The following is a 288,358-nucleotide window of genomic DNA, read 5'->3' as shown; positions in this document are numbered from 1 at the left end:
TCTAACATGAACTATTTTTGCTGTAATTTGATTAATGCACTTTTGGGTGGAGGGTGGGACACTTGCTTGTGTTCATGGAGATTTTATTGGTTTGCCTAAGGGATTGTGACGTCACCTATAGCATTCCACTCAAATGAAGCTCACGATGCAGTTATAGGAGCAAATATGGAGCGAGTTCAGTATTATGAATAGGAATTTATTTCTGGACAAAATAACAAAATAAAAACACCAGTATCATGTAGAAAGGATTAATATGAACATTTTAGGACCAAAATTATAAGGCTCACTGAAGCAGATAGAGAGAGGAGGGAGATCGAGCTGGTCACGCCCCCACAAACACTTCATATTTGGAAGGCATTGGCTTGCGGTTTAGCCATGCTCATTTATATATACAGTCTATGCAGTATACCCTACTAGTATATCCACAGAGACAACATTCAGGTGACACCATCAGGCCAAGTTACAGGGCAGATCTATGGACGGGCAACTCCACTCATTACATTGAATAAATGCATGTTAGATATACAGTATTTAATGCCAAACTGTGATACATTTCATGTCAACACAAGCAGGTGGTATACTTCTCTCCAGGAAACATACAGTGCACTTTTAAATGTATTCCCATATGGTGTCCAATTTTTTTGTTTAGGTTTTTTTTTCTATTACTCTTAATGTAACACTAACAGAGTGTACAGGTAAGCTCTAATAACAAAGCAAGCCAGTCAGTGAGTGGGTCCAACAACCATTAGGCATCTTTTATTTATCAGTTTAATAAAACAAATTTAAGATTGATTGATTAGTATGGAGTAGATTGGGATGCTGTGGGTTCCACAAGCCAGCAGATCTGTCATCAGGTGCTGGGTCCAGTGAGGCAGGAGGAGTTGAGACGGAAGCAGGGCGAGTCCAAGTCCAGTGGTGAGGCTCCACCATAAAATGGGCATGAAGAGAACATGTTACTGGTGAAAAAGAAACAAGATAAACACAAAGAAAACTATTTCCACAACCGAAAACAAGTGCCACCACAACCATTAACCATAAATAAGGTCACCCTCTAAAGTGAGCCCTTTCCAGACCCAGCACCCAACACCAACTGTAGAGCTACAATGTGAATTCATTTTTTTCAAACTCAAATCTATAATAAACAGAGTGCAGTTAATATCATTCTGAAAAACACAATTAGTTATACAATAAGATTAAAGTTAAAAGCATAATTTCACAATCTGGACTGTTAGGACTCTTTAAAATGATACTTACAAAAATACAAATTTGTCTTTTGACAAGATTAGTGGACAAAGTCAGTATAGAAACATATACAGAACAGATTTCCTTGGCTCACCAAAAATTAAAATGTCTTAGACCTGCTCAGAAAGAGGAAGTGAGCCTGTGCACCTCTGACCTTTATGGTCTCTGTCATGTGACACATGTGTCACATGATCAAGTACCCTGCCATATAAATACTAAATTACTTAGGCCTGGTATTTATAGCTTTAACTTCTGGGAGGTGGTGTCTTGTGGAAGTCTGAGAATCAAATTAATTCATGGCCCAGGAGACTTTATTATAATTAGCTCCAGAATAAAAGGTATGTATTATATTTTCAGACAAAAGTAAAATAGTTCTGAGATGGGTCTACACTGTGAACCTATGAAAAAGTGTCTCTCAGACCAGTGCTGCCTCTGATGTAATGAGGCTATTGATTGCACCAACACATGCTGATGAAGGATCAATGGACAGGACGCTATACAGTGACATCTGTTAACAATGCAGCATGATTAAAATTATATGTGGTTTGGAAATAAGCTCTCTCACAAATCACTGTGGAAGAAACTGGAACACAGTCATACATAGAGAGCATCATGTTAACACAGCAAGATAAATTACTTTTCTGTTACCTTAAACTTTCCAGGAATTCCAAATTTGGATCGTTATGAACGAAATTTGAGGTTCATGTTTCAATAAGCCTCACTGTTGTCACATCACTGTCAGGTTAACATCAGTAGAGTTTAATTCATGTTACTGACTACATTCCTGTTTTGCTTGTTGGTTTCCTTTGGTTTATTGCCGGGTGTTTAAACTTTCTTCATCAGTAGTTTCATACAGAAGCATAAACGACAATAGCTATTGACTGGTGGTCATTACTGTTGGTTTGTATTGTGGTCATTTTTGTTATATGCACATATAACAGCATGTTGAACCTGTGGGTCAGTGGATCTGACCGCTCAACCGAGGATGCTTATGTCTAGAGTGGGATTCAAACCGTCAAACTTCTGATTAGTGGACACTCACCAACTGAGCTACTGTCACCCGGATTAAAGGGACAGTCCGGAATTTTGGACATAGGACCTCATTTCCTAGTGAGCCAGAGTGTTGGAGACATGTGGAGTCCTTGTATTTGCAGAGGTCGCTGGTGCTAGGCTACCGCATGTCAATGGCCATAGTTAGCCTGCCACTAAAAACAGTCTTACCCATGCCATGAAACACCCGAAGCAAATCTATTATTACGCCAGACTATTGATGTAAATGTCTGTGTTGATAGAATAATGTTTGATATAAAACTAACCTTGCATTGCATGAATCGTCGCATGCTGAAGGACTATTTTTTCAGCAGCAGTGGAATTTTACTCTGCCGGTAAGACAGGTCGTAGGTGATATCAGTCCTCTGCTGCCAACTCGCTGCTGCTGCTCAGACATAAATCCTTCAAATGCAAGGTTGGTTTTTCTTCTAAAATGATTCTGTTGACACAGACATTCATATCAACAGTCTGGCGTTATAATTATTTTGCACCATGGAGGGGGTAAGACTGTTTTTAGTGGCAGGCTAACAGTGGCCATTGACATGTGCTAGCCTAGCACCACTGACCTCTGTAAATACAAAGACTGGATGGAATATTTAAAAAAGTGTCTCCACACATCTCGAACACTCTGGCTCACTAGGAAATGAGTTCCAATGTCCAAAATTCTGGATTGTCCCTTTAAGGGATACTTCCCTGTAGCAAATGGCAACACAGAATTCAACTGATCCTAAATCAATCAGTTATTTTGTGTAAAACAAAATAAATGATTGAGTGACAAATTAAACTCAACAAATATTTGAAAATGTAATCCCATGACTATCGCCATATGATTTTGAAAACTGAAGAAAGAATGTAGGCTGCACAGTATAACATGTCATTGCCAGATGCTCTGTATGTGACTTAAGTGGTAGGCCTATTTCTGGTGAGTGATACACGAGTACAGTTTATGTTTAAAATTCATGGCTGAACCTTTGTAAAGCTAATTGATTTATTGCAGAAATCCATCTTGACAGTTTAATCCCAGGATGTATAGTTTATAGTGGAATGACAATGATAGTCTTTCACCATTATTAAGCACACGCATGACCTATATGGATCTTTAAGGAAGTACAGTCTTCAGATGAAACTATGGACAAATTCACCTTCTCACAAGCATCCAGAATACCTCTGAACCTCATCCAAATACATTTTCTAACTCTGCTAATGATTTTAATGGAAAGGAAAAACAAACAGGTTTCTCTGTGTCCGCATGTCGGCATGATGCACATTTGGCTGCAATTTAAAGCTATTAATACTTCATTTTCATAATTGTGGGGTCATCTCAGGGGTGTCTGGATATTTCCCCAGCAGCTGCAGCAGGAGTTTAGTCTGGCTCAGACCGTAATCAAAGCTCAAAGTCTGGTTAGAGTTACATGCTCAAATCAAAGGTGAGTTTTGGCACTTGGTTGTGTTATAGCTCACATTGTGGACAGAAGAGAAAGGAGGAGCAGAAATAGCTACAATATTTTCCCAATGCTGTAAAAGGATACTATTTTTTTACTGTGATGTTATTTGAGTAGTTAACAGTTTTGCCTCACTGCAAGAAGAGGCCATGTTTGAGTTTGCATGTTCTCCATGTATCTGTTTTTGGATCTTAACTTCCTCCATTGACCTAAACATGCATAATAGTGTTTGGGTTTATGTCATTACACCTCATAAAATTTTTTGTTAGCCTAATGTTAAACCAACAGACATTTTAACATGCTAAACTAAACTTGGCATTCATTCAAAAATATTCTGACTTTATAGTATTATAGATCTATTTGCCAGAGAAAGAGATACTTTGTTCAAGTTTTGCTGCAGCAACATTTGTGTCTCAGTCAAAGGTCTCAGTGCAGTTTAACAGGAGGACTGGTCAGGTAGGATCAGCAGATCCTGTGTCAGGGCAATTTGAGGAGAGGAAGTCAAAAGTATCCCTAATCTGTGTCCTACAGCCCGGGCATCACAGCAGTGTCCAGTGGGAGGCAGGTGAACATGACATGAAAAGCCTTATTTTTCTTCTATTTCGGTTGGCCATGAAATGGTTCATTCCTCATTCCTCACTCAAAGTGTTTCTTCTAGAAGGTCTCGGAGTATTTCCTCTGCCACATTTGCTCCCACATATGGTATAAAAAAGCCTGAAGCATCTCAAATGTCCATAGTTCCTTAGCTATCGCCATAGCTAGCCTCTTGCACAGTCTCCATGGATATGGGAAAAACAAACGGCTCATTTCACACAATTCAATTCAACAATCCCTTACTTCTATCATTTGAACTGCACATGCGGCACTTCTTAGCTAAAATTCCATCATATAATGTTAAAAAGTGAACTAAAAAAAACCCAAAACAAAACAAAACAAAAAACCCAAAGTTTCAAAAACTGCTCAGTGTATGAGTCAGGTAGCCACAAAAGCAGCCAGCCACTCTGTTGCCATGGTACAAACAACCAGTAGTGATCAAGCAGCTCAACGTTTTTTCACAGCTCTTTTGTTTATTTCTTTGTATTTTTTTGACTGATGGTTTTCTATTGATATTTCACCCTCAAACATGGCAGATTTTGCCAATGACATTAACCTCCTGACAATAAGCATAACCCAAGATCTGGAGAAGATTTTTCTGCCTGTCAGGTTGCTTCATCTGCAGTGAAGGATCATACATTCATTATAGTGGACAAATTTCCTTACAGGGTTGTATAAAGCATGTCTTAACATTAACATGGCTAGTTGGTTGCAACATACTCAATTCACTCTCACATTCATTCAGCTGGGGAAAGAAACCAATAAATTATACAAAATACAGTTGGTGCTTGAAACGGACAAAATGATGGGAGGGATGAGATGGTCATTATGCATAGAAATGGACATAAAGCTACTTGAAATGGGCTTTTAAACCAAGTCAATTTACCACTCAGCACTCCTCTCCATCTTGTCCATATGGGATTGTTAACCTTCAACAGTGTTGGTTTGGTGGATCATCTGTCTGTCCACTGCTGTCCAATTACATTTTACCCACAGGATGCAGAGTGGGTAGACAGGTCTCTCACAGTTTGCAGCTCTGTGTTTTTATGTTCATTCAACCATCACACACGAACAGGGTATGCCTATGCACAGGCAAAACATCAAAATAAGCATGAAGCCACTGCATCCAGCCTCAGCACCACAACTAACACACAACGGAGATTTGGGTTGAGTCTGTGGCCATCAACGCCTTTTCACTTCTCCTCAGAAGCTGCATGGTCATCCTCCTCTTGGGTACAAAACCCATGTAAACATTTAGAAAAATGTCACTTGATCATGTGACAAGTGGGAGATGTGAAAGCAGTGGTTAAATGAAACAGGTCTACAGTGGTCAGCATTGCCAACATTGGGTCATGTACAGGATAGGCTGCATATATAAATGGCTAACCCACTAGCCAACTTGTTCCAAATAGTAAGTGTCTATGGGGGCGCTGCCAGCTTCACTCTGTTTCCAATGGACTTTACAGTGAACATTTGTTTTACTCTCTGATACAATGAGCCTCATCATTTTGGTTTTAAAATGTTTTTATTAACCTGCTTTATACGATCCTAGTGTTTTTATTTTGCTCTTTTGTCCATTAGTAAATTCCTATTCATAATAATGAACTAGCTCCAGATTCACTCCTCTTGAGCTTCATTTGTTTGGAGTTGAACACTGTGGGTGACTTCACACTTCTTTAGTCCACTTTTTTATACAATCTGTGATGTAGAGTCAATTTCTAATCATGCAATGCAGCTGCCATCATAAGTAAATGTTACAAGGGTCATGCAAAAACCTCAATAGGAAAATATGGAAATTTGTTATTGTTTTACTATCCCAATTAGGTCAATGGGGAGAGGTCTGTTTGGTTGTTTGATATAGTTTTTATTGCTAGATTATATGGTCAGAAAATACACTGAAATAAAATAGAGTCAGGGTCCTCAATGCCTCCGCACTTTTTGACTAGATAAAATGCTTTTGTAAAATATATTTATATACATTTACCTCACTAAGATTGACTAAATAAACGAACACTGCTTTTCCTATGTAGACTTAAGCCATATATGTGCACAGGTTGCAGTTACAGAGCATCACAGTTTTTTTCATTGTGTAAAATCCTTTCTGAGCACCTGTTTATTACTGTCATTAGGCCCCTATCTGAACATGAGGCATCTGGCAAAACTTAATACCGCACGCCAGCTACTGCGATGGCAAGTAACCATAAAACCACACATGTTGTAGTTAATATCGAGCTCACGCTTCACCATCAAAGGCTGATTAAGGACTTCAATGGTCTCCATCACAGAAGCACAGAAACAGTCATTTATCTATAAACAGTTAGCTTTGGACTGTTGTGGTCACAGCAGTGTTGAGCTGTTTAATGTGGTCAACACTACTGAGAACCACCGTGTTATTGAGAGCAGTTTAAGGTAGTAATGTATCTATAAAGGTAGTTATGGTAAGATTAAGTGTGAGTGTACATTTTGAAAAATAAATGCATGCTTTGCACTTGTAGTACAATGGCACATATAGAAATGAAGACATATAGACATGAAGTCTATAGAAATATACATATATTGAATTATAAACCCCTCAGCAAAAGAAGTAGCAATAGTGCAAATTTCATTCTTAAATCTTAAAGGTTAAGGTTTATAACTCAAACTATAAAATATAAAGTAACAGTTGGTTAAATGGACATAGGTTTTATTTGAAATATTGTTGTATGCAGTGATATGGCTTTGAGGATCATCTCATACAGTTTCTTAATAGTGTATTTGGATATTTGAGGAATCCATGCCTAGACATAGAATGGATTCATTGTTGCATGAAGATATTTTCTAACATATTCTCTTCTTATAAGTGACAAAGAAAAACCTGAAACCTGAAAATAAACTAAACCAGAATAAAGGGCCAGAGAGGGAAACAATCAGTGTCTGTAGGAGCTATAGCTTAAAATACACAAAACATCTGCTACACATTTTGTGGATTAAATAGAAATTAATCTACTATAATAGCTGTCTGGTGTTGTGCCAGGTTTTGCGTCCCCTGCTTTATGGTTCTTAATAATTTACCCCAGGCCTCTGCAGTGGGCTATAGAATCAAAGGGAAAAGATCTGGGCAAAATATTTACTAATAAAAGTACATGGAGGAGTTTTTCCCCCTACAGTTTTTCTTCCTTTAAGTTGCTTGACTTGAAGTGCAAATGCGTTCGTGCCTGGTAAGAGGTCCATTTAAGTGTGAATATACTGTTGCATACCAGTGCTGTATGATAAGAAACATGATAAGGCATTATGCTCTTATGGAAATATAAGTCATGCATAAAAACGCACGCTTCCAGCCCTGCTGGCAAGATTTACTGATACCCCAGTATTTATGCTAAGTGACTGCATTTAAGTCCAGCTTTTTATGATAATAGAAACCAAAGCACTTGTGCGTTTGGCCAGCACCTGTTGACTTGTTATTAAAACATTCTGATTTACTCTTACAGTTTTGTTTGATTTTTTTATACTTAACCCTATTACTCGTATATCAAAACAGTTATTGCACCGATAAATGCAAGAACAGTATGTCATTAGAGAACAAAGAAACTTTAAGAATCCTTGTATAATAACATAAAAAAAAAAATTAAAAAAAAACTGTTAAAAAACAAACAAACAAAAAGTTTTACTCGACGTTAAAATGTATCTTAATTTGAGACTTTTTGTAATACTTGGATTTAATTTACTTAAATTTGGAGGAAGCAATTTAGAAGTTATTTCATAGATACAGCCACCTCAGAAATGTGGAATTTGGAGGTGATTAAGAAGCCATTTGCCTCAGCACATTCTTGGGGCTGGTCTTTAGCAGTGCTGGTGGAGGCCTAAACGCAGCGATCAAAAGCTCTTCATACACCATTAACCACAAAGTGCTGCCATAACCACAGAGTTTGCCAAGTCTCACACCATTCATGGATTTTTGCATTCATCCAGAAATAATGCTTTCAGTTCAGATTCAAAAAGGCAATCTTTCAAGTATGTGATAACACACAACCAGCAGGATCTAATTTATTAACACAACTTTAATATTTTATTTATCTGTTTGTCAAAGTAGGCCAGAAGTTGAGAGAGAGGCTGCAATCCCAATATTTGGACATTGCAGCAGACACATCACTGCTGCAATTAACACAGATGTATTATTAACTGACAGGTAACAGTCATGATAGTGGCTCAGTGGTTAGAGTGCTCGTCCACCAAAAGATTAGACCCAGTTTATTAATCTTTGAAATATTTTTGGGCAGCGCTCACGATGCATGAAATGTGATGATAGGAGCTGATCCTCAGATCAAAGTGCAAAAGTTTACATTGCAGGACCATGTGTGATTTTCTGCTGCCATTATTTTAATTAGCTAAAATCATTTAATATCGATCACTGACCTTTGTATTGTATCATGTTTTTAAAGCAACATATTTTCACCATTTTCATCCTATTATGACAAAACCAGTGATTTACATCCATACTATTTAATGCTAACATTATTGTACAGGTAATAAGCAGAAAGTTGTGTTGAAATGTATATAATATGTTAACTAAACAAGTTGTGAAAATGTAACATACACTAATAAACAGATGGTACTAACATAAAACTTAGAAGCTTAAAAGTTTTGGGGCGATTTCCCAAGTTTAAGTTTACAGTAACTTACCGAGGGCTTAGCCCTTACCACACTATCACACGTGTTGACCTGAGGAGTGGTCTGTGGACCAGGCTGTGCAGTAAGCTCCAGTGGACCTCCAGGGTGGATGACTCAGAACACAGAGCAGGTGCACACAAACAGGAGGGAGGAGGTTCTGGTGCTGTCAGCCCGAGGAGCCCTGCTGAATGTCTCAGTGTGGACACAAGCACACATGTGCAGAGGTGTGGGCATCACTGCATCACTTCTGCTGCAGCTAAACCAATGTTGATGGAAGAACGTGGGAGGGGTAGAGTTGACCTCTCTGGTGCTTTTTTGAAATATTAGTTGAGGTCATTATGGAGAAAATGTTTGTTTTTAAAGTTCAAATGGGTTTACAGCTAGGACCATGACTTTGCAAACTCAACGTTTCAGAGCTATTAACCAAATTATAGTTGTTTCCCCTTCTCGTTTACTCTCTTGAAGTTGTATTTAGAGTGATTTGTGCATGTTTGAGCAATCTTTAATTACTTACTTTCCAGACGTTATATTGCCGATCAACCCCCCGATCAATCTCCACTGGCATACCACTCTCTGCTCATGTTCATGCTTATGCTCTGTACTTTTTTTGTTCTCCAGTTTTTGTTTCTTAATGGGTGATATACAAAGGATTTAGCAGCGTTGCATTGTCATTGTGGTACAAATGAAAAAATATCTGCTACTTCCTTCCGTGGTCAGAGTTGCTGACTCTTTGTTACAATGACGTGTTTACTATGACGTCTGCTGCAGTTTTCAGTGGCCATTTTAGAAGAATATTGCGATTTAAAATTAGTGTGTGTGTGTATATGTATATATATATATATATATATATATAAGTATTACCATGGCATTAAATTTGTGGTTGGAGTTTTATCTTTACAGATCGTCCGGTTTCCAGTTCAGGCCCCCTGCTGTGACATACACCTTTATACATGCTCTATAAATATATGTACTATCAAAATAATCTACACTATAAGAGCCAGTTAGTCATGCTTTCACATTGCCTGTGGTAGTCCTGTAGTTTGTAATGAAATGTAGAGATTTTCTTTAAAAAAATCACCAAAACCTTTTCTTTGTGTCCAGACCCAGTACAGCCTTATTCTGGTGCTGAATCCAGAAGACCACACCCTAAAAATAAGCACAAGGTATCAATTACTCTGTCAAAATACTAATTTGAAATGCCTGTACATTGCATATTTAGATAAATTTAGCACATAAAGCAGTGATGATTGTTGTTGAGACTGAAGTCTCTGAAACAGTAAATTTAAGGAAATGAGACAGTCCTCCTGTCATGAGGTGTGCAGAAGACAGAGAGGCAGCTCCAAGTCTGTTAGCATTCCCTCACTGTGTTTATATCCACAGTGTGTCATATTTAACCTGCTCTCTCCGGTGTGGACAAGCACCAATGATAAAGAAGAGATTTTGTGTGATTCATGTGACATTTCAATCTTTATGCATTGTGTTTGTATGACGTTCTACCGGGTTTCCTTCATGTACATAGTTTTTTTAATGCTGTTTAAAGACATATATGTGTTAGATGGAAGGAATGAGAGAGTTGTAAGTGAGTGCATCTGTCTAAGTTTGTATCTGTCAGCCTTACAAAAATAAAGATTGAATGTCATCAAAAGTTATTTTAAAAAACCAAGCAGCAGTTTCCTAGAGTTACAATACCAAAAACACCTAAACAAAAGAAAAGTGAAGTGGATTAACTTCAACTGTTGAATCACTGCGTAATACACCAAACTCACTGTGGTGTCAGAATAGTATTGAGTGAACACTAACTCCAGTAGTTTACATTTTAAAACCTCCATTGTATATTAACATGTGGATCAAATGCTGTTTATTGAGGTGTGATGACACAATCCTGAGCTCCATAGCCAGCTCTTTTTTAAACACATGTGCACCAAAGAGGGATTGTTTCACTAGCAATAGTTCGGTCCACATCCATTATCCACTGCTGTCAGTATCCCACGGCAACGCTAGTAAATCGAATAATACGATGGATCACGTTTTGTGTCACTTCCAAACCAACCAAACTGGACATTGTAAAAATGTTTTACAGAGCATTGATTTTCCTCAGGTGAACTACGTTTGCACAAAAATAAACCCCTCTTTTACTGCCAGCCTACAACAACACAGCTGCAATAGCAAAAGCAAAAGCCAGTCCATTCCTTGCCATGTCAGGGTCTGGGGGTGTCAAGAGAGCTGACCCCCAACACACAGCAAATAAAAGTGATTTACGGTGGCCCTGCTGGCTGCACTGCACTTTATGAAACTGTCCGGAGCAGAGTTACAACCTCAGCTAACACACACATACACACACCTACAGTAGTGGAGTGGACAATGTTAAGCAATACATGGGAAATGTGCACCACAGTACAGCTGCTATTCAAAGCAATGCATGCAAACCATTTAAAGAGCAAATGTGGCTGTGTCAAGATAACTAATGGAGTGCAGATCCAGTGATGATAGAATTAGTAGAAGTAGTTGCTGAAATTGTCTTTATAATTGTTGTACTGGGGGGCAATCAAGCACAAGGAGAATATATGTAAAAATATGAACAACGTATGAAAAAACTGAAGACATGTCAGACAGTAGATAAAGTTCATGCAAAATGGTGACAAAACATTGTATGTCTTCATGCTAGTTTCTCTCTGCTCTGTTGTACCATGTTGGAGGGAGGTTGTGCAAGAAAGAGGTCCACTTGTTGGGAAGGGGGAAATAAAGGGCATGATAGTTTTATAGGGAACACCAACTTTGTGGAGGCTGTTATCTTTGGCTGGTGAGCTGTTTGAGCTATTATTTGGAGGAATTAAAGGGATCATTTATTATTGGGAACCATTAAAAGTTCTTTATTTAAGTTGTTTAATTAGGTCAAATGATAGATAAATCCTGATGTACAATCCCAGGTAGTGTCCGCCATCAAAAGAAATTCGCACATATTTATACATTAACAGCATAGCAGCCAAAGGCACGATCAGAGGTTGCATGTTTTTTTTACTGTACAGGTTCTTCCCACACCCAACAGCCATTTTGAACTCTTCTGTCTAACAAAACCTTTACATGTTTGGTTAAAAATCATACATACACTTTCATCTTTATGCCATTAAATGTATTTCTACTACATTATGTTCACCTATCTCAACACCAGCAATGATAAGAAATGGCGCATGCAGAAGCTACTTTAGTTAGTGAAGTTGAAATCTTTATCTGCTGCTGTTTTTAAAGGGCAGTTCTCCATAAGAGGAAAAGCAGAGCTGTGGCCTTATGAGTTTAAATCACCTCAGTGCCACGCACACCCTTTAACTAGTCCATAACTGAACGCCTGAGCCAGAGGAGCTGACACTAAGCAGATGTGCGCTGGTTTATCTTGTCAGGACAATGAGCTACTGAAGGAAGCCCCCTGACTCAGAGGTCCAGTCTGGAGTTTGATTCTGAATACTACTGATTGCTCATTAACTGTAGTTCTGCATGTAATGGAAATGTAGGTAATATTGTGATGACAAAAAGTCTGACGGGCTGATACTGAGCAGATGTATGCAGATGTTTCATCACAGTCTGGCCAATAAAAATCACTGGAAGATTCAAGGAAACATCAAAAGATACACTACAAGTCCCATACAAATTCACTTCAGAGTGTTGAATATCATAATAGTTTATACTACATTAGCTCATTGTTTCTCTAATGCTCTATTCACCAGTCAATCCTAAATACAGTCCTTTGTTCAGGGTTCCAAACTATTTTTTGGACCAAATTAGGATAGTTAGTATATTTTAATGTTTAAACAACCATTACCGCCATAATATCCCTAATAAACCTTTTAGTGTGAGATGTATTTCACAGTTAGGTCCTTTTTTGTTTAGAAAATACAAACACATTTTGTCCAAGCCAGTATGAGCTATTTGTGCCATCCAAGCCCGGATAAATGTAGTGTTGTTTTACATGCAGTTTTAAAAATATGACTGTGTGGCAGTCATAATAATGTCTTAATCATTTTCCTGCATAAATGGCATTGTTGTTAGAAAACTGAAGTGGAGCTCTTCATCCACAGGTGCAGCCCCGGTTGAGTTTCAGGCCGAGGTCATTGTCCTGGACAAGTGAAGAGACAGGTGAAGAGACAGATGAACGAGCGGACGACAGGAGCATTCAGCGCCTGTTTGCTCCCACAATGAGCTCCCTCTACCCGGCTAATGTGCCCGTGTGAGGGAGAGAGGAGTAGTAACCCCACAGAAAAACATACCTGCATCCATGACCCCACTGACCTTGTAGTGACCGGTGTCCATTTCACCTGTCCATCTCTGTCCTTTCTGTTGCTTTGGACACATTATTGATATTTAAAGCTGTTGTTTGGTTGTTTTGTCTGAGTGTGCAAATGGATAAAGTTTAGAGGGTCTGTAATAAAGTGGAGGGGGTAGCAAACGTAGCCCTTTTGCTCCCTCCGGTGGACAAAGTAATTAAGACTAAAACCACATATTTTATAAATAGTAAATTGTGAGATTGGAACTAGCAAGAGGTTTTTATTTATAGGTTTATAGGTTACTTTATAAACATATAATAATATCATGGCAACAATAATATGGTAGTACACTAAAACTGGATTAGTATAATATATATATAAGAGATATAACGTAATAAAAAATATGTCATTATTGAACATTAAGATTTCTTTTTTAATTCAACTCTTTTTTCCAATTTAACGAATTATTATTATTGTTATTTAGTTTTGTTTTTTTTTGTTTTTTTTTATTTATTTATTTTTTCCTATTTGAGTCCAGCAGAGGATCCAGACAGGTCTGAGTGGGCTGCAGACCTCACCCCTGCATGACACCCATCCATCCACAGTAACAGGAGCACACCACAGAGCCGCCCCACAAAGGCCCGGGCCGGTCAGAGGCAGCACTCACCACAAGAGAAGGTCAGTGTGTGTGTTTGATGATGCTCTGGTACACTTAGCCTCTGTCCTATCATCAAAGCGCACAGGTGAGGGCAGCATTGTGAGCACGGGGCTCTCCAGTTACCCTTTCAACTCGCATGGGGCACATCAAAGACCGCCTTTTACACTGCACAAAATACAAGCACAAATTCATGAAAAATGCAACAATGCTCGGACACACATGAGATAAACAGAGTTCATAGAGCTATGCCTAGGCAACAAAGGGCCTGTGAGTACTTTGAATGGCAGGTGATATTTTCTATTGAGCTACATTAAAGGTGCACTGTGTAACTTCTCTCGTGGAGGGTCCACCACCTGTTGTCTCCATCGATATTACCGTTTTGCCTTGCTTATTCCACAGTATGGAAATAAATGGTAATCACAATGGGGACGGGTTAATGGTCATATCTGTGGAGAATTTTGAGATATAAAACCTGTAATTGAACAAATGAAATGGAGATATGTTTAATGTGCTACTGTGGAACATTCTTGGCAAAGAAATTAGATCTCCAAGAAGACAAGAAGCATACCCTCCACAAAAGTTATACAATGCACCTATAAGCATTCTTTTTATAAGTATTCTGCATTTTGCCATTTTTTGTCTATAGGGCGTAACTCTTTAGCCAAAAAATGTGACAAAAATCAAAGCATATTTAGTTTTTCATTTTGGTTGTTTTCATTGCACTGAAAAATATGCATCCTTGCTGTGAGGGGGCTTATATTTTACAAAAGTGACTCCTACTTGGCCGGAAGGATGATCTCCACCTGCTTGTCTCCATGTAAATGTCCTTCCTTTGACTATAATATTCCACAGTGTTGCATAAAACTTAACTATCTCTATGGAAAATGTTCTGAAGTATGGTTTTAATGTTCTACTTTCATGGAATTGTGCAGGTGAAGGCTATGTGATTTTGCTTTAATGTATAGTATATGTTTCTTCTTTCACACCCTATCTAATACTGAAGATGTGACAGAGGCCATCATCTGGAGCCAGGCAGTTTACAACACAATAAATCAAACTTCTTACATCGGGGTTATAGGCACAATTACATAGACAGTTAAGTGCACCAGATGTATGTATAAAGAAAACACAAAATGAGCTGCATGTCCTTCATTGACTGAAACATTTTTAGTGTTCTGCCTGCGCATACTCTCAGCTCTAGTACTTGTTCCCAAATTCTTTTTCAAAGACATCTGCCGCTTCTGGACATACATTTGTTTGGTGACATCTTAACAGTGGAAAAATGGACCTCACTTCTGGGAACACTGCAGTTTGAGGTGATTCCCTTGTGCAAAGGCATTCAGCTGTTACAGGCCAAGCCAACCATGGGGTGAATTTGCCTTTTCAGCCTCTTAAAACCAAAGAGCATCTAAGCCACTTCTATAGGTCCAAAGCGAAGTCCACTGCCTGTGCTTGAACCCCTGTGCATCTCCACGTCAGGCGCTGTTGGCAGGGAATAAGACGTCATCTCCTCAACCACATGGCAGGTCTGTTTGTTATTACAGGGTTTTCAATTTTCCTTTTTAGCTTTTTATTACAAAACAGCACTGATTTGACATGAAAAATATCTTTGGATTCAAAACAGAAGTATGAAAGGAAAGACATATATTAATATGTAACAAACAGCTAATCATTCAGAAATTGATTCAACATTGGATCTTTAGGTCTTGTCAGACAGACTTATCAGTCTTGTCCATTCTTCTATTGAGGGTTGTAGCGAGGGTTAGTCACCTGCTTGTCTCCATGATTAGATGTTCTTGCTTTCCCAAGAATTTTAAATAGCATAGGACTATACTGAACTATCTCAAGCAGCTAGTGCCACCAGATCAAATATACTTCAGATCTGTGGAGAGGAGATATACTTTTTCTTAATTTTGAGCACTAAAAATATCTGTAAAAATAAATGCAGAATAGATACATTTGAGGACATTTGGTGGAACAATTTAAACAAAGCAATTACATCTCCATGGAAACAACTTGGTGGACACCCCTACAGGAAAAGTTATGTAGTGCACCTTTTAGTTTCCAGTTCTATCCAAAATCATATATATTTATGAGTTTCATACTCTTATATGCCGTATGTTCAGACTTTTTTCCACATTCAAAAGATAAATTATAAATTATGAACTATAATGAACCATAATGGTAAGAGCACACACAGAAATGTAACACTTGCAGTGGAGCTCCTGTGCTGGCTGCAGGTTGGCAGATCTCCAACTTTGGAGCCTAAATTAGGTGTTAAGTGTGTAATAAAGGCTCACACTGAACTTCTGATATCAGGACATGACACCTTCAGCAAATTTCTTATAATCATTTGCCAAATATATAACCAGCCAATGGTGGCAACTGTGCCACCTGACAGTGCTGCTTTCATGTGGCACAGCTTCAGCAGAAGTCTTTGTTGTATGCAGTTATGGGTACATTAGACCTTAGTGCCAAGAATATTTGAAGTAAGAGTTCAGCACAAATATGGGCTTTCATCTATGGCTTTTAGGAGGTCTATTGTTGTATAGGGGTCTTTCTGTTGAGAATCCATGTCTGCTAGTACTACTGTAATATTAATATTGTAGTGGTATTGACTTGATTTGATTACATTTTAGGCTTAATATGCACTAATGATGACAATGCTTGAAAAAATGCATTGAATCTCAAAACCAGCAGGAAACTGGCAGGTGGCAGAGGTGCTGTTTCAGGGGGTCCCACAAAGAGAAGAGGAAATGTCCTGGAAAGCCCCCATGTCCCAAACAGTAGAGATATCAGCTTCACAAACACAAGGCCAGTACACATGCAGAAGCTTACACAAACACACATTTTATTTATTTACATTGAAAAACCCCAAAATGTTCAACAAAAGCTATGCTAGGACGAAATAAAGAGCTACGACAACAAACTTTTCATCATGCTACAGAATATCCAAACATTAAACAAATGGGACCAATTTCCAGCTGGCTTCTCATTACACTCTATATAGATTATAACATGCAACACATGTCGGCACTAGGTGGGAGTCCACATATGATCCCCCATAATGGCAGAATCAGGAAGTTAAGAAAATAACACACTCATGAATTTTGGTTTTGAGCTGTGTAACTTAGCAACCCATACAAGCAAACTGAGAGACCCCAAGCGAGATTTTCAGCGGTCAGCAAATTGTTTATGGTTTTTGCAGCGAGAAGAAGTAGCATAGCAACATTGTTTTAAAAAAGAAGTTGGAGGGCAAAAGAAGAAAAATAAACAAGATCCTTTGTGGTTAGTTTGAGAATGTTTTGTTTTTGTGTTAATCTGCCCATAACACGTAGTTTTAAATTAACCATTTACAATGCTTCCAAGAGCTCCCTTCCTGCTTAAAGAATCAAGTGGTTTCCCCTATAACATTTTATATACACTAAATACTGTATATTAGACTAGCAGGAAATATTTTTGGCTTCTGCTGTCTGAGTAAGATTTTTACACAATGTGGTATCTAAGCAGCTCTAGTCTGACCCAAACTAAACAACAAGAAAAACATGAAAATCTTTGGGGTTTGTTTATAACCAACTTCTAAAACAAACCATGTATTCATTTTTGTTGTAATAGTACACAAATGTTCAGGTAAGATCAGCTTTAATAGTATAATTTACTTATTGCAACATACATGAAAGGAAAGTAAAAGAGGAAGAGTCATAGGGGCATGTATTAGATACAGATGCAGGTGGATAGAGTGTGTAAGAAGCCTCACCTGCGCAGAGGGGCAGGTGGGATAGGGGCGATTGGGAACATTGATCTTTAAGCAGAAAACTTGATGCGTGTTTCCTGGCCCTCATGAACCCTCATCCACTGGGCCTTCCAAGAACAAAACAATAATGCAAACATATATTATAGTCTCTAAAATTAATACATACTAACCAGAATTTTTTTTTCCCTGTATGTTTATCTCTAGTAAGTACCCCCTATTTCACTCTTTTCAGTCACCTCAAATCCTTTCCTACTTGATAAACTACTCTCTTGCATTTTTAGGGTCAATAAAGAAAACGGTAATCATTATTTAATAGAAGCAATCTAACATGCCATTTCTTCTATTATTGATTGAGCATTTTTTAAGAGCCCTAACTTGAGAATTACTGATCTATGACACAAACAACCATTAACTTTCACATTCACTTGGCTCACAGGTATCCACACTGTTCTCAAAGAACAAATTTCAAATAATTATCATTATTTATGTTTTCACAAATTGTGCTGTACAAATAAAGTTACCTTGCCTATATGTTTTTTTTTCTTCATAATATCAGCCAATAGCTATAAAACACTAATCTGTATATTGAAACAGATCAAAAAGTGATTAATCCAAGAGTGGGTGATTTAAACCAGTCTTCTTCCTGTCTTAACAAAAATTTCCGCTGGCAGCTGCAGTTTCCTTCCACATTGAAATGACTTGTGTTTTGAGACTGAACTGTGCTCATTAATGTGAATTGAGGTGCTGGACATGTGTCTATATTTATTTGAGGGGACTGTTCCGAGTTGTTTCCTTGTCTTCCGCCCCGGGCCTGGCTGGTTTTAGACTGAGGTTTTGAAGAAAAACTCTAGAATAAATGAATGGTCTCTTAATGATCGTACTGTACAAGACCTTCTCACTAGTGCCTTGTTTATGAAGACTTTATAAGCTTCGGAAAGGGGGGAAATGTGTCACTGCCACCTCGTCTGCCATTTTGGCTCTGAGTGTGTCTGCTGCACCCACTTGGCAGTTAGGAGTCATTAAAATGGGTGTGAGGGAGCCATCCAGCGGTTTCTATCATTAATGAAGAACAGCCCTGACAACCAAAGGAAGCCACACAAACAGTATAATTTTAAATTGGGGCAGATGTGGGCAGATCCAAATACAGTCTTGATTTTGGTGTTTGGCAGTAAAGTTTTTATTCCTACTTTCATTCACTGTGGTTATAGATCAGTGATGACAAGGATACCATCTCACAATAGTAGGTTTACTTCTATATGTCACCTGCCTGAGGAGACAGCTGTAATGCTGTATGCTGTAATAGCAGATGTTAATTAATATGAACCATCCTTATGAAAGCAGATAGCCTAGTTCTTACAATCCTCCATATAACTCTTCCCAGCTCTTTCCAGCTCTTCAGATCTTCAAAAACAAAGGGCAGTTAAAGGCCACATAAAGTGTTTCTACTGCTTGGCCATATAAGATTGTAAGTGAATGAATTTTAAAGTTTTTAGAAAGTTATGTGACCCATCTGCCAATCGACTTTTTTTTTTTTTTTCCAGAGCCCCCACCCTCTACTGCTTCTAACATAACCACTTCAAACGTCTGTTCCCACACACTGTTTGTTTATCTGAAGCTGCATCTTATTGATTCTCAGGACACTCTCACTGCAGAGAAGACCACTTGGCTTTGCACAGGGTTGTCACCCACTGGCACATCTTTTATCAGTGGAGATTGAATGATTATATACAAACTATAATTTAAAGGTATCGCAGTCATCCCTGTTCCCAAACTCCTTCAAATGATTATTTCATAAATATTCTTGAAGGTTTTTTGAGGATGGCTTGAGTTTCACACAGCTGGGGGAGATAACTCCTGTGATTTGTGGCTCTATAATGGCTCTTCTTCACTGAGCTTCTCCTCCCAGACACTAGATAAGAGCTCTCATTTTACACGATGGTGCAGTGTAGGGGCGGGGGTGTCCCGGGTGGATGAGTCCGCACGGGTGACCTGAGGGCGGACAGGACGAGAAGGCCTGCAGGACTCACAGGTGTTTGGCAGAACACAGGTGCAGTGCACCTGCTCCACATGTGTCCACTTTCTCACACTCAGTGTGTGTGCATGCGTGCCTGTGCGTGTGTGTGTGTGCGTGTGTGTGTGCGTGTGTGTGGCTGCACAACAGCTGTGCACAGCATCTCAGCCCCCCTCACACACAGCGCTGCTTTATATAATAAATATAGTGTGACCTCATACTGTGTTCTGTAGGTTCATCCAAATGAAACTACTACATGTGCCCCTGTGTGCTGCCAAACAAGAAGCCATTTAATTTTCCTCATGTTTGAATATAGTGTGCATGTTAAGGGCTTGGTGTTCACTAGTGGCTCTGAAACTCTGCACCAAAGGGACATTTTTATGAATGACCATTTATTCTGTAAAGTCTGTTCTTCCTGTGAAACATTAATGGAGATTTCCTATAGCAGCTGCAGTCTGTTTGTACAATTAAAAACTATTTTTAAAAAAAGCACTTCTGAGACTGAACTGTGCTTATTACCATGAAAGTTCATGTTGGGCATAAGTATTTATTTATATCCTGAGATGGCCTATATGTCTCATAGTATTCTGGAGGATTATCTTTGAGTAATCTAAAAGAATTTCAGTGAAACTTTCCTGCTTAAATAAAAGCTAAAACTTTTAGTGTACTATAGCAGCTTATATCACGGCACGGTGGCTGAGTGGCTAGCACTCATGCCTCACAGCAAGAAGGTTCTGGCTTCGATCCCCAGGTCGCCCAGGGCCTTTCTGTGTGGAGTTTGCATGTTTCTCCCTGTGTCTGGATGGGTTTCCTCCGGGTGCTCCGGTTTCCCCCATCAACCCAAAACATGCTACAGGTCTCCAGAACAGTTGATAGTCAAGGTCAGTTAAATACAATCAATCAATGAACCTGTCCAGGGACTACAGGTGGAAATTAGCACTGATGCTACAACCTGATGTACAATGCATCTCTCCTGTCAAGGTTAATGCGAAAATTGTGCGCTGTCCCTGTCTCAAATAAATAAATAAATAAAAAATAAAAATATTTTTTGACTGGTTCAAATTATACAATAAAAAACCTTCTGAGACAGCAGTTTGGAGGCCAGGTCACTCTGATAAAACCGGAGTAGTTTAATCATTGTCCATTGTTCCAAAGAGTGAGCAGCGCCTCCTGTAGGGAGTTCCCAGTGGCTGCGAGTGAGGTCAAAGATAAAGAGGGTCTGGTGAGGAATTAGAGAAAATGTGGTCTTATTTGCAGTGGCATAGTAAAACCAATAACATCAATTTGGATACAAAAGTTAAATACAGATAAAACAACTTTGTAAAATCGTAAGCAAAAAGGGCTTGTAAAACAAAAGCCACAGTACAGCAAGATATTTTTACTGTCCCTGAAATACACTAGAGCTTTGCTTGGTTGCATCAAAACAAGCAAAAACAGATTTTACACACACTACTTCCTCAAAGTCTGGACAGCATTTTGTGGTGTGGAGAGGAACCCCCCGCTCTCCTCTGCTAATTACACTCACATTATCGGAGACTCTTGAAAACATATTTTATCCTTATAGCAGCACACGCACGCTTACATAAAGACATCCATCTACTGAATTAGAAATTAAATGTGCTGCCCTCAAACCTATTGGCCTTGTGTTGTGGTAAACACTTGTGATTTACATGTGACAAGAAGAAATGGTTAAGCGGACCGAGGCAATAAGTCAAGTTGAAATGCCGTGTGGAGTTATTTGATTTTCTGATGATGAGAGGCAACCAAAGGCTCTGTGGGAACTATAAACAATGTAGGCCACAAACGTTGGCCAGTTGGGTATCAAGTGATGGAGCCTGGAAGCCTTGTGCCTGAGAAGGAGGGCAAACCAGGGAAGTGTGATGGAAAGGCAGAGGCCCAAGTGATAAACACTGCAAACGAGTATAGCCATAGACATACAGTATAAAAGCCTAGTGCAGATGAATAATGAGCCTGCTGCATGTAAACTGTGGTTGAAGACAACAAAAGCTGCTGAGTAACTGCAATGGTGCGCTGTGAGGTGGGGACGCCCTATCATATGGGTTCAAGTCTACACCAGAGGACATATACATTAACTTACTTTAGGTCCTATATTACAAAAAAATTACTTTTGTGAGCTTTAAGCCATGAGATAATGCAGCTACCTCATCAAAAACATACCTGGAATTCTCTTTTGTTTCATTCACACATAAGTAATCCTGCATTATTGGCCTGTCTCCATCTTCGTCCTATGTTCCATCTTGTAATTTCATGAAATGGACGTTTTCAAGGTAACAACTACCTTTTACTTTGAGATTGGCTATTCAAGGGCTGAAATTATTCAAATTGTTTCTAGTGAGGGTGGAGTTTAAAAACACATTGAGCACTTCCTGTATTATGTACCGTGGAGCAGTGTGTTTTCAGTTTAAGAGAAGAACTAAATATGCAGGATTTGTGTGTTAAACATGTGTGAATGTAAACACAAACACAAACCACAACTCCAGGCGTGTTTTTGATGAAGAAACAACATGATAAGTAACATAGATCAGAAAATGGAGTAATATGGGCCCTTTAAGGTTTCAGTGCATTACATTTAAAGGTGCATCATTATGTAATTTTTCAAGCGAAGGGAGACAATCAGGTGACACCAGTAAGCTAAATTACAGGTCAGATTGGTAAAAAGGCAACTCTGGAGACAGATTGACTGCTTATTTATAAAAGTATACAAACACAAAAAATTAAAGTTGAATTAAAGTTGAATGCCATATGGTGGAACATTATTTGTAAAGCAAATCCGCATGAGCTAAGCAAATGGTAGACCCTCCTCAGGAAAAATTGATAATGCATCTTTAAATTCAAATCCAGAGATAAATTGATTGGAGCATCAACAAAATAATAGGCCTATATACAACCAGCCTATCATTTTACAGTTCTTTTATAAATGGGAATGGGAACTGAAGTACAGACATCCATGGGGAGAAAGGAATGGTAATCACTCTTATTGAAATGAAAAATGTACTTAAGTTTATTTGCAGTACAAAAAACTAACTAAAACAACACTAAAAGTTGTAAGTTACATTTTTACAGTCCAACAATAATGTTGAATTATTTTTCTGTCCTTTAGTAAGACCTTGGTCCATAGTTGTTCCTCATTGTCCATTGTCCTCTTTGACGCCTCTTTTGTTTAGTCCACTGAAATACTTCTCCCTGAAGGCGTTGTGTCCCTCATAAGGACTGAAACGCGGGTCGAGCAGGTGAGCCTGGTTGTCCGTCCCCTGCACATACACATTCACACACATTGGTTTGCATGCTTCCTAGGCACATTACATTGACTTAATTCAGTTTCTGGAAAATTATCCTGACCTTATGATGCCTAACCTTAACCTAAACCCTAACCTATTTTGACACATCTCTTAATTTTATTGTAAGATCAACAACATGATTTAAAGGAATTGCATCAAGGACTGTGTGTATATTGACTTCAGTCCTCACAATGAGATAAATACCCACTCACTGGCAAAATGTTTTTTACCAGTTTTGGCTCAACAATAAGAAAAATGTGGTTCTAAAGTGAGAGCGGTAAATAACATCATATGTGTTTAATGTTTGTCTTGGCATTAGGAAGCTGCTGGTCAAAGCAGGGATAAAGGGAGGATAAGAGATCCCTGGAAAGTAAAAATAATGAGGTGATGTGAGCTGTGGTGATGACTCTATTGAAAGCTGTAGTGTAATTTGTCAGTAACACCCATCGACCACCAAACGTGTTTTAACTGATCATAAATAAAATGAGGCTAAGCATCTTCTTCAAGAAAATACAAGCAAAACACAGCATTTGCACAACGATAATGTTACACACCAACAGTTTAAATTATAGCTAAGTTATATTAAGCTTATTTTGTTTTGTTGGATGTAGCTCCACTGTGTGACTAAGTGTGAAGATACCCACTACAGCCACTATGGGTCAGTAAAGGAACAAAAGAATTATGTTCACATGAACTCTGAACCTCAGGTCTGTGTCCTTGTTGGCCTTGTTGTTATATGCCATTTGGAGATAGGACAGATGCATGCCAGAAGTCTGAGTGCTTCTACTTGTGCTATTTAATTAATTCATTAATGACTTTAGCATTCAATTAATCACTGGATTTACACAGTGCCTTTCAGGACAGTTAAAGCTCTTTAAAGAGTATCATTCACTCTGCTCTTGGTGTTGGTACGATACTTTTGTAGCCACAGCTGTCCTGGACAGACTGACAGAAGCAAAGCTGCCAATCTGTGCCATCAGCCAACACTCACACATATTCAAACTAGGCAATGTGGGTGAAGTGCCTTGACTAAGGAAACAGTAACATTTTTTGACACTAGCGCCTCACTGTGCTACCTGGAATTCCCAGCAGTCCCTCTTCCAAGTACTAACCAGGCCTGGCCGTGCTGAGAGCTGACGAGATCAGACCAGTATGGCCATTGGCCACAAATTAAATTAATTAAAAATGTACAACCAGTTTTATGGGGGTTGAAATGGGAAGCAATTTAAGATTTGGATGCTGAGAGGAACAACAAAGCAAGAAATGCAACAAGCAAGTAAATAATTTAGGGATCTCAAATGAAAGAGAAAAATCTATCACAGCCACATGAAGAGGACAGGCAGACTCCACTGCCTTGGCATAACTGCATATATGACATTTATGTGATGATATATTTCTTTGCCCCACTGCCTATATTAATCAAATCATGTCTACCCTGTCCATGCTTCCTCATCTGCATCAAATTCTCTTAACCACTGACAGTGATTAAATTGTAATTTCTTGCACTCACCTCTGGCTCTTTGACCTTCTCCATAGTGATCAGACGACGAGAAGTGTGACTAGACAGAACCTGCTCACAGTTACTGAGGAGCTGGAGACATGGATGAAGAGGCACAATCTCCTCAGAATAGCTGAAACAGACAAACAGTACCTTGAATCCAAGTTTTTTTTTAAAGCCTCCTATATGTCTCCTATATACATAGCTGTCTTTTTGACCATTAAAGAGATTTCCAAGATATTTTACTACATGTATTGTCTGTGTTTTGAGATGTTTTGTTTTGTTACTTTCTGAAATTGAGGTAGTATTACTTCAGGAATATAAGTGTAATATTTATTTCTGCAAAACACCACTTTAAACTTCATTTCAAATAACTAAGGTTGAAGAGTTTGCACTAAAGGTGGAAAAAGTGACTGTGGCCTCCAGCTTGAGTGCAGACTCTGTCATCGCTAGGCCAACCAGGGGTTATGGCCTATTAACACTCAGTGATGTATGTGTTTGCATATTTGTGTCAGGAGCACTTTCTCCTGACCGCCACCGACTCAGAGACAGATTTGTGCATCACTGTTTGTCTGTGTCGTTGCTATAGCAGCGAGAGGGCCTCTGATGTTTGGTGTTCCCGCGACTGTAGCCGAGATTCAGCCAAAAGATAATTCTATGAGCCAGTCAGGATGGGCTTGTAAAGTGCAGTGTTTAGTGAGTGAGAAGGGATTTGAGATTTGTCTCACTATTATAAAAACTTGCAACTGACATGTATAGTTTTAGGTATGTCACAAAGAAGAAACAAACATACATCAAAATCCTGATAAATCCAAATAGAAGATAGTTGTGTTTAGATAATGTGGAATTAAATAGCTGAGACCACAAAGATTTCGAGTATTCTGAGTCTTGTTTTTCTTACATTCACACTTCATATTTCCAGCAGGCATCTTCGTTTTTTTTCTTAAATTTATCTGATAAACAAAACAAAACTTTTCTCTCCTATTATGGTTTAGTGATACACCTTATGCAACTCACAAGTCACAAGTGCACACTATTACTGTAAGAAGCTGTAATAAAATCATTGTTCACTGTAGCCAGACATGTACTTTCCACAATTTATTGTACACAACTGCCCCCTGGTGGAGCTCTCTTTTCAAACTTTCAGTAAACAACTTCGAACATAAACCTGTACTCATGAAACTGAAATTGTATTTACAACTGTAATGCAGCTGCATTCTCTCAATCTATCTCAAAATATTAAACACAGAGAGGAAAAAACTAATTTAAAGAACATATGGTCTCCTCAGGATGTTTAGGAAAGACAATTTTGAAATCATTGTACTTACTCTGGTCTATATACAGGCAGCCAGTAAACGAGTCTTCCTCCCAGGACAAGGTGATGTGCAGAGAAGCTCAACAGGTCTTGAAAAATGTCACTGAGATGATACGCCTGAGACACAGGGACATGCGACTCTGCATAACTGTTAAAAGAGAAAATAATTGGCTATAAACACAATACATTATATTCATTGGTTACAATAATTAACTATGACAATGTGATGCATTTGTCATATAGTTACTTACACGCCATCACAAGGCTTAATAATATCTTTGTGTGAGCCGGTTCTTCTAGTTGATTCACGGATGCCATATGGGGCTGCCATAAATAAGAACATATGGTGAACAAGGTTTTAACTTTTGGTAGTTGTTTTAAAGAGACCTACGATCAGTAATGATGGCATCAAATAGAGGGGCCTTTCTCCACACAGGCTTAGATGCATCAGACACCATCACGTCTAAATACAGCATCTCTGTACCATACTGCCGCAGATTAGCTCTGATGTTCTCATCTGGCCCTCTCCACTTTTGTTTTTTCCGACTTGACCGTCCTAAAAGACAGTTGCATCATTATACACCAATTCAGATGCACATATTTGAAAAAAATATTCAACATAAAACAAACATTACACATTGAAAGCGTACCCCTTCCATGAATAATATTGTAATCAATGTCTGTTCCACATACATAGGCTCCGAACTGTGAACAAGCAACCAAAAGGCTCCCTAAAACACATAATAACCAAAGAAATATGTGAATAGCAGTGACAAATGTTTACTTGTTAAAGGCACAAACAAAACATACCTGTTCCAACAAATGGGTCAAATACTACATCATTTTGTTTTACTTTTGCATGATTAGCCATGATAAAAGAGAGGCCAGCATCCATGCTAGTGTTCCCTATGAAGTGCCTGTTCTTTACACTGTGGGATCTAATCAGCTCTCGTTGTCCATCTGCAATCTGAAAGGTAAATACATCCATTAGAAATTATGGACAACTATTACTCTTACAATACCACTACCATGGGGTAATCACTCATTGCATTTCTTTTTTACCCAGCGGCCAAAGTACACATAGTCTGGAAGCTCAGGAATGTTGTTGGGATCTGTTCCGTAATCTTCAAGCAGGCAGAAAATGTGCTGTGGACTTTTAAGGCTGACCCTTCCCTCAAAGGGGAGATACTCCATGTCCTAAAGAAAATATTTAAAAAGGCACTACATTTAAAAATGCACATGCTAATATCAACATAATAAAACACACACATACATCAATCCTTTTTATTCTTTCAGCAAACTCCAGAGTCTTATTAAAGGTGTACACATTGATCCTGTAGGTGGAGTCTTGCTGCATGAATGGAGTCTAGAAAGAAAAAAAAAAAAAAAAGTTAACAGTTTTACATGTTTAGACTGACATTATTGAGCCTAACAAACCATGTTCTCTGCTGGATAGCTTAAGAGTGATGTTTTGAGATCACTGTGTGTTTTCCCATGACCCCAGAGTTCAAAGGCAGATCTGCAACATGAGCAAAAGATAACTTAAACCATTTTCACAATCCAAGACAAGCAAAGAGGAGAATAAATATAAAACAGTACTTTGCACAAACAGATCTAGCCATGACATGTTTGATATCTTCTTCAGACAAACCCTCTAAACACCAAAAAGGAGCCTGCAAAAATCATAATTGTTATCAGTTATTGGGAAGTGAAATTGATAAAATGGTGGGAGAAAAATGCACACCTTTTCTTTGAAGTTTAAACTTGGAGTGAATGATTTTCCCCGGAGAGCGAGCAGGCTTTTAATCTCCTGGTAAAAAGTATAACGTAAAACATCAGTGAACAATATATTAGAATAGACCTTTTTAACAAAGGTGTTATAAATGACAACTGAATAAAACAAACAAGAGAGTATGACGCGATTTGAGTTGACAATTAATATAACAATTAACGACATCATTAAAATACTAAATATAATAGTTGTAATCCTTACCGGTAACCTAAAATCTAAATTATCTTGTGCAAGATGAAGTAAAAACTGAAGGCGTGATCGACTTGTGTTGGCCGCCATATTTGTTGTCACTTAAAAATAAGTCCGACTTGAAATAAGGCTTTGACATTGGTTCCACTAGTGGGTCACGCTCATGTCAGGCACTTTTCATGAAGACATAATCCTAACATAATCTTGCATTATGGATTTTGAGAGCAGTTATTAGTGAACCTTCTGCTTAAATGCAATAAAAATGATGAAAAACAATGTCAGCTCATAATAAAAGCTCAAGTCATGTATATATTTTGTACTTTAGCTACTTATGTATGTGAGAAGTGGATTGTAATTATGATTTGCCACATTAGAAATACACTGCAAGTTTCTCCTAAAAATGTCCCAGTACGCAAAAATAAGTAAGTACTGTATGACAAAGTAAAATATGGATTCATTCATACAATGTTTATTATATTTCATTCCAGAAAGTGCATAAGAACAATTTCACATTAGGCAATGTTGTCAATATATCCTGCAATACAATGTCTTTGGCAAGATAATAAATGTCATGCATCATATCAGAACAATGACCTGATTTTATAAATAATGGTTAATAAGTACTTGATTATTGGCTCACATTTAATTACATGATAGTATGAATAACAGCATACAGTATATGTGATTAATGATTCATATTAATGGATAACATAAAGGCTACAACTGACATACAACACAAAATCACAAAGATAATGCTCCAAAAAATGTTATTGTTTTGTATAAAATAATTTTAAAAATATCACTATAATTGTAAAACACTGCTTATTCCCATAATGCTAAAGGCTTGCATTTTACACATTGAAATCAAAACAAGAAGCTGATCATTTTTATAAAACCCTTTACTAATAAATAACACTTCAAGCAATTAGTTTGTACAATCAAAAGGCCCATTAAGAGGTAAGAGGTGTAATTATTTGACCCAGCACTGACACTTGGACACTTTAACTGTCCAAGTGTTAGTCAACAGTTAGTTTGTCTCTCCCTTTGAGTTTAGCAGCTCTATCAGTTGATCTGCCTGCAATATAGAAACATAATTTGGTTAGACATTCAAGCAAAAACAACACAGTTCGATAATAAAGATGTTGACCATCTATAGTATTTTATTCAATAACTGCTCTTGAAGCTACAATGTGTAATTACATTGGCCACCTCTGTTGTTTTCCTTATATATGAGTATACGTTACGGCAGGGGTAACGGAAGGAGGTTTCTCTCTTTGTTGCAAAATATAATGCTCCATAATATTACAATACTGACATGACAGTGACATGTTGACAGCGATCATGATGACCAGTCTGTAAAAAGTTAAAGTTACTCACTGTTATAAACCAGTAGGAGTTGAGCTTGTATATGAGACGAGACATGTAGCCCATCTGACTGACAGGAGCCAGGACATGAAGGTGCAGATGCTTGACTGAACAGAACGGAGGCCAATGGAAACCAAACCTGTAAAATACATACATAAAAGTATTAAGCATAGACCTAAATATTAATACTCTGCCAAAAATAATTGCACTTTGAATTTGAATTGACCCACCTTACATCACTGAGATCTGTTATATTAGCTTTCTCCAACATGTTCTTTCCTAAGTCCACCATTTGTTTCACTGAAAATGCAGCAAAGGACACAGCATGAGTTATCTGTTAGATGGGACTGGAACATTGATATTGAGTAGTACACACACCTAAAGGGACATGCTCTTTGGTGAGAGACTTGCAGTTGCCAACATGTTTAGTCGGCACCACTAGGTAATGGTGTGGTGCTGCTGGTCTGATGTCTCTGAAGCAGCTCATTTCTTCATCCTGGATAAAGATAACACAGTGTCATCTGAACACTGCCATTATACTTGCTTTGGCATTCATGACAATAGATACATCATATACTACATGCAGATTTACCCATAATTTACTGTAAAGAAGATGCCAAACGATGCATAAACATAAATACAATCTGTAATAGTGCAATAAGGTATACACACTGCACACATGCACAACTGTTCTCTTCGGTTGTCTGCATTAATCATTATTGACCGGCTAAACCTAAGCTAGCTAAGATGACTGATATTATTCATATTTTCACAGCTGTCTTACACAGTGCAGTAACTCCGTCCCCATTTCCTTGTTTATTATCTTGCAAAAAATACATTTCTTGTCATATTCCCCGGGAGCGTCGGGTTTACAGTTGGGAATATCATCTTGAGGAGATTCAGCCATTGCCCTGATAATGCCGATGATCTCAGAGATCATTAAAGGGACGAGCTCACGAGGTAAAAGCAATCGAGTATCGAAAGTGATGCCCAATGATCTTTAAAGTGTCCACCAGAGGGCGCCATGACTACATCTATTTAGAGGAAAATGAAGAGTCCGATCCAGAATTATGCAGAAAAAGGCACGTTGTTTAATGTGGCGGGACCGTTGACTGTATTAAGTAGTGTAGTGTATTGTATTGTATTGTATTGTATTGTATTGTATTGTAGTGTATTGTATTGTAGTGTATTGTAGTGTAGTGTAGTGTATTGTAGTGTAGTGTATTGTATTGTAGTGTATTGTATTGTAGTATTGTGTATTGTATTGTAGTGTAGTGTATTGTAGTGTAGTGTATTGTAGTGTAGTGTAGTGTATTGTAGTGTATTGTAGTGTATTGTATTGTATTGTATTGTAGTGTAGTGTGTATTGTATTGTAGTGTATTGTAGTTAGTGTATTGTAGTGTATTGTATTGTATTGTAGTGTATTGTAGTGTAGTGTAGTGTATTGTAGTGTAGTGTATTGTAGTGTAGTGTATTGTATTGTATTGTATTGTAGTGTATTGTAGTGTAGTGTATTGTATTGTAGTGTATTGTAGTGTAGTGTATTGTAGTGTAGTGTATTGTAGAGTAGTGTAGTCTGAATAGTCTGAGTTGGGGTATTAAGGAAAAGTTAAATAAGTGAGAGCAATTAGGTATAAAAGTGAGAGCAATTAGGTGTGACCAAAAAGAGGCAAATTCTTAAAATGAATCTAATAATTTATTAATAACAGAAATCGCTTGAAACCAAATTAAAAACACACGACTAAAATGATTAAAGTTCAAAGCAGAGTCTCGTCCAGACAGGATCCAGGTTCATCGGCCTGGGCACAGAGATCAGGGCGCCAGTACGGATAGATGCAATAGGCTACAAAAACAAGGGGTGAAAGGTCTACAGCGAGCAGCGGCACTTATGCGGCTGACAGGGTTTCACCTGCCACTGCGTCTTCAGGCTTGGATTTCAACCGGGTCCTGCGAACTGAAATAAATATGCAAAATCAATAGGCATAAACCACACAAAAGCACTAGGCAGAAGTCCCCAGATGCCAAATTACAGGTTCTTCACTGGGTCTGCTTCTGTTCATATTATCTCATTTTTGGTAATAAAGACAACAAAACATAATAGCAAACCAGATATTTTATTGTTTTGTTCACAAAAACTGGCAGTGCCAGCACTGCCTTTCACTGTCTATAACATGCACATGAATAAGAGACACAGAAGAATATAATAAATAGTTTTTTTGAAAGTTGCTTCAATTTTCAGTCCATTTTTGATTACTATAAATAGTGGAGTTGAACTCAATTTAACAAAAAACACATGTACATTCACACAGTGACAGTTTACAGTATTCCTTTTATCCAAAAAGTTGTTTAAAAATACTGCATGAAAACAATGTAGTGCAAAAATGTTATTACGTTCACGTCAGATTAACATAGGCCTAGATTTTTATAGAATGAGTGTTGGACATCTTATGCAAACACTCAGAAATAACTTGTTATTGTAATAAATCTTGTACTGTTAATACGCTTAGAAGCCTTATCCAACAGTTTTTCTCTAACTGTTGTAATTTTAACTCCATAGTGGCAGGGGGGCCTGAAAGCCTGTTGTGTTCATGAGAAGCACAAACAGGACCCATTTCACAGGACTATCCTTGTGGGTCTGCTCATAGTCAGACCCACTCCACAGTGAGGCCTGAGCTTTCCTCGAGTAGGACCCACAAAGCTGAGGCAGGACTAGTCCTGTTTACTACAGAGGCCCTCAGTATAACCACAGCACCAGTGTTTTGTCTCTACACAGATGAGTGGGATCAGCTCTGAACAGTCCACACCTCCAGTTCCTGGACAATGAAGTCTTCATGAGTGGAAAGTGGAGCGTTGTGGAAAGTAGGACAAGAGAAGCTCGAACCACGATATAGATCTCCATCCAACCACAAACCAAAGCGGCCCCTAGAGGAAAAAAAATACAATAGAATTGAACTTACAAATGATTTAATTTCATCACTAGAACACCCAGAAGGTTCATGTGACTTGAAACACTTAGTGTACTGTAAACACATTTACCATATAATATATGTAGTAAATAACTGCATGTGGTTTTCCCAAGAGTGTAATTTTGCAAAGCCTCACGGTAATGTCAAAATCACCCTTTTACTTTCGTACCCTTTAAATGTTGACTTTAGGGTTAATTATCTGACAAATCATGTAATTCATATTTCTATAAGATATACAAACATATACATACAATAAAAAATTCTTGTACATACCCTCCTCCACCAATCTGCAAAGACTCCAAGTTGCCACTGATAAAGTAGGAATTTTCGCCAGTCCATTTGAACAACTGAAAATAATAGGACAACATAGGACACAATTAACACCTATGCATCAGTAAAGCACTAAAACTAATAATGTTTGTTACTAAAGCAGATTTTTGTACCTGAAAGTCAGGATTGAAACTGAACAAAAATGTCTCTCCTGTCCCATAGCAAATGCGACTGATTCTGAAGGGGTCCGAGCTGAAGGCACCAAACACCTGTCAAGTAAAGACAAGCAACTATAAATACCAGACAACCAGTTTAGTGCACAATTATTGTTGGGTAAGCTGCAAACCTTTTTGTGCATGTCTCTGATTATGAGGAGCACAGGGCTGTCCAGACCTGTCATGTTCCTGTACAGAGTCTTCAGGCTGCTCCCATGTACGGCGGTGCTGTAGACCAAATGCCATGGGTAACCCTGCGTTCTGGCTGGTAAATGAGCTGCAACCTGTAAAAAGGTAAAAAGTATTATTTAATGTACAAATATTTCTTTTGATTTACAAATTCAGTTTTATGCAATTAATGACAAATACTGTCAACAATCATGCCTATTTCTAATACTTTTTGCTTTTCGTAATACATACACAGTACAGTATACAGTTTTTAGATTTAGAAGTAATTCTGTTATTCATTTTACATTCCTTACTAGTGTACATCATTTTCTGTCCCTCATGTCTTTTGACTCGTGACTCCCTCATAACTTTTTCCCCTTAACAATATATCACTCTTACCTTTTCCAGGTGAAGATGGTCCAGAAGTAGACTCTGGTCACTCAAAACAGGAAGTGCATCCTCCAAATCCTCATGGTATTCTGGCTCATCTGACTCCTCAAAGCTGCTAATACTCGGGCACCGCTTGGGCTTTTTCACTGTGATGATCTGAAAGAGAATTCACATGTGGTTAGTCACACTCATTTCTACAACCACTTTTTACAGCTGAGATACAGTACACTCTGGTCAATGTGACACACCAACTACAACGAATATCAGCATCCATAATGTAATTTAAATGTTTTAGTTCCTACCTCCACATATGGCTCAATTGTGCCCTTGGCATAATAGAAAACCTTCATATTGTCTAGCTGCAGCTTCATATTGAAGTCCCTGTCTTTTACTTATTCATACAGAAGTACATGTGCACTTCTATTATAACCACCAAGATAGTTTCTATTTCACATGGCTTAAAAGTTATTGGTTGGAAATTCTGAGGCAGAGCACACCATTGGCTGGTGATAACACCGCAAAGTTTCATTTTCTTACACACAGGAAGAGGTGCTTTAGGAAGCATGCCCATATTTGTAGAGACCTTCCCGTCAATACTGTTCAAGGTAATGAGGGATGCATTTCTTACATGGCTCCTTCAGATGTGATTTTGTTTTTTCTCATTTTATTCTATCTTGAAAAATGCCAGATTTGTGCATTATTAATGTTTTGTCCTTCTAATTACATTAAGGTCAACTTATAAATAAGATGTTATATTCTAACAGTTATCCTTAGAGTTATTTTTACTTGAGTAACAGTTTTTCCCAAATATTTCCCAACCACCACTACTTTGTGCTTCTACTTGAGTAAGGAAGTAATGTTACTTTTACTCGAGTAAATTTTTTGGCAACTCTAACCACCTCTGTAAAACACTATTATATTATTTTTCATACCCAGTTTCTTGCAGCAGGATTCACTGAGTCTCTCAGTAACTTGTCGATCATAGCAGCTTTGTCCTGCTCCACAAACAGATAGTGGTTGTGATTCTTCTCTCGGATTAGGTACCTAGGCTTCTTGTTCATCTTATTGCATTTTGTTGTAAAGTCTGGAGACCATTGTGAGAAGAAAGTGTAAAGATGGTCCACCCTGCAGAGAGATGACATGTGGGTTAGGAGAAAGCCAAAGGCAACTTCCCAAAAGACTCTCGCTGCAGCACAGGAAGGAAACTGTTACAAAATCCAAATTCCTTTCAAAGGCGTTAGTCAGCATTTTAAAAAATAGGTCAGATATTTTATATAAAGTATTCAAGGCACATTAGGTAACTTATCTGGTGGAGGCTCTGCCATATGCTTGTCTCCATGGAGATATTATTGCTTTCCCGGAAAGTTACACAGCATGGCATTAAACATATCTTTCACATATTTTTATACAGGAGTTTTCTCACAAAACCTACCCTCAAAAACATGCATTCTTTCTGCAAGCTGGCTTTTATCTCCATACAACTTATAACTTGTGCACTGAACATGCACAGTAAACATGTTCAATGCACCAGTTGCTTACTGAAATTTGAATACATTTCTGTGCCAAAATTTTGGACAACATGAAATCAAAGGAAGTTATAATGTAAAAACTGTTGAATTACACTATCGGTGCAACTGAAATTTGGAAAGACTTGAAGTTAAATTTTAAGGTCGTAAATAAGAAAAAGGTTCTACATTAAGGTTGAGAACTCTGGTACTTACTCTCCAACACTGTAGGCGACTCCCATGGTTGATGCAGATGTTTGAACAGAAACTTTCTAATAAAGATGAAATGAGTAGTTTGTGCAGAGAGAGTTCTGTCGGCAGCATGTCCAGCAGGGACTACAGCCATTGCAACCCTTTATACTTCCAATCCAAATGCTGATATAAGCCCTTCTCCATAACTCCTCCCTCTCCTTCCCAGTACAGCATGGACCGAGCATGGCCTGCACGTATTCCTCGCCTGTTTCACAACTAAGACACAAAGCCAAAGTTTGTGACACATTAACTTGACCTGTGGTTCCTGTCCTGAGTTTTAGTGGGCTGCGGTCCATTTGTGTCACTGCAGTGCAACAGAGGAGATGGCTCAGCACTAGATAAGAGCAGTGCTTTACAGTCCTCATATTTAGGCCAAACGTGCAGACATTTTTAACTGTATCACAGCAGATATCTGAATGAAGTCCTGGTATCAGTGTGAGGGTTTAGTCTGATTACAGTTGTTAATTACATTGTAATTACTTTTCATGTTGATACTAGTCTCTTATATGACCCAAAAATTGTATTTATGCCAGGTAACTTCAGTGATTACCAGTTTTCTCTTTTTTAGTACTTAAAATAAATATTGTACTACAATATTACTATATAACTTTTCTGGTGGGCTGGTCCTCCAACTGCTTGTCTGCATATTATTGCTTTGTCTCGAATGTTCTGTACAGCACAAACTCATCTATCTTGCCAAACTGCAAGTATTTGTATTGCTAAAAATGCTTTTAAAACATGTATTCTTACTGTGAGTAAGGTTGCAATGATCTGACCTCAATCTTGGGCTGGTAGCATATCATTCTTGTCTCCTTGAAGATAATCATTTTCATTCTTTACTGTGGAACGTTCCAGACAAAACAATAACTCTCCATGAAGACACACTGTTGGCAGAGCCTCCTTCAGAAAAGTTACATAAGGCGCTGTTACTGTCTATCATTTTGAGGTTAAGACAAAAGCCCTTTTTATATTCATGAGAATATATCCATGCAAATAACACTTTATTCTTTTAGGTAAAGACCAACAATTAACCTTAATCCTCCTTTTATTACTCTGCTGTGATTAGCTGAAGGCTCAACAACCACTATTAAGATTGAATCAGGACATCAGACCTTGATATGTTTGTTGACTATTTATACATGATCAATAGCCAATGCTGCCAATCAAGCTCCATCAGTTTACAGTGTTGTCTATTATCTCTAACTACTAATGTTCAAATAGAATCTCAAACTTATCTGTGTCTTAAACCTGTCTCTATTTTTTCTGTCAACGCAAACATCTGAATCTTAGCAAAGAGCTAATCCTGTTTGTGAGGCCTTGTCCCCAGACCCCCTACCATCATCAATAGTTCTCATTTGGTTTCTGGAGAGGGTATTAGTCTTGTTTTTTGACCAAACTCTGATTCAGATGCCATTATGTCATTTTTGTCACTTGTATCTTGCATTTCAAAACATGTGAAATAATTTGTAACAGCAAAGGGTGGTCAGAACATGAACATTTATAGTCTAGTCAAGTTTATTTATAAAAGGGAATAGTTTTTTAAAGTTTTTTTAAATAGACTATGTTCCAATAAGTTGCTATGTTGCACCAGTAGAACGCCGAGCAAATGTCAGGCGGTGAAATTACAAAATAATTGCAGAGGGTAGTCTGTCCAATACAAACATGGATTTTCTGTTATCATGTCAGGAGGAGATACAAGAAGCACACTGTGAGGTCAGACACCAGTCATGACTTGTCTTTATTACAAAAGGAGACAAATTGATTTTAGAATGTGTTCGGCTTAACTCAAGACCAGATCAATATATTTAATAGGCCTACATGCTAAGAGACAGATACAATTCATGTCACATATGTAATAAAAACTATTTTATGTTTTGCCGACTTGTTACAAAAAATAACAATCACAACAAGAAAGTTGATTTGAAGGCCATTTCTATCTTACAACTCAATGCCCTGAGAACACTGTTTCTGAACTTTTTTTCTGGGGATCCATATTTTAAAAGTCACAAACCTTTGCCACCCAAGTCAATAAACATTATTAGTAAATAAAGGTGGATTTGACCATTATTGAACATTAATGAGGATATTTTATTGAGTGATCGTGTCTCTCTGAACAATTAGTATTACTCATGTTTTAAACAATGAAAAACCAGCAATAAAAGGAATCCTTAAGTCGCCTATTTGGACATAAAATGTAGACCATTTCTTTTTCTTTTCAACATTCAATTGAATCAGTAATACTGGAACAAAATAGTCAATAAAAGAATTACAAAAAGATTAGAAATTATACAAAACATGTGTTAACATTACAACATTTCTAATGACATAGGTGGACCTTTTTGCATTTTTGTAGCACTTTCCAGTCCGGAGTACAGGAGGAGAGCGCAATACACATATCGGGTGTGTAGGCAGAACTGTATATTGCAGACCTACATGCAAATCGTGACAAGGCAACCCCCCCCCCCCAAAAAAAAAAAAAAATTAAAATAAATCTCTTGTGACCCACCTGAGGGTTGTAACCCAGAAACAATACCTTAGAGGTGTATATTAGGTCTACAAGATGAAGTAGACAGTATAGTAAATAAGTAAGCTATGTGCCGTTTAAAAGGCTATAAAAGCTGCTTAGCTAAATCTCCCCCTTTATTCAAGAAACTATCCTTTGATTTTATGTGAAACTTTAAATTTCATATCCTGGGCACAGATAGAGTGGTCCATATTTGCCCTTTTCTCAGATGCTGTTGCTCCAGATAGAGCTAGAACCAGAAGAGACAACAGATGATGACAGTTTAGGACAGCCCAGTAGCCTTTGTAGTAAATGTGTTGGTTAACATTACTGCGCAGATATGTGTTCATTAGCCTACTTTAACTGTAACTGTTGTGTGTGAGAAAAAAGGAGCATAAATAAATGAAATGTAGGCTACAAATGTGAATATAGAAATATACATTTACATTCTGTTACTGTTACATTACATTATCTAAGGTTTTTAGATATTTGTAACAACTAATTTTGCTCCAGGAGGATGCAATTTAGGGATTTCAGTTTTGTCGTCGACATATTAGTTTTGTGCATGTTATGACAAAACAAAGAATCCATTGGTGTTTATCACTGAAAGAAACTGCACACAGACTCTGGTCCTTTAGAATCGATAGAAGGATGTTCATATTCACATTTTTATATTTTACAAATTCTAAGGTGGGCACTATAGTAGATATATGTAGCATTTGAGTACAAGTGTGAGCAATTCCGTTACAAGAACAATCATATGTTTGTAGGTCACGGATGTGCGGTTTAGGTAGTGGCTGCAGGTGGTTTTTTTTCCTGCTTTCACTTGAATTCCCCTCAAGTTGTACATCCGCTGTCTGCAAACCCACACTTTGATAATGTGCTTGCACTGAGAAATCAATCTAACCCCCGGACTCTCGGCACACAGGGTCATTCAAAGATCTTAGAGGTGAAAGTTTATCATGCCTGCATAGTCGAGCAGGGTTAGTGTAAATTTGAGATCTAAAATGCCATAAATTAAATGAAAGATCTGAATAACAAATGAGCTTATTGCCGATGGCACAGTTTTGTAATATTGCTTAGGAATACCTTTCATCGTGAATTTTGCCAGTTGAAGTTTAGTAATGTGATTTGTTTTCCTGCAAATGTTACTACTTAATTCAAGTAAAGGAATATTGGCATACAAAACCAAGTTAATTGTTGTGTATTTTCTGCTCACATAGGCAAATAATGGGCCTGTGGTTGTCACGGTGTATCTATGGCCTGCATTATGTGATTCTGTTCAGATGCATAATAGCACAATAAACATTCTTTTTATGAATGACAGATGCAAAAGCACAATAAATAAATTAGATTACATATACGTAAATGTGGAATTATAAAATAGACTTTTCTATAGTGCTTACTCTGCATTTTGGTGCTAGTTAAGTTTAATAGCATTCAGCAAAGTGTCACTATGTTGCAACCAGAGGCTCCGTAGTGTGGCCCATATCCAGGCACAAGGGTGCTGTGTCAGTCCAGTTAATCAGTCACGGCCCCTCACGCAGAGAGAGAGAGAACAAGAGAGAAAGAGAGAGAGAGAGTTACATTTAAAAGACTTCATAAAGATTCTACAGTAACCCACATTAGCAGGAAAGAGACGCATGCACCAAAAACCACTGTTAAGGAAATTGTTAACCAGGGGCCTTTCAGGAACATGTAAATGGGTTTTCCAATGCATGGAAACTTGCACAAAACATCCAATCAATAACTTGGTATTTAAGTTGGCTTTATTCATCAAGGACTTCAGACTGTAAAAGGCAAAGCTCTTGATTTACCAGATGATCTACGTTCATACTCAACTTTCACCTATCTTCATGGACTTTGGGTAAACCCCGAAAGGAAAAAATGAGTTTCCACCAACCTTAGTCACACAAGGAGTACTTGAGGTTCCCAAGAACTGGAGTGAGGTGTCGGGGTGAGGGAATTCTGCTTAGTCTACTGACCCTGCGATCCTGAATGAGCCTAAGAATATGGATGGACTTTGGGCTACTTTAGAGGCCATTCCCATTTGCATCACCACATTAAACTTGGGACTAAACTGAAACTAAATCAGGGACTAAATCAGGACTAGAACAGGACCAGACCACATCTACATTTGACTTAAAGTGGCCGAAAGCAAGTGTGAACATGTGTCTATCCCATCATATAGAGAACCTGCGTGTGACGTCACAGCCTTGCCCTGATCCACTTCCGGCGGTCCAGTATAGACCGCCATTGTAAAGTTGGCACAATGGCGGTCAATCCTTTAATTTTCACATTAAGACACATGGCGAAAAAGTGTTGCACACAGAGCTGTAATCAGCAGAGAGATAAAGACACAGGGGTTCAGGTGTATCGGATTCCGGTTGAAGCTGACATACGAGACAAGTGGAGCTGCCATCAGTGTGCCAAATACCCGTCAGTGTTCGGGGATCCCCATCTCCGAATTGTTGAGGTGCTTGTGCTTGTTTCACAGTCTGTAGTCTTTCTGTCAAAATTTAGTTTAAAGCAGATTAATACATTTTTATGTGAGGAAGAGCTGATTATTGTTAGAGCTACATAACTTTATTTATTAGGGACAAAAATCAATATTTAAATGTAAGGATATACAGAGCTGTTTCCAGTCTATAGTCCCTGGACAGATGTTCACTTTCATCCAAGAAATAAGTAAAATTTTCAAACCATGCATGTTTGTATCTGTCTCTTTACTGTATTTAAACTAATGACATAAGTCACACAAAAATAGGCGTGCACCTGGACAAGTAAAATGCATTCAGTATTTGTACTGATTTCACAGTTTACTTAATACAGGCCTAGTAATATTAGCGCTATACTGCTGTACCAACTACTTCTCATTTTTCAACTGTGACTACAAAATACCACTTCCTCCAGCTAGTCCACTAACTTCATGACATTTATTTTAATCCTCAACTGCTTTGCCTAGATTTTCATATTGGCATTCTTTATGTCATCTTCACAGATGTGGTACTGGACTCTTTTCTAAATCCATTGGGGGTGGGCGTGGCATCTCATTTGCCTCCAATATGACCAGACCAATCACTGGGGTCAAAGTTTGGGAACACTACGACTACGAGGGCTGCATCAGTCGAATCCACTGCATTGGAGGGTGCATTTAACATTTTACTACATCCTGTAACTTCTGTTTAAGGTGGTTAAAAAGGTGGTACAATGTGTCATGTGTTGTTTGACTGTTTTAATTGTGTTTCTTAATTGTTGTTTGTACAGTGTCCTTGAGTGCCCAGAAAGGCGCCTTTAAATAACATTATTATTATTATTATTATTATTATCGTGTAACTATTCTGGTAGAGGGTCTGCCTGCTGCTTGACTCCATGTTACAAGTCAGATCTGTGCAGGAGCGGACCTGCTCACAGAAATAATGCATGTTTTTTTTTGGAATAAATGTAATAAATAAAAAAACTTTAATTGAATAAATAAAAGATAAATATATTACAATAAATAAATATATTTGTTTAATGCCATACTGTGGAAAATCCCAGGCAAATATCAACTTGGAGACAAGTAGATAGCGGACTGTCCAGCAGAAAAGTTACACAGTGCACCTTTAAATGAAATATATAATGTTGCATTTTTAGCTTTCAGGAAGATATGATGATGAGAGGATCTATTTATTAATATTCGTGACCTCCAGAGGACGTTCTCTTTTTGCTGGCACAACAAATGGGGTCTGTACACTTGTCACATTTGCATTATTCTATTTCATATTGGCCATAAAATTCCTCATGTGTTCTAGGATGCCTTTAACTTCTATCCAGTGCATCCTGACTCAGAGCTGCAGATGCTAAGTGGACGTTACAATGGCGCATGCATCACTTCTCTGGCAGCTCACTGGGGATTGCCCTACGATGACAACTATAAATAAAACGACATGGTAGATCCAACCATATAATTTGCAAATGAGCAGAAGTTAGATCTGAATAAACACTGGCTGTGTGTTCTGAATTTCTTGTCCTGTAGCCTACCTCTTGTGATCTCCTCTGGTAGTTCAGGAAACCGCTGCTGCTTATATTACTGCCCCTGCGACACAGTCACCAAATAAGTGGAAGAAGATGGACGGACTTCAGACTGCTTTAGGGAGCATTCCCAAGTGACTAAACCAGGATAAGAACGAGACCAAACCAGGACTAGAACGAGAGAAATCTAAATTAGACTTAATGTGGCCCAAAGCAGGACAAGTTTGAATGCGTGTCTATGCCATCAAATAAAATTTGGACTGTACGATGTACGAACTGCACCCCACTGGAGTCAAGAAGAGGAAACAGATATCAGAGCATAAATTATTCCAATTCAGTCTATACTCCAGAAAAATAATCTGATGTGCTTTTTATCTGGCTTTACCATTCATAAAGTGCCATAATGCTCGTCACACATTAGAGGGGTGGTAATCTATTAACTATTGTAAATGATGTGAATAAAGGTTTTCACATTTATCTGGTTGTGGTGTCAAAAATCACAAAGAATCAAAAAATGTTGATATTTCTTCTCACAGATATTGTTATATATTTAATATCGTGACCTCCCTGCTCTTAATAGTTGGCTATTTTATGGTTTCAGATGGATTTGATGTTATCCTTTTATTGTAGTAATTGTCTTTTAAGCATGTGGAGACATTATGTGTATCAAATTAAATTTATGTCAGTCTGAAGTGACTTTGTGCCAAAAGTCTGACATAGCCAAACGTCACTCTCACTGTTGCACTTTAGACTGTCACGTAATGTCTTTGTAGAAAAGACTCTATACTACTGGTCTGGTTTTATACTGTCATTATATAAAGTGTGAAATTTAGGATAGGTCAATCTACTTGAAGTAAAAATCCCATTATGTATTGTACCCTGTATCTTTTCCTCAGGAATGTTAATGAAATCCCTAGTCCTTGAGTTTTTGAATAATGCTATTTTAAATTAAAGTCCTTGTATGTCAGTGGAAAAAAACTTTGGGCTAAAGGTGCATGACTGCCTTCACATAAATTTAAAGTAAAAAGTACCCCATTCTAATCCCTCTGCTGCTAAATTACTACTACTACTTATTACTACTATAAAACTGGAATTGAGGAGCTATCTAATCTTTGAAACAGTGGGCTTGTTAAATGTCAGAAAATATTTAAGTAACCTCTGAGATGAGAAACAGTAGACTCTGAATGTCTAACAAGACCCCTCCCAAAAAAATCACTCTGATAGTTAGGTCAAATTTTTAAAACTTTAATTATCCATGGGTGTAAGTGGGTTTCTAGTAATTAAGTAAAGTTTATTTACATAGCGTTTTTCACAGACTTAAAGCCGCCACACACTACAGGAGAATTTGCCTGATTAGGATGTGATTTGGTTCTCCCCAAGTTTATGGAGGAGTGACCTGATTCTGTGTCTCTGTGTGCGATTTTGAAGCCGCTGCACTCCTCGTGTGTGTAGTGTCAGTGTGACTCTGAGCTGCTCTGTCAGATCATAACAGTAAATCAGAACGTCAGGGGCAGACAGAGTGACGGACACACCGGCGCAAGATACAAACTCAGGAAAGAGCGAAAATAACTATAGGCTATTGCTCACCTTTTGTAGAGTTGTAATTTTAAACCGCGGCATCATATTCACATTATCCATTAGAACTTCTCCTTCGCAAATACACCCAGTCCACAAAACATCGCTATTAATCCAGTCTGAAGTGCTCTTTAAAATTAAAAAGGTGATCGAAACTCTGCTTCCTGTGTACTTTATCGCTAACCATCTGTGCATCGGAAATCATGTATCTGAAGTACTGAACCACATTTCACAAATAATAATAACAGTTTTGACTTGCATCTAAACTAGAAGTGCAATGCTCTGATCTGTTGAACACTTAAGTGTCGTGTAGACAGGACTCGAGGTGCACTTATATCAACTCTGGACATGTTCTATGGTCACGTTTTAGCATGCTGCCAAAAACTGGCAACAAAACAACATCATTATCTGATTCAAAAGAACACAACAGGCACGTATTCTCAGATAGGCTGTTGCCCTGTAAACTTCTGTTGATTAGTAAGTTTGACCCATTTTACTTTTAACTGTCACCAGAAACTTCCAATAGAACATTTCAAGATTAAAATGTTCCACAGCATTAAAACACAGGATTAAACTAGATTTGCTGATGCAGTGTTTATGTTGAAGCTTTGGCAAATTTTTGTCAAAAAAAATCACATAAATAGACTATACTGTCAATCAATGCATTACTGTCTCCAGGGTTTGAAAATAATTTTTGTTTTAATTCAAAATGGGGCCAGAAATGAAATAGGAATAAATGAAATACTGGAGGGATAAATGGCTGTTCTTTATTGTCCTGGACATTGGTGTCATCTGGTGGCAATACTTTAAATAACACAAATAGATTTCATACTTATGGTAAGTTCATTTGAAGGGCAGGGGACTATATAAACCTGTTTTTGAAACAAACACTCAGTCCATCCATAAATCTTATCCCTTTCTTGTTGTGGATTGGATTGACAAATCATAATAATATGTCATAATAATAATGTGTAAATGTTCTAAAAGTGAAAACAAAGCCTTTGTGATGCAATAAGGCCACCACAATAATGTCACCTTATATTTCATGTATGTTTGGAGAAAATGTTAAATTCACACGCAATAAACATTATGCTGAATGTTCCTACTGACAGAATCAGCCATGACTTTTTTTTTTTCAAAAAAGTTATCTGTTGATCTGGTACCCACCCTCTGCTTAGGAAGCTTTTGATTCTACTATAATAGGCCTGCAACTGTATCACTATATTGTCACATTCTCACATGTCTCATGCAGTGTATGTACCACATATGACAATGAGAAAGAGGATGGGCATGGCTTCTCTCCTTATTTTGTCCTAAATCTTTCCTATTTTCCTATAAGTTTAACTTGGAAATACATTCATTTTATTTTTCAGAACAATGTTGATAATGCATTGTATTGTCACTGTGTCCAAAAAATATCTCTTGTGAATCACTGAAGTTTGTCTTTGTTCCAGCGTGATCGGCATCGCACAGAACGATGATCCAGTCTCTATGTGTTGCCATACTTTTTGTCAGCTGTGTAGCCAACAGTAAGTCTAAATTTTTATATTTTTGTATTTGCAGACTTTTTAGGTTATCCAGTTGCTTGTTTCACAGTCTGTAGTCTTTCCATCAAAATATAGTTTAGAGCAGACTAATACATTTTTATGTGAGGAAGAGCTGAGTATTGTTAGAGCTGGGACAAAAATCAATATTTAAATGTAAGGATACCAGAGTTAGCTACAGAGCTGTTTCCTGTCTATAGTCCCTGGACAGATGTTCACTTTCATTCTAAAAATAAGTAAAATTTTCAAACCATGCATGCTTGTATCTGTGTCTTTACTGTTATATTGTTATGTATATTATATGTGCAGCTTTGAAATAAATATTCTAACTAAACTAAACTAAAATTATAGTTTAAACTGATGACATAATTCACACAAAAATAGGCCTACTACACTCATACAGAGTGCACCTGGACAAGTAAAATGTATTCAGTATTTGTACAGATGTCACAGTTTACTTAATACAGGCCTACTTCTCATTTTTTAACTGTGACTACAAAATACCACTTCCTCCACCTAATCTAACTTCATGACATTTATTTTAATCCTCAACTGCTTTGCCTAGATTTTCATATTGGCATTCTTTATGTCATCTTCACAGATGTGGTACTGGACTCTTTTCTAAATCCATTGGGGGTGGGCGTGGCATCTCATTTGCCTCCAATATGACCGGACCAATCACTGGGGTCAAAGTTTGGGAACACTACGACTACGAGGGCTGCATCAGTCGAATCCACTGCATTGGAGGGTGCATTTAACATTTTACTACATCCCATAACTTCTGTTTAAGGTGGCTTTTGTTTTGAAAAAACTGAACATCAGCATGGTTTTGACTGTAGACAGAACCTGTATCAAATATTTCTGACACAAATTTAAATTGCTATTTTTCTTTACAGAATCCAGTTTCGCTATGACACTGAATGGTCCGATGTAACTGGGCGCACACATGGCATGACACAGGAGATTGAGCTGTTTGATGAAGAGTTCATTATCCAGGTAAGACATACATGTTTTTGTCTTTCTATAGGTGACAGAAAATTCCAAAACATGTTCTTAAGATGTGAGAGTAAAATATAAATATTTTAGTAATATACCAACTTTTGCTCAACATGAAAACTTTTATCTCAGTGTCTGTTTACATATCAAAAATGTTACAGCTTAATTCTAGTTCTGGTCATGTGTCATTGTCCCATACAAAGCAAAAAGCTAACTTTTAATAATTTTTTTTATATTAAATGCGCACTGTCAAAACATGTATTTAAATTAGCCTACCCCGATTAATCCACTGATGTTTTACAACCTGTTCTGTATTGTTTGACTGTTTTAATTGTTTCTTAATTGTTTTTTGTTGAAGGCACCTTTAAATAACATTTTATATAATGATTTATTATTATTATTATTATTATTATTATTATTATTGTTGTGTAACTATTCTGGTCGGGGTCCGCCTGCTGCTTGACTCCGCTTCTCCATGTCTGTGGAGAAGCGGACCTGCTCACAGAAATAATGCATGTTTTTTTGCAAAAAATGTAATAAATAAAAAACCTGTAATTGAATAACATACTGTGGAACATCCCAGGCAAATATCAACTTGGTGACAAGCAGATAGTGGACTGTCTAGCAGAAAAGTTACACAGTGCACTTTTAAATGAAATATATAATGTTGCATTTTTAGCTTTCAGGAAGATATGATGATGAGAGGATCTATTTATTAATATTCGTGACCTCCAGAGGACGTTCTCTTATTGCTGGCACAACAAATGGGGTCTGTACACTTGTCACATTTGCATTATTCTATTTCATATTGGCCATAAAATTCCTCATGTGTTCTAGGATGCCTTTAACTTCTATCCAGTGCATCCTGACTCAGAGCTGCAGATGCTAGGTGGACATTACAATGGCACATGCATCACTTCTTTGGCAGCTCACTGGGGATTGCCCTACGATGACAACAACAAATAAAACCACATGGTAGATCCAACCATAAAATCTGCAAATGAGCAGAAGTTAGATCTGAATAAACATTGGTTGTGTGTTCTGAATTTCTTGTCCTGTAGCCTACCTCTTGTGATCTCCTCCAGTCTTGGTAGCTCAGGAAACTGCTGCTGGCGTAGGACAGAGTGGTGAGGAAGGCAAAACACTGCAAACATATGTACATAGTTAAATACTATTGTCATATTATCAGGTAATGCGTTTTAGTTAAACATTAGTCCTCTTACAGCCGATGCAGCCCAACATTTGAAATTGTGGCGCCCTCTAGTGGCCTCATTCACAGTAGCAGTATTCACGACTGCTGCTATCAGGTACAATGCCGTGGCAGAAGCGTTCACACAGAGGGACTGAGGACACACAGCAAGACACATGAAGGTCACACCAGCTCTGACCTGTGTCTGTGTGCCCATTTAAATTTTGATAAAATAATACATGAAATACTGCGAGTCATTTTATGTGCATACAGTGTTAATGTGTGAATGGTTTAGTGATAAGAGTAGCTGCAAACATCAATCAAAAATACTTCAGTGCCATTAGTTAATATTTTTGACCTCCAGACAGTGATGTATGCCATATATGCATGATTACAATCCATATTTTCCTACAGGAGCTTCCTTAGGCAGTTAGGATTGAACTATAACATATAGGCAATTATTATATAGTTTTTAATTGCTCCTTGAGCATAAATAAAGTGACTGAATTGAACTGAATAGGTAGCTCATCAATTTAGGTTTTGTTCATTGTAAATCACAAATATGATCTTAATAATATGATATTTGAAATTAAGAAATGGGTTAATTGATTTCAGTTCAAAACTGCAGAATTGATTGTCTGCTGCTTAGTTTAGTTTTGTTTATTTATCAGGGGCAATGCACAAAAAAACATTGATCTACACTGAGAGATAATTTATTTGTGTCAGGTAATAGCAAAATTGCTCATTTCCATTTTCCATTTGATTATACATAATATGTCTCCTTTAAAAACAATGTGGCCCTCACCAGTGTAGTCCAGGGGATGTGTGGGGCCCTGGTTGGCACTCCAGTCAAGTAAATGATAAACAGACTGAGGGTGAGAATCCAACACAAGATGGCGACAAACATCACCCAGCAGAGAGCCGGCAGGTGGAAATAGTCTGTACCTCCAACTAGGATCCACACCAGGAGCCCAAAGAGCTGCAAGAGAGTTACAAGGCTTTGAGCTCTGTAGTGGTGTGTACTCAATTTTGATAATGAACAAGATCATTGAAATTTTCAATATGTAAGCAGCCAAACTGATGCAGTAGTAGACTAGTGGTGTAGAACAGATAGAATGTACATCAAGAAAGATGAAGAGATGAGAAAGCGTGTGCTCATGTGTGTATGTGTGTGTCTGTGTGTGTGTGTGTGTGTGTGTTTGCAAGTACAATCCATGTAGATTTTTCAGGTGATGTAAAGCAACATCATTTCCATAGATATTAAAAAGCTCTGACGTGATGACATCATAATGGCTACAAAAATAAAGAAACTTTTATTTGGGTCAGAATGTCAGAAGAATGTCAAAAATCAAGACCAAAAAAAAAAACCCAAACAAAAAAAACTGAAATATTAAATATATGATTAAAAAATATTAAACTACAAAATTAAGTAAAAACTATAGCAGTGCAAATACAAATCTTTATACACTAATGATACATTTATTCAAAGAGTCACCCTAAATTTGGTGGGTTTTGGGTTGACGAAAACATATCTTAAAATTCTCATCATGTGAATCATGTAACTGTTATTATTTTTTAAAAATCACGTATCCCATTGAATTACAAAAAATAAATTGTTCAAGCTACCTTTCTTATGGTATGGTCTCATTGGGCCCTCACTGTATAAATACACTGTATAAATAAAGATAAAGGAAACTGTCAGTAAGAGTTTCAGGCAGGTTTGTGCCAATGCGACCACTGTACAAAAGTCAATACACATACAATAACTAAACTGTTCATTTTGATAGCGCAATTTAAAGTGAAAAACAAATGTAGTAGTTACTAGCAAGAGACTTTTAGTCTACTAGTGACTTTAGTTTCAGTGGCGACTGATAATACAATTTCTTAGTTTAACGATATTTTATTTACTGGCTTTCTGAACAAACTTACCATTCTTGTTTTGGCAAAAAGAAGAGTAACCAATTGTATGTGACCCAGGGCCAGGCTCTATTTACAGAAAGCTTTTCCTTTAGCTGCTCCAGAGAGGAAGAGACACATCTAGTAGAAATTTGAATGTTGTTTTTGATTATTTTTTCCTCAATTAATCAAAATCCATAAAGATGGGAGGATATGTTAATGATCGTGATCAAATTATTTTCTGTACAATCTTATGCAATAAAATGTACTTTTATTTTTCAACAAAACATTCATTAAAATTTCCATCACACTTACGATTTCAGCAATCAGAAGCAGTCCCTTGGGGGTCACGATGACAGGTTGGTTAAAAGTCACAGTGGAAATGCTGTTTTGGGGGGATACTGGACCCCTCCAGGTGGACCCGACAGCTGCCCCGTCCATGGCTGTGCTGCTCTCTGCTCAGTCTCCGTGTGGATGTGGACATTGTTGCTGTTACAGAGGAAGTCCTGTCCCGGAATCACACAGGGACGCCCTTGGACTGATAAAGTCTTTTATTTAGATTTCTGTGATTGAAGGAAATGGGAGTCCTTAAAGCTTTTGTTTCTCTCACAAAAAAACAACTTGCTACAATAACTTAAAATCTAAATATTACTTTTCAATTGGACGAATAACTTATTTGTTAAAAATGTATTTCAACTTCAGTAAATAAAATCAAACATTTCTACAGTTACCTGTTCTCCTGTTAACTAAAGTGAGTTTCTTCCACTAGGGAGCAGTATCTACATACAATAGACAGTGACAGAGTTTTTACTTATTTATTTGCATGTGTATGTGTGTGTGTGTGTGTGTCTGTCTGTACGTCTGTGTGTATACATTTTAATTACATTTTACACTTATTAAAGAATAATATTTATTGCTCAAACATATACAGAATATTGAGCCATGTATTAATGTCTAAACAAGATGAAAAGTCCTTTTATGGATACTATTTATTATACAAATAATAAACAACATTGTTGGCTTATTATTATTAGTTTAGTACATAGAAAGATTTGTCATTCTTTGAGAGTAATGGATCTTCTATGCAAAGTGCCCACTGGATTGTCACTGCAAGTATTGGGACATATTTGTGATTTTAGCTTTGATAATAAAAAAATTACCTCAATTTAATTGTCTCACTTGCTTACTTACTAGAACGATTTCCTTGCAGTCATCATCCCAGCAAAATATTTGCCTATGCCCTGATTTGTAAAACTCAAACTTATAAATGTGCTTTCATCCTGTATTTATTCACTCCTCCAAAAACATAATCATGTCATGCAAAATTAAATTGTAAAGTAAAGTATCAGGAGAGAGCCTGATTGTCAGTCTGCAGTGAAAGCTGTTCCTTATTGAAAATGTATGGTGTATCATGAGAGGAGGCTGTAGACTGTTGAGCAGCTGATGCCTTGTGTCCAGGATAAAGGCATTATTGTGATCATTCTTTGTCTATAGAAACCTTCAGTTAGCTTAATGTTAATTTATCTCACTATAATTATAGTAGTATTATAGTAATGTAGTAGTGACCCACTGCTCTTTTGTTTACTTTTTTGATAATGTTTTATTTTTTTTAATCATTTTTTCTGGACATTTGGCACATCCTGCCAGTGACGTGAAGTTATTGACATTTACCATGAGTGGTTTTCAGAAACTAGAATGTCATGACATTAGACTCTTAAAGGAGAGAATCACATACTTAGTGCATGTGAATGGATATTCACATGCATAACATTTTTATATGTGCACATGCTTTACAAATTAGATCCCATTTGTAAAGGACTCAACCAGGACAAGAACAGGACATGACAAAGTCTACCTTTGGACTTAAACTGGGCTACTACTTGGACAAGAAAGGAACCATGTGGACACATCTTACACAGACTTGTACTGGTCCACATATGTCCTTGGATATGGCTGTCTTAGCAAGTCCCCATATGACTTTATAAACATGCCCACACACACCGACCATAAAACATGTGTGCAAGCCCAGATGCTGCACTGTAATTGGCTGCTGTGGCTTCCTGCTGTGGCAAAGATATTTTTAATGCTTAAAGACACACAAACACACACATACACATACACACACACAGCCTCAGCTGCATCAGCTACACTCACGACCATAGGCCTGTTTAACCACCAACCAGGAGATCGAAGTAAAATGATGGGGTTGTTCACTTGAACCTCACTGCAAGTATAGTTTTAATGTCCCTCTCTGTTTTGCTTGGACTCTTGCAGCAGGGCTGAGGCAGATGTCCTGAAATAGTGCTCTGACCACATGATCACTTGTATTTCTACCATAATAACATTAACATGGAGGCAAGAGAAACTAATTCAAAACTTTTAAATAAAAAATGTCAGCATTTCATAGATACATTTAAAATTGACAGCATTTAATTATAATGTTTCAGATACCACACTGGCCCTTAATACAGATACACTATTCTAAAATGAAGTTTATCATTAACAATGGCATAAAAATCTAAATTCAAGTCTGATGGAACCAGTTATTATAGAGGAAAATGCAGATTTATTGAAATAGTTATAAAATTAATGACCACAAGGTACTGACCAAAGTCCACTCCAAACTTAAAGTGTCTGTATCAATGCTGTTTATTTGCTGTTATAAATTACTCAAGATACTGTTGCTTTAAGACACTTTTCACAACTTGCATAGATCATGAATTATAAGCATCTTTGTTTATTATGGAAAATTTCAAAGGCGTGAGCTCGTCAATAAACAGCTATGATATTTAATCTCTGCTATGAGGTCAATGTACGGCACTGTAATAATGTATTCAGAGTGAACTCTTCATTAAGGGCCCATGAAGAAGATGCACCTGCAAACTCAGTGTTGAGAAAGTGAAATTTTCTATATCAAAACCTGGGATATGGTGTGAAATTATGCCTGGTTTATTACTTTTCTCAGGTAACACTATTACTTTTAGTCAGATTATGCTATCATCCAACCACATGTGGTTATTGCTAACATAAATTATCTACGCAATGATCAATCCTGATTCCTTGTCACGTATAATCATAAAGGTAAAAATTTGAAAATATGTTCTTAACTTCCATTAGACTGAAAATATAATTTACTGCTGCATACCTTGCTCTCCATCTTCTAAACTGATTTGATATTATTGATGAACATTATGCAATTAAGAAGGTGGTTTACTCAGTATTGTTTCTGAAGCTCTTTTGCTAATGAAAATAGAGTAATTGCTTTGTCTGGAATGTTCCACAGTACAGCATGAAACTTGTCTGTTGAGGCAATCAGGTGCCACCATCAGGTCAAGTTACAGGTCAGATCAGTGGAGATATGAACACATTCACAGTAAGAATTCATATTTTCCTATGTAATTTTGAGCATTAAAACACTTTGCATGCAGGGTAAGTTTAATGCTATCCTGTGGCACATTCCAGGCAAAGCAATAACATCTCCATAAAGATAACCAGGTAGAGGACCCTCCACCTGAAAAATTACAATGTGCACTTTTAAGGATATTTATTTCTTCCAAAAAGGTGATGTTTTGTGTCTGGCCTTGGACATCCGTTTCCTTTGGCCTTCCTTCTCTGGTAGAGAGAGTAGAGATAGACAGGGGGCTGAGGGTACAGAGAAAGAGAGACTGAGAGAGAGAGACAAACAGAGAGAGAGAGAGAGAGACAGAGAGAGGTGGAAAGGAAGGGAAAGGAGGGAGAGAGGGAGTGAGGGAGAGAATGGAGAAAGAGAGAAGGAGAAGGGCGATGGATGTATCAAACACTAGCCCCCTGCTGAGTGGGGAATGGAAAGCTGCTGGCACCCACATGAATATTTCAGCAGCAGATATAACGCTCCCTCTCTCTCTGCCTCAGTCTGTCACTCGCTCGCTCCGTCTCTCACCTTTCTCTCCCTCCTTCACCCTCACACCCATCTCTCTGTTCTCCCTGCCACAGTGGACGGTCATAATGAAGGAGAGTGAACACAATTCTGGTCTAATCCAAAACAATAACAACAGAATGTTCTATGCAAAAATTTTAGTACATATTTTAATATCTTCTCAATCTCTTTTTTTAATTCCCTGCAGTAGCAATTTTAGAAAGATTTTGCATGATTGAAAAAATATATTTACTAAAAGAAAAAGGCATTTGTTTCTAAAATAATATTGTGAATGAAATTGTAAGAACTTTGCTTTTTTATACACACTCACACACAAATTATTGTACACTTTTGGACTGGAACTGACCACATATATTACCTCCCACTTGTACTCTCTGGCCTGCAGTGAAACCAAATACAAAGTAAGAAAGGAAGAGAGTTCCTCTAGAGACTGATAGAGATTTTTTTTTTTTATTCTCAATAATTAATCCAGTCTTTGCAAAAATGCTGTTTAATTTTAGAAACAACATAGTCCTTTCAAAACATATACACACATTCATACACCCAACCAAAAAGACTGGCTTTTTTGGAGCAACACAACTATTCACATATTAGTAGTACAGAAGTAAAAATGTCTCTATATTTTGGCAGCAACAAAGAATAATAAACTGTGCCAGAATTCTGCTAACAGGAAAAGAGGACACTAGAAAAATGCATCATAAACAAAGCAGTCCACTAAAATAGCATTAAATAATATTGAAACTAACCACAATATAAGCTTTTAACACATTTAACACATTTCATTTTGGATTTTAGTTAGTAATTAATAGAAACACAAATCTTTAATTCTGTGTTTTGAGATTAAAAAATAAATAAATAAATAAAAATTGGTAGAGACTAGTCTTTTATATTTTACCCTACTTTATTTCAATTTGGCTCTTATCATGTAGCACCAGAAACAAGTAAACAAAAACAAATAATTCCAGTGTTGATAATGAAGTCTCAATCACCCACCAGACTCATGTGTTATTTTGCCAGCACAGAACAGAACTCATAAATGTCAGGGGTAAATGATTTTTTTCTATTTAGCTCCAAAATACTTACAATAATATAAAAAACTAAAATTCCTTGCAACATCCAATGCCTTCAGTGTATGTATGTTTGCACACGTGAGCTCAGGAAAACAGTGTATATTTATGACTATTCACACTTATAATAGTTAGTGTATGCCCTTGGTTTTTGACCGTCCAGCCAAATGTACTTAAAGTAACTCTTCATTATCAGCGATGTGTTCAAGTGCCCAGTCTGGAGCTGGTGAGTTTTTCCATCTGGAGATACGGCTGTCATCACACTGGCCTCAGAGATTGCCTCGGGACAAAGATATGGACCAAACCCCGATAGATGTGCTGCTAAATATGAGGGAGAGTGTGTGTGGTGAGCAGATAAGAGCTAATAGGTCTGCTATATTTGTAACTTAAATTAGATTTAGTATGACATTTTTGATTTCTCAATTGACCAAGCCGAAGCTGGATGGGCACATTAAATGATAACAATTATATAATCTTCTATATGCATGCTACTACCATACTGTTCACGTACACCAGCTTTAGTTTCACAGATTTCATTGCATCATTTGTGTAAACACCCTCTTAAAGCTGCATGGTGTAACTTTCTGGTCTGGCAGCATGGAGATGTTGTTACTTTGCCTGGATAGTTTAATATTACACTTATCTTTTTCCATGGAGAAAAGCACCATGGCAATTTACAGATCTGAACTGTGGAGAGGTGGGCCCGCTTACAGCAGAATGCCTATTTTTCAAGGTATCATTTTTGCCACAATGTGGTACATTCCGGGGAAAGCAAACTACGTACCATATCTCCATTGACACAACCAGGTACTACATTTGCACCAGAAAAGTTACATAGAACACCTTTAAATCTAGGTCTATGTTATTATTCACATTGAAATAAATAATGATAATGCCAAATTCATCTTCATACTCAGAGGAATAAAAGATTGTGTATCAATTATAGTGGAGAAATTGAGCCAGGCTTGGTCAGGACCTTGGTTGGAGAATTTTTCCTCTTTTCAATGGCTGATGGGGGAAACTGGAAGAAATTCTACATAGAAATGCATGGGCTGCCCAGGAGTTGAACCCAGAACCTTCTTGCTGTGAGGCGAGAGCACCAGCCACTCAGTCCATATACATTTCTATATTCATGCATTGTATTGGTCACTCAACTGTGTCCAGGTGGTAAATCGCCTCCTCTCACACACCAGTGGACAGCAGCCTGCAGCAGCCTGATAACACAGGAGTAAAGCTGTGGTGTCCACTTTACTGAGCTGAACTGTGTAACCTGTGGAGCATTATGAGTCTATGAGGGTCTGTCTAGTGAGAGAATCCTACTGCCAAGGTCACCAAGGTCCTCTGCAGTGGTCAGACAGGTCAATCCTCAGCACTGCGCGGGTGAAAAGGCTATACATATGAACTTCTGAGATCAGGTCTATGAATGTATTTCATTTTTTCAACAACAAATGTATTTATTTACACCATTTTTGTACACTGGCTGTTTTATGGTCTTAGTAGCAGCAAATGCTACTTTTTCCAAATAGGATGTGAATGGTACAAATAACTTGCAGTATCATGGTGTTAATTTGGATGAATTAGGCCCATATTACCATATATCCTGATCTATTTTATAATGTTGTTTCCTTATCAAAAACATACCTGGAGTTGTGTTCTGTTTCATTCACACATGTTTAACTCACAAACCCTGCATATTTAGGCTGTGTTTTTCTCTCAAACAAAAAACTCTAAGCTCCACTGTGTAATATTGGACCTTTAATACAAATGAAGGTATTCCCTAAAGGCACATCTTTAAACTCTATCCACTTGTAGCATCAGGTTACTGTTCTACAGGTCAATCGATTTATGTGTTTCTGATGCTGTGAAGCTGTTTGTAAATATATGTTTGATTCTAGACATCTTTGTAGATGTAAGTACTAATTAGAAGCATATAGTTTCTTATGAATTTTTCTACATAACTTTATTCTGTAACACATTAACCACTAAATAACCAAGTAATCGCTGGTAACTGTAATCACAACATACAATATTTTTATGCACACTCTTTAGGTATATTTTTTTCAAGAAAACATATGCTTTTCCATATTTCTTTTGTTTTGTTGTTCTTAAATTACACAAAAATGTCACTGCATGTATTAGCTAGTCAAGTTTATTTTGATAGATGGTCGGTTTTTTCCCTCATGTGTATGTTCAAAAGCAGCTCTGACTGATGGGGAATTCCTCAAACTTTCCCCATAAACCTCAAACATGAACAACTGGCTAATTCTCCAGGTACAGATCGTCAAATCACAAATCAGGTCCACTGCTCCTGACAGCCCAGTGGTATTACATGGATCAAATTCATACAAACTTCCCTAGCTGAAAGGGCATCCAACAAAATGCACTTATGGGTCGACCTGTCATCATAACAAATTTTCAAGCATGATATATCGCTACAGAGAAATATTGCGAAAAAGGATCATATTAAAACTACTTTATGCCATTAACACAAAGCAGGATAAATCCACAAGCAGGATAAAAAGCATGAAGCAGAAGGAAGCAAAAATTTGCCTGTTACAACCCAACTCCTTGGGGTGAGGGAAGTAACAAAAAATATCCAAGATGTAAAATGGGATAAATTAAATAATGTTTAATTAACAGGGATGTAAATTACAAAACAGACTAAAATATACAGAAAATAACCTATACTAAGAAACAGAACAACAGAATTACACAGTTTTGTGCCACAAAACGGGTCATGCAGGCTTATACAAAAACAAGGTTAAACTAGGGAACACACACAAACTAAAACACAAGTGCTCCAAAGTAAACCACATAAACCCACAAACAGAATCAAGTGACCAAATAAAAGAAGGCACAAAACAGACACACATAAACACAAAATGGCATACTGGCCACCAGCAGACCAGAACAGCTGCTGGCAATCTCCTTAAATAGGGGAAGAAGGCTGGAGGTGAGGCAGGATTGGCCAGGTGTAGATGTGCTCCACCAATCACAGGCCGGGGCTCCCACAGCAGGATTCAGAACAAACAGCAAAATAATTTAAAACACATACAACAAAGTACAACTGAAGGCCTGGGGACGTAACATAGCCATAGTTATTTATAGTTATTTATGAAGTTATTTATTCTACCCTCTACAGCTCAAATCTGACCTTATTACACAAAATGTCAAAAATCTTTCCACTATTTAAAAGAAAATGTAGTACATATGGTCAATACTGAGCCCCAAAATATATTAATCAGGCTATCATATATTGAACAATAAGTCGATATAGTATTTATCATGACAGGCTTACTGATGGGGCGTTGTCTGTGTCCATCCTTAAATGTCAAAGTGACAAATAAACAAATAAATACAATCTTACACATGATCAGCAAATTCTAAAAGTTACATTTCTGTGTGAACATCAAGGGCTGGTTGTATCGAACAAGGAAGTCAGACCAGAACAAATCCCTCCTCCTCTTCCTTCACTGATGCTTGGAGAAGCAGTAATGATCCATGTATAATGCAGGGCTAATGTTGGTGTCTTTCACAGTGATTTTAGCCTGTGTCTGCTTAAAGGCCATCACTGCAGGCCATCAGCACAGCACTGGCTCAATGTAAATGTCAGCAGTCTCTCACAGGGAGACAGTACATCCTCATATGTGTGTGTGTGTGTGTGTGTGTGGGTGTGTGTGGGGGGGGGGAGTCTGCTAGGTTCATAGGAAATAACAGTAGAACCAACATTGTCCAGTGTGTTGACTGTAAATATTTATATAAGCTTAAACCTCTAACATTGATTCCCTCTATCTCTGACATCTATTGGCAGAGATCACTTACAGACTCTACCCCTTTTAGTACAACTAACTATTAATAATTCATGTTTTAAGAGGCGTCACTGTGGATTTAACAGTTTTTAAATATTCATATGATACTCTATTGTCTGAGTATATGGCAATAAGAACATCACAGATAAATATGATAAATGTGATACTATGAGTACGGCAATGTTTTTATTATTTTAAAGCTTCACACCAACAAGAAATGTATATGGAGTGGGACGAGGTACAGTCAGTTTGGTCTGCACCCAGGCCTGAAGATGAGACTACAACTGATCTAATAAAGGCTGTTTTCAGTGGTTTGCCAAATTTACATTTACATAAAAAGTTAGATTAGAATATTAAAAAACATAGTTAAAATAGTATTCTAATGGCAACATATTTACATTTTTTTTTTGGTTAGTATTTGTGGAACATGTTAATTTCTTTGGGAAACATGTACTTGAGTTGATATTTCCAGCAGATACTAGAGCCATCCATCATTCATCACAGAGCGTTGGCACGTGTCATGAACCTTGAACATACAAATCAAATATTTACAAGTGTGTATGGCTCCAGTTTTGATTTTTCTACAAGGTCCTCTTACAAAATTCTCTCGCTGGCCTGGTCTCGGGAGCCTATATATTTTATTTAAAACTTTATTCATCAGTATACTTACATATTAAATGCCATAATTTCTGTCTAGCCCAGTGTTTTTTCATATGCATACTAATATAGCATACTAATTTAGATCTCATTCTATTCAGTATATGTAGTACTTGCAATGTGCAATACATTATTTAATATGACAAAACAGGCTTAAAATAAAGAGTAGTTCCTGCTGTGCTGCCTATGAAAAACTACCACACCAAAAATAACATAACATCCACATTTGCCACACTGGTCCACCTGCCTGCCCATCTCCACAGATTTTGGTTGATAGTTTTGTAGATGAACCTGAAATGCATTTTTATTGTTTGACTGGGCTTGAGAAACAGTACTGAAATATGTGTATACCTTTTGAAAAGACACCAAAATGGCCGACATAAACAGGAATTAAGTCTGAAATGTATGATTACTAGTTTTTAAACCATTTGGTTTAATACAGCATTTGTTCAGCTAGACTCAGGTTGAGGTTGTGTAAAAACATTTGGAAACTGCCTCTTCGATCCTGTGAGTGCATTGCGTACTTATATGGGGCCTGATGGAGTGTGTGGCATCCTGGGTAATTCCTCCTGACAATGGCTTTCTCTGGGCCCATAGAGAGTGAATAGGAATTAGAGTCTATTCAGCACCACGCCCAAAGGTCTGACCCCAGAGAGTGTCACGTTCCTCTGAGGCGGTTTTGTCCTGACTTCAATCACATTCTTCTGTTTGAGGCTCACATTATCTGTCTGTGAAGGAACACTGCAGCTCGCCTATCCGCCCCTCAAGACGTTTTAGGCTATTGTGTGGAGCTTTGTCTTTGGCTTTATTTCAATAAAACAAAATCTGAGATGCAAGAAGTGGTCAATCAGATTTACTCATAAATTCAAATTTAATATAATTGTTAAAACATTATTCAATGACTAACAGCAAAAATAAATAAGGATGGAGAAACTGATTAACAAATATATATAGAGTATCCCTATAAATGAACGAATTTATAAGCACAGAAATAAAAGAAGTTGATTGAAGTTGATCCATTTTTATCCCCTCTTCAGATCTTGATCTAGGCTTGGTCAGAATTATTTTAGCCTATTATGAATCTTTTAGGGCAAGGTTAAACAGTTAAGAGAATATAAAGGGTTAAAAATCTCCAATACTTTACTAGGATACTTTTTATCAAGAACATTGATAATAAGACAACAACAAAATGGCAAAAGCAAATGGAAAAAACAAGAAAAGGGTGCGTACCACAGATCCAGAAAGCCTTTTGAGACTCCTGAAAAGGTTCCTCAAACAAAATAGGCTTATGTCTTAAAAGAGTTGAAGAAACAAAATAGGAGATAGCACAACTCCAATCCTGCTGTATCCTGCCCTAGAGGAAATTCATCCAACCCTAGAAGACATGGACCTGGACATGAGTCCAACAACCATGTGCTGTGCCAGGAAAAGTACGGAAGTAGATGGTACTCACAGTCAAACTGGCAAGAGGAGGCAAATGCCAATTACCTTGGTGCAGAGCATACCAAGGTCCATGGAACGAGGGCCCATATGAAAGAAAGGACAGACATAGACCAGCCACAGACATCATATGAATAACAGGTGAGGGATGTACCAACTTACCATTGTTGGTGCATCTCCAGTTCCTCAGGCACAAAAACCTTGAACTGAGCCAATGGAAAACCCACAGAAATGAAGGCATAGTATAACAAGAGCAGGAGACTGCTTTTGGTTTGAAATGCCAGATGACAGACCAGTGGAAGAATTCATCTCCAGACCATGGGACTATTCCTCACTGGATCAGACCTCAACAGAAAATAACAGAATAACAGAATCCTGTTCTTGAAAATAGTTTGTGTTCAGGCACCTCCAGTACCACCACAGAATCTTGAAACAGAGGAGGTGAGGGGACCTTTAATGCAACCAATGCGGAAAGCAAAGCCTAAATCTGTAAAGGCAGGACAGAAACTAGAGGTTGAAATCCTTTTTGGAGATGCTGACATGTCACTCTTCAAGTCTTTAAACAACTTTTCAAAAAGCAACACAAACAGTGGCATGACACCATTGACAGCCAACATAGAGGGTGCAGTTTCTGCAGTTCACCATTAGTCAACCAACAGTATGTTCAGATGATTTCTGTAACTGAGCAAACTACAACTCTAAGCCAATGAATGTAGGTAGACCTTCCTTGAAATCAAAAACAAGGAGGCCAAAGTGTAAATCTACAAGGATGGTGGTCCACTTTTGCTTTGAGATGCCAGACAGACCAGACAGTCCATTGGGGTCTTGCTTACACAAATACAAGCAAGACCAGCAAATTTATGCTCAGATTCCTCCAACAAGTCAGGAAGCAAAAAGAGAGCCTGGGCCAGAGGAGGAACCCCAAACTCCTAATAGCAACAGAAGAAACAAAGCAAAGTTTAAGACTGCAAGGCCAATTAAACCAGCTACAGTCACAGAGTACAAAACCTGACAAGGTGAAAGTAACGAGGTACCTCCAAAATCTTGAGCCGGAGGACACCAAACCAACTGTGTGATTTTACTGCAATATTCCTGATGAACCAGAGTTCAAACCAAGGCAAGTGTCCCCGCCACTGGTCCAGTTGGGTACAAAGAAGGAAAGTTGCCTATATTGGACAACTCATCCAGACTGTAGGACTCAGGGCAATGAAATAGTTTCAGGTAATTTTATTTAGGTCTGGAGGTAGAATTGGTTTGCAGCTGGAGAACATTGAGTGATTCTTTAAAACTGGAATGGCACCTTTTTGCTTATTTAGATGAGAAAAATTACTTTCACCACTAGACTGACACCATAAAGACTGATTGTTTAATACATTAAAATAAAGCAGTGTGTGTATTTTTGTTGTTAAAACTGAATAACTATTTAACCATGAAAAGCACACCTGAAAATAAGTTGAACCATGGGGAAAATGTTAAATATGTGTTTTGTCATAGATCATTATGTCTACTATAACTTTAAGTTCTACCCAAACCAGATGTTTAAACTGTAAAATTAAACACAAACAGTAACAATAGCTACCCTTGATGACCTCAAAGAACATCTCAACAATTTTAAACACCATGCTTGTGGGAAAGGTACTAAGATGTGTATTGTGTTTTGGCACAGTCTTAGTAATTGATTGGGAAAGTTACTGACATTTGTGCCAAAAGATGTAGACGGATGGTTGTGACCTCTGCTTCAACTAAACACATGTGTTCAGTCAGTGCCTCCAGCAACACAGCCCTTCCACCAAAAACTAAGCTCATGTAGCTCACTGAATATTATACTGTAGAGCAAAAAGATCTTTGGATTTGGTCTATGTAATGTGGTGATTTGCAGATGTTGGATGGTTGGATCATATAGGTTCAATGTTTGACCAGAAGTGCTGAGAAAAATCATCTGCTTCCAAAGATTTTTGCAGTCTAAATAATAACATAGAACATGTGCAGATAACTTAATTCTCCAGCTGTGTGAGTAACAAATCATGAATCAAGAGATCTGGAGAAGGTTCTCCTCACCTTGATCCCACAATATGTGCTTGGTTAAAGTGCCCCAGTGGCAGACCCCAAATTCGAAGTGCAAATGAAATAATTAAATATGTGTGAATTCAGTGTACGAACTGTGGCACCCCCTCCATTATGTACAGTAAACGCCGAAGTGCTATCTAAATATAAAAACACATATACAAAGGTGGGACGATGCCAATTTGCTGCACCGCGGTCCCCTCTCAAGAGACTGCAGAGGCGAGCAGCCACGCCAACACTGGCAGTCGGCCCACAAACATGCACTCACGGCACAGTGCTGTAGGCATTGGACCATCGCACTAATGTGGTCTGAGCTGAACTTTACTAATCACTGGAGACAAGAAAAACCACAAGAAGAACCACAACATGCAAAAGCACTGTCTCCATGACTGAGGTGCAAAGAGTGCAGTGTAGGACCATTTTCACTTTAGATTTAGAGGATTGTGTTCCAGCGCCAATGCAATCTTTATGTAGCTCAAAACATTTTTGAAAAATGATGCATATACTGTGCGACTGACGGCTTTCAGTGTGTTCAACAGTATTGACTCCTTATATCACTTGTTGCCTGTTCACCACAGTGCCATAAGACAGCTTTGATTGACTCTTGCTGAATGAGATGACACTATTTTGACACATTTGCGCATTTAGATTAGATAGATATAGATATTTTAAATTAGATTTAGATTAGATTAACCTATGGTCTCTGTTATAGAAAAATTCTTGTTGGACAAGCAACAGGCACAAAAACACATGACAGCAAACAATAAACCGTCCACTCCACATCCAACTTTAATCCAATAGTGGCAGTTATCATCGAGGCAATACAAATTTCTCAACCATCAGTATTTTCCAATTCACTGAACAGCATGTCAGGTAAAAAAAAAAAAAGCACATTAGCACGCAAAAGTGCAGATTAATTAGCTGAACTATTGCACTAGTATCCGTCAATTAATTAAGAACCATGGAATGTTTATATCTATTCAACTTACAGTTTGGCACTCTGTACTGTTTTTATAGTTTCAAACCAATGAGCTCTGAAAGATTCATTTGCAGTTTGATGAACAAAATGAAATAAAAATAAAAAATGAGAAGGAATCATAAAGACAGGCCCCTGGTCATAATGCTGTATATTTTTTCTCTACCCCATAAAATAATCTATTGCTGCAGAGATGACGACAAGCCTTCACTGTCTAATCAGCACAAAACTTGGGGACCATTGCTACCACAACACAGCTTGCGGCTAACCTCTATATTCAACTTGGGACATTTTCAACCTGCAGAATTAAATCTGCTGATCCAACAAGGTTTTTTCCACACCTCAAAATTTAAAACAAAAATGTGTGTACTTTCTGCCCAAGAATGTGCCAATGCTGTTCTTTGTGAGGGCTTGTAATGTCATTGTCACTGTTTCTAGTCCAATTAGTCAGTTGTATTGTCTGATTGGATGGCATATTGTTTCGGTGCAGTGTGTCTGAATATGTAGGTATTGTGTAACTTATTATGTGGTTGATGAGTATCAGTGTGGTGAAGGGGAGCATAGATTAAATGATACAGAGAGAGACTCCTGCTTTTGTGGCGTTCAGGGGTTCAGTGTAGCTCTAATCAGCTCCACACAAGGCTGACTGCACTCATTTACTCTCTCATTAGTCAGCAGCAGTCAAGGCCACCAGAGCTACGGTGCCATTCAAATCACAATCTTTGCCTTTGCATTGGTTTGTCGCCTGGTAGAGATGCATTATTACTACTGAACATTCAACACAATGCTAGTTCTCTTTCACAGGGGTACCACAATCATAGAGCAAACTGCCAATACTAGGCAGCAATGTACATATACACCAAATACATACTTATTTATTCATGCATGGGACTGAAACGTAAAGAGTAAAGTGAAAAGTGGACGTGTCTAATATAATGAACAGGTATGTAATTTCTGTGGTTAACTCTGTAACAGTTGGTTACAAAAATATGGTTTGAAAAATATGATGTCAAAATTCCATTCATGAAATTTTGACATCATTCACAGCCACTAAGTTGGTCTATAAATATCATTATGTATGTGTTAACTTTGACTGCTGTGGTTTGTGGTTAATTGTTATATTTCCTTTGTTCCTTGTCCAATATTATAGATCAGCATCAAACTATAAAACAATATTTCCAGACATGGCTTAAAGCAGAATGATTAACTCAGACAAAATCAATGCTGAAGGCTGTAAGGGAGCTGTATCACCAAACACTGCAGGGAATGTTTATTGGATAGAAGGACAAAAGGCTATACATTTTTAAGTTCATATATACAGCAGGTGGGCAACTGTTTATTTTTTCTAGACGTAGGTACATGTACATTTTGTATGTATATATATATATACACACACACACACACACACACTCATTCATATATATATATATATTTTATATTATTTGTTTTTTCTAGACATAGATACATGTACATTTTGTATATATATATATATATATATATATATATATATATATATATATATATATATATATATATATATATATTATATTTATTTATTTATTTATATTTATAATACTTTTATATATCTGCATTTTTTTATTATATTTTATTTGTTATAGCAACATTAAAGGAGACCATATGAGCAAAATCAAGCATATTGAGCTTTTAACTACATTTTCCCTCATTAACCTTACTCAGAGTTGTATTTTGATCCTGTATTGTCCTGCATTCAAGGGTTGAGTGCTCAGAAAATTCTTATTTTCACCTACCCCCTTTCTCCACCCACATCTAGTTGCAATTATGAGAATTTAGTTAATTTTCCAAGTTTAGCTTTGTAATTCCACATAGCCACTAACTGCTTGTTATGATGAAATTTCAGTATGTAGACTTGGAGCCAGCAGCAGAGAATCACTTCTTCAGTTTTGAACAGGAAGTCAGTGGACCTGTTTCTGTTAATACACCACTCTAGTTCTATTGCAGTTTACAACTAGAAAAGCACTCAGCGCGCAGACCTCCGCCAAGGACTACCCCCATTTTTTATATAAATTGCGATAAAATCAGTCTTCTGGATCAGATCCGAATCAGCCTTTGGAATATGAAAGAGGATCCCATTGTCCATCCCTGAGTCAAATTTCATGGGGTTTGGTCAATAATTAACCGAGATATTGAGAAACAAAATTTTTGGCCCCATTTACCACAATGTTAACTAAAATTTCAAAGTGATCCAGAATCCAGGATTTCTTCCGGATCACCCCCAAAATGAAATCAGTTCTTCCTTTTCACATTTCCAACAAATCCTGAAAATTTCATCAAAATCGGTCCATAACTTTTTGAGTTATGTTGCTAACAGACAAACAAACAAACAAACAGACAAACGCCGGCAAAAACATAACCTCCTTGGCAGAGGTAATGAACAAATGTAAAGTAAAAAAGAGAAGGGGAAACCATTATAAGTTGGTTAAAAGGGCCCATATTGGGTTGGGCTTATCTTATTATAATGTTGTTTCCTCACATCCCAAAGACACCTGGAGTACTGTTTTGTTTTATTCACATATGTTTAACATACAAACACAACATATTTAGGCTGAGTTCTTCTCTCAAACAGAAAACACTCCACCTTCCACCTCGTGATGCCGTGTGCTAATACAGGAAGTGCTCCATTGTGTTTTTAAGCTCCATGCATCTAGACTCATTTGGATGATTTCAGCACTGGAATTTCCCATTTCTACTAAACTAAAGTTAAAATGTAGCTGTTGATTTGAACACTTCTGCTTCATGACATCACATGGTGGAACAGAGCATTTTGAGCTTTTGAGATGTAGACAGACTAATAATAAAATGTTACTCAGACATGAGTGAACGAAACCAAACACAACTCCAGGTATGTTTTTGATGAGGTAACAACATTCTAACATGGCTTAAAGCTCACAAGTGGCAATTTAGTGCAATACAGGACATAAAAACATAAATATGCCTTCTTTATATAAATATCTATTCATATTTTTTTAATATTTGCATCTGCTATAACTGAGTCTGTTGAAAAAACCCTGTCCAAACAAATTGAAATACCAGAACAACAGCATCTAATGATTAGCTGTCAACATGTGCTTTTATTTGGCTTCCTCTCCATTCGCGTCTCTCTTGTGACTTTACCTGCGCAGCCTCAGCTCTCGGCTGTCAGACAGGTGCTCCCCAGTCTCTCTGCATGTGTGTGTGTGTGTGTTTAATGAAACTGACAAATTCTTGCATACTGCTCCACCCACTCACCAACCAGTCTCGAAAAACAAATCAAATATGCATGCTCAGCAATTTGTTTCTCTTCGCCATTGGCCTTGTGCAAAACTTTTTTTGTTTTGTTTTCCAAAGGAGTAAATTTTAGGCAAACAACTCCACCATCACCATCTTCCATTTATTTAATCATTGTTCATAAAATGTGTTTTACCTATAATGACAAATTAGAAATATCAAAATATAGCTGTTAGGTCAGGATTTCTGCTAAAAATGCAGATTTATTTTTGATTAGTTCTCCAGGGAATAAAAACGCATAACCCTTAGGCTAATGACTACATCCCTGGACATCTTACATAGATGTTGATTTTTAGAAAGTACTTTCCTACTCTTTTGGTGCCTAAAATGTATTTGTGCATTAATAAACAGAATTCCATTGGCAGTTTTGTAATTTAGTCACATGCATCCATTAATTTTATTTTGTATCAGTCCTATCAATGAATAAAGATCCAAATGATGGTATTGTCAATGCATGTTTAGTGTAGGCTACATAATGTGTATGGCCCCATTGTGTCCAACTCCCTGGATACAAGTGTCAAATACCTCAGTGTGTGTTATACTGTAAGAGCGCGCTGGGGGTCGTGTGCAGCCCCTGGGCGCTTCATTAAAATTAAAATGCATGTGTTTTGGGGCAAGTATCTGTGTGTGTTTGTTCCCACTGTTCACATAACTGTTTACATAATTGATGAATATGATAATGATGCAAGCTGGCACAGTGTTCATATGGTGGCCTGTTTGAGCATTGGCGTATACAGGCTTTATGTTGAGGGCATTTTAACTTCTTGTCTGCTGTGACCATTGACTTTGTTGTGACAGACAGAAAGAAGTGCACGCTGACAACATATGGTAGTGGACTGAAGACCTGTGGACCCATGTGTGAGTTAGAAAAACACCTCTCCCCCCCTCTTCCTCACTGTTGGCATATGCTGTGTATGGTTGGCTGTTCGCCACTTGCCGATCGGACGCCCTGGGCAGTGCAGGGCACGGTGCCACCTGTGCCACTGTCCCAGCAGCAGCTCCCTGAGCTCACTGTGCACCTGTGTCCACAGGAGGCATACGAATACACAAACACATTATTATTATTATGTTGTGGCCTACAAGAGTAAACTAGGCACAAATGTCCCAATCAAGATTTGCAAATACTTTCACTGATAATATATTGACAGTGTTTATCAATTATTATTAGTTTGTTGAATAGAAATACGTAAAACCTATTGTTTCCTAAATTAGATTATTAGCTATAGGAACAATATGTAAAATTCAATATGCATATATCTTATCTAAGAAACAGATTGATGTTTCAATGCCATGGAGCTGGTGACGATGTAAAAAATAAAAAAAAAAAAAATAGTACAGACACAGCAAATACTAGTATATAATGCATTTTCTTTTTAATCTATATCCTTGAATCCATTAATATTAGTAATACAGTATTCATCTGCCCAATAGCTCAGAGGACTGTGGTCCTGGTGTACTCAGGACAGTGGGATTATAAAGGATTAGGCACTCCATAAATACTCTGAAGCCTCTTTTACATTGTGTCTCACTTATGTTTGACCTCATGACATATACAGTACTACATACTCAGTTTTTGAGCCATATAATTGTTTATTTTGTGGCTATTTTACATTGCCAGTGGTTGTTAGTTTAAGAGAGAGATAACTAAGGTAAAATCAGTGCGCTGAACTACAGTATGTTTTGCGTGCGAAATGGGCACGTCACAGAGGAACAAACAGTGTTATCTCTATGGCTGTGGTCTGTCAGATCCACATGTACTGAGTGTCTGCAGGCTACAGCTTTGTTCACTGTGTATGAACAGAGTATGCAGGGCCCTCATGTGGAGTCACGCAGCAGCCATCAGCTCTCTCTATATGTGCCACAGAACATAGCAAACACATGGACAAGTGCAGTCGACTTGTCCAAACTAGTTGTACACTAGTTGTATATACTCTGTTTGTACTTTTTGGCAAAAATTCCATAGAGAGATAAATAATGTAGCAGAAAGATTTGTAGGAATGGTTTTGTGTCCCTGGCAGTAGTTATATTGTAATGTATTATATGTTTTGCATAAATTATTATTATTATTTTTGTATTTTATGCCGTTTGTTTATTTAATCTGTGACCTTATTTGTAAGTTTTTTGCTCTTTTTTAATGCCTTTCTTGTCACTTTAGTTTCTGAATGTTTTGCATACATTTGAATTTCATTTAATTTGCTATTGCAGTCCTTATTTAACTGCAGTCACACTGTTATAAGCTATTGTTGCACAGTGACTCAAAACATTGTTGAGTTTGTTCATGTGCTGCCTCTGCATGTGTTGTAAACGAGCTGCACACTGGTCGATCCTATCTGACCCCCACAAACACATTTGACCGCCACAAACACATTTGACCCTCACAGACACATCTAACCCCACAGACACATCTAACCCCTACAAACACATCTAAGTCCCACAGTCACATCTGACCCTTACAGACACAACTGACCCCCACAAACACAACTGCCCCCACAGATACATCTGACCCTCACAGACACAACTGACCCCAAGAGACACATCTGACCCTCACAGACACAACTGACTCCAAGAGACACATCTGACCCTCACAGACACAACTGACTCCAAGAGACACATCTGACCCCGACACCCATCTGACACCCACACACACACCTGACCCCAGAGACATAACTGGCCCCACAGACACAACTGACCCTCACAGACACATCTGACCCCCACAGACACATCTAACCCCTACAAACACATCTAACCCCTACAGACACATCTAAGTCCCACAGACCCACATGACACATCTGACTCCAAATCCTCTAAAGGTTTGATCATTATGTGCACCCGACCACTCATAAACAACATATTCACTGAGGCAACTACAAAAACTTAACTTAACTTAATCCCTTACTATACAATTCATAACAACCATCAATTGCTCTGAATGGAGGGACATCATCTTCTGTACAAGTTTCTGCTTGTAGTTGTTTTGAGGATGTTTCATCATTCAAAATATATTTTTCAAATTTTGAATTGCTAATTGCTTTGGCAACAGTGCCATTTTTTCATTAATCTGAAACTCATGGATAATTTATAGTGAACTGTAAAAATCACCATTATAGATACAGTATTATAATTTAATAATGATATTCTTTGAAATATCATCATAAATATATGGCTATATACTTAACACAGTCCCAACCTAAACGCAAACAAAGGTTAGTTCTGCACACCTGACACAGTGGACTCAGTTGGCTGCAGTCATCTGTGGAGGTTTGAGATCAGCTGCAGGAGACACTCTGAACACGAGATGGACCAAAGCCAAAGCCAGACACATGCTGCAAAACAAATGAAATAAGTTCATTAACAACTTTAAGGGCCATCATTTTAGTATTATGAGCGCAGAAGCACAAAATGTGTTGGGAATAGAAACAATAGCAATTTTACAAATGGTGAAATATTGAATTAATTTAATTTCAACACAGGTAATATTACCTTATCTGAAAAATAGATTCAGGTTAAATTTTTTCCTACTGTGACAAAACAATGTATATGTAACATTTTTATTGTCAGTATAGATTACATGGATACATTTTTAGGATTATAAAAGGAATGTTTATGGAGCTTTTAGCAAGTAACAGTTTAATGGATAGGCTCGTAACTCCAGTAAAAGACTATTACCCCAATCATCACCCCAATGTATTCCAGTTTTATTTAAATTCTGCTTTGGGGGTGGGCAATAGTGATAAAACATCACAATATTATTTGCAATTATCTTGATGACTTTAATATTATAACAATCTATCAGAAACAAGTGTAGAACAAAAATGTAAATGTATCAACAATAGATACAATATATACATATCGATACAATAATACAATATGCAGAAATATCAGTGTTTAACCCTTATATGATTCTGTTCCATTTATTTATAATCTGTTGTTTTTGCATACCACCAAAACAACATTTATTATTATTGCTAGAGTCCAAAACACTATGGATTTTTCACCACTGACTCAGGCCATGAAGAGTAAACTTTAAATGGCAGACTCCCTTGTAATGTGCACATGCTTTTTAACTCACAAAATAATTTCATATTTGACCCATGACCTAAAGAAAGAAACCTGTCCTTTTGCATGTGTTTATTCAGTCTGTTTTCTTTCTTCACCAGTGCTGGACAGTATTATCGACCCTTCTCTGTCCACTGGTGCAAACTCAAATAAAGGTGGCCACGCATCAGCTAACACAGAGTTAAAAGCCACTGTTCGAATCCAGTGAACCAGCGGCCAATTAAATGCTCCGACTCAGCGCCTGTGATTTATCAGCCAATTATAAAAGTGGACAGGAAAAACATTACAGCCATAAATAAGCAGTGCAGACTATTACACTTGGTCAATATTAAAAAATGAAATTGTGACGTTTATACACTGTAAAAGAAATTTATGGAAAAGGCTGAGAGACTGCTGCATCGAGGAAATCACAATGAACTTTAGCCAGCACCATATTTTACTGAGGGTGAGAAGGAAGAAGTACTCAAAATATGTATAAAAGTGCTATTGCTTTGAAACTATCAAGTATTGATTTATTTCATAAAATAGAAAAAAATATCAACAGTGTCATAAAGCTAAACATACAAGAAATTAATGAAAAGGAGCAGAAAGAAGTGTCATCAATACTAAACTATAATAATTTGACTATACTTTACAGTTAGGTGTAAAATCTATCCATTACACTACAGTATTTCAGCTATAATACATTATTACAAGTGCAGTTACTTTGAAAGCCTCAGTACTACTTTAGTAACCACTTACTGTGCATATTTTAGAGAAAATGTTAGAATAAAACGCTGAATATATTACTACACTGAGCGAAAAGCACTCACAGCATGATAGTCCCTTTCCCTGTGGAGTGGTTTACATGTTTGTGCAGAAAACATGGACAATTTGGGTATAGGTAGTGCTGTCCACTCTTTTTACAAGTATACCAAACACGGAAAATAGTTATGTACAAGAAGTAAGTAACAAAATGTGAAATCCATATTATAAATGATGTTGTCATGTTTTGGTGGCTGTATGTTTATTCTCACAATGAAGCCTTAACTTCAAATACTATACGACACCTCAGCCCAGCACACAGCCAACATTTATTTAGAGACAATATTATTTGTTCAGTAGACAGTTTGTACAGAGTAGAGGAGAAGGGAAGGCCCCAGAGGAGAGACGAGATTGATGACCTGGAGAAGCAATCAGGAGCAAAGAGCCACGAACGAAATGTTTTTTATGTTGTATAGAGGCACCAAAAACTGTGTGCACTTCTGTTTGCTAAAAGTGCTGAATCATTCAAAATACAAGGATCTGAGTTGAGCGATGACAGTCACCTCAGGAAGTGTGTGAGTACAAAAGAATATAAATAACTGCAGGCCCCAGAAGCATTAAACATTACCTGAAACACATCCAAGTATTTTTATATTTGTTTCCCCATTGTTTCTTAACAATATGTAAAAAAACAGGTGTATGTGTAACTAATTTTAGGCCTGGAGTACTAAATAATAATACAAAAAAAATCACTAACAGCAATAGAGAGAGAGAGAAAAGAGAAATTGCCAAAAAACAAATAAAGTACAATGTAGAAATGTACCAAATTACTTAAACTGTCTGAACCAGATCACTATATTATATCTTACTGTACATTAAAGGTTTGTCAGCTCCCAAGCAATTAGTGATGAGGCAAACTATTCAGGGGTTTAAGTTTATAGGCGCCATTTTGAGGACTTTTGACCCATGGCATGTTGGGTGAGAACATAAACACTGTCAGTTTGAGGGGAGCATTTGCAGGTGTCAAAGATAATTAAAAAGTCAATAGCATCATGTATACAGTGGTGTGAGTCTGTTGTGCTCTGGCTATGGGAGGATCACATGGAGATTTTATAGTATCTTATAAACCAATGCAATTGTTATTGGCAAATTCTTTACAAGGGCTGTGTTAAATTGAACATTTAACAACATCCTCTAAGAATCTAAGCATAATTCTTGGGAGATCCTTAGACAATATGCATTTATATATTATTTTTATATATTAACTAACTTTGAACTTTGAACTTAATCGTGACCCTCTATAAAGAGCAGCATATTTACATTACTGAAAGATAATATTATGTCTCCCAGTGGTCCTCAATACAAAGCCCCAAAGAAGAAAGCGCCTCCATGGCCCCTATGGCCCTCACAGTCGAGTGTGAGGAAAGAGACAGCCCATTTTAGAGTTGAACATCTGCTAAGCCTTCAAAAACATCATTAATCATTTAATAAAATATATCTACTAGATTCATTTGTTAAACATATGCTAAAATGTTTGAAAATATAACATAGTTTATTTTTAGTTTATGTATTTTAATTAAATTTATTGCATTTAAAATAAAAACAAATCTGAAATTTTCTCAGTGTCCTTTCTGAAGAGCAGAAAACTAGCATCCTTGCAGCTTTAAATTGGAGCTGCTGATATTGTATTGGACCAAGCAGTTTTGATGTGGTGTGAACTCTATTTTGTGACAAGACAGTCACTCATAAACAGCACAGAGTGAGAAGGAGATTCAAACAGACGATTCTCTTTAACCTTGGTCTCAATGTCACTCAGCCCACTCGCTCGTCCCTGGCCCCTCCCTCATGGTGTGTTTGAGTGCCTCACCAGGGGGGCCTCTGCCGTAGTGGGGGTGGTGTCTCTCAGTATGTTTCGTATATGTGGAAAGTGCTAATGTGATAATTGAGTGTTCAAAGTCCAACTGTGCCACCAAACACAGCCCAGTCCCTGCATTTCTCACTCCCTGATGACTATTATTAACATCACAACACAGAAGCCAACATAATATCAGGCTGTTGACTTTGACTGTTGACTAGGCTGGATTTTTTCCCAACTAATATCTCAATTTTGAGTAGATTTAATTTAACTGTGCACATTTTACCCAGCCTTATTCTTGAGTTTCACCTTCTTATCTATTGGTGCCATTTTGAGCAGTTTTCACTATTCAAAACATATAATAGTGTATTTTTAATTATAAATTGCCACATTAATGGTGCTAAGTTTTTTAATCACTTTTAACATTTGAAAAAATAAAACTAACAAATTCTGCATTTCAGAACTTCCAGAGGCTTTAACATGGTTATCAGGTTTTACATTCAACATGCAGACAGCTATTTAGTTAGAGAAGATTATGAAATGTCAGCCTGTGCAATGTGCTTATTGCTTTAATAAAAATAATAAAATTAACATAATTACTGTTGTGATTATACTTGCAATGTATGACAAACATGTATTTTTATTATTAGCTGCAATAGAGTTGTTGAAGTAGTATTTTTATTTTTTATATATCTTTCCATCTTGAAAAATATGGAGAAGCCCATTGAGGAACATTTGATATCTGACTGGAATCTGGGCTCAAACTGTGCATGCGCCATGTGCTCTACCATGAGCTTCTCCTCTGAAGCTCTGCACTGAAAGATCCAGTGGGTCATAGCTGTCTTCAGGCACGCTCTTCACACATACAGGCCTCTCACTCTGGCTTTTTCAATATTGATCAGTCTTTGCACATTCACAAAGACACGCATCAGATGGAGAAAAATCAATGTGAGCGTTTACTGCCAGCCAAGTCAGCAGTTTGTATATTTGTGAGAGTTGAAAAGTTGAACCCAAAGTTTTTACCCAACAACAATGGTGGGTGTGGCGAAGGCGTTGACGGAGGAAGGACACATGTGAGATTAGGCCCGTCCGATCATCACTGATACAACAGCAGCATTTGCCTAATCCTCTGGTAATGGCCGCTTAGACACCCCAAGCCCCCACCCCTTTAACACACCCACCCACATGCACCCCCCCTTAGTCTCTCTGCCTCTTGTGGCCCAGTCATTTACATAACATTAGAAACATTAAGGCGGATCCAACAAGGCCCTATTATGTTGCGTGTTGGTTTTGAGTCCCAGTGCGTCAGACCTCTTAGTTTTGGAGGACATCAGTAAGACTTGTCCACTGTTTTGTCCACAAGAGATGTCTAAAGGACTGTGTGAATAGCAGCAGAGTGAATGGAGAGCTAGTGATCTGATACAGGTTTATAAAGTGACTGTTTGTTTATCAGAGAATGATGAAGTCTGTGTATCACAGAGAGGAGCGTAGCATTGATATTTCATACATGCTTCACACCGCTAATATTGTTTTTATACACTTCAAACATCAAGGTGAAAGATATAGACTGGACTATGACAAACACAGCTGAACTCCCTCGCAGGGTTTGCGAAGATGCAACATGCACAATGTTCAATAAAAGCGCAAAATTATTGTTGATGTTTATAATTTGATTACCATTCAGATTTATACTTGAGGCATTGTTTTATTTTTTTCGTCTATTGTGTGCTATAAAGATTTTGTTAAATGTTATTCATAAATTCTGCTCTAAATGTGAAGTAACAGACCTTAATTTAACTTTAACCTTTCAGCTGTCTTGATACTGTCAAATAATAAAACATGTTTTTTCTGCACATACTCAATATGTTTCAGTTGTGATCAAATATAGGGTCCATATCCTTGATATATACAGTATATTTTACTATAACAAATGTCAATCACTCAAATAACTTAAGTCATCCCCTAGGGGCAATTTAAAGTGTATATCACTTGAAAAGTGTAAAACATAAAATATATAGGCCACAGTAAAGAGACCAAAACTGAAATATCACGTTAACTGCCCTGTGTATGTGCAGACACATACAACCATAGACTGTACATAGTGTATGAGACAAACTTATGAAGGAGCAGAAAATGTGCATGTATTCAAATGTCTCTCTTCTCTTTTCCTAAGTTTCTTCTCTTTCATTTCGGAGAGTAAATCCGAGTTTTCAGGCGTGTTCAAAGCGCGGAGCCGGGCTCAGTTGGGGGCCTCAAAGCCTCAGTCTGTCGGCAGGTTTAGGCTCATACACAAAGATCCTTGTTCTTTAAGGATTTGGCAGAGCCAGGGCAGGGCAGCACCGCACTCTGGGACAGGAACAGGTTCATGCATTTTGGGCATCTTTTTTGGGACACTCCTCCATCATGAGCGGTGAGTATATTCTCACTATATTTCTGGTATGGCTTGTTTTTGGTTTTGCGCTGCCCGCTATCCATATCCTCGAAAGACTGCCTGAAAATCAATAGATGTATTTTCCCAAACGTTAGGCTTTATAAATAAATACAGGAAATAGTCTGTTTAAGTTTTTACCTAGGCTTATATTAAAGGTAGTTTTCAAATACATTCTCTAGTTTTGTTGCAACTGACAGTGTGGACTTGGTGCCCTCGTAAAGGCCGAACGTCTCATGCATCTTCATGGTTCTGAGACCATTAATTTGTGAAATATTTAGTAATTAATCTATATTATGATTTAAGTTTATATATGCAGCGTGTGCATTGTTTATACTGACATGCACATAAATGGCAGCATGATGTTGTCTTTACTTATAATATGAAACAAAGTAACTCCAATGTAAAAATTATTTCTCAGTCAGACTGAGACCAAGGAGACAGAACCTCTGACCAATGATGCCGCCACAGAATCCTTTGAGCTTAACAGGTAGATCCAACTGTTGACCCTAGACAATGTTAACTTGTACAGCATGACCTTACTACTGTGAAACCTTCCACATACACCACATGTGTTATTCTATTTGACTGAACATTTTAAGTATTTTTTATTGCATGATCTTATAATTAAAATTTAGACAATAAATAAATAAATATTTTAAACATGTATAATGGGACTTGTGCTGTTAATTGTGCTTTTAGCATTAAAATATGTGGGAAAGGGAAGTCATGCAAAAATAGTTTTTCCCTTTCCTTTTTTTGTTTTTGTTTTATCACTATTTTGACATACAAAAGCAGGCTTCCAAAATGACCATGCTAACCACACTATACTTTATATTGCAAATATCCATATCCAACCTACAGTAATAATCACTTTCATGCACAATGTATGCATATCTTAAAATTGGACATCAGTAAATGTCAAGTCTTAAAAATATTAAATAGGCTATGCCAATTCTTTTTTTTTATATAAACAACTGCATATAAACAATTAATATACTGCATACATACATAAGCTGTTTGACACTGAGCTGCTGTAACATTGGCTATTTTATAATAGTAAAATGGCCCTATCTTTTCTTCACTGACCACTGCTGTATACTGGTATTGTTCAGATCAAGGTATTTCCACCACTCTAAAGATCAGAGGATTTTAACACTAGACTTTTTTGCCTCTGCTCTCATTGTTGCTCTCGGGGAGTCAGCTAAACGCCCAGATTGTGATAGTAAATGTCGTCCGGCCCACATGTTAGCTCAGTAGTCAGGGCTTTCTTAAGAAACTGCAGTGTGGATGAGATTCAAAGCGGCAGCCATTATAATCACTCATTCAGGCCTTTTCCATTGCGCTGGGCTTGTTCTAAATTTAAAGGGACCCTCTGTGACCTGCTGCCTTTCAGACCAGGCCTCAAAAACCACTTGGACCGACTCTCCTCCCTCCCCCTCCATCCCAGGACGTCTGTCTTATATTGCATTCACTTCTTCAGTCTCAGCTCCTGTTCTCATCACATCTGCCTTTGTAACACTGTCATTGTACAAAGTTAAATATTATATATATGAAGTTATGGCTGGATGTTGCATCACATATTTGATATTGAGTGTTTTATAGTTGTTTTCAAAGTATAAAAGAAATGCATTTTGGATACTGAGTTCAAAATACGTCACTACATCTGTGGAGATAAATCTAATGTTTGATAATGCTTTTTTCTTTAGAAACCTTGACCCTAGTGCGGGGTGCAGTTAATCTGGCTTTAAAGGTTTAGTTAGTTTAGTTTATACTTTATTTGAAGGGACAATATACTGAGGCATTAAGCTAAATAGCTAGTTTCCATCTGTAGTCCCTGATATACAATAATAAATTTTACAATGCAATTAGTCCACAATCAGAACAATTCACTGTCCACCGTGCACGCACACGCACACGCACACACACACACACACACACACACATTAGGTATTTACAGCATCACAAATTTCATCTTATAGAATAAAATAACTTATTACATGGCTAAACAGATTTGGATATTAATTTTATATAGAAATTTTGGCCTGTCAAGAAGTGTATTTCATGAGAACACTGCAACATTTAAAAGAATTAGATTCGTGTTAGTGTTACATTAGGGCTCCAAACTGGGCAGAACATACCATTGGGTTATTTTATGTTTTATTATACCTCTAAACAGATTTGGATAGTCATTTGGACAGAATCTTTGGCCTGTCAAAAAGTGTATTTCATTAGAACACTGTAAAATTTAATACAGTAAAATTTGTGTTGCATTAGGGCTCCAAACTGAGCAGAACAGGCCTCCCAGAGAAACACACTCCCACTCGGGGACATCTTAGCTCCTGGGCCCCTATAACCTGTGCACAGTGGTTCCTTTTAGTGTAAAACCAGGGGAGTGCTAACACGGCTAACGAGAGATGCTAACCACACGGCTGCTTTGCTCACCTGCCTATTACCGCCTTTTCTGTTTCGATGCACGCACGGTTGGGGATAAGGGCTTTGTGTGACTTCTCCTGGTAACCATCACCGTGTGCGATCTGCTAATCATATTTCCCATGGCAGTGCAAACAGAGAACAGGGAAGTGCAGGAATGCGGAGCCAGAGAGGATCATGGGAAGTAATTAGCTGTGTTATGAACAGGCAGCGTGTGGATGGATACCTGGGTGTCTCTGTGCCTTTAAATAATGCAGGGAGTGGGATGATTCGTACACGGAGATAGGTGTCAGAGCAACACAGTTATGGAAACATCAGCAGAGCCTCTGTCATCTCCAGGCCGCCAATCTGAAGTAGATAATTAGAGGGTTTACACTGTTAGCATATAGCATTAAAAGCTGGACACATCAAAACTGAGATAATGCCAGGATTTACACACAAACACAGCTGCTACCAAATTAATATAAGAATGACACAAAACAATAATACACCCTTCACTAATGATTGTGTAAAATATTGAGGACAGATGGTTGTTACTGCAGATTATCAATGTCCAGCACACAATCATTTTTTGCTCATGATAATGGCAATTAGGTTGAATCTATTCTAAAATTAAGGGTTAAAATATTACAATCAAACATTACAGTTATTTTTTATTGATATTGAATTCAGTATTGTCTTCCAGTGTTTCTCTTGCGGTGATGTTCATGCAGTCATTGGATGTATAGTGCACTACTGAGGGAGGTGCAAATAGAAAAAAAAAAAAAAAAGAATACTTTAATCTAGGCCTATAGGGTATAGACTTACCGTAAAAATGTTAAGGTATTAGCATTTCTGTTTAAAACTGTTAAGACGGGGCACATTTTGATCATGTTTCACAAATTTAGACAAAGTCTAAATCTTGTCTGCAGGAGGCCATATTTTACCCCATGTTCTCAGAGCCTTTCCGGGCCTTCCCATTTTACTTCTTTTTCATGAAGCGGCTTTTGTTTCCATCCACATTTTGCTTGTCTGTCAACACCTCTGCTCTGGTGCTCCTTCTGTAATCTCTATGTTAGTATTCGGCAAATAGCTAATAATAGATCTGCTGTCGAAAGGTGGCGAGAAGCTATTGTCACACTATGGGATGGCTTTGACAGTCTCATAATGCTTTAATTTAAGGTTCAGTTTTGTTATTATGTGAAAAATCAACGTATATTGCTCCATTTTGACCTTAGCTCATAATGAATAATGTAAAGTCATCAAATTGTAATTATTTCCATTGTAGTGGTTGCACACTTCTTGCTAACGCTTGCATGCTCTCATTAGGATTGTGAATATAGTGTTTCATCATTTATGCTAATTCCAATAATGCACTCACAATACATAATTATGTCCTTAATTAAATTTGTCAATAGTGTAATTTTGTGGCCATTGAGCACAGAGCACACCTAACCAATCTCCATTTTGCACGAGACAATGAAGATGATTATATTATTAATACTAAAGCCATGTATTTCATACACTGGGAGAGTATAGCCCTCAATTCTTTGTAGCACATTGAGGCAGGGCTGAGTCTATGCATAATTCATATTTCCATATCATCTCGGTGATCGTGTGTTTGCTCCCTCAGCGGGGAGCGGGCTGGTGGCATGGTGAAGGGTGGGCCACAGAAAGTGTCAGAAGAGAGAGAGAGGGAGGGAGGGGGAGCGCAGAAGAGAGAGAGTGACAGGTAAAACACTGCCGTTAATTATCATCTGTCTCAAAGCGGCCCATTTGCAGATTTCTCCACCTGCAGTTATTTTTACACAGTCGATGCACAGCGGGACGGGGACAGGCTGCAGCATAAATAGCAGAGAGACCAGCAAATTGTTTCTTTTTTTCTACCATGACATATACTCATGAGAAGCAAATCAGCTTTTCAGGTAATAAGGAAAACATAATTATAAAGAAGTATAATTCAGAGATAATTTGAACAGCATTATTTAGCTTGAGGACAGTAGAAGCAGTTGTGATGCTTGGGCCTTGGTCCAATAAGTAAAGACCTACGCTCCACAAGGCAAAAAAAAGTCTAAGGTTGTCAAAAGTATATAAAATATATTGAAACTAAATACTCATTTAAGTATCAATACTAGATGGAAAAATTACAGAATCAAACCAAAATTTTACCTCTCCTAAACAGTTTAAGATCTAGTATAAGATCACATAGTAACATAAATAAGTGCTATTATTTATGTTGAAAATTCAAATGACTATGGTATCGAAATCAGAATTGATAATTGAGTCTGAGTGAAATCGAGTTTGAAATTTTTGTATGACAACATTAATTGGTGGCCATCATGAAAAAGTATAAAAACAACCTCACATGTAGCAACTGCAAACACCTATCTGCCACCGGGCAACTCTTCTTACAAATATCACCAATATCCAATATCTCAAAATAGCGTTTGTGTAGTAGTAAGAGTGAATATTAGATGCTTCACGTTGTCTTCACCTCTTCGCCCCTCTCCAGCTCTGTCCTGTGTGAACTTTAATCGATTCAGTTGAGTCAACTTGAGAGAGCCTCAACCACATCACACGCACACACTCGCACACTCACAGGCACATGCACACACACACACACACACACACACAAATACACACACAGCAGAGGCATCCACTGTCCCCCTCATAGACACAAACAAGAAATACTTTCAATCTTGATATAGCCTTTCCTCCTCCCAGTGGACGAGATGGACGGGAATTAATTAGCCCCGCCCACCCACGGACACAACATAAAGCAAACAGCGAAAACATACACCCACCATATGTGTGAGTGTGCCTGGTTAATATTCCCCTGTCGTCCAAGGCAGAGATAGCGAGGTGTTTGTGGAGATTGGGCGCAGTATTGATTAAACCCAGCAGGGGGCCGGGCTGTGAGCGCGGCAGATAGCTCTCACCTGCCACACACCAGCTCTGCAGCCCCCAACATCAAACCATCCACTGGAGTCATTAGAAAAGACCGGGCCTGGCTCCCGATATGATGGAGGAAACCAATCACGAATTTTAATTTGACTTTGAAGAGCTGCATAATGAGTTTTTATTTTAATAATAAAAAAAGAGTTAGTGGTGGCAAGCGTCCTTGCAAAATTGTAAAAAAAATTTAGCAATTAACCAAGGAAGAACATGTTAACAGTGGAAAAGTGCATTCAGTAAGAAAGTAATAAAAGTAATCTATCAATCTACAGCAATATGACTTGGTGATGGTGATATGAGGACCAAACTGAGATCTTGAAATCTAATCTTTAGGATTAGAGATACATTGATCCAATTTTGGTGTGGGATATTGGCGCCAATACTGAAAAATGAGCTGTATTGGATATAAGCATCCAAATATTGGTTTGGTCAATATACTGATTGGGCATATAATGTAAAAAGACAATTTATTAGTGGTAATTGTCTCAAAATGTTTTAACTTTCATTCATACGAAGTTGCTCTGTAGTTACTTCAGAGATAAATAGCTGCTGCATAACATCACAATTTAATATTACTTTATTTTTGTTTAAAAGAAATAAATTCTTGGTCAGACTCTGCACACATATCTGTTGATATCAGGTCTCAGCAGATATACCGAAATATATATATCGAATCGATATATCGAAATTGGAACTGAAAAAGCTGGATCAGTGCATCCCTCGTGACCATGAAAATATCCTAATTGGGCCATATTGTAGTATTATTATAGTGACTGCTTCTCTGTTTAATGATTTAACTCTATGCTTGTAAAAGGTGGATTTAACCAATCAAAGTCAAGTGTGAGGTGAACTCTCAGAAGTAATAGTTAGCTACTAAAGGCAATGTAAAAACATTAAGCATTCATGAATCACAATAAACTTTAAAGCTTAAGTCATTTGTGACTTTTTTCTTTTACATATCAGCAAGTTGCCCACCACTAGTGAAAAGTGTCTACATCTATATCTATTATTCGTAAAACATTATTTAAGTCCATACACCATTACAAGGCGACAGGCTGTTCTCAGTGGGATGCCCGTCTACACCTAAGCACATGTTTAAGCACTGGGAATTTTGACTTTTAGTTCTTCCAGTGTTTTAATAGAAGGGGCCTAAACTCTATTATGTCACTTGGACTTACCAACTATTATTGTCTTGGAGAGGGTGAAGTAACAAGGTGCTGTATGAAAGTGTTTAGGTGAGGTTAGCACCATGGAGGCACTTTTAACACTTGTGAAGACAAATTAGCTAGATCCAATAGTAAAACAAAGTAAAAAAAAAAAAAAAAAAAAGCAGAAAGATTTGGTTTGTCCGTACAGTACATTGTCTATTGTTGTATTTTTAGCAAGTACCATGAGTAAACCACCATTAGTGTAACTCGAATGGATAGGCTAAAATGGAAAGCTCCAGTTTGTAAAATCATCAGAAGGGAAAGGCTGCTTTTTGAAAACTAAAAATATCTGGCATGGAAGTAGTACGCATTTTAGCTTTTGCTTACCATCTTTGTCCAGTAAAATGTTACTATTTATAATGTGTTATAATGACTATAATGGTAATGATGGACACAATGTCTACACAGAAAAAGCGAGGCCTTTTAGTGAGGACCAGTTTCTTGCAAAGGTCTCGAGCTCCAGCCCCTCATAGTCTTAGATGAAATGGCCTTGAATGGATCGTAATGCTGAGAAAATGCACTGTGCTGTGGTCATTACCATAATCATGCATATTATGTATACTTACCATAATGATGATGGTATTTGAAACTCACGCTCCCATGCCAGTTCTTTGAAACCCTGGCCTTGCATACCCACAATTACAACAGTGTGCTGTCTATGTCCTTGTCCGTCTGTCCATCCACAGTCTCCCTCTGTCCTCCTCTATCTCCTCTCCCTACTGGGTTCTAATCACTGCAGTAATTGGCAACACCCCGCTGTGAGCTGCTGTGCACGCATACACAGAGATACGTGCTCAAGCAAATCCCCCTGGCTATGTATAAATATATGTGTGAGTGGAGGGTGGAGTGGGGGCAGGAGAGAGGAGAGGAGAGAGAGATATGGACAGATAAGAATAATGAAAAGAAGCAAGAGTTTCAGAACTGCAGGCCAACTCCACAGTCTGTGAAGCACTTGGAGCAAGTGGAGCGCCGCAGCCAAATTGTAATTACGAGAGAGAAAAAAGGACTCAAGATTGATTACACAAGCCAATATTGGGATGGAGTAAACACTGACAGCCTGTACTCAAGAATATTAATAATTAGCCTCAAAACATGAAAGTAGATCCTATTTCAGATACAGTGATTACCGTAAGCATCTAACAAGATATAATCAATTGTGCAAGAAGGGTTCTCAAGAGACCATATACTGATTTTCAAACATTTAGTCAATATAGGTACTTTGGTCAAGGTGAGGACAAGGACTAAGGATTGGCTGAGTTTACACCTCGAACCTATAAGCAAGGACTACACCAGTGCTATGAGTGTAAGCATGTATTCTGTGTATGGAGAATCACTGGGGTACTGTGGCCTCAAGCTACTGTCAAATATATGCATGGTTAGGTACAAATCTGGAGCATATGAGTGAGTGAGTGAATGCAATGTTGATCAAGTTTTAACAGACTGACAAAGTTTTAATAGTAATCCTTCTAAGCATTATTTAACTCATATTTTATTATTTACTATATTTAATTATTTATCATTAAATAGGTCTGGGCAATATGGTGATTAAAACTGAATCATGATCTCATTCCTGTGGCAATATAGGATTTTGGTAAAATCATAATTCTTTTAACAAAGATGCCCCCACAATTCCCGTTGGCCTCAACAACACTGTGAGTGAGTGATAGATGGATTTAACCAACTGCAATGAAGTATGAACTATCAGAAGAAGTAGATGACATAGGTTACCTCTTTAAGGCAATATAAAGATACTACATGAACTGTGATAAATAATAATCAAAATTGAGATGTGACTGTGATATTTGATATATATATATATTTTTTTACATATTATCTACCCATAATTAAGCATTACACACACCAAATGTTGCATAAGAAATAACAAAAATGTGTTTGTTATCTAGACAAAATACACTTTATAGCTGTGAAGAATTTACTGGATTTGAGCTGCATTTACTGAGGCTTATGGGAGCAACTCGGGCCTAAACCCACCATTACTGCAGTGTGAGAACCCTGTGACAATGACCGTGCCGAACCAAACGCTCAACAATCCTGGCTCTATGGTTATCATGGCACATTGGCTGCAAAAGCACACTTCCATGCTTGTGTGTGTCTTTTATGTGGGTCATCCTACCATGGCTAATGGCCCCTCACTGCGCGCGGCGTCCTGAGCTGAGCTGCTCCCCGCTGTCCCCCAACACACACAGACACCCCTACCCTCACCCTACCCTCACAGCGGGGGAGATTCTGGGGTGTCCCGCACCCTAATACCCTCCACAATACAGGACCTGGCATCTGTTGCTCCTCAAAGTTGAAAGTTGTGAACTAGTAGCATGTTGTCCTGCTCTGACTGCTGTACCATGTTTGCTATGAGATGAATGGATGATTTTTGAGATGTTGTTTATTTATTTTTATAGATAAAATAGATACATTTATTTTTCACTACAATGTTTGGATTATGGTGATTTCTTAAGATGCTTTGGGGTGATTGAAAGAGTGTGCTGCTTGGCCTTCTTTAGGCCTTGAGACAGACCTATCTTACCATCTCCTACAAACAGGTGAGTAATGCGTCTACTCCATTCTTCTTGCTGGCAACACATTCACAACATTTTACTATTATGAAATGAAAATATGTGATTTATTTATTTGGTATGCAAGGGCATTGGCATGTCATTTGATAACTTAACTAAAAGACTGATCCAAAACAGTAAATCTGAATATGTTTTATGGCCTCATAATCTAACTCCAATATCTATTCTTGCTCAAAATTTGAACATTGAAATAGCAGGCAATTTAGCATTGACTAGTTGCACAGAAAACAAGAAACAAGTAAGAACAAGAAATATGTGAATAACACACAATTCACCTACCACACTCAGATGTGGATTAATTTATTGACAAGTGAAAGACTTTTTAATAAAATAATCATATTGGGGCTTTTTTAGGTAGTGTGTCTTTAAAACGCTTGATGCTGAATCTCCAACATATTTGACAGTGCCTCTGCGTTGCTACTTATGCATGCTACTGTACCATGCATTGTTTCATTGTCCTCATCATTACCACTATTAGTCAAAACGAAAATACATGCAGTCATTCCCCTCTAAAATATTCTCATTGCTCCTAGACAGTAACCAGACAGATAGAGGGGGGAAAAGTCTATCATTAAAATTCTGGTGCTGAAATTTTTATTTACAACCCGCAACTGTGGAATAATCTGTAGAAGAGAGGGGAGAAGCGAGTATGGAGCTGTATAGAGGGGGATGGGTGAGGTACCACAGAGGAGAGAGGGGGTGTGAACACGGAGATGCTGAGAATTTCGATTAGCACCACAAGAACCCACCTATACACGATGTCGTACCGAAAATATGTTCAAAATGTTTCATATTGGTAATTGAAATAGCTGAAATACAATGTAAGAATGCTAGAGATAGGAACAGAACCAGCAGTGTGCACAAACTTTATATTATTATTGCTATATAAGTTACAGAATCCTTGTCATATAATCTCTAAGAAATGTCAAAGTAATTATGTGTTAAAGCTATAAAAATGACCAAATAGAACTGCCGTAATTGTCAGCAAAAGGAAAAGTGTGGCTACGTCAGAATCTTTTGCACACTGCACTAGGGCTGGTGTCTCTTTGTCTGCCTGTCGAGCTGCAGCTGTATAAGATGGAGGCGAGAAATATGCTTTTACCAAATGCATCGCGAGAACCCAGACATCACTTTGTAATATCAGTCCCTCCGAAACGCCATTGTTAAAATATTGATTCGTGTCTTACATTTTTGGAGTGGGTATCCGTTGTTGCCCATGTAAAAAGATGTGCTGGGTGTAGCCATTATCTATGTATTATTGTTGGAATAAGCTAGGAAGTTGTTTGGGTTGAATTTGAGGACGGTAACCTTCCCAGCACCTGTCTTTCACTCTGATGGTGTTTGAGTGCACTGAAAAGCAAGCGCTGACTTTATTTTTTATTTCTTTTGAGACTCAAGGCTAAGTTGCAGCGTATTTTTTAGAAGGTGCCGCCACCAATTCTTTATTTTCCCTTTTCAGCAACCAAGAATGAGTTTTTAGATAGATGAAAGCTAATAACATAAAGATAATGTTAAATGTGATATTGCTTTCATGCCGTGCTTTGGTTGTTTGTGAAAAGTGGGATCAACAGAACGTAATATATGATCTAAAGGATGTATTTTAGCAAAGGGAAATAGTAATAACTGATTTTGGTTGCATAGGCGTAGGTGATGTTATTTGACTTTTAAAACAAGGTTGATAGATTAAAATACATTTTTGGAGACATTGTATGAAATATCGTAAAGCTAATGTTAAATATGGTATTACATATGGTGCTTTGTTAAGGTTCCTTGTATACAATAAAACATGATATATTTTGGCAGAGGAAATAGTTATACGTGATTTCTTGGCTGTTAAAAGGTTGCAGATGGATTAAAATATATTTTCCTGCCATTTCTGTGTGAAATTGCAGGTACTGTAATGCAATGACAAGAAAAGATCATACTACAATGTACTGAGGCTATCCAAAGCCAGCTTTAGATCCACCTGTATAAATCTTAGCCTCACCAATGGTACAAACCTCTCTCCAACTTCCATAAACGCTCTCTTTACATTGCACATTTCATTGCACCATTCTGTGATACTGTGCCTAAACATACGCCCTTTTCAAGAGCTGAAGCTTCGATGGATAACACACATGGACATAGAGAAAGAACTAAGGCCGAGTGCGCAGAAAAAGCAGATGATTTGCATGTATAGACGGCGGACAGAGCCGGTTCACCATTGTACGATAAACAGAAACACAGATGCTTTGATTCTTGGTTGCTTTGGAGCGTTCGCAGCGGGAGCACCCCTCGCACGCACACATTATGGGCTGGACTGATAGGATTACTGCAGCTATAGTCTCCACACTTTTCCTCTCTCACCCCCCTTTTCCCTATCTATCTCTGGCTGCCGACTCCTGATTATTCAGAAGGTTAGCTTCTGATTGCCGTTAGCGCTAGCATCAGACTTTCATTATCTTGGTTGTGCTCATCTTTCCTGTTTTTTATGTTGTGAATCAAAAAATTGACCATCCAAAATTTTACAATTACAATTTTACTGAAATGCACATACTATTTGTACTGCAATGCATTATAGCACGGAGATTGCCTTGTCTCCAATAATTCTTTACTTTCTTTGTGGTGAATTGTACCTGCTTATATATAGAAATGTTAAAGAAATGTTAAGTGGAATCATGACAAATTGCAAACATCTTCCATACACTATTATAAGAATTGGGTGTGCATTTTGAGGGTGATGTCAGCTGTCAATTCAGTGGTAACAAACGGGGCCGAATTGGAGACATAGGCAGCCTTAGCAGAATACTGATGATGTGTGTGTTACTGCGGCAAGACTTCAAAAGCACGGACAGGGCTGCTCCGAGTGTCACACTATAGAGATCCTGCCTACAGCTAAATATAATACGGTACAGCCAAGGGTTTGGTTAGACTGAAAAATGCACTAGTACTATTACTATCATTTAGATTTGTATATAAAAAGAGAAACGTTGTAGAGTCATATTTATGTTTATTTCTATGGTATTATGAAACATACTAATTTCACAAGTTTACTAGTTTTTACAATTTGTGGCCAAAAGTAGTGATAGATAGGTACTACTAAAACAAGCATCAAAACTAGACAGTCATTTGAAGTACTGACATTGAAAAAAAAAAAATCACATAAACCGGAAAGGCCCGTGAAAGGTTGCCCTGTCTCCTATAATTCTTTGCTTTCTTTGTTATGGTATTTCTGAATTCTACCTGCTTATATATAGAAATGTTAAGTGAAATCAAGACAAATTGCATACATTTTCCATACACTATTATAAGAATTTGGTGTGCATTATTTTATATAAGAGCTACGAGATCACAAGGCAATATTTAAGAAACAACAGACTTTTGTGTCAGAAATTACAGTCTATTGTCTAAAAAAGTGGTTTATATTGAGTTTCAAGTCTTTTTCTTTGTATCGAAATTGACCTTCAAATTTTAGTGTTGTGATATAAAAACAGACAAATGTGTAATGTGAGGATTGTTCGGTTCAAAAGAAAAGAAAGAAAAGAAAATCCAGATTCGGTCAATATCCATTTCACATCACAAGACAGGACTAGTGCCTTGGTGGAGGTCTAAGCTTTCCAGTTGCTTAGTTGTGATTGGGGATTTTTTTTACTGTACATCGTTTCCTTTGTTTACATTTTTTCTGCTTGCTGGCTGCAGCTTTTAAGGACAGTTCAGAGTAGGAAATTGCAAACAGTTAATAAATATTGTGTATTTTTAAAAACAAAATGGTAGGTTTTGTGTAGGATGTCAGGTGATGGAGAGACTGTTAGTTTTACCATTCTGTCCTTTGCACAATGTGGCCCATTTGTAGCCGAGTGTTGACACATGTTAGTTCGGCCTGATTAGTCCCAACATAAAGACGAAGCACACAGCCCCTCCGTCACCATTCAGCCATTTTGTCTGTGTCTGTCACGCTGGTGGATGGGATGCGTGTGTGCAAGAGGCTTTTGTTAAGGTAATGCAAAAAACAGAGGAGAGCCAGAGAAGACACCATGCAAAATTAACCCCTCTGTCCCATTCACTGACCCCTGGATGGTGGTTATCTACAAGCAGGACGGCCCCCCCTTGCGTCACCTGCAGCAGCGCAGGACCAGGTGAAATGTTAGTAATAAAATAGTGAGTGTGAGATGTGGGCTTTTGCTGTCTTTTGTGTCTTTAAGTGGATTAACATAGCGGTCAGTAGGACGCGCACCCAAAGTGGCAGCCATAGCCGTTGTTTACAAGCCGCTCTCCCCTTCGTCGCTTCACTTTTTGGGCTGATTTTTTTCTCTCTCACAAAAGCGTTAAAAGGGTGGGGCTTGAGTCGGAGCTGAGTTGTGTAATCTGGATTTTTTTTTATAACGCTCTGAGGTGGGAGAAGTCAGGGATTATGATGTTTTTTTTTTGGTTTTTTTTTGTTTTTCATGTTAAAGTGGATGTGTGGATTTTAATTAATTGTACAAAACTAAATATTACTGGGAGTATTATTATTATTTTAAACCTTTTCTGCACTGTAAACAAACATGGATACTGTATACACATTTATGAACAAAATATGATTGGACCATTATAGTTAAATTATTAGAAAATTATATTATAAAAAATACTAACTAACATTACAACATTAATTAAATGTATAGGTCCTAAAAGTCCTAAAATTATTATATTGCCCAGATATGTGTAATTTTTTTTATTTTTTTTTCCAAAGCTGTGTGCTGTACAGATATGTCCTATACCTTCTAATTATATGAGCTCACAATTTTTCTAGGCTTGATAATAAACATTAAAAATAAAGTTGAGCAAAGCATGGATTTACAGACTGATGACAAGGCCTTACTGTATAGTGTAGTTTACCCAAACACTGATGCATTTAAATGTGTTCCACTATGAGAATTAGTTCTAGTTATAGAAAATTAAATAAAAGTGTGCAAAAACATTAAAACAGTGAAAATAAATACAAATAGTACTTTTTGTTAAATCATAGATTGCTCTTTTTACTCTCATGTTGTAGAAATGTATTTTATATATTTAGAGTGCACAAGGTGTATGTTTACTTTCCATTAGCTATTATCTTATTAAAATCGTAGTTTCAACCTCATCTCACGAACACTTTTGCATATACAATGAAAAATGCTTTTGCACTGATCACCGTGAAAGATATATATCTGTTGTCATCTTTTGTTGACAATGATGTCTTTTTACCTTTGTGTTATAAGTAATTTATCCATTTGTGATCAGCGTGTTTCTTATCAGTACAGGTAATGTACACATCTGTAACTGAACACTTGACCCAGACTTATTGAATTAAGTCATGAGATTTCATCAGTGTGAGATATTAACAGCTACCACATTGAATCTATGATTAACTTGGATGGCCTTGACACATGCTATATAAGACATATATTTTTTTTAAAATTTGTAATCTATAGACAGGTTATTTTTGTGGAGCCTGTTAAGCCAGAGATATATGGACTTTGTTGCTCTCTCTGGAATTAAAGATTAGAAAACTTTTTTTAATTTTTTATTATGACTTGTTTAAAAATATCAGGACTTAGATTTTATGTTTGATCTTTTTGATAATTATGATAACCGTAGTTTGTAGTCTATAGTTGATGAACACTAACCATAAACCGATCTTTGAAAAACTCTTCATTTTATATTTATTACTACTTATGTACTGCTTTAATGGCTTCTACACTTACTTCCAATGCACCTCTGCTTTTAAGTTAAACTCAGTTATTTGTAAAAGGTTCACAAAAGCTGAGGCCCATATATCAAGTATCTCTTTACACATAATGTATAGCCAGAACATCTTCAGCCTCTGCAAAGCTGTACGGCCTATTTTTACAGCCATTCTTTTAAACTCAATGCACAGAGGATCCGTCATGCTTGGGGCCGCCCCTACATTGTTGCCACATAAGCAGCTTTTAGTCCAACTTTAAAGGACTTTTCCTATTAAAATGGACCGTTCTTGTATTGTTACAGCTTTGTGATAAAATAGGGGGAGGGTTTGGCAATGGTTCTCGGTTCAACAAGCTACAATTGATTTGCTAATGACAGAGTGGCAGGTTTTAATATGACGGCTGTAACAGGCTTGTCCGTGTCAGTGTTGGGAGGTTTGCAAGAAAAATTGGCTCAAGAAATTGATTAAACCACAGGTTGAACCGGAGCTAGCCGTGTACAATGCTTTTATTCACTGTAAAAGATGATTATTGATAAGAATAATATAGCTGGTATTGGTTTGGATGGGGTCTAAACAAATAAGAATTGCTGTGGATGAAATTTGCACAAAATATGTAATTCTTTTAGTTTACAAAGTGAATTAGAGATTACTGGAAACATAGAAAGTGCTGCATTGTTTCTTCCTTGCATTGTAAATTGGCCATAATTTAGTTAGTGTAATGGGTTGTTTTGACAGTCGGTTCCCATTTGGTTTACAATACTTATTAAAAAGAAATTCTCCATAGTGTTGTTAAAATCTTTAAAATTATAAAAACAGTAATTCTGAATATATATATATATATATATATATATATATATATATATATCACATTTGTCTTGTATTTTTCAGTAATTTTATATAACATACATGACATCATTTTGTAAATAATTTCAGCCTCATGACATATGGCACAATATTGTAAATAAAGTAATAAAGACTATATTTAAATTAGCTCTAACTCTTTAAGCAGCTTGTGGTGTGACCCATTTTTGGATCCTGACTTGACTTTTACACCGCTGCACTGAGCTGCGTTGTCTCTAATTTACCCTATAGGCTTATAAAGTTTGCCTACACAATATTCATAATAAACTGATGAAAAACCCCACATTGCATTTCATAGACAGTATTCCATTTTGTTTATATAGCACATATTGGATCGTAAATTTTAACACAGCATTCATCTTAACTGCTGTGTACCAGACTGACAGCCATGTTAAATGACTTCAATAATATTTATCACATTTGTGCTATGAGCTATGTCTGATTCTGAGCCCTCTAATGATAATGATATATGTGTAAGTCCCTGTGTCGTACTCGTGTGAACTGCAGTGGTCCGAGCCTGCTGCGTGTGTGACATAAATGGCCCATAAATCCAGATGTGTCTGTCTTTAATGAGCAGCTGTTGACCATAATCCTGCCGATAAATGACTTTTAGCAGCTTTCCACTCGGCGTCCTAATGTGCAGTTTAATTTGAACATGACATCGAGAGCTGTGAATGAACGCCAGGGAGTGACTCTGGCTTAAGCACCATCTCCATCACTTTGGATTCATGACTTGTATGTGTTTCTGAGAGAGGCAAGCTGTTTAAGTGAGGAAAGAGTCAAATGGTCAAGAGAGAGCAAACTGCAGGTGACTAGGATTTAAATCAGTGCTTAGAAAAATCCTAATAGTGCTTTACATTGTTGTTTTATGTAACAATTTTGGCCTGGTTTAAAATTATGTATGTTATTTAAATGTAAATGTAGAATACATTTATTACATCTGAATAATGGAGTTTATATTTTATAGTTAGTCATTATAGAAATTGCAGTTTGATTACCATACTATAAATTGGATTGGTTCTCATGTGGATCAAAATGAAATATGCCTGATATTGTTTTAAATTATACAGTAATATTACAGTATAAACAACTAATCCTAAGTCTAGTTTAGTTGGTATTTGTTTTATATATTTTACATGTTTACTTTTTTTTCTTCTTTTTTGATGTGTGAACATCACAAGGGGCAATAATTAACAGGGAAATTGTATACAGTACAATGTTAAATTCAATTTGATATTAAAATAAAAAATTAAAGTCAGAACCACAATATTGTTCTGACTTAAATTTTTTTTTCAGTATTCTTGTAATATTAGTATACTAATAGTATTAATCTGTTTAGTTTATTACAGTCATTTGTGTTGATCAGCTCCCCATGCCCTAAATACAATATGAACCCACACAACACTTACAGGGTCACTACCATTACAGCAGGTCAATTCCTATCAAATTCTTGACAAAATAAAAGGTGTATAGGCAATACCTGCTTTTCATATGAAGCGTTTTGAATGTCTTGGTGAAGTTCACAGTGTCCATGCCCTAGAAAAAATATACAAAGGTTTATTTATTTTTACAACAAAATCTTGCTTTAAAGGAGAGGGTTTGTATTCACCACCGCCCTATCAAGAACTGTCCGTCTGATTTTATTATTGAATATATTTCTGTTGATATTGCTGGCTTTCTATGTTGTCTATCTCGGTCAGACCCCCATCTCCTCTCTCTCTGCCGAAGTACTTTTACCATGGCAACCCCTAATGCAGTATAAATGCGGGTACGGCGACTCCTGCTGCAGCAACACACGATTCATAAAAGCAAAGGTGAAATGTCATTCGAGTAGTGGCTTTAAAAACAAGTGGGGCTTTTGATGTGTGCCACGGTCAACATTAAAATACTACTACACCAAATTAGGTTACTGCTTCATGTATCGCTGCATGGTTCCTGTCTGTGCAGTTTGTATCTGACAGAGTAACTCCACCTCAACATGGATCCCCGTGTTGCATTATTGTACCACTCGAGTTTTGGAGAGCTTGCCAATATTGTTTCTCCCATATGTCAGCTCCTATGGTCTGACTCACATTGTTTCCTATATCGGCTTATACTGGACAATCCTGATAATCCCACTGTAGTATCTGAAGCCAACAGTGTCCTCTTGCCTCCAACTCCAAATGGATAACAAGATGGCACTTATGTTATGACTCATTATATTGCACTTCTATATGGGGAAAAAAAAATGTGTGTGCATTTTAAGAACATATATGGGAGTATTGGCAGATAACAAAGTTACAAGAATTAAAGAGGGACTGAAAATATAAGATATAAGATAATACAGCTTGATTAGTGGGTTCTTATTTACGTTAATGCATTAGCTCTTTTCACATGTACTTATAAAAAATTACTTAGTAGTTAATTCAGTATAACTTATTTGAATGACATTGGCATTGTGGCTTTAACTGATCATAGAATCATTTTAATAATAATTGTACTATTTTTTTTTTTTTATATATTATATCTGTTGCGATTGTCTAATGTAAAAAAAAAAAAAAAAAAAAAAAAAAAGATAAAACAACTGATAAACAGGTCAAAGGATGTATAGTGTGACTTTAAAACAATCTCTTTGTAAATAACCATCTGCTTTTGTCATTGAAAATATTGTATATTTGATAAGGTTATGTAATGATGCAATGCTCCCCTGTGGTGTAAACAGAAAACCCCAGGTATAGTGCAACACGAAGTAACACAACTTTGTATAAAATATCAAGTGAATGGTGTATAATTTATAGCATCATGTTTTGTGAAGAAAACATGATTTGAGGGCCATAAGTCGTAGCCCTCCACACGAGTATGTTAGCTCTATGCAAACATTACCACAGTGGTGACCTGAGAGTCTATGGGGCAGTTCAGGGGGGCTGTTTGTTTAGTCTGCCCCATCTACAGCTCGGTCCTGCCCCGTTCTTTCACACTGAGAGAAAGAAACCACACCTCTTTAGGCCCAGGCCCATAGTGAGGGGGGATTTGAGTCTTTGTCACGAGCGGCAGGTTTGATTTTGACATTGGACGGTGTGTAAAAATCATCCTTAAGGCCAAGAGGATTTTGGGTGATTCCCTGGACTCCCCCACTTCTCTCTTTCATCTATTTTTGTAAAGAAGTAGTTTTCTGACTTTTAAAGATATACATAGACGGCCACGCAACTATTACTCACATAGGCTTATTAGATTTAGTCCTTTTTAGGTGCAACCATGCTACACAGTTGTCATAGTACTGAGAATTTTTACATACAGAGCAATAGATGATAATTCATTCTAAGACCATATTTTCTCTTTGTCTAACAACAACAACATATTATAATTGAATAAATGATTTAGGGTGTAATTGTGTAATAGTGATTTAAATATGTACCAAAAATCAAGGAAAATATACATTTTGACTATGACTAAAAAGTAGACAAACAAAAATATTTGGAGTGTGGGTTTCATTGGCATAATTTGACATATAAACCAATGCATCCTTATATATTCAACATTGTATGCATTTTCTATGTCCTCGAGTCAAGTGCTATTTCTCCATCAACAACAGTAACTAAAAACAAATGTTTCAGCAAATGTTATGGGATCATTTAATTTATTAGGTATAAATGTCAAAATGATTGCCAAATAAAATAATTTAACATATTAAAAGTATCTATAATAATGGTTTCTGCCATTTTTAAATAATGATGCCCACTCCGCTATATGGTACCTTACAGAAGAAAACTACCTCAAAAGCACAAACAAAATCCACAGGGGACGAGTAAGTGAACATAATTTAAAGGCTCGGCATACGTACATACACATACCTCTCTGAACCTATCGAGCGGATTTCAGCCAATCAGAATCGAGCACGGATCTGACCTGTGCTTCCCTTATGAATTTCCACCCCCAGGGAAAGTAAAAGCCTCCTGTTTTTATGTGCATTGTGTGGCTGGTATTATCACACACCCCTCCCTAGTGCATGCAGAGCAGAGGACACATACAGGGTCCTCATAGCTGTGCAAAATGTTACACGAGTGCAACAGTCTCACTACATGTTTGTTTTGACAAATGTGCGCGGTGCAAGGTACAACAACGCAGCGGGAGTGCAGTTAGTGTCTGTGAGGGATTTTGTGGCTTTAAAATGTTGTTCTTCCTCATAGACATTGTATTTAGTTTATGTTTTACTGTGGATACAACGTGGTGAAAAGAGAGTAATTGTTACTGCCAATGAATCATTCAGAACTACAATGAATGGGTTTTTCAAACAAACAAAAGTTCAGACAGTTGTCAACACCAATGATGTTGAAAAAAATAATCACTTAAAATGGCGAGAGCAATCATAAAAGAGTACTGCAGAAAGAAAAAACAGAAAGGATGGCTAATGGTATGTTAAACTATTTAAATGTACTGCATGCTATCATACATGAGCATGTCACTGTTATGTGATATGCACAATTATATGTTTTTATATACATGTATGTAATTGAAATATACCTGCTATATAACAGGACAAATACAAAAACATAAAAATAAAAAATATGATGATTCTATTCTAATTTTTACCTACATTTTCTGTAAGATGACTTCCATATGTCAGAGATCCTAGAAGTTACTACTTTGTCCAGTATGGGTCACATCACTCCTTGTCCCTGTCGATGAACACCAAGACACCAAGTATGACAGGTTTCCTAAAACAGACCAAAGCATATATTACTTCCAACGATTAATTACTCTTTATGAATAAATCAACTTGAGAGTGAGAGAGCTGTATTTTAACAGATACTATGCACCAAAATATCACTTGCTAAATATAACACTGTAGTTCAGGTTTGGTGTATGTACTAAAATGTGTCATTCCACTAATAAACCTTTTTTATCTCTAAATTGCAGGTGCGTGTCCTGAGACCATGGAGCAGATGAAAGGCCTCTCCAGCTGCAGGAACATGAGCTGTGTGGGCTCCACTGTGGGTCATCACTGAGCACACTCCACTCTGAGCTATTTCAGACAGGACTGGTGCATCATGGGTAAATTCACAGGGATTGTGGATAAAAATCTTGCCTGGAACAAAGCAACATGAAAAATAAAACTATGAGATCTTATCATGAAATAAAAAGTGATTGGGTGAAATAATGCCCAAATATTAACAACTGAATCATTACTAATGTGTATTAATTATACTGAGACAGGGCCTATTCAGCACAGCACTGTAGACACAGTTTGATCTAAGCTTACATGTTGTTCAAAAATAATTGATTAACTGTTAAAAGTTATTTAACACTGATAACAATTGATAGGTGGTGTTTGCATAGTTGATTTTGTAAAGTAAATAATATAAAATGCTTGTGTATGGAGCCAAAATGATTAAAAAGAAAGTCTAAATGTAATCAAGTGTGCAGTGTACTTTGTGATTGCATTATGTCTTTGCTTACGTCTTCCTGGATTTCTTGAACCAATGATTGTTTCCTTAAAATGTAAATATATTACACTGCCCAATAGGCCTACACCATGAAGTAATATTCTCACACCTCATACTGAAAACAGAACCTCCTAATGCGGTTTAAAACCACATAATTACTTTTAATTACTGCCATTTTCAATGTGACAACACACTATGACGCAGGCTTCACTCATACTGGCAGATGAACATATTGCATACACTAGTACATTCTTTCAGAGAGTGATTGGAATTGGAATTTGCTTTGGAAAGTAATCCCCCATGTGTATATTGTAAACTGAGTAAAACTACTTGGCAAAGGTTTTATACAGCATCAAGGGTCTCTGTAACTGTGGAGGCAGGTAACTAATGCAATAACATTTACCTGTTTTAGACTTTAGTGACACTACTAAAGCTGGGAGTTTTCTAAAACATAGCCTATAATGTAGCTTTTTTATATGGTTCTTTGAGCATTGACTTAATACAGAGCCAAATATTTCATTTGAAAATTAACAGCCAGCACTGTGTGATCTGAGAATAAAGGCCAGCTAGATCACACTATTCACTTAAAGGACCTTGCTTTGCCCATGGATCAGTGTAATTTTAATGACTGAATCTGGCTCGTAATTGGGTAAGAAAGAATGATTAATCCTACAGTGAAATATTTAGCATGATCTTATAAAACAAAAAGTAAATAATGATCTAATTAAAGACTGTAAAGAAATGGCAACATATTAAAATCTACATATGATTATTTTAAATGATTAAAATAATGAAATAAATGAACACAAATTATTTAGGTTGTCTTACAGCACTTACCTGAGTGACCATGTAGGAAATAGGGTTGGTGCAGTCATGTAAACGCCCTAGGATATGCTGATAAGACTAAATAATACAGCTTCAGTAGAAATTTATAACGAAAAACTTGGAATCTAAAAGTTGGGGTAAACAGGTTGGATTTTCCCCCTTATCGTTTGCCGGAACTCGTTTCATTTGTGTATTCATACACATAGTAGGGTGATCAGTTTAATCACGTCATGCTATCATAACGACTTCATTATGACATGTTTAGCAAAAACACCAACAAATATATATTACTGTATCTAAGTAAGTATTTTAATACATTTGTGATGTGTTTTGAGATTCTATTTTATTCACCTATACGGCAGGATATGCAGCCACGGGAGGCGTGCTGCGGTCTATATAAAAGCGCCGCCATCTTACATTTTCCAGTCTCAGCTTCTTCAGACGATCTCAGACCGGCGCTGCGGAGGGGGTGCACCGGACTCCCGCTGCCGTTCTCCACTATTTTACCTCCTGTTTCTTCTATTTTGGGGTGTTTTACTTTTCAGGACTCAATTGAACGGACTTGCTGAATTGACAAGGGTAGGCATCGCCATTCCGAGTTTGGGCTTTATTATTTTGTCCCTCTTTACGGGACTCGTACGGGAATGGAGACCGCTGTTGTGTGCGGCTCGACCGGGGATGCTGCTGCTGCTGCTGCTGCTGTTGCGGCGGCTTATCCAGCTGCTTCCCTCGGCTTTATTTTTGGATTTGCCCGACACCACCCAATGGAAACGTGCTTCTTTAACATCTGTTTTCATTAATGTTTCGTTACGGCATAGTATGTGTGTGTTCATTTTGTGTGTAGTCTAAAATTTTTGCTGTTTTATTGCGGTCAGATTTTTTTTTTTCATTTGGAAATCTAAGATAGTTTTTTAACCTGGCCGCCATGGTTCTTGAGTGAGCATACGATTGTTAAACCCATGTTGGTGTACTAACTCGACAACTATTAGGCCACTTTTGCTCCTGGCCACATTCCTCTATTGTGACTCATGTTTGCTCGACGGTAGTTTCACCTTGTGCCGTTTTGCTGAAACTTTTCCTGCAAAGCATTACTCAGTTTTAAAGTCACGATAACTTAGTTTATGGAATCTAGTTTTGCTTAGTGTCCAATGTAAATTCACTGTTGTTAGCTAGTTAGCTTCACGTAACCCTTCGTCGAAAGTTGTGTCGGAACTTTAATGAAATACATTAGTTAAGTTGGTTAACCTAACCTCGCCACTAAATGGAATCTAATTATTTAGATGAATTTGTTAAACACGATCCTTTTGTTGCACATTAATGTTTTCTTGAGACTCGCGTGGGCATTTTGCCTTTCAAACAAAGCCCGACAAATTCCTCGGAGCTGTGGAGGTTTTGGAGGAAGACGAGGAGGAGCCTGGATTGAAATTTGACTCAGTGTTGTTGAAGAAAGTCCGGGCAGCCAGCAGCTGTGGGAGGGGGCCAGACGGGGCTATTATTTGGCTCACTTTGTACTCCAGCTTCACGTTTTAGATTTGTGGTATATGTGGCATTACTAAGGGCTGAGGATTCATTGGCGCCATTGGAACGGACTTTATAAAATGACTATCCACAAAACTGGTCGGCTTTCCTACGTCGTTGACCACCACTAGGAGTGTGTACAGCCAAGTGTTGATGTGGTAGAGTAACTTGAATCTGCCATTAGAACAATACACAAATTATCTAAGCGTATTTTTGTGTGCGTCGCTCAGCTTTTGATCTTTATATTCTGCAAATAAAACTGGAAAATCTGCCGTTTTCAGCACAAATTTCTTCAGGTGTTTAGAGACGGAAGTGTGGGTGTAGGCTCCGCCGACACCGGTAGTGGTCTGAGGTAGCCCACGGAATCACGGATAAAATCGTATGCTTTTCCGTTGTTTCGCAATGATCTCTGTGCACTAACAATTCTGCTAAACCAGATTATAATCTTTGACTTTATGCTATTTTCTACCTTAAAAAGTCTCATAGACAAGCTCGGTCCATGGCCGGTCCATCCAGCGCAGTACTCAAGTTTTGATGATTACTGCTCTTCGGCATAAATGTGGTGGTTGTGTGATTGCATTTTGCCGTGAGCATCTTGCAGGCGTCAGTGTTGCAGTTCGGACGCAGCGGCTGCAGGCTCTCGGCTCATTGTGTTGTTGGCAGCAGTGGGGCTGCTGACCCTGCACATTACACTGCCAACACTGGAGCTGGGCGCAGCTATTGCCTCTGCTCCTGCCGATAATAAGAGCCTGTTGGGCTCAGTTATGGATGTGCTGTACTAGGAAGGCTGGTAGAAGCAAAAGGGAGATTTGGCTTGGTTCTTTACAGCAGATTATTGGATCCTGGCACAGGTTTCAGTAGTATAGCTTTGTACACACTGAAATTTGGCAAGTTGAGGTTGGATGACTATTTGCATGGACACTACAAAAGCTCACTTCAGCTTGTTTTGGTTGCCAATTTTGAGCATCAAAATCTTACACAAAGTTGTATTAATGTATTTGTTTACTAATCTATGTAAACTCTCACTGCTTTTATTATAGTATCCAGATGTAGAGAAGTAACTTTCCACTGCAGCAGTCTTTTGTGAGGGCTTTGATGGTGTGTTTTAACGTCTGAAGGGGCATCTGGCTTCCATTAGGAGTGGGTTATACAAGGGTAGACTGCAGAGCCCCAGCATAGCGTGTGAACGGTAAATTTGAGTCTGTGCTTGTGGTTAGAACCAGCAGTCTCTGGGCCTGACTCAAGAGTGTGTTTTAATGACACTGCTTCTGTCAGACTGCTGAGAGACTAGTGGTCCCCTGTATGTGTGCTGTGCTATTAAGCTTCAATGCTTGGGTACCTGAAGGTCTAGGCAATTTGTATGCAAGGGTTGGTACAGGAACTTTACATTGGCCCAGTACAAATCTAGTTCTATTTTTTGTTAGGTTTTTATGCCTTTTTCATGTTTGTGGTAGTATTGGGCAAATTGTACTTGTCTAAGCTATTCAGATTAATTTTAAGAACATATCAAACTTGTTGTGAAAGGGCTTAAAGCAACATCAGCCAGTTGCACTTGAACTCTTCAGAACATGTCAAAACTGGCCTGCTGTAATTGAACAGGATTTGGTTTACTTTTTAAAGTTGGCTTATCCTGCAATAATCAGCCCTTTGAAATAGTTTGTCAAGAGACTTTGACCTATTGGGTCTTATCTGTTTATCCTTTTTCCATGAAGGCCTGCCACATTTCTTGTTTTTGTGCATTACTGTCAAAACATTTTCTTTGGGTTGCATTGGCCTTATTTAAACGTTGTGAATAATTTCCCGTGCAGACCTGCTCTCTGCTGCCATTGCAACTGTTTACTTCTCCTGCAGAGTTCAAAGCCATAGCAGGAATGTGTGCCCTCCTCCCTGCTCCTCCACCCTGCGCTACACTTCCTCTGTCCGTCCGCACCTAAATGGCTGCCTAATGGAGCCTTTGTACGAGCCTCTGCTAAACTGGAGTTTAAAAAAAAAACACACACAAGTTTCCAACATTTCAAAGTTTGTAGTTCTTTGTGCCGCAGTCACCAGTGGCACTTGGCTGTACTCAAAGGTGCAAACTTGAGGGAGGCCATGATTATAAATGCATTTTAACTTTATAAATATTTACTGAGTAAATTGGACTAAGTGTTTTATTTCTTGCAGATCAGGAAGCTGTGCAGGCCGTGGTTTGAGAGCGCATCATGGCTTCCCAGGGTGAGTTCAGACCTTAACATGAAAGTTTCTACATTTTTCTATTTGAGCACAATTGGCAATTACAATTTCATTTAACTTTTTAAATTTGTGAATTTTTAAAAGTAAAATTAGGTTTCAGTCTAGTCTCTCCAAATGACATTCTTTTTCTACTGAGACCAGTTTGGCTGTGTTGAACAAAATCCCCAATGGCTCATTGTCAATGACAATTTGAAATGATTGCTTTAGATTAGCACAGCCGCAGTTTGGCAGTGACCTTAATGTGAACACATGTTGTATGTGTTTGTATTATAAATGACTGTCTGTGCAGCTGATCTGATGGAGCTGGACATGGCCATGGAGCCGGACCGTAAAGCTGCAGTCAGTCACTGGCAGCAGCAGTCATACCTGGACTCAGGCATCCACTCAGGAGCCACCACCACAGCGCCCTCTCTGAGTGGGAAGGGAAACCCAGATGAGGAGGATGTGGACAACCAGGTCATGTATGAATGGGAGCAGGGCTTCAACCAGAATTTCTCCCAGGAACAAGTTCAAGGTATGAACCCTTTGCCAAAGATTCCAATTTAGTAGATTTTGTAGGTGCTGTTAAAGGAGACATTTTGACTGGCTTTACTCCTTCAGACATTGATGGTCAGTATGCCATGACACGGGCCCAGAGGGTGCGTGCGGCCATGTTCCCAGAGACTCTGGAGGAGGGCATGCAGATCCCCTCCACACAATATGACACAGCCAACCCTACCAATGTGCAGAGGCTGGCAGAGCCCTCACAGATGTTAAAGCACGCCGTGGTTAACCTGATCAACTACCAGGATGATGCAGAGCTGGCCACCAGGGCCATCCCAGAGCTCACCAAACTGCTGAATGATGAGGACCAGGTGGGTGCTCTCAGTACACTGTCGAATCTTTGTATCTTTGATCCAGATTTGAGTTTTTGTGTTGTCTGTCTTAGGTGGTTGTAAACAAGGCAGCAGTAATGGTCCACCAGCTTTCAAAGAAAGAGGCTTCGCGACATGCCATCATGCGCTCCCCTCAGATGGTCTCTGCCATTGTCAGGACCATGCAGAACACAAATGATGTGGAGACTGCTCGCTGCACTGCAGGAACCCTCCACAACCTGTCCCACCACAGAGAGGGGCTGCTGGCAATCTTCAAATCTGGAGGAATTCCAGCGCTAGTTAAGATGCTGGGGTAAGTAACAGCAGAGAGACGGCTGCATGAGACATGGTTAAAATTGCATGTGGTGCATATAACAAGCTTTATTCAGTTCTGGGTCACTATTGTACTAAAACTGTCTGTGTTTACTGTAGCTCCCCAGTGGATTCTGTCCTGTTCTATGCCATTACTACCCTTCACAACCTCCTCCTGCACCAAGAGGGAGCCAAGATGGCTGTTCGACTAGCCGGAGGGCTCCAGAAAATGGTGGCCCTGCTCAACAAAACAAATGTCAAGTTCTTGGCCATTACCACAGACTGTCTGCAGATTCTGGCGTATGGAAACCAGGAAAGCAAGGTAACTTATTTAGTGGTGGACAGTTATAGCAGGCTGTGGAAATGTCATGTCTTACACTTGTTGCTGTGTGTTGTAGTTGATAATCCTGGCCAGTGGCGGCCCCCAGGCACTGGTGAACATCATGAGGACTTACACCTATGAGAAGCTGCTCTGGACCACTAGCAGAGTGCTCAAAGTGCTGTCGGTGTGCTCCAGTAACAAACCGGCCATTGTAGAAGCTGGTAATGACTTTTTTTTAAATGAATTTGTATAGTTATTTAGACATGTGCTAATAGATTTGAATGCTGTTTTTGTGTACAGGAGGCATGCAGGCTCTGGGTCTGCACCTGACAGACCCCAGCCAGAGACTGGTCCAGAACTGTCTCTGGACTCTTAGGAACTTGTCCGACGCTGCCACAAAACAAGTGAGTGTTTTGTTTGACCCCAGTGTTAATATTTTTTCTTTTAATTGGACATTAACGTGACTTGTGCCTGTTCACAGGAGGGAATGGAAGGTCTCCTCGGGACTCTAGTCCAGCTACTCGGAAGTGACGACATCAACGTAGTCACCTGTGCTGCTGGTATTTTGTCCAATCTGACCTGCAACAACTACAAAAACAAGATGATGGTCTGCCAGGTACAACCTTTTTCCTTTTTTATTTATTTGAAAGGGGTTGTTTCTATAAAGTCACATTTCCCCTGTCCTCTGCAGGTGGGAGGAATTGAAGCGTTGGTTCGCACAGTGCTTCGGGCTGGTGACAGGGAGGACATCACAGAGCCAGCCATTTGTGCACTGCGTCACCTGACGTCACGACACCAGGAGGCAGAGATGGCCCAGAACGCTGTGAGACTGCACTATGGTCTGCCTGTAGTGGTTAAACTACTGCACCCTCCATCACACTGGCCTCTCATTAAGGTGCACATTATAATCCCACTCTGGAACATGAAGAGTTTTACTGTGAATAGGATGTTTAACTTGTCTTTTTCTTGCACAGGCTACAGTTGGATTGATTCGTAATCTGGCCCTGTGTCCTGCTAATCATGCCCCTCTGAGGGAACAGGGCGCTATCCCAAGACTGGTGCAGCTGCTGGTGCGAGCTCACCAGGACACGCAGAGGCGCACCAGCATGGGGGGCACACAGCAGCAGTTTGTGGTGAGGCCTGAACCTAAGGTTCAAGAGCCTGAGGGGTCACTATTAGAGGGTGTTTAATACCTCGTTTTTATGCAGGAGGGGGTTCGTATGGAGGAGATTGTGGAAGGCTGCACAGGGGCTCTTCACATCCTGGCCAGAGACGTTCACAACAGAATAGTTATCAGAGGCCTCAACACCATCCCTCTCTTTGTCCAGGTAACATAATAACAACCTCATTTTATTATTCTATGCTACTAAATATAGACTGTAAAGCTGTCTCTTGGTCAATCATTTTCAGTATTAACATGCTATTGTGTGTGTAGCTCTTGTACTCTCCCATTGAGAACATCCAGCGTGTGGCTGCTGGGGTGCTGTGCGAGCTGGCACAGGACAAAGAGGCGGCTGAGGCCATTGAAGCCGAGGGAGCCACTGCCCCACTGACAGAGCTGCTGCACAGCCGCAATGAGGGAGTCGGTGCGTACCAACATAAACTAAAGCTTCTCAATGTATTTTAGAGGCCAAGAGATTAACTTGAGTGATTCATCTCTCCACAGCCACATATGCAGCTGCTGTCTTGTTCCGTATGTCTGAAGACAAACCCCAGGACTACAAGAAACGTCTTTCAGTAGAACTCACAAGTTCTCTTTTCAGGACGGAGCCAATGGCCTGGAACGAGGTGTGATTCTTTGCATCAACACTTATTAAAGCTTTATTATTGCCGACACAAGAATTATGCTCTCTAACGCCTATGTGCTGTGCTCTGCAGACCGGAGACCTGGGCTTGGACATTGGTGCTCAGGGAGAGCCTCTGGGCTACAGACCTGAAGGTAAATCACCTCTTCACCTCTCGCTTCAAGGCTCCCAAGAGAAACACATGAGCAGCTGAGGGCAGACGGATCAGATAAACAAGTCTGCTGCCCTCATCAAGCTGTCCCATTGTTTCTGTATGTGGAGCCCTCTCATAGTCACTGTCACTGTAGGAGCTAGATTTAAACAGTAACCTGAGACAGTTGTGATGTCTTAATCCAGTCTGTCAGTGTAGATCACTGCAGCTGCCTCTAGTTAACTTGACCATCTTGGACACAGCTACTCCATTTGGATGTGTACAGCTCCTCTTCCTCAGCTCATGTCAGTGTAATTGGCTCATAGTAGTTGCCTGGTCACGAAGTCTGCACATAAGTTGGTTTGCTGTTGAGATTAACTTGTCAATTGAAACATGCTCCAGAGGTGTGGCGTGTTGCTGTGGTGATAAGTGATCGTACTACTGTGTGACGCTTGGGTTTTTAACATGCTCTAACCGCTGCTCTGCTTCCCCTGCCTCCTCACTCCTCCCCACACCAGACCCAAGCTACCGTGCTTTCCATGCGGGGGGTTACGGCGGGGACACTATGGGCTTGGAGCCTATGATGGACCATGACTTGGGACACCACCCTGGCCAGGACTACCCTCCCGTTGAGGGCCTTCCTGACCTGGGACATGCCCAAGAACTGATTGAAGGCCTCCCTCCCGGTGATTCCAACCAACTGGCCTGGTTCGATACAGACCTGTAAATACCAAGAGCAACATTACACTACACTTTCTACTAGGTAAGAATCATGCAGCCTGCTCATCGTTGTACTAAATGTCTAAAATGGGCAGTCATTGGATTTAAGACTTGATGGCGTCTGCATGTTGAGACTGCTTCTAATTACAAAGTGTGTGTTGTGGATTTTGTGATGTTTGTGGTACTTTGATCCACTTGTGCGGCCTGTTGCCAGCATAGTTCCAACGCCTTTGTTCTTTTGCAGCTGTATCATGTGATCTGGATGAACCTGCATCGTGATTTGCCCATGAGGAGGAGGCGGGGTTTCAGAAAGTGCCTGAAGACGACTCATAACGGCTGTTTCCTGTCTATGGAAACTCCATTGGGACAAAAGTATTAAAAGTGCGGTTCTGCTCTCAGCCTGAGTATGGGCTGACTCTGATTCTGAGGAGACGACAAGTTCAACATTTGTTTTGATTTTACATTATCCTTTTATGTACTTCAGTTTGTTTGTTTTTTTACCATTGGTTTTACTCTTTATCCAATTTTCTGTAAGGTACATGTTTTTAGCTTGCTTTTCCTTTTGATCTGTTTCTGCTTGTCATTTTGTTTTTGCAGTCCATGTCTGTCATTTTTATGCTCCATCCAAGTAAATCTGAACGCATTTTGAATGGTGTCCAACACAAGTTAATCATTTGAATTGTATTCTGATGAAGTGTAACATTGTGTAGCTTTTGTATAAAAAAACATGAATTGGAAATCATGGTCCAAATATGAAGCTATTTTCTTGCTTTAAGGTGGACACTAATGTGTCTCTGCTGTTCCAAAGGGGTGTGGCCGACAGTGCTGTTACTGTGGGAGGGTTTGGGAGGAGCTGGTTGCTGTAGCCTGCTGTGTTAAACAATAAAATGGACTGTCATTTCACACCAGTGCCTCTGTCTCATTTAACCCAAACACAGGACATGGTGAATAAGTGCTACATCACACTTGAGTCAGTTTGACAGTTATGGCTGAAGGCTCAGGCTGAGGTTAGATTCTTTGTTTAGACAATTATTCCAGGTTATGTGCAAATGTAATTTCCCACTATTGATAAAGCCCCACCAGGTCTGTCGACGATGCAGTTTCCTGTATCAGGTTATAAGACCCTAAATGAGTTTGTTCTGACTGGTGTGTGCCAGCTGTTTGCTGTGGCTTTACTCTGATTTACATATTAAATTAAAACCAGGAGATGGAGCTGCTGGTGCTGTGTTTTGGGAGAACAGCTGTGGTGGGTTTTACAGGACTAGTCTCACTGTATGTCCCTCCTAATGTCCAGATCTGCTAATCAAACCAGTCCAATCTGCTCCACTCCATCTAACTCTTGAATTAATGCAGTAAAACCATTGTCTATTGCCAGTTTGACATGGCCAATTTTTACTTTTCACTGCATGGCAGAGGAGTCCAACTGTAAACCTGCTAAAGATCAGATTATTCCAGAGACAACAGTTTACTGTAATTCCACAACTTCTTAATTCATGAGGGTTTTATACATGACCAGCTATTTACATTCACAAGGTGACATCTTTTGAGACCATTTTAATGTTGATTTTAGCTAAATATATACCCACACAAAATCAAACAAGAAACCAATGACAAGAGCCCATCATATTTCTTAAAACCTTGAAACATTTTATTTTTAGAAAAAGCTCAAAGACATTTACTGAAAAAGTATCATCACTCAAGAACAAAAAATATAAATAAGATTAAACTTGCTAAAAAAAAAAAATTAAATTCAACTGTGCTAAAAAGTTTTTCATCCGGTAATCTGATTGAGGATTTCAGCAGCCAGGGACACTACCTCCGCATGGCACCTGAAAGAAAGCAACATTATTCATTGTAGAGAGCCACAGGATAAAGTCTTATAAAACATATATTCTCACTATCTAAACAGTCCATTTACAGAAATAAGAGTTCAACTGCAGCTTTGATGAGATTCAAAAAGGATTGTTTTTCAGAGGGATAGCTCGATACACTGATATTGGCAATGTATTTTTGAGGCAGGTTGTGTATAGGAAGGGTGGTACAAAATTTCAACCTAAGTTGAAATAAATATCCTCATATGAAGGCAAATGTCCAGAATTTACCTAGAATAATGTGTCATTAGTTAATTAGTGACACTGTAAAAAGAACAATATATTTTTTTGTTTCATTTTATTATTTATTGTTTAGATTCCTTATTATTACTACTCTGATTTGTTGACATTGATTTTAAAAGTACTTTCTATGTACTAAAGGCTGGGAGTCCTTTAATCTCCACATTGGTAGATGTACATTTCTGCCTGCTTTATTCATGCCTCTCTCCTTGGGTTTGTGGCTGCAGGTGTCTGTGGGGCAGCCTCTGAGCCAGACCAGCGGAAACCCTCCCACTGCCTTAGTTAATTAAAATCCACATAATTAACCTAATTAACACTTTTCCCACAGGCTTTGGAAATCCTTGAGAGTTTGTGTGAATTTAGAAAACATAATTTGAATCTGTTAAAAAAGTTTCCCCACAAAGTTTGGCAAGTCATTAAATCCATCACCTCCATCACTGTTTCAACCAGAAGACAATGGAAAATCTTATTTATTTATTACAGAAGTATTTTACTCATTAACTGTAATGTATATAACTGTGCTGTTGAAATGATGTTCAAGTCATATAATGGTATTGCCTCCATTGTGTGTTATATCCAAAATGTGAACTTGAGATGCATTCACATAAAGTGGTCCAGCTCAGTTAGAGCCCGAGCAGCTTAAAGCTATTAAAAAAATAGAACAAGTAAATTTCACTCAGTGTTGATGCAACCCATGGTTTAAAATGCTGATTTGATAATATAATTTCACACAGCTGGAAGATGAAAAGAAAAGAAGGATAATAGAAGAAGAAACTGATCTGAAAAAATCTACTGGTATTTACTCGTCTCCCTTTAACCCCAGTTACAACATGATCTATTTAATGCCTCTAACAGTATATTTACATTGTAAAAAAAGGAGTGTTTATAGATGACACATGCATTTTTTTTTCTGTCAGATGCCCTTCCTTGCATCTCACTTCATTTCTTTCAACTTGGGACTGAAAGGCCTCATGCTTCCAAAGAATTGAACCTGGGACCTTGCTGAGAGGCGAGATGTGTTCGCCACTGCACCAGTTGTTAGATTTCCACTAGTTGCCTTCTCTGTGTTTTCCAAATGGGAATGTATTTTTCGCTCAGCTGCGTCTGTTGTGTTTTTGACTGCCGATACGCTCTGGGCCTCTCCGTTTTTGTACAGGGGTGAGTTAAGCCCCACCCCTTCTGTCCACGCCTTACTTTTGAAAAAGGCATTCCTCAGGTTGTCATGGCAAACACTGAATGACATCATGCTTCATCCTCTCAATTAAAAACCCTCCCCCTCTCATCTCCTAAAACCTCTGCTTCTACCTCCTCCCTTCTTCCACCCTTTTTCCACCGTGGCTGCACCACTATGGAGTGTGCCACTTCAAAGGCCACATCTGAGTGCAGAGCAGAGAGGAGAGGGCCGGAGAGCCAGTGAGGAGGAACAGGCAAATAGAAAGGAAAAAAAAATCACTCTTGGGGGAGGAAGAGGGTGCAAAGGATAACAAAAAGCGGGTGAGAGTTGGAGAGGTCTATGTAGCTGGACAACAATACACCTTTATTATCGATCTGACAGGGCTGTGCGATTGAGAGGAGACTTTCAGACTATTCTCCATGTTTGTGTGCGTGAGAATGGGTGACAGGTCGCCAGTCTCGTACATCACAAGATCAAAGAGAAGCATGGTCGCTAAGGCAACAAAACCCTTGGCTCGTACACACAAAAGCAAAGAGAGAGAGAGATGCAGAGATACAGGTGTTCACGGGGCTCTTCACACAAAAAATATCAGACGTGACAAATACAAAGTTGGCTCTCACGGACAAAAACTTTGAAAAGAAGAGGTTTGCTGTGACCCGAACCTGTCTGAAAGATACAACCGACTACTTTACCATTCTCACCGTGATAGTGTTGGTTTACTAATACTAGTATAAGCTTTTTGAAAGCATGGCCTCAAAAAGCTTCTTCACATTAACAGTTTTATATCAATTGTTTGAAATGCCTGACTTTTAAATTGTCTAAACACATTTAAAAATACTGTTAGAGCAAGTCTTTGTAGTAACTTGCTACAGTTCAGTTTACTGTGGGCCCACAACAAACCTATCTAGCATCTCCATTGAGATGCAGGCTGAACTGCAGGTCAGAAAAAATAACCTATTAAAATAAATTAATGGAAGACCAAATGAACCTCATTAAACTACATCAGATCTGTGGAGAAGTGAACACCCTCCTTGAAAGAATGCATGTTTTTCATTAACACCTGTTATTGAATACATGCATAGACATGTTTAATGCCATACTGTGAAACATTAGAGGTAAATCAATAATATCCCCAAAGAGAAAAGCAGGTTGCGGACCTCCACCAGAAAAGTTGCATAATGCACCTTTAAGGAAATAAGTATATAGATTTCTCTAACCAAATACATGTGCACTTGTGACACATTTCTTATCATATTTAGACATTTTTAGCATATTTCTTTTTTATTAGCTATTGCAAAATGGAAATTTATGATATAAGATGGTGGGAAAACCAAATCCCCAGCCTATTACCTAACATTCAGTGCATTCATTAAGGTTGACACTACTTGCTGTCATTCTTTAATTGAAAGTAATTGGCGACATTTTGGGCCAGCGTAGGAGGAAGCAGCGTGATCATAATATTTGGTCCTTTTGGTTTGGAGAAGCACTCACCTGTCAGAGCGGGCCATTTCCTGGATAACAGTGAGCAGCTCGCCCCCTTCAGAACTGTCAACCCACTCACATTTATCAGTGTCTGTGGTCTGCATCTGCAACAGAGTGGACCCACAAAAGACAAGATAGTGAAAGAATAGGTGCCAGTACATGACCACTTTAGCCACACAAAATAGGTTGGGTTCACGTGGCATCACAACTTTCTATTGATATTTTGCAGCTGATGCCATCAACACTTCCTGGGGGTGTGATGCTAACTGAACGCACAGCACTGTTAAGAGCTCTGTTACTCAGGTTAGACTTAATCTGATCTTTATCTATGATCTTTAACACAGTCTGACCAGAACGAGCTGACTTAGTTAGAACTACAACAGGTGAGATGAGTCTCTCACACGTAAAATTACAGTCACAAAATATCTAACATTAGCCTACACTTTTTCAGTTAGCACTCCCATCTTTTGTTGAAAATCAAACTCCTGAACAGGACCATGAACGCACCTGTATTGATTACCGGTCCCTGAAAATTTGTTCTTTAAATCCATTTTGTATTTTTTCTTGAGTTTTCAAACAATCTTAAAACTTTTTGTCAGTGGTTGTTATGTAACCATGATAACTTGTACATAAATCTCTAGTGGTGGTTTAGAAAAGCCCCGGCTTGACGTCACTGCAAAGTACCAAGAGTCTAAAAAGAGCAGAAGGACAATTCAGACTTATACGTAGTGAAATTTGCTGTAGATGTTTAACCTGCTTTATGCTTAATATTTCTGTAATTACTGAGTCTATCCACATGAAACAAAAACTGGCACAAAGTTCAGTATATTCTCAGTCAGCATTAATAAACAAAAAATACATATATTTTGTTATAATAGCCTCAGGCCATTGGTATTGTTCAACCTGTGATTTTTATCTGTTGGAAGGAATTCAAGCCATAAGATTAATATGGCAAGTTTATGGAGCCAAAGCTAACAAATAATGATAAGAAAAACATTATTTGTGAATCATAAGTTTGGATTTCTCCCAAAAAACAAGTTTCTCAAGATAATATATCTGAGAAACTATTACATTAAAATCTAGAACATGAAAGCGACCTATACATGCGGTTCAGCTTCCAGTTTTAAAGGCAACATTTTGAGGACTTTTCACCACTTAAAAATATACATATAAAAATTGGTTTTGAATTAATAATTGCTATTTCAAAGGGGGAAATTTTTCATCACTCTGAAACCCATTAATATGTTTATTTTGAATACTTGTTATGATGTTGTCTAATATTATCAACAAAAATGGTTTTGTCAGTGGTTGAGAGGACACTTTTTTTTTTTTAATCAAAGCCTTTTCAAAACCAAATTTATTTATTCAGTTTGATATCTGTTTTATTAATGTTGGATCTTAACTCATCGCCCCTTGACAACTTGTTGATGAGTTCTAACATCTGTATGATTGTAGGACTAGAGTGGGAGTGCTGTGCCTTTAAACTCACTGAACTTTTTGTCTGTTATTTGATGTATTCTTGTCTCAACACGTCTCCTCTCACACGCCCTTGAACACCTGTTAGTGTACTGCTGCGCGTGTACTTGGTTGTCACAAATTCATGTTTAATATTAGATCCTCAGCACGGCCAAAGGTCCAACTTGTGTAACGAACATGTTTTAATAAATAATGCCCGCTGTTTGCTGCCCGCCTCTCCCCGTCCTGTTGCGTATTCGGTGAGCGTGTTGTCTCTGATCTGCGGTGACATCATCACCTCTGTCTCCGCGGCGACATGGCATGGCTGTTGCTAGGAGACGGGGTGAGGAGTAGACAAAAATACCCCCCTCTACTCAAACAGCGCGTGCAAGAAGAGTTTTGAGAGTGTCAGGGGACATGGAGGTGCACAGGTGGAAGAAGATATTCTGCTAATGTTATCATGTCCACCTCCATCAAACTCTGGGAAACAGATATCTGAAATAAAACTGACAGAAAACATTTTATAGTCACTAGTCCTTGTTTTTACACTAAAAATTGATTCTCCTCTATTGCAAGATAGTTTTTAGCTTTACTATATTCATTCAGCTCCCTGTAGTATACTCTATCTACAAGGGGTCAAAGCAGTAAATATTATGATGCTCTGGCAGAGGTCTGTACGAACCATAGTCTATATCTATGGGTTTCAAAAAAATTTATTATGAAAAATGTGTTGCCATAGTTATTAAAAGCATTTTAAAATGTAAAAATATTACATCTTTTGAATGGTGAAAAGTTCTCAAAATGTTGCATAATAAGAAGATGAAACGCATGAATAGATGTAAACAAAGTCTTTATGATTACCTGCCCCATCCCAAGTAGGGATGTCATGATATCAAATAAAAAAAATAAAAAAATTGTGATGATTGTGAAAAGATTAATTTATTTTATTTTAGAGTACTTTACCATTCTTCAAGTATGTGGCTGGCTTTATGAAATTATATAAAACAGTTACTATGACATAAATATTCAGATAAACAAACAAAAGAACATAAAATTTGCTTCCAGAATTTCCATGAATATTATCTTTAGTTCTTAGGATTACATTATGTCCTAAATAATAACAATTATTGATGAACCCTCTTGACATCCTTATTTCGTATTTCATTTATTTGTAAAGGGACAAACACATATTAATGAATATTTAAACTGTAAATATGTAAAGATTATAGGTAATGTGGCTAATTTACATCTTCAGTCCCTCGACAGGTTGATGATCACTAGCCCTTTCTGTAATTCGTATCTTGGTTTCCTTTTCAGTCAAATCTTTCATTGTAGCTCTTGAGAACCTCACCTCTTTTAAAATGTGTGTTCATAACTGAGAACTGGTTTAAAAGGTCAAATGTAACAGAGGGTTAAAATTGAATCTGTTAACACATTTAGAAATGTTTTGCAAAATGATTTAGAGTTAAGTGCTTTGGCATTCACTGAGGTATTTCAGCGACTGTAGATGACAGTGTGTTAGGATTACAGTCATTAACAAACAATACAGATAAAGCCAAGACGACAACACTGAATATCTTAGCAGCTCATGGAGGTTTCTTTATAAACATAATCAGTGCATAATTACTGCAAACCCACCCAATATAATATGTGAAATAAATGCACATAAGAATTAAAACGGCAGAAACAGAGCAGATTAAAAGTCGTGTTGCTAAGTTACACATTGACTAAATAAACATGTGGAAATTATTTTAAGCATTTATGAATCCCATTTCCTTTAAGGATTTAAGAATTTTTGACTTAATTTATTCTCCGTTTCTCCTCCTTCGCAGTTTCGAAACCATTAGTGGGATCTTTGATTGAGATTAGGCGAGGCCTGAAATCAATGAAAGATAATTAAAAAGCCTTTGTTGAAGGGCAGGCTCTTGTCGGAGTGTGGAGGTGTGTGTTGTGCATAATGTGTGTCTGATGTACTTGTTCAAAGCTGCACGCCGCTCTCTGCTCACTGATTGGCTGATAGATAATGAGATTTTGGAAAATTCATTCGTCTTTTGACACAACACAAGTTATAAAATGCGAAAGCTTTGTGATTTGATAGTCTTTTTAAATCTGAGGAAAGAGACTAGTACAAAAGTAGATTAAAATGTGACCATATATTTATCAAGCCTTAAATCGTATTGAAAAGTTAATGATCGGGGTAGCTAAATGAGCAGAAAGGTAGATTGATGTAAATTTGTTTAGCTCCTGGCACTAAGCTGCATTAATGAGTCATCCACCGGCTACAAGGCTGTGGTTAGGACTAAAGCGTGCTAGCCTTCAGAGTGCAAAGGAGGAAAGGGAAGTCTGATCCTGTGTATAGTTCAGGTGCCACAAACTCATTAGAGGGAGGATTTGAAACGTGTACACGAATGTAATAGTTTCTCTCTCTCTGGCTCTCTCACTCACACAGGGAAGAGCCGCTCGTAGGCAGGCCCTTTAGTCAGAGCCGCAGTATATTCTCGGGGTGACAGCTGACCTTGCGTCCCGAGTGCGCACTACCATCGCACGACCCTGCAGCCAAGCCAAAACATTAGCATCGCATTTTAAATTATTCATAAACGTCCACAGCAAAAGCAGCCAATTTTTCAAACTCAGCCATGTAGACTTAAAGCAATTCTGCACAGAATCTAATCTTTAGTACTACTTTTTTTTTTTTTTATCTGTTCCAACTGGTTTGTGTTTGTGTGATTACAACCTATAAATAAAAAAAACAAGTTGGTGACAAAGTTTTGATTAGCCCCACATAAGATTAAAGTGTCGAAATGCATGTTTAAAAGTCATTTCTAAAAAAAAATGACCCTAGAAGCCCTTGTACACTTACACATGCTGTACCAGAACACTGTATCGGGACACTGGACCTATCTCGCAATTGCCCGGCCAATCAAAACTACAGACTTTTACAATAAGGGACTGGCGGGTCAGGCAAATCTTGCAATGACTGTCTAAAGCAACCACAACCTCCTCTATCTTACAATGTAATGAGCCATTAAATCATTGCTCAATCAAAATTAATTAATAAATAAAAAATAAAAATTAGTAAATAGAACCTATTCGTGAAGGTAGAAAACAAGTGAAAAGAGATGAATGTGGCTTTTACTGTATACTAGAAGAAAAACACAAACAAATCACAACTAAAGGTGTTATGAACAAACTTTTACTACCAATAAGTCAGTGATTCCACACAGCAGCCAGATACAGGAAATGCAGACCAATTCAGATGGACTTACAGTTATTGTTGCCGCTCCAGTAATAGCTCACCTCCCCTAAATTTTTAACTGAATGAGTGAGTAGTTACAGCATCCTCATTATTGCTGCGTGTCGATCAGGGTGATAGCTGCCAACTTGCCTAAGAACTAATGCTGCTGCGTGTCAGGAGCAGTTGCCTCAGTTTTCCCCATGTTCCCAGATGGAGATGGTATTATTTATTAAGGTTGGCTTGAGCAGGAGCCCCACTGTATCTCCTCCTGCTTTACCACGGCGCACGCTCTTACAAGTCAGCCGTTTTTTGGCCTGTACTACAAATCATTTTGACTATCAGACAAAATTGGACAGACACTCGAACAGAGAGTGACAGGCAGATACAAACTAACACTTTTTCGGCGCATCTGTCTTGCTCTTTCTGTCAGTCTGCAGCGGGCGAAGCTACTCTCTATTTTGAGAGCAGCAGCACAGCGAGCCTGACATGTGTACATTTTTATTTTTGTTTATTCCAATAGTTTTAGCCGGCTGTGGTGATTTCAACCCACAAAAACAAGAAACTTTGAGACCCGAGGATTGCACTGGCATGTATGTGTAAATGAGCAGTGCAATGCCTGTGGACAACAACACAGATAGATATTGTGCATGTGTAACAAACTCACCAGTCTCTTAATAATCCTCAGAGTTGTGCGTAGGGCCCTTGTGTGCTCACTGTTCATGTGGGAGCAAAGGACATGTTGGAAACTGCGCAGACAGGATGCAGAGAGACAGTCCTGGCCCTCGCCTCCATACAGCTGGACCAAGATGGAGAGGCATTGAAGAGAGTCCTCCCACACCTCCTGATGCTCCGTGGACAACTGAAGACAGATAATTAAATATTCATTCAATTAGTGCAAGATTAATCACTTCAAAGATGAACAAGACGCGTTTTATATCTCCCAAGATTAATTATAAAAGATTAAAAACTCCCAAGGCTATCATTTATGTCACTCTGTGCGTACTATGGAAATGAAGGTGATGGTGCGATTACTGGACTCAATGTAAACATCAAGTGAGACTCCAGAAGTGCATGTGACAAGTGTGCTAAAGCGTTAATATAGTTTATTTAATGTCTCTTTACACCTGAGCTGCTTTAATAAATTACCCAGTGATAATCAGTAAACACAAACGCATATGTGAGAGCTGTCAAATTACTTTCATGTTATAATATGTATTAAAGGTCCACTATGAACTTTCCTGTGGGAAGATCTGTCACCTGCTTGCTTATATGGATTTTTTTGGCTGGAATGTTCCATAGTATGGCATTAAACTTCTCTCACTGGAGAAAAGCCAGTGACACCACCAGGCCAAGTTACAGGTCAGATCTGTGAAGAGTCGACACAATAAGAATATATGCTTTTAGAGGTATTTTTTATCAGTAAAACACCTGTGAAGTGAATGAGCCAAAGAAAAACATCTCCATGGAGACAAGTAGCTGGCTCAGAGTTACATACAGCACCTTTAATTAATTGCAATTCTTACAATGCAACTGTAAATGTAAATATATTATCACTTTCCCTTTTACGTATTATACAAGTAATATATGCAGAGTTTTGTATTTAAGAATAATGTTGACATATCCTGCCCTCTATCCTGCTAATCTCCCATGGGGCTGTGGGGCAGAGCAGAGGCCAGGGGTGTGTCAGTTCCCCCCTCACAGCGCAGACACACTAGACGCCCACCCAACACTTCATGTGTCAAGTAGAAGTAAAAACCTTTATTGTTTCCCTGGAGACCTCTCTCTGCCCTCCCACTTCAGCCCTTGCCTTCCCAGAATTCATATGGATTCAGCCCATCTGTAAAACCATTTATCCAGAGAAACTTATTTCACAGGTCCTGGTCTGCCCCGAGATAATGTGGATTTTATGGATTAATTTGAAACTTTCTATGGTCGACGTCACATTAACTATTCCAAAGCCTCTGAGTCCAAAATGCTAATTTAGATAAGCTGCCTTGGGTTTTATTTAATCCATGATTTGTCCTCCAATGTGATAACATTTCTTTCTTTCTTTTTTTTTATTTTAACAAATAACAGCTGAAATATAACTTTAGAAGAAGCTTAAACTGTGTATTCTTTACCATATCTTAAATTAGATTATTTTGATCTGATAGATGAGCTTTGTTGATCACAACAAAAACTCATCAAATAAGATCACTCAGAGTATTAAATTGTACAAAAATAACATATAATGCAGTCCAAAATAATGTAAACATTGTATAAAACATTTCTTGTTGTGTTGGTAGTCCAAACCCTGCATGATGGTGAGTGCATGCAGAACACTTAGAGCCTTGCACAGACAGAATGAGTGAGTCGGCCTCACCATGTGGATGAGGGGAGTGCTGACTTGGCTCAGGGGTCTGTTGGCCAGGAGCAGCTTCTCTGCTGCCTCCGTCTCCACCGCTGGACAAGATAGCCTCTGGCTCTACACACAGACGCACAGACACACACATGCCTTAAATCATTTATAGAGATTTGACAGTCAATAATGATGGATCCAGAGACCTGCCAAGACACATTCTGACAGACTGAGGCAGATGGAGAGAGACACTCAGGTACATTTCCTGCATACGCTGTTTTTTCCAACACCTCTGCACCAACAAGTCTTCAACTTCACTAAGTGTCTGTGTCACTTCAATTTATTTTAGTGACTCATTTATGGCTCTCACCTGCACCTGTCGTCACTTCATTAGCACCTCAGTTCCTGACTCTCACTTGTTGCAGAGTCTACAGTGAAACCTACTCACAATTAGATTTGGAATAAAATCTTATTATGAAGACTGCCACATATTTTACCCTTCCCCAAAGTCACACCATTGCCGCATCTCTCTCTCACTGTCTGTTTTTAGACTTTATTATCTCAACTTGACTCTCGTGACCAACAGAACGATAGTTTGGAAAAAGTGGCCTAATCACATCCTCTCTGCTTATCACACCTTATTACCCAAATGATTTTGGTTCAGGCTGAAGTTTTCCTTTATAATGAGCTTTGCATTTCTGGCAGAATTGATTTCCGCTACAAATTGTGCTTTTCTCCATTTCTGCTTTCTCTCCATCCTTTCCTCTCTGCTCTCTTCATCCCATCCTTTTACCCAGAACCTCCTTGCAGCCCCCCACCATGTCCGGCCATTAATATGTATGCACTGGGCTGGGGTGCACACAGTTGGGAGGTGGGGGCTGGTGCGCGTGGAGCAGAGCAGGGAGGCGAGCTGAGGACAAAGCCAGTGCTGATAATGAGGCCGCAGGGACATTGCCAGACAGGGCCCTGTGTGTATTTCCATGTGTGTGTTTGTGTACTTTATATTGTATGTGTGTGTGTGTGTGTGTGTGCGCCCCGGGAACTCAGGACATGATCCACTTTCTCCTGAGTCTACAACTTCAATACTACCATTGCTTCAACCTGCTGGCTCCCACTACACACATCAGTGGTCACGCAAACAGCCCCAAACGCACACACATTTACACAGAGGCCTCTGGGACCTGCCAGGGCAACATTTGGAGGGAGCCGACTTTGTGTTCCTGTTGGTGGTGTTGTGCTCAGTGGAGAAAAAACATGGTAAAAAGTGACAAATCAATGTCTAAAGGCAACACATGATACAGCAAAACCATTTTATTAGACGACCAAGATAGGAAATACCTAATAGAAAACACTAATAACTGTTACACCGTGCATTGACTGAAATAGAAGGTCCAGTTTTTAAACCCATTTTAAGTCAATGCAGTTTCTACAGCACAAATAAATGGTAAATGGGCACAATAACTACTGTATAGAGTGCTTCTTCTAAGTCCAAGGCACTTTAAAGGATGCTCTTTACATTAACAAGCCACTTATTCACATACACACACACACATCCATACACCAATATGCAGACACAAGGGGCAATATGGGTTAAGAGTCTTGCCCAAGGACACAAAATTATTCACCTGTGGGAGCGTGAATCAAACTTCGTATCAGAGGGCAAACACTCTACAAACTACAAACTGCCTTGTACTGTATTGTTTATATTGAGAATATATATTTTACTTGTAGTGTATTGTGCATATTTTACCTGTAGTGCTGAGCGGACGACTGAGGATGTCTGCTTGAGGATGTTGTGCAGTAGCTCCAGCAGGGTGGGGAGGGTGGGCAGGACAGGCTTGCTAACCCTCCTCCGGTCACTGAGCCCCCCATCCAGATGGAGTGACACAGCTTCAGTCAGGGTCCTCACCACCACCTCTGTTAGACCTGAGGAGGAAGAGCCAGTGTTACACAGGGGGCGCTACAACTCCTGCTTGTAAATGAATGTGAATTCTTATTATTCATGTCTCTGTCTGTACGCCATGCAACTGTGCTCAGGATGTACTCTCTTTAGCTGCTGTGACAGTATTCAGCAACTTGTGGTCACAGAAGAATCCAGGAGTTTCAGAATGATGAAATTAGATGCCATAGCGATTAACAATTTAAAACAAATCATATCAATCACATCAATACTTTGAATGGGAAAAATCCTGGCACTGTTGCATGTAAATGAAACTTTAAATCCATGAACAGGGAAATGTATAGTGGACTTTTACATCACTGTGTGCAAAACATATCTTTTGCCAAAACTCAAGTTTATACTGCTTATCCCTTTCCACCCTCAGTCAAGAAAACGACCCAACATGTTGTAAAGCTGCACAGAGATGAATAAAAGACCACTCTCCAAAGTGAAAACCCATGTTCTGTTCTCATTAAAATTAACATGACATCCAGGATACTTTGCATTTTGCGGCATGTTCCGCGCATCACCGATCGAAGACAACTGCCCCCGAGGTGCGCGCTTAAGTGAAGGGTGGATGCCAGCCTCGGACAACTTTTGAACTTCATCTATAATTCAGCCCAGGCTTTTCCAAACATTGTTACTGTTTTATGAGCTGCACTGGGTTAAAAATGATCACATTTACAGCCTGTGCATTTATGGGGATGTTTGCAATTTGACCTGTTTCATTTCAAATGTGATGGTGTATTGCAATCAAAATTACATAATGGAAATCAATTCTTTATGACCTACAGAAATAAGTGCAGTTTGTAATCAACTAGATACTGGATAATGTAATAAAGTGTGAAATATAATCCATCGTAATGGCTTTTGTTGGCACTTAATCTCAGTTTTTAGTTTCACAAATACTGAAATATGTATCTCTGCTTAATGGAGACTTCTTAATATAGAAAATGATGCAGCTAAGTCAGTAGAGTACACAAATACACTGAAAAACAATGATCTATTCCTTGGAGTCGAATCCACTTGAGCTGTTCTTTTCTCAAAAGCGTCTTTATTTAGAAAGTTAATGTTCTTGTTTATTTTGGGGAGTGAAAGTGCAGGAGTCTGTGTGCACGCTGTAAAGGAGCTAGCCTGCTGTCAGTGAGACGAGGCACAACTTTGTCAGACTGCCACATAATTAAATAAACAGGCTGCTCCTTTGGACACACAAAGACCTAACTCTGCTGGTAATGTAATGTGACAATTCCCTCCTGCTCTGGCCCCAATAGTTGTTCACGGATATGTTAATAATGTTTTTCCTCGGTCTGTAGGAGGATTACATGTATAGGGAGCAAAAAATCTGTCTGTTTTTACAATAACTCCTAAAATACATTTCTTGACTGTGAGGATATGTGTTTAATTAAATGCTGCAGAAAATTATTTTGTCACTTGGGAAAAATCTAATCAAATAATAAACAACTTCAAGTACAGTATATAATTTCTGTGTGTAATTCTGTGTAGCACCACTGTATATGTGCAGCTCTGTCACTGGCTGCTGAGTCCTAGACTTTTTCACAAGAGCCAAGTACCATAGCAAATTGTCTATGCACATCATGGTTACTCATTTTGTCTGTAAAATAAATTATGGAAGATCTGAGCTTTCAAATGAGTTTCCATATATGTAAAATGTTGGTGGTCACAGAGCAGTACTTTAAATGTGTTAGGAAAAAACATATCCAAATATTTACTGATAGTGTCCTACCCATTTAAAAGCACAGTGAAAAAGCTTTATTTATTTTGTAATATATTTTCTATGACCTGAATGGTTGATGTCAGGGGTACTAGGTCATAATATAGGTTTCAGCAAACAGCGGTTTACACATTGTTTGTTTACTTGTGTGTGTTCTTATTAGCGCCACCCAACACAAAACTGTGCCTCACCTTACTAATTAGATCCTGGAGACCGCTGCTAGCTAATGAACTATGGTTGTTTGTATATTTCATTTGAAACCTTTTGTGTATTTGATAATATGGCAACATTGTATGCACCAAGACCAATCTTTGTGGTATAAATTGCCTGGGGTCATTTCTCATTGATTGGGCACATATGGGTACGGGCTTTAGCCACCAATTGGGGAAAGTAAACCAATTCAAAATGGCAATTTATTGATGTGGGTTCCAGTGAAACTCACTAACAATGGCGCAGAGGCAATTACCTAAAATACTCCTCTGAGCTCTACACAGAAGGTCAAGACAAATAACAAGGACTGGCGAAGTCTTAAACCCTGAGATGGAGCAAAAAGTCCTTCAAGGATTCTCCAGATGCCCACAGTCCCCAATGCATTCCTAATTAATTAAACCACAAGAGTCATGCAATTAAAATAGCACCTTGTCTGTGCCCAAGGCCAAAGACAAGGTGCTCCAAGCTGCTCTGTTCTGGATTAAGAATAAGAACATTTTAAAAATATCTTTTTGTTTGGTGCCTATGTCAACATTTCCATCTCTTTTAGTCCTGAACTTATCTGATTATCATTATGTCTACAAAATGAGTCTCCAGTAACCTCAGTCACAGTGAGGTGCTCAGCTTTGCTTATCTTTACCAACTTTGTTTTGGGAGATTCTCCTCTAGGTTTTTCATGTGCTTCCACCCCACTGCATCTCTGCAATCAAAATGTCATTCACTTCAACCTCCAATTTTCTCCTGCTATCATCTCGACGCTGCTCCCAGTAGTCTCCGCACGCACCACCCTCAGCCTCTTTGTACCGCCGTCTTCCCGCTGTCACCTCTGTACAACCTCTTTACCTCGCGTTTTGCTCCGTTTCTGCCTTTATCGTCTCTCCTCTCTATATATCTCACCATTTCCTCATTCAGATACACTTTCTCCATCTCTTCCCCTCCCCTGTTTTTATTCCCAGGGGGGCATTATCGCAGTCAGAGGCAAATCTGCCCAATTATAAACCTCATCTCCGCTGTGTGCGCCTCTGCCACTCTAGACTGGGAGTTCCTGCATCCACTTTCCACCCACAAACATTTCATTTCAGTCTTTCTCAAATAGACACAAGCACAAATAATTCACACCAGGACTACTTATTTGGTCTTTTCAATTGCTTCCAAACACATAGAGCCACAAGCATGCATGCCTCACCACCTTCCCCCTACTCTGTCACACCAATTATACACGCTTCCAACCTCCTCCGTGCTTTTTGCTATCGTCACACCAATCTGGGATGAACCACAACTAAAAGTGTAGGTAGATTTCCAAAATAGTGCAGAGGGCATAAACAAGAGCAAGAGACACAGACAAGGAGCCAACATAAGCAAAAATAAATGTTGGGAAAGACGTGAAGGTTAGAAAGCAAAATGTAAAGAAGGAGAATGACATAAAGTGGCAAAGGAACAAGAGAAGATAGTGTTAATTGCCAGGGCAGTATTAGTGCTGGGTTGACAGTTTCTTGTTGAGAGAACAGGAGAGCTGATTGGGTGATAATGATGCTGACTACTCAAACTGAAGCACTGCTGACCAAATGGAAATAGTGGGAGAGAGGCCCGTAGTACGTGTTTGGGGAAATTGGGGCGTGGGCTGAAAAAGAGGAGAAAGTTAGAGATGCAACACACATGTAAATAGTAATGAGAAATAGAGGATTTACTCAGAAATGTGTGGTTTCCCCGTTGAGAGTAAAAAAAGTCCCTGACAATTGTTTGCACTGGATATATAAGCATTTAACTTTTTGTACATAGCTCACTGTTAAGGTCAAAGATCCCCCATATTTGTCATGTATATTTGACCCATTCTTCAATGTCACTAAGGCACCCTGTCAGGAGCAATGGGGAATCATTTTGTCATTATAGTCAGGATGACATTCGCTAGAGAATTTTGCAGACTGTGCATGTTTTTAGGTGTGATTGAGACTGATAGGCTTTATGTTTGGTTTTCCCTAAGTAAGTCACAATAGTAAAATCTATAATGTTGTGCTAAGACCTTAAATCAAAACAGGATTTTTCAAATTTTGGAATAAAAGCTTCAAAGACACAGCAATGTTCAAGAATTAAGTGGTACTAAGTTGTTGTTGCTATTATGTAACCTTCTTTTAAAGCTAATGGCATGCTTTATGCTCAAGTGTGCTTTTGTGAATCAGGTTCAAGTGGTTTGTGTTTATAAAATTAAAGAAATGCATCTAACTCATTTGCCAAACATCAAGGACAGTAAACTCTAGCTTTTAATGCTAACAAATGTAGTTAATACGATTAACTGAGATTCAGGAGCAGGACCACGCCTCAGCCGCCCTCTCCTCTCACCGGTGAACCACAACTCACCTCGACCACGCCTCTAATTTCCCAGAAGCCTATATGTAGCAGCCTTTCCCATCATCCCAGTTTGTCTCGGCGAACTCGACCCCACCCTCCCATCCCCTATTTTGTCTTTCAGTCATAAGACCCCTACAAGGGGGGGTCCCGTTCCGGCTGGGCCAATTGTAGATTGAGACGGAGCCCCCACCCATAGTCTCAACCCAGCCATCTTTGCCTCGCTTTGTACATTATCAATAAACTACTTCGCACTATGTTGTCGTTGGCGTGGTCCTAGCTAGTGAAACATAAATTACAGTGAAACTGAGTTGGATTGACAAAGAAACACATTTTAGTGTAGCACCTAAATCAGACACAGATGTGAGTATTGCCCTCAGTAAAACAGTACTGCAGCCAAAACAAGGCGTCAACAAGTGACAGGAAAATTTTGTCTAATTCCAGAGTAGATAGACTTGTTGTGGTATCCGTGACAACAACAGGTCAAGGATGCACTTAACTTCATTTTGTGCAGTGAAAGCCTCCACTAACAATGTCAGGAGGAGACAATTGATAGTGATTTGTACAAAAGTGGGTCCTGTCTGCGCGTACCTTGTTGGTGTGAGTGCTCCAGGTCCAAAATGGTGTCTCCACTCAGGTTACAGAGCAGAGCAACAGCATTTTGAACCATCGGGCTAGTTACATTATGACTGCAGGCCTAGAAATAGAAAAGAGAAATATTGTGTTCAGTGTATTACCAGTATACAAATGGACACACACACCTATTATAGAGTGAAACGATTATGGTTCACACTGTGGCCACTGAAAGGTGAAAGGAGTACAACAAGTTACATGTTTCTGATAGTTGACACTAGAGGTGAATAATACTGTATAGCTGAACTGATCTTAATGCAATGCGTAATAAGCATAATTTGAAAGATCGTCAACTATACAAACAAATGGTAACTGGTACTAGGTGTGCCTCTTACCTACGCAAAAACTAGCAAGGTCAGTAATGAACATCTATAAACTACTGAACAATACAATATATTATGTAATCTTTCTAAGTGTAATGGTTTTGAAAAGAAACAACAGTTATACAGCACATTTTGTCCTTCTCTCATAACATTCCTCTATAATTTGTTGTATTCATAGCCCCTAATTTCACATCCCTTTTCACTTATTTCCTCTGTTTGATCCTCAATGTATGCCATGTGCCTGGAGGGCAATGTGCAGTGGTCTGATCTGTGCAGGGCACTGAGCCTGGCTCACACTCATCATGTGCTTTAGCCTCAGGGTGAAGACTATGACATCAAATCTACACACGACGACCTGCCTGCCACCAACAACAAAAGATGGACCCAAATTTTCTTGATCTTTGCCAGGCATTGAGCTATTGAGCTATATATTTATATGATTTTTAAACTCATCTCTTCACAAAGTGGACTTTTCACTGCATAGCCGGATGAGATTGTTGGACTGAACATCAATGTTCACTGTTACTAAGAAACTAACGAAATTAGCATGTGGTCTATTTTTGACATTGAAAGCTATTGTTCAGTTTGAATATAGCTACGTTTAACATCTGGGTCTTGTGCACTAATTCATTACTTGGAAGTCAAACATAAAAAAATGCATATTCCTCATCACAATTGTGTACTATATTTTCCGTCATACTGTGTGTCAGGTACAAAAGAATACTTTATATTCTGCCATAGCACCCAACAAGAAACAGGAAGCACTGAAGTTCACTGCAAAACAACCAACAAGTTACAAAACCTAGGCATCAGTGGTTGAAGTCCATTCACGTCTAGTAGAAGTACTTCATCATTTAGACAAATACGATTAGGTGAGGCTGTGGCGTCTGTGATCACCAGTGACAGGTGTAATCACTGCAGATCTGAGCCAAACCAGGACGAATAAATCAATCTAAAAGTGAACCATGCAGACTGCTCTAATGGGGCCCGACATGACCAGTTCAGACAGCAGTAAACAATGAGAGGCAAAGTCAATCAGGCAGCCAGCTAAGTGTTTAGCATTGTGCATAGGAGGTGGACAAGCAGCCAGGCAAAACGCTTATTATTTAGTGCAAGTAATGTTTGCATATATTATCATAAATTGTTGTGCGTTTTGGGTCACTGCACAGATTACACTATGTGCTTGTTGAAAAGGGTCAAGTGAATTAAGTTGTTTATTGGAGACAAGCTTCAGCGATAACAGTGGATTGTGAAACGTTGTGTCTGTGTGCAATCTACATCCCCAACCTCCAAATTAACCCTTCGTCGTCTTTACGGACGACCTGCCAGTCAATTACACCGACGCTGCAATAGGTCAACACCATTCAGGTTGATTTACATAATGCAATTGTAAGTGCTAGATCGAGTGAGAGAGGGAAGCATTTGAGAAAAGTGCACCAAGCAGGCGTATAGTTTAGCGGAAATTCATTCAAAAATGCACACCGTGATTAATGTGCTTGATTATGTAATTGAAAGTCTATTCAACAAACTGACATTGTGATTTAGTCAGTAGCTAAATGAAAATGATTTAATTAATTGATTGATTGGTTTCTTACCATAATGAGCTGAAAGACCAGTGGTAGGATCGTGCTGTGTTTTATTAACCTAGAGAACAGAAACAGAGAGAAAGCAGGGACAGAAGGAGCAGGAATTAATTTAATTTTTAAAGCACAGTTCACATGCTGCACTCACATACAGGACATTTTCATCTTCATTAAGTTTGGGGCTTCTCTATAATGACTTCAGCTGCGTTCTGGAGGAATTGGAAACAGAAAGAAGAGGGAGGAGGTGAAAAGATGAAAGTTTTAGATGGCGGAAGAGAAAATTGCAAATGACAGGTGAAGGAAAGGGCACTATGGAAAATGTGGACAAAGAGAATGAACCTAGATGAATTACTAAAGAAAGATGTTGGTGTAAATTAGAAATGACTATTGATTAACTAGTCTTACTTCATGAGCAATTAAGGATGCACAAGGATGCTAAAGGGCAGCGAAAGTCAGAGAGGTCGTAAGGCTTCCTGCAAGATCAATAAAGTTTAGATCTAATCAAATCACCTTAACTAATTGCTGTACATGCCAACTACAATGACCGTATGTACAAATCAAGAATATTGATAGACATGCCATGGTAATTTCAGTGCTCATGGTTTTGTCTTAAATTTTGTCTTAAATTTCTTGTTGTTGTTTGTTTAATTTAAAAGTTGATAACATCTTAAATTTGTATATTTTAATATATTTTTTCTTTTTACTTGTACTGCAGTCACAAAGGACTTCTCAAAGTGGTAGTAAAGCAAGAGAAATGGCAGCACTGAGACCTTAACAGTATTTAAGCAATTCATATAACACAGTAAAATAAGAATATTAGAAGAATTTTGCATTGATCAGAAACTGTATATTGATGTAGCTTCTTGCTTACTGGATTCTATATTCGGTATTACTGAACACGTGGCAGTGTGTTTGTAATTGTACTGTACTGTACTGTGTTGTGATGGATAGACTCCCCTTAAAAAAGTGACAGGCTGAGAGATGGGAGGACAGGCTGGCCAGCACGACATTATAAACTAGACCACCTCTCAACTACAGGCCATGCATCAACAAGCACCACACAGCAAACAAACAGGAGAGCAGAGCAGCAGGTACACGAGTAAGACCCTGTACGTTATGTGTCATAGTAAATCTGTAAATCAGACAGATTAACAACACCATTTAACACAGTTTCTGGCTTTTTTCAGAATCTTGGTATGTAGTCTAAATCCTATACATTTTGTTTGGCATAGGATTTTTACTGGATGCTCTTCCTAATGTAATCCTCTTCATAGCGTATAATGCCTGACAATGCACCATTTTGTTTTTATCTTGAAATCACTTCCTGTTTTGCTACCCACTTTTCCTAATTGGTCAGCCTCCATAATCATGAACAAGTGAGTCGCAGGGAGATTTAACAAAGTCTCTGACCTCTTAAAAGTGTAATGTATGTTTTATGGTGGAGGGTCTGCCACCTGCTTGTTCCCATGGATATGTTGTTGCTTTGCTTGGAAGGTTCTTTACTATAGTATGACATTAGTCATATATGTATGTCCATGGAAACATCAGACCATGTTATAGATCAGATCTGTGGAGAGACAAACCTAGTTGCAGTAAGAATATATGTTTTCAAGGTAATTTTTAGCATTTAGAAATGAATAAATGCCAGATTTAAGTTTGATGCCATATTGAGGTGGATTCCAGGCAAAGCAATAACATCTCCATGGAGACAAGCAGATGGTGGCTGGTGTAGAAAAAAAGTTACCACCTAGTTACCCCTTTAAAACAATATAAAGCTAGCTAGAAAATGATATGATTCACATTCAAATCTAAATTGTGATATGATTTATTTATTTGACCAAATTCTATAAATTCTAATCTCAATATAAATGATAAAATAATCTCATAGATTTCCAGAAAGGTTTCAGATGAAATTACAATTAATTACATCATAACCAATCCAAAAGTCTAGTCTCTGCATGTATGGAAGGGATAGAGTAGTCACCCCAGTAAAGGCCGTAAATCTCCCTTGGACACGCACAGGGGCTGCACTGGGGCTCTTTTTGCTTAAAGGTCAAACTAAATGTAGTTGATTGAAGGTGCCTGAGCTGTGATAATGCTGGGAGAGACAGCGGGCTGCCTACCCAACGCTAATGTCCCCAATTTACCATCTAATTACTGCTGGGCCCGCTTCATAGCCATACTTATCTAACCAAGACCCAGGCAATTTAATTTCTGATTGTACAACCACAGCGATGGAGGCAGAGTTTACGAAGAGGGCAACCGAAGAGAGACTTGTGCGCTAATGTTAATAAATTAGAGATTGTGAAAAGGGGGAAATGAATGAAAGACTAGAAAAATGTTAATAATGTCATAAGAAAATGAGTGGTAGAGAGGCGAGCGCTGACACCAATTTGAAAAGTTCATGTCACTCTACTTGTGCCATGGAGCGATGGGTGAACGGAAAGGAGAAGAGAGGAAGAGAAGGAAGGGAGAGAGAGAAAAAGAGAGGGAATGGGGGGTATAATAACTGATAAGAGAAGTAGGGGTGCTTGCTACTCTAAGTGTGAACTGTGAACTTTACAGGATGATGGATTGGAGTCAGAAGAGGTTAGAATATTCCTGATAAGAAGTGTTTTATATACAGTGGGAGCAAGCATAGGAATAGGTGTGAAGGACTAATCACAAATGTGGAAAAACAACTAGACTAAAATGCAGTAAAAACTATCTAATAAAATAGGTGGCACATTTTGACAAAGAATCTTGAAAACTGCTTTTTAAAATCCATAATTTTACCACAGTCAGATTCTGTATTCTGGATGAAAGCTCTTTCTATCATACTGTTTTCTCATACTAACTATTAAGCAATGCAATGTAATTTCTTCCATTGTTTAGCACTGTTCTAGCATTTAACAGTTAAGGTGTAAAAAAAAACTTGTAGTGCAAATATCTGTGGTGTAGTTGTGCTGACTTTGCAAGTATGTTTTCTCTCACATGAATGCATAAATATCAGAGCTTTAACAAACAATAACAGCTATTAGTATTGAGTATTTCTGTCGATGCAGCATAAAAAAGCAGTCTTTAGCGATTCAGAGAACTGGCAGAAAAACAGGCCTTGGATGATTACACTGGACTCTTTCATCTGCCAGGTGGATATATATTATTAGTTTATACAGTATCTACTTTCTTCATATTGGATAAGCAAGTTTTACATGCGTACACAATTTTAAGTCTGTATGTGTCTACCTGCAGATGGGAGTGCTGTGTTCAGTCACTGACACAAGCAGTTTGAGGGCGTAAAGTGGGACAGGCTCTGTCGCATAAAGTAGGCTCTCATACCTGTGTGCACATAAGAACATGTTACAAATAGTCAATGTGAAAAAAGTCTTAGTTTAGTGATCTTTAAACTTAATGTTAAAGGGCCCATATTATGCTATTTTAAGATCTATATTATTATGTTGTTTCCTCACCAGGAACATACCTGGAGTTGTGTTTTGTTTCATTCATATATGTTTAACACAAATCACGCATATTCTCTCAAACAGAAACCACTCACACCACCTTGTGATGTTATACATTGCTCCACTGTGTTTTCAAACTCCATACACTTTCACTAGAATCATTTGCATGATTTCAGACCTGGACTTGCCAATCTGTAATGAACTAAAGGTAAAGGGTAGCTGTTAACTTGAAAACCACCGTTTCATAACATGACAAAGTGGAACAGAGATGTAGACAGACATAAAGGGTTACTCAAACATGTGAGAACAAAACAAAACACAGCTCTGGGTATGTTTTGATTCTTAATTTGATTTTGATTCATTCTAACATTGACAAGAGTCAATTTTGTGTGATATGGGACCTTTCAAATAACTCAATGGAAACATATTGGAGCAATATTTAAAATAGGAAGTCTGTCATCTGTCATAAGCAAGGTTATCATTTAAAGGCACATTTGGGACTGGGACATTGTATACAGTTTGACTCCCAGTATTGAGAATGAATTGTTACTTCAATAAACCTGAATGCAACACTTGAGGCCAACAAACATGACTGTGTGAGGCTAACATTAATCTCACCTTGGAAGCAGAGAGTTTGAAATGAGAGCTACAAATTGAGCTGTGGACTCCTCCCCTCTGACACAGTTTGGTTTCAGCAGTGTCTTTTGTCTGTCTTTCTGTGTGTTTTCCTCTTCAGTGACTTCGGGGTCTCGAACCAGAAGGACTAGACTGAGTTCTGAAAGCACCTGTAGCACAAACACACACCACTCCACTGCACGCACATGTGAACATTCAATGCAAAAAAAAAAAAAAAAAATTATCACCCAAACCTCCATAAAATCAAACATAATGCAGTCTACTTTTGCTAAATGTTTTGAAAGCTTTACACCAAACAATAATAGGTGAGGCAAACCCAGGTCAAAAGATAATGCAATATATATCTGGAAAATAACACTTAATTTTTGTGTTTGTCATTACTTTGACAACAAAAATTAAATATGTTTATAGTTTGGAACTAAAACCAGACCTATAAATTATCCTTAGTCTGAGCCTTGGTTTTGTCAAGTCTAGATTTAAATAAACTGCATGTTCGTAAAACCGCAACTAGTAATTTCTTTAACTTTTTCATGGTATCAAATAAACCTATTCCGAGTAAATTATTATTAAATATTTATTGCATATGCTCTACTAATGTGAATAAGGAAATGCCGACTACCATCTTTGCTGAAGGCCAGAGTCATCAGTGGAGGAAGGACATTATCCACAACCTTTAGGAACAAAATAGACACAAATATGATCCAGTACTGGTATACATAAAATAGACTGCACTATTTTACATGCAGAAAACAACAGGCTGCACTATATTAGGATGCTGGGCTTTGACAGCAGACCACTATCAGAGGGATCAAATTACCATGGAAATGCACTGTTGACTGAATTCTTTGATCAAACACAAAACAAAAGTGCGCCCGCAATTGTCGGGACCCTTATTTAGCCATGGGTCTGTATTGGACAAATTTGCATGATTACCAATATTACCATAGAAACAACACTAATGCTGAGTGAGGCTGTTACAATAGGAGCGGGAAAGAGCAAACTACAAAGGATGTTGTTGGGCTAAATGGGATGTGTATTAATATCACAACCATCAAAAGACTGAACGGAGTGTTTTTAACAATGTGTCTATCTGTGTATCCATCTGCTTGTGTCTGTGCGCGTCTAATTTCCCTAAAATGTGAACTCCACATGACATGTCTCCTCACTCGGAAACCCTTCTGAAGACACTTTCTCTTTTTATCTTAGGGGACAGAAATCTGATGACAAATTGGATCAAAAGTATCCAGCTACAATAATCAGATATACTCAAGATATATTTTAAACAATTGTATAAGGTAAGTGAACAAATGGTTTCCTAAATAAGTAGTTAATTGGATTTGGGCCTGTTCAAGTTCAACATCTATCTTGATTTTCAGCAGCTTTGAAATCTTGGACACCATCTTCTACACTTACAACCTCTAGTTGTTCTAATCCAGTTTTGGGAACAGCACAATATGCATAATTATTTTTACCGTATTAAGACATGGAAAAAACCTTGACAAAATCCAATTTTTTTTGTTGAAAATGCTGGTTTTTAGTTACCTAAAAATAATTGAAAAAGTTCCAAACCTGTTGTTGAACTGAAACTTAGCAAGAAAAGTTTGTACCCTCACTCAAACTGAATTGGAGTCAGCAGGCACGATAACATAATCTGAGTTGGCTGGAGGTAATTAAACTGTCTTCCTGTGTTATTGAGTATCAGGCTCCTGTTTGCTGCAGTCCTGTATTCCTCATCTGTTCTCCCTAGTTTCCATCTATCCACACTGCTTCCTGCTGCTCCCTGCTTCTCCATGTCAATAGTCATTAAACACATCTGATCGTGCCATCCCTCGATCACATGCACATGAATATACAGGTAAAGACACTGGTGTGATGAGCTGCTGCTGGTTCAATAGTTGATTAGTGTCTTGTCTAATAGCACACAGATTGACCCTTCGTCCTCACCTTTAATGGATAGGTGTAGTGATCTGGGAAATACGTGCCCTGTGTGTAGAGGAGGAGCTGTACAATTTTCATTATTGTCTATATTGTGTGCATTATTATTTTATTGTATGTTTATAGAGGCCGTAATTGCAGGTACAGCAAGATTATAAAACTATTAAATATGACAGTATTTTGACATTTGCACCAAAGATCTTTTTTGACATCTTACTTATCTAAATAACTGCAAATTTTGTGATTTGTTAATTGCGTCAACTCAAATTAAGGTTAAGGTGAAAGGTTAAACTTGTCCTCTGCATTCCACCCATCCTTCTGTCACTGGAGCATTCTAGCTACTTATCCACTGTGCCACCAAATTGCAATTTTTTATTTTTTATTTTTTTCCAGCTAATCTCTAGTAGACAACAAGTTACATTTTTTTTTTTAATTCACAGAAACATATTTAACATGTGTATAAAACAGAACATAGCAGTAGTTTGGAAATATACTTACAGTGCTATGATGAGGAGAAATGAGGGCATGATGTTGGCTAAGGACTTCCACAATAGACAGGGATGTACGTATCAATGCATCACAAACTGTTACACCTGTTGAGCAAATCTCACATGATTCACCAATGCAAAACCCTATTCTGCAAAATCAGTAGATAGTCTGCACTAGGAAGCTACAGTGTTTTATTGCCTCATTATGCAAATGATGAGGCAATTCATGTAGAGAAAATGCTTGTGTTTTCAGATTGATATACGTAATTAAAAAACTTACCCACAGCACTAGCCAGATTAGTTTCATTAGAGTCAATGGAAATTATATGGTCCTAAACAAGAGAGGAACAAAACATTAATAACCTCAAACCAACCTCGTTTGTATGTTGTTAGCATTTGGATCCAATCTGGATTTTTCCAAAGAGCTCAAAATAAAACTCACCAGAAGTTGTCCAGTGTTAACTAGGAACTTTTCTGTTACAATGTGAGACCTGAAGACCTGTAGAACAATTTATTTTCATCAAAAGGTTTTATAATGTTCATCTTTTTGAAATCACTCTAACTGTCAGAAAATAATGCCTATTTTAATACTGAGATGCAGGGATTAGATAAATATAATGATCTATCAAACATAACCTTCAGCACAATAATTTTGCAAATATATGTAGTAAAATCTAATTACAAAACTAGACAAATGACATGAAGTACCTGAGAGGACAGAAGTTCTAACACAATGGATAAATTTGGTAATATCTGTTTAAGCTGTCTGCTCTGAGCTGTCGATGGATGCTTTCTTCCAATCACACCTTTTAATGCACACAACACTTCATCTGAAAAGAAGAGGGGTGGAACTTTTTTGAAAACATTGGAACAAGTGAATAAAAATATGAATCAAAGGAAAGCATTAGGGTGAATTAAATGGTGAAACTTAGGCCTGATTTTGTACCTAGTATCTGTGGTGCAGCGTTACTCAGATATGCAGTCATCACTTTCAAACACTGGGACAGGTATCCGGACTGGGCTGTGTTCTCCCTCAGAGCTGTGGCTTTGCGGAAGTCTCGCTCCAGATACATCACCAGTCTAGATCCAGAAAACCATCTCAGTATAATCAGATTTAACTAATTGTACACTTTTAAAAATCCTGTTGAGAGAGTAAATACACATGAATAAAATGGGAGCTTCTTGCCCTTACTACAACAACATTTTTGGTACCAGTACTTAAACAATACTTGGTTTATTAAACGTACATTATGTAACTTTTTCATTGGGGATCCCTCACCTATGAATATGCCTGGAATGTCCCATAGTGACATTAAATTGCTCTACCTTACATTTATTAAATTACTGCTCAAAGACACCTAGAAAAACAGGCATTCTGACTGTGAGTGGGGTTGCCTCTCTACAGATCAGGGGCCTCATTTATAAAAACTGCGCAGGAGTTGTCGTAAGTTAGTGCGTACGCCTAGTAGCTACGACAAGGCGTGCGCCACGCAAACTCCATATTTAGAAAACCCACCGCACGCACCAAACCACGCAATCTTTGCTTTATAAATCCCACCTGCAACTACAATTTGCGCACGTAAACCTACGTCACGTCACGCCCTCTCCACACCTCCTCCTCACCATAAAAGGAGCATGTAAAGTGACTCGTGAATGAGATTCCCCTAAACATGAGCCGATAATCAGTGGGTTTGACCGAGACACGCGAGACAGAGGGAGGAGGACGCTCCACGCAGCACCACGTGATCACGACAAAGACTTTATTAAAGACTTTATTAAACAAGGTTTAATAAATAAATACAAAACTAAAAGTGACAACAATGTCTCATCTGTTCATTTGATCATATTTCATAATATTTAGGCAGCACATCTTTGCAGTAAGCCCATGTGTTTCAAGAGTTTTATCGCTATATTTTTAAGTCTGTCTATGAAGTGTGTGAGGACTGGCCCTGTATTTATGCATATACACGTAGATACGTGCACGCGCAAATTATGAGCGCGTGCGAGAGATTCAGATGCCCTCCTCTGGAGAGCGAAAGGAGCGAGGGAGGGACACGAGGATACGAGGACACAGATTTAGCACGAAACACATCAGATACAGATGTTATTCTGCCAATTAAAGTCCACACGAAACATCCAAACTGCTGAACCTGTGAGTGTGGGTCTGGGTCTGTGAGTGTGGGTCTGGGTCGGGACGGGCTCGGGCATTATTCTGTTCTTCATACAGTCAGAGAGCAGCTCTCATGTGCAAGAGTTCCCCATTACACAAAAATGTAGGGAAGATTTTGGTTGGGGTCAGGTTCGGGCAGTAGGCTTCGTGTTGTCCGCAGACTCGGGTCACTCTGGCGCTCGGTGCGTAAAGACTAAAGTAAAAGTGTTAAAATTGCGTTCATTAAATCAAAGCCTGGCTCCTGCTGCGTCCAAGGGAAGAGTTTTCTCTCAGGTTGGGTCATTATTTCGTCCTCTGTGTTGGTCAGACTGTGTTCTATAGAAGTCTATGGTCGCGGTGTGGACTGTGGGACTCTGCGCTACACCGAGTCTGGGAACGTGGCCGCGCTCGTGCACGAGTTTCAAATGTATAATATTGTGGAGAATAATGAGTGGAATAAACAGCCCTTCTCCGTATTTTGGCGAACCAAACACTTAAATGCGCAAATCAGAAGGTAATTCTTCTATATACGTGGATTTTCTGATCAAACACTTCCTCAAACTCTGTTCACTTCTGCTTCTCTCCACGAGTGTCGCTTTTTCCCCGTGTCTCCAGACTTTGCGTAGAACTTACAGGAGGTCCCGAGTTGGCGTAGAGTTAAGCAAAGAGCCACGCCTTAGGCGAGTTTTATAAATACCGCGGTTGGCGTAGGAAGCGCGCACGCACGGATTTTTGCGTAAGCAAGCTTTATAAATGAGGCCCCTGACCTGTAACTTGGTCCAGCCTCCATGAAGATAGAAAGGTTTAATACCATACTGTGAAACCTTCTAGCCAAAGAAATAACATCCCCAAGGAAAAAAAAGCATTTGACGGACCCTCCATCAGAAAAGTTACACAATGAACCTTTAAACTCCTGAAATTATTTGATTATATCCATTGCAATCTTAGGAATAGTTTGACTGAAACAGAGCAGACAAGTGTGGAATAGATTCATCCATATTAAGTCAGTGAGCTATAAGATGCCAATAAGGGTAGAGGCAGACAGACCCTGAGATTGAGAACATTTTTATTCTCGTCAGCCAGAGTGTATTGAACAGTAATCAATATTATCCTATTCACAAATTCAGAGTGTTGTGGAGAGGTTACCAGCCCTAACTGATATTCATTACACATAGAAGGCACTCCCACACTAGTGCAAAGAGACACATGAGCCAACACAGACAGGGAGACAGGGAGGTCATGTTAGTTAACAAATATTGATTTCATGTTTCAGAACGATGATGCTGAAGGGGATGGACCATTACAAATTCAGTGTGTTTGCTCATAATCTCATACTTAACCGCAAGGGCTTCTGCATGGCTACTGTAAATTTATTAGTGTCTAGAGGAACCATGGTTGAAATGTCTTTTTAATTCAAAATTCATCATCTGTGCTAAGTATCTACCCAAAATCAGTTGTTTGCTCTAGTGGGCATAACCTTGTAAAACAGGGCCATATTAGAAGGTCGCATTATAAGTGTGTCCTTGAGAGGAGTGCACACCAAACCAATATTACTATTTTAGATGTAATTTTGGATTTATTTAACATCAACCTCTCAAAGCAGCTTACAAAAAAGCAAAAATCTGTTTGTCAAAACACCCAGACTACTTCACCAGCTTTTACTTTTAACCAAAAATTTCACTGTCTGATTTGAATCATATATTGCATAACCTTATTAAGAAACATTGGAATTAATAACTCTGCCACCGACTGGACACACCATTAAAAGAAATATTAAAAGAGGGAGATTAATATCATGGATTTTTCTGAAGACAGATCATGATTTCAATATTACTGCGATTAACGTAAAGTAAGTATTTTTCTACTGTCTTTAAGAGGTAACCATGTGCAATATGCTAAAGTCACACAGTCACTCACTCAGAGCATTGTTGACCAATAGGAGGTGTGGGTGGAAAAAAGTGTCTGTGTTTGAGCGTGTTAATGTAATTTTACCAAAATGGCATATTGTCACAGGAAGGAGACCAAGATGATTTTAAGGGCATGTACAAGAATATATAGAATATCAGAAAATGCAATATTCTGGATATCAAGTAGTTTTGATGGTTGATTGTTGAGCAGAATAGTGGACCAAATAACCAGGAGAGATGGTAGAAAGAGCATTCCATCAATGTCAGTGTTGCCAACTCACATGGTCACTGTGGGAACCATGCACAAAATGACCTACAATAAGTGGCTGATTGTCTGAGGCCCAGGCGAATTTCTTTCACAAACACACAGCATGCTCATTTGACAGCTAACGCGCTCCATTTTCTCGCCACTGAGGAGCTAATTACACACAAGGCAGAGGGGTGAGAAAAGGGCTGAGAGAGAGGAGCTGAGACAGAGGGGCTGAGAGAGAGGGACTGTAGGGGAGGAACTGAGAGAGGGGCTGAGAGAGATTAAGAGAGAGGGATTGAGAGAGAGGGGCTGAGGTAGAGAGACTGAGAGAGAGGTATTGAGAGAGTGGGTCTGAGAGAGAGGATCTGAAAGAGAGAGACTGAGACAGAGGGATTGAGAGAGAGAGATTGAGAAAGGGGGATTGAGAGAGAGGAGCTGAGAGAGAGGGACTGAGAAAGAGGAACTGAGAGAGAGCGGCTGGCAGAGAGGGGCTGAGAGAGAGCGGCTGGCAGAGAGGGGCTGAGTGAGCGGGGCTGGTCTTTGGGAGCTCTGTGGGAGAGGAACAGGCAGGTCAACACTGACAACTCCAGCTCTGCCAACAGACGCACAGCAAGACAACGGGGGAGACAGCGTGAGTGCAATGTGCGATCTCAGTTAGAAGAATGTAAATATTAGAAGGACACAAGCCAAAATTTGTTTCTGTATTGTTCTTCAATACTGAACTGTAAAGGTCACAAACTAGTCAATGTTTTTGTATTTGGCCCTATTCAAATAAACCACTATTACTGTACTTAACACAGTGCACTAGTAAATAATGCAATGTGGATAACTTTTGCAGATAATTCTTGAAGCAAACCCTGGCCGAAAAAGTCTAAAAGCGTATAAGATTATTTAAGTAAAGCATACATGTGACTCAAACATTTAGCAGACTTGGCCAAGGCTCTGTTGAAATTTATGGCTAACTACACGCTAGGGTTGCTAGGTTCGTTTTGTAATTATTTTGATGCCAATGTCCCAATCCAGTAAATAAACACAATTAAGAGCTACTTGGAGGGAACATTCAGTACTAAAGTGAGAACATACAGACTCCAATAGATATAATATATGAATTAATTATGATGCACATAAATACAAGGGTTAGAGATGTTCAACTATGTGGGATCAAATACGGTTGCACAAGCTCTTATGGTAAAACCAATTCACAAGATCAAAACTGAACTGCAGTCACCAATGTAAACAGTATTTGTACCAATTGATCAACACAGAGTCACAAATAAGAAATAATTAATTAATTTAAGCCACTTCAAAATGTAAGAGGTCACTCAGAGTAGCATTTGAATAAAAAAGAAGAAAAGAAAGACAGCAAATGAGAAAGAAGACATCAAGGGACGAAAGGCTGTAAAGCTCCATATGTCAGTAATGTAGGGCATCATTTTGCGCTGGAAAACCAACTGGATAAAACCACCAGGGACCAGAGTGTGTATAAATATATCTATCATGTATATGTATATGATCTTATGGACTGTGCACATTTGCAAAGGTCAGGGGTGAACCAGAGGACAAGCAGCTAATGAAGCATTTGAAGTTACGTGTGAAGTTGTGCCATACACCAGCACAAACTGAAGTGTCCAGGGCTCACGCTATATTCATATTCTCAATCCCACTGCTACAGCGCTAGTTAACATAAAGGTTACTCAGAGTACAGCTGCTCTGCCAGATTCACTAAGCTGTATTTTCAGAAAGTTGTCCCTGGTCTCTTCTTCCTTTCTCCGAAAACAGTCTTGAATGTATAATGTCTTGTGCAAAACCGTCCCTGACTATGAACTAAATTTGCCCCATAAAGTTGGTTAAAAGCATGCACAGTTCACTTAGGCCAAGGTTGGAGTTTATTGTCATCTCATTTTGCATTACTTTTTCCAGTACAACCAGGCTAACCTACTCCTATATCACCTCCCAATAGAACACCATATTCAGTAATATTGGGAGCAGAGTAAACAGTTAGAGGACATTTAGTTTTTACTACGGTGCAGCTCTATGTTTGAGTAGACTCCGAGTGCTGCAGCTAAATAATTTAAAAGGCACTCACAAATGTTATTTTTTGTTCTTGACAGTTGCGAGTGTGTGTGTGAACATGAACCACTACATTCCACAGAAACTAATTAGCCCGTGGTCTGACAGAGTTGCAAGCCAAAGTTATGAGCAGGCTTCATTGGTCTCTGTGCAGTCAAACAGTGGAGGGAGCTTTGTGCTTTGTGGTAGAACTAACGGATACATCAAATATTCGGTTGTCTTGTTTGGTTTATTACACTCGCTAAATGAAAAAAATACACTTGTGTTTACCTGTAGGGCCTAAAATGTTTGGGGATATTGTGGATGTGTGGTACCCACCTGTGCTGACAGCAGTACAACAGTGTTTGTGTACTGTCTTGGAGTAACAGCAGCAAGAGCAGTGACGCTTTGGCTCTGGTCACTGTGGATGGACTCTCGAGACAGCGGAGAACCTTCAGTACCAGGTCCTAGAGAATACAAACACAGAAAAGTAAAGATATTGTTGCCCTGTCAAAGAGGGAAGCACACAAAAATCCTGCTTTAGTCGACTAAAGGAATTCTTGGCTGAAAAAGACATGCCCTATACATTAATTAATCAACTAATCAAGGACAGTGAGCAAAAAACCAGGATCTTGTGCACAGAGAAGAAAGTGAAGTGTAACTCAAGATAGTATATTTCTTAATTAAGGCTTACTGTACCTATCAGTCTTTCTTTCTGCCTTCACCAGCTCATTGTGGCATATACAGTATGTGTGAATTAAGTCATATGTTTTTCTGTGCATCTAGCAAAAATTTATGGACTATTATATGTATGTCTGTCACGATAATTACTATATCGACTTATCATTCAATATATGCTAGATGGATATATTTTTCATTTTTGGGTGTCAATATTAATCATTAGTACTTTTTTTTGTACTAGTGCAAATTTTTGGTTATTTTATTAGATTTTATCTGTAGATGTTTGAATTATGAACTAAAACTGTTATATTATAGACAATCTAATTACTAGTGTTGCATCGGCCATTTATGTATTGCATGTTTTTAACAATATTGTACTATAGTTTAATAGTTTTTGGGGGATAATTCTGCTTTATGGATTGGTTTCAATATTATCGTTTATCATGTAGATAAACAATGACAGTATAGATGGCAATATGTTATACCTCAAAATTTGTTATTGTGACAGGCCTGATTAAATGTTTAGGAACCATATCAATTTGGTTTATTAGTTTGTCATGAAAATCTTAGATACACATTTTTGTATTAGTGTTTGTAAAGTATCGCTAGTGCTAGTAGTATTATCCTGCAGGTGTTAAGAGAAATCAAATCTTAAAACTGTTCCGAGTAAAACTTAATTAGCTCAGACAGTACGAGGATGGGTCGCACACACAGGAACACACTGTTGGATTTATAAGCCTACAGCAATTTTAGACATCCACTCACTCAGCAGTAACTGGATATAAAATGTTTGGACTGGCCAGCATTCATTACCATTGTCATTATCACCAACAGCAGCGCTAGCACACTCTACTGATGGTGTGCATGTGTATCGAAGGGGGAGAGCCAATGTGCGGGAATGTGAAAATGTGTGTTTATGAAGCAACACACCAAGTTAATTAATTTCAAAGCCCAGTAGTGTGTGTCTAGCTGATAAGTCCCTCCCCACTACCCATAATGCTTTGCTAAAATAGAAGGCTGCAGCATGTTGATTTAGCCAATTAGCCCAGATACTGACACAGTATACAAATTAGCACAGGCGCATGTACACAGACACACATGCACACTAGGAGACACGCGCTAACAGACTGAGTTTTGTGTAAACAAACTCTCGCACGGTCTGTCTTTGCGCCAGGGGAGGGGGGTGCATATCAGTGTATAATTAGAGCAGAGTTGAAGTACTAAGTTTGTATTCTGGTGTTAAATTGGAAATGCTCAATGCAAATAAATTCAGTTCAGAGTCAATTACCAATCCTAGACTCCCAGTTAAAAGCCCTTAAATCAATTTCAACCCCACTGCATTTCTAAGATTAGCACTTTTCCACAGACACGAAATGGACAGACTGGTAAAACATATAAATTAAAAATCAGTCTGACAAATTAGTCAAGGCAATGTTCACCAATAGTTCATAACTTGTGCTGAAAAAACACACATAACCAAAATAGTCAATGATGATGGAGAGATGACGAGTACAGTGCAGTTTTCTTTGTATGTTTCATTTAAAAGTTTGTTGGTGTTTCTCAGTTGTTGAAAAACTATCCTTATTATTAGTGAAATTTCCTCTACTAAAAATATTGCAAGCAAAAGCCTAACTGACAGACAATAAAGACAGACAAATTTGAATTTCATTGTAGACTCAGATTAGGGCAGATGCTGGAGCTGTGCTTTTCATGAATCTAAATGGAATAGTAGGTCATAGCCCCAGGATTACATTTTCCATTACAGTTTGGAGCAGATGAGTTCAGTTTTTCTCCATTTTTGTAATGCGCTGAGATGGGTCATTTAATTAAATTACTTGAGCTGCTCTTCTGTCACACTCGTACCTGGCTCTGAGTGATGCGGTGGGTGTGTGTTTTGGAGGTTAGCAGAGCTGTGGCCAGAGCGGTGAGGAGGTGCTGCTGGACCCTGGCTCCTGCCCCACCCACAGCCTCCAATATGACTGCAGGGCCACACACGTCAATCACTGCACAGAACACTGCTGGGACCACCCGTGTTAGCCGGCACAGGGCCTGGAGATACACAGATGTACATCAGGAAAGAAAACCTGCACCAGGGCAAGTTAAAATGTCAAAACTGAAATAAAAACAAACCTTAATTAAGTATGTGATAGCATGTTAAATGATATAAGAATTAATATTATACTCATATGATTTGTGTCCAGTATTTAAAAAACTCTCTATAAAATTAAATTGTTCACCATTTGGAAATACCTTGGAAAAGTCTAGATTTCAATCGATTAAAGTTAGTATGTAACTTTTCTGGAGGAGGGGTTTGCCACGTACTGTTCTACACGTTATTTTTTAGCAACTTGTAGGTTGTATTTATTACAGGTATTTTTATTCTTGTGTTCCTTGGTTTCGATTGAGATAATATAGATTGAATGCTCTCTTGTGAAATATGCAAGGTAAAGCAATAAACTGCCCGTGGAGCAGATGGTGAACCTTCCATCATGAAGTTTAAAGAATTTTAAGGGAAAACAATGAACACCTAAGCCAGTGTGTCTTGTTTGTGTCTTTTGTACTTACAGATATTGCAGTGACCCGGACTGCCTCCACAGTGAAGTGGGTGAACAAGTACCACAGAGCAGGGCCTGTGTCTGAGGTCACCAGGCTGTGTGCTGGACCAGAGACCACGGTGGCAATGTTTTCAACTGCTTTGGCTGCCATATGATGAACTACTGAATCATCCTGTGAGAAAAACAAAAACAAAATCTACTTTACATGCAAATGGGCTTTATACACACTGGTAGCCTTCAAGTTTGAACAGTTTTTATATGTTCTATTTTATTCTTTAAGGGGATGTGACAATATTAAATTTTAGGATTTTAGGATTAATGACAATTACTGACATCATGACCAAGCAGTTAAATGTTTACTTCCCCTTTGCACTGTGTAACAGATTGCCCGGTCTCTAGCATGTGACCAATTCTTGACATCAAACTTTCTGAATAATAAAGTAAAGTTACTGTGACATAAACAATCTGATATGAAACACTTTACATTGAAGGTTTTTCTTTTTTTCTTACTGTGATTATTTTAAATTTTTTGTGTAGAACATAAACATGTCATTTTACTCATACAGTTGTTATGCCTTTATGTGTTACACTCCATAGACATGATTATGAAAAGGCCCTGCGGCAAACGGCAGCAATGAACAAAACCCTAATACAATTACAGAGCTGACAATTAGATTAGCTTTAACACATCACATCAATACATACAGGAGAGAAATAATGTGTGCATGGTTTATCAATTAGTGTGTATGTTTGTGCGCGTGGCTGGGTGTATACTGTACGACCCTCACTCCTGAGTTGAGTAGAGAATAGTTTGTGTTCAGACAATAGACGCAGCTAATGAAATCTCTGTGGCTGAGGAAATGAGTTTTTCCAGGAACGCCATTGTGGAGAAAGACAGGAAGTGGAAGAGCCGTGATTGCCTCTGTCAGGTTATTATTGTGTTTCACCATGTTACATCACTTCGACACTGCTCTGCCTAGGAATAACACACAATGGAGTCTATTCAGGAGTTAACTACATTTTGGAAGGTTCATTATAAGACAAAGTTGGTTTATGCAGTGGTTATGCAGGCGCAGGATAACAAAATAAACACACTAGAAAAATGTCACATAGGTGTTGGTTAAGTAGGCATCCCCTCTCTTAACCTTGTTGGTATAATGTCAATACACAACCAAAATGCAGTTCAAAATACACTGACAAGTTGGAATGCACTCTCTGTTAAATGGAATGAATAGTTTTTAGCTGGTCTTGACAAATTGGACTCAACTTGAAACTTTATTTTACCTATTTAAGAAAAAAAAACAATTTTATGGGAAAAAATGGGTAACTGTTTTTCTTGATTTTAGGAGTCTAAAGAATGTCATTACAAAGTCACTATCTGTGCTCAATAAGTAAAGACTAGGTAAAACTTTAAAATAGTTACTTGCTCCCCCTATACTGGTGATAGTATGAAAAGTCTATCCTGCTCAAACCCTTGGGAACACTAATCAGCACTCATATCTTAAATAACCAACCCATTAATCCAATATAGGACATCACATTGTATATTCAGCACTTGGGGACTGCGTAGTACGACGACATAATGAATCCTCTGGCACCCCTCCGGGAACGACTAGAATGGTGTGTTCCTGCTTTCCCCGGGCCATGCGGGCTAGTTCACTAATGAGCCCACGGGGGAGCACCCTCTGTCTGTGTGTTTAATAGACTGTAGCCCTGCCAGGAACTACACAGAGTCGAGAGAGAGGAGGAGAGAGAGGCAGTGATAGATGGGGGTGGGGTATGAGCCTTACATGTGGTGGGAAACAAGTAGCTCATGCAAGAAACTCCGTCATTACGATGCAGAGAGAGAGAGGAAAGCAGGAGACAGAGGAGGAAGTTATTCTCATTATAATTTCTCCCAGTAAGAGAAACAAGTTCATCCCAGAAACACACTCATTATACTATTGTCAGTGTCCTACTTAAACCTCTCCAGAAAGTCAACGGGAAAATGGGAATTGGCTGAAATTTTACTGCGGTTAAAACTGCCACAGAAGGATTCAGGTCACATTCAATTTGTTAGATGATTTTGCAATGAATTATTGAACAAATGTTCAGAAATATAATACCCAGAGTCTTTTGGTCTGTCCTTTTCAGAATTACCACAATAAATCATATCATAGTGTGCAAATATCAGCATATTAGTTTATGCCAGGTGTTCTATAGTAGCTTTCCACCACCAAGTATGAATAATCCACAAAATTGTCCAGCAACTTTGAGTGTCTGTAAAAGCATTATATAAGACTAATGCATAATAATTATTATTACAGTCAAAGGTTCTATCCTAACAATTCCCTCCTTTGGCTTGCGATCTTATGATGTGAGATGCTGACCCGGGCTGTAATATAGATAGACATAGTGGAAAGATATACAGAGAAAAATGTAGGTCTTTTTAAAGGTCTAAACTGACAATTATATTCACAAGCATATAATCTGGCACCTGATTTTCTCTAAGGTTTGTTTACTCATATTCACATATTGCCTTTGCAATAACTTTGCAATACTGAATATCATACATCCCAAGGAGCTTAGACAAACAAGTTTGATAGGCTTGCCTAAAATAGAAAATGTATCATAAAAACTAGACTAAGATTTTCAACAGGCTTGAGGAGTACTTTGTGTATTACAATACCAGGAGCACAACTAGGTAAAATGAATAAACGGCTTTCTACAATTCAGAGATTAGTTGAGGCTCATCCCCTTTAACCCCTGGGCTAAGAGCTGGAAAAACCTGTCCCAAGATGAAAAGAGTCAAAAGACTTTACAGATATTCACCTGTATGAAAAAGGGGATGTGGACTCGTCTGATGTGGTATAGCGTGTAATTACAGCTCACAGAAGTTAAAACACCTGGATGTGAATGAGCAGCCACAGCGACGCCATCTATCACTCTCACTGCACTTCTAACACTGCCATTAGCTGCAAACAGAGGCCGGAAGCAGACAGGGATGCTTTAAGGATAAACAGGGGAGAGGTGGAATGAAAGGTGAAACCAAAAGCATCTTAAAGAGTTAGAAATAAGGGGGCAAAACATCTACAGTATACCACAGAAATAGAGTCTCAGTTGTGCTTTTTTCCTCATTGCATTACAATTATTATAATCTACTTTGCAGTGTATGTCCTGCAATTTAAAATGTAAAAATGGCCAATTCTGCTCCAGTCTAACATCAAAATTATCAAAAATGATTATGTTGTATTTTTAACTTAAAATCAACAGGTGACAGGAGAGGGATAGTGCTGTAACAATATTGCACTTTTTCTTCAACTTCATGTTGACTTGGGTGCAAATTGAAACTGCACTGATGTGAAATGGTCATCCTGTGTTAAATTGTTAGGCTTGGACCCATGATGGCCTTATGGAGTCTCTGGGAGTTCTCCCTCCTTCGGGGAAGTCACTGATAAATCATGAATAGAATGTTTTGTGCATGTTTCTGCCTGTGCATGTGGCTGAGCGAGGAGGGGATTTCACCTTGTGGCCGCTGGCTCCTCTCACTGTATTACAGTTCAGCTTTACCCCCAGCTGCACATGCACACACACAGTTTTCATCATAGGCAGCAGTAGCATCATCGTGTTCAGCCTCATAAATAATTTCCTGCAGCTCAAGTCTGGCCTGGAAACCTGCCTTTCACTCCATGCCATCCGCTCGGCCTCTTCCCCAGCAGCACTGGGTCTGTGTCTGTCTCTGCCATCCCCTGTGCTGCCACACACCTGCTCCTCTCTGCTCCTCTGTCACTCACACCATTCCCCAATAACCATCACTGCACAAACACAACCTCCATCATGTCTTTGGCTCTGTGCCCTCTCAGCTGACCCCATCCTGTTGTACAACAATGTCTATGCTTCTCTCTGGTGGTTAACTTGTAAATCAGGAAAACTCTCAACAGCAGCAGAGGGGGCTGGGGTGAACCTGCAGGTCAAAAAAACGCATCAAACCCACACTGCCTGGAGCGCAATAGACAGCCTCTATCTCAATACTGTCATTCAGTAAACAATGTGTGGCACTTGATTTACATTTAGCACAATGCTAGACAAATCATCTCCTTATGTCAAGACATCCAAACACAGCATAAAAAATGCATCAGTGAATATGTAGCCACCAGAGGGAAATCGATAGCAATGCAACTGGACATTAATGAATGCACCAAATACACAGTATTATTTATGCTCACAACCACTTAGCAAACATGGAATCTATAAACACGCCACTTGATGTTCAGAAATTAATTTTCAGGATGTTTCAGAATTTGGATAGTTGCACAGATTAATTGAAACTTTGAGCTGATACTGAGATAAAGCAATCAGAAATAGCAATAAAACTACCTTGTAATTATAACTCTAATTAAGCATACTTTTGACTCACATTTTGAGACAAAGTTGTCAATTTTAGACAACTCTAGGTAATGTCCTATGAATGGGACACACATGCATCCTGAGAGGGGGTACAGGGAGCAGTGGGAGAGGAGGCAGAGGAGGGAGAGAAGTTGGGTTGAAGATGAGTGTCTGGTCCCTAAGGCTGTATTGTGTATTGTGCGTGTGTGTGTGTCAGAGTGTGTGTCTTTCCGTCAGTGCACTCTCACAGCTCAATAATGATAAATAAGTCAACCTCCCCTCTCCTCTCCCCAACCCCTCTCCTGTCATGCACCCCGCTCGCCCCCCACCGCACTCCCAGTGGTAATGAAGCAACAGTAGGTACTAGCTGACAACTGTGCAGACCAGTTTCATCTATATTCATTCGGCTATAGTGGGCCCCCTCTCTGGGACCCCGTCTACCTCCCAGACACACAAAACATCCATCCAGTGCTTTTCTGTCTGTTTACTGTCCATCTCACGGTCCACAAAATCTGTCTGCAATAGTTATAGGATTATTGCATTATTTATCTATTAGCCACTGAGAAACTTGGGGGCTACATGGGTCAGGAGCATTGTCATTCGAGTATCTACCTTATCATTTTCTAATTACAATAGGAGATTATCATAATTATACAGGTAAACCAAAGGGCTAGTAGGACATATTATTAGCAATCTTCATATGTTGGCCAATTGAGAAAGCAGACATTGGTTACAAATCAGTGTGTGTGTGTGTGCCAACTACAACCCCTCACCATATTATATAATAAAAAATAATTAGATAGAGAAACAGTTTTAAACAAAAATGAGGCATTGGAGAGAGCTGCCATGGTGCTGGAGCTGTACCTACAGTAAGTGCGCGTCTGGAGGGTCCTAATTGCTGGGGTCAGGCTGCGGAGCACTAAAGGGCTATGTTTGATGCAGGTAAGAGAGAGAGTATGTGTGTGAGACTGCTCTGCATGCCCTTGACTTGCAGCTGGCAAACAACGCTTTAGGCCCCCACAGCTGCCTCATCATTACCGTTCACAGGGATCCCCCACCACACACACACACACACACACACACACACACACACACATAGTGAGAGAGACTTAGTCACTGCTACACAAAAACAGACATACACAGAGACACTCACCCCTTCCCGCAGGCTCCTCATTAAGCCGGTGTAGGCGGCAGCGGGAACGAACCACAGTCCCTCTGGGGAGCCTCTCTTCTCCTGCTGATAGAGAGGCATGGAAAGGCAGGGAGAGGGGTGAGAGAGGGAGGAGGACACAGGGGGGCAGGGGGGCAGGGGCAGTGGAGGTACAGAGCAGGAGGCAACAGCAGCCAGATAGCATGGACCAGATCCAAGCACAGATAAGGAAACGAAATGGCCCGGGAAGGGATTGGGAGCAGTGAACAAGAGGAGTTATGAGTTTTAATTACTTGATTACCATCCCAGTTATACAAGACGGTATAATAAGATGCCTTATCTTTATGTGAAAAGAGAGGAACTGGTAATTATAGTTCTACAAGGATAAAAGTCATACACTGTAATTGTGTGCCATAGAACACTAACAGTAATGGGCATACTTGACCACTTACATTTTCTAATTTGAATGGTCAGATTCTCAGAAAACTTGAACAGAAATCTCAAAACATTCATGTGGCAACATACACCATTTTATAACACACAACTAAACACATAACTAAACCAGGTACAAAAAATAAACACAAAAGTCTATGAACACATTTACAACTAAACCAATAGACTCAGATTGCAAACAACTGTTATGAGGCATGCTCTGCTCCATTGCTGTAGTGCTAAGCTTTAGGCTATACCTAACCTTGAGGACGGAGACAGCACTGGAGGCTATAGTTAATCGTTGTCATTGACTGCTGCTGCACAAGAGGCAAAGCAGGTGATTTTACCTGGGGACAATTAAAGGACCCATCCACAGTACTTAGATACACCTGCATCCTGTCACTTTGTCTGTCTTCATGAGAAATACCTGGACTCTTCTTGTTACCATTGCTCAAGTTAAAAAATATTTTTTAAAAGATTGCACATTTTCTTTCTGTAATTATATCCATAATACAAGCATAGTTTATAAACAGTATGTTCATCATATTATTTGTAGTTGATTTGTGCACAATGTAGGCTTCAGTCACATTTAATTTGTATTTTTACTCAGTAATATTTATTTCAGGGAATAAAATGCTCCATGGTGTCAAGAGAATCTGAGCTATCTGCTACAGATTGATTTTTGAAGGTTATCTATCAGCCTTGTAAATAAAGACACAATAAATTAGATGCACATTAGATGGAGGTGAAGCACCTTTTCTGATGAAGCCCTGGTCTTTATCAGACTTCAGTCTTCTGTGGTTTTTCACGGTTAATTAGGCTTTCTAACATCTCTTCAGTCAATTAAATAATTCAGCAGTAAAATCATATCATTTTAAAAGCTAAGGGTGGGGGGGTCTTCAAAAAATACCATAAATTTTAAAATTGTGGATAAAGGGATTTTACCCTTATTTGCATGTCTGATCCAAACCTATACAGACACTGATTATGCCACCTATAATGAGCATGTTGACATTGAGATGGTACCTGTGAAGCGATGAGGTAGAGGAACTCCCCGAGTGGTGGCAGCAGGAAGTGCTTGACTTTGCTGTTTCTCAAGTTCTCCCTGAGCAGGTCTGTCAGTGTTGTTACCACCTGCCATGACAGAGGGACCATCTCAGTAAACAAGCTTAGAGACTCATGCAAATTAAAACCACTGTAATGAAAAACCTTGGTCAGACGATATGCGAATTTGACAACTTTGTCTAAACTCATTCCAGAAAAACCACACTGTTTTTGAAATAAACTAGCAGGAGTGGAGGCAGGTGAGACAGCGGTTCGAGTGGAAGCACACAAACACCTTCCCTGGCACCTGCATTCAGAGCAATAAGTATATGCATAAACAACTTGGTTCACTAAATCATGCAATCTGATGCAGTTGTAATGCGCGCTCCACACATAGTCTTAAGTGTATGCAGACAGCCTTCCTGCCTAGCTGCTTCCTGGCATTAGCATTACTGCCAGCTTCCACCCTCTGTGATCCAATGCGAGATTCCACACTGCTCTCTCTCTCTCTCTCTCTCTAACTTGTTTTTGCATATATCTTATTTCTGCTGATATTGTTTCAAACTATGCCTTAGATATTCACTTAAATGAAGTAAACAATGTACATCAGTTTTAATCATTGTCCTCACACATGTACTGACTGTTATAATCCTGTTTTTATAACCTGGAATGCCCATCTGTGTATTGCAATCCAATAGTGCAACTTCTGACAAAAGCTATGCCACTGCACAACAAACTTATAATTGTTTCTCCTTAACAAAAACAATTTATTTCTGCCATGATGTTAAAAACCCACATCGACACATACTGCTGCGCTGCTCGCCCACTCTGCTGTCACTCTTCCTCTCTCTATCACCCAGAGCTAAATGCACTAATAACATGAATGGCTGAGTGGTTTGTTGAGATTCTGGGATGTGTTTGAAAACCAGTCACGCAGCTGCTATCAGGAAGAAAGTGCTGAAAGGCACCGCTGTGCAATGAGCCGCAGTGAAAACCCCAGCATCATACACAAAATGACTTCCCTCTAAACACATCATCATTATTTTAACATTAGATCAATTCAAACCAAGCAAATTGAAAATTAAACAACATAGTCGTGAGCAGAGGATTCTCAAAAGCTTATGAGATACTGAGTTGAAACTTTTGCCTAAGGTTTGGCTGAGTGTTGCAGTATTACATACAGTATAAACATGAAGGCTAATTGGTAGTAAATAGTTAAATTAGTTCATTGACTTGCCTTTCAGTTGGGAGCTAATGGGTACGACTGAATCTCATGCTTGGGCTAGAAGTATCATCACAAATTGCCAAAAGACCAACTAAAAGGTCACCTCTGTGTCAGCTTCAAATATTATACAGTAGCAGGTTTCTTTTCGCAGGGCATCTAGTGCTAAAAACAGTTCTCAAAAGATGTATGTGTTCTGGTTCTGTTTACCCTGTTCCATTGTTTAACAGGTTTAAACTTTTTAGGTACAACTGATAAACACTCTTGTGTTTGTTATATGTTCACTGATAAGTTAAGTTAACATAGCCTCTGTATAAGGAGAACAAAGGGACTGAAAAAGGAAAAGACTGTTAGTAAAAGTTAAGCACAGCAGAGCTAGGTGTATGTGTGTGCGTGTGTGTGTGTGGGTGCGTGTGTGTGTGTCCCAGAGTGAACGGGTGAAGCATATAGCAGTTACCATGGTGACTAAGCCCAGCCCTGACACTCCAATCAGTGGGACTGCAGCAGGAGCACCCCTGCTGAGAGGCGCACACACGGCTGCGCCAAATGGCTTTGTGAGGACATCATCTCTGCTGTTTATTCTACAAGCCCAAACTCACTGCTATAATGTGAGACTATAACTTTAGGATTTCACCCATAAGGACCCAGGATAGCCAAAATCCCCTTAATCTGACCATATAAGTATCTACTACATACAAACAGTGTAAAACGTGATATTGAGTAGGGATAGGCTCGATACAAGATCCTGATTTCACTACTCCAGTGATTTACAAACTATAAAATGTATTTTATACACACAGTTAGAGCAATTTCTTTATGTTCCCTTACTAGTTAGGATAAAGTTCAAAACAATTATAAAACTATTTAAGAAATGTCCAATTTTGTCCTGTTTTTTAATAAAATTTTGACTGTAGTTTTAGTATATGATTAGTATTTTCATTACTTTTGGCAACCCTAGTATCAACACAAACAGACCACAAGCACATATTTTCACAGGAGTATACCATTAGTGAAAGAACACAAATTACTTGCACTTAATAAATAAACAGGACTCCTGCTGAGAGCACAAACAAAATAACCTACACACATTCTACATCTAGGGGGTTTATAAACATACTAACATATCAACTTTTTGTCATATGCTAAAACACAAGGGAGAACACAGAAATTTGGGGTTTTCCTTAATATCCCAGTGGTTCAATTGAATTTTAGATGTTTTGAGTTTCCATCAAGCCATCAAACACAAAAATTCTAATAATAACTAAGAAGAAATAGGATAAAGGAAATCCTAAAAGAAGTCAAATGAAAAAAAAGAAAAAAAAAAGATGACACTGCAAAGTATCCTATTTGAATTGTTGTGTAACTGTGACTGTAATCTACAGTAATGTGTTTTAAATTATTGATAAAGCAGCAGTTTAAAAACACTTTTACATTAAGTACTTACATATGCATATAGTTAAAAATTAGGTTTAAAAAAACAACACAATTTTATAAACTATATTTACAAAAGCTATGAGATGCACTGTCACTGTGTCTATGTGATAGTCCGCCTAGTTTAATTACTGAACTACTAATCCTACCTCAGGTTTTTAATGCCCCCTGCTGGTCACCATTTGTAAAGTCTGTATAGAGTAATTACATTTGGTAAAAAAAAATAAAAAAAAATATGATATTGTAAAAAAAAAACAAAAACAAAGCAAAAACAAACAAAAAAAACAACAACTTAGAAGCAAAAGAGGTCAAATGCATGTAAAGAGACAAAGTCTCTAGTCACTAGTCTTATCTCTATTCCTCAGTGTCATGGGTATTTATCACATTGTGAGGACTAGACAGTGTCACCTGCATGGTCACCACAATCCCAAGCCTTTATTAAACATGGTTTAAAATTAAGATATGGGGTAAAGTGGGTTTAAGTTTAGGGTTTGGGTTGGCAAGTGATAAATATGCTTAAGGTTAGGATCAGGCTCCATTAATGTTCCTGGAAAATACCCAACATGGAGATTTCACGGAAAGTAAAGTTAATTGATTGGTGGAAGTGCAACACTGAATCTTAAAAAAATGTATGGCAGACGGATGAAAATAACCTTATGTGGTGTCTGCTGCCATCATATGGTTAACAACATTATTGCATGATAATTGTATTATTTGTACAAAATAATGGATTTCATTTTTGCATTATTAATATAAATAATAAAGAATTCATTGCACATTTTCATAATAGAAATCCTATATCAAAATCTATCTGAATTGGTATATGATAAAGTTACAAACCTCAGAGACAGGACTATCCTCTCCAAGTTCAGTGCAGTGCAGTGCCAGAAGTCCCAAGACTCTGAGAACTTTGCTTCTCCTGGAGGAAAAAAAAAAACATTAAGCATTGAGAATTTTTATGCTTTCAAAACACATTAACACCAGTTTGGGCAAATTACACAGATACTATAAGTATAAATGCACTCACACATCCCAGTTAGGAGCAAGTCGTATCTGCTGTGTCAATACAGGAAGCTACATGTAGAAACACATGTGATCTTGTTGAAATTACATATAATTACACATATTTCTTTGTACAATTTTCATTACTACTAGTGACTATAGTAATCTAACTAAAATTGTAACATGTGAGTACTATTTACCAAAGTAGAATTCAAAAGTTTGTTGGCAATGTCTTGATGTCCAACCACACAGCAGAGGTAACAGAGCAGATTTAGTTTGGAGCGGGCTGTGGTTGAAGAGGCTGCACTGGGAGTAGCAGGATTGGAGATGACAGAAGTAGAATGCTGTTCTTCAAAGAATGAACATATTTGCTCAAGGAAAATGTTCCAACCATCTTCATTTAAAGACAACAGCTTTTCCACTGAGAAAAAAAATCAAAAAGTGATACCTATCTACTCACAGATAAAGATAACATAACTGAAGTATAAATGCTGTACCTGAATACGCTGGAACACAAAGGGTTTTGGCATCAAACCGCACAGGGATAGTCTTTAAAATCTAGAGATCAATCCATAGATTTAGAGTTAAGCATATTAGGACTTATAAACATCATGTTAATCATAACATTCTGGGTTATAAGTTTTCTACAAAAAAAAAATGTTCACCGTACCTTGGGATAGGGTATTGTGATTTTTTTTCTGACAAGCATTGTGATTGTGATTAGATTTACCATTTATGTTTTAATAATAGACTTGTGTTAAAAGTTCATAGTTTAACAGAAGAAGTGCCAAAATGACTAAAATATGAACTGACAAACTAAAATAGGATCACATTTAAGAACATGTTAGCACAGATGTAACTACAGGGTTAGCAGTTATTATGAAGAGTAAAACAGAATATTATGTTTGTAAATTATGGTACTTAAAAATTGCAGCCTTTGCAATTTACTAGTTTCATTAATTCAAATTGCATCATTTTTAATTAATCTTGCAGCCCTACCTTGGGGTTGTCCATGATCGGTGTAACAGTAAGATCTGAGTCAGTGAAAAGAAGAGCTTTTACAGTCGATGTGATATCAGTGCCAGCTGTGGGCTAAGGGAAGATTTGGGGATGTAAATCATTAAAAACATGACAGTATGTATTTGGCACAAATTTGACTCATACCATGAAACATTTGATAAACGAGAAGTATAATGTAAAGTATAAAGTGAACAAAAGGCAACTATGACTACCTGAAACCCAGACGTTGTGTTGCATTCAGAGAGACTAAGATTTTTTCTGGAGTTGATACAAGGACTACAAGAAAATGCGTGCTGTGTTATTTTACATGTTAATAAAAGCTTTCTTTCTCAACAGTAGAAAATGAAATACCTGAGCAGAAATATAGCTTCAGTATTATCCTCATCCCCACCTTGTTTTGGCCTGAAATCTGATAGACTATCTGATTCAGTGGGAAAAAAAACATAGTCTAGTACAATTACGTAAACAAATGCATCCTTAAATTGTCATATGCAGGCATGAGTAGTTACCCAGTGTCATTGATTTATTTGAGTGTTGACTTTCTGCCAACTTGTCAACTTTTCTTTCACCATCTGCACTTTTACTTGCTCTCTGAGTATTAATTGGCAGGCTATTACTATGATCATTGCGTTGGTCCACTTTTCTTGTGGAATTAGGGTCTATACGTTTCTTAGAATCCCTGCATCCTGGCACAGCTGTTGCTGTGTGGATGGGATATCTGATTGTGTGTTCTTCAGGGCAGGCTGACACAGTAGGCCCTCTGTGAAAATAATATGGAAACAAACTTTTTTTACAAATCACCTTGACAAAACATGATATAGTATGGTAAGTAGTAATGATAAAAACAGACATACCGTGCACAATCTTCTTTGAAATCTGAATTTTTTTCTTCAACTTTATCATTCGCTGTGTCTTCCTCAACCTCTTCTTCATCATAACATCCATCTTCCTTTTGAGCTTTAATCCAGAAAGAATGCTGCAACAACTCAGACCAGTTCATCCTAAAAAGTAGACAGTGCAAATAATATTAACATAATATAGATTCATAAAGCAAACTGGTTACAATACATGTTATGAGGGTAACTTACCGTTTATATGGATCTTTAACAAGCAGGCTCTTAAGAAGATTTAAGAAGTTCTCACTTGGAGTAGCGGAAGTAACTAACAACACAAAATAAATTTACAACAAAAAACAGTAAATAAAATGTATGTGTCACATTTATCAGCAATACCTGGTTGTATGAGTGGTGCTGGTTCTCTGTGTAAAATCATATCTGTTAGTACATTACAATCATCACAATAAAACGGAGGTTTACCTGAAATACACAGACAATCATGTGTGAAAATGTGCAATTTAAACTACAAGTATGTATGAAGTTGGCTGATTACCTGTGTACATGTAGTGGAGTATACAGCCCAGAGCCCAAAGGTCAGTACTGGTGTTGGTTTCTGATCCTAGCAACACCTCTGGGGCTTTATAAAGTAAAGAACCTATAAAAATGTTTGTGAGGTATTAATAGCTTTGTTTTACAATAACAATTAGAGACATTACACACAATATATTAATACAAATTTAGCTGACCTTTTAAGTTAGTTCTCATTCTGTCCAGCTGCTCCAGGACATCTCCCTGTTCTGATATTTCAGGGCTAGAGAGCAAAGCCATAAAATCTTCCATGGTCTCTCCCTCCGCCTTAGAGTGGCAAAAATTACTAAATTTTAAAATTCCACTATTATCCAGCAGAATCTGAGAAACACAAGGAAAGTCAACAACAAAAAAGTAGATACCAATAAAAGACAATCAAAATATTTTTGAAAAACCTTAGCTGGTGTCAGGTCAGACACCACCACACCCATTTCATGGATATAACGCAGTCCTTGAACGAGACCCCACCCAAAACTTCTGACTACATCTTCTGATAGATATCCATCTTGAGTAACAATAGACTCCAACGAGCCACCTAGAGCATTGACGATGGTTTATACATGTATGTGTGTGTGTGTGTTTGTGTGTTAAATATAAAGAATAGTCTCTAACCTGTACAAAGCTCTACCACCAACCATAGGTGATTGCTGGTTTCATACCACTCATAAAATGATACAATATTGGGATGCTCAAAGTCATGACAAAGGCGGACCTAATGTAGAAAAGATAAAAAGGGGCATAACTTCATAACCAAAAATATTTTGAAGATAAAAATATGTTGAAAGGGTAACGTTACATGATTGATGATCTCTGGTCTTTTGATTTTGTCAGAACACACAATAGCCACATAGTTGAGGCTGCCCTTCAGTCTTCCTTTTTGGACAACAGACCGGCTGCCTGATCCCAGCTTCTCGTACAGAATGAAGTTCTCCATCTAATGTTAAAGAAAGTGTTTTTAGGATTAGGAGTGTTATTAAATTGTAGCGTTAATACAAAGTAAAGCTGCTTAGTAAACAGTTAATTACATACACCTCATCGACACAGAACTGTAGCATTGTTTTACCAAAACTATGAAAACCTAAAACACATAGGCAAACATTTACAATATACGTTTTAATAATTTACCTCTACCAACTTCTCTACTTTTACCAACTTCACGTTTTACATCCCGCTGTTTGTTACCGGAAGCGCAATGAGTGTATGATTCCTACAATAATAGGGGTAATACAAATTAAGATATTATTAAGACTAGACACAGATATGTGTAATTGTACTTTAAATCGTTTGGATAATTGTGTACTTTAAACAGTATGGCTACTCAAAGGTAAAAGCTTTGCATATGCAGAAAAACATGTGTGTAAAAATCTTACCTACTTAACCACCCCTTTCTTAAATGGTCTAGTCCGTGGTTGCTAGGCTACAAAAGCGCAACAAAAAGGGCACGAGTTCAGCGCGTTCAACGTCCATGGAAGTTTGTTGTCTTTCTCTTCATTTATGTCAGTTTTTACACACAACTGCACACAATACTATCGTACTAATGAATGTATACAGCGTCGCGTCGAAGTTACTTTGAGAGATTTTTTTTTTTTTTTTTTTTTCTTTTTAAAGTATTGACAGTACTTCCGGTAACGTTCCAAAAAATAATAAAACAAATACTCCAACACTAGGGTCATATCAAATTAATTAGTTATTCTTTGCCTAATATATAATGCTATCGATTTATATGATTCAGGAATCCTGTCTTACACAGAAGAGGAAAGACTACTTAAAATGACTTTATTTTGAAAATAAATTCCCGGATCAGAGTTTGTTGTGTAACTTGCCTAAGCATGGCTTTGTTTGAGTGAAGCGCTTCACATGAAACACAAGTGCTCCACAAGTTCCGCACGAACAGTTGCAACATTATTAAACTTTACCAATCTGGTTGTCTGTGTTCACAGTTATAGAGTTTTTAGAGTTTACCTTCGGCGGCTGCCCTGACCCTGCACACAGGTGAAATTTGAGTTGGAGTATTTTTCATCGACCCCCCTAAGGAGAAAGCGGAATTAATCTGATCGCTCCGCTTCAGGCAATTGCACCATCTTCTTCAGGGTGAGTCTTTGTCACATGTATGCCTTGTATTTTGCTTTTAATAACCTGTTGTTATTATATTTCAGAGTGATCAAGCACACTCAAAAGTTGTGAATTGTTATTTATCATTTAATCAGTATATTTAACAGTATAAAAGTACATGAAATGTTTGACATTTTATTAAAAGTTAATATTCCTATAACCTAATTAAAGCATTGATCTAATATTTAGGTTTGTACTAGTATTGGTAGTATTAGTATAGTCAAGTTTTTCATGTTTGTTTTAGTTATTATTGTAGTGTCTAACTTTTTATTCAGATTTTGTCCTGCTTGCAGTGTAACATGAAGTCAGTATTGTTTTGCTTTTCCAATTTCTTGTCTCGACACTGTTTCACTGCCTGGGTTTCTTCCCTCTTTACACAGCCACTCTTGAGAAATGTCCACAGAACCAAATTTGGATAGTTTCAGTAATAGATTGAGTAACCAGTGGGAGATTGCGCTTATCTTGCTTGTTTCTCGCCTGCATAAAACACAGTAAAATGATGTTGAACAAAATTCCAAGCTGCAAGGATCTAGAGCATAGGTGTCATAAAAGCAGTCCACTAACTTCGAAAGCTTTTAACTATTTGTGATACTTAAAAATAATTGCATGCACGTATGTTGTATTATTCCCCGCTGGCACATACATCTTTATGGTAAACAATGGCCTTGGATGTTTCAACAAAAAAAGTGTCAAAGGTTGTTTTTATGGTTTCCAGCTGCTCAGTGGGTCTACATTTGCTGTAAAAAGATTATACATTTAGACTGCTGTGCATTTGCTTATTGATGGCCATAATACAGTTCAAGAGCTAAAGTAACAGAAGTCATGACAGGTATGTAAAATAATTGTAAGGAATTGTAAAATAATTGTAAGGAATTCTTTCACTCATTTGTAGGCAATGGGTTGATGTTTAAAAAGTTTAGTAACCTTAGCCTGTTCCCTTTTGAATAAACATCTGGAGGAAGATTGAATTTTAACTAAAACAGGAGATCGGTTATTGATCATTTAGCAACCACAGATAGTGGACACACATAACATACAAATGTACGACTTAAATGCATTCTGATATCATTTTTGATCAAGTTATATCGTTACTGTATTTTCACTAGGATTATGGATGTATTTGTGTCATTCTCCTAAGAATCCTTCTATTTTGCATTTACTAAGCTATTGTTATTATATTTCAAACTGATCAAGCACACTCAAAAGTTATGAATTGTTATTTATTATTTAATCAGTATATTTAACATAAAAATACATGGATTGTTTTACATTTTATTAAAAGTTAACATTCAATAACCTAATTAAATCATTGATCTAATATGTAGGTTTGTAGTAGTATTCTCATAACTGAGTCATTGTGTTACAGCATATTATTCAGTACTTGTCCAAGTACTGTTGTATGTTTTTGCTATTCTACTGTTTTATTTTGGGTTTTTTTTTTTTTTTTTACTACAAACGCACATGGTTAAATTCATATACAGCAGAATTCCCTAAAGCAAGGACAAAGCATTGAGCTTTTAAAACCAGGACAATCATGTATTGTTAATCCATGTATTGACTGTTTGAGTAGTCTGCAGCAGATGGACTAAAGGCTTTTAGGACACTTGGGCCCAATGGCTGAAAACATCTGCCAGTTGTGTGTCTGCATAATGGGTTTATGTGGTGCACAAAATAAATTCCCTAACAACTGCAATAATATATTGAGATTGCATTAACTTGTTAGGGCATATTATATTCCATTAGGGTACTATGAACTTGCATCACAAATGCCTGTCATCTTCTCCATAAGCCAATAGGCTCAGATGCTAACCCTAATTGTGGAAAAGAGGTTTGGGTGGAGCTGTTGTGTTTGCTAATAAGCTGACTAAACATATTGTTTTAGTGCAGCCTTTCCAGCCTCAATAATATCGGTCTTGCATTTAGTTCCTCCATGGCGTTGATAAACAGCAACTGTCTTTGTTATAAAATGTTTAAAAAAAATGAAGTATGATCATAAAAATTATGTTAAATTCCCATCCACAATTCGTGTTTGAGCTTTGATGTTGATTCTTTTATTTTATTACTTTTAAAAATGATTTTAAGTAAATGTGGAACTATGTACTATGTGGAAAAATGTAATAGGTTAATTTAAGGTTTGGATGGTGTCCCTCTAAGAGAAAAGTGAAACAGCTCTTCTATTCATCTCTTTTATATATTTTTTACTGTTTGGTTGCTATTGGCGACAGTGTTTGGACATTACAGATGTGCTGTCCTCCTCCACTATGGAAACTGTATGACCTAAATTCTTCCCACAAAGGGCTCACTCAGCGTGCCTAAGATTAGGTTAAATAAACATACCCAAACATAAGAAAAAGGCAACAATTTTGACAGTGTAATGTAATGAATTAAAGGGATGTGGGGAACCAGTCTATGAAGCAAATCTCAAACGGACTCTGGTTTAAGTTGTGCATGTGTACAGAAGTGGTTATTAATAGAACAAGTTCCTGTTCAGAGCTGTGCCGGAAGCTTACATGTTATATGTATTTGGTATGCAATAATGCTAGATTTTTGGTAGTTAGGCATGTCACAGTATTGTAACATTACAATTGACATCCCTGGATGTCACTTTGTAAAATAGATGAACACTCCCCTAGTATGTGACCCACTTCATGAAATAAAATTTTTTTGAATGATAAAGTAAAGTTTATGTGACAACCAGTCTGAAAACACTTTACATTTAAGGTTACAATTTTGGAATATAGATTGAATTGTAATGATCTATTTACTTCCAAATGTCTCACAATATATATTTTTTGTCCTTACAATTATATTGTCACCTGAATAATATTGATTAACCAAATACTATTGATATCTGTACTGGTGACATTTTTGTTGTTTTATCAGCAGGTTAGATTGTTATTGTAAAATAATCTTTTCTCCTGTCTGTCCCAGGTTTGCTGTGACTGGCCTCTGTACTGTGGCTGTGTGAGGAGGACCTCTCTTGTTATAGTCAAAATGCTGTTTATGGTCCGGGATGTTTAACCGCACAGTGCCAAGCTGGCCTCCTGGACGGTGCCACCTTACACCTGTTCCTATGCCCCGCCCCCTTCTTACCTAACCCAACTCTACAGCCCTGGACCTCAGCTGAACAGCACCCCAGGGCATGAGGAGGAGTTCATCAGTGACGCAGGACTGGAGGATGTGCTCCAGGACTGCCCCATTACACACCGAGATGCCGAGACCATCACTGGTAAAGATTTTGTCTATATCTGTATTTAGATCATTAGCAGCATTAAGAAATAGCAAATATTATAATTAGGGATGGTCATTCGATGAAATTTTATTAAGCGATCGTTGGGAGAATTAACGATCGATTTTCGATTTAATCATCAACGTTTTTATATAATAAGTATCATCATTATTATTACTATTACTAATCTGCATAAATAAACTCAACTTTACAACATATAAACCATCACCACTCTAGAGCCACATCAGCCTGTTTGAGATTATAATGTGTTTAATGCAGCTTTGCACAAGTAGAAACGAAACTTAAAACCGCATGGCTAATTTGCATTTAAAAAAAAAACGCTCTTGTGCGCTGATGCGGTTCAGCTTCTGTCGGACTAAAGGACACAACTCAGTGGAATATATGTGTTCTTTCTGTGACAGAGGGATGCTGAAGGCGAGTCAGTTCTGTGTGTGTGTCGTGATATTTTCAAAGATTGTACGTGTGCAGGTTTAGCGCAGCTCTTTATGTTGCAGTAACCAGGCTACAGCGTATACATGCACCATGACAAAACCAGGATACAGATGTGCATGTAAACGCACTCACTGAGTGCTACAGTGATCTTCAAGGAGCCAGAGCCCAAACGGGGAATTGAGGCCGCAACTCCAGTGTTTGTGCTGTCGGACGCAGCTTCATATCTACATTCGGTTTGTCAATTAGAAACAAATGTAATCGACGAAATTCTTAATGATCAATTATCAATTAGTCGACTAATCATGCTCATCCCTAATTATAATATAATATATATTAAAACTATGCAGTGTTTGATGCTCTGAACATAACTCTGTTGTGTTCTTGAATCTTGAATGAACATAATAATGGATTTAATAGATGGTATGCAAAAATACTTTTAAATATTAATGGTTAAATAGTTTGTGAGTGTAATTGGTTTTGGAAAACACTCTATGGTGGGGTGCTATGAAGCTGTGAGAAAGGGTCCCTGTTAGTGACCTTTTAAAGTCACTTCCTGTCAGCGTTAGCTCCAGGGGACCTCAGCTCTGAAGCAGAAACAGTGAAAGAGAAGATCCCAGTGGACTCTGTCGCTGGCACTCATCTCACTGTGAGTCTGTCTCCAGTGAACAAACAGACTCTCGTGTTGATACAGTTAAAGATGCTTAACAAACATCTGAATTACAAATAGCTTTTATATATAATATACAGGATTGCATACAGGCAAAGGGAATGTGCAATCAAAACTGCAGATAAGTTAAGGAAATGTGCAATTAAAACTGCACATAGGCCTAGAGAGTATGTAATTATTAATAGAATATAAGACTCTGAAGGGCTTGCCTGTATAGAGTGACTTAAAGGTCCTGCTGGTGTATCTCTCGTGGTCATACTTCGTCTCTTACTTAGGGTCTATGGTGGATGGGGATGGCTTTGGGCTTATTTATTTTGCTGTGTTGTCTTTTCTTTGTGTTAAGCATGTGACCCTCTGTCCCCAGGCAAATTTCTTCTGTGGGAGACAGAGACAATAAAAGATTATTTTATTTATTTGAGTTAAGACTGTTGCAGCATATTAGCATTATCATGCTGAATCACCAAACCAGATTGAGCTTTACTAAATATGTCTACTGTCTGATGTTGACATGGGTAGCTTTTCATAAATTGGTCATTTTGATCTCTTGAGGAACAGTGCTCTTAAAATGACATTAATCAACCAATTGAGTTAATTAAGCTATTTCAGTATTTAGATTTAAGTACTTGTTTTTGTGTTGTGTTTTTGAGTTAGTTAGAGAACATGGGAACGATAAAATTGGCTGTATCTGTGCTCATAAACAGAAAACTACTAATTGAAAGAAAGACAAAATTAAGAAAAAATACATCCCATTGTATTGTTTATTGGACACTTTACAGTGGCCTCACGTGTTGTTGAGTAGGCACATCTTTGAAACCTGTTACCTGTTACCTGTTGTTGTAAAAGTAGGTTTAGCTTATCTTTGTACTGATGAAGTGTGTGTTCCTGTTGTTTATTACACTTTTAAATTGCCCCAAAGAGAATGCCCTGAAGAAAGGAAAGAGTAATTTGTCAGCTAGCCAGTTCCTTTAATTCAAACACAGTGCAGGAAAAGTTCCACCCAAACAGTCTTCTGTCAAAAGAATGGACAGCAGCAGGGAGTGTCTGAAACGTGGGAGCTCTTGTATTCTAAGTATGAGAGGCCAACAATACCAGTGTAATGTTACAACAGGAACTAACATCACACAAATTACAATTAATTTAAATAAATCATTAAACTTTTACAGAACGTTTACAGAAACTATATGCAGTAAAGTGTTCCATGAGTGAAATTTCTTGTCTAAATACTGCCATCTGCTGGTTCTTAGTTTACAAAGCCATTTGAAATAGATAATATTTGTCTTCTGCTCAAGTACAACCATATGTATCTTGCCTGTTTCCTAACTGTTCTAGACTGTTGAATGTTTTGCACAGTGAGCAGTACACTTGTTGGTTGGGTGTATCTGTGTATAATGGCATTAATCTGGAGCATCAATGAACACAAAGGGCTGAATTGAAGGGCTGTTGCCATCAGGAAGTTCCTAGCTGTACGGCTCATTCTCTGTGGTTACCAGCAGTGGTGATGTAAAGGCCTGGCTAACACAGTGTGGTGCTTGGATGAGCATAAGATAACATAAAAAAAAAGCAAAAAGCAAAACAAAAGCAAATAGCTAAAAATCCTCTAAATACACACTTTATATATGAAAATATCTTGGTCTGGATTTGCTGGTCCAGTGAGGCTTCCCATCTGAGTTGACTCTTTTTGCCATACAAGACCAAAGGGAATGTTTACATATTTTCCTCCCACTTTCTGTCATGCGCACTGCTCTCATTTTTAATGTGTATTATAGGTTTAATGTTGCTTGTTTACAAAGTTCGTAATTAATACTTTCACAGTCACATTTCTTTCATACACTAGGGGAGGCCCTGCTCTCATATAGTAGTATTCAGGAATAGTGTTGTAGGTGTCATTTGAAGCCCTGGTTTGACCCTTGTCAGGAGCTCTACTAAGTGTACATGCTCTTTCCCAGAACCTCTCATAGTGTTGCCAACACTGCTGCCCTTTTATCTCTGATCCTGTTCTTCTGATACACATGTGTTTGCTACTTGTAAAGCTAGTAATAAATTTGACACAATATTAGAATTTAAAACTCAGTTTTGATACTAAGGAAAAAGTTTGATATTTGATACTGATACAATGTAATTTATTCTGATTCTAAATGTATTAAAGAAAAGTGTTTAAGAAAACACGTTAGTATAACATCTTCTAAGAACTTGCACAAAATTAAACAAATATTTAACTTAAATACCATAACTTAAAATACCCAACTTAAAGTATTTTAAATACTGACTGTTACACTATACACTCAATGCAGTTGTTACAATAAAATACTTTATTTAGAAGTAAGTTTTATGATAAATTTGTTGCTCAATTTTAAGCATAGATTGTTGTCTTCAGTCTTTGAATTTAAGCAATGCAGATTTGCAGGTTAATTTCCAAACAGAAAGTGTATGATACACTGCACCTCTGGAAAGTTGTTATAATAAGAAATTTTTCACTGGGCCCACTGTGTACTCTAGAGTCCTGCTGGTTTTGTTTCTAGTCAGAGGAGTGTTGGAGAGGGGGAGGTGTTCAGGGGGCTGCACACTTGGGCGGCCCGAGTGTGTACCGTCATTGGCATGTGAAGCATGATGAACCAGTTTGGCTCGGGTCTCCTGGCTGCTCTCTCCCTCCAGCCCTCTCGCTCTCTCTCTTTTTCTCTGCCCTTGGGAAGTTTTTTCCAACAGCCTGACTGTTCTTCCTGTTTCTGGACTTCTTAGGTGGTATTTTATGTCTCTTGGACCAGCTGAAAATGTGACTGAGGCGAAGAAGCATTAGTGGTTTTGGGCACCATGAGTAAGTAAACTGTACCAAACTCTGAGAAATGAAGTGTGCCTTTGTCGTCATCTTGAAACCGGCTTCTAGACTAGCACAGCTAATGAGTAGCTTTTGTAAATAACAGTAGGATTGGGCTTGTGTCATTCTTGTCTCACTGAGTCACTTCTTTTGTTCTTTTTGTTGTTAACAGAATACAGCTGATCTCAAACTATAATCAGGTGGCTGTAAACCTACTTCTTCTAGTACTATTATAGTAGTCTTACACTTAAGATTTATTCTACTTTAGTTCTATCTAAGTGGGTTTGTCTTGTTTAACCCTAGTTTTCTTGAGGTACAAAAAACTTTACACAACAGCCAAGTTTTGAACATGTTTGAGTCTCTCACCAAGTTACATTCTCATACATACTGGTATTACTGTATTACTAGGATTACAATATTCAGTTATAAATGCATTACTATTGGTTCTAGTACAGTGTAATCACTGTTGATATGGTCTATTATTCTGTGTCTAAAAGTTGTGTCCATGTGATTCTGCAGCGTGACACACATAGTGCGAGGGGGTGGCTTGTATCCTGCCTATGGGATGATTTACCCACGTCTCCATTGACCTAATTTTAACATTTGTCCACAAATGAATGGTATAAGCATGATGTTTGATGATAATCTGTCTTTTAATGTGCAACTCTAGGTGCATAACAACTAGTATGATAACTGAAAAAGTCCCATGCATGGCTTTAATATTTGTAACAGTATTTTTTGTGTCTGCATATGTCCATGTGTTTATTGCTTACTTTGACATTGTGGCAAACTTGACTATTATTACTTTGAACTTGAACTTTCTTTTCATGGTGTCTATGCCTGTTGCTAATCTTAGCATGTCTTCATGTTGGCTTATTGAAGTACAGGTATTTGAGAAAGATTTAGGTCAGAACGTTTTTTGTTTTTTTTTTGTATCACAATCTTAGTTTAAACAACCATAATATCCACAAAGCTAGAAAGCTTCAAGAAAGCACCTACTCATTTTGGGGATTCATGACTTCCTGTCTGCGTTGTATTTTGGTCATGATACTACTACTTCTTGCCAATAATTTCTTTGCACTTTGACTGTTTGTTTTGGGCTGTTGCCTAGAGAACCACATACCACATCTTTTTTTTTTTTTTTGCTTCATGGTTGAATCTTATTTGGTTTTCTTTTACTTTTCCCTCAGCTGTTTTACATGTGTTACTTTTCCAGCACAGTCAGTCATTCTGTCTAGATTAGTACACAGTGACAGAGAGCTTTGTTCGCAAACATTGACATCCAGAGGGAGAGGCAGACAGCACACCAACAAAGCATATCTGTCCTGTTCACTGCTATAGGCTGCCTTTCTGTTCTGTTAATTTTGTGTGATGGTGGGTGCTGTTGTCTATTGCTCATCTTGTTCATGACTGACTCAGGCCTGGCTCCTGCATGTTGCACAGAGGTAGGGCATTGTATTTTGGTCCCGAGTGGATGGAGCTTTAAATAGCACATAAAAATAGATGTGTGAATAACAGTGGGCACAAACACAGGTGAACGCTTCAGTGATATCTTTTGATTGTCCATAAGACTTATTCGATATTTTTCCAAAATCATTCAGCCCTAATTGCATTTTGTTCTGACAAGCATTACAATAGCATCTTTTAATAATGGTTCCAAGTTCACATTTAGATGTATCCAAACGAATTTACAAAAAAATACAGAAACTATTAATACAAGAATCACTTTTTGATGTTTATACACATCTTAGCTATAGGGATTAATACAGAGAATAATAATAACTTAGGGTACTTCAAAAATTCAAAAATTGCAACCATTTGGATTGTGACTTAAATTTGATTGCGATTTAGTTTGCAACCCTAAGACCTGTTAAACATTTTTTTTTGTTTCTAGACATTATTTTATAGATGTTAACTTTACAAGAAGTTTAATCTGCCTGTACTGTATGTCTTATATTGTAAAATGGACACAAGAGGGCGCCTCAGACCTAACATACATGCACAATGTGCTGCACTTCATACTTGATGTATTACTACCTACTTGTCACTTAAATTTCAACCACATAGTGATGTTAATTTAAAATATGTATACTTACTACCTTAAATAATTTAAATGACTAATTGTCTTCCCATTGTTTTGCAGATGTGTGTAACAATACTGACTTGCCGGAGCTTGAAATTATCAGTTTATTGGAGGAACAGTTGCCTGTGTACAAGTTGAGGGCTGATACCATCTTCGGGTACGACCAAGATGACTGGCTGCACACTCCACTGGTGGACCCCAACTCTCCCCTCGACTTGACCACTGAACAGATAGAGGAGACTCTCAAATATTTCTGTAAGTACATTTGTATTTTTTTGTGCATTTATTTATTTATATATATATATATATATATATATATATTATATATATATATATATATATATATATATATATATATATATATATATATATATATATATATATATATATATATATATATATATATCTATATATTATATGTATGTATATGTATATATATATATATATTATACACACACATATATACACACATACACATACATACACATATATACACATATAGATATATAAAGTTATATAGATAAAAAAAAATATATATATATATATATATAATATCTATCTTATATCTTATATATATCTTATATATAACTATATTGTGATTCAGAACTAAACCAAAAGACATCACCTGATACCAGGGCTAAGAACAGTGACCAGGTCTCACAGGATATTATGTTGGACTCGGAACAGATGTATGATTAAATTAAAATAATAATACTATTAAGATATTAGTTGAACCCATGTACACTATTATCCTATTTAGTTAATAATTCTATGTGGCAGTTTGACAGTCATGTACATTTCATTGTAGATACAGCTGCTGAGGTTGCCACAACAAATACAGCTGATCCACTAGTGCTGTCTCTTGTTCTCCAATATTGTGTGTCTATTCTGGGCTTATCATATTAAACTGTCTGCCTTGGATCCAGCTGGTCTGTGGATGATCACTAAAACTTACAGTACAAGTGCACAGGCCACTTAAGGCGAGGCAGGGAGTAGTGTATTTCCCATTATGAATAATTGAGTTTTTTTGGTTCATGTCTACACAGATGGTGACTCAGGGTAAAACTGTAGCTAAAAATAAATTTCTTTTAAAAATAGTGACTACGCAAGACTGTAATGTAATCTTAATCCCCCATGTCAACACTGGCTGTGGCATTGGACTGGCCAAGGGCATACACTCATTCTTTCTTTTATTAATCTTAAAATAAATCTACTGTATTTGAAAATATATAGGATCATTATCCTATATGTTCTCATTATATAGGATCATTATCCTATATATTTTCATTATATAGGATCATTATCCTATATATTTTCATTATATAGGATCAATATCCTATATATTTTCAACTACAGTAGATTTAGATGCAGTTGGTATTCATTATGCATAATTAATTTTACATATGGTAAGAAGCATGTTAAATATGTATCTCTGAGAAGCTGACACCATGCACATTTTTGCTTCCCTGGTAGATTTTAAATATGAACTTTCCTCACGTGATGTTGGCTATTGTTCACATGCGCTCTAGATTATTTATTCACACTGCACAGAGAGTACCAGTGTGAAACAGGACAAAGCATAATGGATGGGTCAGCAGGTGTCTACTCTGCCACATGACTGTACAGTGTCAGAGTCACATGACTGGATCTTCCATAACGAGTTGTGTTGGGAGAGGAGTCTTGTAGAGCGGCAAACAGTGAAAGGGCCTAGAGAAGGAGGGATACTTGGCAGGACAAAATAGAAAAACAACCATATGAAACATTTTAATCTTAAACAAAGCACAAAGTTTTTTTATGCTCACATCAAAACTGAATGAGTGTCACATAGAGCAACTGTTTTATATATGAAATCAATAGAGTAAAATAAAACATCTATCCACACATACATAGACATAAATTAAAATCCAGTTAATCAAAGTCACTTTAAGAATTTATCAACCATAGTGGAATATACACCCAACAGGAAAAATAATCACACCATTTGAGTATTGAAGTGAAAACTAACTAGACTAGTTTATGTGAAGAATGGGTGATGCAATACTGTTACACAAGTCCCAAGTATGTGTGGCCCTTTATTTTAGCTAACCTTTATTTTTTATTATAGATTGTATAACAGCTTGCGATGCATTCCCATTCTGTTTTTATTTGCCATTATCTTGTGTATGTATGTGGGTGTGTGAGGACTTCTGCTCAGTTATTATTTCATTATTGTGCCATTTCCTCAGCCAAAATAGGACTATCCCATTGCATTCATTCATTTGGTGTTGGCCACGTCACTTCTGCCAACGCTACACAGCCAACACACCGTTTTCCAGCTTTTAGGATTTCACAGGCCTTGAGCTAGTTACTATAGCAACCGCAGAGGAGAACTATGTAAGAGGAGGGAGAGAGATGCTGACAGGGAAGTAGTGGGCAGGGACAAGATGCTGATGCGAGGGATGCTTGGAGAATTTGATTGGTTGTGTGTGGTTAGCCCCGCCTACTCCACTATGTCATGAGCCTCATCATTTCTGCTGCAAAACCCGTGACTGCTGCTACTGCTGGTGATACTGGCTACTCTCTCTAGACCTCTGTTTTTTGTAGCTTTGTGAGAGATGTGGTAGCCCATGTGCGGAGCTGGGACTGCCCCTAAATGACGATGTTGCAGAATCGGAAGATATATTTTTGACATGGGAGCTAAGAGGATACAATGCAGACAGAGGACAAGCGAGGAGGATGGATTGACAAGAATGTAAACAGTAACAGAAGGAGAATGGTATTTAAGATGATGTTAGCAGATTGCTGTAGTGACTGGGAAGACTGAAGGATGGATGCCAAGAAAATTTGACAGTTTTAAAGGAAGCGTGACCTTACTGAAGAACACAAAAATGGATACGTTATACATCTGATGGCATTGTAGCTGCTTTCTGTACCCCAACAATATGAAGACTGTTTGCCACTAATGAGCTTGGGACAGAGAGGACATATGATGACACTAGACCTTGACCAACAATTACTGTGGGACAGCTGGCAGTCGCTTGGCATGCTGGGATATGGGAACTAACCGTTGCTACTACACTCAGTGACATCTTGCTGTTTCTAAGCATATCAGGACTTTGGATTGGAAAGAGTATGTTGTTGAAGTTGAGAATGCAGAGGATAAGTTGCTCTCTAGATTTTTGTTTCCTGAAACAGTGAGGATGAAGAGGCGAGGCCAGGCCAAAGGGCAGAAGTTTGTAAAAGCTGACTACTACGAGCTGGACTGGTACTATGAAGAGTGTACAGATGGTAAGTTGGGTCTATCATAGAGGAAGCTAAGTTGTTTAAAGTTCTACGATCTACTAAAACATATGATTTATTTTATTGACTAGTTCAGAGCATAACTTATTATAAATCTAGTATCTCTCAGTGACTAAGCAGTGATTTCACAAGCAGACCCCAGCTGCTCTTGGTGGGTGTTGTAACATGTGCCATTCTTTGTGACCAGATTCTAAAATAGGGAGAAGTGGTGAAGGTGCCAGTGCAGCAGGCAGGAAATTAAGGGACCCCTTCTTGCCTTTGATGGTTGGAAAATTGTTGCTGGTTGTTTGTTAACTACTTGGCTACTGCAACTGCTTACTATGGTCATTAGGGAAGTAACTTCTCTCCAGAGAAATTGTATGGAGGCACAGGTGTGAAAAACAAGAACTGTCAGAGGATTTGATAACTATAGGTTGTGCTAATAGGTCATTGCACTAGCCAATCATAAACATGGATACAGTGATTATTATGTAATAGACTGTAGCCCCATTTTAAATATGCCATGGAGCTAGTTATTTGGCATATTAAGTGAGCTGTGGTCTGCTTGAGTCGGTTGGTTTGTCATTTTTTGCCAAGTACCCTTTTGCTATGCCAAAAGCTATGTAGACCACTCTTACACAATATTCTTATAGATCTATGAAATGGTACCAGCTAAAATTATGTACTCCAGTCTGTGAGAATGAGGTCTAATGAGAACAATATTATCCATGTGTGTAAGGGATGCTCTGAGTTGTTACATAATCTTCTAGACCACTCTGCACCCACCAATGTGTACCACTTTCTACATCTGCAGTGTTGTTGTTAAACCCACAGCATTTTCATGTTTCTCTCTTTGTGTTCAGTGAGTCATGACAATACTGATGTGATTTTATGTACATTATTATATTTTACATAGACACTTTAATGATTGTTTTTCAAGGGGTGGTGCCCTGTAATGGAAAGCTGGCTGTGTTATTCTGAGCTGAGGAACAGAATAAGGAATTAGGTTGGTTTATAATTAGATCAATGATTTGCCTCTTGCTCACCATTGGATTGTTGATAAAGTTGCTCTGCAACTTTGGCCCTTAAGGAAATGTAGGAAATTAACCAAATAAATAGGGGGGGAATTCAAAGGTTAACATTGCAAAGTCAGAATACTTTTAGTCTAGCAATCATTTTATGTTATAAATGAACACTTTTAAAAAAATTATATTTAGATTTTCATAGGATTGTTAAACCATCTAACATAATTATTTAGGTTAAACTTTCCCAAGTATTAGCAGTAGATAATAACATGTTTTGAATACTTCAGTGAAAAGAGGTCAAGCTGAAAACGTGACTAGAAAACTAATTTTATCTCATGAGAGACACAAGAGTGCCTGTCTCAAACCCTTTGTTGCCTTGCATGTATGGGACCATTGAATAAACTTATTCACGCATAAAGCACTGTCTAATTTGGCAGCACTTTCTGGGCCAATTACTGTAATTACAACACTTGAATGGCGCCTACTGAGCAGAAAATTTGGAATACTAAACAGTAACTGAAGGGCAAAATATAAGGGTTGCTGGGTTTGTTAGTCATCGTGCTTGCATTTTAATTGTGCAAATACTGCTGTAAAATCTTATCCATCTTGGGTGTTCAGGTCTGGCTCTAATCTATTTAAAGCAGAGGTGAACATTACACTTACCTGGAAGTTTCCTTTCCCCACCCAACACACAGGAGGCGGGACTATACCGTGACTATACCAGATTATACCATGTTGCTTAATGAAAGGGGGTGGTTCGGCTTTCCTTATTCCTTCTGTCCACAGTTTTGCCATATCAATTCTCTGGTTTTTGTTCATCATAATAGCCCACATATTAAGTGTGACTTGTGCATGAAGGCTCTTGTACCAGCCTACTTTTAGATATTCAAGTTTACTACATTTTTTTGTCCCATAATTTTACAATTACGATTTTCTTAATTGTTTTTATTTAATTTATATTGGAAAATAATAATGGGGAACAGTGCATTTTTTCCAACAGCTGTGAACTGTAATTGACCTAGATGCATATTACAGATTAATCATAATCCCCTTTTATTTTACACTGACCTCGATTGAGAGATAGTAGTCTTGTCTCTGGACATGTGTTTTCACCCCTTGGTTTGAAGGAAAGTAAAGTAAACCACTTTCAACCAACCAGGATGAGGGGGAGGAGCTAATGTGTCATCTAGTTGTCATGTCACAAGAGACAAATGATACATTCACAATAAAGACTGGCTCGCCGGACCAGACATTAACTGAGCCAACACAAGTCATTCATGGATTACTGTTGGGGACCTTTTATTAACATAGTATGCTCCTGCGATGTTTATTGGATATGCTTGACACACAATACATTCAGGTTATATACTGACTGAAAACATTCCCTTGATGCAAACAGTGCAGGTAGGAGCCATGGCGTTGCACCTGCTGGCTTTGCATATTTGCATTTGGACTTAGAAACAGTGGATTATGGCATTGCTCAAAACTGAGGTCTATGAGAGCCTAAACCAGTCAGAGGAGGATGTCGACTGTATTGGTGTTCCTGTTTGTGAAAGCACAAAATTGGAGGAAGAGGATGAAGAACAAGAGGAATATTTCTGTGGGGAGAGTGTTGGAGGTTCAGAACAGGACCAGGAGAAGGACGAGGAGCAGCAGCTTATGTTGGAAGGTCTGTCCTATATATATTTGGCTCATGTTAAGGTGAATATGACATCTTCAACTTTGACCTCAGTAATAAATAACATGATAACTTTCTAAAGATAAAGTTGGATAAAGTTATAGTTTGTGTACACTGGAAAACACAGATTGCTTTTTGAACATTTTGTTAAGAAATTTATTTGGGGAAGGGGGTCAGTACTTATTAATAAGCAAGTAATTTTCTGTCACAACTGTAATATAAGTAAAGGCAAAAGTGTTTTCTTGTCAAAGGTGTGTATATCACCAAGTACAAGTACCCCTTTTTTTTCACTTCATTTGTGTGTGTTTGTAGTCGTCATAACAAATCCATGAAATCTTTTGTTTGTTGTCTTGGTTTGCGTTTGTTGTCACTAACCTTTGACAGGCTGTTGCCCAGAGGAGCAATGGCTATAAACTCACAACTTTCCCTTACCCTGACAACTTTACAACATGAAGCACCTTCTCCAGTCCATAATGTGAATAGTAAAAAAGTTATTTGTATGTGAATTGCACTGATGAACATTGGGAACCGGCTGTATAAGGTCTCTTCTTACTTTTGTAAAGGGACACAAGGGGAGAGTGATTGGGTTTGTCTTGAATTACTCACTCTGTGTCACTCTGTGTAGAAAAGATCAAGAAAAACATCCAGATCACCTATCACCAATATTGGGTTACAGCACCTTCACCTATACAGTACAACTGGCATCAAGCACGTGAAGAATAATGCATACAGGCTAGAAAAGCTAACCTCACAAATTCATCATGTTTATTTGTATTGTTTATAATAGAAATAACAACATAGTACAAATATTTTTTCAACTGCTTTAGTAACAGTAATGTTAAGTAATTTGCTAAACATTACACTTTGAACTTTTAATCAATTTATTTAATCAATCTCTTCCATAATTGATATGATCTAAAATAAAATGGTGTTAAATAAATATGCTACTGCTTTATTGTTGTATTTAGAGTATTTAGAAAATGTGTATTTTAAAGGCCTATATATTACAGCATTATATTGGTCGTTGCTATGAAGTTAACTGCATGTTTTGTTTACCAGGAAGAAGTGATAGGTAAATGAGGCTCTTATCAAACACTCAGTCCCATTGTTGGGTCGATAACATTAAACCTAATAACTGTTTACATGTGGGGCATATTTGTAACTATCCTCAAAGGAGCAAAACCAAAAGCTTTATATGTGTCCCAAGGGAAAAGGTTTCTGCAAGCCTTGTATTTTATCTGTACTGTGCTGTACTGTGGTGCCAAATATAAATGTACTGTTTGCATTAGCTGAATGTTTTACATATGGGCAAAACAACGTTAAATATGTTTAAAATAAAAGTAAATATTTGAAGTGCAAAATATACAGAAAAATAATCTTTTATTACAGATGGACTGATGTTTTTTTGTTTTTTTTTTATGGCTATTTTTTATGCCTTTATGATTGTTTAGAATCCAGAACGACTGCGGCCGATAAGTTCTGCTGATACTTTTGGGTCATTATGTAGAGCCAGTTTTTATTTATTTTTGCCAAATTATATCATTTTAATTTATGATCAACTCACCTACAGTCTCTTTTTACCACAAACCTTCAAGAAAGCCATGTAATCACGTTTTGGGCACAAATTAAGCTTTGTGTGTACTCTTGTAAGTTGGCCTAAACTAAATATCACCTTGTGCTGGAGATTTAAGGCCGATAGCCGATTCGCTAAAAAGTACAGTTATTGATGCAATATATTGATCTAGCTCTAATTTCTAGACTTCACAATGAATCAGTGTGTTGGACTAGACTGTTGTGGATCTTCAGGTGTGGTGCTTTAATGACTGCCTTGGCTGATGATTTACATTTGATTTATAGAGAGCTGGGTGGAGGTCCTTCTTGGATATTTGTTTGAACATAATATCACAAGTGGGTGTGATTTATGGTGCAAGTGTAGTAGAAAAAAATGTATGGTCATTTTTACTTATGCACTAAATAGTTTTAAAAATTAGTGTATCACTATACACAGAATCTTAACTCGGCACAACACTGTTTATTACAAAACTCTTTTGGACTATTTATAATTTATTATATCATAATTTCACTTATTTGTTTTTTTGGTTTTTTTTTGGTCTTTGCAGTGCTGTGTGCAGACAGAGTGGGCCAGATGACAAAAACATACAGTGACATTGATGCTGTCACCAGACTTCTGGAGGAGGTAAAAACCAGTTTAATAATATTTCCTACTGTTTACATCCCACACTGTATCCCTGTAGCCATAGCTGCCCTGGGGCAAACTGATTAAAACTTTGTGTTACTGATGAAGTGACTTGTGTGTCATGTCTCGTAAAAGGAGACTTGGATTTGAACTGCCAAATTTTATGGTCTTAATGCTTAATGGGCATCAATTCTATAGCAGACTGTATTGTACTTTGGTCAGATGTAGTTATGCTCTTTGAGTCTACACATCTCACCTGATGAACTTCATTACAGAGAAGCTTTCATAATAAAGAACCATAAAAAAATATTTTAATATATTCAAATGATCTAACCATGTCACTCCTATTGAGAGTTACAGTACCATAAAATGGGAGTGATGAATAAATCATACATATAAGAAGTCATGGGAAATATCCAAAAAATATCTCCTCAGAAAGCAAGCTTTTTGCTTACCCTTGACATTGTTTTATTGCACATAAAGTTATGTTGACAATAAAACTACTTTGACTTTGACAATTTGACTCTGACTTGTTGGTATTAAGAGATTGCTTCATTGCAGAAAGAGCGTGACTTGGAACTTGCTGCCCGCATTGGGCAGTCGCTGCTAAAGAAAAACAAAGCACTGAGTGAGAGGAATGAACTCCTGGAAGAGCAAGTCGAGCACATCCGAGAGGAAGTATGAACAAAACCACCTCCTCTGGCTTTATAAATTATTGTCTTCATTCATTATTGCCCTCTTTTGTCTCCAGGTGTCACAGCTGCGTCATGACCTGTCCATGAAAGATGAGCTGCTGCAGTTTTACACCAGTGCTGCTGAGGAGAGCGAGGGAGAGTCCACCACCTCCACACCGTAAGACCCCCTACAGTACAGCAGTTATGCAACCCGAATTCAAACACAACAACTTTTCATTAGTTACAGAGGCAGACTTCCTGGCTATAAACTCTGTGAGGCTCTGGTTCATGCAGAAAGTCATTTTATAAAATGCTGCTTAAGCCTTTTAATAAAAGCAGCTGTTGTATAGTTCAATAAGTGAACGTGCATTATCATTGCCCATTATCTCTGTGATCTGTGTTCAAGATGGATAGATAGACAGATAAACTACATTATACTTTACTTATGCTTTATACTATATACTTTATTTATCATTATTATTCAAGTGTTATGTTAAACACTTTTTGTGCTTTATAATGTTTTGTTGTTGCGCCAGTGTTGAATGTAATAATATTGATAACATAATTGATCACAGAAGCATAAAGGACTCTTTGATAGATTTGCCGTGTTTGTATGTTTGACAGTGTCCGCCCCCCTGAAACTAGTGTCTCTCCTCCAACATTTTTCCCCCTGGATTCACTGCAAAAGAAACTCAAAGACCTGGAGGAAGAAAATAAATCACTGCGCTCTGAGGTACAAAAATTGTAATCCCAATTTAATATAATGTAGGCACAGAATATCTTACTGATACATTGTAATATATAGGCAAGCCATTTGGAAACAGAAACAATTTCCTATGAAGAGAAAGAGCAGCAATTGGTCAATGACTGTGTTAAGGAACTGCGTGAGTATCTACACACACCTTACACACCATCTTCACTATATTAGCATGTTACTGCTACAGCTAACAGGTGGCTTGCTACAATAACGCCGTATTGTTATCATAAACATATGATAAAACATATTTTTTGCAATGCTCCATTAGGTGATGCAAACCGGCAGATTGGGTCCCTCGCCGAAGAACTGGCCAAAAAGACAGAAGATGCCACCAGGCAGCAAGAAGAAATCACACATCTCCTCTCACAGATCGTGGACCTTCAGAAAAAAGCCAAAGTGGTAAAAAGCATTGACAGTCATTAAAAATATATAACCAAATGTTTATAGATGGTGCAGTATTTCACCTCTGTCCTCATTTTGTTTATTTTCCAGTATGCTGTGGAAAACGAGGAGCTGACTCAGCACTTAGGAGCAGCCAAAGATGCCCAACGGCAACTCACTGCTGAGGTAAAGTTGTCAAAAATGCATTTAATGGATATTTTATCATGTTATGTTATAAATAAATTGTTACATGTCAATAAAAGCACCTTCAGTAGTCTAGCAAAGATGATTCAAATACAATTTTTTTATTAGTTATTTTTTATTGAATATATTATATTTTTTTATTATGCACAAAATAAAATTCCAAAACTGTAAACTGTAATTTATTCCAAATCCAATATTAATTCTGAATGCCATGGACAAACATTACAGTTCATATTCTAACATTATGAAATATAAAATATAAATTAGGTATAATAATATATTTATATTATGCTTCCATACATGTGCACGTGACACTATGACCTTCTATTGCACAGCTCCAAGAATTACAGGACAAGTACGCTGAGTGTATGGAGATGCTGCATGAGGCTCAAGAGGAACTCAAAAACTTCAGAAATAAAACAGTACCTCTGAGCACACCCAGGCGCTTCCACTCACTCGGACTCTTCCCACTGGTGAATAAATGAGAAAACACTTTCAAGAAAAAATAAGTCACTTATTATGTATTAATCTTATTGCTATAATATTTCTCTTTCACTTTGGTACAGGACTCTTTAGCAGCAGAAATAGAGGGCACCATGAGAAAAGAGCTTCAGAACGACGACCCAGATGTAGAAGAACAACGGTAAAACTTCACAGATGCATTTTTTTATTTATTTTTTTGTTACAATTTAATACTAAGAGCCAAAAATGTATATTTTGTTTGTATATTAAAATATGTTTGTGTCATGCTGTGTGTTTTGTGCAACATTAGCACAACAATTACTTTTACTTTTTATTACATATGTGCACTCTCATTGTGTTTAGATTTACACTGAGGGTTTATGGGATGGAGGTTTTGCATTTATTTATTGCATTTTCCATCATTACTATGAAGTATTAGATGCTCCACTAAATTGTGTTATTATGTTATGAATAAAGTATTTAATCTTTGAAGCATGAAAATACCACAAAGTAACAACATATACATTTTCTCCAGGCTGCAGCCAAAGCGAGTATTTCAGACCGTGAAGAACCTGAATTTGATGCGTCAGCAGCGGGCTTCATTGGCTCCGTCCCCCCTTAACATCCCCGGATCCAACCAGACGTCCAATTTGAACTCTGGCCGCTCCAGCAGAGAAGGCACACCGCGCTGCAACTCTGTTTTAGGCAGTGACACAGGAAGTGGCATTATCCTGGACAACAGGACCAGCAGCTTTTTGGAGGCCTCAGACAATGGGTAGGTCCCTTTCAAATAATACATTCAAGTGTGACAAAGTAGATTTATACTTCTGTGATTTTTTTCTGACACCATCTATTATCTTCTCTTATTTCATAGATCTGAGGATTCAAACAAGCGTCCACCAGGGACCCCAGGGACTCCAGGCAGCAAGGACCTTGAGGCAGCTCTAAGACGTTTGTCTCTCCGGCGAGACAACTACCTCTCCGAAAAACGTTTCTTTGAGGATGAGAGGGAGAGGAAATTGGCTTATTTGGCCAAAGAAGAAGAGAAGGGGGATGGAGAAGGTAGTGGAGACCCCGGGACCCCAACAGAGAGCCTGTTCTCACTCTGCACACATCCGTCCATTGGGAGCATCTGGTCGGGATACTCGTTCACAGCCAGGTCTTACCTTCCTGAGAAGCTGCAGATTGTAAAGCCACTAGAAGGTGATTATTTAGCACAGAGCAATGAGGTGTTGATTGTGGTGAAAGAAAATAAAGATTGTAATGATAAACAGAATCAGAACATTGGGCACACTCACCAGCCTTTCACACAGAGAGATTTGAATCAAACTTTTTCAAGATTTCAACAAAATTGTTACCTAATTTACAACTCTGGTGATTCCAAAAGCTCAGTAAAAGCCTCCCAGTTTCCAAGCCCTATGAAGAGATCCTCCAGTCTGTTTGATATTAGCCACTCCCTGAGGTCACAGGCACAGCTCAGAATTCCTCTTGCTTTAGTCACTCGGCTGCTACAAGTGTTAGAACCACCAGAGGGCGCTCTCAGTCCCCAGCATTCATTTTACTTTAGAAATACGCAGCCACGCTGCTGGTTTGAATTATGACAGTAAAGGCATGTCATCATGGTTTAACTGTATTGCACGTAAGTCTTTACACAAGCCAAAGGTTACCCAAACTAAGCACTTTATTTTACACTGATGTAACTGATATGTTTCCCCCTTTATTTCTTGTTTGCAAAGGCAAAGCTAGCCAATAGCCTGGTCATATAAATATAGTTACGTGAATGCAATTTAATGGCCCCATCTGCTGTTAGAAGTCTGACCCTACCACAGTTGGGTATACTCTGTGTGGTTTTCATTTATCATTGTTTCCCTCATTCATTTCTCCTTTTGTTTTTTCCTAATGTTTCTGTTGAACCCTTTTTCCTTGATGTCAATAAAAATCTTACTAATTTCTGCTCTTCTCCTTTTCCTTATTTTTTTTTCTTTCTTCTTTTGTCTTTAACTTATTTACAAAAACTTCCAACTACTGTTTGTGTTATACATTTATGTACATTCATTTGCACCCCTTTAAACTTAAAAGTTGACCTGTAAGATCCTTACCAAGTGTTAAAATTCTTTCTAATGGCAATAACAAATATTGAAATGTGCATTATACAGCTTCGTTGTTGTAGAAGCTTTGACAATTAAAACAAAAAAGCAGTCTTAGTCTCAAACACCATAGTTGACTTTGTTGTCTTTGTGATGTTGAATGACATCTCCTGTTTTCCTTTAGGCTCTGCTACCCTCCATGCCTGGCAGCAGCTCGCCCAGCCTCACTTGGGTGGTTTGTTGGACCACCGTCCCGGAGTGGTGACGAAGGGCTTCTGCACTTTAGATCATGAGCAGGAGCAGGACAGCTGGCAGCTGGATCAGCCTGAGGAGGATGAAGCTTGTTGTGACTCCTTTAACAGCTCTGTCATGGATCTGACACACACTACCTCCTCATCCTCTGTCTGCCGCAACCAAAATGGCACCATTAAAGATCATTTACAAATATTACAAGACGAACAAGCTGTGCACATGCCCCCTTCCTCCTCTAACCCCTCGTCTTCCTCTGAAGTGAATGGACACTTGGACCTGATGGAGCTCCAGGCCCTACAGCCTAGTGCAGTGGGGCGCCTGCCTGGTGAGGGAACACCTTAGCTGGGCTCAATTACTGCATCTACCCCTGCCCTCACTGTAGCTCTGCAGCATGGGGATAGAGGGGTGGGAGGGAGGTTATGGGAAAAGCTATGGCACCCCCCTAACTGTGACGTCCTGTCATGATCTCACCCCAGCAGCATCCTGTGCAGTCATCGCATCCATCGAAACTGAGTACTTTTATGTTTTTAATATTCTGTCATTTTCCCAGCTTTCTTTCTCCATTTCCAACTTGCTTTAAATCTAATTTATTGCCCTACACATCTAGTAAATCTTGCTTTAGTACAGTTATCGCATACATAAACCAGTGCACACTGAAATGTCAGTGCTGAAGTTCACGCAGTGAACTTCGAGTGCGAGTATCAGGTTTGGTGCAGCTGTCCAACTCACATAACCATGTCACCTCAGTCAGACTGGCTCAGGTTGTATCTGCTGTAGAGTCATCTTTACAAACTTTTACTGCCCTTTCAGAAATATGGATGTGTTTCTGCTCTGGGTCTCTCCTGCTTCATTTCCCTTCATATTCACATTATTATGTATCAGTCTGTGTATACTGATGTAGTTAACTTTGTCCTTTTGTGTTCTCCTTTTTCGTTCCTGTAGTTAATTTTCCAGGGAAGTGTATGTCCCACACAAGCTCCACATACACCTTCACCACCTGCAGGATCCTGCACCCCTCTGATCAGCTGACATCAGTGTCACCCAGGTAAAACACAGTTTCATAAGAGTTAATACATACAAGTGAATATTACATGTTTTCTTAAAGCCCTGCCTTATGATTAGCCCCAGTAGGTCCAGTGAGGATGAGGAGGAAGTTGATTTGTATCATATGACAGATGTAGAGCACTGAGAGCAGTGGGTGAGGAAAATGCATGGGAGTGTGGTTCTGTTACAATAGGTGTATGTAACTCAAAATGTTGGCACTAATTTAAATTTGTTACTGACCAATGTTTTCTGGAACTAACTTGTCATGGACAGTGGTACTAGTCAAGGTAATCAAAACTAAAAGGGAAACATATTCTACCCTACAAAGGTATAAGTTTCAACTGCAAAATGTTGCTCTTTGTAACACTGTTATTTCAAGGTCCCCACTTTTGTTAGCACAAAATAATGTCTTGCTAATGAACACAATAGCATGATGTGTACTGGGACACAAAGACGTAAATATTTCATTGTTTTATTAACACGTATCCCCCTCTTTCTGTTTTCTCTCTAGTTCATCCATAGCCTCATGTCAGAGCAGTGCTTGTCTCGGGACCCCCACCCACACTCCATCCTCTGTTCCTTTCTCTGCCCCACCAACACCCTCTTACACCCCCAGCTGCACCCCACGCCGCCTGTCTCTGTCCCTGTCTTTGGCTGAATCCTCTACAAACCTGCGGGACTCAACCAGGACCACCAGCACGTCTTTGGGCCTGGTGCGCCTCCTACAGGAACGGGGGATTTCTGCATCAGTGTATGATCCTCACAGTTGGGACAGAGGCTTAGATACTAGCACAGCCTCCACCCCTCTGGCAGACAGGACACCCTTAAAACCTGAAGAAAGACCACCTGCACAGCGTCCCACCAGTTTGCCTCTAATGCTCCCAAAGACACCACCAAACTCTCCTCGTTCTTGCTTAAAATCTGCCTCTTCACCCAAAACCAGACCCGTATTTCAGTTCAGCCCATGCCAGGAAGAACCACCATACTATGACATCTTTCTTGCCTCAAAACCAGCTCGTACAATTTTAAGAGAAATCCTGGGGGAGTCTGAGAGAGAACGGGGGTCACAGGTAGACGATGACGGCCAAATGGAGACTTCAAACTTGAGACTCGTTGACAAACTGAAACGTTTTCGCACCCTCTCTCCCCTCTCTGCTTCATGTGGGAATGCTTTGCTAGTCCCTTTCAGTTCAACCAGCTTAGCTAACAGTGCACTGGGTGGGGGTCTGACAGGGCTCAATGCTGGACTGAGGAGGAACCGGAGCTATCCTGCTTTGGTCGGGGCCAGTATGGCAATGAAAGACCCAGGAGGTACAGATGTACTGATACCACAAACTACACAATCAACAGAATCACAGGATGCAAGCAAAAATCCCACAAATTCAACTCTGTACTCAACACAAGCAGGAGATCATGACCCAATAGAGCAGGCAACACGCAGAAAGAATAGGCCAAAACTCATACTGCAAGATTCAGTAGATAGTGAAGATGAATTTGGGGCATAAAGTTTTGCACAGGAAACCAAATGGAAAGAGACATCCTAGTGCTCTCAAGTCAGTTATTATGCACAGGTGTTTAGTTGAGGTAAATCCTCTTTTTTGCTTGACGAAACTGAACTCTGTTACACTGTGGTAATATGTAACACTGCGTGACCAGGCAGAGTATGTTGCCTTCTATTTGCCCATTTTATACATGGCTAGTATACTCATATGCACTATGCGATATATGGCATTATGAATTGAAGGCCTGATCCAGATTTTTTAACTTGCAGAAATCCACTTTTCCTTCAACAAACAACATATATTGTTATTCTGAATGTGGCAGGATGGTTTGAGTATAGATGTGGTTTGTCACTCCTGCATCTAACTGGTCATTCTGCCTCACTGTCATGTTAAAATATATGAATATATAATAAAATATATTCTGCACTGTAGTAATTGATGATAAAAAGGTCATATGTCCTAATTTTTTAATTGAATAATTTATCGTATTAGCTTTATCGTATTTTTACCATAAATTTAAGTGTTTTTGTTTGTTTTCTTTTTTAAGATAAAATGGGAATTTATATTTCTACCTACAGTGGCAATACCACCAGAAATATGTTGTGCTTGTCATAACAGTGCATAGTCTGGATTGGGCCTTTAATGTGCTTCATGAATGAATGTTCATAATGTGCCTAAATCATCTTGAATCAGATTGGACTACAGGTCTGCTGTTTCAAAGAGCCTCCAGTGGAAATGTAAGCTGTAGTAAATTTGAATGGATTTTGCGTTTTACAGACACACTTGTCAAATCTGCTTTGCTACATGCTTCTCAGTCAGTCAAGGCATTAAGAAGTTACCTGTTCAAGCACTGTGACTGGAACTCAGTGGGAGATTCTGAGTATCCATCCATCCATCCATTTTCGTCCGATTATCCGGGCCGGGTCGCAGGGGCAGCAGTCTGAGTATCCATGATTTCCATATGTTATTGCTCAACTCATGTAATAGTCTTTTGTTTTTTGTTAGTTTTTTTGTCTATAGGTTACTGGGGAAAGAGTTGGATGTAACAAAATGACAGAAGAGACAGACTGAAAAGTATATTTTGTAGTTCATTTCCAAATGAAGTACATCTGTAGATTAAGAATTAGATATCCCACTCATATAATGTAAAGCAAATCTGAAGGTAACCTCTCAATTTTATTTAATTGGCTTGCCACTACCTTTGTCTGGATTTAAATTATGTTAACATAAGAATTACAGTATGAGTGCAGTGCACTGCCTCTAGGTTTTGTTATACATTACTGCCTTTTATCCCAAACTTCTAATGTAAGTGTGTGGCAATACATAATGGGAGATGTTGTAGTACTAGACATGTTTGTCTAGCTTTGAAGAGCTGCTGAAATCCTTAATGATTAAGGGGTAAGTTTTTAGAATGAGATAATTCTATATTTAATAAATGAGTACTGAATATTTAAGTGAATGTTTAAGTTTTGATGATATTAGTGGTTTGAATGTTCATAATGTAATTTTAAACATTTTGTTCTTGCCTAATAACATTTATGTGACACTTAGTTGACATTTCCATAATTAATTATTTATTTGGTTTGCTGTGGTCCTGCCTATACTCAGTAATGAAAAGCACTGTTAAAACATACAGTATTTATATTCTAAGTGCCAAGTTTGAAGCAGGCAGCAGTCCTCGTGTCCTTGTTATTTGTCACTTGAATCATTTGAATGTAAGTTATTAAAAGCATTCATCCTTCTTCTGTAGGGCCATATATTTGTGTACATATGTTCATTTGCATTGTAAATGTACGCAGCCGTCGGAGTGGTAAAGCTACCTTTTGTAAAGAAAAGTATAAAACAAAAAATAAAGGGATTATAAGAGGGAAAGAAACTATTTTGTGCAGGGACTGAACAGATTGTACTGTCAATATCAATAAAAAATATAAACAACAACAGTCTGCTTTGGGTTTGAGTTATACAATAATGAGAAAGACAGACTAGAGTGCAAGTCTGAGAAGGAAATTTTGTATTAGTCTATATATTTTATTTAAAATTTAACGTGTATCTGCATAGAAATATTTTTATCTCGTTAAATGGGCTCGTATCACTTTAATTGAGTCATGTGTTTGGCATGGGTGGCTGTAAGGCCTGCGCAATTCAATGTGGGTATGAATTTGAGTTTGACAATTGTCCAGGCCAATCATATTTCATTGAGTTATGGGCGGGATCATATCACGACATCTTAGCGAATACCCGATAGCATATATAAGCGAAACCGCAGCATCAAACTAGTCCGGTTCCTTATATTCATTTTTTAACCTTAGTGGGAATTTTGGGGGGATTTGCTAAACTATATATTTTTGGAAAGGTTATAGTATATGGAGTTAGAAAATCAATGTTTGCGTTTGCCCAGATGTCTATATAGTGGCCATATTCAATAAAAAAAAAAAGGCCGCCAAAAAACTCTTTTTGAAATATCTCAGCCTCTGAATAAATTGAAATGTTAATTTTAACTGCTAAACCCACATTTTCTGGGTTAGGGAATCAAATGGTGCTAGGTACAAAGCTATAAGACCTACCCATATTAACCCTTAGATGCATAAGTGGGTGAAAAATGACCTGGTTTGGTTGTTTTCTTGCAATTTCCCTGTAATATTCACATGTAATACTCCATGTTCCTCCAAAAATATGTTTTTTTTTATTATCCTGTTGAAATACATCAACAATATGGGTAAAACAAACTATAAACATCACATGCAGTTGGTCAGATAAAGAGTTTAAAAGTAGCTAACATAAAATTTGGATGTTGGATGTCAACATACACATTTAGACACAATATGAGTACATAACTTTTTATTAGACATTTTCTGTACATCATCATCATCATCATCACTTTCATACAACCATAGACCGTATATACAAGTGGACAGATCTAAAGCTGTAGCCGCCGCGTGCCAAATAGGAAATTCACCAGGAGGCTCTTCCAGCTCCTTCTGACTCTGGCTCCAAAGGACTTACATTAGGATCTTGTGGCTCCTCTCTCTGTACCTGCTGCTGTGAGCCATTTTGGTCTTAAAATGTTCGAATTAACTCGCTTTACATGATCCTGAATTTTTTATTTATTTTTTTCACTATTTTGTCTGTCCAAAAAATCCTATTCATATAGAGTCTGACTCCAGATTTGCTCCTGTAACCGTGAACATCACGAGCCTCATTTGAGCGGCGTTGAACTCTGTGGGTCACACTCACTTAGTCCACTTCTTTTATACAGTCTATGCATACAACACGGCTTGGGAATCATCATCATTCTGGCACTGGCTGCTGCACTGACGCATGTCGGTACAGGCTGAATCTTTAGTTTCTGGTGTGCAGTTCTGCAGTCGCCTTTGTACTTGGCAGTGGTGAACCATGGACCTGGACCCTAAGCCTTCACTAGGACCAATTTCTGGCCATCATGACATCATTTATTTAAAGAAAACTAAATGAAGCAAATCACACATGCACTTATTTCATATATTAGTTTGATAAACATTAGCTACTGTTCAACAAGATGGATAGATCCATGGCCGGCCGGGCTACGATCTCCATCGGCTCCGAGCTCTGGCCTGGCTGCAGGTTCTTGGGTCGTCCAAATAGGGGTGTCCTGCTCGTTTTTTGACACTGCAGTCTCGCTTATATTTGCTATCACAGGGTATTCGCAAAGGCCCTGAAGACGTGGTGATATGATCTGCCCATAGCATTCAGCGCCGCTCAAATGAGTCTCATGATGTTCACGGTTACATGAGTGAATATGGAGCCAGGCTTTATATTATTCTATTCCATTCCATTTTCTTCCACTTATCTGGGGCCAGGTCACGGGGGAGGCAGTCTGAGCAGGGCCTCCCAGACTTCCCTCTCCATACACACTTCCTCCAACTCCTCCAGGGGGATCCCAAGGTCTTCCCAGGCCAGCCGAGAGAAATAGTCCCTCCAGTGTGTCCTAGGTCTTCCCCGGGGTCTCCTCGCGGTGGGACATGCCCGGAACACCTCTTCGGGGAGACGTCCAGGAGGCATCCAGAACAGATACCCGAGTCACCTCAGCAGGCTCCTCTCAACATGGAGGAGCAGCGACTCTACTCCAAGCTCCTCACCCTATCTCTAAGGGAGCGCCCAGCCACCCTGCAAAGGAAACTCATTTTGAGTGCTTGTATCCGCGATCTTGTCCTTTCGGTCATTACCCAAAGCTCATGACCATAGATGAACAGATTCTGCACAGAAAGGTACCTTCTTGCAGTGAGAGAGTGTTCAGACACTCATCTTGAGTTGAGTTTTGGTCCAAGGGTTGAGGCCCTTGTGTTTTATCACTTTTTTGTGGTCTTTTGTGGTAGTTCTGACCCTTTGACGTTGGATTTGTGACTGACATAATCTTACAGGGATCTTTCCCTGTTCCAGTTTTCACTGATTTTATTGATCTGTTCATGCAGACTCAGGTAGTTGACATTTCTGTGTGATTCATCATCTCAAAACAAGGCCTGAATATGCTGAGGATTTTATGTTACAGTCTAAGGCTTTTGTTTTAGGCATAAACTGGTATGAAAGGGGCCATATTCTAAATGTTGACTCACTTTTATGGAGATTGCTGGTCTCTTTTGGTCTGAACTGGTCTAAATGTGGGCCAGATTAAATGTTTACACCATAATTTCCACAGGTTGCACTTGGCCTTGGGCCCTTGTGTGTTTTTGGTGTGCGCCTCGACTGGTCTAAATATGGACCAGATGTAAACAGGCTGAGAAAACATGTTATGGTTGGGTGAAACTGAAATTACTTATTGTAAACTAACCTTTCAACAGTTTCATTCGATGTTAAAAAGGTCTGAAAACTCCTTTGAGCTTTGGGTTGTGTGCAAGTTTTATATTTAGTTTGTTCTGAACTGGTCTAAACGTGGGCCAGATTTGGACTGCTTTATAGAGTGTGATGGCTCTGGTCCTAACCCTGACACTAAACTGTGAAATACGTTGACATTTCTGTTTAAACATTGTATTAACTTTACAGGGTTAAAGGTTAAATCTCATATTAATAATATATATATTGTGTATGTTGTAAAATTGTTTCGGGCTTGTCTTGTGAAATGACAGTTCTAACCCTAACTCTTCTGACTCTTCTCATTGCAGTTCTAAACTGTTTTACTTAACTTTTAAACTAGTCTTTACAGGTCCAAAGGCTGCTGTTTATGGTGAGTATGTCTGCATGCAATTATTAACACACTAACTCTGTACAAGCATGGGCGGTGGGTCTAATCCAGCCACAGGGGGCGCTGTGTGTGTCGCTATGTGCCAGTCCCCAGCCTGGATAAATGGAGAGGGTTGCTTCAGCATAAACCCTGCCTCTTTTAGCCTGATCTTAAAGTGTGGATGGCAGGTTTTTCTTATTATTTTTACTTGGTTTGGTGATATTTACTTGTGGTGAATATTTATCACAGTTTTACATCAGTTTTGTGTTAGTTTCTGGACAAAAGTTGAAAAGAAAAGCACAAAAATAAAGGATGTAGTGGTTCTAAAAAGGAATATGTCTGTTATTAAAACTTTCAAATGTAGGGATAATTGAACTATTGAGTAATTTTAAACATGCCCCTTTTTCACAGTATGGTTGCAAAGTAAAAGTTATGAAATTGGCTCTGTATCTGCTGTCCTGTCCTGTCCTGCTGGTGTTCAACCAGGAAATAAAATTAGAAATCTTCATAAATATAATTGTTAACATGCCATATGCACTTTATTATATTGACTGTACCAATTTAAATCTGTTTTTTATCTTGTAGCTTTAAAGTTATATTTATAGGTTTGATTTAGTGAGTCATTACCAAAATGCCTCCTGCTGATAGAATAAAAAGTACATCTGTAAACTATTCTGTAAATCTGTAAATATTGTAATGTTGAATAAAATGTGTAATATGTGTAGAATTTAGAAAGGGAAAAAACAAAAAAAAACAAAAAAAAAAAAAACAGGTTTGTCAAACAAAATTATGAAATGTGGGGAAACCTGATGGCTGTTCTAGACTTTTGATTGAGTTTTATAGAGGAAAACCTAAGAACTAGGTACCCCACGTCGCCCAGAGCAGTGACGCCATCTGCTGGAGAAAGAATACAAGAACCAGACCTCAGGATTCAAAATATTCAAACACAACAGAAACAGAAATCCCCGCTTACAAAATACATTGCTTATTTTGAATATTTTTTTTTTTTTTTTTAATTTTTTGTCCGGAAACCAGGTGTCCTTTTTAATGACAGTGACCAGATTTGTGATTTATTGAAATTTCAGATAAATTTAAATTGCCTTTGATTTCCCTTTTGAGCCTCAGTCCCTTATTTTTAAATAAGTTGAAAATGACAGAATGAAGGTTTTCTTTACTAAGTCTCACTTGATTGTTTTATGGGATAGGCTATTTAAGTCTTTTTTTTTTTTTTTCTGAAAAGTCATAAACCTGTCCTACCCCGATCAGCTAACCCAGACCCGGTTGCTATGGTAACCTGGTATGGTAACCTGTAGGTTTTTCTGTCATGTCATTTGTTAAACATGTTGTGATATTCACACATATCTTTCTATCTATATTTATCTATCTATCTATCTATCTCTCTCTCTCTCTCTCTCTCTCTCTCTCTCTCTCTCTCTCTCTATATATATATATATATATATATATATATCTTCTATATATGTCTTTTTAATAGTCTTTTTAGCTGAGGTTTGTACTTTTGTCTCATAAGAGCTCAGTTGTTGAATAAATGTCTGTGAGATCGGACTCGTTGTCCGCAGACGAGCAAAAAGCGGAACGACATGAGGCGGAGAAAGAAGCGGAACTTTCACCCGAAGCATCGGAGTGGAGCTACGAGACACACAAGTACAAATACACAGTACAAACACGACCAGAGCACCGTTCTCCATCTATGGAAGCGTAAGATCTTATTACAGATCTACGACGGAGTATAAGGGTCAGATAAAAAAATAAAATAAAATGCTGGCGCTACGAGAATAAAGTCGTAACATTTCGACATTAAAGTCGTAATATTATGAGAATAAAGTCGTAATTTTACGAGAATAAAGTCGAAGTTAAAATAAAGTCGTAATATTATGAGAATAAAGTTATAATATTACGAGAATGAAGTAATAAAATCAAAGTCAAAGTGAAAAATGCGGCAGAAGAAGAACCTTGTTTTTCAATATAAAACTAAAAATAAGAAAACGAACAACAATTTGCTTCATTATTTGCGCCTCCGGACTGAACCAGGACTAAACCAGGACTAAACCAGGACTAAACGAGGTCCGAGACCAGACCGGGACTGAGACCAGAACTTAGACAAGGACTGAGTCAGGGACCAAGACTGAGACCGGGATCAGACAAGAACTGAAAACGGTTTAGTCCTGGTTCAGTCTTGGTTCAGTTCGTATGCGGCGCAATAGTCCCGCATCGCATTTTAAAGTCACGTAAACGCCATTTCCCATTTCCGTGACTTAAACCAGGACTAAACTAGGATTAAACCGTTTTCAGTCCTGGTCTGGTCCCGGTCTCAATCCTGGTCTTTCTGGTTTGGTTCCAGACTTGATTTAGTCCTGATTCAGTCCTTGTTCAGTCGAATGAACGAATGATACACGGATTTTTCTCTTTTAGAAAATGCTCCAAATTCTCCATTCTCCCCTCGTTCATACTTTCCGAGCAGCCGATATTCTCGTAATATTATGACTTTATTTTGACTACGACTTTATTCTCATAAAATTACTACTTTATTCTTGTAAGTTTACGACTTTATTCTCGTAAAATTACGACTTTTTCTGGCTTCGACTTTATTCTCATAATATTACGACTTTAATGTCAAAATGTTACGACTTTATTCTCGTAGCGCCAGCATGTTTTTTTTTTGTTTGTTTGTTTTTTATCTGACCCTTATACTCCGTCGTACAGATCCATGCCTCCATAACATTTATCAGATTATTAGACTCACGTAGCTGTTCTCAGGTTAGTCTCGGTTCTGCAAAAGTTTTCTTATCCACTGTTTTGTAGTTTCTATTAGGTTAGGAAACAACTAAACTATGTTGGGGAAAATATTTTTAAAAGTATATTCTAATAATGTTGTAGCAGTGTAACTGTTTATTTGATTAATTCCGGCTTGTTCAATTTCAGCCCCTTTCCACTGAGAGGTGCTGTGTTTCCATGTATTACTGGGAAAAGGAAAACAGGGTGAACTTCTGCTTTTAAAATGCGTCTGTACCAAACTCAACCCTCAATGTTGAGCTACATTTTTACTCCAGGTTGAAAGGGTTCAAAGTGAGTACTCGCATATCAAACTTAGCCATTTCCAAAAACTTATTGGCCTTATAAAAACCTACTCGACAGCCTAAACAACATTCTTAATCCTATGTGTTAAGGAGCTTGCGAGCACGCAGACTTTAATGTTCGACTTAACCACATATAGAGGGACAATTTCCCATTCACTCGCCCATTCATTTAAAGCAGCAAACAACTCATCTCAACTGAACCGAGGAAGAGGACCTGGTTGGACGCACGGCCGCGCGCTCTTGGCCCGATGAGCCGGGATGAGGAGCTGGTGCCAGATGGATGGGCAGGACTCGATGGGCAGGACTTGATGCTTGTGAGCCTCTATCTGAAGCTCTGTGGAGCACTAGCAGGTGTGCGCAGTCCCGCTGGGGAAACCGGGACAGTCTGGAGATTTGAGTCAGCCAGGACCTAAGTTAATACATTCAACATCCAATCAGCCTAACATGTAGAAGAGACTCAAGCGAAAATTCTTTGATACAACTGGGAATTGTCTTGCTTTGACAATGAAATTTCATTTTCAATAGGCTATACTGTAGTATATGGGAAATTGCCCTCAACTGGAGAATGTTAGTAGATCTGTGTATCGAACTGACAGCTCTCACAACTGCCTCTGTGACTGTCACAGTAGTGATCAAATACAGTGTAACCTACTAATGGTCATACTCTTCTGTAAATAATTTCCAATTCCACTGAGATAGCTTGGAACCAATGTCCAAATGTACTGCATGGGGTATGGATATAACATGGATTTCATAGGAATTATTTGGGCAACTGTGGCACATATAGGCCCAAGTGGATGCCCTGCAGTGTGAGGCTGTAGTTGTTGTCTCCCTGGGCAAGATACTTCACTTTCTCAATATCTTTGTGTGACTGTGTGATGGCCAGAGGTTTTTTTAGACTATATAATTTATTGTTCCCACACAATGTAGCTGAGGTATTTATCAGTGTGGTTCCTTTGTCCACTGTATGTCCTGCTTCAGGCAAGGCAAGTAGTGCAGTAGTAATGTTTGGATTTGAGGTACCAACAGTCCACTGAGGTGCACGATGTAACTTTTTTATGGAGGAGGGTACAGTACATCACCTGCCTGTCTCCATGGATATGTTATTGCTTTGTCTGGAATCTTCCAAAGTATGTCATTAAACTGTTCAAAAAACTAAACTAATTAAAAAGTACCTGGAAGAACATGTTTACAGTGAACTGGGTCCCCTATCCACAGGACTGGCATGTAACTTGGTCTTGTGGCCTCACCTGATGGTCTCCTTAGATAGACAAGTTTAATGTTATGTTGTGGAACATTCCAGACAAAGCAATAAATCCAATTTAATCATTATCTGTATCTCATATACCCTCAGAAGACCTGACATTCTCGCTCCTCCCAGGAAATCGCCACATGGCCGCGCTTCCATAGATGGTGGACCCTCAAAGCTAAGAGCTTTTTAAGCATGGATTAATTAAAAGCAACACGAGGAGGTCCACTTCAGCACATGGCAGGGTTCATCATCATCACCATACTGAAGCCACCCTCCTCTCATTGACCAGAGGAGATCTGGGAAGGTACTTATATCGGTATATCTGCTTAATATAAAGAGAATGCAGTGAATCACAGGCTACATGCAATTAGACACACTGGTATATGTAGGTTCAGGTTTTTGCATGTAAATCAGTTCATCACTAAGGCAGGAGTATTCAGATACATTTGCATACACCACATAGATGAAACCATGATTCATTCAACTACTTAAGTTACATTTTTAAGTACCACCACACCTTACGTCAGTCTGGAACCTTAATATCTGGTCTGGCTCACATCAAAATTAGTTATTGAGGTTATAATGGTAGAGGTTTTTAAACCTGAAGCAGAGTATTTCTCAGATTAATGTAGGATTAAGTGTCAAAGAGAATAGGTAGACTCAACTTTTTTAAGAAAACACATTACAGCTACACATGCTGCAATAAATTACTTAGTTACTGAAGTGGTCCAATTATGTTTCGTGCCTGGGAATGACAATTTGCAATGCATTTCCTGGCTTAGTATCTAGTAATGTACAGTAACTCAAATGTGTAGGATGTGTATGCATTTTGAATAAGAAGTGAAGCGTTCTGTAGTTTTGCCAGGGAGAGCTAAGGCATCCTGCCATTCTTTAGCTCAGAGCAGAGACAGAAGTACACAGTGATCTTTGCACAGCCGGAGTCAATGTTGATCTATGACTTCACAGATTTAACTTCAAAACACCAAATGACTCACTGGACCCCATTATACAGAGGAAATCTCCCCAACTTTAAATGTAGCTGTAATCCTCTTCCCTGGTGTGGACTTGCATATCATAGCTGGTAATTAAGATGTGATTTCTATTAATAGAAGAGAGGTGAGGTCTTAGTGAGGTAATGAGATGCTCATTCATATTTATATTTTGCACTGCCAACATGAATATTGCATGGTAGCTTGGCTTATTTTGTAAGTATGTCAGCACAAATTGATAATAACCAGGCGGCTTGTTAAGATTTATGGTTAAGATCTAGTTGCTATATGCATTCTCACATTAAAACATACATATATTTATCCTTTTCACTTTTTCCCTTCAGTCGCTACAGCAAATTTTAAGTGACCCCCTGCATGCTGTGAGTTACATTTTGACTTTGTATTGCTTTTTCAGTGAACACCTTTCCTGATTCTTTACTTAGCAGGGCTTACGAGTGACACAGAAAGTACACTCATAGGACGTTTACTTGACCATAATGTAACTGTGTTCCTCTGTTTGAGATGAGGCATGTTTTGTTGTCCACATATAGAAAGGTTATAGTTTATTGCCTAAAGAAGGGTTGATAGCATAAAGGTAATATATTCAAATAGCTTTAGTGCTTTAATTATCCAGTCGGAGCAGACGGTGGGACATTGTGACCGCCCTACGTGACTGTCTTATATGGCTTCAACGCTTGCAAAATACACCATAGAAAATAATGTTTGTCTACAAGAGGTTTCTGCAGCTGCTGTTCACTCATGCAGAGTTATCACTGCTTTAAATGTTCTGCCATTAGCAACTTTTATTACCATTAAGTGTGACTTTACAATATGTAGTCAAGTCAATGTGAAAGAGGGCCCCTCATTTATCACAGGCTTATTGTTGTCCTTTTGTGCCAATATGATGTCATGAGGAGTTTGCACATGATAACCTACCAAGCACTAAAGCTCATCAGTCCTGCCCACCTCTCAGGTTCTGGAAGTAAAATTTGTTTTCTTTTTTGCCATTGACCTTTTGAATAAAAAATAAAAGTAACATATAAAAACAATCAGCCAACTTATTTTGTGCACATGTTTTGCAATAATGGGGATATTTATGTTATTGTTTTGTTTGTTATAATATGATAAGAGTTAAACAGTAGAGGATTGAATAAGTAACTTTTATGGCAAATTATTAGTTCGTTCTACTATTTCTTGGAGCTCATGCCTTTTAATTATACTGTATATTTCAAAATTGGTTTAGTGGGATTATCCTGCTTTGTGTCAGTGGCATAAAGTAATTTCAGTATTATTCTTCACTGTGATATTTATCTATAGTAATATATTGTACTGTAAAATTTGTTATCATGACAGGCCTACTAATAAGCATTAGTAATGCAGTCAGTGCCATTTTTGTGTTGATCCAAGGCCCAAAGAAGTGGCTTTAATAACAGTTTAGGCAGCCTTTGGTTTGGTCTTGTACCCCGTGACAATCATTACAATTTGACTGTGACATTTTTACTGAAACAATATTCAGATGTGATTAACAGAATTAGCCTGCTGCTTAATTCAATCTGGTCAAATTGCTTTCCTGTGATTTGCCTGGGAACATGCATTATTAGCTGCTGACATCACTCCTCATTTCCTCCTCATGAATGAATGACAAATATAACAGCATTTACACTGCAATAACATTTTTGACTATTTACGAAATTACATCATGAACCATAGGAATGTACTTGGTGTAGTTCCCCATTCAAAAACTGGGTAAATCTCTTTTGCTAAAATATTGTAATGTACAATTATGTAAAAATGTGTGGAGCTGTGTAAGACTGTACAATAATACAAATGTAATGTAATACAGACCTTAATAGAACTGGATACTAACTGTAAAGCCTCTTATGATGGTTTAAGCTATATGACTAATAGATCTGCATCAATGGTGAAATTCCTTTGATATTTTGTACAATGTCTCTCCCCACTTTTCAACATCTCTCACCCTTACATCAGCCCTATCCAATAAAACAGAGATAGTAGATAGTAGATAGTGTAGGTATAGTATAAATTAAATAAAGCATATATAGTCATTAATATTACAATGTGTACTGGATTTAGTCATACTCTCTGTTCTGACGTCAGCCACTTATGAGGTTAAAGCCCAGGTTTTGACCCAGCAACAATTGAGTAAATATGCCTAAAGACTTCACTATAGCGTATGATTTGTTACTTCCTCCCAGTGACTCAAAAAGTCTAGATCTATTAAGTCATTTCTTCTCATGGTCTGGTTGGCATCATTTGTTTTACCGCTTTGTGCTAACTTTTACCCATGTTATTTTTACAGGTTATTGCACAGCTCCTGTAAACGTATAACCCAAGGAGACAGCCAACTTGATTATGTGGATATTCACCGCAGATGTGAGGTGGGTTTCCAATGCAAAACTCACATTTGAAATCACTGTTGGATTTGGGAAAGTCATTGCAAGGTGACATTTTTAAATATAGCAACTTGTATCATTCGTCAGTGTAGGACCAGATGGCGAGAGGATGGAGATAGGAGATGTAGATTGTGTGCATATTCAATGATTGTCATAGAAATATATTTAGATAATCACAAACTGTATGGCCTAGTGTGGACCCAGATATCATTCAGTGAGTCTGTTTGTGTTTATGTTCAAGTGAAAGCAAAGACACAGCCCTAAGCAGTGCACGAGTTGGCATGTAATTTGTGTTTTGTGTTAAATTTTCATGATATCTGTAAAACATTTAGAGCAAATGATGGGTGAAGCTGACAGAGCAGCATTATCGGTGGCGCTAACATAATAAAAACATTGACATAAAACTAATCTAACGAGCATGACTCACGAGGAGAGGTAGAGGATGCCATTATAGCTTGTTCAAAGTAATAGATTTATCTTCAAAGCAGGAGGATATGCATATAAAATACTGCATATTAATTTCATACAATACTTGCAAGTGGAGATTTAAAAAATAAAGTAAAGTAAATTACATTCTTGACCATTGAAATAATAAGGTCAATGACAACAAATTACAGAATGATTATTTTACAACATTTATACATTATTTATAAACAATAAAACAAATAAAAGACACAGAAGGCTACACAACTCACACAGTGCTAAAGCAAAAGAATAAAAGTGGGTCTTAGTTTTAGGCACTACAAGCTGGAGCTGATCTCAGTGTGCAGTAGTTTGTGTGTAAATGATTCTCAGAGGAAACATCTTGAGGTTAGAGGAGGAGTTATTAATGGTACCATGTTTTATTGTTCAGAATATTTACTGATCACATCATTGTTACATGTTCTAATGGTGGCTTTTCCTTATCAGCTTTGACCTTTTGACAGCTGCCTTCGAATTATGTACTTTATGAAGCATTTGGACCCCACTGTGTATGTTTATGGCCCATTTCTCTTGTGTCCAGGTTATAATGACATTGTGTAGTTGTTTAACTCTCCACTAATTGTCAGAAATAAGTGAATGAATACAGAAAAAAATAGGCACGGAACCTCATTTTATCTGTGCTTCCTGTAATACCGGTTTACCACCATCCTGAGAAGCTGAACACACTGAACTGGTCCTTCCCTTAAATTGCTCCTCCATTAATCCATCCATCCCTTTTCTTCCGCTTATCCGGGGCCAGGTCGCAGGGGCAGCTGTCTAAGCAGGGACTCCCAGACTTCCTTCACTTCCTCCAGCTTCTCCGGGGGGACCCTGCGGCATTCCCAGGCCAGCCGAGAGACAAAGTCCCTCCAGTGTGTCCTGGGTCTTCTCCGGGGCCTCCTTCCGGTGGGACATACCCAGAACACCTCCCCGGGGAAACGCCCATGAGGCATTCGGAAGAGATGCCCGAGCCACCTCAGCTGGCTCCTCTCGACATGGAGGAGCGGCGGCTCTACTCCGAGCTCCTCCCACTTGTATCCACAATCTTGTCCTTTTGGTCATTACGCAGTGCTCATGACCATAGGTGAGAGTAGTAACGTAGACTGACTGACCGATAGTCGAACCTCAGATCCAGGAGGAGCAGTGTGGTTTTCGTCCTGGCCGTGGAACAGTGGACCAGCTCTACACTCTCCTTCGGGTGCTCGAAGGTTCATGGGAGATTGCCCAGCCAGTCCACTTGTGGATCTGGAGAAGGCATTCGACTGTGTCCCTCATGGTGTCCTGTGGGGGGTGCTCTGGGAGTATGGGGTTAAATTGCTCCTATATTTAACACATTTGTGAAATATTGTTCCTCCATATATATTTTCTGTGTCCAGCTAACTCACCCTGCCTAAAACTCAAGTATAGCCTCCAATAAGTTTGAAATTATTTCTTAGTTTTTATTATATTACTTTCATCATATAGATTTTTAATTACTGGTGGTCTTTTGAGATACGACAAGAATCTGTTTTGTGAGAAGTTTTTTAATTCTAATCTAAACTGACACTATAACAATACCTGACTGCTGAACATGACCAAAACAAAATACCTCATTCACAGTCAGAGGCTCTCTCAGTGAAAAAGTAACATCTTGTCAGACAAAGAGTGGGCGTTTAAGCACCTGTTTAGTAGTGTATCAAACTTAAAGGTGGTTTATGTCTGTTTTAGAGATGTTGACGTCAGTGGCTTCATTAAAAAAAAAAAATCTGCTCTATATAGACAGACTCACTACAAATACCTGATCGCTTTGTTGTAGCAAGTGGCCACTTAATTCACAGTTCATTCAGTTGTTTAGTACGCACAGACACACAAAATATAGAGGGAGCTGTTTTGTTGTGCATAGCACTAAGTGAAGCAGAATGTGTCCATCTACACTACCAGGGATTTAGTAGTGTATTAGTTAGTTGTGCAATTTTTAAACTGTGAACTTTTGAAATTTTAAAAAGTTTTAAATCGAGTTTTTCTTTAACTTCTTGAAGATTGCAATAAATAACTCTTAAATTGTCACTCCTTTTTATTATTTATTGATCCAATACATGTACTGTGCATAAAGTATGACGATGATGATGATGATTATTATTATTATTATTATTATGCTCTAGTAGTTAAAATAATATGAAAATAATATGTAAAAAGGTGATTTTACTTCAAATACTGATGTAACCTCATGCACAAGTTTTCTGAACTTGTACTTGCACTTTTTCTTTCACCACTTTTTCATCATCAACCCACAAATAGCAACATATTGATAGACATTGATCTTAGCCTCACCCAGAAAAATTATAATTCTGTTGATAATCATATATTCATATTGAATATGAATGCATGGAATAAAGCCATCTTCTTCTCAAGTGATGCAAAAGTCACTACAACCCCAAATCTGTAATTGTATTTCCAATGTATGACCTTTTCCTGTGTTTATTTCCATCTGTTATCTATTATTTACAGTAGCCTGAATCACGTGAACAAGCTGCACTTGGTGTTAAGCTTGAGTTTGTTATTAATGAAAAGTTCACAGGTGTTAAACATGATTTATATCTGTGCCTTTAATGATCTCGTCTCAACAGTCAACTCAGAGGAAGCCATTACGGTAATAGCCACTGGAAACAGCAGGTCATACATGCAGTCCCATCCATATGAAGCACTGGGCTCACGTTTTGACAGCTACAGATTATAGATAGCACTCATTTACATGCACATGCAAAGGGCCAGAAATATAGATATGCTTTTTAAATAGACATTAATAATCATTCATTTGGAGTCAGACGCCAAACCAGATGCAATATTTAGCACATTTTGCAGCTTCAGTATGATACTGTTCAATGAATTTTAATGTGATTTGAGATTAAACCTGCAGGTGAGAAAATCAATATTGTTATGTAGAATGAAATGCTAATCCATATTTAGGTATAGTCATTTAAATACGAGGCAGAATAAATGTATTTTGGCATATAAGTTATATCTTTGACTGTATTGTGGTATATTTGTGAGTCAAATACCAATTAAACATTCATAATATGTGTAACAAATACATTGTTATTGCTTCCACTGGCCATTTTCAAAGCGTTTTTTTTTTTTTCCTTCTCAAAGATTTTCACCCTCATTATAAAAACCCATACATAGTATTTTCCATAGTTTATAGTTTGCTTTAATGAGTGAATTAGATCAGTACATTTAAACTGTATTTATTACTGTGAATTATTGTGTTACAGATCCTGCTTTTCTTCAGTAAATCCCTAACCTCCAGGGAGTGAACAGTGGTCTAATCTCAGTTAAATTCAAGATTTAAACATCATTAAAATGCAAAAATACACAGATCTTAGATTCCTCTCTTGGGTGTTCCCAACATGAACCATCTCTACTAGAGCTTATTTTAATTTAAGATAAAAGTGGGATGTAAACTATATGTAATCGTGCATTATCTGATCTTAATTGAAGCAGTGTTGCAAATAGCCTATTAGAAAGACTTCTTTCTTTTTTATTGGCTTCTAGGGGATGAATTTATTTCATATTTATTTAATAACAAATGTTTCAATGGCAACACTTAACTTTCAAAAGGGAACGTTAGCTGACAGCTCAAGAGAGCAGTGTGATGGATGGCTACTTAGTGGGCAAGCCTCCTATCGACCTCTCCGAGAAGAAGTTTACATAGTGACAAAGCAGACAGTTGGTCGCTAATGCTAAATCATAATCTATCAGCCACAGTGGCAGCCTCCATGGTTGAACTACTCAGACAGGGAAAGAATGGACAAGTCTAATGTCAACTTTGTAAATCAGGAGACTTTCTTTTCCATCATAGTTTCATATTGATTGGCGACCTCACCTTAGAGACGACACTGCAGCTCTCACTGATTTTGGACCATGTCATTTGTACTATATTGATTCACCACAATGATTTTGCCATATTCATAGATGCATAGTTTTGATGAAAGCTACTGTTTTACCATTAGCTTTTGTGTCATTTTAATTATTAATGATAACAATAAAAAATAAAATAAACTAAACTAGTTTAAACTAAACTAAACTAATAAACTAAAACATCCCATAAAATTTATATTGATATTAATATGACCCACATTAGCAGTCACCTCAAATCCACAAAAAACTTTAGTTGGTTCCAAAATGAATACACATTGGACCTTAAACAAGTACAGCCACTTTCCTGTCAACATTTTGTTAAACATGCACATTTATAATAAACCCAGTAACGCTTTGCTGCAGTGTGTATTCTACATGTCCATCACTGTCAGCGTGGTCGCCATCTAAAGCGATTTGTTTTGTTCTTAATAATGAAAGACAAGTGTAGCAGGGAGCACCGCCACACCAATTAGGCATATCCGCTCAGTCTGCCCCATTCCCCTGTGCCATGTCTGCAGTCAAGAACACACCATCAATCCTCCACAAAACCATGAACAATGATTCTCAGTGATAACATGCCAATTATGTGCTTATGGGATTAAATAGAAGTCTTAATGGTATTGTCTGTTTTATTCTTTGCTTATAACACCAGTGTTGTTTGTCGATGTTTAAAGGCTTACATTTTGAGTCGTGACAGAAAAATGTAAATGTGTTTTGATCCCTAGACACCCAGGCGGCAACAATGCTTTGAAGTGAAAACACTCGACTAAATTCTCCTATTTAAAGTTACAAAAAATGTGACCGTCCTTGAACATGTTTGGGCTGCTTCACTAAGTTAGACATTATGTTATACTTTACAAGGTCTATTCTTTAAAGGGGCTCTATGGAACTTTTCTTGTGAAGGGTCCGCTAATTACTCTCTATAGAGATGTTATGGGTTTGCCTAGAATCTCCTGGTATATCTACAGGCCTACATTATTACATCAAACTTGTCAGCGTCCATGGAGAAAAGCAAGTGATGTTTTCAGGCCAATGTCAGATCTGTGGAGAGGTGGGTGTGTTTGTTTAGGTATCTTTTGCAATTTGTAATGGATTAAATGAAAGACAGATAAGTTTGATTCCATACTGTGGAACATTCTAGGCTAGAAGACATTTCTCTCCAGGGAGACAAGCAGATGGTGGACTTGCACAGAGCAACTAATTACATTTTTAATGTAGACCTGTCATGATAATGAATATATATCGAATTATTGTTCAATACATGATAGATGGAACAATACTTTTTAAGGGTTAATATTTATCATGGGGACTTTTTCTCAGTACTAGAGGTAAATATTTTGTTATTTTTCTGTTAAGATCTGAGTTTTGAATTAGGAACTTCAGTGACTCTTCTATGATTATAGATACAAACTAACTATTTATCTGTTGCATTTTGTCATTTATTTATTTCAACTCATGGTTTTTTAACAGTATTGTACATTTAGAATAAATTTTGGGAATAATTCTGCTTTATGGTTTGGTTTCAATATGATTGTTTATCGTCTATATTTCCTTTAGTAATATATTGCACTTCAGAATTTGTTATTGTGACATGCCTACTTTATTGTCACTGGCACAACCCATAGACCACCATGCCTCCATTATGCATAACTTAATATCTTTGTTTAGTACTTTGCATGTACATCACATTTTATAATGGGCATACAATAATAGTATTAATATTGAATAAATATGCTATATGCTGCCCTTTTAAAACAATCCATCATGAGCACGGCAACAGACTCTCAGCTGCTCTCCATCAAAAACACAGGCATAGGTAACAATGGGGGCTGTTGATCCAGTGATTCACTCTCACTGAAATGAACATTCACTACTGACCGCAGATGTTTGAGTGCCCTGTTTAACCCGGTATATAAAATAATAGATGAGAGTTTGTGGACATACATCTTTGCGTGTTTTGCTTGTAGGCTTATGACTAATATTCTATTGATGCGTGTCTTGGTTGCAGAGGTCAGCGAGAATGAGCGTGGGTGCTATTGTGAAGGTAAAACAGAGGAAATATACTTGACAGTGGCTAATTCTGTCTGTCAGGGCTGTGTCAATGTTAGGTAGGAGACATGGGAACAAATGGGACAGGCTAAAAAACAAGGTGTGTAGTCAACATCACAATTATGAGAAATACGCTGTGTATGTGGAGCTTTTATTATCAATACACAGAATGCGTATGTTTTATTGTGTTCGGTTCATTGTTTTTCCAGTCAAATAAGCAGTCTAGGAAGAAGTGAATTGGCATTGTAATGAATGTATCTCACTCGCTCCATTCACAAAAGGTTCATTTTCTAAATAATGGCTTCAAATTTAAGTTTTCATTTATAGTAAAATAGCCTTGTTTCTGCTTAGCGTTCTGCTTAACAGAAATTTAATGACTATAAATATATTGTTTTACTCTGGCAGATTCAACAGAAACAAAATATTTGTCTGTATTGGCTCATGGAGATGTTATTGGTTTGCCTGAAATGTCCCATAGTATGGTATTAGACTTGTCTTCATGGGGATAGATGAGTTTAATGCCCACAAAGCCTGTGCCGCCAGGTCTCCAGGTGGGATCTCCACAGACAGATGCAATAAGAACAGCAGAATTCCTGGGGCTGTCTCCTAAACACTCAGAAGACAACAGAAAAAGCAGATGACAACACTATAGGACAAGTTACAGATTGGTTCTGTGGAGATGTGAGCCTGTATAGGAATTCTTGTTTTTCAAAGCTCCATTGAGCAATAAAAACAACTTAAATTAGTTGAATAAATGCAGGATAGCTACATTTAATGGTATATTGTGGAACATTCCAGGTAAAGCAATAACATCTCCATGAAGAAAAAACAGGCAGCAGACCCTCCACCATAGTGCACCTTTGAGCTGTCGCTGCTGATTACTTATTTTTGTATAACTTGTCATTGCTCAGGTCAGGAACCTTTAGGTCATGTCTTAGCTACTTTTCTAAGTCTCATGACCAAACCATAAGATCCCACCTTATTACAGTGGACAATATTTGACCTCTGACCTTTTCTATTGACGTGTACAGCTCAGCAGCTGTGTTTCTTGTTGCAGACACAGGTAATAACAGCACTAACAGAGTACTACAATAAACTTTCTCTAGACTTACATGCCCTGCAGCTGCTGTCCACCATGATGTCTTTATTTCTATACAAGTCCGCCTTTTCAATGGCGCATCTCTGTCACCTTTTTATTGGTGCAATGCTGCCTGAGGCACAGGGAGAGCCAGACAGAGACACAGCAGCACCCACACGGCGTGACACTGAACTCTCCCTGTGGGTGCTACACAATACAACTGGTTAATCACAAACCTGAGCGCTGCCTTTTGGTGGAAGGATATAGATTTTTGGAAAGAGAATGCTAAGATAATATTTTAAAAATGCATTTCATACATGATGTAACTGTAAGAAGCATTGTGCTAGTTAGTTACTGTATTTAATAACCCATACTGGATCTGTCTTTGTAGGGTGTTGTGATGCCATGCATGTGTTCATTCAAAGGTACATTTCTTTCTAACCATTCTTTCCCATTTCCATTTTTTTCCAGTTTGTCACAAAGAAAGTGACAACAATATGTGTTTTTAGTGTTAAACTATAACACTGTGCTATGGTTGGTTTGCAGGATAAACTGGTATATAAAAATCACAACTACAATATGGCAGACTTTATTTCCATTCATATTGATCCATCCAACTTTTGATTTTATTATATTTGCAAATGTGTATATAGAAATAAATATGGCTTTAAATAATAGGGACAATATTAGCCAATGAGACAGCCTTGGTTTTAATGACTGTCTAGTTTTCTCTCATATCAAAAGATTCCTATAAACATCTCTTTGCGTCACACTCTTTGCGTCACAGTCTTTGCGTCTTTTTTTTTTTTCCTTCAACAACAAAAGTGCTCCAGGACTAACCACAGCAGCCAATCTATGACCTTCTCATAAAAGATGCATTATCCTGATCCCATACAAATGAATGCTGGGCAGAAGTGTGTTTCTTCTAATGAAACAGCAGAAGCAATGCCCTTAAGGGAAATAAATACATAAAATAATTAAAGTTTATAGACACCTCTCTGGGCAACAATCGTCAACATAATGGCCAAAGTTTAATATGTTGTCGATAAAAGAAATGATAACAGGTCACTGCTCATTCCCACTGTCAATATTTACAGCTGTGTTTCTAATGCTAACTGAAGCTAAAAATCAATGTTAGCCTATAAACATTTTCCGATAGCCCTTTATTATTTCACAATGTAAACCACCTCTTCACGCACATTTCTAACAAAACATTTTCTTCATTGCAGCAGGAAAACTTGTCTATTTCTTGCAAGTGACAGACCGCTTGGGGCTCGCAATAAAGCTGTCTAAACTAACTGTCAAAACAAGAGCGAGCAGAGGATCCTAAAGTAAAGAAAGGCATCAAGGGGGTCCTGTGTCACCGCTGTCCCACCTCTGTGTATTACATAGGTAAGCTGTGCATGCTCAGGCTACAGGCACCATTACATTATGGAATAACTGACTAAATGTAAAGAATGGTGATTTATAATTCCAGGAGCATTTCAATCTGGGACACTGTTTATTATTATTTATTATTGTTTACTTTGCACAACTATTTTTTGGTATACAATTGAAAACATTGATCTTTTGCTGTTTTCAATTTAATTATATACATTTCTGCTCCATCAAAAGTATATATATGTCCTATGTGGTGTATGTCCATTGGTAATATCATAAGTAGAGTGACCTGGACTTGACCCGGTACTTGGAGTCTGTTAGTCACATTGCTTTCACTTGTTTTAATAAAACATCCCCTTATAGTTTGTTTTCTTGTTACCATTATACCTGTATGGTCTATATATATTTCACTGTTCAAGTAATTGCCATTTTTTCATCTACGGAGAAACATTAGCACTGATGAAGGTGTCTATTGGAGAGAAGTGTTGTAGTCATATGTTATTTCCCCAGAGAAAAACGGTCTTAAGACCTATCTTTCAGAGCCATGGTTTTAAAACAAACACCTTTGAAAGCATCATCCCTGAGAAGCCAGACTTTGTTGGTGTTTATCTCATTTACATTTTGTTTAATGAATAGGTATTACCAGGAAATACAATAGTTCACCTACATTTATAAGTTCTCTTCAGACCACAAAATCAGACCTGCACCAAACTCTGACCATAATCTTTAGCCTTTCAACTCTCCATAAAACGATCCACTCCTGCAGCTGGAACACCGCTAAGCAATGTTCTCAAATCTGTCATTTATTAAAAAACAATAATCTGTGTTCAACTGACAAGGAAAGACCCTTGCAGTAACATTCTTGGTTACATGAGGTTGTCATTTTAAGGATAGATTAAGATATATTACTTACTGATACTTCTGGACTATAAAGATTTATAAGAGGCACACTGGTCCAGTAGGATCAGCAGATCTGTGTCAGGGCAGGAGAGGAAGAGCCAAAAGTGTCCCTTCTCTGTGTCCTGCAGCCCAGGTGTCAGTGTCCAGGGGGAGCCAGGTGAACACAACAGGAAAGGCCTTGTTCTTACTCTGCTCTGGTGTTTCGGTTGATGGTTTATTCCCACAAAGTATTTCCTCTGGAATGGAAATTGTCCATTGCTGGCTCCTTAGCTAGCTTCTTAGCTTCTTGCACAGTGTCCATCAATATGGGAAAAACAAGCAATAATTTCATACAATCCAACAGTCCCTCAAAGTATTTTCTCTGAAGGTCTTAGGGCACAAAAACAACCGACTGTTTACAAATAAATTGTTTATAAATACTTTTCTGTATAAATAAATGTAAATCCCTGAGCACCTTTGATTTGTTAAAATGTGTAGTATTTTGGATGTCAAAAGTCAAAATTGCTTTGTCAAAAAGTAAAGTACTCTTTCTCTATGATGCTTTTATACAGTGTCACTTTATATTGATATGAATAATTCTTTCTCATATCATGTGTTTCTTTTAGACTGATTTTAATACCTCTTCCCACAGACCTTCTGTCACTTTGCAGTGAGAACTATAAAGGGAAAGATGGTTTGTGACCCACATGATGACTCAACACGCTGCAATTAAGTCAAGAGCTCAGCTGACTGACAAGAGAACATCGTTGAAAAGGGTCCAACCATTCATGACCGAGAAGTAAGTCTAAATATAATAATGCTTAATCTAAGACAACATACACATGATTGTTCTTGTTCAAATATAGTCTACAGTGACATTTTTCATTTCCTTGTTTAGTTAAACATGTTTCTTTTTTTGTTTCCTTTACATGTTGTAAAAGTAAACTAAATCTTATGTGTCTAAAACTTACTGGGGAAAAATGTGATTATGAATATTGCATAGATTGCTGTGTCTTGCAGATACAGGAGGTAATAAAATTGAGCCGGTGTGCAGGTTGGAGTTAGGCAGGTGTCACTGACAGGGGAAGGGAGAGAGGAGCATGCCCATCCAACTCAGCTGTCACCCACAGTGTTAGGAAACAGGCTAATGTTAGCCTCATTAGCATTCTGGAGTATAGGGCTAAAAACACACAGGACAGGTCACCGACACATTTCATAAATAGACATACAGTCTGTACCTGGAGGACAGTTGGAGAAAACAAGTTGCATTAGTAAGGATCATTTACTGATTTTTTTTTTCATCAATTAATATTAATATATTTACCACAGAATGAAAAGACAATAAAAAAAAAATGTCCTAGGTCATTCTTTGATGGAAAATGTAGTTCAAAATGCACACATATTTCCTGCTGGGACTTTTTATTGTGCAGTTGTATAATTTATTTTATTGATTGCACTTGTGAGGGTGGACAGATTAGTCAGGCATAGATTCTGTCAAATATTCTGATTTACATTCCTCTCAAAGTACTGAAACACACACATATATATAGGACTATTACAATAAAGAACACCTAATAGTGTTTAATGGGTAATCAGCAAGTCAACAATCCTTGGGTCAGTAGTGAAATAAAGCCGCATTATGGAGGTGATTGGTGGTTGGCACTATCCTGTTCACTATCACTGCATCAATACCACTCACTTTAAGATGGTGAATTTGATATTTGAAGTACATAATTGGATTTTTGTGCAATGTAAATTTGAAGATTTGTGAGACTGAAAACAGTCAGTCATAGTTTTGAATCAGTTAAATTTGAATATCTTAAAGTTTTATAGCAGTGCATTTTGACATGAAAAAAATAATACTGTCAGTTACTTCTGAGTAATGTTTTTGATTCAATAATTGTCTTGATGCATCAGCCGTTGTGGCTGAGTTTGTGTCGACCTCAGCGTTGTGCAAGTTATTTCCAGGTTAACTCCTAGTGTGTGTTCACCTTGCCCTGATTTGGTCCTGGTTTGAACCCAAATTGGTCCTGACTGACACTTGGTTTGGTCCTATGATAGTTCTGGATCTGTCTTGCTTGTTGTGGTCTGTTTCCAATACTTATTTGATATTTTTCAACATTTCTGGATTATCTTTTTGAAAAATTAAAAGAGCCTCAGTGTGCATCAGATCAGAGAACCTTCCTCAGCACAATATCAGATTATGCCACATCTTGCCTCTTGTTGGCAAGACAAGATGCAAATATGAAGAGGAAATGTCAGTATATTATTTCCCCAAGAGTTAGTGTGCGAGCCAAACTCCAGCTTGTTTTGCACATCAATTTAACTGATGAAATGGATTATTTGAAAAACATTAGGATTTTAAAGATCAGCGTAAAGCATATTAATGTCTTTCTCTATTATTTTTCATTTATTTATGTTTGCTGCAGGTCAAATGTTTAAAATCGCTGTTTACTCAATGCTCCTTTAAGAACAAAACAAATGTGTTTAAACTTTTAAAAAACATAATTTTTAAGGTAGTCCTTGTGTTACTGCTTCAACTGCTGCAATTTTCAGATTACCTGCTACTTCATTTCATGGGTTTAAAAATGGTAAAAAAAAACAAAAAAACATTGACAGTAGCCAAAGAAATAAACAATTCAAAACCAAATACTATATCTTTTTGTTCCTATCAGTGATATAGAAATAACACTATTATAATCCACTTTTCAACCACTGATTTGGAAGTTGGTGAACTTCTTGTCAAGTTCACCTTTGTCTCATCGCCCCCCTTCTTTTCGTGTGTGCTTTTTACGTAATATGCAGGGTTTTGCCAGTGCATGAATGCGTCTTGAGTTGCGTCAGTTCACTGTAGTTTGTGCGCCAGCATCAAGCCCCGCCCCTTGTAGCAGGCCCTCACCCTTCCTGTGTGGTCCTATAAAAGCCACCTCCTCCTCCGAGCCTCAGACTTGAACTGATCACTGGAGCAAAAAGTCTGCATCTTCTGGCTGGTCCTCCTCCACATCTACTACTGCAGGTAAGAAATACATTTTATTGAAGACATATGTGAACAAAATTTTAAACTATTATTATGAATGCTTTTAAAATTAAATAACTGCTATAGATGCACTACAATTCCTATAATTTACACTCGATAATTCTGATGTGTCTCAATCATCCATATCATTAAAATGTGCAATTAGAAAAGCTAAAAATATCTCTGAACATAATTAGAACTGACGGGGTGAATTATTATTGATTTATTTGGTACTGATTGATTTAATTGAATTTATGAATCAAGTTCATAGAATCAAATTACTGCATAACAATCTGAACATTTTGAGAGTTGGTTTTGGATGATATGTTACCACCCATCTTAACAAGTTTTATGAATAAATTAACAAAAGTGTATAGGCTATTGATTGTTAATTTTAAGGTAATTAACCACAATTTTGCACTAAGTGGGCACGTGGAATGAGTGGAGCTGCACCACCTCATTACAGCCAATTGAATAATGAATGAATAACTATGACCAGCTACTCACTCGAACTATATTTGCATTTACATAATGAAAATGTTACATTCATCCTGCTTTATCTATTATCTATCACACTGGTTTAAAACGTACAAGTGTGATGAGTTACAACTAGTGGGAGTGCAGAGTGGCTAGATTATAGATTATATATTAGTAGTAGTCTAAAAACTTTCAGATACGTCACTTTGGAAAAGCTGTACAATTTACAATGTGGCATGGAAATTATGTATTTAGAATGGCATATAGACTCAAATCTCTAATTTACTTTAAATCAATGAAATCTGAAAACAAGCTCATCAAACAACATTGCTTTCATGTATTTATGTTTAATTAAAAATGTGTATAAAGATGTGTACTATAGACTAGTTAAAATAAAAAGAGATTTTAGCTACCTCCTTTGATGCACTAAATTTATGAAATACACCAGACATGGGAATACACAATTTCATAATTTTCCTAATTTACTGATTGGATGTATTGTTTTGCCCTGTGTATTGCAGCTAGCAACAGTCAGTGATTATGAGAGCCCTTATGGAGCACACTGAAGCTTGAATTAGTCGAGCCAAGCGCCTTGAAGCGGCTGGTGCTATTGCTTTTATTTAATTGGATCATTTGCTTTGGATGAGCAGGAATCCAAATAATGGCTTCATTTATTACTGTACAAATAACCATGTTAACCCAGCGGGCAATTAGCAACCCCCCTAGAGAGGTTATATTGATTTAAACTTTCCGATCACTAGATACATTTGTACTGACAATTGAAACTTGCTCATTGCCTCAAAACCATCAGAGCATTTTTGTTAATCAGAATAAGAAATGCAGTCATGGACACACAAATGAGTCCCAGTGGTGTGGAGCTTCACGGCTTTCATGTGAAACTGGTCTGGAGAAAAAAGAAAAAAAGAAAAAAAAAAAACAACCCACATTGCACAGTCTGCAAAATGAAGATTTGCAGATAATTGGCAGATTCCCTTTGGGACGTAGCTGTTGTTGGCAGATTGAATTCATCACAACAAAAACACAGACAGACAAACACAAATGACTGCTCTTTTAACACCACTGATTTTATCCAAAAATTATGTAGATTTGGCACTGATATGAACACAACTTTTTTCACCCTAGAACAACACAGACTCAATCCCTAATAATTTGCATAAAATCAATAAATACTGAAACCAAAACTAATCAAACAATATTGCATTCATGGGTTTCTATTCAATTTTTTTCCTGATTTGAAGGAGTTTGTCGAGAGAGCATTTCCCCTTTGAAAAGATATAATATATTGATTTGAATTATTTAATTGCTATGACTACAGAGGACAGTTGCCATAACTTGAAACGCATGAATAGGGTTGCATCAAAGCCAAATTAAGATTAGAATCATTAAGGACCAGACAATATATAGACAACAACTCCATGGTGGGATATAGTATTTAGTAAAGAGATTTGTGGTGTGGATTATGGTAGATATTACAATAATATGGCATCATTTATAACAAATTTCTCTTTATTTCTTTGGTTAGACATGAATTTAGGTATGAGTGTGTGTGTCCTCCTGGCTGCTCTCTTCAGCAGTTCCTTGAGTCTGCCTTCACAAACCACGGTAAGTCATTTTAAAAGACATGTTTGTTATGCAGGTGGTGTGCTTATTATTGAATGAATGTGTCATTTATCCACAGTCACAGAATACAGAGATAGACCCCCGGGTGTCAGAGACCCTCGCCCCACCCTCTGAAGATAGTCACACACGCCAGGTCCGCTCCGTGGGCCCAGAGCTGTCCCATGACCAAACAGAGGCAAGCAAGACCCTCAACCAGCTGCTCGTCAGACTGCTCTCCAAGAAAGGTGAGCTGCAGAGGCCACTGGCTACACTTGCTCTTATGTGCGTTTAATAATAATAATATATTTTTAGACAAGCCCTTTGATCTTTGGCATCCACTCATATTTCATAGTGCTAAAGGTGCCACTGGTACACAATGATATGCCACCTGCTTGTCTCCATGGAGATGTTATGGCTTTGTCTAGAATGTTCTACAGTGTGGCATTAAATGTGCCTGTCTATCAGGTGACACCAGGCCAAATTATAGGTCAGATCTGTGGAGAGGTGAGCCTACTTACACTATTTTTGAGACTGAGAAACACCTGAAATTTAATAAATGTAAGTTTGATAAGTTCACTGCCGTACTGCAGGTTGCAAGGAAACAATAGCATCTACAAGAACACAAGCAAGTGGTGTACCTTTAAATCCAAGACAAATGCATTTTTCTACAGCCACTAATCAGGTCTTCATAGAGGTTACCCAGATTGCATCAGGAATCTGGATATGAATAATAACCATATTTTCCCCTCCCATAAAACCTTATTAAACCCAGTTAAATACACCAGGTCAACATGTAAACACGGTGTCCTATGTTTTTCTCTGTGTGATCTATGGTCCCTCATGCCATGCTGCCGTCTCACCATCTGTCCCCTGTCCCACCTCCCTGTGTCCCCCCCACCCCTCTCACTCCTCTGAGGCCTCGCTCGGTCATTTACACTCATTCATCTCATCGTAACCACTTGTTCTCATAGGTCATGTTTTTGCATACCTACATTGCAGTGCTCACCAGCTGAGCTCATTGATTTCCATCAATACATAAAACATGCATAAGAGCCCATGCTATCCTCGTGCTCTCAAAGTAATCTAATCTGAGACCATCACCGTTACCACAAAAGTCAAAATTTTGCCTATTTCTTGCATCTCTTCCAGCCTGCCTGATATATCCTACCCACTTACAGACTTATGTTTTATTCACTTTACATATCAGTGGTTAAATAGTTTGCTTTATTTTAAAATTCTTGATGTTTTGCTCAGCTGCAGCATCCCACCCGCGGTCCTCCCTGAGCAGCAGAGCCAGCGGGCTGGCACCAGGACACAGGATAAAGGACAGAGACTACCTGGGCTGGATGGATTTTGGGAGGCGCAGTGCCGAGGAGTATGAGTACGCCTCTTAAGACCTGTCTCCACCTACAACCATCAATGACAGAAATAAGGCCTTTTCTCACTGCACTTAACTCTATTCCACAAGACAATGTATCAAGTTCATTCATATATTCAGGACATATTGTAAATGGCCATGTTGCCATGCTATAATATAATATAATTTTAAGGAAAAACAAAACAGCTACTCATATGAAACATTAAATTGTGATTTAAAGCCTTATTAAATGTGTTTTATTTTCAGATGTGTTTATGAATGTATCCACTAGTGTGCACAGTATTCACAAACATGCACGATATAATATAATGAAACTTTTTATAATTAGTTCTTTATAACATCTAGTAAGGTATTTTGTTTAAAATTATACAATCAGTGCAAATGGGAAAATAACCTAAGACTTACTTAGATTGTGGGTGTAATATGGTAATTATTTGCATAAGCCTGTATGTTTAATATATTGTGCAGCCCTAGTTTTCCTTCCCCAACTTCCAAAAACAAAAACACTGTGTAAAGAGGCTTCATTCATATTTGTGGTACGTAAGTGCAATATAAAAGACAAACAGTTAAAAAAAAATGTAGTACTGAGGGAAAAGCTGGTAATATCTAGCAACTTTTCACTCTCTCTTCCCCAGAACAGTCTGCCTTACAATCCTATATCGTTGTTACTTTTGGCCTGTTTTGCATTGAGAGGCTGATTCTGAGCACCTCCTTGTTTTTCAGAGGAGCAGTTGGTGTAACTGTCGAGGGGACACTTTTTCATCAAAGCCAAGCCATGCTCATTAGTTCCTTAGAAACAAACACATTCACTACTTATATTTGCATTTCAAATAGTACCATGGACACTCAAATGTGTTGTTAGAAATCTGCCTACTCAAAATGATTATTTATTTAATGAAATGTCTCTAACATTTGTGTTTTAATTTAAATGTGTATATTGTATAAATTATGGATATTATTTGGTGAATACAACAGCTATGTCTTCAACTAATCCAGGAGTGGTATAATAATGAATCAATTCATAAATAAAACTGAACTGCCTCACTGCTAAATGTGTGGCTCATGTTACAGTTTCTTCAGAAATTATGCAATTTGCCTGAAAACCAATAAGGATAAATAATTAGCAGAATATTGTAAGGGGTGCATTGGGAAATCTAAGGCAGTAGCTAAGCTAGAAGTGCAATTTCAGTTATTGTTGTGGTGATGTTTAAACATACCACAATAGGCATACAAACAGCATAGTATATTAATATAATATACTAAAGAAATCCGTTTCTAATAACTATTCTGTCGTAAATGGTACTTTACTGCCCCCAAATGGTTAAAAGCTGTAAATGTCCACAAACTGGCCACAGATGTATAAGTTTTTTAACAATATTGGTTTTATTATTACTATTTACATATTCCAATGGCCCACCAAAATGCATACATAGCTTAGTAGCTTGCACTTTAGGATGTAAATGACATTCATAAAACAGTTCAAGACATGAAAAAATGCAAAGAGACAGGTAGAGAATTAAAAATACAATAATTTTAACTCAGTTTCAACCCATGTACCCACACATCAATATTTGGATCATATAGCCCATTCAGGAGCAGAATATGCCAATATTACATATAATGACACTTAATTAGAAGATGTACCTCTTGTCAGCTTTAAAATAACATTTTACATGATTCATCTTTAGAGATCATTTAACAACATTGAGAAAGTGCAAAAAGAAAAAGGCAACAACATGCATTGCAGTGCTCATTTAACATCGACATGTCCTGAATATATACAAACAAAATAAGACCCAATTTTCTTCAAGCATGGATTACAACTGCGTACAAAGGCATTCAGTTTGGATTATTCAGTTAAAATTGGATGACAATGAAGCTTTGGCACTAATTATGAGGCTACATTTTGTTCAGATTCATACAGGATTACCACCAACTTGTACACTAGAGACAGGCCAAAATGTATTTACTTTGGCAACTGAGCCATCCACAGTTTTGAGACATCCAAGATAACTAATGATTTTTGGCTCATTGCAAATTTCATCCTTTGTTTTGTAGATGATTCAAGTGAAAATGTGCTGAGGCAGACATCTCCCCACATATACAGTAACACTGCCCAACCTCTCAACTATGTTCATTACAAATGCTGGTATGACCGAACCACTAAATTAAAGGGTCACTATTACATTTACTGGTGGACGGTCTGTTAAGTAACGAGTGTCCAAGGAGCAGTTATTTCTTTTCCTGGAATGTTCCACAGTGCAACATTAAACTTATATTTCTTGTACAAGATATATGCATTCTTACAGCGAGTTCACTTCTCCACAGTTGTGACCTGTGACTGGGTCTAATAGTCATTTGTCTCCATAAAGATAAATAAGCTTAATTCTATACTGGGAAACATTCAAGGAAAAACGATGACTTCTACTTGGAAACAAGCAAGTAGCAGACCAGTCACCAGTTTACCTTTATGTAATTTAATGTTTAAACTACCTCAGATGCTACTGTCAGGTACTAAATATAGATTTTCTATTCACATACCAAGTTATAAAATAAATCATATGTACTATACTTTTCTTCTAAAATGTATTCTGCAATTTGCACATTGACAAAACACTGATTATTGCCCTGCTAAATGCTACAGAAACACAGTCTTTGGTCACTAAAATAAAGTTAACATAAGCATTCAAGTAACAGAGATAAACGTAAAATGTTTGCTGCTAACTACTCTATATAGCTCTGTATGTGCAAGAATGTCATTAGTTGCCAAGGTGAGACACTAATATCCAATCACTGTAGTTAATGTCAGGCCTATAAACAAATACATCTCTCTCCGTTCGTTATTTTCAAACATTGTAGTATAACTTAATTTGTGTCAGTGAAAATGCCCCATGGCCTCAGCAGCTTTAACCCTCACAACAGGATCTGGATCTTGAAGCAGCATCACAAGACCTTTTGAAAGCAGCACACACATGGAGTTAAAATCCTGTTCATGTAAAAAGTGGAGTGATGATAGTACCTTTAGTGATAGTGCCCATGTTGAGATGGGAAAGATGCTCCTCTTGTACATTACCGAGTAGAAACCCTGATTAAAAACATTTAAAAGGTTATTTTAAAAGAAATATGGCTACAGGCAGCTAAAGCTAACACAGTTCAATAAGAGGTAAAGCATCTGTCATACCTATAAACATGGCGGCTCCAGCTCTGACTTCAGGCCAGTTGCTTTTGAAGAACTGGATCACGGAGATGTGATAGAAGTTTAACATGCTTGGGAAGTCCTGGATCTTCAAGCAAATATATAGTTACCAAACCTCAAAGAGGGGTTATAAATTAACAATAAGCCTGACTGAGGAGCCAAAACTAATCCCTGGTAATTAAATTCTAATCTACTTGTTATGCAACAAAATACATCTGATCTTTCTGTACTGGTCTGTTCAAGATACCAGCAGTACTGTGACTGTAATAACTATATGGACTTATTCTTCATTTGTTTCTTATGTTGTTGTAATAATTTGATATATTGAGCTAGAGACGATCAAATAATTTACATATTTCTGAATCATTATAGATACATACATGCTTATTATGCTTAAGAGCATACAGTTTCATTGAGGTGTTTATTTGTTGTTGCTTTAGGGTTATTTTATTAATGGTATTAAGAGGTTTTAGATTATCACATAACATATAATTGAAGCTATATATTTACATTTAGGTTACCATCAGTTGAGAATCAGTGTATTCATGTTGATAACAGTGTCTCACCAGGTATTTAGTGAGGTCATTGATGAACTCTCCGTAGTGCAGGTTCTTGTCTTCGTGAAGGTGGTTTTGAAACATGGATGTGATTTGCTCTGAGCCCACCACAGGAGCACAAATACGCATTGAATACTTACAGGCCTAAGGTAAAACCACAAATATTTTTGAGAACATAACATAACAATAGAATCTACTTTTTAAAAATATTTTATCACCATCAAGAGCTTTTTCCTACCTTAACAACCTCTGGGTTTGGGTCAACCAGGTGCAGTAGCAGGCTCACCAGGACATTGTGGATCTGGTCTTTGAAAACTGGCTCTCCTGATCCAAACTTTGACAGGTTTCCCATCAGATGTATGGATGCACAGCGAATCTCATCATTCTCCTGGATAAAGACACACAAAGATATAAAAATATCTATGCTTTATATAAGTGTGAAAAGATTTTACTTACACTCTCCAAGAATGGCTTAATCTTCATAAAAATATAGACCACTAGTAAATGAACATTTTTCTTATCAAGATGAAGGAGAACTTTTGACAGACCAGACATAGCCTCAAGAGTGATCAGTTTACCTGAAGGAAAAAGGCATAAAATTATACTTATTAAAATGTCTCTGCCATTGACTTTGTTATGAAAGTGGAGACATAAAGAAAAGCTGTTTATTAGGTTACCTGGATCATCCTTCTCCTCCATGCCTGAGCTCATAGCTGCCAGCAACTCCTTTGCATATTTATTCACCTAGGTGGAGATTATCAATATGCATGACAATACAATTAACAAACTGGCCTACTTCATTAATTAGATAATAGTTACATACATTATCATGTATAAAATATAATATCTACATAGAATATAACAGTCTGTAATATAATATATATATATATATATATTCATATTCATACATATACACACACACACACACACTTCTTGAAATGAAGTACTGAAATACACAATTTGTGCATTTAAATGAGGCTTGTACCTTTTCAGGTGATCCAACAGCTATGTTGCCCAAGCCCCTCACAGCCAACATTCGGACAGTGCTGCAGTGGTCCGATATCCTCTCCATCATGTTGTTCATCAACACATCGATCAGCATCAGCTCTGTCACCACGTGATGGTTTAAAAGCTACAGGAGATAAGACAAGCATGCTCAGTGAAAACCTGGTAGTATCCCAATAGGAGCAATAATAACACAGGAGTTACCTCAGAAAAGAAAGCTGTGACAGTAATCCTCTGGCATTCATAGATGTTATTTAGAGATGGACACAAGCATTCAACGATCGCTGGTAACCGTGGACCAGCATGCTTAGCAACAGCTCTATTCAAAACAAAAACAATCCTTCCACTATCAAGTTATGGTGAATGCTACATACTTAAATAGTAGAAGCAAACCTGGCCAGCAGTGTAATTCCACTTATGTGTGAATTGTGCTCTCTCATTGCATCCCAAGCATTATCTTCATCTAGTCTTTTCATGACTTCATCCATCTGGGCTCGAGCTAACAAGATTCTCAGTGCGTCAGCTGCAACCCTGTACACAAACATAAAAAATATCAGCCACATATAAAAGTATGTTACCATGATGTTATTCTATATTATACTCTATATTATTTGTTAAGTTTAGCAAATTAGTAACCTACCCTGCTACATGGAGAGTGCCAGCCTGTTTTGCATTGTCTTTTGGAGCAGCAACACCTACACTTGCCCCAATTCTCACGGTGAGAGATGAGAAAAGCTGTGGGAATAAGCTCAGAGTAGGCTCTTGACTTTGGCCATTTAATAATAAGTCTTTAAGTCCACATGTCATCTGAAAAAATGCGCATACAACCATTTAAGATCTTTAATGTCTATGTTAATTTGCATTCATGTGCTTACAGCCCAGTAGCTTACAGCAAGAGGCTGGTTTGTGGCTATCTTAGTAGTTCCTCCTCTAATCATTCCATCTTTGCGGTCAACATACGGAGCCAAAATGAGCAGTTTTTCCATCACCATTTCCATTATTTGTTTGGCTACAACAGCGTCTGATCCCAAAGCCATCCACATCTCACTGATCCAACTTGAAATAAGATAAAACATTTTATCCACAAATATTATGCATGATATATTACACATAAAAAATATCCTGTTGTGTTTTGGTTTGTGTCATATGGAAGTGGCTGGTTTATTAGTGTGTTGATTACGGTTTGTAGATGCTGAGAAGCCAAGATCAATACTGTCTGTCCCACTGCGACTCTTACCTACAAAATATGAAAGATTGTACACAACAAGGCCATTTGAAAGCTTGAAGCAACATTTAGTATTGATGAGTAAATGATGTCAAACTGTAATAGGGCTGTTCATCTACACATTAGGGTGGTCCATCAAAGCATGGTAAAAAATAAAGTTTCAGATATCCTTAATTAGAACCCTGCATTAGCTTTTAGTATCCAAAAGATGATTTAGGAAGGAATTTGGAAGAAAAAGGAGAAGAACAGAAGAAGTTGATGGTTTACAATATTATGGAAAAGGAAGGTTCAGAGGTTCCACCAAAGTGATGTGATGTCCTTAATCAAGGAGATTATGAAGGGAAGCAGATCAGTGACTTTGTCACCACCAGCACGATGCCTTTCTTCGAAGCTCTTGATCTGCCAAAAAACATTTTTAACAATTTCCCCAGCAGACTGGGCTGATGATGCAGACTTTCAGAAGGCTGTTAAAATTGTGCATTCCAGGGAAGTTGTCCATGATGTTGCTGAAAGGGGGTGAAGCTTATTCAAGATTTTAACTGTAGCCTAAAAAAGAATGAAGATCAGAAACAGTATCTACTGCAAGTTGTCAAAGAGCACAGCCACATCTTTTGTGATGCCAACAAAGCCACAGGGAAGCTGGACTTTCTAAGTAACTTTTTATAGATTTTATGTTTTTTCTAAGCAACTTTTATGGACTTTCTAAGTCATTTTTATGCAAGTGTCAGTTTATGTTTGCAAAATAAAATGGCAAATTATTATTATTATATTATTATAATATGCTTTATTTATTTGGTTTACTATGTTATAGTATAGCAACATCTAAATATTAATTAATTTGTATAAAATTTGGACCCAAATATTTTGGCCACATATGGAACCAAATGCAGGGTTTTAATATAGATTCTAAAAAATATATATTTTGGACCACCCTACTATCAACTGCCAATGATGATCAAATTTAATTAAAATTATTTATCATGCAAAATTTACTCCTGTGAGCTTTTTGCCATGTTAGAACGTTGTTACTGTCTCAAAAACATACCCAGAGTTGTGTTTTATTTCATTCACTCAGCCCACACAGGGATTAACCCTTTGTTATTAGTCTGTCTACATCCCCAAAGCTCAAAATGCTCTGTTCCACCTTGTGACGTTTTTTTTTTTTACCTGGCAATTCCAGGACTAAAATCAGCCAAATGACTCTAGTAAAAGTGTATGAAATTTACAGTATACAGTGCAGCACTTTCTTCACCACATGACATCACAAGAAGGAACAGAGTGTTTTCTGTTTGAGACGAAATATGCAGCGTTTATGTCTTAAACATGTGTAAATGAAATGACACACAACTTATAACACAGATCAGAAAATGGCATAATATGGGATCTTTAAATTTGGGCACTATCACAGATTTAACTTAATTTTGCTTGTTCTGAGGTACTAGTCTATGTTTAGGTATAACAAATACTTACCTGGTCATCTGTAATGTTCTGCAATCGTACATGTAACACCTCAAGCATCTCAGGAACCTATGATGGTTAAAATATATTAAAGATACAAACGTGACTAGTTTATGGTGTTTTTTCTTGTGTGAGTTACCAGTTCCTGCAGTCCGCCTCCTCTGTTCTTGAGTAGAGTATTGAGGATGACAGAAGAGGCTCTACAGCAGTTTGCCTGGCTGTCCACTAGTCCCTCAAACAGCATAAAAACCAGTGTCGTCAACTGCTGCTGTGGCAATCTTTTACTCATCACCTAAAAGCAAACCAAAATATGATATATAAAGTAGTGCTGTCATGCAATTAAAAAAATTGAGAGATTAATTAATTATGCGCTGTAATTAATTTATCTAATTAATCTCACCTAAAAATTGCTGAGAAACAAAAAAAAGTGACTTTATAAAGTCATTTATTGTTTAACAAATCTCTCCAAATTGGCTGTTGAGCCCAAGTCTCCATGAATAAGAAACTGTTTGTTGTAAAGTAGCAAAGACGAGGAAATCTGAACATAATAACTTTTGTTTACTTAAAGACAATAAAAAGTCCAGTCTTTCCTTAACCATATTAAAAATATTATTGATAGAGAAATGCTTTATATATGAGATCACTGGTTTTAGTCCTTGTTTTAGTCCTGGTTTAGTCCTGGTTTAGACCTGGTTTTAGTTCTGGTTTAGTCCTGGACTGGGTTAGTCCCGGTTTTAGTCTTGGTGTTAGTTCTGGTTTAGAGGCGCACAGGAGGAAGCGCGGTTTACGCAGCGTACGCGAGAAAACGTACGTTGCGCACGGGAGCACGTCGGTGTCCGCGCAGTAACTACGGAAAGAAACGTGGTCCGCGCGTTCTCAGGTTAATGATGATGATGAAGGTGTGTGTTTGTGTGTGTTTGTGTTTGTGTGTGTGTCCCCTCATGTGGCAGGTCACTATAGGACAGTAGTGCAGACATCATGAGCCTATGCAGGTTGTTTTCACCAGTGACATTTAAGTTGTAGGCGATTTTATATTTGTTATTTTCTTTTATATTTCACGTCGGGAGAATAATTTCCGAGACACGAATGCATTTTTACCTGTGCACTGCTGACTCTGTTCTACTGGCTCTACGACCTCGTCCATTGTGCCTGACGCCGCCAACGTTAACATGACGTTTACGTCGCTCTTACTGCGCGCGTTTTTTGTGGGTTTCCGGCAATGAGTGGAATTACCGAAATAAAAAAAATGTATAAATGTGTTTTGTGTGTGTGGTGTGTGTGTGTGTTGTTGTTGTCCCAACAACACATAAAAACGTATTTTATAATAAAGCAACTCGCATACAGAAACAGTAAAGTTAGAGATTAAAAATTAGATTAACGCGATTAAAAAACATAACGCGCTAAATATGACTGTAATTAATTAATCGCAATTAACGCGATAATTTGACACCCCTAATATAAAGTGCCACTTAAAAGTACAATATGTCATTTTTCTGTTTGTCTAATGAAGATGCTATTGGTTGCTATTGGAAAAATCCATAGTATGGCATTATATTTATCTTAGATTTATTCAATTAAATGTTTAATTGCCTTAAAAACATGCATTCGTACTGTGATGTTGCCCATGAGCAGATCTGACCACTAGACCTGTAGGTGTCTTCTGCTTTTCTCAATAAGAACACCTAATGCTAAGATAAAGCCATAGTGTGGAATATTCTGGCAAAGTAGTACAGCTCCATGAAGACAAACATGCAGCAGAACTCTCCACCAGAAGAAATACAAATTGCTTCTTTATATTATGACAAGAGGGTGAAAAGTTACTGTACCTTGGTGGTTTCTGAACAAGTTTTATAGAGGACTGCATGGTCTGGGTTTTCTAGACTTTCTTTTAATTGTAGTAAACTGTCCACGCCTTCATCCTTATAATCAAGGGCAAATCCTGCAAAATGTGGAAAAAATTATTAATAATTTAATATGTACATTTTATATGATTTTTATCTAATCTTTTATTAGATATGTGTATGTATATTTAATAGTATAATGCAGTATAAGCTTTGGTTTGACTGTACCTTCATATCGTAGTTGTATATAAAGCAGAGTATATAGACAGTCAATAGCTGCGGTTCGCACAGTGGGAACAGGGTCAGAGCAACGTGGAGACAGCCGCCCAAGTAGAGCTCCAAGATTGTGGAAAGAAACCATATTCTAAAAACAAGAAATTAAAATGGATTTGGGTTATCTCAATTATGACAATTTATGTATGCATGTGCTTGGCCCATACCTTGACTGTGAGGATATCGAGATAGTATGATAGTATGTTTGATGTTACAGAAACGGCTCGCTCCCTCTCGTGATCCTGATTTGAACTTAACCAGGATTCAATGTGCTGAAAAAGACAACAAAAAATACAGCTGACAAATGTGACAAGTCAAACTGAAAGAAATCTCAGTAACAAAGATACCAGGAGTTGTGGATTTCCAAGAAAATATATTGACCCCATTTGTTTAAATCCTGCCTCACCTTAAAAACACTCTGCAGACCATCCGGAGTTGGGTCTCTGGACAGAACACTCCTGAGCAGATCTTGAAGTGCCGCTAATGTGTCCTTGTAAAGTGTCTGCACAGATTTCATATGATAATTCATCAAAACAAAGCAAAAGGAGTTCATCAATTTGAAGTTGATATTGCACCTGTCTTTGTTTAGGATCAAGTATTTCGTCTTCTTTCACTTTCTCAGGTGAGTGTGTCTCAGGTGGCAATGAAAACACACTGTTCACACAAATCTTCAGCAAATCAAAAATCTCATTCTCGCTCAGAGCTGGGTCAAGAGCACTGGAGTGGGAGTTAAAGATAGTTTGGTGGTAATTCAAGTATTTATGTGAGGTTTAACACTTCACCACCGCACCACAGTGTATTACAATCCCCACAGTCTGAGCTTTTATACTGCACACAAAGGATACATTAGGTTGGCACAAGTTGTCATCACTAGATGGCGCACTGGAGTTCTCAACGAATCAGCTGCCTCAGCCTTTATGAAATCCTTTCAAGAAAATGGGGAAGATGTCAGAACTATTTCATTTTTATTCTTTGTTGCTCTTGTTACTGACCAACATAGTTGTGATGAGTTCTTGTTTGCGAGTGAAAACATAGCCCTGTTTCTTCACACACTCACTGATGGCTTTAGCAATAAAACCAACACTCTGGATCAGGCTCAGCTTCATGGTCATGTCCTGAAGCAAATCAAAGAAAAAATACAACAATTTAGAGAAAAAAGATTCAAGTCAAGCCCAAGAGGTTAAATTTAGAGTAGCTTTATAATTTAAAAATGCACAGCACAGCGCACAGCCTAATTTAATTTTGAGACTAAGCAATAGCAAAGATCTACTTGAAATAAACTCAAACATTACGCAAGAATGTTGATCAGGTTTTAGAGATATTAACAAGTGACAAGTGCTATTAGGGGAAATATGTTTCAGCAGCAAACCACCAGCAAAAACTACAGGCCGAAGTCTAGAGGTAAAGATGATAATTTCTCACCTTGAACCACATGACTGATTTAAATGTTAATTACAAAGCTATGCAGAAGAGACACCTGAGAGGAAAGGAAGACAGCAAAAGTTTTGTTCAACCAAATCAGAGGAAGCCTGAAACTAAAAATAAATGTATTTTAAACTAGATTAGTAGGTTAAATACTTCAAAATCATAACACAGGATCTACAGTTTTCTTTTTGGTGCAGAACAGCAGAACAGCAATGACTGAAGGTACGCAACCAGTACGCATTGCTAGTAAAACCTTTACTTTACAATTTTGGTTATTCAGTATCTATAATACATAGTAAATTGTAGTTCTCTTTTTAGCTGCTCTTCAACATAAAGAAATCTTGTAGCCAGCACTAGTTGATTTAATTGTGTAAACTGTCCTTTAAAGCTACAGAGCAGAAGTATGCATTCAATTCACACATTAAAAATATGTTTGGGAATAGCTATACAATTCAACAATTTACAAGGTTTACCAATTAGGATCACATATTAATTTTAATAATTTTTGTTATATGTTATATGTTTTGTTATATTAAATGACTTAAACTGGATTGTTATTAAGAAACTTTATAAACTACACTTTTATGGCACTGATACTTTATACTGCAGCTTTAAAGGGTAAAAGGCCAGTGACACAGCAAATCACAAACTACTAGTTTTACCACACTGCATAAACAGCATAAGAAATCAAGAACGATTCAGATTAAAGATAGAAAAAGGCAGAAGCAAGTTACTTATACTAAAACTAGAAGAGACCCCATGTAGTTTGATGACGATACCTTAGTTTCTACTTTTATCCCCAGAACCTGTGTGGAGTAGAGGTGACAATGGTCATAAGACTGTACTGCTATACCTACCTTTATGAGCCTCCTTACCAAGTGTGCAATACCTTCTATAAAATAGCAATAGCATTACTTTACTTTAGATTACTGTATATACCTATACACCTGTTCATGATTACCTTAGTATTGAAGTGTTTATTGATGTTTCGGAGGATGTCCTGGTCGATGCGGTTCAGGATCTTTTCTGGAGGAGCGTACAGAGCCACTTGTCCATAGCACAGGATTAAAGTACTCTTCACTTTCTCCACTTCAACTTCATTACGCTCCTGAAAATAATTAAAGATACTGCCATATGTTAGGGATGTCCCAATACTGTTATAATTACTGGGAGAAGAAATATGATTATTCACAATTACTGACACCATAACAAAAAAAAAAATACAGCTAATCGTACAGCTCACTATTGGGCAAATAAACTTTATGATAACAAAGCTTTTGTTATATTTAAGGTTGATTTGAAACTACTTTGTTTTGCTACTAAAATACTCATTAATATTTAGTTCTTAAAATCAGATAGAGACCTCATCAATTATGTTGATGACATCCCAACCAAATGTACAGTAGTAGTTTAAATTAGCATTATGAGTGAAGTTGAATGTACTTTTAGCAAGTTGAAAATGCTTGGGGACTTCTTAAAAGCTTCTGATTTGCCAAACTCCTCCAGTTTTGCCAGTGTACCCTCCAGATGGCTGTTTGCGCACAAACCAACACCCATCGCAACTCCCTATAAATGCAATAAAAGTGAACAGTTTAGAGAATAGCATTAAAATTTGTTTGTTAAGACAGACATTACCTCTCTCTCAATGGCATCACTATGGTGAGCTGATAGCAGAATTTCATGCAACTGTTTTTTAACTTGCTCTTTGTTGAAACTTTGCTGAAGAATCACTCCAGTGCACCGATAAAGGAAGCTCTGCAGACAAAAAGTACAGCATATATATGTTACTGTGCACTGATAAACTCATAAACATAACCGTAAACATAAATATGGTAAAAAAAATAAAAAAAAATCTGTTAAAGTGAAACTTACCTTTTCCTCTAAGGCATTGTTATATGTGGAGAGGTACCGGGTTGCTTCAGATGCCAACTGACAGATCCACTTGTCTTCTTCAATAGTAACTAGTGTTTTGGACAAGAACTGAAAGACACATCCAGTTTATTAGACATTTGTTGTGATTCTTTTGCATTATTTGGTTGATTAAAGGTCTTATATTGCAAAAATTTGCAATCTAAGACTTATATTGTCTTATATTGCAAAAATATTATTTTGTTTTTTGTTGTTTAACTCACATGTTTGAGTAATCCTTTATTATTAATCCGTCTACATCTCCAAAGCTAAAAATGCTCTGTTCCACCTTGTAATGTCATTAAATGGTAATTTTCATGTTAACAGCTCCCTTTTGTCAATCATTATTAAGTGAATCACTTCCTGTATAACCACATGACATCCCAAGGTGGAACAGAGTGTTTTCTGTTTAAAAGAAGAACTCAGCCTGAAGTATTAGAGTGTTAAACATGTGTGAATGAAACAAAACAACTCCAGGTATGTTTTTGATGAGGAAACAACATTATAACAGGAAATAGTGTAATATGGGCCATTTAAGAACTTGCATTTACCTTTAACAATTTATCATCCCAGCTTTTCTTGTCAAGACTCTCAACTGTGAACTCTGAAAATATTACACATTGGTTATACACAAAGGAAGTAAAAACACAGACCAACTGGATGGAACATATTAAACTGAAATGCCTGACCATACCTTCTAAAAGTGTTAATAATGGCGGTATCTCATTGTCCCATAGTGTGTCTAACTTTGGATGGATGTTGGTGCTGAGAACTTGAAGCAAAGAGAGTGAAGGTGCGCCATGGTCTCTGCTATTATATGGAAAGGCTGCATTCACCTATAAAATAAATTAAGGAAATTAAAATCAATCAATCAAAATAAGAATATCCATTATGTTGACCTACACTTACCAGAAGTCTTATGAATAGTGTATGAGGGGTAGGTAAATTAACTGTAAAATAAAAAGTCAAACATTAATCAACAAATCACAACATATTATAACCATTGGCATGTGAAATTATGACCAACATTAACCTTCTTGTGTGAAGTCAATGTGGAAACTGCTCTCCTGGTTAAGTTTCTTCTTATTTCCAAGAACAACTAAACTTTTACAGAGAGGAGTAGTGGCATTGCTGTATTGTGGGGGAGTCAGGAAATACAAAAGTTTTGGCCAAAGAACCTGCAAACACAATTATAAATGAATGAAACTGCTCAATTACACAGATAATTGCTGGGGAAATAATGATTTCTCTACACACATCTGCTAGTTGTCCAACAGTGGTGGTGAGCAGATGGAGAGTATTGTCACACATGGATCGAAGGGCCTCATTTGTCACCTCTTCTGGATCTGTGGTTCTTTGTCCACGCTGAAATAACATATTACACACATTTATTATACAATATCAGAACACTTGCTTATGAATGAAAAAGACAATGGATAATATTAAGGTTATATAATAGGTAGAAGATTTACATGGTACGTGTCAGGTAGTGCACAGTTTTGAACGATGAACCGAACCAGTAACTCTCCTCCTTCCAGTTCGAGATAACCGTGATGGGCCATGGCACTAATGACCTGTACCACTCGCTTCTTCACCTACAAGACAACAATGTTTTACCAAGAAATTATTAAATCTACTATATTAAAATGCAACTAAACTGACAGCACTATATTATGCTGCTCCTGTAACTAAAATAGAAAAAATTCATGAACTGAATGTAATACCTTATTGCTGTGGTCGGCCATTGGTTGTCTAATGCTGGCCAATATCAGAAGCTTTTTGGTCTCCATTGTGGAAGCTGGAAGGAAAATTTTATCATTTGCACATAAGGACTTACAAGAAATGAAGAAATGAAAATTGTTAACATTTGGTTCCTCACTAGTAGAGTTGATCAGGTGGCGAAGCACAGCCAAAGAGCCCAGTCTACTTCTTTCATTGGTGTTTTCTAACCTCTGCAGTACAAACATAATCAGCCGGTCTGGAAATGTGTTTGCTGTAAAAGTAAAATGGCATTTATAAGTGAGCTGTATGAAAGTAGCAGAAAAAACAGATTAAATCTAGACTGAATAGGGAACTGTCCCAGTTAATATAATTATCTTGTCAGGACATGGAGTCTTGCTCATTAAAGCATGATCACATTAGTGTTCTTGTGACTCTCTAAAGCTAAAACACAGAAAACACTGGACTGTCCTTGAATTATATGTAAAGATTACTATACCGAGCAAACTGAAGCAGCGAAGGACCTCGTTGTGGTTCTTTACGGTTGGTGGGTTACTGTAATCCACTGAGACAGACACCTGAATATAAGAAAGTAATGTTCATGTTAATTTAAACAGTATGGGCTAAATGTTGGTGTAGCATTATCTTAATGACAATTTAGCATAGAGCACAAATAACATTTTGTGAAAGTTTGAAATTAAACTATACTTCCTCTTCTCACATGACAAGCGGCGTACCATATCCCTTTCTAAAATTCACTGTGGTTTAATGTTGCAACAATCAACAGTTAAAGCAGAGAGTCAGCTGATTCATAAACATATGACTATAACAGCCATTTATCACATGTGGGACAATTGTCAACTAAAACAGATTTGTTTTAACAAATCTGATGACAGCATTTTAGTGTATTTTTATATATATACCTGATGATGAAGAGCGAAGAGTAAACTGTCCAGTTGTGTTTCCAACACTCGGCTGCCCATATTGACAGAGGCATCAAGCACTTGGCACAAGCTCTACAATAAAGAAAAAAATAATATGATAATAAATTATGTTTTGCTTATACCTATAAAAACAAAACAAAACACAATAACATTACCTTGCTTATAATATAATGTTCATTGTTGTGTTTTTTATACAAAGACAAAATCGACGGAATCAGTTTTGGAATGTGCTCCTCCAGTTTGTCACTTGCCATTAGGTGGCACATAGACCCCAATGCCTCAGCCACAGTAAGCCTCAACTAAAACACATGTTGGAGAAACAAGTTACACACCTTATGTAAACTTTTCTTTCAAGTGGCTGTGTGCAGATAAAGCAGCAAGTGAGTACAAAGTCAAATTCTTAAGCAACAAGACAACTAGGGACAAAAATAAAATCCTACCTTAGGCTCTCTGCTTTGTAACCAGTTTTGGAAAAGTATGTCAAAAGCAGCACAGATTTCACTGGAGAAGGTGTCTTTTCTAACCGTGGGATCCGGAGCTTTATCAAGGTTTGCCAGATACTCCAGGATACTGTCACTGAAATGACGGAGCGCTAGAGTGATATCAAAAAATAATACAAATTCAACATTTAGATTGTTATGTTATTATATACTGCAATTCTATTGTCTTACTGGGAAGCCTTACCAGAAGAAAATACCCACTTCATGTTGTCCTGTTTGGCCATGTTGAGCATGGGCAACATTGTACCTAATATAGCATTCAAGAAAGGCACCATACCAAACACTAGAAGGAAAATAGATGGTAAAAAAATTATCAAAAAAAAAAGTATTTAACTGGCAGCGATACTTTTCCAAAAAACACATGATGGACTTGATCGATTGATTGTGATTGTGCAATAAAATGGTCAAATTTGCCACAACTTGTTTACACAAAAGTTGAACACTTTTAGACAGGTTTAGCGAGTTCAGGTCTTCCCGACACAATGACTTTTGAATTCCTGTTTCATGAAGATTATGTGGTGAGTCCTCTTCAGAGTTGACATGTGCTGTGCAAACTAATAAAATACACATATTTTAAAGTGTATTTAGGTTACGCATTCTTACCGTTTGAGTCTGACAGATTGGCCAATGTCTGAACAACAAAGAAGTGGGGCAGGACTCCAGGCTGAAACTTGCTCAAAATCTCCTCCATGATGTCATTTATGTGCTTGTTACCCACAGCAACCAAAATATTACTTGCTGCCTGTTGCCAATCAGGGATGACATCCTGTTTAGAAAAGGAACACAAAAGGGAATGGCTTTAAGCAGAATGGTACAAACAGCTTGTGAACAACAGTAAGACAATAGAATTACCTTTGAACGCGTCATTTCATCAGATGCAAGGGAGATGATGCTTTTGATTTTATTGGAACTGATGTAGTCTATTTTGCTGTCTACAATCAGTTCAATTGTTCGAAGAATCACAACTCTGTGGCTCACAATAAGCTACACACACAAAAAAAAGACAAAAAAACCCCAGAAGTGCTCATTAGAAGTGCATCTAAAAAATAAATCACATATCAAAAAATAAAAACATATATTTTCATAAACAAATGATTGAAGAACAAAATCTTGCTTTCTATAGAGCTGTTGTCATGTGATTTCTTAAAGGAAATGTCTTACTTTAAGAAATCACAGCTTTTGTTCACATTCTAGACAAATCAACCAGCTTTACAAATGGCATCCATTGTGAACTGCCTTCATAGCACTACCAGCATTTTTCTCTGCAGTCTCACCTTTGGGTGTTTGAGCAGGTAGTCTTGGCACATGGCTAGGACACGCTCTGGCTGTGTCTTCCCCAGGGTAAGGACAGACTTCCTGACCTGTTCCTGGACCCCTGTGTCTTTGTCATTTGCAGCATCTAATAAAGCCAGCGTCACCTCTGGTATTAAAAAAAAAGACAAAAGAAACTGAATTAGAAAAGAATGAATTATGAACTTCATCATTTGAATCTATCCATGAGAAAATCTTACGCTCCACATCTGTGTCTTCCATGGTGCTCTCCAGGGTTTGAGGTGAATACAGCAGCTTTCCTTTAGCTGGAATGAACAAAAAGATACTAGTAGCAACCCAGCTGATGGTAACTTTTGTGCCATTCAAATCCTGCAATACATCCACAATCAATCTACTAATGCTGATGTTTCCTGAAATGACATAACTCTTGTCAGTGATAACTCTAATAATGGATCTAATTCTAAATCTCTATAAAACTGAATACTGTACCGTATCCACATGATGTCTTCCATATCTCCAGTAGTCTATGATTGTTATTGTGCAGTATACTGATGCTTCTGATGGAGCTAGGCTAATGCTAAATTAGCTGTTGTTGCTACGGAAGAGGGGAGTCCTCGCGTCATGTACTACAAAACAAATATCTTAAAGCCCTCACTTACCGACCCTCTGTGACTGCCCACTTCACACAATTACCTTCGCTTTATCACTGCTGTAGTAAGTGTGCAAGCAGCTATGTTCGCTGTCATACCGCTGAACAATGTGGAGGTGTAAACAGCCCGGTCATGTGCCTCCAGCAATCACGCTGTAAAGTGACGTAGAGGTGACATGTGCCCATACACTGTGTATGTGCATAATAATGTGTCCCTGCCAGACGTTCTTGGACACGTCTCACCCATAGTCTGTCTGGTCTCACCTGACCCGGGAGTCGAACCCCGGACAGGCTGGTTGTGACGCACCGTGATGCCGCCGCGCTGTTTAGAGCACCCTGATTTGATTTATTTATTTTATTTATATAGTCATATGGTTATATAATAATAACAATAACAATAATAACAATAACAACAACAACAACAATAATAATAATAATCATCATCATCATCATCATCATCACACTAATCATTCAATGAACTAATTATGTGCGTATGATTGAGAGATTCTATCCATGTGGCCACCAGAGGGCACTGTGTGGTCACATGTCATACATTATATTCTATCTTCTTAATGGCACATTAATGGTTTCAGTCATGGGACTGATGGGGCCACCCCACACAGCTCTAAAAATTGTGCATAAACTCTCCCATTTTACACAAATGATTAGCCACCAGCTGAACTGCACTCTCTCATGATCAAAAAGTAAAAATTAAGACAAGAGAATGCATTTTTGGGTCCAGTAATTAAGCCACAGATATTTCAGTTGTCATTGTCATTGGTCAGAGGTCAAATATAAATAAAATACTGCCAAAATAACATATATAACATTAAACATAGACAAATCTTACTTGAGTCTTTTTATATATTTTATTTTAACTACCATAATCTTTCCCTGTTGGATGCTTCTCTGGTCGTTTTTGTTCTCGTCATCTTCTGAGTGAGGAAGAGGAGAGACTATTCCACATCAAAACAGAAGGCTAGTCCCAAGAGGAGGAAGTTCTGAATGATTGAGGAACACTTCGTGGCCCCATCTGGCAATGTTCTCTCTGTAGTTCAGCATCCTGCCACCCTTGGACACTATTATAGTGTTTGAATTTTTAAAATAACCCTAAATGTTAAACATAATCTGTTTCAATTCTGTTTTGGCCTAATGATAAATTGCATAATTTTCCTTGTCAAAACCTACACATGTCCACAGCCAAAAACAAACCATTTTTGTTTTGTTCTGTTTTTTTTTTCAGTTGTTTACAAGACATTTCCAGTTTACTCCAAAAATCTGATTATGATCAGACTGCTGGACTATATAGTGACTAGAGTGGAATTTCAAAGAGGTGTTATTGTTTTAATACTCAGTAACACATGCACATTAACTTATTATTTGACACTATTTGCACAGGCTATACAAACTGAATATGCCTAATTTGCAAAACAAACAAACAAACAAACAAACAAACAAACAAACAAAAAACAACAACTGTGAAACAACCATATTAAAAAGCATGCTGCATTTATTCTGTAATTATAATCTGCACATTTTCTTAGAAAATCAGTGTATGTACAGTATGTACAATTACTTACAGTGACTTACAGGATTCCGCAATATACAATGAAAGGCAATCTACAAAGTTAAAAGCCAAAATCTAAATAATATTTGAAATGGACATGAATCAATTAAATGTCCACTGTAGTTATTGCTATGTAAACTGCTTTGCAGGTGTTGTCAAAATACAAACTTCAAAATTAAACAGTAATAATTCACGAATAATCCTTAACTTAGAAGTTGTACACAATTGTTGTTACAAATATTAAAGATAAACACTGAATATAAAGCCAAGCATTTTTGGGCAAAAAGGTGTGTACAGTGAATACTGTTATCAGCCTTAGCCTACACAACATTGTGCTGTGTAAGAGTGAAATTTACCCATAACACATGCATTAAAGTAAATGTCCATTTTCATCAAGTTAATCATTACAACACCCGGAGGCACTGCTGTCTGTTAAGGACTGGTACAGGAGCAGTTTGATCAAGTAGCAGCAGTTCAGACTGGAGGATGGTGATCTCTCCTCTGTTTCAGATCTTATGCATCTGCATTGGACAGCTCACGACCAGCTGGTTTTTTCCTTAAGAAAAAAATATATGAAAAGAAAATCATTTAGGTTAGGTTATAATATTATTATATACTATATAATTAAACTATGTTTAAAATACACATACAAGCCAAATAAACGCTCAATGCAAAAGCACATGAAGCAAGTAAAGTAAGGTAAGGTACAATTTGTACAATACAATCCTTCAATGTCACTGGGGCATTTAAAATAACATATTTACCATCTGACTAAACTCTTGAAGGTCTATTTATGAATGTGTGCATACTCATTTTTGGTGAGTGGTGCCTTGTCACAGCTGCCATCTTTGCGCTGTCCCAGGTCCTTTGAGGCCTGAAGAGCGAGCTGAGCAAGCTGGTGTGAGCTTCCCCTAGAGGTAATTCCCTTCAGCTTCACTCTGCAACAAGACCAGACATATTTAGAAAAGTACCAGAGAGAGCTTAGTATTACTTTACAAAAGCATGCCATACCCATTCCCAGTAGCATCCCCCTCTTCAAGCATTTTCATCCCTGGTACTTTCTGACCAAAGATCTTTACTGCAATAGTCATGAGGAGCCCACAATGGTTCCTATAGCAACAAGTAGCATCAACTGCTAAGAAAACTACCAAGAAGATCAGCAACACAATACCAACTATGCCGCCTTTGGTTATGCTGCTGACTTTATCTGCATTAAGAATGAAGAAGAAATGAATAACACAGATGTAGTTTGTTTGAGTCCGTTGGCAATGGTCTTTCTAAGCAGCAGTTATAACTTACAAGGTGGCTCTGCAATGGTGAAATTGAAGCAAGCAGGAATAGAGGAACCATTAGCATTGATGGCCATCACCTCCAGATCATAGTCAGAGCCAAAGGACAGATTCTGGAGGAGGACTGACTCTGCATTTTTAGACAGCTGTAGTTCTTTCCACTCAGCAGCCTCAATAACCTGGGAGGGGTGAAAACTCATAGTCTTTCATACAGCTTTGGTTACAGCTTATAATGCCCAAACCTTCCATGGATATTCAAAATATTTCAAAATCATATCATTTTTTGCATTATTTAATTAACTTGGTCTTAAAATAAATGTAATGCATAGTATAACTTTAGCAGACTGGCTTTACCTGTTTGTAGCGTACACTGAAGTTTAACAAAGGAGATCCACCATCCTCACTTTGTCTGAGAGGAATATAGAAAGAATTGCCTTCGATTTTTACTTGATCGGTCAACAGGATGGGGCTGTCTGGCTCTCCTAAAAATAAATGTACATCAACTATTAAAATCTGATACTTGACACACAAAATTACAAGTTAGTGCTTTAGTAATGTTTTACCATCTGTAAGTTGGCATCAGCAAGATGAATGAAGGCAGCAGCATATGATGCAAAGATGGAGAAAAATAGCTGTGAGTATATTCAGTCAGATAAAGCTGATGACAACAGTTAGACTGTTAAAAACCTACTGGCCAGTGTGAAGTAGTAGGGGTGAGCAATACTGACAAAAATGTATATCTAATTATTAATTTCATATTAGTGCAATGTTGAAGTATTGTCATAAGTTCTCTTTCTCTATATGCTTTTTATATAGGACACATTAAAATTTTTTGCATATCTCCCAACTCTATGGCAAAAGAAGAAATTCAATTTGTCAACTGGACAAACGTTTATTTTGGTCAAATATGTTTTGCAGCTCATCCAAGCTGCTTCTTCAGTCCAGAACTGCACTTTTATAATAGGTAAGGTGGGTGAAGTGTCTTGCCTAAGAACACAACAAAAGACTTACATCTAAGCAATGGATAGTAATTCACTTACGTATTCCCTGAGTGCGAACGTTGTTGTTGTCTGAGAACTCTCCCACACCCACAGCATTCAGGGCTGCCAGACGCACTATGTACTTTGTGTACGGTTTTAAGGATGTGATGGCCAGGGCATCTAGGAAAATGATAAGTAAAAATCAAAGTAATAAGCATAGTCATGAGAATAGGTAGCCTAAAGTTGGCAGAAGGTTATTCTACCTAAATTTCATCACAAAATCAAGTTAGATGATCCTACCTGAAACTGGAACAGTGGTCTCTTTCCATTGTTCATTTGGACTTTGTCTCCACTGCAGGACAAAACCTGTGATTGGTGTTCCTCCACTAAAAGGTAGGGTTTTGAGGTTGAAGCGAACTGATGTGGGTCCAGGTGAGACAGACATGTACAGTGGAGGGCCAGGCTGTGCTGTAAGCCAGGTTCAATTATTACACCAGTTGATGTAGTCTGGTATTAGGATACTGATTGATAATAACATTTATTCTGAGAAAGACCTACTGAGGATTGCAACATCCCTGGATGCATTCCCTGAAATGCTCACTGCCATACAAGAATACAAGCCACCATCAGAGGGCACGATGTCATCAATTACCAACACACCTTCCACCACGTGAACACGCCCTGAGTCTTGAACCTGGCACCAAACATCATCAGACTTAATAAGTAGACAAGTGGGGAAATGCAGGGTTAACCAATAAGTACATTAAATCATACTATAGCCTGTCCATTAAGTTTGTTGAGCCAGTGGAGCTCTGGCTGGGGATGCCCAGAGACATTACAGGAGATGGACACTCGGTCACCCACTGATGCCCTTTGCTGCTCGACTGAAACAAACACCTCTGGGGCCTCTGAAATAACACTTCAGTCAACTCACAGACTGTATTCAACTCTTTTCTTTTTATCATGAGTGAATTACTCACCAAAAACATGAAGAGTAATAGTGGCAGTGCTCTCCCCGATTTTATTCTTGCCAGTGCAGACATATTCTCCAAAGTCCTCTCTCGTCACAGACAGGATGTTGAGCTGGCTACCGTCTGAGTTGAGCTGATGCCGGAATGTGTCAAGAGAAACTGGCCTGGACCGAACAGGTTAAAGGTAAGTAGATAACATGAATCCCATCTTCTAGTAATTTTTATGACCAATGTTGCAATGAAAAGTGCTTGTGTCCATTGAAATGCTATTGGTTTACCAGCAGTCTAATGTTCCAGAGGAACATTCCTGGCAAAGCAGTAACACCTTCATGGTACCAAGCAGGTAGCAGAGCCTCCAATGTGTTCATACAGCACTAGTCTAGTGTACGCTTGATGTTTAAGTGAAATTGCACTGCTTTTGTGTCCCCATTTCCTCTTACATGGTCCAGGTGATGTTGGGTTTTGGTAGGCCATCAACTAAGCATAATAAGGAAACATTGGCCTCTGGTCCAGCCAGCACCTTCTTAACATCTTCTTTAAGATGTACTTTTGGAGGAGCTGCAAAAATGTGCATGTGTATGGTATTAGTTTATTGGCCTCTTACATCAACTCTATTACAGTAGAACATAGGCCTATATACTGACCATTGACGACCACAGATACAGACAGTGACTTAAAGATTGGCCTTCCTTTTATTTGAGCCTGGCACACATATGTCCCTGCGTCCTCTCTCTTCACTTGCCCAATGAAAAGAGTGTTATCTTTCTTCTGCCATACACGCCTTGCACCTAAAGATTGTAATTGCTATAATACAAAATAGTAAAGACATTAACTTTTATGTTTTAGACATACTGTTCATGAGAAACTCCTCTTTGTCTCTGAGCCACACAACATCCACTGCTGGCTGTCCAGACACCAGACATGGGACTACTCCATCTGTTCCCTCCAAAAACTCATGGTAAGAAGTTGTGCCAGCAAATGATGGACCATCTGTCAAATAAAAATAATATTAGTCAATGTTTACTTTAAGCTGTTTATGGGATTGTATTTACAAATTACATTAACAGTTATAGTGCAGTAATTGTAACAGTATTTTTAGACTATTACATAACTAAATTCACAAAAAAACAGGAAGTTACTGACATGTAAGGGTTAGGGTTAGGGTTTAGGGTTAGGGTTAGGCACATTTATAAGAAAGAAAACAGCTATTTTAAATCATTACAATTCACAAAAAAAATAAAATAAATAAATAAATTTAATAGATAATATTTGCTTTCACTGTTAGTGTAATTACTTACCATAAATAAAAAGCTGAGTCTGGGCTTCATCTGTGTGTCCTGTTTCAAATTCACATCTGCAGATGTATTTGCCAGAGTCCTGCAGCGTAGACTTGGTAATATGCAGTTTAGAGGATGTTTCATCCACTTTAGACACTTTCTCTTCATCATCTATTTCCTCTCCATCTTTGTGCCAGGTTATCTCTCCTTCTCCACTTGCTGAGAAGTTACAAAAAAATTAAAAACCATTGTACTGTATGTTCTGTTTACATGGGAGTCAAAATACTCACCTTTGCACAATAGTAAGATCTCCTCTCCCACGAGGATGTCTTGCTTTGTGGTTATTATGTCTAACTTGGCGTCTAAAAGAGAAGAAACAAATGGTTGTCTATTTTTGCTCCATTTGGCTATTAGATAATTACATATTAAATAATATTTTTCTTTGATCACACCCTATTTTGTTACAGTAGGAAATAAAGTTGGTGAATCTTACCTGAGCTGCAGATGATTATTGCCAGAAGTGATGCTGTTGTCCATAAAGCTACAGATTTCACCATTGTATCCATTAATAAAATGCTGGACCTTGAAGCTTGTATGAGAAAGACACCTGTGGCATTGACAGATGAGGTTTTGGGTGAGCAGAGGGTCTTGTTGGGGTTTTATAGGGACTGATGAGCAGTGGAGATGACTGCAAAGGAAGGGAGAGGGCTGTGCCTTTGTAGACAGAAGCATGATGGGAGTGCACTAACGCTACCCCACACTTGATCATACTTCATTAAGAAATTAATTTGTTAAACACCGGTTTATAGTTTATAATGAAGTGGCTAATAACTATATTATCTTTCAGTCAAGCAGTGAAATGTAATTTACACTGCTTAATTTATAATATATTATAATATATAGATATTATCATTTCTTACATGGGCAACAGAGGAAGTACATTTTTTGTAGTACTTTTTTAGGCAGACAACCATTAAAGGTCATCCTTATCCTTAACTTACACTGAGGTGTATTTCAGTTGATTCATGTTTGGGTAAAGCATTGTCTTGTAGTCAACGTTTGAGCACAGTGAAAAGTTTTGTTTTTCACTTACTCCGTATCTCCACTCACTGCTCTTTATTAGCTTGTTATTTAAAAAATCAGACTTACATGTAGGGTTATAAAATATCATAGCCATATGTAATGAAAGGGGTTACTAAAAAATACTGCTTGCTATGAAGAGGCAGGACTTCTCATATCCTCATTTTAAATTAGTCTGTGGGAAATAAGCTGTTTTAGATCAGTATTGTGGTTTGCAATGAACAAAATGTAAAATGATGATATGCATATGTTATAATAATAAATAATACTAATACCCCCAAAAGCATACAATGTCTTCTTTAATGATTAAAAATTCAAAATGTTGAGATTTTATTTATAATGTGTATCATTTTAACATAATTATATTAATTCTGGATACAATGTTGGCATAATTTGACCCCTTCCTCAGTACAACTCCACTTCCTTCACCGGATGAAGCAGGGGAGGCTGCTGTCCTTTGGGAAGAAAAGATGGAGAGTGATATTTTTATCGCTTGATCGTTTAAAAAAAGGGGTCAAACTCTTTCTAAACACAAACAACGCAACAGTGCCTTCACATATGTGTCCACAAGACATGGCATGAGGAGTTGGAGGAGCTGCCCTGTTTTCTTCTGTACTGTGCTATGGACAGTATAAAAGAAAAATAAATGAAAAAATCCAGTTCAGATCAAAGTCAAATCAAAGCACCATAATTTCTGAGAATAGCAAGTTATTTGAAATCATACATTTTTACTTTCAATCATGAACTTATCATCATTTATCTAAACACGCTCTACCACTCAGCTTGAACTCCACTGGGTCCTTCTATTGGCCCATTGCCAGGAAAACCTCCCACCTCGCCTTTGATAGCCTATCAGTGTTCTTGCCCTGCAATACGATTGACCAATCAAAGGATCCAGAGTCTGAAGGGGCCACCTATCGCTGTGATTATCAGAAATGGCCATTATGGCTCATTACAATGGAGTGTGCTCATAACAAGGTCTGCAAGCAAGAGCCATTAACAAGGCTGAGCACGTTATTAAAAGTGCAGCATCGCAAGTCTTGCTCTGTAATTATAATTCTTCACTCAAATATTTATTGTAGTGGAGCAGTGAAATAAATTTTATACATATACATTTTATTTCACTGCTCCATTCCATCCATTTTCTTCCGCTTATCCGGGGCTGGGTCGCGGAGGCAGCAGTCTAAGCAGGGACTCCCAGACCTCCCTTTCCACACACACTTCCTCCAGCTCTTCTGGGGGGACCCCAAGGCGTTCCCAGGCCAGCCGAGAAACATAGTCCCTCCAGCGTGTCCTGGGTCTTCCCCGGGGCCTCCTCCCAGTGGGACATGCCCAGAACACCTCCCGAGGGAGGCGTCCAGGAGGCATCCGGAAAAGATGCCCGAGCCACTGCTCTATTTAGATTAGACTAAAGTGTCACTTACTAATAGTTTAGCTTAAGAGAAGCGGTGGAAGCAAGTGCAAACCTTAGGTCCTGAACATGATGTTCTTTTAGATGTGACAATGTAACACTGTGTTCTTCTGGAAGCAACAATATTAAAGTAATATCAATAATATGTAATGTTTAAATTCATATTCTTTTCACTGAATGACTATGTAACTTTTTTGGGTGGTGGGTAAACTACATGTTTGTCTTGGGTATGTCATTGTTTTACCCAGATTCCACAGCATAGTATGGCCTGGTGGCGTCACCAGCTTGTCCACATGGGGACAGATAAGTTTAATGACTTACTATGGCACATTCCAGGCAACACAATTGCATCTCCTTGGAGACAAGCAGGTAGCGTACCCTCTACTAAAAATATGACCTTGGGCATTTAGTATCTGTCACAAAGACATAACAGTTCTTACAGCAACTGCCTAAAATGTAAATTTATGCACTTGTTTGCAGAAGTTCGGACATGGTGGACATTGTGTTTTTCAGACTGAGTTTATCCAACAGTAGAAATATGTGTATGGAAATAGACCATGTAATGCACAAACAATGCAGGGATAAACAATGTTTGTGGCAGAGAGAAGACAGGAGGTCGCGACAGACAGGAAGAACAAAGAGACAACCAGCGCGTGCCGTGACTGTAACTTACACAACCTCCTCCAACTGTGTGCCATACTACAAAGTCACAGATACACTGTTAAGCAAAAATTGCAATTCAGCTCAAGTACCAACTCAAAGATACCAATTTAATGTGTTCATTGTGTTAAACTAGTGGCAGGTCCAAGCCAAACTGAGTGAAAGTGAGTTTGTAATGGTGCAAAGACCATATTCTTCCATTGTCATAATTTACCCTACTGTCTCAAATGAGGTGCAAACATTTAAATGAGGGTATGATAAACACTGTTACCAAATTCTGTTGAATTAAAAGTTGCTGACTCTGGACTCCTTCCATGTTGTGGCCTTTCAGCACAATGCAGGAAGTGCTCCGTGCATGTGGGCAGATAGCTATCACCTCTGTGACATCATGACAGTGTGTTTAGCCTGTAGCTGTAACAATGGGACAAACAAATAGCTAGACAATACAACAGGATAAAAAAAAAAAAAAAAAAAAAAAACAGAGCCAAAACAATGTAGTAATATATTTAGATTGCATAAAGATAATATATTTTCCTTTTGCTAAATAGTAAATTGTTTAGTCAGCATTGCTGTTTTATCTAAAAAAATAAATAAATAAAAAATCTACAAAAGTTAACTTGTTTTCTGATCTTGGGCATTTCCTAAATAGTTTCAGTCTGGTCTTTATTTTCACCAGAAGTATTTTCATACCACATGTAAATTACAAATTAATATGTTTGGCCAAAGCCTTTGTTGTAAGAAAATATGATAAAGGTGGAGATGGTAAAGGGAACTACTATTTGAATTCTTTTCTTTTTTTTGTTTTTTTTTTGTTTCACTTTTTTCACAGAACTAATGGTTTCACAACTTGCCTTTGTGTTCAGCTTGGGCTGATGCATTGTAAATGAATTGCTTGTCTTTTCTCTTTAGACTATCTCCAGATATGTCAGTAATTATGATACACAAGTGTCTATGTGCATGTGATCATCAGTAGCATTAGTTCTAGTCTCATGCCGGATGCTGAGATGGGGACTCTGACCCCACCCAGAACTTCTCTGTTACTGAAATAGTCATGGTTTGGACTCCACTCAAAAGCAACACTTCCTTCTATCCTTGTTTGGTCCCTATATTTATCCTGCTTTTATTTACACATAGAAGTGACATCGAGAGTGGCGCCTCAGGGTCATCAAAATCTTTGTTTATGCCAACCATTGTTATCAATGTACAATTAATAAACAAACAATGCCTGACGCTGCATGTACGTGAGCTGTATTGTTTAGTTGTACAAGGCAGCCTATTCTGAGGTCTCTTTATCTCAAATACTCATCTAACCATTTCATAATGGATAAGGATTCTTCTGCTTCCTCTTAATCTCCTTCTTTTAAACTTGCCAAAAATTACAAACTTGACAAAAGATGATCCAATAACATCAGAATACCAGAATATTCAGACACAAACCCTAATTTTAATGCTATATTATCACTACCAAATCATGTCAAGCAATAATATATTTGACACCTTACAATGTTTAAGATTTTTCTAAATTTTTCTTATTTTTTCTCTAGATTTTTCTATTATTGTTATTAAAAGCATCCAGTAACAACATTATTTAGGTTGGTTTACACACACTAGGGAAGCTGTGGGTCTGACTGCTACACACATAAACACTACAATTGTGGAGCTCTATTTATTTGACTCATAGTTTATTGTTTATGATTTGATCAGTTCAGGCCTAAACAATACAGGTTGCTGCTGGGACTTGATAGTCAACAAAAGGATGTTTTACACATAAAGCTTACATTGTCACTTACCTCATAAAAATAAACTTTATGGATTTCATATTCCTCCAAAAACAAACCTGTTGTGTTTTGTTTTACATTTTGCTCACTCTCACACAAAGCTTTGAAAAATTCTGTATGTTTATTTGGTTATTATGATACCATCTTCTGATAAAATAATAATAATAAAAAACTAACTATAGAACTAATATTAAATGAGAAGAACTATGCCACTTATTTTATCCTATTTACAACTACAACTACAAATAAAGCTTATGTTCATTGAAATATTTCTTTATCTGTCATTGAGCTAATTTGATCTCTCAAATGTGCTGATTGCAGCTTATTCTTTCACATTAAGTACTGACAAACTGCCAGCCAGTCTAGGGCACTACATTTCATCCTTTTGAAGATACAGATGTGCCGGATGTTGACAGGAGCTTCTGCGTAAATAAAATCAAAGACACTGCAACTGTCAATGTGCCAGAGACAGCACTGCGACCTAAAACTGGTGTCAAACCTACGTGACTCTTGTTGTGTCTAACATTACTCAGGGGTTTGCATTGTTTGTTTTCTTTTGCATTTAAGACTTTCCTGGACACATCCTCTTAAGCTTGAGTGCTACTGTTTGCGTCATCGCACCCACCCAGGCACCCACTGCATGGCTCTGAGCATGCTCAGTGATAGAGCTAAACTTTTATGACGTCATTTGTACAAAAATAGTTATACTGAATAAAAATAAGTATTGTAACTTTACAATAATAAGGTACAAAGACTTTACACTACATCACAGTTATCAGAACCTGAAGAGAGACCAAAACCTTGTTTAGAAAGTCTCCAGTGAGTCTCAAGTGAAAGTGAAGTCCCAAATCCCACAAGTCCAAGTCCAAGTGCTTTGAGTATTATTATTATTTTTTTTGCAATTTATATGCATTTTGTGAATGTCCCTAAAAAGTCCTAATCACAAATAGAGAAGTGGAGGGACATATTTTAGTTTAATCCTGTAAAATTAAGCACTGATTGTACCTAATTATGAGCTGTACAGAAAAAAGTGTTTGCTATACACATTTATTATTTGTGGAGAAGCCAAGTCTCAAATTCTTAGACCATTTTATCAAGCCTCAAATTCTCAAAATAATGAATCAGACCTGCTACTACAATCTCCATTAGCAACATTTCTTTGATTTAATAGTAATAGTATTTGTTGGAACTTCTTTTCCTAAATTCAGACTGCTTTCATGCACCATAGGTCTGCCTTAAAACAATGCATTGATGCATAGTCTCTGACTTTCATTCTAACATACTGAAAATTGTAAATACACTCAGCTTTGAATGTGTCTTGCAGGAAGCTGAGATGATTGCTCTTCTCTGGGGCAGTTGGCTGCAGGCTGTGCCCCTTCCCCTACGCTTGCTGTCAGACGGTCTGCCCCTCTACGTGACTGATCCATGGTCTGTGAGAGCCAGTGATAACGCTAACAAGCTTCCTGCCATTAAGGCTAATTGCCCCACAGCCCGGATCTGAGCAGACACCCAGAACGGGGTGTCCCATAGAAAGTCTGACATATTGGGCCAAAATATGAACAGGTATGGAACAGTGTTCATATGTTTATGTCTATATGATATAAGCTATACTAAATGTGTTAAATAGAAACTAAATGAGCTAAATTTGACTCAACTGACCAAAAATATTTAAAGTTAAAGCCCCCCCCCCCCCCCCCCCCCCGTTCCCAGACTAATGTATGTTCTGTCTACTTGCTGATTATCACTTGAGTCTAATGACATTTGTGAGACATAAAGAAAATTAAAAGGAGGATGTTTAGATTACTGTATGTTATCTGCACATCACGTGTGTATAGTGGCTTTATGTGGCCCCTGGGAGAGTCACCAATGGTCTGTGGTGACGTCAAGGAATAAAACCTTTGTCGAGCACATTTACACACTAAATAATCTAATATTCTATCTACATGTGTTAAAACCTCATTATTACGTCTACTTACTTCTTTTGCCTTCCTATAAGTATAATGTAGACCTGACCTGAAAATGACAAACACATAACAAAATAAAATGCAAAAATTATATTACATTATATCACATCGACTGATGTTGAACTGTTTGTGTTTGGCTCAAGGGTTCAAGGCAGAGGAAGTTAGAGACTTGGACCAAATGAATGATAGAAACTTTTAGAAGATCATACGTCTTTGTATTGGTGCTATAATGTGCTGATGAGAAAAGATCCTCAAAGTGCAGTGGCATCCTGTGGGGCAGTCAAGGCAGGGCAAGGGGACAAGCTCCAAGGTGGGTGTCCTGAGCAGGCACCACCGGGTCTGCAGACACTACACACAAACAACACAGGCAACACACAAACCACACACGTACACATACGCACTGTAAAACTAAAGGCCATGCTGTAATTGGACCAGTGTCAGAGCCCATGGGAAAGACCAGGGAGGGGCACACCAACACAATCATCAGATACTTAAATGTTTTATTCAAAATATTCAATAGATGGCCTTTTTGTAAAATATCCAGTAAAGGTATCCATTTAAATCATCATCATTTTTGTTTTATATGAAACCACAGTAAAATAAAATACCATTTACACTCAACTGAAAACTGACATTTACAAAACTAGAAATGGTGCATTTGGGCGAGTCAAAATTTATTTATTTTGCATATTCTATAGTTTATTTTGCAGTTTATTGAAGGTACACTACATTACGTTTCTCTAGAGTCTGCTACCTGCTTAACCCCTTGATAATTGCCATTGTTATGTCTGGAATCTGCACAGTATAATATTTAATATTACATGAACGCACGTTGGATCAGATCTCAATAGAAGTGACCCTACACACATAGAAAGCTTATTTTTTTCAAGGTAATATAAAGACCTGTAATTGTAATAAGTGCAGTAAATAAGTAAATTTATAACATCTCCAGTCTGAATCCCACTCTTGACATAAACATCGTTGATTGAGCAGTCAAAACCACTGACACAAAGGGGGACAGTGGGATTCCAGTATGAATATGGTTGTTGTGACCTTGGGGGCTTAACCCACCTTGCCTCCAGTGTCTATATACAGTGGTGTATAAATGGGTACGTGAATGGACGAGTGGTTCCTTGATACAAAAGCGCTTTGACCACCTTGAAAATGGAAAAGCACTATATAAAAATGTAAAATTATAAATCGATTTCATTCATTTTGACAAATGTTGCATTGCTGTAACATGTATATAATGTATGAAGATGAGAAACAGGTCAGAATGTAACTGTAGACTTAAGATTAAATTGCAGAGGTTTCACAGCCTTTATTTGACCAAGAAAGTCTCACTGGAATCTGCAGAAGTCAAATTGTTATGTATCACTTGTGATTGGAGATCTTCACATTACCATTTGGAAACAGCTCTCATTTGTACCACCAGTTTGTTTTGTTTTAGTCTTCTCCTGCAAACCACAATGCTGCAACGTAATTGGTACAATGGCTCCAGGAACTTCTTGCTGTGAGGGTGGTGTGCTATTCCACAGAACCTATTACCTATTACCTTTGTACTTCTATACCTATCTATATTTCGTAAATGTCAGGACATACAAGTGTGCTGTATGGCAACTTTATTCCACACCTGACTGTGACCTTTGTGGGGTCAAAGGTCATATGAATTTGTCCCTGGCCCTTGCTTTCTTCTCCTTTATTCAATCAAATGCTCCATATTAAGTGGTGTCCCAAAGCTCAGACAAGACAAGGGAAGGAAACCATGGAGGAAACATGATAGAGGGTTCAGAAGGCAGACATCAGATCAAATAATAAAATGGTATTTCTCTCACATTGAGGGCAAAGGGCACAATCCTGAATTTGACCATTCACATATACATTTATCATTGTACACAGACACTGGGGGAGAGGTGGGTTAAATGTCTTTGTCCAAGGACACAGCAACAGCATTTATCTATGAGAGCTGGAATCACATTGCCAACCTGTGGGTCAGTGGATTTTATCACTGAACCAGTGACGTTTATGTCACAAAAGGGATTTATACTAGTTGATGGTGCCCCCTGCTGTTCACAAATTTATATAACCCATACTGCCACATGTCAATGAATTCAAACTGGAAACTAACTAACTAAATAAACACAAATTAAGAAGAAATGTACGTACATACATAATTTTGGAGCAGTCACTAAAAAAGCATGGTTAAATGTTTTTTCTTTAGTCTTTAGGGCGAAGTGATGGAGCGGGCTTTATGTAGGACACACAAACAAGCAGCAGGTCAAACAGCTACTGTGGTGGGGGGAAGCATACTGGTCAAATTTCAAGATCCAGTGAGATCCATGCTTTGAGTAGATTTGTTTCTGCGAGTCTTATTTTCTTTCACACTGTGGTACTGTAACTTGAGCTGTGTGGGAGAAGCAGCACCTTTAATGCCCTCAAATGTCCTTGCACAATGATGTAGGTCTATTGATGCTGTTTCCTCATCAAAAAACAAACCTGGAGTTGTGTGTTTGAGTAATCCTTTATTATCATTATTATTATTATTATTATTATTAGGCTCAGTTCCACCTTGTGCTGCCATGTACTGGTAGTTTTCAAGTTAACAGAAACATTTTACTTTTAGTTTAGAAGACAATGGAAATTCCATGAAATCATCCAAATGAGTGCAGTGAAGGTGTATGGAGTTTAAAAACATTGTGGAGTACTTCCTGGACTACCATGACATCCACAAGGAGGATTTGTGTGCTAAACATGTGACTGAAACAAAACACAACTCCAGGTATGTTTGTGATTAGGAAATATAACAGATCAGAAAACTGCGTAATATGTGCCCTTTAAGCCTTTATGTGTCTTAACTCTATTCAAAGTATTAATAATATTCTAGTTTGATTGATCAGATTCTAGTCTATCTAATATTATTTATTGTGATTATTGATTGCTTGCATGTTTCCTACTGTTCTTAAACACTGGAATTTCCTCATTATCTTATAGGAGATGAAAAGTGCAGTATTAAAATTACTTTATTGTACACAACACACAATTGACAACAAGACTACCAAGTATAGTTCTGTTAATATAAACCAGCTGTGGCTAAACTTTTTTTTCCCACTGAGGATTAGCAGAACATAAAAGAAGCAGATGGCTACAGACTGGTGGTCAAAGCAAGTAATCATTCAAATATGTGCATTTAGCAGAGATTTGAGACCACTCCTTTAGTAAGGCATGAAACATAAAGGTCTGTCTCCTACCAAAATATTTCATACTGAATTTATTATGGTGCAGAATTATAATCCTGCAAAGAGGTTCTCTTTATGGTAATTTGGGAGTAATTCTGTATCTGTCCCCCAGGCAGTAGCTTGTTGTGGTATAAATTAAACTATATTTAAGATTTTGATTTTAAATTCTATAAACATAACCAAAGCATAATGCCATATAAGATAACAACTGTAATGCTGATTTTATTATTAATTAGAAAAACATTAGGCATGATGGCCAGGTTGTTTATGTTATAATATGGCATTTTAGTCTGACATGATTCTGAAAACGGAATGAGCCTCACATTTGGGCTTCCAGTTCCAATGCTGAAATCTAGGTGGTTAAAACGTAAAAGGTCTCTCTGAACTGAATCATCACTACCCAACCCCCAGTACCTGCAGCCAATTATTGATCAGTGCTAGTGCAGCCTCTGCGGCTCAGTGAGTGAAGGTGATAGTTTTCACAAGAGGCATTGCCTATTTATTATACTGGTTTAAACTAATAGCGCAGATACGGTTCCTTTAATTCTCTTAAGTCCCATTAACACTCATTAATTTTAATTCATTAGAAATCTCTCTATTCATCATCAAATTTCACAACATCTTATACTCCAAGTATAAAAACTAATACTAAATCAAATCATTACAACATGTAAATCTTAAGATGTCAGGAGTTATTCAAATCAGACTACCATCTTGGTCTATAAAGTCCCAGAGGTAATTTAACATCTTGTTTCATGTATTGAACCTCTGTCCAGTCTTGAGTCCACAAGGATTTTCTCTGGTGGTTGTGGCGCCTTTAGTTATTGTGGACCAAGGTGACGAAAAGAAAGAGTGAACAAAGAGAGATGGCACCGGTCACCACAGCTTTCACCAAAAGGACGGTCCAGCTGCCCAACAGGAAAACGTGAACGAACAACCTAAAAAACACACAAGGCAGGAAAGCATAAATCAATTACCAATATCCAGTACAAATATTCAGGTATAAACTGCCAACATCTGCCAGCATGTTTAAAATGTAATAAATGGCAAGGTTTTTTGGGGTTTTGCAGCTCCGCAGACCTAGGCCCTATTTCAAGAGTTTCAGAGTTTATTTAACTCGAATTTATTTGAGGAGAAAAGCCATGATCAGTGGACTCCATCAGAGAGGAGGGCATGACAAAAGTAAACCAGAGGCTTTCATTTTACAGGGACGAGAAGTTATGTGACTGTGTAAAAGTTAAACTCAGGTTTGCTATTAAAACAGGACGTTAAGTTAACTTTTTAATAAATAATTAGTACAATGCATTAAAACACATTATTTTCCACAAGTTTGGAGCTAATTTAATACAATTTTAAATTTAAAACTAATTTTACACACCATCACTAACCACATGTTGCACTAAAATTTCCCATATTTCAGCTATTTGGAGTGTAGTAACATAAATTGTACTTTTAAATACATTTAAGAAATTAAGACAACAAATAACTAAATATATTGATCTATTTACTGGATTTCAAGCTGATTATCTTGACCAAACTAATTTAAGACATTGTCACAAATGGTGAGTTGTGTTACATTATACTGTAAATTACAAACTGAAACAAAAAACTGTAAACGTGGAAAATAGATTCACTTAAAAATTAGATCCTCATCATTAAATCTTTTTTTTTTAATGTTTCCAGTACTTCTTTAAATGGATAAGTGAATTGTCCAATCAGAGCTGTCCTCCAGACAGATTCTAGCTTAACCCTGAACCCGGTTAGGTTCACAGAGTGAGTTACTACGGTGACTAACTCAGGGTTTAGGTTAACTCTTTGTGAAGTAAGTGCAAGTGATCAATTATGATGGTCTGTCTGGTGCTTACTCCATGAGGAATGCCTTGTAGACACAAAGAGTCAACAGCACAGTGACTGGCAGTCTGTAGCTCTTAGGAAGGTCGTATCTGGTGAACATCCACACAACTGCTGCCATTGCGATGTAATGGACCTAAAAACATTCAAGATCTGGTTACATTTATTCCAAGAATTAAACTAAGCAGCATTAAACAAGATACTCACCAAACTAATGTTGGAGTCGAAGCTCATCTGAATGTATTTCCAGTCAAACTCAATGCCTCTGGCTCCAACCCACAAAGGAAGACATCTGAATAATGCAAAATAATGAACAGGATTTAAATTAATGTGATAATCAAGTAACTTTTAAGCCAAAATGAATACCAAGTTGAACAGAAAGTTCACCTGGACATTATCAGTTCAGCTGTTGCCCAGCCCATAGCAGCCACCATGATTTTGTACTCTCCTTTACCAGCATTACGAGACATGACTAGATGGAGGCCCAGCAGGTCGGCCAAATCTACCGTTGCCTTCATGAATTCCTGGAGACAACACAAGGTAGGTTTTAATCCCATAACATGGAATGTAAATAATGATAGGTGTTCATGTCAAACATACCCCAACAAAGTCATAAACTCCGGCTCCTCCTTCCCATGTTGGAAAAAATGTGGCCAAGAATAACATCTGAAGTGAAAACAACTGTACTTAGACAGAGTACTAAACGTTGAGACAGTGATGGCATACTGACCTCTTGTAACTCTGGCCCAAATAAACTAGTCAAAACTAGTCAGATTTATAAATAACTGTTTAATGACCAACAGTTGGTACTAGAGCCCGACCGATATATCGGTTGGCCGATATTATCGGCTGATATGGGCAACTTTAGGCATATCGGCGATCGGCCGATATGCTTGCTGATAGAGGCCGGTTTTTCACGTGGGCATGTTATACCTCGTTATAAAGTTTAGACTCTCTACATTCTGTTCCTTTAATCCAATTTACAGACGGATAAATGTCCTAATATGTGGCTCCACATCAGTGTTTATCTACGGAGTCATTTGTGTGTGTCCGTACTGTCCCTGAACACACCACAGAGTCGCGTCACTCACGTGTGTTTGTTTACACGCGCAGACATAGATCCAAACACTGAGATTATATTCTTTTTACGGACAATCGGTTTGAGTCTGGATTAAAAGGTCATTTATTAGTGCGGATTTGTGATGTGAGGAGGAGCCTGTATGAGCGGTGAGTGTTGGAAATATGTCGACTCTGAAGCTAGTTTTTGTCATTTGTTATGGGTTAGCTGCTGTAGCTCCCGCACATGAACAGACTGTTTTCTATTGGTCTGTTCTAAAGTGACTATATTGGCCATATATTTGCTACTGGACCTGCACTGATATGTAAATGAGCTGTGAACAGACGTGTGAATTATGACATTTGCGCATATAATTAATTACCGCGGCGCGCACGTATTTACGGCTAAAGGCTAATAGCGCTACTTTCTTTACTAGTTATGGGTCCGTCGCGAACGAAATGACTCTTAGAACCGGCTCTTTGAAGCGAACGACGGGAGCCTGATCCTTATTGGGAGCCGTGTTTTCTGTTTCTCTCACTTTTTTTCTCTTCACGCCGCGTGCAGATTCGTGGTTTGACAGCGGCAGCGGCTAAAAACGAAACTTTGAGAAATTTGCGTGTACGTAGGATTAAAAAAAAAAAAAAAAAAAAAAAAAAAGAGCATATTTGACTGTAGTTTAGCATAAAATAAATAAGTCCCGGTTTAGTCCTTTTTCAGTCCTGGTTTAGACCTGGTTCAGTCCTGATTCAGTCCTGGTTTAGACGTGCTTTAGTCCTCCTTGCAACAAAACAATCCGAAGAGCCACTTGGGAGCCAAAAGAACCAGCAGCTTTTAGTGAGCCGAGCCAAAAGAGCCGGTTCTCTAAGAAGAACTGGAATACCCATCACTAGTGTCTAGAATGTGATGCAAAAATGCCATTAAGCCAACCTACTGTCTGTAAATATGATGTAAAGAGACAGAATAACAATAAATGTTGTCTAAATAAACCCAATTTAAAATCCACCAGAGCCAAGCCTAAGTTTTTTTAAACAATTCAACATTTACAGTGAATTTTTACATCACTAAATATATCGGCGATTATATCGGCTATCGGCAGCTCCAACTCCCATTATATCGGTTTCATATCGGCCACAGCAAAATCCATATCGGTCGGGCTCTAGTTGGTACCCAAAGTTCAAGCAGATGGAATGACAGACTATTAAACTATTAACAGTAAAATTTTTTCTTCATTCTGAAGATTTAGACCTGTTTTTATTTAGACCTAACTATATGTACAGTATAGAAAAAAATACAATTATCTTACCTTGCATAGCTGCACAAAAAGATAGGTGGCGCCAGCCTGAACACACCTCCAGAAAGCATTGTACTCTGATCTGAAGGAAAAAAAAAGAAATTATCTGCAAAAACATATATTTAATATAACATCATGTTAAAAGACAGGACAAAAAATGGCATTGTGCATTGAGGAGTTTGTAATGTTGTAACACAGGTAAAAGGACAGCGGCAAAGTAGAAGGGATGTTGAGAAAGTTACATGACAGTAAATGTGACATTACATTACAGAAACAAATGTTTCTCACTGATAGTTGTTGATCTATTGAACTGTATATCTGTGGGTGTTGAAACCTCTACATTCTTGAATATTTCTCTACATCTTTCCCTGTCTTATGCTGTTGTAAATCTTCTGTCTAGAAAGTATGGAGTAAGAAAGCTTTCAATGCTTTCAAAAATATTCATGTGCAAAGAATAGAAATCAGTTTACAAATCCAGTTTACAAATATTTGTAAACTCTCAAATGAGTCCAGTCGTACATAAAATATATTGTGTGTATTTTATCCATCAGAATACGAACTGAAAAGTTACGATGTCAAAAATTACAATTACAAAATGAAAATTTACGATTACGCTTTCATCAGTATGATACGAATTCACAGACGGGACTTTACTGTCAAAAATACGTCATCACTTCACAGACATTATTTATCGAGCAGAAGAAACATCGATCAAGATCAAGACTGCACATGCTTAAGTTATTGCAGAGAGTAAAAACGGAGTAATGGCACAACAAGGAGCTACAACAGTGACCAACCTCCTCTGAACGGGAAATTGCACCTATATCTTAGATAACATAGTGGAGCCAGTTGGCTAACATCAGCCGTGACGTTATCCCAGGGCTAATTAGCAAATATCTGCATTTTCTGCATGTTTAGATTAAAACATTTACGGCTACAGCCACAGTGAGCAGTCAGTCAGTCTTAACCTTCATCTCAGCTGCATTTCTCGCATGAAATGTGACCAAAAGTTCCTCGGGACGCTGAAATGTCCCAGTTTACACCAAACACTACCAAACTTAACCCTCTTGATGGTCGCTGTTGTAACTCCTTGTTGTGCCATTACTCTGTTTTTACTCTCTGCTATAACTTAAGCATGTGCAGTCTTGATCTTGATCGATGTTTCTTCTGCTCAATAAATAATGTCTGTGAAGTTCATAGTCATACTGATAAAAGCATAATCGTAACTTTTCAGTTCGTATTCTGATAAAATACACATGATATATATTATTATGTACGACTGGACTCATTTGAGAGTTTACAAATATTTATTTTATGCGCAACTACAGCCAAATAGGCACGGATTTCCCAAATACTAACGGATTTCTATTCTTTGCACACGAATATTTTTGAAAGCTTTCTTACTCCATAAGAAAGCCTTTGGGCTCTAATCTTGAATTGTGTAAATGCCCTTGTCAAACCAAAGTAGTAGTAGGGTGCCAGTAACGTGTAATTGTAATATCATTTGTAGAACTTCACGAAGTTTATTAAACATTTTTATCCTCCCCATAAAGAGACCTGTTGCTAAAACACTGCATAAGTTTATGGGCAAGCACACATCATATTAGTCTATAAAATACTACTCATAACATTTCAGATATACACTCACAGTCCACTGCACTTGTAGGTTATAAAATACGGGAAATAGGCCAAGGCAAAACAGTTTCCGAAATGAAATAAGGTCATGGTTCAGCTCAACTGCAGAGAGAAACAAACATACACAGTAAACAAGTATTTCTGAACAATTGAGTAAGAGGTTAAACATTATTTTATGTGGCAAGAAATTGTATTAACCTGGGTTCACTTCAAACCGAACCACTGAACACAGTCCATGCTACAAACTCAGAAACATTTAAACAAGTTTTGTTTTGACATTTGAAGCTTGAATTGACAGTAATTAAATATAATAAGATGTTATTATACTTGATTATCCTGGATTAACAGCGGCATTGCTAATGCTACCAGCTAGCTAGTACGCATGTGTATGCCGTACGTGATGATTTAATGTAAACTAATACAATAGTGCAACATATAAATCTGTCTCGTTAGCTAATAACGAGTCAAAAAACGCTGTACTTAAAACATGTCTTACTTATAGCCAGTGACAGTTGACGCTGTCTAAAATCAAAATCTTGAATGAATGTCCAACCCGAAATGGACTCCGACACGGAACATTACGAACTTAACGTTCCGTAATGTAATGGTTCCGGTTGGTCTTCTTCTTGTTCTAATGACTTCCGGCAGGCTGCGCGCATGTTTAGTGTAATGCTGCGCCCTCTGATTAGTATACAAAAAAAACTAACTTGCTTGTCATCATGATTAATTATGTTTTTTCTGCAGTTCCTGTGGGGATTAGCAGGTCCCTATTCGCAGATGATGACGCTTTGTGGAAGAGACGGAGAAACATAGCCCACAGGCTGTAATACCTGTATAATAATGAATGCCAGAAACCAACATCTTGAGCACTATTGGCTGAACTATATCTTGAATGAATATGAATAATTTGTCTTATATTTCATCAGTCACTGTCCTACACTTGCACAGTGTTTGGTTATCACAATTACTACAGTAGTAGTAGTAGTAGTAGTAGTAGTAGACCGTACATGCTTATAATTGTGTACCTCTTTATTCATAAAGTCAGTCTAGAGTATTTCACAGGATCAATGCACACTTTTATAACTTGACCTTATATGTTTTACTGTCTACTTCTTGGTCAGGTCATCATTATAAATGACAACATTGACTGCTGGTCAATAGAGGGCACAAGTGCGGTGCACCAGCTAAACTGACCTAGATAAAAAAATAAAGTCTTTATTTTGTATTAGGCTATATGTTTCATATTTTGTTTAAAATTTAACATGTATCTGCACAGGCATATTTTAATAATGTGAAATGTGGCCATATCACTTTATTTGATTCATGTGTTTGAGTGCGCCGTGTCAGAGCGAACTGAATGGAGTTCTATGTGTGGCAGTTGTGGGGTTAACAATTTGAAATAGTAATAAAAATTAAGTGGTGCAACAACAACACCCCAAATCTAGTTTGGGGAAATTAACCTCAGCATAAAGGCACACAAACAACAAAACAAAATAAAAAAGAAAACAACTGGAGGAGGAAGAGGAGGAATAGGAGGGAGAACAGATCCACATGGTTAATCTATAGGCTTATTTCTCCATATAACTGCTTTGAGCCCCCCTATTGTCGGGTCGTAGTTTGCACACAGAACACAGCATAGATGGAATTTTGTCTGCTTTTGTTTTCTTTCCTGATTCATGGAGCAAAGAAGAACATGGATTGCCTGGACAAATCTAGACTCATTGCTGTATCAGTGGCCTGTATAACAAATACAGAGAGATATCCTTCTGGATTTCCAAGCAAGGACATGGATGGACATTGGTTTCTGATTCTTCCTGGATTGTCACTGCTGAATTCGAACAAGATTTGCTCGGTGAGCTTTTGCAATAGACTTCATTTAAGTTGATTTTAAAGGAAACTTGGAAATATTCAAAGGACAGTGTGCCTCCTCCATCCATCATCCTTCAACTCATTTCAAGCGCTTGTATCCGCGATCTCGTCCTTTCGGCCACTACCCAGAGCTCATGACCATAGGTGAGAGTAAGAACGAAGACTGTCCGGTAAATTGAGAGCTTCGCCTTTCAGCTCAGCTCCCTCTTCACCACAACGGTCCAATACAGCAACCGCATCACTGCCGAAGCTGCACTGATCCACCTGTCAAATCTCATGTTCCGTCCTCCCCTCACTCGTGGACAAGACCCCGAGATACTTGAACTCCTCCACTTGAGGCAAAGACTCACCACCCACCCAGAGAGGGCAAGCCACCTTTTTCCAGTCGAGAACCATGGCCTCAGACTTAGAAGAGCTGATCTTTATCCCAGCAGCTTCACACTCGGCTGCAAACCGCCCCAGTGAATATTGTAGGTCCTGGTTCAATGGAGCCAACAGGACAACATCATCTGCAAACAACAGAGATGAGATCGTGTGGTCCCCAAACCGGACCCCCTCCGGTCCCTGACTGCACCTAGAAATTCTGTCCATAAACACAATGAACAGAACCGGTGACAAAGGGCAGCCCTAGCGGAGTCCAACATGCACCTGGAACAGGTCTGACTTACTGCCGGCAATGCGAACACAGCTCCTGCTCCGGTCATACAGGGACCAGACAGCCCTTAGCAAAGGGCCCCGAACCCCATACTCAAAGAGCACCCCCCACAGGATGCCACAAGGGACACGGTCGAATGCCTTCTCCAAGTCCACAAAGCACATGTGGACTGGTTGGGCAAACTCCCATGAACCCTCGATGTTACGGCCCCAGGCCTTAGTTGTAATATTTCTGCAGAGTTCTCTTGATTCTTGCTGCAGGAGTCCTGGTCTGTGATTGGTGGAGCAAGTCGACGCCCACCTCACCTGCAGCCACCTCCCCCTATTTAAGGAGATTGCCAGCACCTGTTCGGGGCTGCTGGCCTTGGTGGCCAGTATGCCATTTTGGTTTTGTGTTTGTGTGTTAGTCTAGTTCTGTTTTGTGCCTTTTTTGATTTGGTCACTCGATTCTGTTTGTGGGTTTATGTGGTTTAATTTGGGGAACTTGTGTTTTAGTTTAGTGTGTGTCCCTAAGTTTTACCACTCATTTTTGTGTAAGCCTGCGTGACCCCTTTTCTGGCACAAAACTCTGTTTATTCTGTTGTTCTGTTTCTTAGTTTAGGTAGTTTTCTGTATATTTTTAGTGTTTTGTTAATTTACCTTTACATTCCTGTTAATTAAACATTACTTAATTTATTCCATTTTACATCTTGGTTTTATTTTTGTTACTTCCCTCACCCCAAACGAGCTGGGTCGTAACGAACCGGTGACAAAGGGCAGCCCTGGCGGAGTCCAACATGCACCGGGAACAGGTCTGACTTACTGCCGGCAATGCGAACACAGCTCCTGCTCCGGTCATATAGGGACTGGACAGCCCTTAGCAAAGGGCCCCGGACCCCATTCTCCCAGAGCACCCCCCACAGGACACCACGAGGGACACGGTCGAATGCCTTCTCCAAGTCCACAAAGCACATGTGGACCGGTTGGGCAAACTCCCATGAACCCTCGAGCACCCTATGGAGAGTGTAGAGCTGGTCCAGTGTTCCACGGCCAGGACGAAACACTACACTTTGCTTTACATATTATCTAACATTGGGACTACTTCAATGTATTCTATGCAGTAGAAGTAAGCACAGTCACTACAGCTAACTACCAGTCACTGGGTGAAATTCCCCTCCAGTTGTAACTAACTAGTGAACAGTCAAATGGGTGAAAGTCCCTGCTCTTTAGCGAAGTGAAGCTGAAGTGAAACAACTATACTGTACATATTATGCACTGTAAATGTAAAATGTATGAATACAAATGTAAATTTAAGTATGTTCTGAACTGTGGCAACATGTAAAAAAGAAAAGAAAAAAAGGAAAAAATTTGAAGGAAAAAAATTTAAAATCATTTTGAAAAAAAAGGAAAAAAAAGAGAGAGATGTTCAGATTTATATGCAGACATTTGTGTAGAAGTACAGAGTGTGACAACAGAAGCCAGCTGTATGTTTGTGTATCCTTGGGACATGATCAGTCAAACTGTATGGTCTAACTGTATGTGTAGTATGGAGTAAGAAAGCTGTCAAAAATATTCGTGCGCATAAAATAGAAATCCGTGCGTATTTGGGAAATCCGTGCATATTTGGCTGTAGTTGCGCATAAAATAAATATTTGTAAACTCTCAAATGAGTCCAGTCGTACATAAAATATATTGTGTGTATTTTATCCATCAGAATACGAATTGAAAAATTACGACGTCATGAATTACAATCACGAAATGAAAATTTACGATTACGCTTTCATCAGTACGAATACGAATTCACAGACGGAACTTTACTGTCAAAAATACGTCATCACTTCACAGATATTATTCATCGAGCAGAAGAAACATCGATCAAGATCAAGACTGCGCATGCTCAAGTTTGTAGCAGAGGGTAAAAACAGAGTAATAGCACAAGAAGCTACAACAGCGACCAATAAGTGGGTTAATTAAAATCTATTGTAAAAATGTCTTGAATTCGGGAACCGAACGCTGCTGTATAATATTGTGTAGAAACACCTCCTTTGAACGGGAAATTGCACCTATATGTTAGATAACATAGTGGTAGCCAATTGGCTAACATCTGACGTAATGTTATCCCAGGGCTAATTAGCAAATATCAGGTTCTCTGTATGTTTAGATTAAAACATTCACGACTACAGCCACAGCGAACATCAGTCAGTCTAGTCTAGTCTTAATCATATATCTGATTTAAATTTGAAAGTTACACCAGTCCATATATTACCACTAGGGCATGTAAACCCTCTGTGCACTACACCCAGGTGAAACTGGGATAGAGCAGATGAGCGGCGAACCCCAGACCCCAGCAGTTGTGGCTGTGTGCTCACTGCTCTGATTAGCAGGGTTGCCGTGTCTCTTCTTGCACTCTCCCATGTGGAGGTTTACACGAAAGTTACTAGCCGCAACTGGCCATTAAGAAATGCCAGAGCTGTAGCATATACTGTACACCGCACCCAGAAGCACTCATTCCAGCTTAATGCTTATTTTCTTGCGTGACAGAAGGGTCCTGCTGACACATAATTCTCCCTCGCCATAACTCTGTTGTATAGCACATAGCACTGTTGTCATCCATTCATTAGCCTGTAGTAGTAAATTGTCACCAGTGGAGAGTTGAGGCTAGGCAGGAGAGACCTAGAAGGCTGAATCATAATATGTCCGGTGTGTGTTAAACATTTATGAAGACCATTCACTTGATTTGAGCACCCACCGTACTACACCCCCAAGACGTACATCAGGGCTGCAATTTAAAGTAATGAGCAGAAGCACCAGATTTGATGCATAGACTGTATGATTTGATGTCAAATTTTCTCAAATTTTCAGACTCTCCCACAGAACTTCATTCAGTTTGTTCCGACCATAGACTGTATATATGAGTAGCTATAGCTAATGCGCTAGCCACAGCATTCCAAACAGGAAGTGCGCCAGGGGGCTTTTCTGACTCCTTCTGATCCTGGCTCCAATTGACTTACATTGGGATCTTGTCGCCCCTCTCTCTCTCTCCCTAAATCAAGATATGAACAGAAATAACAGATCAATCAGATGCCTTCATTCCCCAAGGTCGCTCCAGCTAGCATTATCAACAGGTTTGATTGACAGCTGGAGTGTTTCGTTGCTAAGTAAGCCCCCTTCTAGCTTTTCAGTGGGAAGGGCAGGCACATTTAACAACCTCACTCATGCTCTTGTGGTTGCTATGAAACTCATGGTCAGATTTCCAAATATGTCTGGCTCAATATTCACTCCTATAGCTGTTAGTGCGGCTTCATAGAATTTTTTCACGTAAGTTTACCCTACATCACGACCGGAAGTGCCGGAATGTAGGGTAAACCTATGTTAATGTTTTTCTATGGAAAAAAATCTGTGGAAATGTCTTGCATATTTTCCACCAGATTCATAAATCTGCCTACTCATCACCAAATCTTCATCCAACAAGGTCCACAAAGGACATATGCTGTCCATGAAGAATTTATCCACAACTATCAAGGTAAGAAAGATGAAAACGTAAAGGCGAACGACGACTAGCATCCTGAGCAAAACTAAGGTTATGATCATAAATAAAACATAAGTAACTTGTTCACTCAGACTGATTCTATAATTAAAATTAAAAATCGATTTAATGATGTAGATATTAGCATAGACAGAGAGATTTGCGCTTTTTTTTTCTCTCTTTTTTGAGCTTTAAGTCAAGTTACAATGTTTTTTTTTTTATGTATTATAATTTTATTTGCAAACTACATACATTACAGAATATAGGAACCAAACAACGCACAAGATACAAGACAAACATTACAATCAAAGATTACATACAAATAAGGACTAAAGACTATATCAAGTAATAAAGTATCGTGCATATATTAAATACTGCAATTATATATTTGTTTGAATATTACACAATGAGTTAATGCTTAACCACTGAAATCTGATGTATATGTTTAAAGATACCACTATGTGAAACATATAAGTTTTTAAGGTATTCCCTTTGCAGAGATGAAGGTTGTGTACTTCTAAGGAAATTCTTTACAGAGCAGCTGATTTTTTTGCAGTTTATTTTGGCTTTGCTAGCACCAAGCCAAAATAAACTTGGCTGTAATTTAAACCTGGTGGTCATCCCCTTATGGTAAAGGACAACGGAGATACTTCAGGGAGGACCCAAGGCGTGAACCTGCTCAACATATTATTTGCATATTCATACTGATGTTTTAAACATAGGCCTTCAGACCACCTGATGTAAGTCCTGTGTAGCTGTAGGCCATCAGGGACAGTGATTTGACCCAGAGCTCTGTATTAGAATTGTATTGAATAGGGAATAAATTTTTGTAATTTCAATTGATCGATTCCAGTCTTTATTTCTCTGATAGAACACACCTAACGGGACAAAGGTGACAGGGGCTGGTGGCAGTGTGGACATTTGTGTGTGTGTGTATGCGTGTGTGAATGTATGTCTGTGTGAACGTACATGCACATCCACATGCATACAAGTACAGACACTCAGGCACACATTCACATACATGAACCCACACTCACCCATGGTTGACTTGTGATGCATTAAAAAGTTGGGTGTGATGCATTAAAAGTATCATGGAGGTAATATGCTTGGAGGTAGACCAGAGAGGGAAACCAGAACAGTGGGAAGGCCCTGAGGGAATGGGGAAACATGAGCCTAGGCACCTGTAGGTAGACCCCCGCACTCAACAACCAGGCAACAGCAGAAAGAGCCCAGCCTTCTAGGGACCCGAGGCAGATAAATATCATGCCATGTTCCTAATAATATTAAAGTAATATTTTATATAGCCTGTCTATCCCATCCCTGTTTCTTTATAAAATAAAGTGGTGTGTGAGTGTATGACATTGCGTGTGTTTGTACAGGTGTGTATGAGTTTGTGTGTGTGTTGTGTGTGTATGTATTCTCAGGACATCATCATGTATTTAAATTTGGAGCAGAAAGTGTTTGGCTACCAGACAAAGAAAAGAGTTACAAACAGGGAGATGAATAATCAAATATGTTAAATCATAGAAATTACGTTTGTAGGAAATTGAGGAAGGTGGGCCAGGATGACTGGGGTGCTGTTGTGGGTGGTAGATGTGTATTCCAGAGAGATATAGTGAGTGAGCAGGATTTCCCAATGTGTCAGATGTATGCTATGCCTTGATTTCCAGTACATAAGGATAGTTTTGTTAGTGACAGTTAGGGCCACAAGGTTATGTTTATGGTTTGTGTTATCTATTGTGATAATTGAAAGGTCTCCTAGAAGGCAGAGTGAGGGGGACATGGGGATGCGAAAACCCATAGAGTGGAATAGTGAGTCCGTGATTTCTTTCTATAAGTGCCTGATGGGTGTGCAAATTTTGTGGATTGTGTGGAATTTCCCCCAGGCTGTCAGAGCGGATGCTATGGTTGTTACTTTGAAACATGGATGTCGTTTGATTGATTTGCTGAGAGGGGCATATCTGAAATCTGGAGGTCCTTACAGAGTGTTTTTTCTATGTCTAGCCAGGCGTAATCTGAGTGACTGGGGTGTGTCCACATGTATATGTACTGTAACTGATTAGCCAGAGAGTAATGATAGAAATGTGGTGCATCTGGTCTCCTGTTGCTTTGGATTTTTGAAGTGTGGTCAGTTTGAACCTTGGTGGCTTATTTTTTCAGTAGAACTTAGTGAATATTGAGTGGAGGGTAACTGAACCAGGTGTTGGTGAATTGGGTTGAAATCAATGAAAAGAGATAATGTTAATGGCCAAGTATGTGATGTGACCGGTGCATAAAGAAATATGTGAAGTGTGAGCTGTCGCTTCCCATTTGGTGTTGTGCAATGGAAGGATGGAGGATTTTGTCCAGTTTATTGAGTAGTCAGAGATATTAGAGAATAATTTAATGAGGGTTATTGTTTCCTGCAGGGATGATTGTGGTTTCTGGAGTGTAAGCAGAATGTCATCAGCATAGAGATTAATTGTATGTTGCATTTGAGTTGTTTGAAATCCTTATTTGCGGGGGTTCTGACGGATGGTTATTGCTAATGGCTCAATGAAAATGGTGAATAGGGAGGGGGAGAGTGGGCATCCTTGCCTAGTCCTCCTGTGCAGTGTGAAACGTTGTGATGTTAGACTATTAGTAATGGCACTGGCTGAAGGTGAAGTGTACAAATTTTTAATCCAATTAATAAATGATTCCCCAAAGCCAAATTTGTGTAGTGTGGTGAAGAGAAATTTCCAGCTTACCCTGTCAAATGCTTTTTCTGCATCTAAGGTTGCTATGATGGAGTCTTCTTCTTGTAATGATGAGTAGTGGATTAAATTGAACAGTATTATTAGATGCCTGTCTACCTTTGATGAAACCTGTCTGATCTGGGTGAATTATGTGAGGGGTGATCTGTTCTATTCTATGGGCAAGGGCTTTGCTAATGATTTTTATGTCTACAATGATGAGAGAGATAGGGGGGTAATTTGATGATAGGGTGTGATCTTCTTTATTTGATTTGGGGAGGAGTGAGATAACAGTTCATGTGTTCTGGAAATTCTGACTTTTGTTTAATTTCAGTTATTGCTTTGGTGAATAGTGGGGCTAAAATGGACCAAAAGTGTTTATAGAACTCAACAGTGAAGCCATCGGGACTGGATGCTTTGTTGTTTGGCATAAGAGTGAGGGCTGTGGAGAGTTCTTTTTCTGTTATCGGTAAGTCTAACATACTAATCTGTTCTGTATTAAGCTGTGGTGTTTTTATGTTCCTGAGAAATGAATCTATATCTTCTTGTTTTGGGTCCTGTTCAGATTTCTGAATATTTCATTTATTTGTAGTATTTTTCTTGATTTCGTTAGATTTGATTTGCCAAATATTTACCAGATTTATTGCTGTGATGAGGGTTTATGAATTAAGAATAAAGTTAGTTTATTTACAATGTTGTTAAGTTGGAATTGATATTTCTTGGTTATTCTTCTTTTTCTTTCTTTTTTTTTAATGAACAGAAAATTAAATGATTTTACCTCTTAAAACTGTTTTGCCTGTTTGCCAGAGAATTGTGGGTGGTCTTTGGGGAATAATTTCTAAGAAGGATGCCCACTCTCTTTTGATATGAATGTTGAAATCTGGGTCATTGAGAAGGGATAGGTTGAAGTGCCATCTAGGGGCCTGTTTGTTGCTTGTTTACTTTCCATGTAATTGTAACTGGGGCATGGTCACTGATGATGATAGGGTGAATTCTTCAGTCGGAGATTTCTAATATAATTGAGTTACTGATCTGTAATAAGTCAATACAGGAGTATGAATGATGGGCCGGTGAGTAAAAGGTGTATTCTCTAGAGTCTAGTGGTTGGGTGTTGTAAGCGCCAACTTTTCCAAGACCAAAATCCTTCATGAACTGGTTTACTCTTTCAGTAGATTGCTAGAAGCATTTGTTGCTTGTGTTATTGGAACGGTCAAGTAATGGGTCTATGATTGTGTTAAAGTTGCCTCCAATTATGACTGGGCAGTTGGAAACGTTTGACATGGAAGAAAAGAAGGGAGTGGAAAAAAGAAAGGTCATCTGTATTTGGGCCGTAAATATTACTAATTGTTACCAGGCTATTGTTGATTGATGTATTAATAATAACAAAATCCTTCAAGGTCTGTGATGGTTGTATTGTGGATAAAAGCTTTTTTTTTTTTGCTTATTAATACATTCATGCCTCTTTGTTTGGAATTGTAATGAGAAGAAAAAGAGTGGATGAATTTTGAAGTTTTTAATTTATGATGGTCTATGTGTGAGAGATGGGTTTCTTGTGATAAACAGATGTCTGTCTGTAGATTATGAAGATAATTGATTATTTTTATTTTCTTTGTCTGGGAGCCATTGCCACAAATGTTCCAGATTACGATTTTAAGGGATGCCATTTAAAGATATTTTTAGACTATAAGTTGTACTGATGTGGATGTGTCTGTGTATGTAATTGAAAAGAAAGAGTAAGCCTATGTGTGTCCATGTACTGTGTCCATGCGTGTCTGTGCGCATGTTTGTCAGCTATGTGTATGTGTGTCTGTGTGAGTGCGTGTGTGAGTGCGCATGCGTGCTGGTATGACTGGTATGGTAGACTTTATACATTTATATATACAGTCTACATGTTTTTATATATATATATATAAGCTTACTGAATAGACACAGCTGGCCATAGGAACGGAGAATTGCATGCATATAGTAATAATACATTTATTTAGCTTCATAATAAGAAAAAAACAAGATGGTTTACCAGCACCTGTCAGATTAAAAAATACAGTTTATAATCATAATTGATTAATCGACTAAACTTCCCCATCACTGGTAATGATATAATGATATGGCCTTTAGACATTACTTAGCAGAATACAATTTTTAGTTGCTGCCGCAGGAGAGTGGAAAGACATGTTTACACTTGGAGTTACATAAACTATCACCTGTCAGTGCTAGTCAATGCTAATGAAAGAAGTTAAAATGTGTAGAAAAAGGCACAAGTTACACATATATATTATATATACTGGGAATACAAAGCAGCAATGAGAAAATTACATGATTTTCTTATTAATGAAATGATGACTAAAGGTTTAAAAGACTAGATATATTGATCAGTCCAGGTTCCACGGCAGAGTGAAGCTCTCTCCCTCCAGCTCTTTCTTGATAGTGGAGCTGAAATGTCTCACCTGGTCACAAGTAAAGTGTTTTTTCCAATCTCCAATGATGCCTGAAACACAACTCATATCCATAAAACTAACGCATAGTTTTATAAATAAATAAAAAAATGGTATGAGCTATTTTTTTTATTAATATCTAATAAGTTAAGAGAAATATTCTTAATTCATCTTAATTGAGCAACTCCTCTTGTATCCATGGCTCATCTAAAAGATTTTAGTTATGTTCAGTGTTGGGGAGTAACTGATTACATGTACTGGAGTTACATAATCAGAGTACAAATTATGAGTAACTGTATTCAGTTACAGTTACTGTTTCAATGAGAGGTAATTGGATTACATTTACTTCGTTGAAATAAGTGGATTACACTGCGGTATTTTGCTGTTTTTACATTTTGGGCTAAATCCCCCTTTTCTTTTTTTGCTGGACACTAAACCAGGTTTAAACCAGGTCTAAAACCAGGTCTAAACTAGGTCTAAAACAGGACTAAAACCAGGTCTAAACCAGGACTAAACCAGAACTAAACCAGGTCTAAACCAGGTCTACAACCAGGTCTAAACTAGGTCTAAACCAGGTTTAAACCAGGACTAAAACCAGGTCTAAAACCAGGTCTAAAACCAGGTCTAAAACCAGGTCTAAACTAGGTCTAAACCAGGACTAAAACCAGGTCTAAGCCAGGATTAAACCAGAACTAAACCAGGTCTAAACCAGGTCTAAAACTAGGTCTAAACCAGGACTAAAACCAGGTCTAAACCAGGACTAAACCAGAACTAAACCAGGTCTAAACCAGGTCTAAAACAGGTCTAAAACAGGATTTAACAGGACTAAACCATGCTGTGCAGACTGTGTCTCCTCCTCTTTTATCAATAATATTTTTAATACGGTTAAGTAAATACTGGGCTTTTCATTTTCTTTTAGCAGATAAAACATCTTATGTTAAGATTTCCTCATCTTTGCTACTTTACAGCAAACCAAGTAATCCAAAGTATTCAGATTATGTTACTCACTTTAAGTAATTTAATGGATTAAGTTACAAACTACATTTTTGGGTATGTAATCTGTAATCTCTAGGGGAATACATTTTAAAAGTAACCTTCCCAACACTGGTTATGTTGTGCTTCTTGTTTCCTTCACAGTAACTTCAGTTCTGCCCATCAATTTAAGGATAACAACTCTATACAGTTATAAAATCCTAAAAACAAAGGATAAAAATGGGCAGTATAACCACAATATGTTCACTGTCTCTTCATCTACTATCTATCTGGCTACTAATTAAACTGCTGTTAGTAGTGGTAATAGTATTTACTGACCTTTTCTGAGAAATGGAGATTTGTCAGAGTCAATGTAAACCTTTGGTATCAGACTGAAGTTTGACATGGGATTGTTTTTCATGGTATTGAAGCTGCAGTGGTATGCTATTTTATTGATCACTTCATCACTCAGATTCTTCCCCAAAAAACTGGACATGCTCCTAACAGCAGCAGGCAGATCCTAAGAGACATGAAAAGGTCAATAATAATAATAATAATAAATATAGCCACAAGTGGCACATACTGTATATTGTCATTGGAAAGTACTTGTGTCCAGTAACACACCCATAGGATCCATTGTCAATGACGAGTGCAACCTCTTTACTTTGCTTGCATGCCCACTGTACATTTTTGGACATTACTGGTTAACAATTACAGTTATGCCACTATCGCGGCAATTTTGCATACCCTATATTTCGGAGTGAGAATGACAATTACTGTAAGGAGATTCTTTCTTGCGATGGCACCGGCACCAGTTGATGAAATGAGTATTATTGTAACAATAATAACAATAATGCAGCAAGTTTTCTTAAAGATGTGGCACCCTTTACCTCCTTCATTTCTTCATATGTGATGTACATGATGCGATCTCCAAGCTTGGTGTTTCTCCAGCTTTTTACATGATCTGTCCATTTTCCAAATGCCACTAAGATAAACACATTAACATGGGTCTTTATAGCTTTCAGAATCAACTCAAACACTTACAGACTTACATTTTCCCTCAAGAAATTTGTCCAAAAACTCCTCAAATGTTCCCGGATCTTCCAGAAATGATGCAGATTGATGGAAATAATAGAATGAAACAACAACGTCCTTGGGATTCCTCATCACATAGATGACCTGATAGAGAAATTAGGAGCATTAAACTGAATAATAAACAAATGTTTGTTTTGTTTATGTTTTGAAAATCTATAGCTATAGTCACCAAAAACAATGCATTAACAGATTTCTTATGTTTCACTTTGCACACTCTTGCATCTCCCTTCCCTTTGCTCCCTGTGCTAAGTTACTCTCCTTCAGAGCGCTATCACAACACCATTACCATGCATCCTGCTAGTGAAGCTACTGCACATCAGGTTGTCAAGTTGCTGTGCACAGTTTTGTATCATGTTTTTGTATATTTATAGAAAATTGTCATATGGGAACATGGAGATGTAGGCTGATCATTGGACAACATCTTACAGCTAACCATTAGGAGGGTACAAATAGGGTCAGGGAGAAATAGCTAAAATGATCAAACATGCATGGATGACATCTGACACCTCTTCAGGCATGTATATTATTATATTGGCAGAAAGCTAAAAAAAATTTCAGACTTGGAATGTCACTACACCACCATGATGTGTAATGTCTCTAATGGCGTTATGACCTAACCTTTGCCTTAGACTGATGAAAGGATGCAGGCATGAGCTCATAAGGGAAATGCGAAACCATCCCGCGGGGAGATTTGAGCTGGTCCATTACGACAGATAACCTCTCCTCCTCCAACCATGGGATTCTGTCATAGTTAGGGATCGTCTGGATTGGAGTCAGATCTCCATCATTCAGGATCAGAGGAAGAATCTCCTGCATCCAAATTGTACCTGCAAGAATAAGTGAAAAGGTTAGCTTATGTCTCTATTTGATTTTTTCTATGTAAGCAGAGGTCACCTTGAACAGAATTTACCCAGACTTGATGAAGAAAAAAGTTTTACTTCTTAAACATATAGTATACTCTCTAAGTAAAGCATGCTCATTTTTTAGGTGATAAAATATAAATATAATATAAAATATCTGTATTCCTACAGATTAAAGGTCCTATATTATGCAACATTGATTCTTGGAAGCTTGAAGCCATGTGCGACCAGATGACGGCACAAATGACTAAATATTTTAATTTGGTGAGTAATGCCATCCCCAATCAATTATGCTTCCTTTCATAGCTCCTTTAGCATAGAAAGCTCGGGAGGTTCCTAACCAGCGGTAAGGAGCTATGAGATATGTATAAATAAATCAAGTGTACTCAAGAGACTTTACCCCTATAGAAAAGTCACATATTCCCACTAGAGAAACTGCACTTCAGTGACCATACCTAACATGCTTAGTTGATAAGATGAAGCCATTGCAAGAGTGTGATGTGGGTTTGTTAATTGGTTATGACTGCCCATCAGATTTAGCTCCCCTGGAAGTTGTTACTGGACAAGTAAACAAGACTTTTACTCAGAAAACTATACTGTGCTGGAGTATTATTGGGTCAGCAAATCCCCATTTAGACAGGGAGGACAACCAGAGTTTTGTGCATCATGTCACAGTACAAGAAACGTGCTTACCATTAACTACTGATGTGCTTAAGGTCTTAGAATCAGACTTTAATGAGAGAAACTGTAAGGACAACTATGTGTCTCGAGGTCATGTTTGCTTCATACAACACAGTAGTCCAAAGGCCTGAAGGACACGACAAAATGTCCCTCCCTTTCAAAGACAGCCACTCACTCTCCCAAACAACAATAAACTAGCCACTATGCGACTGCAACACCTTAAGAAAAGGCTAAAGGCTGACAAACAGTACCATGAACATTACAGTCTTCATGAATGACACTACAAAGAGTTGTGATGCAGAACTAGCTCCCATTGTGTCTGGGAGTGAGATTGTGTGGTACATCCCACACCACCTGTACCACCTTAAGAAGCCTACAAAGTTGAGAGTGGTCTTTGATGATTCTGCAAAGTTTGTCATCTGTCTGAACGATACACTCCTCACTGGCCCTGATATGACTAACTCTTTGGTGAGTGTTGTATGGCTTTAGAAGGGGAACTGCCAAAATAATCTGTGACACAGACAAGGTTCATTTTAGGTGCTTTGCAGAACACTTTTTTTTTTTTTTTTTTTTTTAAAGTTCGTGTTATAAAAATACATAATAATCCCTACATAATCCGACCTTTGTGAAAGGTGAACATGAGAAGTTTGATTTCACAAAAACTGCATTATGCTCTATGAGACATTTCTTTCTGGAACAGAGCCTCTGCGAGCTGCAGTACCAATGGAGTGGCCACTAATCGATCTCACTCACAGTAAGAGGCGGAGTGTCTCATCCAGTTCTTATTATAAACCCATGCCATGCATCTATTAAAATAACCTGAAATAGTAATAATAATAATAATAATAATAATAATAATAATAATATAACTATATATAATATGAGCCCTTTAATGTTTAGAAATGCTTTAGGAAATATTACTTTTATTTATGTTTATTTTATTTTTTTCAGTCAAGACATCCACCCCACTTGGGCAGAATCTACAAAACCTGTAGCCTATATTTTGGACCATTACGCATTGATAAAACGAAAAGCGTTTATATACTGCCATAAGTAGCCTATTGTGTGATTGTGTCGTGTCGGCAAATTTAGACATTATGAATTGATATTCCGAAGTCTACATATAAGCAATTTTGCGACACATGGGCTACTCACCGGACTTCGGAAATGTAACAGCTAAAACGTCGTCGTCTTCAAACTTAAATTCACGCACAAACTTTAAGCTCTTCTCTGAGTGCGTCAGATTGGGCAGCAACAGTCCGTGGTACTGAAGGTATAACTCATCACACGACATTATCGCTACTGAATTCGGTGTCGTATCTCAGTTTACGCACCTTTGCAGACTTTATGTACTTGTGGTGTTGTTAACGTCACATCCATGGTCACGCCTACAATGAGAATTTGGTCTGTTTTTTTTTTTTTTTTTAATCCTGAACGCATGAATGAGACATGTCCGTACTCGACCCGTCCTTGACTCGGTCCTGCATTCGCACGCGCTTACACACACCCAGCCGTCCACCCACCCACTCACCCACTCACCCACACGCACACGCACGCACACACACACACACGCACACACACACACACACACACACACACACACACACACACACACACACACACACACACACACACACACACACACACACACATTTTATTTTTTTCCTGGATGTTTCTGGTGAGTTCCCTTCCATACATTGGCGGACACACGGGTCTTTTACTAACCCACGGGTCCATGTAGTATTACAGCTTAGAGGTTAAGAGATTGTCTCTGCATTGTCCTTTCGGTGTAACACAAATCCCTGCTTTGCGCACAGTCGAGGATTTAATCATTATCACACGAGGGGAAACACAGAGCCCCAGTCCTCAGATCACACAGTGACTGAGAGAAAGAGAGAGAGAAATTAACCTCACGCTATCCTCGGGGTCACATTGACATGAAGAAATTTTATTTTTCATTCTCGCTCTCTTGGGGGGTGTCAATCAGACCCAAAAAAGTATTTTCAAATAATTTCTCGTCAGGCTAGAAAATACATTTCTGGGTCTGATTGACCCGCCCCAAGAGAGCGGGAAGTAAAAAAAAAAAAATCTTCAGGTCAATGTGACCCCGAGGAGGGCGTGAGGGTTAAGCGCGCACTCACGGGATCGGCGCCTATCGGCCCACATTTCCCACTATCCCACAAGCTGAATCTGTACAAAACAAAACAAAAAACAAAGTCACATATATGCTTTTCTAATTACTAGTTTACAGATATGGCTAAACGAAAAAACATTACCAGATTTGGGAAATGTCACAGCAAATACATCCGTGTCCTCCACTGTGAAGTTCTCAGCAAACTGCAGGCTCTTTTTGGAGTGAGCCAGTGGAGGCAAAACAAAACCTCGATAGTTGACATATTGCACAGAAGTCATGCTGATATTCACCACTTGCAAAACGCTCTGCAAACTATGGTGAAAGCTGGACTCTGCTTTCCTTTTTATAGGCAGGGCTTAACCGCCCTCTGTGTAAGTGAAAACTACAGCAACTTTGATTTTCCATTGTTAACTGTTACCTTTGGGGTAATGCAGGCTTTCACTTTGCTCTGTGCATCAAAATGATGAGCAAAGAATGTTTAAACTATATCTAGTTATATAAAAATGTTCATCTAAATTACATGGGATGATCTAAACAAGATAGAGGTGGTGCCACGTTAAGCCTGGTCATACTTCTCTAATTCACATAGGAATGCCTATGGTTAGTGCAATGTGCATGAACAGAAGTGGTAGTGTGAATGAGTCAGAGGTAACAGCTCATACTATTGTGGCCATTTGACAATGGGAGCTTTGAGAGGCAATACCCGGCTGATAGAAAGAGAAAGGGACAAAGGCGAAAATGTGGAAAGGCCTCTTTTACCCATCCATCCATCCATTTTCGTCCGCTTATCCGGGGCCGGGTCGCGGGGGCAGCAGCCTAAGCAGGGACTCCCAGACTTCCTTCACCCCACGTCCTCCAGCTCCTCCGGGGGGACCCCGAGGCGTTCCCAGGCCAGCCGAGAGACATAGTCCCTCCAGCGTGTCCTGGGTCTTCCCCAGGGCCTCCTCCCGGTGGGACATGCCCAGAACACCTCCCAAGGGAGGCGCCCAGGAGGCATCCGGAACAGATACCCGAGCCACCTCAACTGGCTCCTCTTGATGTGGAGGAGCAGCGGCTCTACTCCAAGCTCCTCCCGTGTGACTGAGCTCCTCACCCTATCTCTAAGAGAGCGCCCAGCCACCCTGCGGAGGAAACTCATTTCGAGCGCTTGTATCCGCGATCTCGTCCTTTCGGTCACTACCCAGAGCTCATGACCATAGGTGAGAGTAGGAACGAAGACTGACCGGTAAATCGAGAGCTTCGCCTTTCGGCTCAGCTCCCTCTTCACCACAACGGTCCGATACAGCGACCGCATCACTGCCGAAGCTGCACCGATCCGCCTGTCAATCTCACGTTCCGTCCTCCCCTCACTCGTGAACAAGACCTCGAGATACTTGAACTCCTCCACTTGAGGCAAAGACTCCCCACCCACCCGGAGAGGGCAAGCCACCTTTTTCCGGTCGAGAACCATGGCCTCGGACTTGGAAGAGCTGATCTTCATCCCAGCCGCTTCACACTCGGCTGCAATCCGCCCCAGTGCACATTGCAGGTCCTGGTTCGATGAAGCCAACAGGACAACATCGTCTGCAAACAGCAGGGATGAAATCCTGTGGTCCCCAAACCGGACCCCCTCCAGCCCCTGGCTGTGCCTAGAAATTCTGTCCATAAATACAATGAACAGAACCGGTGACAAAGGGCAGCCCTGGCGGAGTCCAACATGCACCGAGAACAGGTCTGACTTACTGCCGGCAATGCGAACACAGCTCCTGCTCCGGTCATACAGGGACCGGACAGCCCTTAGCAAAGGACCCCGAACCCCATACTCCCAGTGCACCCCCCACAGGACAGCACGAGGGACACGGTCGAATGCCTTCTCCAAGTCCACAAAGCACATGTGGACTGGTTGGGCAAACTCCCATGAACCCTCGAGCACCCGATGGAGAGTGTAGAGCTGGTCCACTGTTCCACGGCCAGGACGAAAACCACACTGCTCCTCCTGGATCCGAGGTTCGACTATCGGCCGGATTCTCCTCTCCAGTACCCTGGCATAGACCTTACTGGGAAGGCTGAGGAGTGTGATCCCCCTATAGTTGGAACACACCCTCCGGTCCCCCTTTTTATACAGAGGGACCACCACCCTGGTTTGCCAGTCCAAGGGTACTGTCCCCGACCGCCACGCGATGTTGAAGAGGTGTGTCAGCCAAGACAGCCCCACAACATCCAGAGACTTAAGGTACTCAGGACGGATCTCATCCAACCCTGGAGCCTTGCCACCAAGGAGCTTGCCAACCACCTCAGTGACTTCTGCCAGGGTGATGGATGAGTCCGCCTCCGAGTCCCCAGCCTCGGCTTCCTCCTCGGAAGACGTGACGGTGGGATTGAGGAGATCCTCAAAGTATTCCTTCCACACCGCCGGACAACGTCCCCAGTCGAGGTCAGCAGCTCTCCCCCCGCACTGTAAACAGTGTTGGTGAAGAACTGCTTCCCCCTCCTGAGGCACCGGACGGTTTGCCAGAATCTCTTTGAGGCCGTCCGATAGTCCTTCTCCATGGCCTCCCCGAACTCCTCCCAGCTCCGAGTTTTTGCCTCCGCGACCACACGGGCTGCCTCACGCTTGGCCCGCCGGTACCCGTCAGCTGCTTCAGGAGTCCCCCGAGCCAGCAAGGCCCGATAGGACTCCTTCTTCAGCTTGACAGCATCCCTTACTTCCGGTGTCCACCACCAGGTTCGGGGATTGCCGCCGAGACAGGCACCACAGACCTTACGCCCACAGCTCCGAGCAGCTGCATTGACAATAGAGGCCAAGAATGAAGCCCACTCAGACTCCATATCTCCAGCCTCCCCCGAAATCCGGGAGAAGTCCTCCCGGAGGTGCGAGTTGAAAGTCCCTCTGACAGAGGGCTCCGCCAGACGTTCCCAGCAGACCCTCACTACACGCTTGGGCCTGCCAGGTCTTTCCGGCTTCCTCCTCCGCCAGCGGACCCAACTCACAACCAGGTGGTGATCAGTTGACAGCTCAGCCCCTCTCTTCACCCGAGTGTCTAAGACACGCGGCCGGAGGTCAGATGACATGACTACAAAGTCGATCATCGACCAGGCCTAGGGTGTCCTGGTGCCACGTGCACTTATGGACACCCTTGTGCTCAAACTTGGTGTTCGTTATGGACAAACTGAGACTAGCACATAAGTCCAATAACAAAACACCACTCGGGTTCAGATCAGGGAGGCCGTTCCTCCCAATCACCCCTCTCCAAGTGTCACTGTCGTTGCCCACGTGGGCGTTGAAGTCCCCCAGGAGAACGACGGAGTCCCCGGTTGGTGCACTGTCTAGTACCCCTCCCAGGGACTCCAAGAAGGCCGGGTACTCAGCACTGCTGTTCGGCCCGTAGGCTGACACCACAGTGAGAGACCTGTCCCCGACCCGAAGGCGCAGGGACGCGACCCTCTCGTTCACCGGGGTGAACTCCAACACACAGCTGCTGAGCTGTGGGGCAATGAGCAGGCCCACACCAGCCCGTCGCCGCTCCCCGCGGCCAACGCCAGAGAAATGGAGAGTCCAGCCCCTCTCAAGGAGTTGGGTTCCAGAGCCCAAACTGTGCGTGGAGGTGAGGCCGACTATATCTAGTCGGTAACGCTCAACCTCCCGCACAAGCTCAGGCTCCTTCCCCCCAGCGAGGTGACATTCCATGTCCCCAGAGCTAGTCTCCATGTCCGGTCGTCGAGGCCCCCGCCGTCGACTGCTGCCCAGATCTCTCTGCACCGGCCCCATATGGCTCCTCCCGCGGGTGGTGGGCCCACGTGAGGACGGCCCCACGTCGCTCCTTCGGGCTAAGCCCGGCCGGGCCCCGTGGGGGAAGGCCCGGCCACCAGGCGCTCGCTGACGAGCACCCACCCCAGGCCTGGTTCCAGGGTGAGGCCCCGGTGACACCAATCCGGGCGACGTCGCTGGCCTCTGAGTGGACATCATCATATAGGGCTTCTGAACCGTTCTTTGTCTGACCCGTCCCCCCGGACCTGTTTGCCTTGGGTGACCCTACCAGGGGCATGAAGCCCCCGACAACATAGCTCCCGGGATCATTCGGGCACTCAAACCCCTCCACCACGATAAGGTGACGGTTCAAGGAGGGGCTCTTTTACCCTTCTTGTGGAAAAAAAAAAAGATATATATAATAATTTTTCCTCTTTTACCCTTCTTGTGGAAAAAAATATTATATATCTCTTGAAGAATAATAATAATACATTTGCGAGGCACGTTGAGTTGATGAAATAGAGAAGAAAAGTTTATTCTTGTCACCACTGTTGGGCAAGTTACTTTAAAACTGTAATGCGTTATTTATTACTTATTACTGTCATTTCAAAGTAATTCGTTACATTACAATATTACTGCATTTAAAATGTAAGGCATTACATTACTATTGCATTACTTTAAGTTACTCTCACCAAAATACCTGCGAAAAAGCTGAACTTTTGAGCCGTATATGGACTGAACCAGGACTAAACAAGGTCTAAACCAGGACTAAACTAGAGCTGAACCAGGACTAAACCAGGACTATAACAGGACTAACCTCAGACTGATTCCAGGACTGAAGTGGAGGACTAAACCAGAACTGAACTAGGACTAAAACAGGACTCACTGTCAGGATGGGCTCGAAGGTGACACAGGAGAAAGGACCGGCTTTGCTCCGCACCTCATGGAGGTAAGAGCTGCTGTCGCCCGATCGCGCTTTATGGACCCTGCTGCTCGGGCTCACGGTCCTGATTTCAGCAACTATTTGCGGGTACAAGACCCGGTGCAAAACTCTGCTACAGCGCGTAACTTCTACCTTCCTTCAACGTGTACAGAAGTCCAACTTTTTGTGCGATGGTTTGCATCGTCCTCTGTCTTTTGGGTGTGAGCGCAGGAGACTTTGTCGGTGCAGAACATTTCGTCGACGTTGTGGATTTTGTCGGAGAGAAAACTTGCAGACATACAGCACTTCAGAATCACACTGCTAGAGATTGAACATTTATTTAAATTTGGCAGCTGAACACATTCTGTACTGTACTGTACAGGAGACAGGAGTCCCTTAGCCAATCAGGACGCAGCAGGAGGAACGCAATACGTGTTCATACACTAAAAACAAAAGGCATGCAAAATTGCACAAAAAAAAAATTCTAAAAATCAGCGAAACAGCGAGACCGCGAAAAGTGAATCGCGTTAGAGCAAGGGACGACTGTAAACCAGGTCTAAACCAGGAGTGACCCAGGTCTAAACCAGGTCTAAACAGCGTAGAGTTCTGGGTCGGTCCTTTCACCCGCGGTTAACTGAAGGTATATCCGGCCGCGTCTCCGGCGTTTCACCGCTGCTGATTTCACGGTGATTTTAGCGAATTTCTATGAAGAAAAACCCACCACTTCAATCCAGGTTAAAAAAGCATTGTAACACACGTTACTCACATTTGTACCGAGTAAAATATTACAATTTTTCCCCTTGTAATGCCTTACATTACTGCGTTACAGCAAAAATCAACGCATTACTGTAATACATTACTTTTATAATACATTACTCCCAACACTGCTTGTCACTAGAGATATGGATAGGGCCTAGGTCTGTCCTGACCAGAGACCAGTGTCTCCAAAGTCTACCCTGAGTCACCAAGAGCATCTGTGCTCTGAGGCAACATCCACACGACAACACTCCTGGATTTTTTTCTTTGTGGGTTTAAAAAAAATCGCGTCCAAACACGTGCCAGATCAGTAAATATTCACGTCAACACGACAACGGAGCACTAAGTGAAAACAAAGTAACAAAGTAATACATCTGCCACACCTGTATGTGGTTAACAAAGATAATAATATTTAATAATGTAAATCTCATTACCGTTTTTTAAACTTTAAGGTAATTTAGCCTATTTTAGATGTATCCCAGAAATATAGCCGTTTTGTTTCACAGAAGTTAAACATAAGTCACAGAAAGAACCCATATATTCCACTGAGTCGTGTCCTTTAGTCCGACAGAAGCTGAACTGCATCAGTGAACCATAGCAAGCGTTTTTTTGAGCACTTAGTTTATGCAAATTAGCCATGTGGTTTTAATATGTGGTTTATATGCACAAAGCTGTGTGGATAGGGAAGACTTGCGGACACAGAAATTATGTGTCTGGTGTCAGCTTCTTCTGGAGGGGCCTGAAAAGAGCCTTAAAAGAGAGTCCAGAAGGATTAAAGGTGTTCAGAAACATGTCTCTTTATTGGGCTCACACAGGTACAGATCTCTTGATTCAAGTTGATTCACACAGCATCTCTCCACGTCACCTCTCTTAGTACAAGAAGAACTGACAGCTTTATACTGACCATCTCGTCAGAATATTGACAAACTGTAACTGGTATTTACAGGAAATTCACAGAAATGTTGACCTAGACAGTGTAATCACAGATAGTCATATGTTAAAGAGTTCAGACACTCCCCCTTTATGTCTCATATACATCACAAAGTCCATCATAACATGTCCCAAACTCATTGACATTTTAAAGTTCAGACATTGACTTCTCTTTATGACACATGTACAAGAACATTGAACCCCTTCCACATTGCATGGTGAATTAACATGAATGAAACACTAAAAATACAGAAATTAATTCCCACAAACTCCCTCTCTTGATCACACTTACACGTGTGATCATAAAACAAAGTTTAAAGAGACATGTCACCTCCTCATATGAGTAAATACCAATAAAAATATCTTAGCTCTCTTTATTACAACACATCTCAGGTTTTACTAACATAATACACTTGAACAACATAATGCATGATCAAAACATGACTCTCGGACAGCAGAATAAGAGGCAAGGAGCACCTTTAAATTTAGTTTTATCTATATTTAAGTCAAAAGTTAAATCTGTAGGGTTTTAATCAAACCCAGTCATCAGGTTTGGAATGTCAGAATTGAAAATCAGCAAATAGTAATAAAATCTAAGAAATAAGTGCATCTGTCAGAACAGAAGTAACCCATTGTTTTACCAGTGATCTGAGACATGGGATGATGCAACATCCAATTTAACCAAGTATTTTCATTCAAATTTTGTCCTGTTTCAATTTCAGTAGTTTTAGTTGAAACATTAAATCACTCTCTTAAGTGGGCTTATCAGTTTAAAATTGTCATTTGTATATAGCCTTCAAAATGTAACTTTATTTTCCATTGCATGGTATAGAAGTAGTATAACTTTGGCAATCCCAATTGCATAATAATTTCTTTTATCAAACAAATGTCTCTACTTGAATAATATACTACAAAATTTACAAATTTAGGCATTTCTCTTTTGTACTTTTTGTTAATTTCAGTGCTCATTGTCTTTTACCCATTGTTGGTTGCCAATTCAGTTGTATGATATAGTTTGTCATTTTGATTGTCGGCTGCCATTTTTGTCCAGCTGTCCGAGGCCAGTAGTCTTATGGATAGAAACTATAAGAGAACAGACAAAACAGACAGAAATTAGCATAATCAAAAATAAACATTGGGAATAAAAATTGAAATTTTTCAAAAAGCATATGGCCTATACTCTCCTTCTATGTTTTTCTCCCCCTCTTCTCCTCCCTCTCTTCTGAAGCCCCAGTGGCAGAAGGTGGTCAGAGTTGTCCCTCAGGGTCTCTTTTTTTCCAGCGACGTCTAGACGTGGTCGACTTTTCTCCATCTTCATCAGTAGAATGAAACATGAGTGACATGCCAGTTACTGCCTCAGTTGGTTCTCCCATGACATCATGGTGTAGGATGGTAGGATGCTGAAGCACACTGTCCATAGAGAAGAAGAAGAAGTTCACTTTGTACTGGCCTGGAAAGGCTCCACTGCGACCAGGTGTCAAGCGTGGACATAGAACCAGCACAGGCATCTCCAGACGAGGCGCTCAGATGGGCGCTCAGTGCAGTTGTGTCGAATGATGCTTCGAAGGCAGAACTGTTGACAGAAGTTGAACATGGACTGCGTCAGCTGGTAACAGAGTCGTCTGCAGAGTGGAACCTGCAAACCACGATGTAGATCTCATATCAGTCACAGCACAGCAGTCAGTCACATGCTCCTCCTGAAACAGCCAAATCTTGACAGGTGAGTGGTAACCCTGGGAATGTCCCCTAACGCGTGCACTCGTCAGGAGTGTATCCCCAGAGCTCGTAGTAGGAGAGGAACTCTCCAGATCACAGCTGTATAAAGTTGTCATAGTCCATGGGCAGCAAGACTGGTAGAAGACAAGAACTCTGAGTAGAAGATGATCTCTACCCGGTTGTTGCAGAGACTAGTGCAGCACACTTAGTCAAGATGGGGTTAACAGCATTGTCCAGTATGTCGTAGGTATTGACCTCAGGCAGGCCACATCTCTGTGTAATGTGAATGTCTCTCCTCGTGATGGTGAAGTCGCCTCAGATGAAGTTCATGTCAGGGATCTGACCTCTGAGCAAAGAGTCACAGAACTGCTGACCAAACTTCTCCTTCACCAAGTGAGCAGTGTCTCATTGCTGCTTGTAGATGGACTGACCCTTCAGTGACTCCACGCTGAAGTCGTTGGTTCTAGCTGGCGTGATGAAAAAGACCACCAGAGTCACATCACTACAGTGCAGCTTCTGTAGGTAGTTGAGGTGAAACAGAGACTCCAGGAAGATGTCAGCTCCTTTGTTGGAGAGCTCGTAGCATCTGGTGATAAAGAAAAACAGAGTCTCGTCCAGGTTAAAGTTCAAATGTCCACAGAAGTGTCCTCACGGAAACTTCTAGGTTTGCGTTACTGGTGACGTGGAAGTTCTGTAACTTGTAGATGGCTGAAAACTCCTTGGCATCGAAGCCTATCAGCCTCTTCTTCAAGCGCCTTTTCAGAAAACCATCAATTGATTTAATGTGACAAATGTGGCACATTGGGACATCTCATACTATTTTTGGTAGAGTGGATTACTATTAACTTTATTCTCATTTTACAAATTTTTTCTTTTTTTAAATAGTAGATTGGTATTTTAGATTGATTATTTCCTTCCTTCACTTCATCACTTCTTGTCCTTAGTCCAATTTCTAAACAGAAAATTCAACTTAGATGAAATTTGAAATCTCAATTTAGAAGCCAGCATTGCCTTATTACAGTTCTAATTAAGATTATTTATTTAAAATTTAAACAATTTTAGTATTCACATCAAATAACTGTTTATTTCGCAATCATTAATTAATTAAAGCAGGTTTCATAGGAAAATTCATGTCCATAAGATTAATACTGAGATCAAAAAAGGATTAAAATGCAAGTGAAGTCCAGGTTGTGGACAAACTAAACTAGGAAAAAGCAGAAATAAAAACAAAGATAAACTAAAGATAAACTCAGATTAATTCAGAACTAAACCATGATCAACCCAACCAGGTTTAAACTAGTACTAAACCAAGATTAACGCAGCTCTAACTCAGAACTAAACCAAAACCAGATTAGGTCCAAACAGGAACTAAACCAGGACCTATCCAGCTTTAAACCATATTTTAACATAAGATAAAATTTGTAAACCAGCATTGAATCAGAACTAAACCAAGATTAGACTGGGACCAACCCAGAACTAAGCTAGAATTTAAAAGGACTGAATCAAGAAAAAAACAGAGCTAACCTGGTCTAAACCAGATGTAGACCATGTTTAACACTTGAAAAAATTAGTAAACCAGGACTAAACCTGAACCAAATCAATACTACACAAAGTCTAAACCAGAACCAGACTAAGATTAGACCAGGTCCTAATCAGATCGAGAACACTGGTTGCTTCTGTTCAACACTACAAAACGTGAATTTATTTTGACGGTAAACATTAAGAGACTACATTTAGTCAAATAAACTTCTATTATAAACCATGTCAACTGAAAACTTCTAAAGGTAGTGTTTGTGCTAAGTCTGCAGATTGAGAATACATAAAAATAGGCATATCCTGTAGAGGTGATCTCAGATAATAGCTCCTTAGTTTTTTTATTGAAAATGTTCTAAAAGTGGGAAACTGATTTTATTTGCAGGATGTTTTGTCTCCTCTTAGTGGGATAATTCTCATTTGGAAATGACAGTAATTCAAAAAAATCAAATAGAGATGCATACATAGTTTATTTTCCCTAATCCTTATTTAAATTTTGATATTACAGAGGATGAAGTAAAAAAGGCATTGATAAATCAAAGTTAGAAAAGCCACTGGATTTGATAATCTGTCTAATAAACTGCTGAAACAGCCTGATATGTCCTCAGTACTTTAAAATATTATTGTTTATTACTTATTTTAAGTCTTGTCCTCTCTGACTGACTGGCAAAAAAATCTATTATCAAACCAATCCTAAAATTTTCAACTGCAGATCCCCCAGTAACCATGAACTACAGAGGCCTCAGCCTTCTTAATGGTATATAAACCTTATTCTATTGTTCTTCATGAGAGGCTGGTCTGTTATCTAGAATCCTTTAATGTATTGGCCGAGGAGCATAACACATTTAGGAAGAAAAGAGCCTGTATGAATCGCATATAATGTTACAAAACAAGAGGGAAACCCTACTTTTATTTGTTTTATTGACTTTCAGAAGCCTTTGACTATGTAAATTGGGACCTGTTTTATTTTCAGCTGCTACATATTGATAATGACGGCAGATTTTATGATTCAATCTAAGCTATCTATAACATTTATTTTAATAAGTATAAACAAAAGGAGCACAATAAAACTTTATGTAAACCAAAATTAAGAACATATATCTTAATTAAAAACTGTTTTGGACCTGAATTGTATGTCACTGTGAACCTGAGTTGTATGTCAGAGGTCAGTTACCTCAGCTGACATATGGGACTTTGCCCCTGGCTTTCTCTCTCTCTCTCTCTCTGGAGCAACACACATGCTCTGTGCGACTTAAAAAGCATTGAAAATGAAATGCATTTCCTGTTTTACTGTCCCCTGTATCATGACCTGAACTGTCAGTTGTGTCTAATGTGTCTTACTGTTGGTTTACTGTGTCTGATGAGGAGAAACTGAAGCATTTGTTTAGATGCAATGTTTTCAAATTGGCTCAGTTTATGTTGAAAGTCTGGGTCCTCTGTAAAAGGACACTTTATGTTTGATGCGTAATCTGTCTGCTTATTGTTTTATGTGTTTTATAAGCCCATGTGGGCTGGGCACCGACTACACAGTGTATGATACTAAAAGTAAACTAATTCTAAAACTAAAACTGTATAAAGGTAATAAGAGAATACTGCAAGAGAGACTTCAACTAATATTGATAACTGTAAACCATGTACGAATTATTTATTTTCAAGAATGTTTTTTCTAATTTGGACTTTTGCCTTTAATAGTTAAGCAATAATTAGTTATCCTACCTAGATCAGAAGGGACAGAAACAAAGGCGATTAGATGTAACCCGTATCGAATACACTTTTAGTTTAGCAGACTTTTATTTTGGCGACTTTATTTTTTGTGCTTTATTTGCTCATAATTTATCTTTGCCTTTCATTTTACTTTGAATACAGTTATAATTATCAACATTTTTGACTACTGGTTGTCATTCCTACCCTGTGCTCCTTTAATGACTGCTCTTCTTGTCCTTTTTAACATCCTGTCGCCGAGCCTCAAAATTTAATGTTACATAAAGCATAGCCAAAACTTCTCTTCAAAATAGTTTTTTAACATGCCATATTCTTAGATCCTTTAATATTTTAGCGACATTAGATGAGTTTAGATGGTCACAGGTTCTCAGTTATTTCTAGTATTGGGAGGGTTACTCTTAAAATGTATGTAATTATGTTTTCCCCTACAGATTACAGATTACATGCCTCAAAATGTAGTTTGTAATGCAATACAGTACATTAAATTACTTTAAAGTGAGTAACGTAATCTGAATACTTTGAATTACTTGATACTGTCATGCTTTTTAAACTACATGAACGAAGCAAACACATCCTGCAAATTCTTGTGGGATGGGATGTTTTGTCTACTTAAAGGCAATTAAAACCCCAGTTTTTCCTTAAGCCTATAAAATTATTATTAATAGAGAAATGCTTCCTATGAGTTCACTGCCACTTTAAAATATGTTTACTTTACGATTTAGGTCTTATCTCGTTTAGACCTGGTTCAGTCCTGACCCTAGACTCAGTTCAGTCCAAAATGTAAAAACGGTAAAATACTGCCATGTAAGTCATTTATTTTACCAAAGTAACTGTAATCCAGTTACCACTCATTGAAACGGTGACTTTAACTAAGCACAGTTACTCATAATTTATACTCTGATTACATAATGCTGGTACTTGTAATCCATTACTCCCCAAAACTGGTTATTTCTTTCACTATTTCATGTTTATATCAGATCCACTAATAGCATTTGTTAATTTGTCACTAAACTTGTTTGACTTGTTATTTGCAAACTTAGCATTTGTTGTTACAAATTGTAAAGTTAAAACTGTTACAGTCTGACACACTCTGCTTCGCAGGGTTTCTACTTGTTCTATTGACCTTCGGTCAATTCATATAATGTCATGTTCACTTGAACAGGCTCGCTTCCTTTTGACCGGTCTTTTATAATAATTTCGTGTTCGTTTGAATATAACTTCATTGAACAGGCTTGTTTCTTTTTGAGCTCACAGTGTAAATAAAAAACACTAATACTTTTTCTGCTTCTCAATTTAGATTTTATTTTTACAATAGGCCACTGTTTTTTAATCGGTTCTACTCTTTTGTTTCTATACCAAATTTGACTCCTTTCTCCATGTTCTACTTTTTTGTGCGCAACTTAAGTTTTTTATTCTTTTTTATATAAACTTCATTAAAAGCTTTGTTTTTTTTCTGCGTAAAAGTTTAACCACAGACATATATTTTCTTATAAAAGCTTTTCCTTTTCTCTCGTGCAAAGCCTAACACGGCACTTTTCTAATTACTAACTTTGTTAATTACGCTTTATCTTACTTAAAGCCTAAAAAAATACTATAATTTTTTTTTGATTCACCAACTTTTTTTTCCCGTGAAGTTATAACACGATTCCGGCCATTAAAGCCACTTATTTTGACTTTCTTGATGTGAAGTCTAACACAATTCTTAATTATTTATCAATTGCTAATTTATTTATAGTTCCTTTAAAATTACCACTCAATTAGATATCGCAAGAGTCCCAATAAAATAAGTACATCACATTTTTCGACATTAATTCAATAGACAGAAATTCTGACCTTTTTTTTGTAGCGCGCTCTTTTGCAATGTCTTTTTTTGGGATTCTTGCGGAGTGACGTCTTGGACCTGCCTCCTCCAGAAGTCTTCATTGCAATCACGTCGGGGTCACCAAATTGTCAGCTTCTTCTGGAGGGGCCTGAAAAGAGCCTTAAAAGAGAGTCCAGAAGGATTAAAGGTGTTCAGAAACATGTCTCTTTATTGGGCTCACAGGTACAGATCTCTTGATTCAAGTTGATTCACACAGCATCTCTCCACGTCACCCCTCTTAGTACAAGAAGAACTGACAGCTTTATACTGACCATCTCGTCAGAATATTGACAAACTGTAACTGGTATTTACAGGAAATTCACAGAAATGTTGACCTAGACAGTGTAATCACAGATAGTCATATGTTAAAGAGTTCAGACACTCCCCCTTTATGTCTCATATACATCACAAAGTCCATCATAACATGTCCCAAACTCATTGACATTTTAAAGTTCAGACATTGACTTCTCTTTATGACACATGTACAAGAACATTGAACCCCTTCCACATTGCATGGTGAATTAACATGAATGAAACACTAAAAATACAGAAATTAATTCCCACACTGGACACAGATCATTTCTGATATGGTGATACCATGATAGGCAGATTCGTTTACCAGAATTACAAAGCTTCTTACATATCAAAGCAGAGTGTCTTTTGCTTCACAGATGCGAGTTAAACAACTTTTACACTTGCAGACAACAAAGGACTTCCTGAAGCTTTGAGAAAGAGTCTGCAAAGCCTTTACACATGCATGACTAATCTGGGTCTCAGGTACAAATCACATTCATTCACACAAAGACATTATGACCAACATATTTTCTTCACAATATAATAACTTTCCATCATATCCTTTTATTATTTTTCTTTTATACTTCACAGAAGAATTAAATACAGAAACATGCATCATAAACATAATAATAGAGTCAAACCCTCTTTTTCATGGGTTTTAGGAAAATGGGATATTATATATTTCCAAATAAAGCTTCTTTTTTTACAGACATGACATATTTTGAATGACTTTTGCATCCTTCTTCAGAAAGGTCACATTATCTTATGTGGACGTCTTGGCAGCTGATTTAGACAGATTTTCGCATCATTCTTTGACCTGAATTACTCTCACAGGACAATAAACATGGACGAACATAATACATTTATTATTTATATTTCATGAAGGCAGAGCTCTTTACCAATGCAACAAGTCTAGTTCTGTGTATTTTAGGACATGCCTGCAGGCCAGAGGTGGATTTGTGTGATTTGAGCATGAAAGGTGAACACTTGATTGGAGAGATCTGTCCACTTACACAGTTTTTAAACTCTTCTTTTCTCTGTAGCAAAGCCATGGGTCTATTAAAATAACACCTAAATAAGTAAAATAAACATAAATAAATAAATACAATTTAGGCATCCCCCCCAAAACCTATACACCAGCTGCCATTGAGTTCCTCGAACACACTTTGAATTGAAGTTGATCTCTGTTGTATAGCACATAGCACTGTTGTTATCCATTCACTAGCCTGTAGTAGTAAAATGCTGCCAGCAGAGAGTTGGGGCTATGCGGAAGAGAGCTAGCAGGCTGAATCACAATACGTCTGGTATGTGCTAAACGTTTATGAAGACCAAACACTTGATTTGAGCACCCCCCAAGCAACACCCCCAAGACGTACATCAGGGCTGCAATGTAAAGTAATGGGCAGAAGCACCGGATTTGATTTTCTCAAAACTTCAGGCTCTTCCATATGTTACGAGTCCGGTTTAAAGTGCTGACCCACACAGAAGAAAAGTCTGAATAAACAGGAAAAATAAAGGCAGTGCGTTTTGGTTCAGTGCAGCTTTGCTTCATTGTACAAAATAATCAATATTACATTTTACAATGGGCTTCACAATATACTTTTGTCTAATTACAATCTGTTACTGTAAATTTTGCAATAATCTGATCTCCTTACAATAAATGGTTTCATCTGACTTTAACATATATACTATCTAATCACCAGAAAACGTGTATTTACTAAAATACATGTACATCTGTATATATCCATTCAATAAACCAGGGATACTCTACTAAAATTAGAGGAGGTCTGGTTAGAGAAAACATCCTCAAGCAGAAGTCCAGGACAATTTGAGTTATGATTGTGATACAGAAGTAGCCTGGTGTTATCAATGTCTGAATGTATAAACAATAGTCAAATCAATGAAAATACAAGTTAAAAACATTTCAACAAAATGTATTGTTAACACTGAAACACACAGTAGGCCTACATTAGATTCAGGGCTGCAGTTTAAAATTAATTACAGAAAATAAAATGGCTAAATTGTGCATCTTAAAACAAAGTGCTTAATTGCTTTTTTTCCTTTTTCTTTAGCATTCACATCTCGACTTAACAGTCTCAATACATTTTTCAACAGATATCTCAAAACCTCTTTCCTCTGTATCTGCATTCAGAGTTATGATTGCCTTGAATGCACATGATGCATGATTGGCTAAGTAGAGTCACGACTGGTTTGTATGTTCCTTGGTCCATTAATACAGTGCTGTAAAGTTTATAGCAGGGGTGCCCACACTTTTTCAGCATGTGAGCTACTTTTAAAATGACCATGTCAAAATTATCTACCTAATACAAAGCCAAGCAAACTGTACTGCACTGAAACACTACGCACCCCTTTTTTGGACCCTCACCCACAGTTTGAGAACCCCTTTTAAGAGAACTTTCTCTGGCACTTTATAGACAAATCTGAAAAAAATAAAATAAATAAATAAATACATATTTTTTTAAATGAAGAAATGGGTCTGATTTGTATACCCGTTTTTTCAAGTTCCTAACTGGAGTTAAATTTTCTTACTGGTTTTGCAGTGGGATTTAATATCCTTTGCACATTTACCGAATGCACATCGTGACAAAAACAGATGCATTTGTGCACTTTTATTAAGCAAACTTCAACCACATGTCGCAGTAGATCTGTTCTGTGCTTTAGGCATTCTCTGTGCCAACACTGTAACATAAATTTAGATTAGTTTTTGCTTCGCATTTCGTCTTGCTCTTTTAATCAGTGCGCAATGAGGGAGATTGTGTGCACTATACACGGGGAGGAGCGGGAGCGTGAAAAGGTGAGGAACGGTGCGCTGACGTGAGGCAGATGGACAGGTAGGATGTTTTAAAAGTTTAACCTGCCCTGTGATAAACGCTGGTACACGAGGGCGCACGTTGTTGCAGACAAGGCGCGCAGGGAGCGTGTGTGTTTGTGATGTGCCGCATACTATCCGCGGGTTCCACTGAGCGCACAGGCTGCAGTGAGACGCCCCGCGCGATCCCGCACAACGGTACAAGTTTATTGCTGATAGCAGCGGCCGTAATGAAATATGATCGCACTTGTCAAACCTCAAGTGAGAGACAAGATTGAGTCCAAATGCTATCAAGTCCGAGACAAGTACTACAATACTGCGATCTACCCACACTAACTTGGGGATCAACTAGTAGATCGCGATCAAGTATTGGGCACCTCTGGTTTAGATTCTAAACTGAATAGGCCCTATTCAATTGATCCAGCTTATAAAACGAACTGCATTTCGTCTAGTGTGAGAAATGCTACAGTCCGACTAGATCCATACCAGAGTCCTGAACCAGCGGGTGCAGCTCTAGTTCAGGGCGGGCTCAGAGGAGCCGGTGCGGAGAGTGTGTGTGTAACCGGCGTGCTTGAACCGACCGATTAGCAATCGTCTGCGTTGTGTTGTGAAGATGAAGTGAGCCGCACACAGGGGTTTGCCATTCAAGAGAAGATTTACTGTGTGAAACACAAAAATGGTCAAAATACAGCCTCGAAATGTCACAGCTCCACACACATCTCCCTCTGCTCTCCTCAGAGCAACTCAGGTGTAATAATAATTTTTACTAATTACAATAACAAATTTTTACACTGTGATCATATAGTTTTACATTTTTTTTCATGTAAATCCCCCAATCATGGCTATTTTATATTTTTAAATGAACAATAAATCATGTACAAATGGTACATGTTATACAAATTACAATATATGAAAAAGAAATAACATTTGGTATTGGTGTACAATACAATACTCTCATACCTGTGTGAAACACAAAAATGGTCAAAATACAGCCTCCAAATGTCACAGCTCCACACACATCTGCAAAGAAATAAAGTGGCACAGACACATGTGAGACCGTGCTTGCTAGCTCAAACTTACATGCTAACAGAACATTTTCTAACTGCTGTATTTGAATAAAAAACAATATTTCATACATGTTTAATCAACAAGAACAATGGCAAAGGCCTTATAAAGCACAATCAACGTCCAGATAAAGTCAACATGAATTCCGTGTCAAAAATATTACACATAAATCAGGAGAGCAAATCTGCTGCTTACCTCCCTCTGCTCTCCTCAGAGCAACTGAGGGGAACCGCGTGTCTTCACGGAAAGTAGTGGCACCGCCAAAATAAAAGCACCTGGTATAACCAGTCAAAATAAACTTAAACACAACCCTATAAAGAAATAAAATTGGATTTTGGTGAAATTGATAAAACAGTAAGACCACATGGGCTACATGTGCAGGACAGACCGCTCAGGACAAGATATAACAAACCAAACTGGATTCACGCTTCTGTCCTGATGCTTTGCACCACCTCGGAAGTAGCCGCAGTCCTCGAATGTGGAGGACAGGAGCAGCCTGCCGTGGGCTTCGGCTCCAGCCGGACCAGCTGTGCGCTCTGAGCTGAGCTTGTTTCTTTAGTTCAGTGCTGCAGGGGGAGTCACTGATTTACCCAGATACCATTGGAAGAAAAAATGTGATTGGTCCATTTCCATTCCATTATATTAACCTTTTGTTTCCCAAGAAATATCAGTCCAAGTTTATAACAATGATCTAGAATTTATTACTGGTGTAGTGTTTATTACTCACTGCATAAAAATATTGAAAAAATATATTAGTAGTACAAAAGTCCATTCAATATTTTTTCTTGAGCCTTCACTGAATACCTTGAAGGCTCTGAGGGTTCCCCTGTGAAAGAAATGCTGTTGTGAAATGCTGCATAACAAATGTATGGCTCTTTCATTTACATTTCCAATAAAAGTGCGCTATACTCTACTTTTTAATTCATTAATTGGTTTTGCTTATAACATGCGATTAATTGCAATCACAATACAGCACAAACAATTGACACCATTTTCTGCCATTTTAGAGCATTTTGAAACTTCCTGGGGGGCTGGTGTTGAGGAAAATTCCTTTTTCCTCTCGCGTTCGTTAGTTTCTGCTTAGATAAAAAAATTACTCTTGACTGCAGACATGCAGAGACTGAATATTTACACCTATACAATGATTTTAATACGCAAACTATAGTGGGAGGCGATCATGGTTTAGGCTTAGTGTCTCTTCGTTGGTGCACAGGCTAGCCAGCCCTCTTGCCACGTTGAACAATCTTATCTGATTGTGACAAGGATCCCCCAGATTCATCTCACTCCCCTTATGGGAGTGAGATGAAGCCGCTGTTACTGAGATCACTAGCCATAACCTGAGACAAAAAATTGTCATACTGGGTGCTTGAGTTACCATGTACTCTTTACAACAGCATTCATGAAACTTGCCTCCTTGGCAAAAAGATCAACTCCTCTGATTTTGCACAGCAGGTCTTCATCACTGAGTTCCAGAGCTGTTTTCTCTATATTTTAGTTTGCACTTGATTGGAAGCTATATCTCTTGCCGGAAACTTGCTCTACTGCACTACTACTGCAGAATATGCAATAACTCCTGAACCAAACTAAAGAATCCACATGCTCACGTTTCTGTCTCACTGAAACATTTTCTTGATACTTGCTAGAGATGCGCGGATTGCGGTTACAACTGCGGTATCCGCGGTTAATCCGCGGGTCGGGCGGATGACGTGACGAAAAATTATATTTTAATTAAATTCGGGCGAGTGGCGGTTTAACTACTACTAAAAAAAAAAAAGTTATTGTTAGTATTGTTACCTACATCTGAAAAGACGAGTCTCATTGTCTATGCTTGTAGTATGAAGTGTACGTCATATCCTTAATTAGCCCATTTGACCTCGTTTTTATGTTCTGAAGGTTAAGGTTGTGTCGGGTTATTGATAGCCTAAGGTTTACGAGGCACATATTATATGCAGTTTATTTTATTATTTCTAATTTTTTTCAGCGGTTTGCCAACACATAAGTGGCTATAGAGCCATATTTATTTAGTTATGCATATTTTTTCTTGCCTATTTCAGTTGGAATATAAAGAGGGCATTGCCTGATTTCAGGTTCATCTGGATGAGATGATCTGTCTGTTTTGTTTTGATATCAGTTATATTTTAAAACACGCAGACATTATAGCGTAGACTGCCACTCGGGGTTTTTAAAACTTAAAGAAAGACCGATGGAGTGAGGCTATGACTTTGAAATAACATCGGGCAATGGCAGAATGTTCAGAATGTAACAACATCCAACACGAAGGCAAGAAGGTTCAAAAATAGCCTAGTTGGAAAACGTTGTCAATTAATTAGCTGCGCAAGAAAACCAGGTAAGTTTGGGGTTGTTACGAACAATTAACCCTCTCCAGGCAGGCGTTGCAGATTTGCAACAGCTAAATTCCAATTACCTACTTACTCTAAATCCATATTTTATGAGCTTTTTTTACTCAGGAGCCTTTTCTCCCATCCATGCTGATAAACGTGGGTGATGCAGACTGTGCAAGAATGGCTCCACACAAACAGCCTGCCAGAAGTGCAAAATACTTTTTTTGTTTAGAAAGAATAAAAAAGTCAGGATTGTATATTACTACCCCATATTATAATTTTCCCCAAATATCAGATTTTTCCTGATACTAAAAATGAATTTGAGCCTGAGAGGGTTAAGAATGCGAACATACACGCTGAGTGAATTTTGGAATGAATTTGCTATAGAGTTTGCATTTTTATCGAGGCTCCTTAGTTTGTTTGCTGTATGATTGTTCTAAAATCAATTGGCGGATGGCAGGCAGGTGCGGTTTCGAAAACCTTCAGTGCAAAATGGATAGCGGGCGGATGATGAGTTTTGTGTCGCGGTTGCGGATGAAAAAATAGCCCATCCGCGCATCTCTAATACTTGCTTAAAGCATGGTTAGCATTTTGGAAAAAGATGTGTTGGCAGCTTTTATGGTAGCCACAATCCAAAGACAATTAATCAGGATTTGATTCAACAACATCTTGCTAACCAGCACCATCAAATGTTTGTGTGTGAAGTTTTCATATCATGGATAGCAGTAAATGCACTCAGTGGATCAGCCTTAGAAGACAAAAGTATGAACTTGTCATTTACTGTCAGCTTGTAACCATGCAGGCTGCAGTTTTGCAGTGATGGCTGAGGTGGAGGTTTATCTTTGAAGAACTCTGAACAGCTGTCCAGTTCATCATTTTGTCGTTTCTTTGGCATGCTGTCTGCTTTCAGTAGTATATTGTTGCATTACACCCATCTGAAAATCAGTGTATTTATTCATTACAACAATTAAATAATGTGCAGTATTCAGTGTGTAAATATACATGAACTGAGACTCAATGTTTCCAATTTTAAAGAAGTTTAGCCTCAAACAGAAACTGATGATTTTACTGATTATATTATGCATGCACACACATACACCCCCCCAATTTTAGGGTTATTTGACCATATATGCAGTTACAGTACCTTAATATTTATATCATTTCG

General features: G+C 38.3%; 13 protein-coding genes, 3 long non-coding RNA genes and 1 pseudogene across 34 annotated transcripts in view; 6 read left to right on the top strand and 11 right to left on the bottom strand.

Moving 5' to 3' along the window:
• Positions 1–14,226, top strand: part of LOC129411912 (uncharacterized) — a 76,164-nt gene extending 61,938 nt beyond the window's left edge. The window contains exons 3-4 of the long non-coding RNA XR_008633500.1: positions 13,046–13,103; positions 13,770–14,226. This is a non-coding gene — a long non-coding RNA (uncharacterized LOC129411912). The remainder of the gene's footprint in view (positions 1–13,045; positions 13,104–13,769) is intronic.
• Positions 14,227–20,884: 6,658 nt separating this feature from the next.
• On the bottom strand, positions 20,885–27,859 carry trmt11 (tRNA methyltransferase 11 homolog). The gene is made up of 13 exons (XM_020937523.2): positions 27,760–27,859; positions 27,511–27,576; positions 27,366–27,439; positions 27,204–27,285; positions 27,040–27,132; positions 26,829–26,963; positions 26,577–26,733; positions 26,417–26,497; positions 26,158–26,322; positions 26,018–26,090; positions 25,780–25,914; positions 24,464–24,584; positions 20,885–22,926 (listed from the first exon to the last, which is right to left on the bottom strand). The coding sequence occupies exons 1-13, from the start codon at positions 27,835–27,837 to the stop codon at positions 22,801–22,803; spliced, it is 1,386 nt and encodes a 461-aa protein (XP_020793182.1). The 5' UTR covers positions 27,838–27,859; the 3' UTR covers positions 20,885–22,800.
• A 334-nt stretch (positions 27,860–28,193) lies between these two features.
• On the bottom strand, positions 28,194–30,039 carry LOC110171852 (adenosine 5'-monophosphoramidase HINT3). The gene is made up of 5 exons (XM_020937648.2): positions 29,897–30,039; positions 29,491–29,608; positions 29,343–29,412; positions 29,125–29,251; positions 28,194–28,822 (listed from the first exon to the last, which is right to left on the bottom strand). Exons 1-5 carry the CDS (start codon positions 30,017–30,019, stop codon positions 28,775–28,777), a joined length of 486 nt encoding a protein of 161 aa, XP_020793307.1. The 5' UTR covers positions 30,020–30,039; the 3' UTR covers positions 28,194–28,774.
• An 816-nt stretch (positions 30,040–30,855) lies between these two features.
• On the bottom strand, positions 30,856–34,971 carry LOC110171727 (nuclear receptor coactivator 7). 3 transcript variants are annotated; one of them, XM_020937420.2, is made up of 8 exons: positions 34,844–34,965; positions 34,055–34,247; positions 33,132–33,278; positions 32,696–32,848; positions 32,523–32,618; positions 32,353–32,426; positions 31,918–32,035; positions 30,856–31,067 (listed from the first exon to the last, which is right to left on the bottom strand). In XM_020937420.2, exons 1-8 carry the CDS (start codon positions 34,867–34,869, stop codon positions 31,050–31,052), a joined length of 825 nt encoding a protein of 274 aa, XP_020793079.1. In that variant the 5' UTR covers positions 34,870–34,965; the 3' UTR covers positions 30,856–31,049. The 3 variants fall into 3 exon arrangements, with proteins under 3 accessions (XP_020793079.1, XP_020793153.1, XP_020793155.1); XM_020937494.2 differs by lacking the exon at positions 30,856–31,067 and having other exon boundaries at positions 31,209–32,035; positions 34,844–34,971; XM_020937496.2 differs by lacking the exons at positions 30,856–31,067; positions 34,055–34,247; positions 34,844–34,965 and adding an exon at positions 33,425–33,576 and having other exon boundaries at positions 31,209–32,035.
• LOC129411907 (zymogen granule membrane protein 16-like) lies at positions 33,207–49,081 on the top strand. Its single transcript, XM_055164278.1, has 11 exons — positions 33,207–33,299; positions 40,384–40,530; positions 41,019–41,108; positions 41,177–41,314; positions 44,426–44,500; positions 45,117–45,263; positions 45,412–45,511; positions 46,191–46,280; positions 46,349–46,486; positions 46,573–46,638; positions 48,920–49,081. Exons 4-9 carry the CDS (start codon positions 41,241–41,243, stop codon positions 46,475–46,477), a joined length of 615 nt encoding a protein of 204 aa, XP_055020253.1. The 5' UTR covers positions 33,207–33,299; positions 40,384–40,530; positions 41,019–41,108; positions 41,177–41,240; the 3' UTR covers positions 46,478–46,486; positions 46,573–46,638; positions 48,920–49,081.
• Positions 46,378–49,081, bottom strand: cmtm8b (CKLF-like MARVEL transmembrane domain containing 8b). Its single transcript, XM_020937643.2, has 5 exons — positions 48,912–49,081; positions 47,506–47,679; positions 46,735–46,854; positions 46,578–46,655; positions 46,378–46,455 (listed from the first exon to the last, which is right to left on the bottom strand). The coding sequence occupies exons 1-5, from the start codon at positions 49,035–49,037 to the stop codon at positions 46,441–46,443; spliced, it is 513 nt and encodes a 170-aa protein (XP_020793302.1). The 5' UTR covers positions 49,038–49,081; the 3' UTR covers positions 46,378–46,440.
• Positions 49,082–57,277: 8,196 nt separating this feature from the next.
• Positions 57,278–97,024, bottom strand: LOC129411858 (uncharacterized). 2 transcript variants are annotated; one of them, XR_008633473.1, is made up of 6 exons: positions 96,885–97,024; positions 95,499–95,689; positions 95,198–95,318; positions 92,105–92,160; positions 69,050–69,154; positions 57,278–57,914 (listed from the first exon to the last, which is right to left on the bottom strand). It is a non-coding gene; the product is annotated as an uncharacterized LOC129411858 (long non-coding RNA). The 2 variants fall into 2 exon arrangements; XR_008633472.1 differs by lacking the exons at positions 57,278–57,914; positions 69,050–69,154 and adding an exon at positions 77,574–77,695.
• Positions 97,025–97,309: 285 nt separating this feature from the next.
• On the top strand, positions 97,310–105,668 carry ctnnb1 (catenin (cadherin-associated protein), beta 1). 2 transcript variants are annotated; one of them, XM_020937095.2, is made up of 17 exons: positions 97,310–97,451; positions 100,559–100,604; positions 100,912–101,136; positions 101,223–101,476; positions 101,551–101,789; positions 101,909–102,110; positions 102,187–102,331; positions 102,411–102,514; positions 102,592–102,726; positions 102,802–103,005; positions 103,085–103,243; positions 103,319–103,438; positions 103,546–103,696; positions 103,777–103,898; positions 103,989–104,049; positions 104,564–104,808; positions 105,010–105,668. In XM_020937095.2, exons 2-16 carry the CDS (start codon positions 100,592–100,594, stop codon positions 104,770–104,772), a joined length of 2,343 nt encoding a protein of 780 aa, XP_020792754.1. In that variant the 5' UTR covers positions 97,310–97,451; positions 100,559–100,591; the 3' UTR covers positions 104,773–104,808; positions 105,010–105,668. The 2 variants fall into 2 exon arrangements, with proteins under 2 accessions (XP_020792754.1, XP_020792753.1); XM_020937094.2 differs by having other exon boundaries at positions 100,554–100,604.
• An 804-nt stretch (positions 105,669–106,472) lies between these two features.
• Positions 106,473–155,999, bottom strand: ulk4 (unc-51 like kinase 4). 6 transcript variants are annotated; one of them, XM_055163973.1, is made up of 37 exons: positions 155,874–155,999; positions 155,300–155,437; positions 155,116–155,215; positions 154,899–155,038; positions 154,662–154,824; positions 154,469–154,570; positions 154,312–154,395; positions 154,168–154,240; positions 153,934–154,080; positions 153,589–153,839; positions 153,431–153,500; positions 153,292–153,355; positions 153,059–153,151; positions 152,557–152,617; positions 152,260–152,480; positions 152,085–152,131; positions 151,898–151,976; positions 148,387–148,494; positions 146,932–147,015; positions 141,424–141,585; positions 140,722–140,907; positions 138,517–138,644; positions 132,769–132,902; positions 132,531–132,652; positions 132,265–132,321; positions 132,103–132,154; positions 131,833–131,927; positions 130,019–130,070; positions 129,382–129,574; positions 128,549–128,641; positions 125,336–125,384; positions 123,376–123,481; positions 118,311–118,486; positions 116,585–116,686; positions 114,887–115,081; positions 109,542–109,636; positions 106,473–106,594 (listed from the first exon to the last, which is right to left on the bottom strand). In XM_055163973.1, exons 2-37 carry the CDS (start codon positions 155,435–155,437, stop codon positions 106,537–106,539), a joined length of 4,080 nt encoding a protein of 1,359 aa, XP_055019948.1. In that variant the 5' UTR covers positions 155,874–155,999; the 3' UTR covers positions 106,473–106,536. The 6 variants fall into 6 exon arrangements, 5 of the variants coding, with proteins under 5 accessions (XP_055019948.1, XP_055019949.1, XP_020793090.2 ...); XM_055163974.1 differs by having other exon boundaries at positions 146,932–147,012; XM_020937431.2 differs by lacking the exon at positions 155,874–155,999 and adding an exon at positions 155,629–155,704.
• A 3,647-nt stretch (positions 156,000–159,646) lies between these two features.
• On the top strand, positions 159,647–183,310 carry trak1a (trafficking protein, kinesin binding 1a). 3 transcript variants are annotated; one of them, XR_008633456.1, is made up of 17 exons: positions 163,680–163,776; positions 165,920–166,114; positions 173,941–174,017; positions 174,579–174,695; positions 174,769–174,869; positions 175,316–175,424; positions 175,497–175,575; positions 175,717–175,847; positions 175,941–176,015; positions 176,369–176,506; positions 176,600–176,676; positions 177,031–177,270; positions 177,370–177,698; positions 178,767–179,159; positions 179,311–179,347; positions 179,777–179,879; positions 180,390–180,428. XR_008633456.1 is itself a non-coding variant. In XM_055163765.1 (16 exons), exons 3-16 carry the CDS (start codon positions 173,967–173,969, stop codon positions 181,381–181,383), a joined length of 2,937 nt encoding a protein of 978 aa, XP_055019740.1. In that variant the 5' UTR covers positions 159,647–159,844; positions 165,920–166,114; positions 173,941–173,966; the 3' UTR covers positions 181,384–183,310. The 3 variants fall into 3 exon arrangements, 2 of the variants coding, with proteins under 2 accessions (XP_055019740.1, XP_020792777.2); XM_055163765.1 differs by lacking the exons at positions 163,680–163,776; positions 179,311–179,347 and adding an exon at positions 159,647–159,844 and having other exon boundaries at positions 180,390–183,310; XM_020937118.2 differs by lacking the exon at positions 179,311–179,347 and having other exon boundaries at positions 180,390–183,310.
• Positions 183,311–191,079: 7,769 nt separating this feature from the next.
• LOC129411896 (uncharacterized) lies at positions 191,080–196,594 on the top strand. The gene is made up of 3 exons (XR_008633485.1): positions 191,080–191,225; positions 194,231–194,309; positions 195,547–196,594. It is a non-coding gene; the product is annotated as an uncharacterized LOC129411896 (long non-coding RNA).
• Positions 196,595–207,028: 10,434 nt separating this feature from the next.
• LOC110171856 (cholecystokinin-like) lies at positions 207,029–210,790 on the top strand. Its single transcript, XM_020937653.2, has 4 exons — positions 207,029–207,085; positions 209,106–209,185; positions 209,262–209,427; positions 210,437–210,790. Exons 2-4 carry the CDS (start codon positions 209,108–209,110, stop codon positions 210,574–210,576), a joined length of 384 nt encoding a protein of 127 aa, XP_020793312.1. The 5' UTR covers positions 207,029–207,085; positions 209,106–209,107; the 3' UTR covers positions 210,577–210,790.
• A 1,130-nt stretch (positions 210,791–211,920) lies between these two features.
• On the bottom strand, positions 211,921–228,810 carry mroh1 (maestro heat-like repeat family member 1). 6 transcript variants are annotated; one of them, XM_055163641.1, is made up of 45 exons: positions 228,543–228,809; positions 228,123–228,188; positions 227,886–228,031; positions 227,464–227,595; positions 227,215–227,377; positions 226,796–226,894; positions 226,552–226,703; positions 226,267–226,410; positions 226,091–226,183; positions 225,667–225,745; positions 225,328–225,441; positions 225,173–225,246; positions 224,921–225,043; positions 224,706–224,813; positions 224,482–224,626; positions 224,358–224,398; positions 224,143–224,284; positions 224,000–224,052; positions 223,413–223,520; positions 223,176–223,295; positions 222,984–223,106; positions 222,502–222,648; positions 222,320–222,346; positions 221,108–221,230; positions 220,961–221,040; positions 220,691–220,832; positions 220,522–220,617; positions 220,283–220,387; positions 220,071–220,206; positions 219,828–219,940; positions 218,141–218,293; positions 218,014–218,070; positions 216,460–216,555; positions 216,209–216,376; positions 215,959–216,125; positions 215,712–215,849; positions 215,523–215,637; positions 215,299–215,445; positions 214,991–215,057; positions 214,770–214,891; positions 214,552–214,701; positions 214,323–214,457; positions 213,742–213,844; positions 213,580–213,645; positions 211,921–213,512 (listed from the first exon to the last, which is right to left on the bottom strand). In XM_055163641.1, the coding sequence occupies exons 2-45, from the start codon at positions 228,142–228,144 to the stop codon at positions 213,436–213,438; spliced, it is 4,911 nt and encodes a 1,636-aa protein (XP_055019616.1). In that variant the 5' UTR covers positions 228,145–228,188; positions 228,543–228,809; the 3' UTR covers positions 211,921–213,435. The 6 variants fall into 6 exon arrangements, with proteins under 6 accessions (XP_055019616.1, XP_055019619.1, XP_055019621.1 ...); XM_055163644.1 differs by having other exon boundaries at positions 228,577–228,809; XM_055163646.1 differs by lacking the exon at positions 228,543–228,809 and adding an exon at positions 228,373–228,533 and having other exon boundaries at positions 228,123–228,293.
• A 1,227-nt stretch (positions 228,811–230,037) lies between these two features.
• Positions 230,038–235,291, bottom strand: ncam3 (neural cell adhesion molecule 3). The gene is made up of 16 exons (XM_055163969.1): positions 235,110–235,291; positions 234,907–234,978; positions 234,638–234,835; positions 234,192–234,329; positions 233,984–234,127; positions 233,780–233,897; positions 233,349–233,503; positions 233,143–233,276; positions 232,927–233,062; positions 232,669–232,836; positions 232,429–232,548; positions 231,743–231,870; positions 231,399–231,567; positions 231,111–231,306; positions 230,909–231,037; positions 230,038–230,655 (listed from the first exon to the last, which is right to left on the bottom strand). Exons 1-16 carry the CDS (start codon positions 235,180–235,182, stop codon positions 230,613–230,615), a joined length of 2,121 nt encoding a protein of 706 aa, XP_055019944.1. The 5' UTR covers positions 235,183–235,291; the 3' UTR covers positions 230,038–230,612.
• A 9,220-nt stretch (positions 235,292–244,511) lies between these two features.
• Positions 244,512–251,200, bottom strand: tmem147 (transmembrane protein 147). 3 transcript variants are annotated; one of them, XM_055164268.1, is made up of 9 exons: positions 251,076–251,117; positions 250,778–250,824; positions 250,593–250,681; positions 248,957–249,026; positions 247,197–247,262; positions 246,984–247,120; positions 246,804–246,888; positions 246,611–246,732; positions 244,512–245,683 (listed from the first exon to the last, which is right to left on the bottom strand). In XM_055164268.1, exons 3-9 carry the CDS (start codon positions 250,667–250,669, stop codon positions 245,563–245,565), a joined length of 678 nt encoding a protein of 225 aa, XP_055020243.1. In that variant the 5' UTR covers positions 250,670–250,681; positions 250,778–250,824; positions 251,076–251,117; the 3' UTR covers positions 244,512–245,562. The 3 variants fall into 3 exon arrangements, with proteins under 3 accessions (XP_055020243.1, XP_055020244.1, XP_020793088.1); XM_055164269.1 differs by having other exon boundaries at positions 250,778–250,817; positions 251,076–251,110; XM_020937429.2 differs by lacking the exon at positions 250,778–250,824 and having other exon boundaries at positions 251,076–251,200.
• A 10,082-nt stretch (positions 251,201–261,282) lies between these two features.
• On the bottom strand, positions 261,283–266,714 carry sult2st3 (sulfotransferase family 2, cytosolic sulfotransferase 3). Its single transcript, XM_020937482.2, has 6 exons — positions 266,517–266,714; positions 264,439–264,647; positions 263,778–263,904; positions 263,616–263,710; positions 263,065–263,245; positions 261,283–261,806 (listed from the first exon to the last, which is right to left on the bottom strand). Exons 1-6 carry the CDS (start codon positions 266,653–266,655, stop codon positions 261,691–261,693), a joined length of 867 nt encoding a protein of 288 aa, XP_020793141.1. The 5' UTR covers positions 266,656–266,714; the 3' UTR covers positions 261,283–261,690.
• A 6,996-nt stretch (positions 266,715–273,710) lies between these two features.
• LOC129411800 (glycogen [starch] synthase, liver-like) lies at positions 273,711–288,088 on the bottom strand (annotated as a pseudogene).
• Between the last annotated feature and the right edge of the window lie 270 nt (positions 288,089–288,358).

This window comes from Boleophthalmus pectinirostris, unplaced genomic scaffold, assembly GCF_026225935.1.
Source record: "Boleophthalmus pectinirostris isolate CB_2022bp ecotype Guang Dong unplaced genomic scaffold, ASM2622593v1 HiC_scaffold_6, whole genome shotgun sequence".
Classification (NCBI taxonomy): Eukaryota; Metazoa; Chordata; class Actinopteri; order Gobiiformes; family Gobiidae; genus Boleophthalmus; species Boleophthalmus pectinirostris.
The sequence above is the reverse complement of the archived record's forward strand: the minus strand, read 5'-3'. Positions and strand labels throughout refer to the sequence as shown.

Bases quoted from the DNA above. Each gene is read 5' to 3' on its own strand.
- trmt11 (XM_020937523.2), bottom strand. From the start codon at position 27,837: ATGGCGGCCAACACAAGTCGATCACGCCTTCAGTTTTTACTTCATCTT. The intron at 27,286-27,365 runs GTACTGTTTTAT...CTCATGTTGCAG, and splicing joins GCTAGATCTGTTTGTGCAAA to ATCTGCCTTTGAACTCTGGG. The intron at 26,091-26,157 runs GTAGGTCTCTTT...TATTTATGGCAG, and splicing joins TGATGCCATCATTACTGATC to CCCCATATGGCATCCGTGAA.
- LOC110171852 (XM_020937648.2), bottom strand. From the start codon at position 30,019: ATGGCTGAATCTCCTCAAGATGATATTCCCAACTGTAAACCCGACGCT. The intron at 29,609-29,896 runs GTAAGACAGCTG...ATCTTTATCCAG, and splicing joins GGACGGAGTTACTGCACTGT to GATGAAGAAATGAGCTGCTT. The intron at 29,413-29,490 runs GTGTGTGTACTA...CTGCATTTTCAG, and splicing joins CAAAGAGCATGTCCCTTTAG to TGAAACAAATGGTGGACTTA.
- LOC110171727 (XM_020937494.2), bottom strand. From the start codon at position 34,869: ATGGGAGTCGCCTACAGTGTTGGAGA. The intron at 32,619-32,695 runs GTTTGCAGCTTA...TTTACTTGACAG, and splicing joins TCAGAGACATGCACAAAAAG to GTGTTTGGTGCCTTCAGCTC. The intron at 32,427-32,522 runs GTACAAAAATCT...TATTATTTTCAG, and splicing joins GTTTCAATCCTGACTTTCAG to TTGTTCAAATGGACTGGCGA.
- LOC129411907 (XM_055164278.1), top strand. From the start codon at position 41,241: ATGGCGCATGCATCACTTCTCTGGCAGCTCACTGGGGATTGCCCTACG. The intron at 41,315-44,425 runs GTAGATCCAACC...TCTTTGTTCCAG, and splicing joins ACTATAAATAAAACGACATG to CGTGATCGGCATCGCACAGA. The intron at 44,501-45,116 runs GTAAGTCTAAAT...TCATCTTCACAG, and splicing joins TGTCAGCTGTGTAGCCAACA to ATGTGGTACTGGACTCTTTT.
- cmtm8b (XM_020937643.2), bottom strand. From the start codon at position 49,037: ATGGACGGGGCAGCTGTCGGGTCCACCTGGAGGGGTCCAGTATCCCCC. The intron at 47,680-48,911 runs GTAAGTGTGATG...ACTCTCTTGCAG, and splicing joins TGCTTCTGATTGCTGAAATC to CTCTTTGGGCTCCTGGTGTG. The intron at 46,656-46,734 runs GTAAGAGGACTA...ATATGTTTGCAG, and splicing joins AATGTTGGGCTGCATCGGCT to TGTTTTGCCTTCCTCACCAC.
- ctnnb1 (XM_020937095.2), top strand. The intron at 102,111-102,186 runs GTAACTTATTTA...TGTGTGTTGTAG, and splicing joins ATGGAAACCAGGAAAGCAAG to TTGATAATCCTGGCCAGTGG. The intron at 103,697-103,776 runs GTGCGTACCAAC...ATCTCTCCACAG, and splicing joins CAGCCGCAATGAGGGAGTCG to CCACATATGCAGCTGCTGTC.
- ulk4 (XM_055163973.1), bottom strand. From the start codon at position 155,437: ATGGAGAACTTCATTCTGTACGAGAAGCTGGGATCAGGCAGCCGGTCT. The intron at 130,071-131,832 runs GTAAGTATATTT...TTGTTCCTAAAG, and splicing joins TTTCTCCTCATCATAGCACT to GTTGTGGATAATGTCCTTCC. The intron at 115,082-116,584 runs GTGAGGCCGACT...ATCTGTCTTCAG, and splicing joins GCACTCCCCTCATCCACATG to TTGTCCACGGAGCATCAGGA.
- trak1a (XM_020937118.2), top strand. The intron at 175,425-175,496 runs GTACAAAAATTG...TGTAATATATAG, and splicing joins ATAAATCACTGCGCTCTGAG to GCAAGCCATTTGGAAACAGA. The intron at 176,507-176,599 runs GTGAATAAATGA...ACTTTGGTACAG, and splicing joins CACTCGGACTCTTCCCACTG to GACTCTTTAGCAGCAGAAAT.
- LOC110171856 (XM_020937653.2), top strand. From the start codon at position 209,108: ATGAATTTAGGTATGAGTGTGTGTGTCCTCCTGGCTGCTCTCTTCAGC. The intron at 209,186-209,261 runs GTAAGTCATTTT...ATTTATCCACAG, and splicing joins GTCTGCCTTCACAAACCACG to TCACAGAATACAGAGATAGA. The intron at 209,428-210,436 runs GTGAGCTGCAGA...TGTTTTGCTCAG, and splicing joins CAGACTGCTCTCCAAGAAAG to CTGCAGCATCCCACCCGCGG.
- mroh1 (XM_055163641.1), bottom strand. From the start codon at position 228,144: ATGGAAGACACAGATGTGGAGC. The intron at 225,442-225,666 runs GTATAGTAATCT...TTACTTTTACAG, and splicing joins TCGCTGCTTCAGTTTGCTCG to CAAACACATTTCCAGACCGG. The intron at 213,513-213,579 runs GTACTATCATCA...TGCTTTCAAAAG, and splicing joins CATGGGCACTATCACTAAAG to GTCTTGTGATGCTGCTTCAA.
- ncam3 (XM_055163969.1), bottom strand. From the start codon at position 235,182: ATGGATACAATGGTGAAATCTGTAGCTTTATGGACAACAGCATCACTT. The intron at 234,979-235,109 runs GTAAGATTCACC...CTTCTCTTTTAG, and splicing joins AATAATCATCTGCAGCTCAG to ACGCCAAGTTAGACATAATA. The intron at 231,871-232,428 runs GTAAGTGAATTA...ATTTATTTTTAG, and splicing joins CGTTCGCACTCAGGGAATAC to GAGAGCCAGACAGCCCCATC.
- tmem147 (XM_020937429.2), bottom strand. From the start codon at position 250,669: ATGACCTTATTTCATTTCGGAAACTGTTTTGCCTTGGCCTATTTCCCG. The intron at 249,027-250,592 runs GTGAGTGTATAT...TTTTTCCTTCAG, and splicing joins ACCTACAAGTGCAGTGGACT to ATCAGAGTACAATGCTTTCT. The intron at 245,684-246,610 runs GTAAGCACCAGA...TGTGTTTTTTAG, and splicing joins TACAAGGCATTCCTCATGGA to GTTGTTCGTTCACGTTTTCC.
- sult2st3 (XM_020937482.2), bottom strand. From the start codon at position 266,655: ATGTCGTGTGATGAGTTATACCTTCAGTACCACGGACTGTTGCTGCCC. The intron at 263,905-264,438 runs GTTAGGTCATAA...TTTCTCTATCAG, and splicing joins TTCATCAGTCTAAGGCAAAG to GTCATCTATGTGATGAGGAA. The intron at 263,711-263,777 runs GTAAGTCTGTAA...TGTTTATCTTAG, and splicing joins CAAATTTCTTGAGGGAAAAT to TGGCATTTGGAAAATGGACA.